The sequence below is a fragment of the Lycorma delicatula genome, chromosome 9 (genome assembly GCF_047948215.1).
Source record: "Lycorma delicatula isolate Av1 chromosome 9, ASM4794821v1, whole genome shotgun sequence".
NCBI lineage: Eukaryota > Metazoa > Arthropoda > Insecta > Hemiptera > Fulgoridae > Lycorma > Lycorma delicatula.
The window spans coordinates 65533723-65798032 of NC_134463.1; the positions used below are offsets into that span (position 1 = coordinate 65533723).

The 264310-nt window shown below is 29.1% G+C and overlaps 3 protein-coding genes across 5 annotated transcripts; 2 read left to right on the forward strand and 1 right to left on the reverse strand.

The window, feature by feature from the left end:
* Positions 1-45849: 45849 nt before the first annotated feature.
* Positions 45850-177504, forward strand: Dad (Daughters against dpp). Of its 2 annotated transcripts, XM_075374890.1 has the most exons (6): positions 45850-46030; positions 46171-46649; positions 70265-70318; positions 122869-122973; positions 173364-173567; positions 175699-177504. In XM_075374890.1, the coding sequence occupies exons 2-6, from the start codon at positions 46286-46288 to the stop codon at positions 176025-176027; spliced, it is 1056 nt and encodes a 351-aa protein (XP_075231005.1). In that variant the 5' UTR covers positions 45850-46030; positions 46171-46285; the 3' UTR covers positions 176028-177504. The 2 variants fall into 2 exon arrangements, with proteins under 2 accessions (XP_075231005.1, XP_075231004.1); XM_075374889.1 differs by having other exon boundaries at positions 45850-46649.
* A 26315-nt stretch (positions 177505-203819) lies between these two features.
* On the forward strand, positions 203820-228943 carry maf-S (MAF bZIP transcription factor K). 2 transcript variants are annotated; one of them, XM_075374583.1, is made up of 4 exons: positions 203821-203988; positions 215102-215191; positions 224961-225127; positions 228531-228943. In XM_075374583.1, exons 1-4 carry the CDS (start codon positions 203947-203949, stop codon positions 228730-228732), a joined length of 501 nt encoding a protein of 166 aa, XP_075230698.1. In that variant the 5' UTR covers positions 203821-203946; the 3' UTR covers positions 228733-228943. The 2 variants fall into 2 exon arrangements, with proteins under 2 accessions (XP_075230699.1, XP_075230698.1); XM_075374584.1 differs by lacking the exon at positions 215102-215191 and having other exon boundaries at positions 203820-203988.
* Positions 228944-235687: 6744 nt separating this feature from the next.
* Mt2 (tRNA (cytosine(38)-C(5))-methyltransferase) lies at positions 235688-242627 on the reverse strand. The gene is made up of 4 exons (XM_075375452.1): positions 242419-242627; positions 239802-239988; positions 238429-238723; positions 235688-236223 (listed from the first exon to the last, which is right to left on the reverse strand). The coding sequence occupies exons 1-4, from the start codon at positions 242480-242482 to the stop codon at positions 235729-235731; spliced, it is 1041 nt and encodes a 346-aa protein (XP_075231567.1). The 5' UTR covers positions 242483-242627; the 3' UTR covers positions 235688-235728.
* Between the last annotated feature and the right edge of the window lie 21683 nt (positions 242628-264310).

Genomic DNA, 264310 nt, shown 5'->3' on the forward strand with positions numbered 1-264310 from the left:
ATTTGGCCAACTCTACAGATAAATTGGTCGGTCTGTATATCAGCGAGTCACTTTTAGTGTATCGGATTGAAATAAAAACGAGGCATTGACTGCGTACTAAATTTAATTTTAACATAAAACAGACATTAAATAGTACATGATATTTATTTCGATTAATATTCGACGACAATTTTTATACTTTTTTATTACTGACGTTTCACGTCAGTAATGTAAAAGATATTATCAAACTATTAACATTTATTCGACGTAAATATTACTTCTAATAATTATTAATATTAGAAGTAAGAGACATAAGGCATAATAAGCAGGGGTAGAGGTGCTTGCGCCGTCGGCTTCGTTCACTGACCGCGCCTTGCCAGCTTTGCGACGTTCCCGAAACAGTCTCGCTCGGTCGGCACCGGACATTAGGGTACCTGTGCGTAGCCCATAATCTCCCCTTTACAACGACATGCGTAATTTATATTTCCGGCTGGCTTTGGCGTGGGTTGAAGCTGACATATTGGAATTTTTATACTTTTTTACATGTTTACTTTAATTTTTTACGCATAAATATTGTCCAAAATACACTTATTATTATTTAAATCGATATATTTCGAAAAAACTCTAAACACAAATCACCGCGCTATCACGTCTTAAGTCGTGAGCTACTTTGAATGGAAATTAGCGAAAGTTTCGGCCAATCTGCGCTATACTCCTCCACGCCAACCCACACCCCAATGAAGTAACTTTTGAGGTGATATATGCTTTGTTCTGTGAGAAAAAAATTTTAAACTTCTGAGTAAACCAGTAAGGTAAAAAAAAGGTCCTATTATAAATAAAAACATACGGTCAATTACGGCTATTTAATAATGCTTGACATATTATAAATTAAAAAGGTGACCAGAAAGTTGTTATATAACCTGGCTCTGGTTATTTATTTTTATACAGTGGAAAACTAATGATACAAGAAAAACCTTTATAAAATAAAATAAAAAATCGATACTTTTTTACTTTAAATAAATTTTAAAAAATCCACTGAAAAAGCTACAACTAACAAAACGTCAACTAAAATTTCTTTTTGTGGGAGGGAGTGAATTATGATGAAACTTTATTGTAATATTATTAAAAGATTATATAAACTAAAAAACTTTTTAAAATTTCATAAAATCGATATTTTTATACTTTTATCGGCTGCTTCCCCCTCCACAATATTGATCTCCGAAGTATTTTTTTAGGGGATATTTGAACCACTACTATGCTTAGGAAGAGATAATAAAATTCCCTTAAAAAATATTTAATGAATAAAAAGATAACTTTTTCGATTTTTGAGAAAGTGGAGAATTTGGGGAAAAATTTGTTTTATTTAAATGGTAAGATAAGAATGTATGCAAACATTCTTATCACATTATATTCTTAATTGAGAATGAGAATTCTTATCATTACATTCTTAATGATAAGAATGTATGTAAATTGACCGCAAAGAAACTATCTACCCCATCCGCTGGATATATTATTCCCGAACTTTTACCATCAAATTGCCACATATTCACAAATCGCTGGGGAAAATGTCATAAAAATCGGTTTATCCAGTTAAAAGTTATAATGCTCCAAACACGTGAACACACGTATATACGTACGTACGAACATTACGTTCGTACGTAATTTTTTTTGTTTTTTCTTTTTTTTTTCTTTTTTTTGGATCCCTTGGTCACGAATCGTCAAGAAATGAAAAAACTATTTCCCATTTTTTTTTTAATGATTAACGTACTTTCCTTCTTGCAGCATAGTTTTGTGATGTAAGGAAAGTAAATCATAGATTTAATTAATGCATTGCAGACCGTTTTAAATTTTAAATTTATTATAAATATAAATAATAAATATTATATAATATATAATAAAAAATATATATATATGTATAGAGCCAGCCATAAATAACAAAATAAACTAACAGAAATAAGAATAATAATAAATATCTTAACTAACATTTTTTTAAATAGTATAATTACTCAAGAAATGTGTAAGGATAAAAATAGAGTAATTTTAAATACACTTGAAACAAATAGCGAAGTCTTGTCAGCTACAAAATACGAAAACTTAAATTTTATTATTAACAAAAGACAAAGAGTATATAAAACTATACACCCTACGATGAACAAAAATTGCAATAAAATGAAAAAAGATAAATTATCTTAATAATGAAATACACAAACTAGAGAGAATTTGTATTTCGATGCATCCTGCTTACTATAAAGGCTCAGCTTTTTCATTTTTATCCATTAAAATATTTTTTTTAGTCCACCTAAGGGAAAAGTCCTTTTTTCAAAGTATTTACACCAAAACTGAGATAGAGGTAGACATCTGGCCAAAACGTGGGTCATATCTACTTGCCTAATATTGCAAAGAGAACATAATTTTATATCACTAGAAAACGAATATCTGTTATTTTAAACAAATTAGTTCCATTCGTGCATTAAAAAAGCGGCTTATGAAAGTAAAACCTTGGTCACTGTAAATGTAGCTTCTAAATTCGGATAATTCCGGAGAAAATGTCTGAGTTTTTGATTGTTTATTAAATCGATCTTCCATTTCTTTCTTAAATTATTATCAATCGCAGCCACAATCTTGGAAAATAAGTGTAAACCTGAAAATTTATTGGGTAATTATTTTTCGTGTAATAAGTTTTAAGTAATAATTTTCCGTGTCACTTGTCATAACGGTTGTACCGTAGTGTCTCTCAACCTTCCTTTTTAGAACATGCACCTCATGAAGAGGAACAGTGTACCTCTCGCGTGGGAAGGTAAGGAATAAAACCTTCTGTGTCACTGAAATATATATAATTTCTAATGCAGAGGTAATTTTGATTAAAAAAACATTTTACTGTATGTTTTTATATTTTATTTATGATAACCGATGTACTTATTTTAAATTACAGTAAGCCTACTGCTTATTTATTTAACCTTATTTTCGTTAAAGAAAGAAGAAACTTCGCCATACGGAACAAATTTGTTCTTTTACCATAATAACTAATACATTTGATTTTTTTTAATTACCTTAAAATTTGATTTAAACTGAACTAATCCTGCATAGGAAATATTATTGTAATTATTTTTCATTTCTAAAATTTTATTTGAATCTAATTTTTAGAAAGATAATTGTTAAAAAGTTCTGATTTTTTACTGACTTCATTTTTTTTTTATCCTTATTAACCATAATAAGGCGGCCTGTCGGAGTGGGATTATTAGGTGTCCAAAATTGATTACCTCCTTTGTACAACGTTTTTTTGAATGATGAAAATTGATATAACGAAAGTTAAAGTAAATATTTAACTCTAGAAATTTATACATTCGTTAGTATCAATTTCTAGATTTTCCGCTAGTGATCGGTATATTCAGATGTCTACTTTTGGTTATAGTTCATTATTTTATGAACAAAAATAATCACATAAATAAATGAAAAGTTTTTTTTTTTTTTAATTATAAAATACCTCATGAATTAAACGCTCTAAAAGTAAAAAGATAATTTTAGGACGGTATCACAGAATGGATTTGACAACAAGGTTTGATGGTAATGTGTAAGATTATGTGAAAGTCATAGTTTCAAATTAAAAATTTGATGTTTCTGCCAATTTTTTTTCTTATGCGTGTTTGCAACCCACTCTTTAGGCCATTCATCACGCATAAGAAAAAAATTGTCAAAAAATTAACTTTTTAATTTGAAGGTATGACTTTCACATAATCTTACATATCACCATCAAACCTTGTTGTCAAATCAATTCTGAGATACCGTCTTAAAATTATCTTTTACATTTTTGTGCGTTTAATTTAAGAGTGTTGATTTAAAATCCTTTCTACATATTTTTTATTTTCTAGTTTTTAGTGCATTTAATACAATAGTATTAAAATAAATTTTTATTATGTAAAAAGTTTTTTTTACATATTTTTTATTTTCTACTTTTTAGTCTTCATAAGTTTATACTTTACAGCTGCGCTAGCGCAGAGGGTTGAGCGTAATTAGCGAAAGATCGGATCGGTATGTTTTACGGTGGGAGATTGCAATTAAAACATAGGACTAAACGATTTAATTTCCGGATAACCAAGATCCGGTCAACAGGAGTGTACCCGATGTGTTAAACAGTTAGCGCTCGACCTGCTGATACATGCGCTGTTTGAATCGTGAAAATCGGACGAGGGGTTGCCTAAATATTACGGTGGCACCCCATCGCACCCCCTTTTAAATTTCGGAACGGCGCCCGGGAACACTTGAAAATATCCGACGGGTATCACTGGGAGCTGATGACCTATCATCGAGAAAGGTGGAAAAATGTTTCAAGGCACTAGGACCGACCGTTTTCGAGATATTTGCGATTTTTGTCCGAAAATTCGGATCTGGTTGAAACGTACTAGATTTCCCCAAAACTTCGATATATATATATTTGTGTGTGTGTGTGTGTGTGTGTGTGTGTGTGTGTGTGCGTGTTATATCGATATATAATAATATAACAAGTATACACCTGGCCACCAGGAGACAAGTACTAACGAATCGTGATTTTCCGCTAGTGATCGGTATATTCCGGTGCTAAGCTAAAGGGAACGTGCGCACCCGCGCGCGCGCGCACACACACACACACACATTCAAATGTCGTTAGTAGGGTAGTATATACAGTATCGGTAGGGACAGTGGGATCTTACAATTCTATATAAGTGCATTACATTACATGGTCTTGATGTCGCTTTCAACTTTTTTTTTAATAATTATTATTTTTCATTAATCGTTTAATTAATATTATTTAAAAATTTATCGACCGAGTAATATTGTTCCAATAAAAGAACATTTTTGTAATTGTATTTTAAATAAATGGTAGATATTGTTGGATTCTAATTAAGATTATATCTTGGACTAGCAATACAGAGATGTAACAACCTATTCTCTAAACGAACAAGCTCTCTACGAACCCTCTCTTTTTCCTGTTTAGCCTCCGGTAACTACTGTTTAGATAATACTTCAGAGGATGAATGAGGATGATATGTATGAGTGTGAATGAAGTGTAGTCTTGTACATTCTCAGTTCGACCATACCTGAGATGTGTGGTTAATTGAAACCCAACCGCCAAAGAAACGCCGGTATCCACGATCTAGTATTCAAATCCGTGTAAAAATAACTGGCTTTACTAAGACTTGAACGCTGGAACTCTCGACTTCCAAATCAGCTGATTTGGGAAGACGCGTTCACCACTAGACCAACCCGGTGGGTTCTCTACGAACCCTGAGTCAGCAAAACTGCACTGCACTAGATATTAAATACCTTTTTATTTCTTCCTAAATACAGAGAATTTCATAATGTTTTAGGAGTTACAAAAATTCAGTACAAAAAAAGTAACTTTCACTTACCTAAATGAAAGTTGTACGGGGTGATGCAGGGACTCAAACAGTTTTTGTTAAAATCTATAAATGTTCAATATGTCCTCCTCTGGTGACACGGGACACATCAACACGAAAGTCTAGCTCTTGCCAAACTCGTTCTAACATGACATTTTCGTTAGAGTTGATTGCCTTGATTATGCGATTCTTTAGCTCAGCAATATCGTGCGGCATCGGTGGGATAAACACCTTATCATTCACGTAACCCCAGAGAAAGAAATGGCATGGCGTGAGGTCTGGTGATCTTGGTGGCCACAGTATAATGTGTTGGTCTTCTTCAGACGCACGTCCTATTCAGGGCCGTGGTAATGTTGAGTTAAGGTACTGTCGAACCTCGTTATGAAAACGGGCAGGACAACCATCTTGCTGGAAAATAAAGTCATTGAGTAGCTGAGGCATAAGCCATAATTTTAACATATCCAGGTATATCATGCCGGTTACTGTCGTTTCCATAAAAAAGAACGGCCCATACACTGCCTCACGAGAGATCGCACAAAAAACGTTTACTTTCGGAGAATCCCAAATGTGTTCCACATAAGTGTGTGGGATTTCAGTTCCCCAAACTCGCACGTTATGACGGTTTACTTTGCTGCTAATATGGAAAGTAGCTTCATCGCTGAAAATTATCTTGTTTAGAAAACCTTCATCTAACAACATCTTTTCCTGTAACTGTAAACAAAAATCGAGCCTACTTGTTTAATCTCCATCAGAAAGACACTGGATTTATTGAAGATGGTACGGTTAGCATAATAAACGTTTACGGAGAACTCTCCACACTTGTTTTCGGAATTCCTAATTCTCTGCCTGCAGCCGCAGTCAATTTTGACGGGCTGCGAATGAAACTTGCACGCACACTTTCGACATTGACTTCTGAGGTTGATGGCCGACCAGTTGATTTTCGCTTGCACAAGCAACCGGTTTCACTGAATTGTTTATACCATGCAAGAATTGAATTGTCACTTGGTAACTCCTTATGAAATTTCAACCGAAACGCACGTTGCACAGAAATTACTGACTTTGACAAGTGAAATTCTAACACACAAAACGACTTCTCGCTTCCCGTGGCAGCCATTTTCTCTACTGTCGACGCCTAGCGAGCAAATGGTTTAATAACTGCCTAGTATACGTGGAAAAAACTATTTGAAGTACTCTTTCGTACAGTACTTGTTTTATTCTTATGAGTGAAATAGTTTTTTGTTAATGAATTTTCGAAACTCCGAAGAACATTATGAAACGCCCGAACTTTATAAATTTATTTCCCAAGGACGAAAATTACCTGTCTAATATTGCTAGTTAAAAACTTAAAAGTTATGTATAATTTGGTAACGTTTTTACATCAATAAATGTGGGTTAAAGAATTTTTTTTCTTTTAATAAAAGTTTTAATTTGTTTTAAATTGAATTGTATTTTTTTCTTTTATTTATAATTCTCGTAGTATCGTATGATTTCGCAAAAACGCCTAAGAAGTTCGTATTTCATTATTTTACTTTTTTTAAATTAATTTTATATCTGCGTGATCAACAAATATATTTATATATACAACAAACGTCAACGAATAAATATAGATAAATTGTTAATTTTTTTTTTATCATAAATTCTGTAAAATAAGATTACACCGCTTTGTACTTCCATTATGCACGTTTTATTTATATTATTATGAAATATTTTACCCCGTTAATGTTTATTAGTAGGTAACAAGGGAGTGAGTCATATGCTTTTAGTAAGAAATATATGGTCTGACTTCTACCACACCCTATCCTTACTAACTCTCTCCATCAATCAGTTTCTTTCTCTTAGTTAAAATGCATTCTAACAGTAATTCATCTTTTATCGTACATCATTGTGAAATAATTAATTAAAATATTAATGATTATTTAAGTTTTCGGTTTTCTCTATTCATCAATTTTTATCCAAATCCCATGGACGATTTTTTTTTTTTTAATATTTCCTACGACATATTTAAAATTTTTTTACATACATACATATTACACATTTTTTTTGTTAACTTATAAACTCAGTCAGTAAATTAAAACGCGCGCGTGCACAAGCACAGAGAAAGAGGCAGAAGTTTCCTAAAAAAAATGTATTAAGACTTTGTTACACATTCACTTTTGGCTTCATATCGGTATTTAACCCTCCTTATTGAATTATTTTTTTGTTTTTAACTCAAGCGTACTAGCTATCAACATTTATAAGGAGCGTTTCTAAAATGGTGGGCTGGTTATACGTTTTCGAATTCTACTTGTAAACTAAACAAAAAATATTCGTAGGGAAAATGGCAATTTCTCCTTCGTTCTCCTCCTGTCCATCATTTTGTTATTTTTAAATAAAAATTTATATTTCAAGTTCGGATAGACGAACCACATTAGTATTTGGTAAGCATCTTGGTAATAATTTTTTTAAATTAGCAAAACATCAGAACTTTGATACTTTTGCAAATTTCAAAATGGCGGCCATGTTTATTTTTCAATTCGTTTTATATCCATAAATATTAGTTTTATTAAAATTTATGTTACTCACTAAAATATTAAGTCTTTTATTTTGAACAAAATGACATTTTATTTTTGAAAATCGGTTAACAAATAGCCGAGTTATGGGAGAAAATTGATGTAATTATGGGTCTGTTTTCAAGCTCCACTTTACGTTAAATTCGTTGAAATATTAATTGTTTTTATTTATTGTTAATTCTAGTATTGTAAATTAGGATCAAATTAAGTAATAATTTTCTCACAATAATAGATCTAATAATTATGACACAAAATTACAACATCAATCTTCTCCTATAACTCGACTATTTGTTACACGCCTCGGTACACCATGTACGAATCACGGCCCGACAGCCCGTAATCCTTCCGAGCAATCCTCCTAAGCTTGTGCATCACAGAGACGGCGTCCGCCACTACTTCCTTAATGTGGTTGCAAAGCAGCGACTTCTTATCAAACAAAACACCTAGGTACTTATGAACTCGAACTCGGCTGATTAACATCCTTTACACTTAATACGGGGGTTGCAACTGTATAATAATTTGTCCACACCCTTGAGAAGCATAAACTTCGTCTTGGGCACAGAAATCTTTAAATTTTGAATGAACATCCGGCCCTCTGCGGTTGACAAAGCCGCCTGCGCTTGGTCTTCTAGCTGCAGTTGTGAGTTCCACGAAGTAACAGGAGACAATCATCGGCGAAAGCTTGGGCCGTGACCCCTTCCGGGAATGTTAGTCCCAAAAATTCCGTCGAATGCCAGGTTCCACAGCAAGGGACCGAGAACGGAGCCCTGCGGGCTTCCCTTGATGACGGAGTTTTCCACAACTAGGTGCGCATCCTTAAACAGAGCCGTGCGATCAGACAAGTAAGCGGTCACGTACTACGGCCTGCAGGGCTACGTAAATACTGCGGCGTTCCAACTTATAGAGGACAGAACTCCAAGATAAATAAATAAATATCAAACAAATTAATTCTCTATTTTTCTTCTAATTAATATAGTATGACTGAACAGGTATAAATTTATTAAAAATTTTAGTTTTATAGAAATAGATAATGAAATTGTTACAGTTCAATCTGTTGTTTCGATTTTGATTTTTTGTTTCGTAAATTACAGTAATACTAAAAAAAAGGAAAGAATTGAAGATAGGTCGCGTTGTAAACCGTGGTATGTAATTTTGATTCCATAGGCAGCTCTGATAGAAAGATATAAAAGCATAGCGGTTGTAAAAAGAGAAGGATAGAAAATATAAATAAGTATGTTATATTATGCGATAGAGAGTAAGAGGGCAGTTGCGGTGAATTAGAAGTTGAGGTTGTTAGATTGTTGGTCTCTCGGTTAAATTGTTAGATATGTAGTGGTGGTAACAGTGGTTAGATGTAGTAGAAAAAGAAACATCGGATAAAATAAAATAGAAGATTGAAGACTAAGAAAAGGACAAATTGCCTCGACTTGCCGACGGCGTCTCCGTTGGATGCGGCTCCTAACATAATTACTGATCAGAGCGGTTGTCGTCATTTTTGTTTGTAGTCATATTACGTACACAACGTCTGTCTATCTGTCTGCTTGTCTATAATTCCGTGTTGGCTTGTAACAGTTTAAGATGTTTGTCGATTTGTTGTTTCAATAATCAAAGTATTAATAATAAGCATATGGTTAAACCTACCTATTGGAAAATATTCCTTATTAGTAGTCTTTATTTTATTAAAATGAAATCAAAACGTAGAAAAGTATAAAATTGTAACAGCATAATTTTTTGTAAAATAATAATAAAAGTTACTACTAGAAAACAAATTATTAAATTTCATACAACATTAAAATCATAACCGGCTAGAGGATCTCAAATTCTATGTTGAATTAATTTAAAAACCATGAAACCAATTGGAATAAAAAACCATTCTTGTGTGAAAAAATCAGTAAAAAAAATTAATTAATTAATTTAAAAAAAATCCCTTTTGGCATGCCGGAAGGCGGAGGTAGATTTCTCTGGTGTTAAATGGGGGTAAAAAAAATGTCCACCTTAAAATAAAAAAAACTTCAAATTTTCTCAATACGACAATGGTTGCATATGTAAAAAGGTTTCACATGTCTAGCATACAAGCCCCATCTTCTTACAATTCCAGGTCATTCCTTGCCGTAAGTTTGGTCATATCAAAAATTGTTTCAGACAAATTTTTAGGTAATGTTTAGAGAACTAACGACCACTTTAAACCGATTCGATACTGAGCCTATTAAGGGAGGTATGATTTTTTGTCTTTGAAACCCCATTTTTTCCATCCCGTGGGCCAATGGTTGATGATATCAAAATACATTACTTATCTATGTTTTAGATTCTTATCCAGAGAGTAGTAGGAACTTAAACGAATTGGATTTTATACTTAATAAGAAAGTTATAGCAATATATTTTTTCGAAAAATCCCCATTTCCAACCCTATGGTCCGATTTTGACCGTTAACAAACTCGAGCGAGATTTTGGGACGAGTTATTTTTAAGGAATAGTTTGAAAGTGATTGGCGCAAAAATTACGGCACTTATCGTGTCCACAAGCAAGTGAAAAAATATATGTATATATAAACTTTTGAACTGAGGTGGTTTTGGAGTCTGGGGGATGTGGAACGCGAAAAGTCGAAATTTTCCAAAGTCGAATTATGGCACCCATTAAATTTTATCAATTTTTACCCATTTCGTAAGAAATCTACCTAAAAAATGCGAGGCGTAACAAATCTATTCCGACACGGAAATGAGTTTTCGTGTTGAGGGTTAATGATTGTGTTAGAGCTCAAATGGTGGGAGAACTTCTCCAACCAAAATACTCCAAATTAGTAAATATAAAATCATTTACTAATATCTATCAGTTTAATGTTGTTTGATACTCCTTATCTCATTATATAAAAAGCGTAGATTTTAAAAGAGTTCGACCCGGCCGATTTTAATGTTTTTTGTGCCATTCAATTTCATTTCATTTCTTTAGTACATTTTTCAAAATTCTTAGAGTATTATTTTTCTCAGAAAATACCAAATAAACGAAAATAATATTTTAATCCTTGAATATATTGAATTGGATAATCTTTTTAATCGGTTCCTCAATTCCGAAAAGTTGAGAATTCTTACGTCAAAATTCGTAAAATTTGTCGCAGAATTTCTTAAATGTATCTTTAATTGTTAATGGCGAAGGCTTTACTTTTATTATTTATATAATTAAATACTTAACTTTTTAACCACATTACTTTCTAAAAAAAAAAAAATAGTTCAGATTGTTTGGGGAAAGCATTTCTTCCCAATTCTGATTAAAAAACATCCGTACAAAACGTTGTTTGTTTGTTTGTGTGTGTGTGTGTGTGTGTGTGTGTGTGTGTGTGTGTGGTGTGTGTGTGTGTGTGTGTGTGTGTGTGTGTGTGTGTGTGTGTGTGTGTGTGTGTGTATTTAAAAGAAGATGTCGTGAGTGATTCATAATCAACGCCAAGAAATACTACTGATACTACTGAAATTAAATTGATGAAAAAATGTACACACATTCTTCTTATACCGTAGTAAGAGCTCACTAAGAAAGGATTTATTTTGAATTCCAAATTTAAATGATTAAATTAAATTTTACTATTTTTTAATGTCTCTAAAACAAATGAAAATATCAATTTGGTTTTTGATGTGTGTATCTTCTTGTGAATATCTTAAAACCAATTTCTAGATTTTTTTGAAATTCCGAGTTAAAGGGCTGAAGAAGAAAGGTAAAAAAAATTTGAACAATGAATGAAAATTTCCCCCATTTCCGTCTGTATTAAACGAGATATTCAGTCGATTTGGACTTGTAAATACTCTTCAGATAAATATCAGAAAACCAGTTTCAGGTTTTTTAATTTTATCTTTTTAAGCGGTATAAAACATAAATGGTTTTTATGTTTTTACCGTTGTACGCTACCGCTATTGAATCAATGTTTATGAGATTTGGTAACATCGTGATGGTAATTTATTTTTGTAATTGTGATTATGCATTTCGAGAGCGAAGCCGCGAAGGGAAATCTAAAAACCAATTAGTGGATCCTATACCGACCAAACTGTTGCTCTGAATAAATTACAATACACTGAAAGTTTTTATTAATTGAACAGGCTTTAGGTTTTATTTATCATTATTATTCTCACAAGCATGAGTTTAATAAACACAGGGGGGTTTAGGAGGCAGAGCCCTGACCGGGTAAACATCCCCTGACCGCGAAACATCTTCGGAACGCAAGTAAACATGTAGCGCGGGCGAAGCCGCTACGAAGATGCTAATATATAAATATATTTCAACGTGTATGACAGATTTGTAAATATCACTATAATATAAATTACTCTTGTAACAGAAAAATCATAAACCAGAAATAGAAAAGTACGTGAAAAGAAAAGCAATTCCGTTTCCCTCGGAATATTATCATTCTATCAACATTCCCGCAATTTGGGTTTTAAATTTTCAACAGTTTTCTTCTAGGTTCCATTCCATTCCACTCTATTGAATCTTCAGATTCACTACTACAGCATATCTAAATTTCAGTGAAATATATCTAACAGTTTTGGGGATTTTTGAGCAACAAAATGTTACACATTGGCCTATAAATGTACAAGGAAAACCCAATTTAAGTGAATGGTGTTTTTGTATTCCTCATACCTCAAAACATAAAAAAATCTATTTTCACCCTTCCCTCATCCTAACCATGCGATTGAAAGTAATACCGTACTTTTCTTTGAAAAATTGCTAAAAATTTAATAAAAAATCATTTTCTCTTTTATTAAAAATAGAAAAAATTAGGATCAAAATTGTAAATTCTCAATTTAAAAAAATAATAAAAGGATAAATTAAGCAAAATTTTATTTTTTTTATAAAAAAAGAAAATACGACTTATATCAGCGTGATCTAAGTCAATATACTGAATTGTTATTCTCAAACTATTGTCTAGCTGAAAAAAATAATACACCCTACCTCGGAACCCATTCTGTCTTTGTTCAACGTTTTACAACGAATAAAAACACGATTGCTTGTCAATCGACCTCTGAATTGATCTCAAACTGAGCGAACCGATCCAACGTGGATCAAATACTACTCTTCCACTGGTGGAAAACTATCCGAGCCCCAATCATCCTTCGGGGACTTCATCCTCTTCAAACCGATCCAGAAGATCGTTAAACAGGACATCGTACGACCCGTCAGACATTTGACGGATAAGTTTTCTTCATTATTGGTGCTATCTCTATTAGAATTTAGTCTTCGTCCACCACCAGCAGAACCAAAAAATAATGAAGGGGAATGTTTTCTGCTGCAAAGAAGATAGAGTTCTTAAGCTGCTGGAAGCTCATTCCAAATCGGCCCTTTCTTCTGAATGAAAATGGTTGCTCGGTTGAACGAGGAATAAGTATGCCAGGCATCGATTCGTTTCGTGGGGGTTCTTTGAACTGTTGCTTCATTGCTTCACAGAATCTTTTGGTAAAGATTTCTTCAATCTCCGTTGAGCTTTCCTCGACATCTTGGTTGCGGTCATCGGTTGCAAAATAACGTGCGGATCAAGTTGAATCGGTACGTATTTGATAAATATGTATCATGAAAGTGAAACAATCATTCACTAAAGGCTACACCTTGTCGTTTTAGTCACGTCACTCTGATCCCCGCTTCTCCCTTCAAGTCATTATATGAACCAAGGCTCTCTTCTTTAACGTTATTGATGATGGTTGCTCGGTCTACTTCTAGGTTTTTTACCCAAAACCTTGCCCTCAAATATATTCATCAAAAACTGGTCATGTCGTATTATATGTCCTATCAATTTCGCTCTTCTTCTTCGTATAGCAATTAGTAAGGACCTCCTCTCACTCACAACTGCTAACACTTAATCATTTCTTTTCTTATCTACTCAGCTTGTTCTTGTTATTCTCCTCCAAATCCACATTTCCGTTGCTTCCAGTCTTCTTCTTTTTGATTTCCCAAGCGTCCATGTTTCACATCCATAAGTTAGAACACTCCAGATATAAGGTTTAGCGAATTGTTTCCTTATTTGCATACTCAAATGATTATCAGTCAGTATATTCTTTTTATCCTGGAAAGCTCGTTTTGCCAGCGCTATTCTTCTTTTTCTTCTTTGGCACATTTATTTTCATTAAGTGAAACAATAACATTCACATTTCCGGTAAGATTGTGTGTGAGATAGATTCTGTTTAACTCATACCGTTATTGCGAATCTAAAAAACATGATTAATTGAAACGACTGCTTAATCGAATGATAATAAATAAATATTATTATAAATATTAGATGATAATGACATACAAAATTAATATCAGTAAATTTTGTGTTAGTAGGAATGTTAAACAATGAGATTTAGACACGTAACAACAGATAAATTGACTATGCTGAGAGAAATATTATAGATTATGCTAATACAAATCTGTAAAAAGAAAAAAAAAGTACCGTATAAAAAGACAATCCTTAATCAAAATAGCCATTTAATATTTTTTAGTACATTCAAAGTAATGATCTTATGTAGAAAAAAAAATAGTTTTTTTGGTATAAACGTTTATTTAATTTTACTTTTTTCTGTGTTTTTTTAAAAGTTTTTAAAAGTTAATTAAAGGTTTCGATACTTTATTAATAATATTTATATATAAATATTAAATATATATAAATATTAAATATTTCGTGCCAGTGTTCAATAACAATCACAACAAAATGATTTACGGGGATTCTTGTCTTGTGAGGTTGATTTAAAACTTCGATAAATTTATTTTATTACATTTGAGTTATAATACTTAATGAAGATTACATAAATAAAATAATAATAGATTTTTTTTTTTTGGGCAAAATAAAGCATAAAAATTTAATATCAAAAAATCTATATTTTTATTTTTTCCACTCCACACCTCCAAAATCACCTTCCAAGAAAACTTTGATTTTTATTTTTTTATTTTTACTATATTAAATGGAAAGAAATCAAAAAATTCCAGTGAAAAATGTACAACCAATGAAAGATATTTAAAATTTATTTTTTAGAGGTGGGAGGAAAATTACGATATATTTTTATTGTAATATTTTTTTGAAAAGTGTAAACCAAAAAAAATGTTAAATATTACAAAAAAAAATCCATATTTTTAAACTTTGATCGGTTCCCGCACCCACAATATTGCCTCCTAAGTTTTTTTTTGAGATCATTTGCACTACTACTATGTCTCATAAAAAAATCGGTTAAAAGATATGGAATAAATAAAAAGGTATTTTTTTTTTATTTTTGGGGAAGGAAAAATAATGGGGCAAATTTTTTACTTCCTTATACGAAGTAATGGAAGTATTGTAATCGCGAAAAATTTCGGTTTTCAGATTTCAACGGAAATATTTATTTTGATCATCCCTGAACCCATTTTGACTAGTTTTGGCGTGATGTCTGTACGTATTTACGTATGCATTTCGCATAACTAAAAAACGATTAACCGTAGAATGTTGAAATTTCGGATATAGGACTGTTGTATAACATGTAAGTGTGCAACTCCCCTTTTGATTGCAATCGACTGAACCAAAAGTGTCCAAAAAAAGCCCAAAATCCAAAAGATTTGGATTTTTTATTTTTTCGTAACTGCAGTAATAAGCTCCCATTGAGAGCTTTTAAACGAGTTATCATAAGTGGTACTTATTTTCATTGGTTCCAGAGTTATAGCCAAATAAAATTTTAATTAATGAAATATTTGGATTTTAAAAGGGAAAGGCATAACGGTTCTAATCCAACTTCATTTCCTTTTTTTTAAGCTTTTTTCTTAATTTAGATATATCGATTTATTAATATTAAATTTAAATATTTATTAAAAATTATTAATAACATTTTTACAGTAAATAATATTCAATAACAAAAAAAAAATGGAAAAAATATCAGAAGTTTTTTTGTGAAATAAAATCTTATGTAATTTTCATTTTAAAACAAAATGTATGAGTAATTTAATAGGCGTACAAGGAGTCATGTGGTGTCCAAATCAGATTTTTAAAAATAGTAAAGAAAGCACCCCGCAATTACTGAGCTTAATATAATATGGCGTTATGTTTGCAAACTTTTTAGAAAATTACCCCAAAAAAACTATGTACCCCACCTTCTGGATATATTGATCCCAAAGTTTTACCAACAAATTACCCCATATACACGAGTCTCAGTACAAAATTTCATCAAAATCGGTTTATCCAGTTAAAAGTTATTTAACTGGATAAACGTATGAACATCAACGTTCGTACGTTTTTTTTGTATCTCTACTCCCCTGGGCCGGACCGACTAGATGGTATTACGCCACCCAGGGGAGTGTCCGTTACACTAATAGGCCCTCCCCGCCTACCGGCTATGTTCATACGTTGATACGTATGAACATAACGTTCATACGTATCAACATTAACCCCCACAGTTTATATTTTTTGGTATCCCTAAGCATGAAATTTCGAGAAATCCACTTTATATCTTAGATCACATTTTTTGATTGATATAAGAAACTTATATCCCATTTTTGATTGATTATTATACTTTCGTTCTTGTAGCATAACTCTGGTGCTATCCTGTACTTAAAAATTAGATTATAAAAATTCGAAAAAGAAAGTGCGTGTAATTTTCTTTATTATTTTTTAAAAAGAAAGAAAAAAAAATTCGGAATATAAAAAGTCCACCTTCGATTTTTTTTTAAATTAATTATTAACGATTTGTTTATTTATATATCATCGGTAAAGTTAAGATTTTACCTATTAAACATTTCCAATATATACATTCTGTATCATAAATTTCTTTCGGAACTTTCATGACCTATTCTACTCGTGAAAAAAAATGGGAAAATTTCACATAAACATCTGTCCGAAAATGTTTCGTACATACATAACAAATACATATATGTTAAAAGTATAAACACTGCAACATATTTTATATGAACTTTTCCATTATTTTCACGAGTGAATAGATCATCAAAGTCCCGGGAGAACTTCGTGATACACTCTGTATATATTTTATTCTTTATTCTTATAGCTTATTAGACTATTTAAAAAAAAATTTTTTGCCTTTGGATAAGGAATAAATAATTGAATCTTTATTTGTCACATCGGTGTAAAAATGTGTGTTGGCGACTAGACTAGGACATAACAGAATATAACTGGCATTTTTGCATTGTTTATGCATATTTTCTTATTTTAAAAAAATACGATACATATTTTTTAGTATTTACTTTTATAAAAGTAAAAAAAAAACCTAGAATCTAATAGATGTAACGTAGGATATTGCCCTCGTTTTATTTTTGGATACTGAAGTAGATTTTTTAAAAATATTATTTTACATCAACATAATTTATTTTGTTATAAAGTTTGTTTTACAGTTTTTTTAATTTTTATTTTTTATTGTTGTTATTATAATTTCCTATCTTGTCCGTCGGTTAGTTCTGCTGATCATTGCTGTGTGACTGGCGCCTATGAGTGGTCCACATCCGCCCGCACTTCCTGGCGCCGTTACCGGGAGTTCGGCCAGGTGGAACTGCCGGTTAAATGCGTGTGTATGTCTATGTAGAAGTAAAGAGAGCGGTAGAAATTAGTGGAAAAAAAAGATAAAAAATTAAAAAAGAGAGAGATAATGATGATTCGGTAGGCTTATATCGTAATTACAGCAATTGCACTTCTTTTTTTTTCCATTGTCCGTCAGACTTTCGTACATCTTGTTTTTCCCCTATCTTATTTCCTCCACTATACCAGCCGACTGTCTCTTTGAATTATCAGCAGTCTTATTATCGTCTGAAGACAAAGTCGTCACACTTTATCCTGTCGCCATCGTTATTTATTTCTAGCAGCATTTTATTGTTCACAAAATTACTTTATCGTCTAATCAACATGATAATTATTATTATTTTTTTTTTGTTACGACTCAGTAATCCTTTATTTGTCGTAAAACATCCGGTTATGCCTAAAATTAATTATCATTAATTTTAATTAACTAATTACTATTCAAGAAAATTGCTAAAAACAGTTCTTGATAATTCTCACCGTAACTCGTGACGCAATTACCGGCAAAAATGAGCGGATGTAAAAAAATAAAAATTGTTGTTCATTTGACAGCCTAATTTATATTTCTTCAGCATTTACCTTAACAGTTATTATTACTTTTAAAAAAAAATCGGGTTTTGTTACCATATATGTATTCTAATTATTTTTATTCATAAACCGTATTAAAACTACTTTAAAGGTAAAATTTAAAGAAATATATACATGTACTGCGTATGATAACGTTACGTTCGTTTTTTAAGAACCATAGCTGTTTTAATCGAATTGCTGTTGCTATTCCCAAAAATAACAAACATATCATGCCAGGATTAGTAAATATACAATTGATATTGGACCTTTACTCTAATCCCCGTACAAAATGGTTCTTTACTTAAACATCATTACTCGCATAGAAAATAACTGTAATTTTTATCGCTAGAACATCATATAAAGTTTACGTATGATACAGTTATAAGATATACTGGATGAGAGTATAATGTAATTAATTAATTTACCCTATTTTCAGAAATATAATGCGTTATTTAGTATTCACTGTCTTTCTATTAGTACAGTCAATTTGTATTTTTATTTGAAAATCCTTACCTACCGATTGATGTTTTTTCCATATGTTAGGGGTGATATGGGAAGCTTAAATCCAGATTTTAACATCCCCCTCTCATAGATTTTTTAAAAACTCAAAAATTTTTTGAAATGCATTTTTCTCTGAATCTATGCATTTTAGAGAAAAGTTTTTCAAACAAAATATGTAGAGGACATTCTAATCTACAACTAATGTATTTGAAGTTATGCCGTATAATTGGAAATTGAAATACTAGGTGGCGCAATTAACCATAACAATTTTTATATACCATAACAGTTAAATAAACAATTTTCTTGTACGATTTACCGTTTTGGAGCTGTAACTTGTGAAAGTGTGAAAATGTTGTGAATTGGGCTCGTGTTCGAAACCGGTCTAGTCGTTTACAACTTCGTTTACAACGTTTTTTACAACTTCAGCGCCACCTAGTACTTCTATTTCAAAATATACGACATAACTTCTAACACATTAATTGTAGAGGAAAATGTCCTCTACATTTTTTGTTTGAAAAACGTTTCTCTAAAATGCATAGATTCAGAGAAAAACGCATTTCAAAAACTTTTTGAGAATTTCGAGTTTTTCAAAAATCTATGGGAGGGGGATGTTAAAAATCTGGAGTTAAGGTTCCCTCATCACCCCTAACGCATGGACAAAAGATCAATCGGTAGGTAAGAATTTTCAAATACAGCCTATTTTGATGAGAAAATATATTTAGTAAGGTAATCTTTATTTTAACATCATTAAAACCAGGCTAAGTAGTTTTTACTTTCTCATTAATTATAGAATAGCTTTATTATAGGGGAAAGTATGGTGGTCATGTCAAAAATAGAATATCGGGTTTTTTTCTTCAAATGTTTAAATATTGGGGTCCAACTATTTCATCTAGACCAGTGGTTCCCAGACTTTTCCGAGTCGCGGCGCCCTTTTTCAATTAAAATTTTTCTGTGGAGCCCTATCCAAGTAAAAGTATGACTTCCCGTAAGTAAGAGATAAAAATAAATAAAACTCGTGTACCTTCATTATTTTTTTACTTTATTAACATTAAATTAATAATTATAAATAACTTGTTTCAGTTAATTATGAAACTTTTACAATATTTCGCGGCGCCCCTGTGAAGAGGCCGCGGCTCTCCGGGGCGCCGCGGCGCACAGTTTGGGAATCACCGACAGACCATTGATTCTCAAACTTTTTCGCCTACCGCCCACATTAGAATCAAACATTTTTTAACGCCCCCAAAATTTTTAAATTTACCATCTGTTAAAAATAATAATTGCAATTGCTGTTTTTAAAATGCATTCTTAAAAATAGAAATTGCAATTATTGTTTTTAAACGCGTCATATCTTATTTCTGAATTGAAACTTACATTTTAAATGAGAGCAATTAAAACGCATATTTAATCGTATTTGAAAGTATTTTCATTAAAATTGCTTTCAAAAAGAATTACAATTATATCTATATAGTTACATAACAACAATAGTGATAGCATATTCAATATAACAATACAATAATTAAAACAAAGTTTTCAATTGAAAAATTACACTTACATTAATGTGATGGATGAATCTGATGTGCTTTAACAAGTTTGTTAATATCAGGCTCGAATTTACTTAAAAACAGTCTAAGTCGCCGTTTTCGGTGACATGCAGCCGATTTCTCTTTTTGTTTATCAACGTTGCTACAGCACGAAATCCGCGTTCAAACAAATATGACGACGGGAATGCTATCAGAAATCGTTGAACAATCGACCATAATCCAGGGTACAGTTGCAGGATTGGCTTTTGCAGCCAAAATTCTTGGTGGCCGTTCTTGAATTTAATTTTTTTTCATCGTTTGTTGTCAGTTCTATAAGATGTTCTAACTGGGATGAACCTGCTGTGTTGACATTTGAAAAAGGATCCAACCCCCAGTACGATATATCCATATTTAAAATGTTCTGGAATCGTTCTTTGAAATCAAGTGTTTCTTTAATGTTCTGTACTAGTTTGATTTTAGTTTGAAATATCAGGAAAACATTTTTTTTTTCTTGTTTTTTAATCAGTCATCGCCTTTCTTAACCGCCTGAACGCCCCGAATTTTGGATGTGCCTTCTACCGACAACAAGGGGGGGGGGGTCTATCTGAATAGAAAATTGTATTTTAAATTTACCAAAAACAAAATTTTTATAAAATATACTATTAAAAAATAAAACTATTTGTTATCAGATTTTTCATATTATAAGCTGCTGATAACCTTCGTGCCTATTCAGTCGTCATCCGAAGAATTAACGATACTAAACTAATGGAAATATATTCGATGTACTTTGTTTTATATGACAACGAATACTTCAATACTTTTTACACCGTATAAAATAAATATTATTTAATTTAAGTGTTATTTATTCAAACTTTTTTTTTATTCACGCCAAACAAGTATAACTTCTTACGTGCATACATAAGTACACACAATTTTTTTTTTTCTTAATGTTTTACCCATCCAGAAATTTGTATAAATAAATTTTGTCTCATTAAAATTAGTAATTTTATGTTTGCATAAAATGTTTGATTATTTAATTTGGATCAGTGTAAGATGTGTAATCAATAACACCAATAAATAAAAATGGATAAAATGTTACATTTTATGTTACTCAAAATTTTGGGTAAAATAAAATTATACCGCTTGGCGTTACTATAAGACCGAGGTTGAATTATTTTTAGGTAATCTGCTTTACCTATTAACCAACTCATTTATTATTATTTATTGTTATTAATAATACTTAGATAAATTAATATTAGTTTTTTCGTTTAAGGTGGTGTGAGTGACGATTCAATAGAATTTATGAATTACTTATTATAGATACCAATTAATCTTCTTCCAACTAGACTTTAACTTCCGTCTTGTCATATTTAAACAGAAAATACTTCCTAATTTCTTAATGGCATGTCTTATTATCTAGTTCGATCTGGATAAAATAGATCATTTTTTGTACCTGGAAAATTAACACTTTGTTTACGAATTATTTTTTTAAATAAAATGAATGTTTTAATATTATCGATACTAAAATATATACTCGTACATAACTTCTATGTATTATAAACAATTTAAATAGGTTATTATTAATTAAAATAATTAAATTTTTATTACAAGGTTTTGAATTTAATAGAACTAGACATATATTTATTAATAAATAAAATAAAAATTTACATAAAGATATTTGTTCATAAATTTCCTGAAGTCATTTTTATTATATCATTGCGTGTGATAAGATACTATAATAAATAACCCTGTTGTATTGACTTCTCTTAGTTGGCTTGTTGTTTCATTCGTAAATGAACGTAAATTGGATTGCATAATATTTTTATGTTTTTTTTTTTTTATTATAGAAAACAAAAAAGAGAAAAAAAAACAAGGTTATTTAAAATAGGTGGAATCAACCAGTTTTATATATGTGAATTTTGTAAAACTGGTACTATTTTTTTAAAACTATTTCATATTTTTGTTAAAAAATTAAAATATTTTTAATAAAAATTTATAATTTTTCGATAAACGCTATTTTTTACTTTCCTGTCATCATATTTGTAGAGCTGTGTTGCAAGAAGGAAAGTATGGTAATCACCCAAAAAATGGAATATTGACCCAGGGATTCCAAAAAACAAAAACATGTGAGAGAAATTATCTCCGTACGTACGTGTGTCGTGTTTGAAGTTTAATAACTTTTGACTGGATAAACTAATTTTGATGAAATATAACACAGGTACTCGAATATATGGGATAATTTCTTTGTAAACGTTTTGGGTCAATATCTCCAGAGGGTGGGGTAAATAGTTTCTTTGGGGTCAGTTTTCTCAAAAATGTTCAAACAAAACTCAACTTTATATTAAGCTGGGTACATACATGCATGCACTTATCTTATTATTTAAAAAAAAATATTTGCCCCGAAAATTCTTCCCTCCCCAAAAATCAAAAAAAGCTGTCTTTTTATTTATTTCGTTTTTTAACTGGTTTTTTTTACGTATTTCTACGTATAGTCGAAGTTCAAGTGATCCTAAAAAAATACTTTGGGGCAATTAAGTGGGTGGGAGTCGATCAAAATTTAAAAATATAGATTTTTTTATATTTTTTAACTTATTTTTAGTTTATTCCAATATGTAAGAATAAATAACCAAAACCAGGAAAGTATAACAACTTTGTTGTTAGCTTTTTTATTAATATTTTTATATTGTAATTAAATCCAGTTTTCCTTTTATTACAGTTTATATTGTTTGAGTAAGAATTTATTGATTCGTTTGTCCCGCTAATGAAAGCTATTAAATCTTTTACATAGTATCCGACTAGAAAGCATATTTCATTTTGATTACAGATAAATACATGTGAAATAGATTTAAAGCAAATCAATAAATAGATTTTAAATTCGATATCTCATGCTAGGGATTCGTTAGCTTCAACTGATGAAGCGAACGGAAGAAGACCAACGCAAATAATAAAAAAGCATAACATGTAAAGTTTTCTACACTGTACGTGAATTTCAGTGGAATAATTATATTTAGAAAATAAGCTTGAATTAAAAAAATATTAGACTAAATCATTTCTTTAATTATGAGTTTATAGATAATGCTAATCATAATGTATGTCAATAGTATGCTCGTATAAGTTGTAGTAAACTAATAATGTAAATCATTATTGTAATGATCTCGTGATATTATAATTTGGAAGGAATAGAAAGGATTCATCTAGTAAGTACATCAGCTCCTAGGATTAGGTTTTACCTGCAGCCACCGGATAGTTCTAAAAACTAAAGTTGCCACTATCAAATCACTCGATGAAATCCCCACCTAGCCACATTCTTCAAAAATCCGATGTGAGTCTAACAAAAACCAATAGGAAACTATTTGGGGAAAAAGTAAGGATAAAGACAAGAAAGAATGCGGTTAAATAGATGATCTATCCAGAGAAGTTCCATGAAACCAGTCGGGCGGTTTAAAGAATGATTTTTCATCCTCCTTCAGATAATGGACATTACGCCTCAACAACACCCTCAAGGACATCGACCTTGAATACCATATTGTTGATCATAACTTTGCATAAAACAGCTTAAATATATCTTGTAATAATTTTTTCCACTTAAAGTTACCCCATCTGAGGTAAGGATCAGATTTATTTTAAGAAAATTCTTATCCATTTCTAGAATTGTTTGACAAGTGAGAATATCTAACCGAAATATATAAATCGTTCATTAAACACCGCTGGACGGTTCGTACTTTGGTAGTACTTTTCATTAAAATAGAAAATAAATTTTTATAGTAGAGAAATTTTAAAACCCTCTTTTATGCCCGCAATCAATATCTAAGCTTCAGAAATATGAAATTCATATTTCTGAAAAATTATCCATTTGCAGAATGATTTATAAGTATTTTATTTTTTAAGCTGAAACAATTTTTACTTCATTGTACGAAGTAAAGGAAGTATTGTGATTGCAAAAAAATTTGGTTTTTAAATTTCAACAGAAATATCCATTTTGACCATCCCTGAATCCATTTTGACTAGTTTTGGCGTGACGTCTGTACATACGTATGTAGTAAATACGAATGTATCTCGCATAATTAAAAAACGATTAGCCGTACGTAGGATGTTGAAATTTTGGATATAGAACCGTTGTAACCTCTAGTTATGCACCTCCCATTTTGATTCCAATCGACTGGACCATAAGTGCCCAAAAATCCCAAAATCCAAAATATTTGCAGTAATAAGTCCTCATTGAGAGCTTTTCAAAAATGTATTATAAACGGTACTTATTTTCATTGGTTCCAGAGTTATAGCCAAATAAAATTTTAATTAATGAATATTTTATCTTACAAGGGGAAGGCTCATCGGTTCGAATCAGACTTCATCTCCTTTTTTTTATTATTTAAATGTATTGATTTATTAATAATTTATTAACCTCGGATTGTAAAAGATAAATTGTACAATAAATAATTCAATAATAACAATAATAAAAAAAAATCAGAAATTATTAATGAAATAAAATTTTATGTACTTTTCATTTAAAAAAAAATGTGTATATGTAATTTAATAGACGTACAAGGAAGTCATGTAATATCCACATCAGATTTTTTGTTTCATATAAAAAATTCTTATAGAAACAAAATATTTGCATTTAAAATATAATTTATTTAAAATAGAATCTATAGATAAAAAGGAGTTTACATACTTTTAACAGTTCCAAAATTGATTGACCTTGTAATAAAATTTTTCACATTCTTTTTAAATTAACTATGGTTCATGTAAAGTGTTATTTTTTCAAAAGTTGCAACCAAGAGATTTTTTTTGCTTAATTTACGTTTAAATTCACAAGAATTTGATATAAATAAAATAAATTGTATATTTATATTCTGTAGAACACGATAAATAGTTTCATTTTTGGCATCTCTTTTCTTTTGTTCCCAGTACCTTTTCATTTTTCGTGATCGTTTTTCTTGTCTTTGCTGGATCCTTTCTGTCCTTATTTTTTTCTTCTGGAATCCTTCACGTGTTTTAAGTTTTTTCCGAACGTGTCACTCTCTGTGATTTTGTGTATTTCTCTCTTTGCTTCTTTTAGATCTTCTTTTACCTGTTCGAATCGCTTTGTAGTTAGTTGTCTTTCTGTTAATTCCTTGGTAAAATTTCTGTTCTTGGTAGTTTGTTTTCATCCACTCTCATCAAGTGTCCAAAGAAGGCAAGTCTGCATTTCCTAATCATGTCTGATTTTTTATCTACCTTCCAGTTAAGTTAAAATTTTTTTTGTAGTTTTCAGGTTTGTTTATTTCTACCTTGCCTAAGACACCATATAGTACTTCGGATGTTACCAATATTCTATAATGCCTCAGTTTCTCCATTCTTGAGATCTGTTACGTATTTTATAAGAATAATTTATCTACATATATATATATATATATATATATATGTAGATAAATTATCTATATATATATATATATATAGATAGATATATATTCTCGATCATTCCATAAGCTTTTGTGAGTTTTGTTATCCTGGTGTTGTTGGCTTCTTTGTCTAACTCGTTGGGCTGTATTTTCCAACGAATAAGCTCTTTTGATTTTACCATACCTTGTACTATTTCGGTGCCTTTTTAATGTTTGTTATGAACTCTGTTTTTTTCGAAAGATATTTGTAGACCTGTTTCTTTTCTGCCGTTTTCCTTAAATTTGTTGATCTGTTCTTCGGCTGTTTTTAAATCTTCTTTTAGGATTGTGAGATCATCTACAAACGCCAAACAATCTATCAGGAGGTCTTCCTTTTCTTTTTGAACCTAATATTATTTTTTTAATTTTCTTTTCTTTGCACTGTTTTCACCATTCCCTAATTATATTTTCTAGAACTACATTAATAAAAACGGGCGATAATCCATTTCCTTCTCTTCCGCCTGTTTGGATTTTGAACGCTTATTGCAGTTCCCTTTTGAACTTTATTTTTGTCATCGTATCTGTTTGTATTTCTGTTTTATAAGTTTGATTCTAATAGTATTATATAACCTTGTAAGAAAAATCATTACCAAGGTCTGTTTTCAAAGTATATATATACATATGTGAGGTCTTTATTGTTGTATGCATGCTAATCAAAATTAACATACTACTGAAAAAGTATATATTTATATATTTGTTTTTTAGGAAAAAAGGAAATTTATTAAGGAAATAATGTAATCTTTACAACGAGGAAATTTTTAGTATTGTTGAAATGTATACTTTTTTACTTATTAAGGAAGTCCTTAATAAGCTTTCATTTCTTCATTTTTATTTTGTATTTAAACATTTCATAAAATAGAATAATTATTTATATCCATTTGAAACTGTATATATAATAAAGAGTGTGTGTGTGTGTGTGTGTGTGTGTGTGTGTGTGTGTTAGGAAGATCTAGATTATTGTGAACAGTATTCAACTGTAGGCAAGTTGAATAGATTACCTTGCGTGTTGAAGAAATATACATTACGTAAATGTCTTATGTTTTAGAACAAAGGGTTTTGTTAGGAAAAGAAATGTTCACAGGAAACAATATACTGGTATAACTTTATACAGACTTTATAAATATAAGCCTAATACATTTATTAAAATTAAAATAGAAATCTATATATATATATATAAATTTAATATTTAAAGTTTGCATTGCAGCATTAAAAACAATACATTTAACTAGATGGGAACTTAACTGTAACAATTGAAGTAGATACGAATATTTCAGATTAAAATTATTAATTGCCCTGTTAATTAGGTTAATGTTTATATATAATATGAAAGTCATGCTTTTTTTTATTATTATTTTAACTTTCCCAGTATTTATAATATACAACAAGGAAAAGAATTGCTATTAAGAAGTGCTACAAAAATCTGATGTGGACACTACATGACTTCCTTGTACGCCAATTAAATTACATATACACATTTTTTTAAATGAAAAGTACATAAAATTTTATTTCATTAATAACTTTGATTTTTTTTTTATTGTTATTATTATTGAATTATAATTCATCGTAAATTTTTTTTATTATCTGAGGTTAATAATTATTAATAAATCAATATTTAAATAAAAAAAGGAGATGAAGTATGATTCGAACCGCTGTGGCTTCCCCTAACATCCAAATATTTCATTAATTAAAGTTTTATTTGGCTATAACTCCGGAACCAATGAAAGTAACTGTATGTTGATATATTGGAAAGCTCTCAGTAAGAGTAATATTGCTCTCATGCCATACTTATGAAATTATGATGAATTTTTTTTAGAATTACTTTAATCCTTTTTCTGTACTTTTGTGAGAAAAATAAAAGCAACCAGTGGTATAGGAGTTTTACTAGTTTTAATATCGAAAATAATGAGAATAATCGTATTTTTATACGATTAACAAAAAGTCACAAAGTATACAGTTAACAAAAAGTCCAAAATTCAAATCTTTTGGATTTTGGACACTTTCGGTCCAGTCGATTGAAATCAAAAGGGGACATGCACAACTAGATATTACAACAGTCCTAAATCCAAAATTTCAAAATCCTATGGCTAATCGTTTTTGAGTTAGGCGAGACAGACGTCAGACCGAAACGAATCAAAATGGATATTTCTGTTGAAATCTGAAAATCGCCATTTTTCGCGATCACAATACTTCCTTTACTTTTTACATGAAGTAGTAATTGTTTTGTATTTGAAACACGATTACTTTCTTAATACTGTAAACATACAAACATACATTCCTCCGTAAACTACAGTTACACCGTGTTTATGCTACAAAGAGATGACTATCATCACGGAAAAAAATAGTAAATTATGAAAATTGCTAAAATATGTTTATATTAAAGTAAAACATATATATATATATATATATATATATAGTTTAGAATTAGATTAGGAAATTCGGATTGATTTTAATAGTATGAATAAACAAGGCGTATAATAATTACAAATAATTATTTAGCATGAATATAATTTTTTTTTTTTTTAATATGTATAATTGCAATCTTAACTGCTGTGGAGAAGAAAGTACTGTAACGATCACATAAAACTAAAGCCTACGTAAGTGCTATTCTGAACTGTTACTCTGAAGACAAGACGCCACTGAGTCATTGCACACGAATGCTACTGTATATATCACTGGTGGTAATGTTTATAATTCAATAATATTTTCATTTCAAATACCATTCCGTCTGTGACGTAATAATGGGTTTTTCAGCTACGATATACTTCTTAATCTGTTTACAACCATTTTTTTTTTTTTTTAATATACCTAAAATAAATAGTTATTAAATGAATAAAATTTAATTTCAATAACTGAAAAACATTATAAGTTTAAAAGCAATTAGTTTAAACGGGGACATAGAGACGAGAAAAATTTTGTTATTAGGGATAGTAAGACATATTTTTAGAATTATTTTTATCTTCCTGGCATCATAATTCTAGAGGTTTGCTGTAACAAGGGAAGTACGACATCAGTCATTAAATATGAGTATGGGTATTTCTTCATTTCTGGACGTTTCGCGACCCACGGTACCCAAAACAGAAAAAAGTGGGAAGTAATGTTCGTACGTAGTTATGTACATGTTTTGGCGTGTTTAAAACTTAATAACTTTTGACTGGATAAACCGATTTTAATGAAATTTTACTGAGACTCGCGTATATGGGCAATTTGTTGGTAAATTTTTGGTGCCAATATCTCCAGGGACTTGTGGTAAATAGTTTATTTGGTTCAATTTTCTCAAAATTTTGCAAACATAACTCCACTTTATATTAAGCTCAGTACATTCGCGTATCAGTATCTTAACATTTAAAAAAAAATTACCCCAAAATTCCTTCTTCCACAAAAAACGAAACAAATTTCCTTTTATTTATTGCATATTTTTTAAACGAATTTTTTGTGCCTTCCTAGGCATAACAGCAGTGCAAGTGATCACAAAAAAAATATTTTGGAACAATATTTGGGGTGCGGGAGTAGATTCAATTTAAAAAATATAGATTTTTTGAATATTTTAAAATATTTTTTTGGTTTATTTTCATGTATCATTAATCTTTTACTATAAAAAAAAAAAAAATTAGTAACCAATGCCAGGAAAGAATAACAACTCTCTTGTCAGCTTTTTACTTCCTTATACTAAGTAAAAAAAGTATTGTGATTACGAAAAATTTCGGTTTTCAGATTTCAAAGGAAACATCCATTCATTTTGACCATCTCTGAATCCATTTTGACTAGTTTCGGCCTGACGTCACTACGTACGTACGTATGTATGTATCTCGCATAACTCAAAAATTATTAGCTGTAGGATTTTGAAATCTTTGATTTAGGACTGTTGTAACAGTCCTCCCCTTTTGATTGCAATCGACGGCCAAAAAATGTCCAAAAAAGCCCAAAATTCAAAAACGTCTGGATTTTGGATTTTTTCTTAACTGCGTTGAGAGCTTTTCAACGATATATCATAAGTGGTACTTATTTTCATTGGTTATAGAGTTATACCCAAATTAAGTTTAAATTAATTAAATATTTCTATCTTACAAGGTGCAGTCACATCGTTTCGAATCAGACTTCATTTACTTCTTTTTTTAAAACTTTTTAATTAATTTAAATATTTTGATTTATTAATACTTATTAACCTATGATTGTAAATATATATGTCAATAATAATAATAATAATAAAATATGGAAAAATATCAGAAGAATGTAAATCAATGAAATAAAATTTTATATAATTTTCATTTTAAAAAAATGTGTATATGAATTTAATAGACGTACAAGGAAGTCTGTAGTCCCACATCAGATTTTTTACTTTTCTCACAAGAATAAAATCAAATTAATTTAAAATTATTGTTATACATTATTATTTTTTCTTCAGTTTTATGAAGAAATATTTGAATAGTAATAAAATGTTTGCGTAAATTAAAGAAAAATGATCTGAAATTAAAACTAAAGTACGCTCAATATTTTACCGTCATTTCAAAGCAAGTTAGTATGCTTCAAACTCATCAGCAAAGATATAATGCGACTAGTGTAGACTGAATTATAGTTATTCAACGGAAGATGCATTTTGTTATGTTGTTAGTTCTATCCTTGTGTGTTTATATAATACAGTATAGGAGCACACGTGTGTTAAATGTTTAGCATTCTTTGTCTATCGATCACTCTACATTTTCCCTTCCCCGACCCTTTTCGTATTCCTTTGAACTACCTTCTTATGTACCTACCTGTAGTATTCGAACACTCACCTCTGCTTCAATAACCACTCATCAATACATTTCTATATCAAAAGAATTCTCCCTAGTCAAAAATATTTATTTATCCATTAAAAAAACACAGAGTTGTTCATAAGTTCAGTTAGACGTAAGTTAAAATAGTACTTTATACATAATGTCTACATTTTTTTTATAGCTGTAATCATCTATAGGTCTAAATATAGACTATAAAAAAACAGCTAACAACTGTTAGATAAAATAATTATATTTAAAATTAAAATAAAATTTGTCTTGAATATATTTTAGAGAACGATAAATTTTTTTTAGAAAAAACTAAAAAGGGCGTTTTCTTTTTCTTTATTTTTTTTCTAACTGCTTAAATTTTATTTCCATACCCCTATTTCCCAAAATCTTCAACCGTAAAATGGTTCAGACAATGGTTTATTTATTGTCGAGATTTTTGTCAATTATTATTATTATCTTTTATGACCGCATAGGATCACTTTAGTTAGTCCATTATTCAAGTCTCTTCGATGGGACTGTTTGGGCCTTGCGATCCTCCCAGTACTTTTTCGTACGTTCCGATCTTTGAGCCCTTTCTAGTGTCGAAAATGTTCGCGTTGTCAGTTTTTTCTTGTGAGTTAAAGCGAGTGTTTTTGTTCTTGATTTTGTTGTTTAATTTTATTTTATCTGTGGTGTCTAAATGTGTAAAGCCCATTTCCTTCAGATCCTCTCTTATTTCTTTGATCCATCTCCATCCTGTCTTGGTGTTATTCGAATCGAGATTCTACTGTATTAGCTGTTTCAGAAGTCTTGAATCTTGCATTCTCATGATATGTCCAAAGAATCCTAGTCTTACGCATGGTATCAGTGATGGGTTAAAACTCTTTGTACACGACTTTGCTGGGCACAATTTACCACTGCCCGTCTTTCTCGTACTTTTTATTGATGCAAGTTCTTCCAGTTCTTCTTTCAATTTTCTGGAGTCTGTCTGTCTTAGATTGATCGTTCAGGTGGAAGAGTGTTTCTGCTGCATAAGTGGCTTCTGGTTTTATAACTGTGTTGTATTGTCTTAATTTTTGAGTTTATTGATAGGCAATTTTTATTGTAAATGTATCAAGTTAATTTTTGAGCCATAGTTAGTTTGTTTCTTCTTATTTGAATCTAGGTTTTTTCTTTTACCCACCGGGTTGGTCTAGTGGTGAACGCGTCTTCCCAAATCAGCTGATTTGGAAGTCGAGAATTCCACCGTTCAAGTCCTACTAAAGCCAGCTATTTTTACACGGACTTGAATACTAGATCGTGGATACCGGTGTTCTTTGGTGGTTGGGTTTCAATTAACCACACATCTCAGGTATGGTCGAACTGAGAATGTACAAGACTACACTTCATTCACACTCATACATATCATCCTCATTCATCCTCTGAAGTATTATCTAAACGGTGCTAAACAGGAAAAAGAAAGGTTTTTTCGTTTAGTTTGTTTTTTATAATTTCTATAGGTATTTATATTAGGTTACTATTTTGATTTTATTACAGTTTATGTTTACTTCTTAATCGTGTTGGTTTTTGGGGCATAATTTCATGTTTTTTCGAATGATATTTTGAGGCCAATTTTATTTTCAATATTTTGAAGTTCAAATATCTGTGAATTAGCTTTGTCGATGTCGTTTGCCAGCAGTACCAAGTCGTCGAAGAAACCAAGACACTCTATTTTTTATTATTCAGCCTATTTTTACTTTTGGGGAGCATTTTTTGAGCCATTTCCTTATTACCATTTCTAGAGCGCAGTTGAATAATACCGGTGAGAGCCCATCGCCTTGGCACAGTCCTGTTTTGATCTCAAATGTTTCCGAGAGCTCACCTCTGAATTTTACCTTCGACTTTGTGAGGGTTAGTTTTACATGTCTATTAATTTGGTATGTAGTCAGAGGTGTCTTAGAATTTTTAGTTGGGATTCTCGGTGGGTACAGTCATAAGATTTCTTAAAATCTACAAATGTTATCACCACGTCTCTGTTTCTTTTCCTGTTGTAATTCACTATTAGCTTGAGACTCATATCTGGTCTGGACAGCTCCTTCAGGGTCTGAATCCTCCCTGGTATTCACCTAGTTCTTTCTTGAGTTGTTAACCGATCCTATTGAGGATTTTGTCTATTAAAATAATTAATTGGAAATTAATTATTTTAATAGAACTGCCTTTACTAGAATTTGAAATTTAGAACTCTCGACTTCGAAATCAAATGATTTGCGATGACGAGTTCACCACTAGACCACCCCGGTCGGTAGCGAAAGTTATCCTGAGAGATATACGAGTTAACCGCGGCAAAAAAAGCACGCCAAGTTCGCAGCAACGTGAAGTCCATGGTGATTGTTTTATTCAACATCAAAGGCATTATCCATAAAGAATTTGTTCCTCTTGGTCAAACTGTCAATGGGATTTTCTATTGTGAAGTTTTGAAGCGGTTACGTGATAGCATTAGGCGCAAACATTCAGATCTGTGGGGTAACAACAGCTGGGTTCTGCACCATGACAACGCGCCCGCGCACACATCGCTAGCCGTTCGGAATTTCTTGGCTTCCATAAAGACGGTAGTGATTCCTCACCCACCCTATTCGCCTGACCTTGCCCCGTGCTATTTCTTTATATTTCCGAAAATAAAATTTCAATTGAAAGGCCGTCGTTTTAACACAATTGAGGAGATTCAGGAAGAAATGCAGAACGTGCTTCGAACACTTACACCTGCAGACTTCCAGGGATGCATGGAATCATGGGAAAAACGCTGGGATCACTGTATCAATGCCCAAGGGGATTACTTTGAGGGAGACAGTGGAAATTATAAGTTATGGTAAGCTATTCTATTTTTATGATAAAATTCCCCGAACTTTTGGGTAGCACCTCGTATCCTGCACTTCAGATGCTTTATATTTATCATAGGTACGAGAAAGGCTGGAACATATAGTGTAAAGAAACAAACTAATATTCCCCTTAATGCCATTAAACAGAAAACTATATATATAATTAAAGTTTATACAATTAAAATGTGTAATTAATAGAAAATTAAAAGAAAAATTGTAAATATCGAAATATAGTATTAATGTTTATATGTTAAAGGGATTTTATGATTTTAATTTTTATTTTACTCTGTCAGAAACTACCGTTTTATCTGTGCTAGATTATCGTTCTTCCAGTTGATATGACACACCTCTCGGTCAAAGACAAAATTACTCTAGCTCTGTCACTCACTCAAAGTGTGCGCGTGTTTCAGAATGTTCTCTCTTTGAGAATTTTTATTTATTTATTCGTCGAGAGCTGATTACAGTTTTAAAGAAAACTGAGCCAGTATTTTTTTTTTGTTTATACAGTTTTTGAGAAGGTTCACAAATCGGTAAAATATATATATTTTAAAAACTGCTGCTTCAATAAAAAATAACTTAGTAATATTATTAATAATTCCGACCTCCGTGATGGAGTTGTTGATCTCTGTCTTTAATACGGAACGTTCTGGATTCGTATCTAAGTTTTGACATATTTCATAAGCTACAAGAATTCATAGCTTATAAGCGACTGTATTTATACGTCAACCTGCTAAAATAAATAAAATAAACTCTTAAATTATACAAAATATAAACATTTCAAATTAATCTTTTACCGACTTTTCGAAGAAAAATACGTATTACTTTTGGTCGCATGGTGGGAGTGGTGATGAAAATGAATTATCTTCATGTTTTGTGGTATGAGTAATACGAATATACAATTTATTTAAAATCAGGTTTCCTTATATATCACACACACACACACACACACACACACACACACACACACACACACACACATATATATATATATATATATATATATCTGTTTAATATATTCGTATATTCAGCTGATTTTAATAAAGGTTTGTCCATTAAATTTGATTTTTTTGGTTAAAAGACAAAATGCCAATTTATTCCCTAAATTCTACGATAAATAAATGAATTCTTAAACAAACAAAATTTTGTAATTTTAGGAACTAAAAATAGGAGTAGTGTTGAAGTAATTTCCTTAATAAGATGTTCATTAGAATAATTAACATTTTAAAAGAGTTATGGCTAAAATTTTGTAAAAATTCAATGTTTTTTTTTGTTTTTTTTCTTAATGAGACAGAGAAAAAACATTGTATGTCGTGGCGTGGGAATAAAATTTTCGAGGAAAAAAAAGAAATTAAAAAAGCTCTTGCGCAAGAAGACCGACTTTTCGTTAATTAATTTTTTTTTGTTTAATATTGCTTATAATAAATACCGGAGATAAAGAAACGTCAACGTTCTAATTTACAGCCTCATAATGAACCACGCTTCTAACTCGCCCCGCTTAAATTTGTTCGACCTTAAATTGAGCTTAATTCAAGAACGACGCAACCAATCTTGATCATATTTTCACACACAAAACCTCAGACACATTACTGTGCAGCATATCTAAATTTCAATGAAATTGGTCAAGTAGTTTTGGAGATTTCCACAAAATTTGATACATAGGCCCTTATAACTGTTGTATATAGACCTGTACATAAAACTGTTTTGATCACGAAGTTCTCCCGGGACTTTCATAACCTTTACTACTCGTGAAAATAATGGAAAAAGTTCATATGAACATATTTCCTAAAATACTTCGTTAGCGAGTTAATATATATAAACTCTATGTATAAAATGTTTTGGATGGATAATTTCCAAAAGTACTAGGTCAATTTCATTGAAATTTAGATGTGCTGTAGTAGTGTATCTGAAGTTGTGCATATGAAAAATTTATGAAGATTGATTGCGTCGTTCTTGAATAAAGCTCAATTTGAGGTTGAAAAAAAATTTCAGCACGGTAAGTTAGAACCGTGGTTTGTTATGTTGCTGCAAGTTGGAAAGTGACGTTTCTTTATCTATGGCAACTATTGTTAGCAATATTAAACCAAATTAAAAAAAAATTAAAACCCAATTAAATAAACGAAAAGTCGGTCTTCTTGCGCAGAACTGCGCAAGTTCTTTTTTAAAATGTCTATTTTTGCTCGGAATTTTTATTTCCACGGTAGGCTACTTTTTTCTCTAAGCGTTACATAAAAAAATCATTCAATTTTTACAAAATGTTATTCCTAAATCTTTTAAAATTTTAATTATTCTAATTAATATCTTATTAATGAAATTACTGCAGTATTCTAAAGTTACGAAATTTATAGTTTCTAAAGTTACGAAATTTCCTTTTTTAGGAATTCATTTATTTATCATAGAATTTACGGATGTTGGTATTTTATGAAAAAATCAAGGTTATCTGACAATTCTTTAAAAATCAGTTGAATATTTATCAAACAGATTTTACTAACAATTGCAGAAATTTAGATTTTTTTTCAACTAGTTTCACATTTAATTGAACATGAAAGAACTTTGCAGTTAAATTATACATTCAACTTATCGAATAACAGGAGAGCTCTTTATTGTAACGAGAAATAGGTAGTAGAAAAAATAGAAATGAAAAGAGTAGAGGGATTATATGTTGACTTTACAAGACTTTGAAAATAGAAGATATGTCTTAAGATAAATAGGAGACTGAAGAAATTTATAGCAGAATCTTTTTAGAGATGAGTAGGTCGGTTGGCCGTATGTGTATAAGGGTCTTTTACGAACTGCGCACTCGCTTAATCCCTTATACTTCATGTTGGGCGCTCCTTAGAGAACACGAATTGCGCCTCAAGCATACCAATTGTCAATAATCTAAAATATTTATATTTTGTTTGTTTCCATATAAATCGAAAAACTCAGTGTTTCCACTCTCGATACGGGCCAATTTCACAACTAGTTTAAAAAAGAACAACCAAATCCTGCGTATCGATTCACTCACGATTTAATGGAAGGTTTTACAAAGCCCACTCATATTTAAATAATTTTTTAAGTATTGTTTTAAAGTTTCTTATAAGTACTTATATATATATATACAAATATATATAAGTCTGATTTGATAAGTATAAACGAACCTGTTAAAATTAAGGATCCTGTAACCAGACTTCGAAATAAGATCTTAAAAAATAAATTTTTTTTGTCTTTAGTCATTTGACTGGTATTATGCAGCTCTCCAAGATTTCCTATCTAGTGCTAGTCGGTTCATTTTGGTATACCCTACATCCTACATCCCTATCAATTTGTTTTACATATTCCAAACTTTGCCTGCCTACACAATTTTTTCCTTCTACCTGTCCTCCAATATTAAAGAGACTATTCCAGGATGCCTTAATATGTGGCTTATAAGTCTGTCTCCTCTTTAACTATATTTTTCCAAATACTTCTTTCTTCATTAATTTGAAGAACAACACCAAACATCTCTTCATTTCACGCAACACATCTTCATTTGTCACTTTATCCACCCATCTGATTTTTAACATTCTCCTACAGCACCACATTTCAAAAGCTTCTAATCTTTTCTTCTCAGATACTCCGATCGTCCAAGTTTCACTTCCATATAAAGCGACGCTCTAAACATGTACTTTCAAAAATCTTTTTCTGACATTTAAATTAATTTTTGATGTGTACAAATTATATTTCTGACGAAGGCTCGTTTCGCCTGTGCTATTCGGCATAAAAAATAAATAAATATCATTAAATGGGCAGACTGCAGTACGTGAACTGTTTGAAGTATTTAATAAATAATAATTTTAAATGTATGATGTAAATTTCGTAAGTAAAATTTTATCATTCGTATATATAACTTAACACTAAATAAATTTGCGTTTATTCTTTAATTAGTGTTTTTGTATTATTACAACATTACTTGCATTAGTATTTATTTAACTCTGGTAATCGGTACGCAGTTCGTTTATTATAAAATGTTATAATATAGGGTGTAGTGCGTTGTTCGTGTAATATAGCCTTTATACCCAGGTATCTGGTGCGGAATTCTGTACTGCCGGTATTAAGATATCCAGAAATAGTTAATTTGTTTCTAGAAGGATGTGTAGAAGCTAAAATCTGTAGAAAAAGACAAATATTAGAATATATAAAACAGTTAACGATGTTGAGGATAAAAGATAAAATTAGTAAAGAATATAAAATAATAGCAAATTGGATCCAGGAAGTCTGGCTACTCCAGAAGAAAAAATTAAGTAACCTCTAAAACACCGGTAAAAATGTTTTTATAACAGTGAATAAATCTGTTTTCTCAAAAAAAATCTTTTTATTTTTTTTGTTAAGTAATTTAAAAAATTAAGATATTAATAAAAATAAATCAGTATAAATTACTTTTAGCTTCGTTGCCATTGGTGAATAACTTACAGATTTCCAATTAGGTAACCTATTAAAATACCTCGTTTCTTCTAGGTCTTAGAGATCCAGGAGAACAGTGAAGTCTGTAACTCAACGGCGTCTTACCTTGAACAATTACTTTAAAATAAAAAAAGCTATCTAATAACAATCAATTAAAATATTTAAAACTACTAACTGTAAACCAAAATAGGCAATCAAAGAAAAACTAAAACTAACGTAATACCATCATAAAACCCATAAAGGGATCTTGCTATTTAGTACAGTTTCTGGAACGTGTCTGAAATAAATAAAAAATCTACGCATTTCAATAAAAATTCTTAAGAATGGTACGTAACCATCTCCCTGTTATGTAAGCAATCTCACGTTATACATTCAGATCTCATTGTACTATTAACTAAAGATAAAGCAACATCACATAGTAGGAAAAAAAACTTATTTTTAAAATAAATTCGATCATTAACGAATTTATTTATTTTTTCTTAAATGAATCAAAATTGTCCAATCATCAATGAAAAGTTTAATGTCAGTTTTTTTTTGTTCCGATATATTTGTTTCCGCATAGAAGTAGGACTGTTCGTTTATAGATACAATTATGCGAATATTTTTTACATCATTACATCTTATCTGGTGATTGGACAGTGATATAAAATGTAATTAAAAAATGTTATTTTGTTAATTTAAGAAAAATTTGATCTGGACATCACATGAATTCCTTGTACGGACATTACATATACACATTTTTAAAAGTACATAAAATTTTACTTCAATAATAACTTCTGATTTTTTTTATATATATTTTTTTTGTTATTACTGAATTATTATTAATTGTAATTTTTTTTACAATCAGAGGTTAATAATTATTATTAATAAATCAATATATACCTAATATACCTGATTCGAACCGATGTGCCCTCCCATTGTAAGATCCAAATATTTCATTAATAAAACTTTTATTTGGCTATAATTCTGGAAACCAATGAAAATAAGTACCACTTATAATATATCTTTGAAAAGCTTTCAATGAGGGCTTATTATTGCAGTTAAGAAAAAGTCCAAAATCAAAATATTTGGGATTTTGGGCTTTTTTGGACATTTTTTGTCAAGTCGATTACAATCACAAGGATAGGTGCACAACTAGATGTTACAACAGTTCTGAATCCAAAATTTCAATATCCTACGGTTAATCGTTTTTGAGTTATGGGAGATACATACGTACCTACAGACGTCATGTCGAAATGATTCAAAATGGATTCACGGATGGTCAAAATGGATATTTCCGTCGAAATCTGAAAACCGAAATTTTTCGCGATTAAAATACTTCCTTTCCTTCGTATAAGGAAGTAAAAAAGAAAAAATAATTATTGAAGGAAAATTGTACCCACACACACACACATATATATATATGTGTATATATATATATATACATCATTATTTATTTATTTTTGTGGTTAGGCCAATTATGCAAATATAACTTTTTCTGGCTTTCTTTTTCTTTTCTCCCAATATTCTTTGATTATTTCTGTGTGTTTGGTCTTACCCTCTTCTGACCGTTTTACTTTGGTGTGTTTTTTCCTTTCTCACAGTTTCAAACTCAACTTCGTGTATTTTTGTCTGCCTAGCTTTCTCTCTCATTTCTTGTTCTTGTATCCTTAGGTTCAGTAATTCTTTCCTCATTTGTTGTAGGTACCCATGGTTCCTCTCTTGTTCCCAGACCTAATATTTCTTCTTTTAATGACTATTTGTTTATATAGTTTCTGTTCGTCCATTCTGTACATATAACCAGTGGGCTGCTCGTAGCTAAAATTAGTGGTGGTACTGCTCCAGAAAATGTTTTTCTGGGCCTTTCAAAGTCATAGTTAAAATTTTCTGTAAAATAAAAGAAACGAAGATTAGCTGGAAGCAGGACAATAATCTAATTCTACACTTTATCACGTTCAGGAATAAGGTACACGGTTTTTAAGCACAGTGTGCTTAAAACCCGTATTCGGTTTAACCGAGTAATAATAAAATGTTATACAGATAATATTTTTTAGTATTATTAGGTAATAACTTAACAAAATATCCGCTTAAAAACACTATAGCCCAACGGTGCTTAATTTAAAGTTCTATGTGTACAGAAACAAATACATAATTAAATTTTACTAATTACCTTCTCTTTCGCCATTCCAGCGTGTTTTTGGACAGATTTAGCAATCAAAGAGCCCTGCTTTCCGCCATCTTCTGATCACTGCTGAAAAAAACAACTAAACCGCTTTCATATTCCTTCCACCGACTAAAATAGAAAAGGGAACGAACAAGGAACGATCCATACAAACGCAGAGTAAAAAAAAACAACCTTCCACCAGCATTCCAGGATAGGCACTGCAGGAGCGACAGTGCTCTTTCTCCCTCGCAGCCTCGCGTGCAGCTTTCTATGTGCGTATGCCTCTCTCTCTCTCTCTCTTTCCTGTTTAGCCTCCGGTAACTACCGTTTAGATAATTCTTCAGAGGATGAATGAGGATGATATGTATGAGTGTAAATGAAGTGTAGTCTTGTACATTCTCAGTTCGACCATTCCTGAGATGTATAGTTAATTGAAACCCAACCACCAAAGAACACCGGTATCCACGATCTAGTAATTCAAATCCGTGTAAAAATAACTGGCTTTACTAGGACGAACGCTGTAACTCTCGACTTTCCAAATCAGCTGATTTGGGAAGACGCGTTAACCACTAGACCAACCCGATGGGTTTATGTGCGTATGCCTACAACAGCCAAACACCACGCCGATTGAACTGTGAAGCGTACATTTCCATACAAAGATTTTTATATTTTTTTCATAAAATGGGGGATGGCTACATTAATCTTAAGGATTACATATTGTACAAGTATAAAGAAAGAATTAAAGAAAAAAGGACTCATTATATTAAATGTTATCGATAATATCAAGTGAAAATATGGGATGCTGCAGTTCTACAGTGCCTATACGTGAACCGCCACTGCACATAATCCAGGAATTTTCTTCTTCTTCTTCTTATCGCTTTATCGATATCCTTTACTTCTTCATACTGTTCTTGGTCGGAACTTAGTCTATATCCTTCTATTGTTTTCTTGGGACCTATTATTGTTCTTCTATTTTCTTTAACTTTTCCAGGCCGATAAGGTGTAACGTTTCATTCTGGTACTGTATCACTGGTATCATTACTGTGTTGTAATGTCTGAGTTTAGCTCTTTTTGAGAGGCAAACTTTATTTTAGATATCTTTCATCAGGAAATATAATTTATCCAATCTGTATCTTCCATCTTCTATAACCGCTTTATTCGTACTTTGTATTTTATTGATCTACCTAGATATTTAAACCTAGATACCACTTTATGATTTCCGTATTCTTGCTAATTTTCTTTTTGGGGTAGTTTTAATGCCGGGTATTACTTGTGATTATTTAAAGGATATCTGTGTAGGCCTGCTCTCTCTCAAATATATCGGATCCATTTCCTGTTGAATCGTTTCTTCCTTCGTTTCTGTAAGCAAAACCAGGGACATTCGCAGAATCCAGACATCTGACTTGGGTTCTATTGTTTTTGTCTCTATTCTTATTCCTTTATCGTTCCTTTTCCAGAAGTATTTTATTCAGAATGAGGTTGAAAAGGAGGGGAGGGACTCATCTTAATCCTATTTCAATTTCGAAGGGAGCGCTTAGATGTCCTTTGAATTTAATTTTTGATGTTGTATTTATGAGTGTTAGTTCTGTGAGTTCGGATGTTTTGTTATCTATTCAGTATTCTTTCATCGGTTTTAATAATAATGTTTCTCTTTTTACGTAGTTGTATGGTTGTTTTGACATCCAAAAATATAATAAATACTCTTTTGTTCCGGCTTTTAATGTATTTCGGGATGAGTTTTAGGCACAGGATTTTGCTGTAAGCAGATCTGCCCTTCTTGAATTCTTCTATTTTTTTCATACTATTACTTCATTTATTTATTTTAAAATTTTGTGAAATCTTAAGAAATTTGGTCACCGGTGTACATTAACAATGACGAAGTATTAATTTTTATTTTTTATATTCCATATTCTTTTTGTTCAGTTTTTAATCTAAAATGTTTTCTGCTGAGTTTTTCTTGAACTTAGAAGTACGACTGTAAACCAGTTATTGAACGAGCTGACTGGAACCTGTTTTAATCGGTTATTTTGTTATTTTGTCTGCTTGTTTATAATTCAATTACAACTAAACGTGTTTTCTAATTTTTGTAAAATTTTACAGAAAGGTTCCTTATTATATGTTCGTAGGTTTTAAATGAAAATTTCCGTTTCAAATGGCAGTTTCTGTGTTTTTTAAATAAGGGGTGATGAAAAGGTACTGATAAAGAGGAAGTTTTGTCTCCAAGCAATCAAACTGACGGGGAAAACATGTGGTCTCCCTTCTGTCTCTTATCCATCCTTCTTCTGACGTCAACCACACTTTCCAACCATGTCTTTCAGCGGCTGTACTTTAAATATTTTATCACGTTTTATTTATGTTTATCTTCTATATCATTCTTATATTACTCTACAGGATTTCCACTGTATTATTAAATATTTTATTTTACTAGGGTTTCAATAAATTTTTTTATCGTTTTCCTATTCAACAATTTATTTATAAAAAAAATTAAAGTACTTTTTCGATCGTCTTCAGTCAATATTCTTCGTATTCCTGGAAACTGTGGTTACGATGTGTAATCGGTAGTATAGTAGCTAATATTATTTTTGGCACTAACTAAACATTCCAGAATCAGTTGCAACCGACAATTTAATTTTGTTCTGTATTCTAATTTTCACTAACTTAATTTAACCGATTTTCAGAATTTAAGTAATTTACTGTTCATAGAATTTTTATTACTTCTGTGATTGGTTACGGCAGTTTGCTGTCTTTTTTCAACGTCGAATCTTCTTTTCGTACCATTTTTCATTGCTATTTCTTCTTCTTTATGTTGTTCAACCGATAAGTTTTTCTTCACTTATGTAATTAATAATAATTATGCCATCTTCCATAATATAGAAACGGTATGATAATAAGTGAGTTTCAGTTGTCTAACTTATGTACATCTGCTTTCTTTTCTTTCAATACGTCACTAGTTTCTTCACATTTATTGATACAGGTTTTGTAATTAACTGAATTAAAGATTAACTTTTTTTAATAATTTTAACCCGACGAAAGGTAGGAGATTTATATAATATTGTTTATATTTATATACTCAAAGAAGAGTGCATTAATTTGTTAAATTAACAAATTAATTAATTTGTTGGCTATCTTTAGGCTGTAACAGAAGTTAAACATTTGAAATAGAATATTTAATATTCAGAGTTGCTTTCTCTGATTTTAATGTTGTTCATTATCACATCCAGCCCCCACGGTAAACAGAGTGAAAGTGTCACTTGTAGGGATAAATATCTCTTGGATTTCAATGGGTTTGGCATGCAAATAGTTTTTTATTCGACTTAATAAAAAAAGGAGAAGTAAACGGGAAACTATCACAATCCTCATTTATTTTTGTAAGCTTGGATTTTTTGTTATTCTTAACAATGCTTACACCATTTACATAAATAAATGGTGTCTTAAGTCCAAATGCCCGAAAACTGACTGTATTCTAAGACCTAACATAGGCCTACGTACAATACTAAATACTTCTAAAATCACGCTCTTGGTATCTAGCGAGTTACATTATTTTATCGATCGTTCTTCAAGCATTATTAGTTTTGGATTCCATATGTATGCATTTTTTTTTCTTTCTGGGCTATGAAATTATACTGTACAAGTATTTAGAGTACTGTATATGGAAATGTATGCCGGAAAAGTATACGGGTCAAATTTTTTCATGAGGGGCTTTTTGAAAATTTTTACGTTTTATGATCCCCTCTAACAAAAAAAAAAACAAAACATAATTTTAACAGTGAAGAATTCCAGAAGAATCTATGAACATACGAATGTATGTATGTTAAACTGTTGTTTGTTTGGTATCTCCAGATTGGATGTATCAACCCACCGGGTTGGTCTACTGGTGAACGCGTCTTCGCAAATCAGCTGATTTCGAAGTCGAGAGTTCTAAGTTCAAATCCTAATAAAGGCAGTTACTTTTATACGGATTTGAAAACTAGATCTTGGATACTGGTGTTCTTTGGTGGTTGGGTTTCAATTAACCACACATCATAGAAATGGTCGACCTGAGACTGTACAAGACTACACTTCGTTTACACTCATATCATCCTCTGAAGTAATACTTGACGGTGCTTCCGGAGGCTAAACAGAAAAAAGAAAAAGATTGGATGGATCAGTTTTGGATGAAATTTGGTATAATAATTTCTGAATATAGGGCATTAACTTTTTCCACAATCGGTCAAAGGGACAGGGAAATACGGACCTTACGGGTTCTATATCTCAGAATTTTACTCAAACGGTAGGTAAATTTTTTCTCATATTTTTAATGTCTCTCAGATAGCTAACATAATTTCTGATGGAGTTTGTTCTAATTGAAACCTCTATAATGGTGTGTAAATAAAATTAAAAAAATTTTTTTTTTTTTTGTCGTAGTGGATTCAAAGTCAAATTTTTGTTCTAAGTGGATGACATTATTTTTGTACGGGTCTTTGGTAATGAATTTGGACAATTTCATTTAGGGATTGAAAATAAATGATAAAAAAATTCTTTTTTTTTGTATCGTCAATTTTTGTTTTGCTTGATATTTAAACTGAATTTACCTAATTTTATCAAATTTTGTGTACAATTTTTTTTTTAATTGTAAAATAAGTTTTTTATATAATTCAATATCACTTAGGAGGCTTTGGTCTGTTGCCGAGAACGAACTCTTAAATTGGCAGAGTTTATTACTTTCTCAGCTTAGCCGGGAAAGTTACGTAACTATTTCCCGGCTTTTTTAAACATTTAAATCTTTATTCCTATTTTAACTTATTTAATGATAATTAAAAAAAAATATAGCAATTATAGAAAAATTAATGTTCCGTTATAAATGTAATGATCTGACTTGTAATTCCCAAGTAATATCAGATAATAATACAATATATTCAAGAATAATAAGCATGCCAAACTTATCAAAATACAACATTATTTAAAACTACAACTGATAAAAATCAATTTCTCCACGCCAGGAACTGGGTATATAATGAACATCATTACTTTCAGAGAAATAAACTTTAATTGGTGTTACTTGTACCCTGCTACGTATAACAGTTAAAAGAAAATTGAGGAATAAAAGTAACGTAGTTCTTTCTGTGCCAAATCATACGTACATTGTTGTATCTTCTCAGTAAGAGTAAACAGAATAAACTATTTCAGTAAAATCAGAAACAAAAACTTCTCCTAAATGTTAAAAAAAGAAAAATTAAATAATTTATAAATGCTTTATTGTAAACTAAAGGAAAAATAAAATAATAATCTAAATAAAAAAATAAACGGTTTTTAAGTGTTTTTTATTTATTATTTCATTTAAATCGTTTAGCGTAGCTAAACGCTTTCTCATTTTTACTACATAAAGGATTTCAATTAACGAAATTTGACAATCATTGATTTCCATTTATTAATATTAATTAATAAAACAATAATAATAATAAAATAAAACAGACGACTGAAAAAAAATTGCTGTTTTATATAGGATGATTACTAATAAAGGATAAATAAAGAGCGTGGGAGTGACAATTTTCTATATAGTATCATTTTTTTTTCAAATTTTTTAAATTCATTTAAACATATATATATATATATATATAGCCATGTAGGATCATAAATCTAAATCGGTTCAGCCCCGTTGAGCTGCTACGGTGTAACAAACGTACATACATACATACACCCAAAATACATTACATTCTTTTTTGAGCAGTCGTGTAATAAAAGAGATAAATACTTATCAAATTTAACAGAAAAGAACCCCTGTATACTTTGTACCAATTAATCAGGTTTCCTTTCCTTTTTATATATCATATTTTAGCAAATTAATTTTTTTTCCGTACTTAATTTTTAAAAATCAATTTATAAATTTCGGTTCATAAAATATATATCGATAAAGAATAAAAATTTTCTATTATTTGTATATCAGATGTCAGTATGTAGATAACATAAAAAAAATAAACGTGGTGAAATTAATAAAAAACTGGATACTTATTTAAAAAGGTAATATAATTATTTATTTAATAAGATTTATAAATTGTATATAAGATAAATAAAATTAACATCCTTTTTATATAGTCTAATCGGTAACTACTAAAATCCAAAAGAGTGGAAACTAATTTTAAAACAAAATAAACATTTAAAAAAAATAATAACGTAAGTTTATTCGGAGAGATAACCCCTCCCGCGTCGAGCCGGCGCCTACTAAATGGGACCCATGCTGCCTCACCTCACTCGGGCGAGTCCATGTATAAGCCGGTTGCGTGGACCTTGAGAATAATTCCCAGTGCTGTCTGAGTTGCCGTGCGGTTCGGTCGCAGAGTTCTGGTCCGTTAATTTAGTTTGTTTATTGTATCATATCTATATGTGCCTATTTTAAATAGTTTATCGATATATTAAATATTTAATGCTATAGATATATTATATTAAATATTTATTATTATATTCGTAAAGTATACAGTGTGATGTGTTTTGTGAGTGCCTGTTACTAATTGTAATATTTATCATAAAAGTTAGGTTAGGTTATATAGCGACTTAACGAATAGATATCGCTTCAGCTGCTTCATCTTATCCGAGGAAACGACACATTGGATTCTTTGATTGTTTGTTTTAGGATTGTGTGCTGCCGTCGTCGGCTAGGTGTGATATCGTTTTTACAGAGTATTAAATACCTTGGGAAAACGGTTAAGGTATTGGCGTCCAAATGCGGTACCGGAAAATCGTGTTTAATGTACATGTTTCGCAGCCGGAGATCGAATTTAGGTAAACGATTGTGGAAGGCAAGGATTAAATCTCGGCATGAAACCGGGCGTGAAGCTAAAGAGTGGGAAGCGTTTTTACGATCCGGTCTCAATAAGGAACCCCAGTTGGAACTGTTATTGGCCGCATTGGAAACGAGGGATTCATCGACCTGCGTTCCTTTGCCTCGGAACCAAATGCAAGACCCTCATTTACTTTGTTGCCAAATTTGGAGGTGGCCGGACCTGAGGCACTCCAGTGATTTGAAGCCTATACCTGTCATCTGCCATTCCTCGGGTGACACTATGTATATTTGTTGCAACCCTTACCATTGGAGCCGACTGTGTAAACCTGGTGAGTGATTTTATCTAATATTACATTTTTAATTATTTAATAAGTTGTACCTTAGCGGTTGTGAAAATAGATTAAAATTCTTATTGACTTTGGCAGTGTTCCTTTGACCCTCCCTAAATACAAAACGGTACAGCAGATGTACCTCAGGAAAAAATTAAAAATAAGTACAAGAAAACAAAGATGTAACTGTTGTAGGTAACACTTAGCCCAGTTTTTTAGCATTCTATTCTAATTTCAGTATTAATCGACTACCTTTACAGTATTAGTCTTAACGCCTCTAAATAGTTTTTTGTTTAGAAAACTAAAAGTTACTTTAAAGTATCGAAAAATATGTCAAATTAACAATTAATTCTTTTATTTACGGTGAATTGAACTACAAAAAATACCACATAAATATTTTAAATAATGAAAGTTTTGCAGAAATCCTACGTACTTATTTTTAAAGTATTTATAAGTAGACGAGTTCTTTTATATTAACAGATGAAAAATTAATGACTTCATCTCAAATTAATTTCTTTTAATAAGAATTATGGTAAATTCAAAAAAAAAAAAAATGTTCCTTATCCTTTAAATTCTAAGTATTATTTTTATTGCTTAACAAGCATCATTTTTTTAAATCGCTCATTTATTTTTCACAGTTTTAAATAATGCCTGAAAATCTCTTAAAGGTGGTTAGAAAATATTTGTTGTGTATTACGTGGTGATACATATTACATTCTTATCAAAATGCGTAAAATTTTCACAAAAAAAAGCTTTGAATTTTTTTGGAGTGCTATTGTCCATCATGTAACTGAAATTTTGTTTTTGTACGATGGAATATTATCAGAATAATATATTTTAGATGTAGTTTTTAATCCGAGATTACTAAATTATTACACGTAATATACATCAGGTTTTGGAAGGCGTGAGGTATTTTTATCGATTCCCAAATTATTAAGTGGTCTATATGACCTCTCTAATTTTTCATGTTTTTGTGGTACACATTTTTTTTACTAATATAAAAACATTAAATTATTTGCTTATTATTTTAACTTATTTTTCCTTTACCATATATATATATATATATATATATATATATATATATATATATATATCTCTCGATTTCGCTGATTTATGATATTACATGGCAATCAAAAACATTTTTTGTATTTCTTTTTTAGTTTTCATTTAATTTTTGTTTAAACAAGTGTTTATTAATACTCAGCTTTTAGGAAATTATACAAAGTATATTTTAACTACTATGCTGGTATTCAAGTATAATTATGGAAGGAGCAATCATATTAATGAATTTTCGCAGCGCAGAATTCTTAGAGAATTATAAAAAAAACGTTTTGATAAATCTTTGGAATTTAAAAAAATATATATAACGTTTTTATTTATTTATTCAAGGTATGTACGAAAAAGATATTGTTTTCGTAGTTGGAAAATAATGAATTTTAAAATTGTGTTATTTAAAATAATGTAAATAAAAGTCATTTAGTTTTACGGTAAAATCTAAGATGAACATTTTTTCCAAAAATTGATTATTTTAGGTATATATTGAAAATTAAAAAAAAATTTTTTTTTTACCAAATTAATACTTTTGTACGTAAAAATTTTTACTTAACCATCAGAAACGCTATTTATGAAATTTAATTAAAACTAGAAATTTATGTTATTTCGGTCACAGATTATAAAATTAACTATTCCATTGACATAGCAACTTTTTTTGTGATATACATTTACAGATTTAAATAATTTATTTCCCTCGTACACTCATATGCAAATTTTAATTGTTTTTTTTTATGTTATTCTTGAGAATATTAGATTTAATAGATATTGATTTGTAATTCTGATGTATCATTTCGTACTTCAAATTTTTCCTGTATTTATATTATCTATATAGAAATAGGAAAACGTTTCTAGGAATATTTTAATGCTTATAAATAAATACGTAAATCTAATTAATTTTAAATTAGTAAATGCAGACCCGTTAAAAGTTCCCTGGTTCGAATCCCGGTCAGACATTGCATGTTTTCTACCAATTTCAACCAGGCTAATGACTATAACTGTTGACCCACTGTTTCTTTAAAAAAATAATATTATGTATTAAAAAATATTTTGGTTATAAAAAATGCAATTTAAAAAAAAATTTAACGTCTGATAAAAATCATTTAGCGTAATTTATTATTCGGGTTTTCTTATTTATGTTACCTTTATAAAATTACCACTTATCTGATTAAGGGACAAAAAAATGTTATTAAATATAGGTAAGCCGGTTGAAACCTTATCATCAATTATGAATCTCGTTGCTAACTATTATTTTTCATAATATTCCTATTTATGTTTTTTTATTACATAATTTACGTAGTATTTTTTATTTTAATATAAATGATTGATATGATAAAATCTTTCCAGTTTTTTCTGATGTAAATACTTGTTTGGTTATTTAAAATGTGTTTGAATATGTCATTGACTTCTTAATGTTTAGTATATCTTGTGATTTTCGATTTATTTATTACGGTATCTCTTCTACAGAATACGATTATTTTGAACTTAAAATAAGGATGACGAGGTAAAAAACCTCGTGTGTTTGTGTGTAACACAATAAAACGCCGACTGGTCGTCTATGAGAGACTAGGTCGAGTGTGCTACGGAAAAGTGGAGGGTCTCCATAGTAGCGTCGGCATTGTATGAAGGGATTACAGTATTATACTGTTGTAAAAGGGCCTTACCCTTCTCAGAATTATTAAGAAATTCTTACTTTCTTTGTAAACACATTTTTTCAAGTCTTACTTCCTTCTTGTAATATATTGATTGCTACCGTACCAGGTTATTTGTGTTTTCCCTCACTTCAAAAGTTTTTTTTCTAAAAGACTATTTATCTGAGAGTTGAAGAGTGTATAATTTTTTTTAATTTTATAAAACGCTGGTGAAAAAACTTAAGTCATATTAAAAAGCTTTTGAAATATTTTTTTTATTGGATTTTTATTAAAGAACTTTTTTGTGGTTGCATTTTTATAATTTATTTTCCCATTAATTTCCAGTTCATGACACGTCTTGAAATAATTTCATTAATTAAACTCAATCTATTAAATAGTATTTCTTACAAGGAGCCTTGAAATCTGCATTGAAAGCTTGGATCCTTCAGCATCGTAGAACAGTTTTAAATAACTTTTTATCTTATCAATCGTTAACTTTTACCATATTACAAGTAGTACAAACAGCTATTAAAAAAGTTAATGAAAATTAATTGAAAAGCAAGATAATACTTTTTAAAATACATTTTATTAGGTTTTTTTTTGTGAAGAGAAAAACGTTCAGCAGTGAGAAGTCTATGGAAATGTAAAAAAAAATAATTAATTATATAATTGAAATGAAAAAGAAAAAAAAGAATTGGTTAACAAAAGCGGTTTAACTTAAAAATTTTCGGTTGTTTCCCGAAAGGCAGTACGTACGACGTAAGTAGGTTACATGTGAGTAACCCACCGGTTTGGTCTAGTGGTAAACTCGTCTTCGTAAATCAGCGGATATCAAAGTTCTTAGGTTCAAATCCTGGTAAAGGCTACGGTAAGGTTTTATACGGATTTTAATAAGTCGTGGATACCGATGTTCTTGGTGGTTAGGTTTCAATTAACCACACATCTCAGGAACGGTCGACCTGAGATTGTACAAGAATATATTTAATTTACATTCATACATATCCTTAACCTTACGGTAGTTCCGGAGGCTAAACAGAAAAAAGAAATGGTGTTACATGTAAGTACCGGCCTACGTGCGCGAACGGTAGCGTTTCGGCCTTTAACTCGGGGGTCCCGGGTTCGAATCCCGGTCAGGAATGGCATTTTTAACACGGTACTAAATCGTCATTTTCTGAAGCATTACCTAACGTGGCCTAAAAATCTGTAAAAAAAGTTACACGTGAGTAGATTTTGTTGTAAAGATTGTGTTTGAAAGGTGTAAAAACTTACGAGTTTATGAGCGTTGCTTTATTGTGAAACGTTTCGTTTGTCACGTATCAAGGGCGTTTCTTATCATTCGTTAACATTTTGGTTGATACCGTTATAATGTGATTATTATAAAAGAACAAAAAAATTGGGAACCGTACATCTAAATTGATCAAAGAATCGTCTTTTATATAATCAGTTTTTTTTAAAAATTAAGTTTCATGATTATGAACGTTAAAATTAGATAATAATAATCAGACTAAGGAAAAATATAAATTTGAGTAAATAACTATAAATAAATAAATTTCAAAAGAACAGATAACTATTATTTGAGAAATAGTTGTACTACAGTATATAACGTTTATTTGTCGATATTATAAATTTTAATTAAATATTCATTGACAGAAACAATTAAAAAGAATAAATTAAACTCGAAGTAGTTTTTTTGATTCATTAGAATATAAATTTTCTAGTATTTCTGAACAGAAAGGAATTAAAAAATATGATTTCTTGGATATAGCTTAATGAGTATTTTTCCGGGTATACAGATTGCCTGGTATTTAATTTATTATCGTACTGTATTTTTGTAATCTAGAAGTAAAGACAGAGAATTTTTTTCCTCTTAGTTCGTCATTCTGTAAGTTAATTACACTAATCAAAAGTACTATATGAATGTGTGATTTGATTTTACATCTTAACGTATCAATTAAAACTTATTTATTTATAGTCCAATTAAAAATTGTTGGTTAATTTTTTTTTTTTACTTTTTTATGTAAATTGGCTATTTTTATTTATTATTTGCTCCAATTTTTTTTAATAATAATTATTTATAATGAAGAAGTTCCGTTGTAAGTTACTGTTATAGTTTATATAACGACTGAATACGTTTTTTATTATATTATTACATCTAATTACAATAAGGTATCATTAAATTAAGAATTGTAATATTTGAAACAAAATAATCGGCTACATACAAATATACTCCGTTTTTATTATTTATATTTAGTAATGAGGTCAGATTGATAAGGTGGCAGTTTGTCAATTGTCTTTTTTCTTCCTTTGATTTTATGAACTCATCTTTTTTAACTTCCGTTATTTTCGGTTATAATTTATTAATACATTTTTAAATACATCATTATTTTTATAATTAAGTCATTATTATAATAAAAACTTGGTAAATCGAAATTTGTTAATTTGTTTTTTTAATATTTCTAAAAAAAAACCAGATGTTCTCAATTTGACCCGTATGAAATGTGTTTTCTTAATTTGTTTTGCGTCTCCTTTCAATTTATTGTGTATATTTAAACCTTACGACTAAATGTAATGAGTTTGATTAGATAATTTTTTTATTTATTATTTATAATTATAAATAACTTATATTTATAACTTCTTTAGTCGCTCTTCCGTAATCTTCAGGGATTAAAATAAATTTATACAGGAAGTTTCACTGACATGCCCCGTAGTTTCTTACGGATAAAATTAGTAAATTTTTTTTCTTTTTATATTAACCAATTTACGTGAGCAGATTGTTCATTTGGTGTTATTTCACGTTACTGAACATTTTTTTTTGTTTTTACCAACCTGTTTTACATCTACTGCCAGGTGATTTTGCGCGCGCGCGTACGCAAATGCAATAACTCCTACCGGCTTGCCAGCCCTCATGTAGTGAAATGTAAGTGTAAACATGTTATCTGGAACAGACTCAGGTCGACCACTTCTTTAACCCACCGGGTTGGTCTAGTGGTGAACGCGTCTTCCCAAATCAGCTGATTTGGAAGTCGAGAGTTCCAGCGTTCAAGTCTTAGAAAAGTCAGTTATTTTTTCACGGATTTGAATACTAGATCGTGGATTACGGGTGTTCTTTGGTGGTTGGGTTTCAATTATCCACACATATCAGGAATGGTCGAACTGAGACTGTACATTACTACACTTCATTTACATTCATACATATCTGAAAGGTAATGAACGGAGGCTAAAAGGGAAAAAGAAAGAAAAGGCCGACCACTCCTGAGACATGTGGTTAATTGAAACCAAAACACACCGATATACACAGGCTAGCATTCAAAACCATATAAAAGCAATTGAATTTACAAGGACTCGACTTGGCAGTTATAACTCTCCACTTAGAAAATCAGCTGACTTTGCATGACTAGTTTAACCACTAGACTAACCCGGTGGGTTACTGTACATACATATATATGCATTGGATTTTTATATTGCCATATTATACATCTCTAATTATTAAGAGTATTTAAAATGAAATTAAAAAAAAATCTTGCGCAGTTCTGCGCAAGAAGACCGGCTTTTCGTAATTTTGTTTTGTTTTCTTTTGAAAAAGTGTTAACAATTCTAATTTAAAATTTTACAAAAAAAAAACTGATACATAAAAGAACGTCAAAAGAAAAGAAAAAAAGGACAAATTTGAACTCCCTGCATAAGCTCATATGAAAAATTCACTACAACACAGTCAACATAACCACAGATTTTTTTTTTGAGCGTGACTCAAGAACGATCCTAGCATTCTTCATCAAATTTTCAAATCCACAGCTTCAGATACACTACTACAGTATTTTTAAATTTTAATGAAATTGATGAGTAGTCTTGGAGAGTTTCTAGTCACAAAATCTTATATATAGGCCTATAAATAAATAAATATGTAAGGAAACCACAATATAAGTGAATGATATTTTCGTACTCTTACTTCATATGTAAAGAATATTTTTTTCATTAAACGACTTAATGTAATACTGTACCTTTCTTCTAAAAATTTGTAAAAACTAGAAAAACTGAAATAATATTATATATTCTTACATTTTAGATAGCCTTAATTCACACTTAATAATGGTTATTTTTAAATTAATTCCTCAATTATTTTTTTTCTTCCTGAAAAAAATTATTAAAAATATACATATAAAATAAGTTAAATTTTTTTTCTTCCTGAAAAAAAATTATTAAAAATATACATATAAAAGAAATAAAACTGGTTTCAAAAATACACAAAAAAGTAATAACAAAAACCATGAAACTAATATTTTTTTTATATGTAATTTTCTTGATGCCAAAATAAGGATATATATGTTGTTGGTAGATGTTTGTTTTTAATTTAGTGCCAACTTCAAAACGTCGATGTGTAGAGAATTTAATAGTATTATTTTTACTTTTTTGTACTTGTTAAAATATTTAAAAATTTATATTATTTGTGCTAAAATATATAAATGTTTTGTAATTTTAATTTGTAATAGAAACAGATGTTACATTCATTTGTACGTTAAAACCATTCATGACTTGAACACGGACAGGTCGGTTGAATGTTACCATATTAACCGTGAATGTATCAGGAAGGAAATGTTTTATATACTATTCTTAGTACAGTCGGAGCTCTTAACTTTATATAGATAGCTCGGTTTGTCATTATTTAGAAATAAAAGCAGGAACGTTTGTGTTCTGCCAGATTAAACTTGCCTCCTTCATCTTTTACTAGTTGGCCGGTAAGTTGGTTTGTGGCCAGTTATTATGTAGTGTAGTTTCTTCCAGCACTTTCGTTCAAGGTCACCGCAGCGAGCGCCACCGTAGCCTCGTCTTCCCATCTGCAGTTTATCCTGTTTCCTCATCGTGTCATATCTTTTTTTTTCTAATTCTTTCCGCTACATCTATCTATCTCTTTAATCTTGTCGTTTACTGTTTTCTTTTCCCCAATTTTATTCCATTCACCGCATACAATCTTGATTTCACTGTTTCTTTCATAATTTTGTTATTCATTTTTTATTTAACCTCGAAAAATTAATTTCATCTTATTATTTAACTTTATTGTTATTGTATTTCATTTGGGTTACTACAATCTGTATTTATTGTTACTTATATAATTATTTTGAACATTTGTTTTAATATTTTAAACCGTAAAGAAGGTTTTGTTAAAGTAGATTAGCGGGCACAAAGTATTTATCCATCACTTACTGGGTAACCAACAGATCATTTTATGGTTGGAATACAGTCTAGATTTTATCATCACGTTGATTTGAGTACTTTCTTTTATAATTTTCGTTTTTTTTTTGTTTTATGGTAAAGTAATAAAAATATTTAAAACAGTACTTAATTTAATTATGGATAATTGATTGAACGAAGCGAAAATCATTTAATATTTTATTTTACAAAAATCCTAATTTTCGTTCTGATTTATTTATTTATTTAGTTGTATGTAATAAATTATTTGTAAGTTTAACTAATTAAAAAAAATGTTACAAGTTACAGATTTGAAATAAAAAAATAATTTTAATAAATATAACTGGCAACAAAGTTGTTTTACTTTCCTGGCTTATGTAGTGGAAAAATAATTGTACTTGGGAAAAATTAAATAAAATCGAAATTTTTATATTTTGATCGGCTCCCCCATTTTCAATATTGCCTCCAAAGATTTTTTTTGGGGACCACTTGCACTTTACTATGCTTAGAAAGATACGGTGAGGTTATTTTATTGTGCTTATCACCATACTATTCACTATAATTCCACTATCGATTATAATAGAAAGATACTCCTATTTAATTTGATTCATGGAATTTAGTTAATCACAACTATAGTAATGTGTTACAGAAAGTGTTAGAAATATCCATCATTTTCTTGAAGGCAGGTCCGAGCCTTTCTTACTATATTTTTTGTGATGAATCACGTTCCTGATGTCCTAGGAAGGGTGTCAAAAATATGGTGCGAAGGGTTCGGACCAGCCTTCAGGAAAATTATGGACATTTCTAACAGTTGTTTGTAAGACATTACCTGTTGTGCGTAACTACAAAATGTTCCAACATTTTGTTTTCTTAAAATATTTATTTGAATTGCAATACAGAAAAGTAAAATATAAAGTGTTTATTATTTATCTGGTGATTATGTTCTGCTTATTACATATTCAGTATGACCACCATCACGTATAGCAACTCCTTTTTTTCCTGTTTAGCCTCCGGTAATTACCATTCAGATAATACTTCAGAGGATGATATGTATGAGTGTAAATGAAGTGTATAGTCTTGTACAGTCTCAGTTCGACCATTCTTGAGATGTGTGATTAATTGAAATTCAACCACTAAAGAACACCGGTATCCACGATCTAGTATTCAAATCCGTGTAAAAATAACTGACTTTACTAGGACTTGGAACTAGACTTTACCAGAACGCTGGAACTCTCGACTTCCAAATCAGCTGATTTGGGAAGACGAGTTCACCACTAGACCAACCCGGTGGGCTTCAGCACGAACTCCTGTGTTGTTACCAACTCAACGACATATATCCACGGTTATCTCCTTCCACGTCTCAATGATCAGCACTCACAATTTCAGCACTGTATAAGGATGTTTAGGGAAATTCTTTTCCTTTAGAAATCCCCAAAGAAACCAATCACAAATTCAAATCAAGGACTGTTCTGGGGCCAGTTGTGTCCACAGGGAAAACTATTAGAAAATCGGTTTGAAATGACTTTTGCGTTAAAAGTTTCATGCAGAAAGTATAAAACTACATTGGCTATGTGCGGTCTTGCTCCATTCTGCTTGATCCATTCGTTTTCTAATTGAATCCCTTTGCTAGAATCTGAGGAACAAAATTATTACTAACATGTTTAGATAACGTTCACTGTTCACTGTCTGTTCAAAAAAGAAAGGTTCTATTACTCCGTGACTAGAGATCGCGGCCCATACCGTAATTCTTGGAACGTGAAGGATCTTTTTATGAACCACGTGAGGATTTTCGGAAGCCCAAAAACGCAAATTTTTTTATTAACAATGTTTATTAATCCCGTCTAGATGAAAATGTGCCTCATCTGAAAACCAAACATTGTTCAACAATACATCTTTGTTCACAGCCCGTTCAGGGAATACTATTCTTTGATGTTTGTTGTCAACCGGTTGTGCGTATACAAATGCAAATCGGTTTTTAAAATTCGCTGCACGGATCGCCTAGAATCCTAAATTGTGCTGCTGCTTTTCTTGTGATTTTCCCGGGTTCCTCAGCAATGCTGTTCTGACCGCTTCCATATTCTGTGGAGAACGAACATCGGCAGGCCGTTTGCGCTTCTCTCAAATACTGAACCATCACAATTAAATCTTTCGTAAAGTCTATGTATTGTTTTAAATGAGAGGGACCACCTAGTTTGAAAATGTGCACGAAACGTTTTGTGGAAGCACCACACTTTTTTTTTCCATTAAAAAACAACACATTTTTGCGCGCTGTTCAACAGTCAGTCTTCTTTCTTCAGCCATCTTTGAACGATACACAAATAGCGCACTCGGAAAGAGATGGAAACTAGTATTCTTGAACTGCTGTCACTTCTGCCAACATAAAACACATTAATAATTAATTATTAACCTAAACAATTATTGCCAAAACAAATGTTGGATCGTTTCGTGACGCACTCTGTGCATTCCGTGAATCAAATCAAATACGAGTATCTTTGTATTATAGTCCATAACGAAATAATAGTGTATAGTATCATGATGTACACGATAAATTGATTTTATATATAAAAATAATTCTGTTAAAAAATATTTAATTAATAAAAGATAGCTTTTTTCAGTTTTGGGGATTGGGAAAATTTAGGGTAAGTTTTTTTATAATGGTAAGATAAGCATATAAACTCATACTGAGCTTAATATAAAGTGGGGTTATGTTTGCAAAATTTTGAGAAAATTGATCCCAAAGAAAATATTTACTCCATCCCCCGGAGATACTGACCCCAAACCTTTACCAAAATATATCCTTATACGCACGAGTCTGTACAACCACTTGAGCAATATTTTGGTCAGTAGAGGACCAATTAAATGCTTTTTAAGATTTCTTGTCGTGGCTTCGCTCGCGAAGTACATATACCTAATCAGAATTACAAAAAAATTGCCATAACAATGTTAACAAATCACATAAAGATTGATTCATTAGCGGTAGCATAAAATGGAAAATATATATAAAAAAAATTATATTTCTTTAAATCCCTTAATATGTTAAAATTAAAAAAAACCTAAAATGGTTTTTAGATATTTTTCTGAAGAGTATAAGCCGAAATCCAGTGAATATCTCGTTTAATGTAGTCTGAAACTAGGAAGACTTGGACGAAATTTTTTTTATAATTTTCCTTCACGCATTTCTGAGGGTCGAATTTCCAAAAAAAAAGTAGAAATTGGTTTTTAGATATTCACGTGAAGATTATACACACACACACACATTCACCAAAAATCAAGTTGATTTTATTTGTTAACGAGAAATTTTAAAAAATAATAAATTTCATTGTTACTCCATTTTAACTTTTAAATTTGGAATTTCAAAAAATCCTTTCTTGTTCACTTAAAGATGAACGGGTATACAATTTATCTTCAGTAGTCTTTGCTGGTGTTGATTATGAATCAGTCAAGACTTGTTTATATAGTTTTTTTATCATTTTTATATAGTTTCCTTTTCTATTATTTTAGCTTTTATATTTTAAAGACTCCGTCTGCGATATTAGTTTTGAGTTTTATTTTATTTTCTTAACTTTTGTTTTAACTTAGTTTTCAGTTTTTTATTATATAATTTATATTAGTTTTAAACCTTATTTAATTTTATTATTTTAGTGTTATTTTACCTTTTTATTAAAGAAAATTCCGGGTGTTGATAACGCACAGGCGTTTTTCGCCCCCAAACAAAAAAAAGACTTGTTTATATATATAAGAGTTTAAAGTATGATATTCAATTTTTTTGCGTAAGCATATGAGATAATTTGTTGAATATAATGAATTTAAGGAGATAATTTATAATGGAAAGGTAAAATGTTCTTGTAGATGAAGGATAAAAAAAAAATAGAAGAAAATGATGGCAGAAAAAGAAAAACAAATACATTCCGAGAAAATAAAGGAATTATGTAAAAGAAGTGAAAAAAGAAATGATGTGGTCCATAGTAGGCTGCTTAGGAAAAAAAAGCCTTTTTTTAACTTATGACCTACAGGATTTATCGAAAATTGAAGAAAAGCTGCTTCTAAATTAGTAAATCCTATAAATAGAAAAAAATCTTATACGTTTTCACTTTCTATTATTTCATAAGCATCATCTTACAAAAAAAAGTTTTTAATTTTTAAACTATATTCGTTTACGATTCTGTACAACTCTGTATCTTACTATAAATTGATTTTATTAATATTTACTGAAATTTATTTATTACACAAATTACGTACTTAGATTGTATGTTGCCCTTTGTACATCGACACACACAGATACACGTATAATAAATACATACATACATTTATATATTGTGTTTAGTAACACTTATATTCCCTGTATTTGTTAACGACGCTTGGAGGGAGAAAATAGGGGAAGTTTATATTTCACGTCATTTAAAAAGTTTCTAGTTCTTTTTGATAAGGTCATACGCAACAAATTGTATATATAATTTATATGTGTGTGTGTGTGCATATGTATGTATGTATGTATAGTTAAATGTGTGCGTTTAGATATATGTGACAGTGTATTAAAGATTTCAATTAAATACAGTGTAAGAGTAACGTGTAATGAGATAAAAGTTGGCGCCATCTGTCTGCGTACTATTATTTTTTTTCATCTGTAGTGTTTTATATATATATATATATATACATATATAAAACTTTTTACCAAGTACAGTAATAAAGCATAACTTTCAACAAATAATGATTAATATGTTTATATAATTTAAATCGAAATTAAATTAAACGTATATATAAATATATATTTATTTATTTCACACACGCGCGCGCACACGAAATTATTTTTTGTTACAAATCTTATTTTGAGAAGTAACAAAACCTTCTCAAATCGTAAAAAAAACATTATTTTTACGATTATTAATTTATTTTTGTACGAGTCTAGTTTTTTACGACTGAGGATCGCGTTTACAAGTATAGACATAACCACAGTTTGGACTTCTTTTTCTTTTCTCAAATGGTTTTTTTTCTTTTGCCTAGTTGTTTTCATTCATCTATTCAGGTGTCTCTTTTTTCTTTCTGGAAACTTAGAAGATTATTTTAACAATGTTCTTAATACATCTCTTACTTCAATCACTACTTAAGAGATGGTTATTGTTTTAAATTTTTTTTTTTATATTTCTTTAAACTATTGTGGTTTTTGTTTTCGTAAAAACCAAATTGTTTTTTCAAACCGTTGTTGTTAATTCTTTATATATGTACATAAAATGTTACTTCTTTATCGGATTAAATACCTAATTTTTTCTGTATCTTTGTAAATTTCTTTTGCAATTTGTAAATTCCATCTTAATATTTTTTTCTGTTTTTGTTATTTCTTGTTCTGAAAAGAATTGTAAACATTTTGCACCGTATATTGGCTTCTTGTAGGACCGCAGTTTTGTATATCTTAATTTTGAGTTGTATGACAGAAAATTTGTAATGTTAATAAAGTCCATTTTATTTAACCTTATTACATTTTTTTATCTGATTGCTTAAATATTATTCTAAACACAACTTGTAATTTTATACGCACAGTGTCACGTTATTAATAAAAAAACAAATAAATAAATAATTAATTAAAAAAATTAATTATTTATTAATTAATTAATAAATATAATTTTTTTATATCAATAAAAAATATAGTTTCAACTTTAATATTATAAAAATATAAACAAAATTGTTGAATGGTTATAAATACATATTTAAAAAACAAAAAAACAAATTGATTTGACGAGCGTAAAATAGCTACTTTTTTGTACGTATATTGTACACATTGCACATAATAAACATATTCTCTCATTGTACTTAAAGAAAAAAATTGGTTTTCTTTAGTATAGTTTTTTTATGTTGATGTGTGATCTTTTGTGACTCATTCCTAAAGAATGAATGGACTTCCATGTCGGTTAAAAAAAAAGTACATAAAATGAAGAGATGAATGTGACGATTGTGCGTGTGGCTTTTTTATTTTGGATATAAAAAATGAAGAATAGTAGGGATTGAAATATAATAGGTAGGTTAAAAATGTTTTTAGAAATGGTAGTATAATATCTACTAAATGCCATCGGTTCTCTTTTTCTTAACATCGTAGACTAAACTGAATTTCTCCCCTTCTCATTCTGTGTTACTATACCCTTTACGTCTTTTCCTTTACAGACCATATGTTATGTCGTACTAAGGGATGTTTTCCGGTTATTAGCCACCCCTTCTTTTAACAAACTTAAGTCTGTTGGACCTTATACCGGTTCTTTTTATTGCTTTTACCGATATATTATTCTTTCGGAAGTTATTCTTTTATTACCACAAATTGTTTATTTTAATTTTATTGCCCATTAAAGAATCAGTTACTTTTTTTACGTTATATTTTCGTTTATATATTTCTTTAACAATTTTCTTTATTTTTTTTATTTTTTAATAATATATTATTCGTTTTTAACTTGAAAAAAATAAATTTAAATACTTAACCAATACCGTACAAATTTATTTTATTATAAGAAGTATTTTCTAACTGTACATTTTTTAATTTAGTGAAAAATATGTAAGTTTACTGGGAACCGAACTCTGAATTTGTCAAGTAATTAGTGAATGACTATTATTACATAATTAAGTCCACGATATATTTCAGTTTATGTATATATATATTTATTTATACTTTTTTTTTAAACAAATGCCCTTTAATTGTAAAAACCCGTTTGTTACCGTAATCTTATTTTTCATATTTCACTTTTTTCCTAATGAAAATAAATTATTTTTTTGTAATAAAAACTGAATAATACGCTTAATTTAAAAATGGTTTTTTAATTGTCTCATTGTTTAATTTACCATTATATTTTCGTCCCTTCAATAATTTATTTATTTAATCAATTTTTTTTTTTACTAAATAGGTTTTAAAAATTAAAATCCAGTACAAATCCATTTAAATGGGATTTTCAAATTAAAACCTTTTATTAATCCATTTAAATGGGATTAATTGTTTAAAGTGTATATCTGTTTTTTTTTTTTCATATGAATAGAAAATGTGTTTTATTATATAAAACAATAAAGTTTGTTATTAAAATTTTAATTTCATTATCTAATATAATCTGTAAATATAATATAATCATATTCTGTAAATTTATATAGTATTTAATCATAAAAATGATACTAAACGTTGAACTAATTAAAAATAGAGAATAAATGAACACAGGAAGAAATGTGTAGAAAGAATGTCGGCAGCGCTTGGAATTCCAAACCAGGTATAGAACTAGCATATATACATGTGGGATGAGTGTGGGGCGCTGTTGAGAAGATTGATTTGAATTGATGATGGTAGAATAGGCCAATGGCCTGAAGTTTATAGAGGATATGAATTTCTTTTCGTTTTGTTGACCTTCATTTTTTTTTTATTTCATTTTATTGTAAGAAACTTTAAAACTTTAATTATTAATTTATGGCTAAATTCTCCTCTATTATAAAGGCATTTTACTGTGTGGTTAATCAGGTGTACCTCAGTGGCGGGAATCGCCTTTAAATTTCATTGAATTGAATTGTATTCTGTATTTTGCTGGAAGAAAAAAAAAGTAATACTCTTAATGTTATTAATCGTATTTTGGTTTTAAAAACATATAATTAACGAAAAGTCCGTATACCATTAAAAAGTAACACTAATGGAAGCGAGAAATTGTTTTATCTTATTATTTCAGTAAAAAAAAAAAAAAATCGAATAATATAAATGATCGAACCAAAAATTACCTTTTTTACCATTTTAAAAATTGGGATGTGATTTTTTATAAATCTTTTTACTACGAGTTTGATAATTTATAAATTAATGAAAATAAAAACCTACGTTCATAAAACTTTACTGTATGACAAGCTAATCTATTACAAGGAATATGATGATAATCTATTAAATAACTATTAGAATAATAAATCTATTCCCTGATAAATTAACTAACAACAAATTTTAGTGTTTATTGTTTAACTATTTATGACCCTGTAGTTTTATTTAAGTAGCTAATAACTTTTTTTTTTCCTGTTTCGCCTCCTGTAATTACCCTTCTGATAATACTTCAGAGGATGAATGTATGAGTGTAAATGAAGTGTAGTCCTGTACAGTCTCAGTTCGACCATTCCTGAGATGTGTTTTTAATTGAAATCCAACATCCAACCACCAAAGAACACGGTATCCACGATCTATTATTCAAATTCGTGTAAAAATAACTGACTTTACTAGGAATTGAACGCTGGAACTCTCGACTTCCAAATCAGCTGATTCGGAAAGACGTGTTCACCACTAGACCAACCCGGTGGGTTAAGTAGCTAGCTAATAACTGTTATCGTTGATTCTACTATAAAAAAATGATGAAAAAAGAAAAAAAAACGTACAGCTATTGATGTCCTATATCTATTTAATTTGAATATATAAGTTATCAATAGATTATAATTTTTTGTTATTTGGTATTCAGATTACCATTATAATACTGCTTATTAACCATAAAAAAGTATTCAAATGATTTTTCATTGATAATAAAAAAAAATTCTATTAACTTCGATATTTTAATAATAGTTTTACTTCCTTTCGTACAAGGAAGTATTGTAATCGCGAAAAATTTCGATTTTCAGATTTCAACAGAAATATCCTTTTTGACCATCCCTGAATTCATTTTGACTAGTTTCGGCGTGACGTCTGTACGTACGTATGTATGTATCTCGGTTAACTCAAAAAAGATTAATTATAAAATGTTAAATTTTTAATTTAGGGTTGTAGTAACATCTGGTTGTGCACCTCCCCTTTTTATTGCAATCGACTGGATCAAAAGTGTCCAAAAAAATTCCAAAATCCCAAAAATATGGATGTTGGACTTTTTCATAACTGCAGTAACAAGCTCGAATTGAGAGCTAGAGCTTTTCAACGAATATCGTAAGTGGTATATATTTTTGTTGGTTCCACAGTTATAGCCCAATAAAATTTTAAGTAATGAAATATTTGGATCTTATAAGAGGAAAGGCACATCGGTCAGAATCCGTAATTTCATTTTTTTTTTAATTTAAATATATTGATTTATTAATAATTGTTAACCTGTGACTGAAAAAAAAAATAATAATTCAAAATATCAACAAAAAAAATGTAATAAAAAAATATATGTAATTTAATAGGCGTATAAGAAGTCATGTGGTATCCACATCATATTTTTTTAAATTTATAATTATTTTTGGAATTTAAAAAAGGCAGATTTAAAAAATGTAATTTACAGATTACAAATACAATTGTAATTTAAAGATAAATGAATGAAAACATAGTTTTAGCATACTAACATTAATTACGTGTTTGAAAAATTTAAAGAAGGGATTTTATTTTTTATTTTTGATGATAGAAATTGCGTGCGTAAATATAATAAATTCAATTTATTGATTAGAATTCTCAAAACAGAATTAACTGTTTTACAAATAAGATTTAAATTTTTCTCAGAATTATATCATATAATAAAATTTATGCGATATATATATATATATATATATATATATATATATATATACACACAATAAACAAATATGTACCTGTAATATGGCGTAGAATTGTAGTAGTAATAATAATTATAATGGTAATGATTAGTAAAGGTTAACTCGAATACTGTTGTGCAAGCCTTTAGTTTTTTTTTTTTTTAAACAAGTTAATATTTGCTTAGTCAGTATTTTAATGATCGTAATGCTTACTGTAGGAAAAAATATTCAGTGGCGTGATGTTTTAAATATGTTTACCTATATTTATTTATTTTATTATTTTTTTTATTTATGAAAACACCTAAGTGTTTACTTTACCTTACAAAAAAAAAGAGAAAAAAAAGTTGAGTTTGTTTTTCAAGTTAGAATTCCGTTGGATTATTCTAAGATGTTACCATTATATTATTTCTTAGATGTTTACGTTTTTGAAAAATTTTAAGCTCGTAAAATGTTACCCTTTATTTAAACTCATGTGTGTGTGTGTGTGCGCGTGCTCGCTCGCGCGCACGTTTTAAAAAATTATTGTTGATCCTACCATTGTCATATTTTCTCCCTTTTTTTGGCTTGATCAGTAAAAAAATATTCATATCTTTGTGTTTAATATAAAATATTAATTTATAAAATGAATACATTTACTTTTTAAAAATCTGTACTTAACATTTATCAAAGTTATCGTAGAATAATTAACATACAATCAAAAATATTAATGCGAGTTAGTGTGGGAATAAGTAAAGACAAATTTAATTTAAAGTATGTAAAAATAAACAATGGAAATTATTTGTCAAACTTCAATATTTTAAAGGTGGTTTGTTTTGAACAATTGTACAAGCTCAAAAATCTTGATGGAAGCGATTTTAAATTAGTTCGTATTGATTTTTTGTCGATGACTAAAATTATTTTTGATATTATTTATATCTGTACTTTCCTGTACATCTTCAAATGAATTTCACGCAGGAATTATCGGAATACTAAAAAAAAAAATAAATTATGTTCTGTTATTTAGTTTAACGTACTGGAATTACCCTTCTCGATTAATAAAACGTTTTTAAAATAAAATTGGTTTGTTTTTAAATATTAAAGTTCATGAAAATTTTTAACACATTTCTGGTATAATTAGATGATCAATGTATATTTTTACTTTTAATAAGGAATTTCTCCTGTCACCCCCCCCCCTGTTAAAAAAGGATTTGGGTTTATTTCTAGAATTAAAAATATATTCCTTGATATATTTTAATTCTTATAAATATTTTAGTTTGATATTTTCATTTATTTTCCCATTTTGTGGGTGAGTATGGTTTTTTTTTAGAAAAATTTAACTTGTTAAGTGTGTGTTTAATATCTGATGGGAAAAAAATCTTGTTTAATTTTATCTTATTAAACAAATTTATATCATATTATTTATAATAATAATTAATATAAATCCATTCTTAACTATAGACCCAGACACCGCAAACCCGATAAGAACACCCGCACATAATGTGCTATTTCCATGTTGAGTATAAAAAAAAAATGTTCCAGAGTTCCTGTTTATCTGATTAATTTTAACGGAAGTTTTGTTCATTGCCTCGAATGTGAATGGATCTATTTATAGTTTCCATTGTGTGTTTCATGTTGATGTTTCTTCGTTGGTAGGTCATATTTTATTTTATACATTTATTTTTTGTTCATATTTCTTTATTTTAAATAGTCTTTTTAAAGAGATCTGTGCTAAGTCTATCAGGGTCTGTATGGCCATTATATCCTTACTAGGAAGGACTATGAAAGCCTATTGTAGTTCGTAACACCTGCCGAGAACACTTAGTTGTTAAATTTTTTTTTTTACTGTTTTAATAATAACTAAATTTATCTTGTGATTAAATTATTTTAACGATCTGTTACGAAATACAAATCATATCTGAAATTCATTAGCCATTCTCAAGATCAGAAATATTCTATTCCATGCTTAATAAAGGAAAATGAGGAGATAACCGATTTCTCATTGCCTTTTTCACCGACCTCTGTTGAATATCGACATATCAACGTACCGAAATGCAATAGATATTTAATATTAGAATTGAAACCTTTATTACGTTTACCAGTGATCGACTGTATAGTGAAAAATCATTTCTCTCAGATAAAGCAACCTTTAATTTGTTGGTCTTACACTAGGGTGCTTTTTTTATATCTATTACAACCATTAAAAAGACTACGAATGTATAATGTAAAACGTCATATTAATGTTTTCTTTATATAGAGAAAAACTAAGTTTCTTTTCTTTTTTTTTCATTAATAAATTATATATTTATACAATATTACTAAGTATAATTTTGATTATATAGGTTTGTTTAAATTATTTTGGGAACAAGTAACCGAATTGTACAAAATTTTAATTTTTGAAGACAGTTGTGAATTTATATTACAATAAGAAAAACAAAGCACCTGTTTTGAAAACATCAGGTTCATAATTATGATTTGCTATCAGAAAATGAAAAAAAAATTAACTGTTGTGAAATTTTAATCCACTAGAAATTTTTTTTACTGTACTCGTTCATATTGTGTTTTATTTACCCAAAAAATTGGTCGGGTATAATAGTATAAATAAATTTTTTTCACTCCCTTTGGAGTACCTTTTATTCGCCGTTTTTTTATTTTAACACTAATTGTTGCGAAACATACCACTTATAGATACGAAGTCAAATTATAAAATATAGCAGTTTACATTGGAATTAGATGTCAACTCTTTTATAATTCTGTAAACGTATCTTGTCATCATAGGTAGTACCAATTCATTATTAATATTATTTTAAATGCTTATTTTTATTATTAAAAAAATTAAAGATGGAAATGATGCCTGGTGATTTTTTATTTTTATTTTGTTTACCGCTGGTTGAGGTTCAATTAACTATATATCTCAGGAATGGTTGGTCTGAGTTTGTTCAAGATTGTATCTCATTCAGTGGCGGCACGTAGCTAAAATTAGTGGGGATGCTGCTCCAGAAAATTTTTTTCTGGGCCTTTTCAAGGCCATGGTTAAAGTTTTCTGTAAAATAAAAGAACCAAAAAATGAATCAAATAGAATAGCTGGAAGCAGGATAATAATCTAATTCTACACTATCACATTCAAGAATGTGGTACACGGTTTTTAAGCACATTGCACTTAAAAAACTTATTCGGTTTAACCGAGTAAATAATAAAATGCTAATATAGATAATATTTTTTAGTATTATTAGGTAATAACTTAACAAAATATCCGCTTAAAACACTATAGGCCAACGGTGCTTAATTTAAATTTCTATGTGTACAGAAACAAATGCATAATTAATTTTACTAATTACCTTCTCTTTCGCCCTTCCACCGTTTTTTTGGACAGATTTAGCAATCAAAGAGCCCTGCTTTCCGCCATCTTCTGATCACTGCTGAAAAAAACAACTAAACCGCTTTCATATTCCTTCCACCAACTAAAATAGAAAAGGGAACGAACAAAAAACGTTCCGTACACACGCAGAATAAAAAAAAAACAACCTTCCATGAGCATGCCAGGGTTGGCACTGCGGGAGCGACAGTGCTCTCCCTGGCAGCTTCCTATGTGCGCGTGTGCACAACAACCAAAACCATGCCGGCGGAACTGTTAAGCGCACAGTTCCATACAAAGATTTTTGTATCTTTTTCATAAACTGGGGTGATGGCTACTGACATTTAGCTTAAGGATTATATATTGTACAAGTATAAAGAAAGAATTAAAGAAAAAAGGACTCATATTAAATGTTATCGATAATATAAAGTGTAAATAGGGGGTGCTGCAGTTCCACAACGCCTATACGCGAGCCGCCACTGATCTCATTTAAGTGTCTCGCATATACATATATATATATATATATATATATATATATATTCCTCATTTCATCGGGTTCACACTGTTGAACAGATTCCAATGTATAAGGAATACAAAATAAAAGTTTTCAAAGCATTTCTTTTAACTTTTCTTATTAAAATTCTTTTCTCATTTATTTTATAATTATTTACTGGATAATTATTTTATACACGCATGCTTATGTCTAAAATTGTATCGCTATTTTTTGTTTTTAATAATCAAAGAAAAATACAGAACAGGGTTTAATTTTTTTATTTTCACTTTGTTTTCTTAGTAATTTACGTAATGAAATTTTAATATTAGAAATAAATATACGTCTGATGTATAAAAGGAAAAACTTAATAGATTATAAAAGTATTTTAAGTACATATTTAAAAATATATTTTAATGCGGGTGACGGGAGACAAGATAGCGGCTTTTTTTTCTATAGTTGTCTTATTAGGGAGAAAGAGAGAGTGAATGTGTATGTGTGCGTCGATGTAGAGGTTATACGATAACACCTGTGATGGGATGGTACACGACTATGCGTGCGTGTAGCATTGCCTTCTCTCTCGGCTTGTTTTTGAATGGCGCCTAGTAATTGCATGTCGAGACCTCTTCCCCCACTCTTCCGACAGCCTTCCAAGGTTCTGTTCTCCCCCCTTTCTCTTTAACCGCCCGTCCATCTATCCCGTTCCGTCTATCTGACACACTCTATCTTTGTCTTATACGTCGCCTGACGCTGGCGCTGGCCTTTTAAACCGCAGGCGCCACCTCGAGTCGCTGCCCGCACTCAGTTCTATACTTGTTCCCATACTGTCTTCATTGTAATCATTATCATATTGGAACTGAAAAAGGAACCCTATTTTTTTTTGTGTGTTTATTAAAATGAAATTATATTCCCACACAATGATTCAGCTGTCCTATGTGATGTTATTTTTCACTATTTTTTCTCTATGATTTTCATCCTCGTGTAATAATTATATTACGAAGTATCTATGTTTTTATTACATTTTTTCTCTCTAAAAATAGGATACAATCCCAATGAAAATTACCAACAATTGATTTGTGAAATTTAATTTTTAATGAATTCCTTCTCTATTTAAAATAAATGTATTTGTAGTTCCTTATGTTCTTGAAATTGGTGTAGAAAATCAGCATTTATTCGTAAGGAGACAGGTTGAAATTTATCGATTTATAATTAGGACAGTATCTGTATTATTAATTCAATAACAGAAGTTAAAAAAAAAAAAAATTATAAAAACTTATAAATTAATTAAATAAACAGTTTTGTTTCACATTATCCGTAATTTCAGCATGTTAAGATTAATTTGTAAAATTCCACATAAATTTGTTTAGTAAATTATTTTCAAGTAATGAACATTTAGTTGGTTATTAAATTCAATCTGTATGTGTATAATTTTTTGTTTGGTTTGCATTTTGGGTTTGATTTAAGCATGTTAGAGGATTACAAAGATACACGAGGCCACGATCAGCCGTCTGGTTCACCTCAAAATGGCCGCCAAAATAAAAATTTTGTCAATCATTTCCCAATAACAGTGTAATCTATCAAATCGATTCAAACGCACTAATGGAATTTTTTCGTGTTAGTAAATAGATTTAGTAGATTTTAGTAAGTTTTTTTTAGAAAAAATGACTAAAAAATTGCATAAAATACATAAATATCCATTTTGTAAGATCCCTAAATGGCAGAAAAAGTATATTTTTTTAAGAGTTAAAAAAATAAAATATTCCATAAAACCAACACAAAAGGTAAATAAATTATATTAGCGTAGGTAGAATTTAGAGATAACTTTATTAGAAATCAGTTAATAGTTGAGAGAACAGCAATAATGATAAGAATATTCCTTCGGAAAAAAAATTTTACTAGACTTTCCATTGATAACTGGTTTATCATGTATTTTCAATATAAATGAATGAATAAAAAATTCCGTAAAAATGTAAATAGTCATGCTAATAAAATTTATTAGTGAAGATTATATTGATAGATTTTATCTACATAAGTACGGGTAAAAAAGAATTAGGTCAACCTAGGAAACGATGGAGATCAGTCGGCAAATTATTAAAATCGTTATAACAGTTGGCGATTATTTGAAAAAGATTGAAACTCCAGTACATGTAGAAGAATTTTATATATTGATATTAAGTCAAAATCTTTTAAAATTATTCATTAAGGGAAATAGGGAAATTATTCTTAAATTTACGATCTTTTTTTTTTACTTATTTTATAACATTTATTGTTTATTATAATTATCTTTATTCGTTTCAATTTTTGCTTTTTCACTCCTTTCTCCTTTCTAATTTTATTCTATTTTTAAATTTAATAACCATCTGTAGACACGTCTACATTTACTTATCAAAACGTCTAATTATATTTTAATTAAAAGATTATTAATTTTTCTTTTGTATTTTTTCTTTTACAGAAGCTCCACCCCCGCCTTATTGTCGATTTAATAAAGAGAGGCTAAAACCTGAAGGTAAGTTGGTTGTTTTTCAGTTCTTTTAAGACGATTAATTCACTTCATAAGCTGGAAGCTTATACATGAGGCTCTAAATTAACATTTGTAGCAAATGAAAAAAATACCATGCTTGATCGAGATTTTAACCCTGGGACCTTCCCTTTAAATAATATTTAAAGTGTAAAAAAGTATTTAATGTGGCCGCTAAGTACCGCAACACTCGCACGAATAAAATACGGTATGTGCTCGCGCGTTTTAGTTGGGACCATTAAATTAAATAAACCAAAAATGTTATATTTAAATAATATGATAATTATTTTAAATTAAGTTGTGTGTGTAAGCCGTGCATCAACATAAAGCCGCGTGGCGGGAAAGTAATACAACTGTGTTAATTTTTTAAAGTATTAAATTGGTTTATTTGATAGTTGTCTGTTATCTTTCGTAGTAGCCATGGTATTTTTTTAATCTTTATTTGGCATTCTATTATGCAGGAAAAAATAGCTTGTGTCTTATCGTTTTTATTGTCAGTTATGGGTTGATAAAAGATTTATTATAGATATTATGAATTTATATGGAGATTAGTTATGGAATTATTTACGTAAGTGTCCCTTAATATTAATTAAGTATATTTTTTTATCTATAAAAGAATTCAGTATATTTAATTTTGATAAATTAGCATCAGATAACATCTTCATCTTTACTTAGCTTGAGATTGTTATTTCTTATTATAGAAAATTGTTACGTAGATTAATAGTTCTTATTTACAACTGTAACAACGTTACTGCGGTACGGATTTATCGTCGAGAAGTAGTAATAAATTCGACCTAAATAGGAGTTCATTAAATGTATTTATTACATATAACCATTTTTTAATCTCCTCGCAAGTAAGGTAAGTTTATGATTTTATGAAAGAGTATTTTAATCCTATTATAATTGTTTTAAGAAAACAAAACCATAATTAAAGGAAAATTCAAAATTATTTTGAGTACACAAATAAAAAAAAACAAAACATCTGCCTAGACACAAAACTATAGACATTAGCACCCACTTGATAAATTCTTTGAAAGTACGAATTTTTGAGAATTCTTAAAAAAAATTAATGATTATAATCGGAAAATAAAACAGAAGGCATAAACACTTTAAAAAAGTAAAAATTTATAAGAATAATTTTAGTGTTATAAACAAAATTTTGCTAAACATCCGGTTTTATTTTTGATCTTAACTTCCTTAACAAATTACATAGACTATTTAATATTATAGAGAATCAGTTGAGTACATAACGTTTACAAAGAACACAAGTACTTTATATATCCAGTGAAAATATACCAAGGAATGCTAAAAAAAGAAATGTAAAGTAAATTGTGGTGCAGAACAGCCAGTTACCCACCTACAAACGGAATCTTGAATTATGCAAGTGTACTTAAAAAAGAAAATTACTGTAATCGTCGATGAAATTTCATTGAAACGTAATTCAAAATTTCAGTATATATTAAATCTAACATCGCACATTTATCAACGTTATTAAAACAGAATAAAAGTGTAAATTTAGCAGTTGTTAATAGGTGTTATTCTTGTATTTCGTCTACGGTATTATCGGACATTAATACGGATATCGGTTCTTGGATAACCGCCAGTTTGTTCATTTTTTTTATTTATTTCATTTGATTAATATTAAAGGCTTGTTTCGCAAGAATTTTTTAAATTAGATGAAATTGAAATAAAAAAGGCTTATTACTTATATAACGGATACTTGTGTAATAATAATGGTACCGTCTTTAATCCTCTTTATGTTTGGTTTATTCGGATTTTTAAGATACATTTTTAAAAATGTAAATTGAAATTTACATTTTTAAATTTCAAATTTACTCGATACGGAATAGTTGTATGTGCAAAAAAAATTTCACATGTTTAGCTTACGACAAGCCCCATTTTCTTATTATTCCAGCAACATTTTGGTCATCCCTTGTCGTAAGGGTCGATCATGTCAAACATTTTTTCAAAGTTTTTAGGTAATATTTAGCGGACTAACGACCACTTTAAACCGATTCGATGCTGTGCTTATTAAGGGAGGTATCTTTTTTTTGTGTTTGAAACCCCATTTTTTCCACCTCCTGGGCCAATGATTGGTGATATCAAAAAAACTTTACTTAGATAAGTTTCAGATCCTTACCCAAAGAATAGAAGGAACTTTAAACGAATTCGATATTTTACTTAATAAGAAAGTTTAGAGATATTTTTTTCGAAAAAGCTTCCATATTCACCCCCATGGTCCGATTTTATCCCATTAACGAACTGCACCGATATTTTGGGTCGTTATATTTTATGTATCAGTTTGAAAGTGATTGACGCAAAATTTCGGCAGTTATCGTGTCCAAAAGAAATTGAAATGTATATATAAACTTTTGAACTGACGTTGGTTTTGGAGTCTGGGAGATGTGAAACGCGAAGATATGTCGAAATTTTCCGGAAGTGGAATCATGGTACCCATTACAATAGGTATCTTTCTTAAGAAATCTACCTAAAACACAACATTAGCAACTGATTCGGTCAAAAAAAGTATCGAAGGACACATCTTTTTTTTCTCCCCACTGGTTAGGGGAGTAATCCCATTTACAAAGTGTCGGGCTCGTTAACAGGTTCCGCAGATGTTACGGCGTATGTAGCCTGCGTCCTACCGACTAAACTTCCACCTCACCAGCCCCTCCCTACCGAGGCCGGAAACCGCATTTAAGCATTAGGAGACGTATCTGTTCATCCTTAACTTACCACGAATACTGTGGTTTCAAATTCTTGCTGTTCAGTTACACTGGTCTTTTGGAAGTGACTTATTTACGTTAACATTTACGAAAAGCAATGTATTCGTGTTCTTTACAAGTCTGTATCCCCCTTTATAAGACTATGAAATTTCAGAGATTAATGAATTTCTATATTTAAATTGAAATAGTATTCAACTTAAACTGTTCATTACAATTTAATTGTTAATTTTTCAGGTGCTACTATATAAAATTACTTTTACAATAAAAAATTAATATATTAAAATTTATTTAACATAATCGTAAGAAATTAATAGTAATTGCTGACTGATTATTACAAAATTTCTTTATGTCTTTTTTATTTACTGTTTTTTTTTAAATTCTAGTATGAATTTGTTATATTATTAAAAGTAATTGCAAAATTAATTGTACAATTTATAAGCCAATAAAAAAGGATATTATTATCTTTAATATGTAATTTTTTTTTAATTAACCTAATTAAATGCAATAAGAATTAAACATTGTTTTATTAATGCAGTAATGCACTATTAAAAAATAAGAGATGATATTTTAAAGACAGCTATTTTATAACTTGTTATGTGATAAAGTAGGTGTTTAATTGAAATTTAAATCGATTCATAAATACTATTTATAGATGTTAGGTGTGAACATGTGGGCAGGTTGTTCTTATAATCCCCCTCCTTCTCTATCTTCCTTTTCTGCATTCTTTCTTTCTTTACTTCTGTATCTTTTATGTAAACAATACTTTTAATAATACGTGGGTGATCGGAAGGTCGGGTCATGTATATATTCATGTATATATATTCGCTCTCTCTCTCTCTCTCTCTCTCTCTCTCTCTCTCTCTCTCTCTCTCTCTCTCTCTGTCTTTTAAACATTTTATGTAACCTTTTACTGTCGTTTCAAATATTCAAACATAAAAATACGTTTTTATTTACTTATAATTAAGGAAACGAGTATTTTAATGGCAAAAAGTTTGAATTGTTATTATCTTTTTAAATAATCTGCTTGGGTAGATTAGATAAAAGAATTAACCGATCCAGGTTGATCTAAATTTGAACCCTATTAGATCTATACACAGAATGATTCAGGAGGAAAGAGAAATAATTCGGGAATTGATTCTAGAGCTTAAAATAAAGAAAAAAGTTCATACATACATATGTCCGAAAATGCTTTGTTATCGAATTACGGCTAACGAAAAATTTCGCCCTGATTTTAGTTCCCCTGGTAAATGAGGTCATACTGAAATTTTTAAGGCATTATATAAGAGGTAAAGTTTGTAGTTTCTTTGTTTACTGACCTGAGAATTGAATGAAACAACCCTCAGTACTGTACTTCTCGTAGTTTTTATGATATTAACGTGAAATAAACTTCGGTTACGAAAAACACATTTTTGTAGATTTGAAGTAAAATAGCTTTATAAATAAATATGTAAATTTTATTATCCAAACTTAATTAATAAATATTGATTTATTAATCGAATTTGATGCCAAAACACACACACACACACACACACACACACACACACACACACAGAGAGAGAGAGAGAGAGAGAGAGAGAGAGAGAGAGAGAGAGAGAGAGTGAGAGTGAGAGAGTTAGTGGGTCTTATCAAAGAGGTGGAGAGGGAAAGAAGAGCAACGAAGAGAATTTACCCTTTTAAAAAAAAATAATTTCTCGACGTTTTATGACATTGAAAAAGTAAAAAGAATTCTGTTTTTGTGTATCCTATACTTTGTTTTTTTTAACTCCCCAAGGCAACCGTTAAGCAAAACACAGTCACCTCGGAGTGTCGTGGCAGCAGTCGCCCACCCTAGGTAGCCCCCTTCTGGGGCTTTCCCACCGGGGTCTCCCCAACTTCACTAGGACACACCGATCTTTCTCTTCCGGATAGCCGCTATGCCCTTCCTCTAAGGAGCTACTCATCCTATCCCTAATCTAACAGTTCCAGATGTACGTTTCGCACATCCTTCACCACGATCCACTCATACCTTGAGGGTTCTTTATGCCATCATCGGGGAGTCCCCGACCCCTCACTCTTGAATGTGGGCGGACCCGAACATCCTAGGCAAAAAGACTACCTCCCTGCACATCGCCACGCTTTGACCCTTTTTTTAAAATTATAACATTCCATCACACATACATGAGTGCACCTCACCCTACTTCTCCTGTAAAACAAAATAATAATAAAAATAAATAAATTAAAATCCCCTTGATCGCGGCGTCGTCAAGCGTCGCATGACCGTTACTTCCTCAAAGCAAGCATTCCTCATCAAGTCCTGTTCCTAGCCTCGTAGAGCCGCCTCCCCAAGTCTGCCTTCCTCTTTCTTCGTACCCAGAATTCTGCCGACCATTTTCTCCACGGCGTTCCATTACCTCCTGCCTAGGAGCATGTACCGCACGATGTTATCTGGGGTGAGCCACGCCAGTCTCATCTGTACCCTGACGTGATTCCACCGAGCACAGTTAAAAATATGTATCCTATATTTAAGTATTGGAAAAATAAAAGCGGTGAAGATTTTTGGTCCAGTTAGGTACATTGACTCAATCTTATTCTTAATACAAATTGTTTGTATATGAGTAATGTAAAAAAACCCTGTAGAAAATTAAATTGATATGTAGAAATTAATTGTTGTGTTACATCCTTGCCGATGATTTTTTTTTTAGTCTGAATAACTCGGTTTATAGTATTTTTTTAAAAAGTATGAGTTGTTTTATATTACATTATTATTGCATAAACATTTTTTATTTTAACATATAAAATTACATCTTGTAATAACGTGTTTTTTTTTTTTTAACTATCCCAACGAATATGTAAATTATAAACTAATTAACATTTTAATAACTCATTTCTCATAGATTTCGGCCAGTTTAACCATTTTTGGGCCAAAAGTTTTTCAGTTTTTTTTTTTAATATTAGGGTCAGTTATTAGATAATATAGAATTTTATCAAATTATATATATCATTTCACTTTCTTTTTTAATTATCAAATCAAGCATATAATAAATTATAACTAATTAAGAACAAATAGATAAATTAAGTAGATAATTAATAACTTAACAAAAAAAAGTATTTTTTGAATTTTTTTATTTATTTAAGTATTATTATTTGTAAGTTAGCGTAATTCTGAACTAAAAATTTATTCTTAACGTTGTCCAAGGTATTTTTAATATTACATTTTTTTAACGCTGAAAATAATTGATTTTTTTTAAATTCAACTAAACCTTAAAAATTGATCAAAATATATTAATCGATTTATTATTTTAAGCGTTTCATTTCCTTAATCACGTACTACTGGACCAATTTACTTAACAGATAATAGACAATATTGTTTCAAAATTGTTATCGTTTATTAATATAAAAAGAAGTTTCTATCAATTACATCAGTGTATATATTTAGTTATTATTTTATACCACAATTTTCTTTTTTGTGTATGAATATGTATATATCTTGGCGGCGGCCTGACGACACAAAAATACATGTTTTATCTTATCCATGAATGCTCTTATCTGTTGACTTGTATTTTTATTTTTTTATTAATTTTTTTCATTGGTTGTAGATGCTCTATTTTATTAATTAATTAATTATATGGATTTACAATGATTTATTTGTTTTTCGTTCGTACTATCTTACGCGCACGTACAAAAATTGTATATAAAACGAAATAGTTATGTATGTGTGAGAGATATGAGATAATAAAATGCTACTATTTATTTGTATTATAACTTATATAGAATGATTACACTTCTCCCCTCCCTAATAAAGGTTTTAGTAGGATCTGCTGAGCTGGAGTCATCATTGAAAATGTTGTTTAATAAGTAGGGTTTTTTTTTTCATTAATTGTGTAGCATTCTTAAGGGCTGTATATAGTTATAAATTTAACGGTTAAGAAATTTTTTTTGTCTTTAGTCATTTTGAATGGTTTGATGCAGCTCTCCAAGATTTCCTATCTAGTGCTAGTCGTTTCATTTCGGTATACCCCCTACATCCTACATTCCTAACAAGTTGTTTTACATATTCCTAACGTTGCCTGCCTACACCATTTTTTCCTTCTACCTCTCTCTCCAACATTAAAGCGACCATTCCAGGATGCCTTAATATGTGGCCTATAAGTCTGTCTCTTCTTTTAACTATATTTTTCCAAATGCTTCTTTCTTCATCTATATGCCGCAACACCTCTTCATTTGTCACTTTATCCACCCATCTGATCTTTAACATTCTCATACAGCACCACATTTCAAAAGCTTTTAATTTTTTTTATCAGGTACTCCGGTCGTCCAAGTTTCACTTCCATGTAAAGCTACACTCCAAACATGCATTTTCAAAAATGTTTTCCTGACGTTTAAATTAATTTTTGATGTAAGAAAATTATGTTTCTCACTGAAAGCTTGTTTCGTTTGTGTTATTTGGCATTTTATATCGCTCCTGCTTCGTCCAACTTTAGTAATTCTACTTCCCAAATAACAAAATTCTTCTACTTCTGTAATTTTTTCCTTCCTATTTTTATATTCACTGGTCCATACATTGTACTTAGGGGAGACGATCAAAGTTTAAAAATATCGATATTTTAAAACTTTTTTGGTTTATTTTCAAGTATTTTTATTACCAATGTATTTCCTAACCAATGTCAGGAAATATTATAACTTTGTTGTCGGCTTTTTTTTTCATGAGACTCCCATGCCTCCATGAAGGAGCAGCTGAAATTATAAATGGTAGGTAGGATTGTGACAGATTATTTTAAAGGGCATTTAAAAACAAGAATCTTGATGTAAAAAAATTTGCTATGGAAACTCTAACCAGAATTTACCGTATTACGTAAATAAATCTTGTTTTAAAATTTTATCTTTTTTTATAAGGAATAAAAATTTGTATACTTTATTAATATGTTATCCTAAATGTTTATTTTGTTTTATCTTATTAAATGTCAATATATTTATTTCGTTTCTTTCACGTGTTATTTATTTTTTATTGTTCCAATTTTAAATTGAGCTTTTTTTACGCTTAGTTATTTATTTCTTCTAAATAAAAAAATTTAACAACCTCATTTATACGTTTATATTGCTCTTAGTTAAACAAGTAATAATATTTCAACTTTTTACATATAGATTTAATAATACGTTATAGATAATCGTAACTTATATACTAACGAAGAGGTAGTTAGAGGGGCAAGTTATTCGTAGAATGACGGCGATGAATTAATAAGCACGAAGACTCTGTAAAACATTTGCTCATGATGATATGTTGCCATCAATGAAACTTCGCTAAATACTAATTTAAATGGTCTCTCTCCGACAATTTGTATTCTTTCATAAATTACATTGTATTTCTACTATACGGAAACACATGTCAGGAATTATTTTAACGCTTTGTAAAAATGCCTTCATCGACTTTTACGATGAAAATGCAGCTGGAAATTTGTCGAAAAAAGTATTGCCGATGTAACAATGTTTACAACGTATTTAATGTAGTTATTCCAATAGGCTTCTGGACAAGGAGAATTAACTATAAATATGATTGTCATAAAACAATTAAATTATATAAAAATAATTGTAGAAGCAATACTTAATATTAATAATTAAGGTAGAAAGAGGAATGATTCCCATTTATACTAAGCACTGGATAACATTTTAAGATTCTATATTAACCATTTTCTTGTAAAACATTAGCTGGGTATGACACACACTCAAGATAAATGCTTACTATTTTGTATGTTGCTTTTTTTCTGAAGCTAGTATAAACTAATTTTAAATTCGTATTTCAGAGATTAACAAATCTTTATTGAAAAAAAATTAATTTAATTAAGAAATTTTATATATATATATAATACACAATAATTTTTGTATATATTATATAACCAAATTTTTTAATTATATAAAAACAATTTAACATTTAAATATAATAGAAAAACAAAGAAAACCTTATTTAATAATTAATTGCAATTTCTTTAAAAAAATTGTTATTAAAAATGTTAATTATGAAAAAATGAAGATTATAATTATTCTGGAATGTACAGTTATAAAATGAAAAGATTGCGATACCGTGTATACATAGTTTGCCTGCGCGCGTACACATTCAGCGAGAGAGAGTGATTTGTAAGTGGGTGCCTCGTGACGAAACTGAAAGAATTTTAAGACATTCTACAAATGAAATTAAAGAAAAGAGTTCAAATACACATGTATCTACAAACTTTTCGAGTCATAGCTAGCGAAATATTTCGCTCTGATTTCTGCTTTAAGGGTAATATGAAGCCATAATGAAATTAAATAACGAGGTAAATTAGATTGTTCCATTTTCATTTAATTTGAAGAACTAAATAAAATAGATATCACAACCCTTGTTTTGTAAAATTTGAGAAAGTTATTATAAAACATAAAATCTGATATGGACACCACATGACTACCTTGTACGCCTATTAAATTATATACACATATTTTTTAAAAAAAAGAGACGTACATAAAATTTTATTTCATTAATAACTTCTGATATTTTTCACATATAATTCTTTTTTTTATTGTTTTTGAATTATTATTTATCGTAAAATCTTTTTACAATCAGAGGTTAATAAATAAAGAGACAGGTTATTAATAAATCAACATATTTAAATTAAAAAGTTAAAAAAAAATGAGATGAAATCGGATTCGAACCGATTGCCTTTCCCTTGTAACATCCAGATATTTAATGAAAATTTTATTTGGCTATAACTCTGGAACCAATGAAAATAAGTACCACTTATGTGTTTCGTTGAAAAGCTGTCAATGAGGACTTACTACTGCAGTTAAGAAAAAGTCCAAAATCCAATTTTTTGAATTTGGGGTTTTTTGGACACTTTTGGTTTAGCGGATTCCAGTCAAAAGTGCAGGTGCCCTACTAAATATTACAACGTCCTAAATCCAAAATTTCAACATCCTGCGGCTAATCGTTTTTGAGTTATGCGCGATACTTACGTACAGACATCACGCCAAAATTAGTCAAAATGGATATTTCCGTTGAAATCTGAAAACGAAACTTTTTGCGATCACAATACTTCTTTTACTTCGTACAAGGAAGTAAAAATTGTTCCACAAAATAGAATTTATTTGATTTGACATACAACAATTTTGATTAATAGCTAGTAAACAAAATTTAAAGAGAATTTAATTATGAAAGAATTAATGTGAAGTATTTACTATCAACTGAACCTGTGTGTAATCTTCAAGTGAATATCTAAAAACCAATTTCTAGATTTTTTTTGTTGAAATTCGACCTTTAAAAGGGTGAAGAAAGGAAAAAATATCTCGAACAATGATTATAAATTTTCCCCCTTTCCGATTATACTAAACATTCACTTGATTTCTGCTTGCAAATATTCTTGTTAAATATCTAAAAACCATTTTCGGGTTTTTAAATTTTAATTTTTTTTAAGGGTAAAAAAACAAAGTTTTACATTTTTGCCGTTTTATGCTACTGCTGTTGAATCAATCTTCATGAGATTTGGTAACATTGTTATGGTAATTTATGTTTATTATTCTGATTATGCCTTTCGCGAGCTGAGCAGAGACCGGAAGTGTCTATATTTATATAGACTTACTATATATATATATTTAAATTAAAATTTCTTATAATTACTACAAAAATAAGTGATGAAGTCATAAGCTTCAAAGATTTAATTTTCTTGTTTCTGTTCTAAACATCAATAAAAAAAGTTACCTTTTCTTAATTTCTATTAGGTGATATTTTAACATTAATATAAAAAATTTAGTTTACGTTAAATTCGTCTCTTTTTTGTTTTACTTTATTGCAAATCGTTCTGTAGTCATTTAAGAAATTAATAATAATTATAACAAAATATGTATTTAAATATCTAGTGGTATGATATTTTGGTTACTTTCTGTATTTAAGAATTCTTTTATTCCCTTTTCATTTTTTTTTTGTCAATCGCCTTTGGGGGTTCGCCAAACGATTGTGCATTTCTTAAAATATAATAATAATGATAATAATATATTGGTTTAATTTAAATAATAAAGATAATTTAATTATAGATTTTGAACGTTTATAAAATATTAGAATAAAGAGTAATTTCTATTACGAATATTTTAAATAACAAAAAAACATAGGTATGTATATATAATTACAAAGAATTAGGTTGTTAAGTTATTATTTATTATATTTACTACAGAAAGAAATATAGTAAAGTAATACGTAATAGTTAAGTTGCCAATATTTGTTATTTTGGTGTGTGTTAAATTTTAATGTGGAGTTGATTTAATCATTTATAAATACCGTTTGAAGTTAAGTGCTACGACTGCTTGATATGTGATGCGTTTTTTAAAAAAGGCTGAGTTCTATTAATTACATAAATTCATGGTTATATTCTCCATCTTATCCTGTTTGGAGGCCGCCCGCGATTCTCTCTGTCTGGCGCCACAAGCGGACGCCGCTTCGGCGTAACGGACTGTGACGGAGTTGTAAGTATATAGTAGCTGTGTGTAAGGGACATTGGCCGTGAAGACTTGTGCATGCGGTTTACTGGTGTACTGTATTGCATTTATACGTCTTACATACATACGTAACTGAGTATATATAATAATAATTGTCAATTGAATGTGATTTACTGGTCGGTTAAATAACCATATTATTATCTTGCGTAAAACAGCATTTGTCTTTTTCTGATTTATGTTATATGTCTATTATTATAATAAAATTTATTAAAATAAAAGATACGTGTTGTGCATTTTTTCTCAACCTTCTCGCTCTCTGCCTCTACCCTATCTCTTTTTTGTTTTAATAATATTATTAGTTGTTTATAAATAGCGGTCATAATTTATGAACATTTTTAATTAATTATTTTTTCTTTATGAGAATGACAGCCATCCAGCCATGGTTGTATACGACCTGGTTCGTGTCAAAGTTTAAAGTGGCATAATCATGTTAACTATTGCGAGTATCATGTTATATTTATATATATATATTTTTTTTTTTTACAGAAAATAAGATTAGTTTCTAGTAGTTCGTTTTTTTCCCACTGGATTTTATATAAATTAATTAAAATACCGTCTATAAAAATATATTTAATTTATTAAGAGATTATTGAAATATAAAATAAAGTTCAGCTCAGATTGATTGTTCTTAAGTTATCGCAATTTAATTATTTATGTATTATTGAAAGTTAAAAGTGTCAAACTGTACACAACTCCTCAAGATAAAGTTTACAGGTCGGTTAGTAAGTCAAGTATTTTATAGTAAGACGTGCCTACTTTGACGTCTACCTCTCACTTTGCCAAACTTCTCTGCTCTCCCCTCTTCTCTTAAGTTCGTGCTAATTGTCACAAAATTCCCTCCACCATTATACTGAAATTTTTTTTTTATCATTAGTAATTAATTGAGACATATGCATATTTTTTACACTTCCCAAAATTTTTTTAATTATTTATTTAATTAGTATTATATTTTTATAATATCTTCCAGGTACTAGACTCATTTTGCCGAATTATTATTTTATTTTGTATATTTTATCAGTAGAATTTATAATAATAATAATAAAAAAATAAAAAAATTCAGTAACTTTTGTCTGAATTGTTCTTGTTAACTTTTGATTGGCAGCTCCATTGGTTTTTTTACACATTCCCCGTTCTTTATGGCTTATTCTCCAATCTATACCGGTATTCAAAAATATTTTTTTTTGTTAGTTCCATCTCACGATAAATATTTAAATCGTATATTACACGTATAACATTTTACTTTCCCGTCTAGATAGAGCTGTAAGTCTTGAAGGGAAAGTATTGTAATCGATCCAGTTAGGGCATACGCGCTTTTCACCGGATCTTGACGTTTTGACACCTAAGAAATCCAAAATACCGGATGGAAATTTTTCGGGTCTTTGTATGTATGCGTGTGTATTCGGTGTCGCACTCTAAACCACATTATATCTCCTGAACTACTGGACCAATTTTTACCAAACTTGGTCAGATTACTTCTATATTTGGGGCATTGATGCCATTATCAACTTAAAAGGTCAAGGGGGTGAGGCTGTAGAGCAAAGTCACCCTCGCTATCTCGAGATTTTGCCTTATTAAGGTCATAGTTTTCTTAGACAAATTTGTTAAAGATTAAATAATAGCAATATTTGAATTTTTTTCAAAATGGCACCCGTTCCTCAAAAATGCTGTTGTCTTCTATTTTATGACGTTATAGATGATCGGTAGAATTAAATAAATGAATAATATTTAAAGTGTAAAAATGCAACTTTGTCTGGCTGGGTCTCGAACTCGATCGCCCGGATGACACGGTACCTGGTGCGTTAAGCCTCGCGGCCACATCAGTCTGCCGGCCGTACAAGCGAAATTTCTTCTATATAATTTGTGAAATTACATTAGTTTAATTAGTGCTGACCGTCGCCGCTAGTTCCGCCACAAACCTCGAATTAAATACGGTATACGTGCGCGCTTTAGTTAGAATCATTGAATTAAATAAACGAAAAAATATATTTAAATAAATGATAAATATTTTTAATATAGTTGCGTGTAAGCTGTGCATCAGAAACAACCAACAGTTGTAGGACTTTCCCGGCACGCGGCTAAAGCCTCGTTCCGGGAAATTATTTATAAAAAAATAAATTAAATTAAACGAAAAGTTTTAATTACCTTAATTTTGTTTATATAAATGTTAAAATATCACCTACGGAAATTAAGAAAAGTAACTTTTTTTATTGATATTTAATACAGAAACACGTAAATTAAATCTTTGACGCTTATGACTTGATCACTTTTTTTTTAATTATACGAAATTTAAATATAAATTTAAAAATTAAATTATTTACAAAATAGGTTTCCCTATAAATTTTTATAGGGAAATGTGGTATCAGCTTTTTTTCTTGTTGATATTAATTGGGCGCGTAACCTTGTTCGTGAGAACATGAAATGGAAGGTTTTGCAGTAAAAATCCCATGCCTATCGGGATTCAAAGTGAACACTTTCCGAAAGAAAGGCTGAATCGCTACCATCCACCACGGTGGTCATCACTTTAAGAATTAATTATCTTCACAACAGATTTTGAAACTATAAGTTCAGCTTCCTGTCTTTCTCTTTTTCAGCTTTTCACCTTAAGCTTTCTCTCTTGAAAAATTATATTTTAATTATTCTTTTTTTAGTTTATATATTATTTAAAAAACCCTGTACCTTAAAATTTGTGTACAATGTTATCTGGATTCAGCAGAAGTCTCTATCTGCTAATTGAATATTTCCCTTGTCCGATTAAATTTCAATAAAAAAAGAAAAAAAATATTAATTTTGCAGAAATAACGGAACCTGCCTGAATACTACGGAAACGGAAAGGACATTTGTATTAATACAAAGTTTTTTGCCTAGTGTACGTTATTATCACCCGCATGCACGCGTAAATCATTGCAAATATTTGATGTCTCTTTTACCCGCAATATAAATTTTACAATAAAATTACAAAAAAAAAAAAAAAAAAAAATATTAATATTGCCTTTAAATTGCTTACGTTTTCATTATTTATACAACTGGCGCCTATTATTTATATGAAAGTATTTATTAAAATCTATAGAAAAACAAGTCAATACGAATTTAACGTATATCATTTCCGTTTTTACGACTACATTTATTGCAACTGTGTAAATTATTTTTCCTAACCTCTAAATAATATTAAAACAAGTTTCACATCTAATCAACCATTTTTGAAATCAAAATTATAGAAATAAATCATGTTAACGAGGATCTTAGTAGGGATGGTTCAACAGAAAATGAACCATATAAATACCAATAAAATTCTTTACTGCAACGGTTATTGTCAGATATACAGGACATTTTTTTCTATAGTAAAAATTATTTAAATAAAATATTATTATACTAATTAAAAATAAAATAGCTGAAGAAAAACAGTCAGTAATTGATCTTTTTTAATGCGCATTTCGATTGTTAAAAATCATCATCGTAGATTAAAAGGAAAATTTATTGGTTAATAAATATGTAAAACAAATCAGAGATAAATTTAAAAATATTAAAAATTTATTGCAAAAAATTATAATAATATTAATAATTAATATTTGCGAAATGTGTTAAAAATGACATATTTATGTATGTGTTTAAGCGATAATAATAAGAAAGAGTTAATTGTAACTTTGCAGACAATCTAAAGAAGGAAGGAATAAATGACGTAAAATTACGTACTTTAATATACTTTTCCATCAATTATTAAGTTAATTATTAATTTTTATTTACAGTATTTATTTATTATATGGTTAATTCGTTTATAAAATAAAATTCTGTTAATAAAAGAAAAATTATAACCGTTCTGTAATATTACGTAACTCAGATTTTTTTTTACGATGCTAATAAAAATAAATAATGTTTATTTGTAGTGTTATTTACCAAATAAATTTATCTTCATAATTTCAACTGAAGCTTTGTGAGAATTTTTTTTTTAATTCATTTTATAATTTTAATAAGTTAAGCTGGTGAACGATATATTTTTCCAAAAAATTTTACAAATAAATTTAAATTGTTTGTTTCATGGAATAATAAAAATCACTGCTTTTATAAGCTATTATTGTAGGTTTGAAAATACTGGTGGGTTGATTACATAGTAAAATTTAATCGATTGTATGAGAGTGCATTCATAAAGATGAATAATGTAAAAGAGGGTAAAGAATTTCAATATTATTAGGAAAACTAATTTTATAGAACTGGTTTTATATTTTAACATAATAGTGTTTAGTTGTCGTACCCTATGTTTATTGTATTATTTTTTTTAGACGTAAAGGCTTGTTAAGCTCATAATGCTCTGCTGTATATATATATATATATATATATATATACTTACCTTTGAGGGTTATTCATATTACGTATTGTCAGAATTACCGTTAAAATAAACATTTAAATTCTTTTGTTATGTAATATGTTTGAAACTTGTTTTGCAAGTTTTTTTTGTGTGTGAGGAATTATTAAATATGAAGCAACGTTTTATTAGCACATACGTTCTGTGTGTGTTGTGTGTTGCAGCGATGCATACTATTTTTAAAATTAGTAAAAGTATGTTTAATGATTAGGCTTAACCGTTTACTTTTACAATCATCCCATTTCTTTCTGTAAATATCTTTTTATTCATTTTTTCAGGTTTTATTTAAAAAAAAAAAAAAAAACAAAAAACCCTAATGCTTGTAATTTTTCATGAAAACTTAGTTAAATAACTTATATATAAAGGAACATAAATGGCTACAATTTAGTTTAATATTTATTTTTTCTATGTGTTTGTATTAAGTACGAAAAAAATGGATTAAATATTTGTTAAAAGTTTGTTATGCCTTAATGTTGCATCTATTTAACACTACCTGTACACACGGTTTCACCTACATTCTCCAAGAGAGAAGTTTTCTGATTAAACTTCAGCTATAATTAAGTGAAAATAACTAATTTGAGAAATGCTTGGTATATCAATCAAAGTGCTTAAATTAAGAGGATATATTTAGATACAAAGTAGGATGTGTGTGTTGAAGAGTAATAATCTCATATTGTAATCAAAACAGTAATAAAATTATATTATAAAAATAAGTAAATAATAATACAAATTTAAAAACTAACAACTTTACATTAATCATCATTATATGGCTATCTGGTCTTAGGCAGGTCCCTTGTACCATGTCCATCACCGTTCTATTCTACTTCCAGCTAAACTTTTCAGATCTCGATAGATTTCATTTTCTTTTGTAACATGTACAATTTTTTATAATTTCCGTATATTTTTTTTTTCATCTAATCGCTGATAAAACGTCTCACATTATTTCTTTCTGAGACCCGAATAGGAAAGTATTTTACCGCTGGTACATTTAACAGAAAGCAGGGGAGAATTGTACTGTGATTTTATAAACTTTAAATTATTACGCATTGGTGTTTTGTTGCCTTCTACGAACAGATCAGCTTAACGTGGGAAACTACCTTTTCTATAAAGTACTTAGTCTGAATATTAATCATCCACCTATCCGGATTTGGAGGTAGTAGCAATTGCTTAGCCGATACCGGCTTAGCTCACAGGATCAACAGAGCCACGTCAGTGTAAAGGGCCTATATACTCCAGATGGGGTTCGTAATATTAAAATATTTATGATTTGAATTTAATTATTGGAGTTTTTTTTTTTAATTTCGATTTATTGGTACTGAAAAAGAAGGAAAGGAAATTAAATATTAATTTTTAAATAAAATTAAAAAATAAATAAATGAAATTTATTTATACATATATAGTCCTGTAAATTTTACAGTAATTACTTTCTATTTTTTTGAATTCCCACGAATAGTGTATCAAACGATCTCCGTGGTAGCGTCTTGGCCTTTCATCCGGAGGTCCCGGCTTCAAATCCCGGCTATGCATGGCATTTTTCATAAGCTACAAAATTTCCACTTCATATTACCATGAATAAGGTTTGAGCTTATATGATGAATTAATCATAAAAAAAACGTTCTCAGAACTTTATAAAAACGTTTTTTAATGTTATAGATGCTCTAATGCTGTTAACACTCGACCAAATACTCAAATTATGTGGTGTTCTTTTTAAAACTAAATTTGTTTCATTATAAATGTTCTATTTAGTCTGGTGCAGATTTGTTGATGTAATCATGTTGGCATTCATTGTTTTTAATCAATTTTCTATTGCAATCATAATAACAATGACGGGGAAATATTAAATTTATAGAAAAATATTTTAAAACCAAAGATCTTCAAATCGTCAGTAAGTTGATTGTTTTTTTTTATGATTCTATTCTCCATTTTATTTTAATTCTCTTTTAATCTTTATAAAAACAATTTTTGTTATAATTTTTATGACTAATTAATCAATTTTAATGGAGATGGTATTAAATTTTTATTAGTGAATTATTCACACAGTTCATTATAAGAAAAAAAACTGCATAATGAACATCATTATTTTCAGTGAAAGATGTTTTGAATAGTTATACTTATATCTCTGATGTTTTACACGCGTTAAAAAAAAAAAAAAAAATAACAGATGACATTTACTGTTAAAATTGTGTACAACATTCTGTGAAAAATATTCCATAACATTAAGAAAAAATAATAAAAAATTTTATGCACGTAGTACAATATGCCACATCTTAAAAACAGATATTGTGTTTCTATTGTTTTTTTTTCTTTCTATTATTAGATATAACTAATGCTGCTGTTTTTAACATCATTGTTTCGTAAAGTATTATATAATATTTTTAAAAATCAGTAAATCTGTTGTTATAATACCCTTTATGACCTTGATATGATTTTATATTTATATCCTTTACGAGTAAAATTGATTGTTGATTATAATTTAAAAGTTACCTTGACGTTTTTAAACTGTAGGCTGTACCGTGCCGTCAGGTCATTTAAAATAAAATAAAACAAAACAAAACAAAACATGGGTGGATGTTAAATTTGTTTTATTGGTTTTAAATTTAGATTGTGATACTGGTTTTAGAAGAAGGTTCAAGTTCAAATTGTCGCCGCTAAATTTTTATTTTATATATATCATACGATCAATTTATTTATAATTCTATGCTTTTTTTTCTTTTAACGATTTATAATTGTAATTTTGATAATTTGTTAATCTAATTATAATAACCGATTTTCTTGATCGAGTGGTAACGTTTTTGTATTTCATCCGGAAGGTTCTGGGTTCGAATATCGGTCAGGCATAGCATCATTTATTCCTCGTACTAAAAATGTCCATCTTTAATTGTCTATATTTATTGTACATCAGGGAAAGCATCCGGCCGTAAAAAAATTCTGTTAGATTTATTTCGTTAACCCCCTCCAAAAAAATTGGGAATGTGCATAAAATTTATTATTATTACCTTTTGGAGTAAAAGCCAAAGTGTTACGAAGTTTTTACTTTCGGAAAGGATTATTTTTAATGGAAAAATAAAAGTTTTTGGTAGCAAGAAATATGAATTAAAAAGGAACTCCACTCATTTATAGACTCCCAAAATATTATGATTTGTTTAATATTATAATTTATATTGTTTATTAGTAAAGATACTTAGAATATCTCTGCAAGAGTTTGATTTTTTTAATTTTATTTATATTTTTCTTTCCAAATTTTAAAAGAAGGAATTCCTGATAAAAACGCGTTTCCATTCTGTTTACAAAAAAAAAAAATTACTTCACAACTGATAGGGTTACATTAATTTATTGCTTTATCATTTATTTTTTCCAATCTTTTTTATGATTGTAAATTGTAATGAAGCACGTGAGGTATAATTGGTACTGTTAGAAGCTTCCTCTTAGAGTAATGATGTTAATTTGTCCTTATCGGCAATAATAAAGATGATACTTTTCTTATGTAACACAGTATATTTTATTTTGTATAAAACGCAGTAAAAAATCAGTTTAATTATTTCCTTTCGTTAGCTTCGTATGAGATGTTGTTGTAAAAGATGATTACACAAGACTACCTGTATCGCTTTTCAGGTTGCTTACTGTCGTTAATTTATGGTTCCGTGTCATTCTAAGAGATAAAGTTACATTCTCCTAATTGAAGAGCATGAAATCCAAACTAATCTCGACATTCAAAAGATATTTCACTTTTAATTTTAACTTTTATTCATGATTACTATATTCCTTAGGGTAATTAATTTCTTTTAATTAAGAAATTTTTATTTATATAAAAAAAAATTGAAATAATAACCTAAAACATAATTATTAATTAATTGCTGTATATTTCAAAATAATTCTATTGTGATAACGGCTAAAAAAAAGTAAAAATTTTTTTTTTGGGATTCCAGTCCAGTAATCATTAGTTATAACTAGAGACCGGGTTATATACAGGGGTGATTCAAAGAAACGGGAAATTTAAAAAATTAAATAACGATAATGAAAAATTTCTTTTAGAAAATGAAAAATCTAATTGTACAAATGTTGCCATTTTAGGATACATACATTTAAATTTATTTTTTTAAAGATGACATCTTCCAGGTGACCTCCTCTTCTACGTAAACACTCACGAAGTCTCTTCGTTAAATTGTTCATGGTTTGACGTAACATCTCAACTGGAATTTCCGCAATTGCTTCTCGGATCTTTGCCTTCAGTTCTTCCGTTGTAGCAGGTCTACTGTGGAACACTTTGCTTTTAAGGTGACCCCCACAAAAAGTAATCGCAAGCTGAGAGATCAGGCGATCTGGGAGGCCATCTACTATCACCATTTCTTGAAATGACACGTTGTCCAAACAATCGACGTACAGCTGCCATCGATATTCGTGCAGTATGTGACGTTGCTGCGTCTTGTTGAAACCAGGCTGTGTTAAGAATCGGTGGAAATCTCTTTTGTTGTTCCACAACAAAGGTTTCAAGCACGGCTACGTAACGAGCCGACGTCACTGTAATCGCAAGACCGTTGTCATCCTCAAAAAAATTAGGGCCTATAACACCGTAAGATGATATAGCACGCCACACGGTCACTTTCTGGCTGTGCAACGGACGTTGGTGTAGCTGCGTAGGATTTTCTTGTGCCCAGTATCTGAAATTTTGCTTGTTAACAAATTCACTGAGGTGGAAATGCGCTTCGTCTGACATCCACAGTTCGTGAACAAACTCTTCGTTATAATTTGTCTTCTGAAGCATTACATTACAGAATTGTGCTCGCACAACTGCATGGTTCGGTTTCAGTTCCTGGACGATCTGCAACTTGTATGGATGGTATTGCAAGTCCTTCACTAACATTCTTCGAACACTTGAACTACGCAATTGTAAAGATGCTGAGAGACGACGGATTGACCGATGTGAACTTCGTGTGACAGCATCTTGTAAAGCTTGATCATTCTGTGGTGTACGGACGGTTCGCTCACGGCCTGGAGGTTTCTTTTTCATTGCCGAACCAGTTTCCTCAAAATTAGATATCCATGTTTTAATTGCATGTGCTGATGGAACACGGTCTTGCCGTCCCAGATTAAAATGACGGCGAAATTCTCTACGCGCTCCCTCCACACTGTCATTGTTTTTGTAAAACGCTTTGATAGCAAATGCACGTTGCGCACCACTCCAAGGATCCATGACAACTAAATGGCAGGTTAGGTTAGAGAGGCTAGCGCCACTTATCAAGTGGTACCAATCGCCCACGGCTATCAACACAACTTTCAAAATTTCCTGTTTCTTTGAATCATTCTGTACAACATAAAAAGCTTGAAATATGCATGAAAATTGTCAAAATATGTAACTTTAAATAATCAAAAAATAGTAAGTTTTAGTTATTTTTTTTCAAAATCAGCATACAATTGTAAGTAGTTGAATAACATATTGATAAATTCGATAATTAACAATTACTTAACATTTTGTTACTTTTGTAAACATAAACAATCAGAAGTATTGTTCCGCGGCTGCTAAGTGCGCTCTAAGAGCCGTGCAGCAAATAGGTTTGGCCGGCTACAACGTAAGTTTTCATTTATTAACAAGAAAAATACTGTAAATATAGGGAAAATATGCATTATCACTAGATTTTAAGGAAAATATGTAATAACCGGTGAGAATGGGCTTAATATGCAAATTTGCAAATGCATATAATCCGGTCTCTTGTTATAACTGTATCGTTGAGTGGTTGTATTTTTTATTGATGACTTACGGGAAAGAGACTTTAAATTTTAAAATAAAACATTTTTCATTTCTACAGAAAAAATCTATTAAAATCTATTTTCCAATATTATTATGCGTCATTAATTCCGACATTTAATTTTTAAAGGTATATTTTTTCTCCCCTTACATTTTATAGTAATTTTTTTTCTTTACTAGATGAATTAATTTATCACGAAAGCTTACAGAGAAGCTTTTACGTGGGAATATGGAAATGTAATTTTGCTGCGTATGTATAATGCCGTACCTGTCCGGGATTCAAACCCGGGAACCCCGGATGAAAGGCCGAGACGTTACTATTCCTCCACGGAGATCATATTATTTAGTTTCTTAGTTTAGTTAGTCCATTTTAATGACAAAATTATATGATTTATTGGTTGAATGATATATTTGGAAGTTTTGGAATATTTATAGAAAATAATCAATCAAAAATGGGTCTCAATGTAGGATCAATGATTTAGTTAAGAGTCAAGCTATTTTTTTTTGTTCCTTAAGTTTATCAATCAATAACCGCCAGTTTTGAAAATAATATGGTCTTATATAAACCGTTTAATTCATCACCGTTGTCATAACACTTATTAGCTTAAATTAGTGTGTTGATTTATTTTACGAGTATAATAAAAAAGACAGTAAATAACTCAAGTTTTATTGAAATAAATTACTATTTAAGAAAGAGGAGAAAAAAGTGATCTCAGATGTACGTGTGATTTTTTATTTTACTTGAGAAATTATATAAGAATTTGGTAGAAGAACATATCAGTAATTTTTGTATCAATTAATTTATTAATACAAAAATTTTGCGTTAGAACTGTCTCTTTCTTCCAGTTTTACTTCTTAATATTTTAGTCATACTTTTCACTTCCGTTAGAGAGGTGACTAATTTTTTATTTTTTGTATACACAATTACAAAAAAATTGCCAGGCATCGGTGAAGTTCTTCCTTTGGTAACCTTATACCTACCTGTTCTTGCGTGGCTCTTTAATTTCTGTTGATATTTAAAAACTATGTTATCACGCTTAAAATTCTCTATTTCAAATCGTTACAAGATTAAAAAAATTTATCCTACATTACTGATGGTAAAAGAGATGGCATCCACTATCTGGAGAGCTTTTTGAGCATACTTTTGGGCAGGATTGTTTATCCCATATTATCTCTGAAAATAGATCGAGCTTCATTATTAACCATTCCTTTTTTACTTCCTTGTAGGACGTAAAAGAAGTATTGAGATAGCGAAAAATTTAGGTTTTCATATTTCAACGGAAATATCCATTTTGATCATTCCTGAATCCATTTTGTTTCGGCGTGACGTCTGTATGTACGCATATATCTCGCATAACTCAAAAATGATAAGCCGTAGTATGTTGAAATTTTGAATTTAGGACTAGTTGTTCACCTTCCCTTTTGATTGCAATCGACTTGACCAAAAGTGTCCAAAAAGCCCAAAATCCCCAAAAATTGGATTTTGAACTTTTTGTTAACTGCAGTATTAAGCCCTCATTTATAGCGTTTGAACGATATGTCGTAAGTGGTACTTATTTTCATTGTTCCAGAGTTATAGCCAAATAAAATTTTAATCAACAAAATATTTGGGTCTTACAAGAGGAAGGCATATCAGTTCGAATTCGGCATCATTTATTTTTTTTTTTTTAACTTTTTATAAAAATTAAGTAATTAACCTATGATTTTAAAATGTTTTTACAATAAAAATTCAATAATAACAATCAAGAGAAAAAAATCAGAAGTTATTACTGAAATAAAATTTTATGTAGTTTTAAAAATGTGTATATGTAATTTAATAGCCGACAAGGAAAGGAAGTCATGTGATGTCCACATCAGTTGTTTTTAATCCCTGTTTTATTTTCATTTCTCTGGAAAATCGGTTCCGGCTTAGCCCATGTTGAAGATACAAAGTTCTGTAGATGCAGTGCTTAAAATCTTTTATTTTATCTCGAAGAGTTGCCCGTTCGTCGACCAAGTAAATTTAGTTTTTTATTTAGTAGCAACATAATAAGACTAACAAAGTATTTATCTGGTTAAGCGGATACTTTTATTCCCTTATAAAATGCAGACTAATTAAAAAAATTACGTATTATCTTCTAGATTCTAAAAGAATTATTAAGTTTCGATCAATATCGGGTGCTGTAGATTTGTCATTATCGTGAAATGATATTTAATTTTTTTTTTTGTAGTACTTCATTTATATATATATATATATATATATATATATATATATATATATATATATTTTTTTTTTTTTTGTTAACTTCATATATCTATATATGTTAAAAGATAAATAGAATGTTATTAAGTTGGTAAAACTGAATACTGGACTTTCTTCCCGGAAGGCGTCAGTTTGATGTGCGCCACTGCTTTGCAGTCAGCGACTTCGATCCACCGCAATATAATGTAATGGGTTTTTTTCATTGTATTTGTTAGCTCTTTGTGTTCTTCAGTGTTCTTTATTCAATCTTAGTCGAAATGAAGACACAAACCAAGTTTGTTTAATTATTTTAGACGCCAAAGGTTGACCTTCCAATCCTTCCCTTTGTAGTGGTTTTTTTGTTAATAAAAATACCCCTTTCTGTATATATATATATATACACATATATAAAAGACGTTATTAAAATTTAAAGTATTTACGTACAATTTTCTGAATTCTATTATTAAAATACTACTTTTTATCCCGAAATAGTGTCATTCATATTAATCGATTGTGTTTTTCAGTATTGTATTTATAGAGAATATTTTGCTGTGTCAAGCTGATGTTCCATCTTCATTTTTATTTACATATTACGGTCGTAAAATCAGTTTCTATTATTAATTAATTTAGTAACTTTTGATTAATAATTTCCTGGCGGAGGGGGATATCTTTATAATTGTTGAACGTAATTTAATTATTTTACTCATCTACTTAAAATTATATTATATTTTGTTGTCAATATATATTTAAAAATGGAAAACTCTGTTATTAATATGATTAGATATAGGACAGATGTAAAAATATAATTCCATTTTTCTTGTTAGTGATGTAAACGTAAATAACATTAGATATTTTGAAAAAAAAACTTTTCTGTAATTTTTGTTAGTGTAGGTAGATTAAACCAATAACACCCGTTACCGCAGTTATACTTACATTTATTTCGTGTTAAATATTAATGTGAATGGCTTTTTTTTTATGAGGTTATTTTTTTTTTATTTAATGTTTTGGTATTGGGTGTACCTAAAGATTGTATACTACTGGTGTAATGCATTATGTTTTATGTCAATACTTTTTATTGTCGTGCGGTTTATGACCAAGCTATAAAATTTCATTGGTCATAAAAGTTTCCTTCTATGAAAATGATCCTACTGGTTTCCAAGAAAAAGCTGAAGAAATAATTATTAATTTTTGTTCGTTTTCATTTTAAAAAAATATTTTTTTTTTGCAATTTTTAATTACTTCGTCTGTCAATAATGTTTTATCAGCCATTTAACCGTGTATTTGGTTTAAGTAAAATCCATTTTGGATTATTTTCTATTATCTCCCTCTCTATAAATTCACTCAGTTACGTATAATTTTTCGTTTAAAATGGATTAAAATGGGTATGCAAAGGAACAATTAAGAAAATTAACATAAAGTTTTTTCCATGATTACAATATATATATTTATTTATTTATTTCTGTTATGTTGATATATATGTTGATGCTTGCTCTATAAAAAGTTATAAAAGTTAATTGTAAATTATGTTTTTTATTACGAGCAATAACTATTTTTCTTCCGATCTCTGTGGCGGAGTGATAACGTGTCATTCTTTCATCCAGAGGGTCCTGGGTTCGAATTCCGATTAGACATGGAATTTATCATACGCTACAAATTTCCATTATCATAGGACAAAATGACCAAAGCAGCCGATGCCTGTCATCTCACAAAAAAAAAAATAATAATTGGTTTAGTTCCACGTTAATTAATACACAAAGAAAAATTAGATTGTTTTAGATTCATTGTTTAAAAATTCTTAATCGCATAGAAATACCAATATAAAAATAATGAATTCCATAGTTTTCCCGTATTTATTTTCTTTATAACCGGACCACTAAACGATTTGATTTTAAAAGTTTCTCGGCGCACTGTCCCGTAGGTAATTTATCCAGTTGACAGCTATGTTGTGGTTAATATTTAATTCGCATTCACTGAAGCCTCTCAGTCGTTTCATAGATCCATGAATAAATGAAATATTAAAATTTTATAAAGGCTTAATTTAGTGCATTTGTTTTCAAAGTGGGCGATAACGCCTCCTTGTGGGCGCTGGAGGCCTTCAGGGGAGGGACGGTAGAAGACCCACAGAAAATTGTGGGCGTTCAGGCGGTCTAGGAAGGCGATTGCTGATTAAAAAAAAGGGCAGAAATGATGTTTTCCTGGTATTTCAAACTAAAATTAAATACCTGCTACACTAGTACAAAAAAATTAAAGGGACACCTATATTTTATGATAAAAAATGATTGCATTCAAACTACTTTAACTTTGCAACCAAGAGGCTTAGAGAAACGAATAAAAAAAATAATAAAGCTTAATACTCTTATTTTTGACAATATATTTCAGATTTCGAAAATCATCTAATTAAAAAAAAAGTTGATGGGAAGAAAAGTTTTAAAAATTTGTCTTTCTTCGTGTTTGATCGAGCGCATGGGGGAACGAAATTTTTTCAGTAAACTGGATTAAAATCGTTTAAAAGCTCATGACTTAGCTTGAATTTCTTTTTTGTATGTTTTCCTACGATTTTTCTAAACCGAATATTCCACTTTAAAGAGAAAAAGCCACTTTTGTCTTTATATATCCCGATCTATAATCCCGATCTAAGCAACATATTGTTGACACGTTGCTTAGATTGCTGAGTTTAAAAATTTTGGGGGACGCTAGAAAATTTTCGAATCTCAATGTGGGCGGTGGCGAAAATATTTGAGAATCAGTTATTCAGAGCCCTTCAACGACGTATCGGTCCGCATTTGTGTGTATCAACTCGGCGCTGTTTTTTCTTCTACCGCCACCGTTCTCGATCAATCGAAGTACTTAACGCCACGCCACGTCTTCCCTCTGATTACACGATTCATGTTTTGGTAATATACCAAAACGTTGAAACAAACGAAACAATACATTTTAGTTATTGATAAAACAATTCAAACACATTTGAGAAAGATCCATGACGATGCCAGTTTTGATTACCAAAACTGTGAAAATAACAGTACAACACTGCTCGAATACGATCTACTGTTGTAACTAAAAAAAAAAAAATATCTAACAATTCAAATAACATACGATGATGTAATCAGACAATTTTAATCATTTTTACTAAAGTCTAACGTAATAATCATAATTGCAACTTGGTAGGGATTATCTAAAACGTAAACAGACAAGAATGAACATGAATTTGAGATATAAATTTTTTTAATTCAATCTTTTATACGTGCAGCGTTAAATGTAATCGTGGGGTAATGACGTTGACAGACTATGAAGGGGTGAGGATGAGGATGACTAGTGAAATATGATAGAAAGGAAGAAATAATATAAAGAGAATTAAATATTAAAATGGAACATTATAATAAACCTGATGATAAAAGTGTTTCTGTTATTTGGGTAATAAATTAGATAGAGGTCAACATTTGACTGATAAAAACAAGGAGAGCTTTTATAAAGAAAAAAAAATCTGACAGTTTCAAATATAGCTGTTAAACATTTGGCTCATTATGCACTAGACAATCAGTTGTCGGCGACCAAGTTGACAGCAATAATTTAAATCAAAAGTTTAATACGAATGTATGCGCACTTGTTCGCGGCAACCAATATAACATAGCTACTCACAGAGTGACTAGCAGGTTGCGTTGCTTATTTTTCTTCAGGAGAATTGCAACATTTAAAATTTGTATCCTTGCCACTTATTGATGAACTCAATGTACTTCAGAAATCGTTAAAAATAATCAAATTTATCTTATTTTTTTTGCTTGTAAAAAAATATTATTTTGAAAACAATCTTTTTTCGTTGTTTTTCCAATAAAGGATGAATGTTTAATTTTGTTTTTATTTATTTTTAAATATTTGTTAATAAATACATCTGCTTCCACGAAGTCCATTCTATTTTGCTGATTGATGGTGACAAATTCTGAGTTGCCGGTTTGATTTCCTACTCTTGTAGCCTTTCTTTCTTTCTTTCTTCTTTCTTTTTCCTGTTAGCCTCCGGTAACTACCGTTTAGATAATACTTCAGAGGATGAATGAGGATGATATGTATGAGTGTAAATGAAGTGTAGTAGTCTTGTACATTCTCAGTTTGACCATTCCTGAGATGTGTGGTTAATTGAAACCCAACCACCAAAGAACACCGGTATCCACGATCTAGTATTCAAATCCTACTCTTGTAGCCTACCTTAAGGCTGTTGCCTACTTGATCGCCGTTTACTGTTTAGTGAGTAACAAGTCTTAGAAAGAAATTCTTGATAATAATTTAACGAAGTATTAATGAAATGTGGATAATAGGTAAAATGTAGATATCTTTGAAATAGCTTGTTACAGAACTTAGTAAATTAGTTGGTCGATAAAATTCGAATAAGAAAGGAAAAAATTTGTAGCAGAATCTTGTTGACAAATTTTTTCTTTTCTTCTTTGTCTGCCCCTCGGAGCCAGACCCGCAACCAAGCATAAACTCAGCTCCAAGGGGTTCAGTTGTCTCTAACTACCTCATCGGGAACAAAGTTTCCGCCAGATACCGGGACTCAGTCTTTTAAGCGTCATGCCTCTAAAGAGCGGACCCCAAAATTCCCCCCCCTGAATCTGTCTTTATGCCTTGCCTCTAATGGGGAACCTCCGAAGGATCCCCCACCGGGACTAGGTTTTACTTTCCTCCCAACTGTACTTCAAGGAAGTCCCCACCCGATCATTGTAAATGGGTGACCGAGGCCTCCGATCCCCTCCCGGATGGGGCTGTCCCTCAGAGATACCATGATATTCTTATGAAGAAGCAGTTCCAGATGCCGATGGAGTCATCTTACACCTCCGATCCCCGGGCGCATGACCATCTGACTTGCAGGATAAGCATCTAGGGTTCTGGTTGTAGACAGCTTGGTTGGTAGTAAATATATAAGTTTAATTGATTTGCTGATAGAAGGTAAAAACTATAAACGTCTAAGATTACAATTTAAAAATAGATTACTGAAGATTTACTATATTTCTAAATATATATTGAAGTTAAAATAATAGAATTGAATGATAAAATTATTAAATAAAGGGTTTTCTTTGTAAGGTTAACCCTCACATAATTAACAGTTTTTCCCCCGGTTTTTTATTTATTTAAGAAATTTTTTTAACGCAATTTAATAGTTCTACTACGTTAAAACCATCACAGTTGCAACAAGCGTTAATTAACGCAAGTTAAATGATTTACAATTCAAACAAATCATTAAATATCGTCAAATTACATCCCTTCGTAGAAGCTATTCACGAGACTCAACATTTCAAATTGCATTATTAAATTAATTATAGATTCACAGTAAAATGGTCCTTAGCTAAATTTTATATCTGTAATGATTATAATTTTGCTCATTATTCGTAGATATCATTATTATAACTGTAAAGAAAATAATGACTATATCCAATTAAAAGTAAAATCTAACTATAGGAAGGTTGCGCTTCTACGCATAACACTGAAAGAGAATCTGAAATATAGGTGAGTTTTAATTTTAAACTGTTTAATTAACAACAGTATTTCAGTTTTGCCAGTTCCTGATTTTGGAAGTGATATAATAGTGGTGATAGGGGACATAAAAATGAAGTTTTGTGCAATTTATAGGAAAGAAAATACATGATTTAATTAAACTGCATTCGCTTTAAATAATAATGTAAGTTGAGACACCTTCACATCTGGAATTACCAATATATAAACGAATTGGCGCGGTATCGTCTGCGTTATGACCTTGGGGGACGCGTTCCTATTCAACCAATTAGTGTCATTTAACGCCGCATGTTGCCACTGTGTATAATCTTACTGATCTATTTTTCGTTCAATAATAATGCAAAAAAAAATAAAAAAAATTGGCGTCAATTAACGCTCCTACAGACGTAGTTCTTTTAGTGGCAGATTATAAACCTCAGTTCTTAAACGTGAAGTAACACATTAATTTTATAAGTTTTTTTTAATTTATTAAATGATTAATTATATTCACATATATATCTTATTAATATTATAAATATTTTATATTTTTTTAAAGTTTTTAATTAATATTTAATTTCATTATTTCACTTCTTAATGATATTAACATTAATCTTTACAAGATTCAGTATTATTTCATGTGAAATAAATTTCTTTTAACCAAGAAAAAGATTGTCAAACAAATTAAATAGGAAGTGAAACTCTCCCTAGTTATTTGCTGTCAGCATTTTTCGGTGGTTGGTTTGCGACTGTCTGGCAGACTGTCAGATGAGGGTTTCAAAAAGGTATGCGCACAGCCAGATAATATCTGCCTCGTTTTGTCTTCCCATATTTTCCCCCTTCTTCTCCCTGTTTCTCTTTTTTTCCTTATCATCCCCTATTTAATACCATATATATATATATAAACGAAGATGCCCTGACTAATTCATTCACTCATGAACACCCATCCTATACTATTATAGTTAGACACGGAATTTTGATGTTCATTTTATATGGTAGAGGTTTGTTAAAAAAGAATTTTGCGAAATTTGACTGCTTAGGGGTGAAATAATACTTTGCGTTTTTTTTAAATTTATTTTCTCAGCTTCTAAAAGAAATATCGATTTGATCTTAGTTTAAAAACATTCCTTTTACAAATATCTATAAAAAAAAAAAAAAAAAAAAAAACAATTTATGCGTTTTTCGATATCTTGCGTCTCAGGGGATGAAATATGATTGAACAGAAATTTTAAAAAGTCGTCAATATCATCATCTAAAATTAATGATTTATTCAGTTGGTTGTAGCTCATAAATATTCCTGAGATAAATTTTTAAAAACCAATTTCTGGGTTCTCAGGGGGTAAAATAGGGTAATAGTGAATTTCACTTTTTTTAAATTTTTGTAGACGGAATTGAGATATCAGCCTAACAATTTTCGCTAAAAACGTTTTTTTATACGAATATCTAAACGCAAATATTACAGTTTCCGTTATCTTGTGTCTGAAGGAGTGAAAGGCCCGAGCGGAAATTTTAAAAAGTCATCGATGTCTTCTAAAATTAATGATTTATTCAGTCTGTCTTATATCAATTATTTGTTACATAACATATTTCTTCGCTCTTTCTGTTTATCTTGTGCTGTAAATTACGATACGCTTGGTTCTTTCTAAAATCACTTATGTTATTAATAACACTGGCCTATCAGGTACACGTACATGTTTATCATGACGGGTAAATACTAGTCACACACACACACACACACACACAACACACACACACACACACAACACACACACACACACACACACTATCTCTCTCTCTCTCTTTCTCTCTCTCTCTCTCTCTCTCTCTCCGTGTGCGTACGTGTGCGTGCGCGCAAGCAAGCAAATGTAATTCTTGATACCGCTTGCCATGCCTGACGTATCTGTAGATGTAGTGCAATGTAAGTGTAAATTAGTTTGGAACAGACTCAGGTCGATCACTCCTGAGACGTGTAGTTAATTGAAATCCAACCATCAAGAAACAACGCAGTCTAACATTTAAATTTATATATAAAAGCAACTGCCTTTATAAGGACTTGAACCTCTCTGCTTCAAAAATCAACTGATTTTGTAACGACGTGTTTAACTACTAGTCTAACACGGCGGGTTATAAAAATATTAATGACGTAAATATAGCAGTATAAAAGTATAAAATTAAATTATATTATCTGTAGGTTATCGATTATTAACTCATTTTGTATGTTTTGTTGTTTCGAAAAAATTAAACAAAAGCTAAGATTTAGTTTTTCGAACATAGCACCGTTTGATAATATAACTGTTTTAAAACAGTTTACCAAATTTTTTACAGCTTACATAAGTAATTATGTAAGATTATAGTTTTATATATATTAGTCATAATTGTTCTCTTGAAGATGACAGAATAGCCGAAAGCGCTCGAGGAAATCAAATTGGAATTTGGTAAGCTGTTTTAAAACTATGTATAAAAGCTAAAGTGTACGGGATAATCGTTATTTATCATTGTTATCCCTCATCAGTAATACTTAGGCTTTTTATAACAATTAATAGTTGTATTAATTGATAAGATTTATCATGGCTAACAGAATTTCTGTATTCTGGGCAAACCAAATTATATATGAAGTGAATTATTATTACTAAAGCTCGTTTTAAATATCTACGCTAAACAAGAATTATTATATTAATTTCAGATTTATTCGGGTGGATGGTTTTTTTTTTAATTTCTACGTTATATTGCTCGAAAAAAAATTTGATCAAATAACTTTTTCATGGTAATATTCCTTGGTTGTTGCTTTAAACTATCAAGTTACTTAACTGCGTGAAAAATTAAATGTCAAAAAAAGTTTTTTCTTTTTAATTATAAGAATAGACAGCTAGGTTTACATAAGTCATAGTTAGGTTTGACCCAACGCACCAGGTTGGGGTCTAGTAGTGAACGCGTCTTCCCAAATCAGCTGATTTCGAAGTCGAGGGTTCCAACGTTCAAGTCCTAGTAAAGTCAGTTATTTTTACACGGATTTGAATACTAGATCGTGGATACCGGTGTTCGTTGGTGTTTGGGTTTCAAAATTAACCACGCATCTCAGAAATGGTCGACCTGAGAGTACAAAAATACACTTCACTTATACTCATAGATTTCATCATCCTCTAAGTAATACATAACTGTGATTCCTGTGAGGAAAACAAAGTCACGTTTAAAATTTATTTCTCGTGTTTAATAAAATATTTCGTAGGTAAGAATGTTTAGAAACTTATATTTTTAACCAAAAGTTAAAACTTTTAACTTAGATTCCACTTTATTTTAGGTATTCAACATCTGTATCATGCAAAAACATTGCATGATACAGATGTTGAAAAAAAGATATTTTTAGATGTTAAAAAAAAGGCCATCAGAGAGGTCAAGCGCAGGCTTAAATAAAATTCTTGTCCATCCCCAGAATTTTATCTGATAAATGCAACTTATTTCAGATTTAAAAAAACTGAAAATATTTTTTATTGTTTTTAATCATTTTTTTTTTGTGTTCAAGTAAGTTATATTGCATTCTTATAGAATAAACAAGTACGCTTTTTGTTCATTTAGTTTTATTATTCAATGTCTTAATAATTATTATTACTTTCATGCTTTAATTAATATTCTTTGTTTCTTTCATGGATTTCTTTTGTTTTTGTAGACTGTATTCGTAAGATGAAATTAGTATTCAACAAGTGGTCGCCGTTGAAAGATATGATAGGATCGGTTCGGATGCGGCACTTTTATTTCAATGTTATTTCGTACCGATGTCTGAAACGATCCCGATAGACCTCCCTGATTGTCAGTTTTATTTAGCATTTTGATATGTATTGAAGTCTAATTAAAAGCTTCTGTGTTAATTTTAATTTTATAGGCCGAGTATTGCCTCCGGTCCTGCTCTGTACTCTTCGAAACAATACCTATTGTTTTTTTTATTACAATGCAGAACCGTGTTCTTTTTCATTTTATTATTTCTTTCTTATTAAAATAGATAGCTACATCATTACATTATTAGGTCGAAAGGATGGATGGATACATTAAAGGATTTTCCAGCAGTCGGTTTTTATTTTTTTGATCCTTTTAAAATATTGCATCTTTATCTTAAACCGATAGCTGGAAATGTTAGGCATGTCAGCAGCTGTAACATCTTGTTTCTCTTTTTTAAGTTTATATTATTTCATTGTTAATTTTTTTATTTAAATTTATACTAAACAATGTATATTATTTTTATATCCTGTTAAAAGTTTTATTTGTCTTTTTTTTGTTTCACAGATACAAATCTTTAGTAATTTACTTAAATCAGATTGTTATCGGTACATTACTTTCGGAAGTGACGGTGTACTTTTTTCAAATATTAACGAATAACTACATGATTTTTATTCTTCAAAAAGAAACAGATTTTATTTCGGAGTTTTTTAAATTTAGAAAATATTTTTGATATAAGATTATATATAGTGGCACATTTAATCCATTTGATAAATCTATTAAATCTCAAGAATGTGATTGTCTGCGCTTTGTCTTAAAGATTATAAGTAGAATTTTCTATTCGCTGAAAAGTAAAAATATGTTCTAGTCTTTACATATTACATATTATGAGCCCTATTTTCTTTGAAAATATTGTTAATAGTGAACTTTAAATTTTTATAATTGTATTATAAATTTTATCGATCAACTGGCAAAAGCGGAAATCAATCATGATGAGTTTCAACAAATTGGTGAAATTCAGTACTCTCAATACATTGTAATCATTATTGCATAGGCTTAAAAGATGCATCATTTCTAATAGTTTTTATTGTATCTTTCGGTGACCGGATTTGAGCTTACCGCTTTATTTTGCTTTTGAAGTAAATCGAAGAGTGTTGTTATTGACCAAGCAGGGGTGAACAATTTAATCTCAAATATGAAGCATTTCAAAAGTTTAATTTAAGAAGAAAACATCGTACCAAGATTGTATATTCATAAAAAGAGATAACTTAGATTATTTTTTATAAGTTTTGTTAATTCCTGATCTCTAATGAACAATATTTAATTTATAAATATCTTTCTTTTTCCTGTTTAGCCTCCGGTTATTACCGTTCAGATAATACTTCAGTGGATGATATGTATGAGTGTAAATGAAGTATAGTCTTTTACAGTCTCAGTTCCACCATTCCTAAGGTGTGTTATTAATTGAAACCCAACCACCAAAAAACACCGGTTTCCACGATTTAGTATTCAAATCCGTGTAAAAATAACTGTATAACTGATATAACTAATTTATAAATATCTGTCGATCTATAAAGTCAAGTGTACAGCTAAAGTCCAAACACGTTATCTACGATGTATGACAATAATGAGTTAATACCAAAACATAAGTTTTTTACATGTCCCCTTTTCCACCATTTAAAACATTTACCAGACACTTTTCAATGTATTATTAAATATTATTTATTTTTAATGTAAATCTAATGAAGTCATAAAACTTTTCTAATTGGTTCGTCAGACAGCGAATGAGTAAACGTATACGCAAACGTGCAGTACACTTACGTCCGAGACTTAAGTAGGGTCATCAAATTCATTATATTAACGCCTGTAGAATGAATAACGTAATCCACCGGATTGGTCTAGTGGTGAACGGGTCTTCCCAAATCAGCTGAAATGGAAGTCGAGAATTCCAGCGTTCGAGTCCAACAGTTATTTTTACACGGATTTGAATACTAGATCATGAATACCGGTGTTCTTTGGTAGTTGGATTTCAATTAACCACACGTCTCAGAAATGGTCGAACTGAGAAGGTACAAGACCTACAACACCTCATTTACACTCATACATATCATCCTCTGAAGTATTTCTGAAAGGTAATTACCGGAGGCTAAACAGGAAAAAGAAAAAATGAATAACGTGCGCTCTATTGGGTATTACTGACACTGAATTAATTTTAATATGACTAGGCTGTACCATCGTATGAGTTTACAGAAGGATATAACTAAGAAAAAATAAAGTATAATTATTTTTTATTTTTTTCTCTTGTTAAAATTGTAGTAAGATCTTGAAAAAATTATTTCCTAGATTTCTTTAGTGATGGCTTGGCGAATAACGATGCAGAAATTTTTCTCTTTCTCCGCTAACACTTACTGAAGTTAAAAAATAAAGGTTATTATTCATTGTCGATTTGTGAAAGGCGGAGCAAGTAGTAGAAGGAGGGATGAGATTTAACTCCGGTACGATTTACCATAGTTTTCATCTTGAATCATGTTCATTAGAATAAGTTCGTCTTAAAATTAACAAGAATAGAAAACCGCCTTTAATACCTGTCCGATATATTGTACAAAATTTAATTAAAATTCTAGTCGGCTCCATTAAGGTCATTGATCTCTACCGATGATGATCTGTTACGTTGGGTATTTATCGAACTACATCAGATCTGTACGCATATCCGACTGAAACCGGTGACGCCACCGGATATGATACCAACCGACATGTTCATACGTGGTATAGTATTTTACATTGTAAAGAATATTTAATGGTATAAAACGTCTGTGACGTAAATTTTAATTCGTGATGAATGTTTAAAAATATTATTTTTACTTAACTTGAGTTAATGCGATTTTAATAACAGTTTACAATATTTAGTTATTAAAGTTTGTAATTATAAAAGAAATTACCTTTTTGTTAATTATTTTTGCTTTACGTTGATTTTCGTCAAATTCTATAACAAAATGTTTTTTTTTTTTTTTTAATTTTTAGTGAGCGACTTTGATTCTGGATTGCCACTTTTTTTTTAGTTCAGATTTGGAGTTCGTATGCAGTTACATTTACTATAAAATGATAAAGTAACCATCTAGGAAAATAATAAATTTAAACGTACATCTAGGCGTGGTTGTGAATTCTTGTTCTGGCCTTTAGAATTTTCTTCTTTTGTTTTTATATATTCATGTAGAGGGTTATTACAAATGATTTATCCGATTACAGATTTGAATAACTCACATGCAATAACACTCGAATACATGAAAGTTGTATCAATGTAAAGAAAAATTCGAAAATGTTCAATGATTAATACAGTTGTCGTGCAGTTATTAACTTCGTCGTTAGGGCAGTGGGAGAGAAAACGTCTGCCAATTAAGATAAGTAGGCGTTTTGTGCGTTGGATTTTCCCGCATGCCAATCTGTTATCGCTGTGCAATGTAATTTTAGAAGGAAGTTTGGTGCACATGCACCAATTGGTCCCAGTATCCGTATGTGATTTTGTCTTTACTAAAGGCCGTTAATATTCTGTCTTTAAAGGGATACATTTGTAAGCAAAAATCAACCGGCCCTCCACCAGTAAGGGAGGCAACTGTGGAGCGTGTGAGAGAGATTCTCATATGAAGTCTACAGAAATCACAACTGGAACAGGATATGAAGTTTTAATTTTCCAACAGGATGGGGTACCACCCCATTTCTACGTAGATGTCAGACATGAACTGAATAGACAACTACCAAAATGACGGTGGATTGGACGTGCTGGTCGTGACGTTTGCGTTGGTTTTCACGTTCCCCTGACCTTCCACCCTGTGACTTTTACTTTTTGTCAAATAATACGTGTTTCGACCACCTACCATCATGATCTTCCTGTTTGCATCACAGAGCCCATTGCATTAGTGGATCTCGTCCAATTTTACAACATGTATGGCAGGAATTGGATTACAGGATCGATATGTGGTCGCGTTACACAGGTAGCAAATGTAAACCAAATGTACGAGTAATACAAAACTTTTTCAGTTTTTCTTTTTATTAATGCTACATTGATGCATCTGATTTTATACAGAAAAAAAAAATCATGAGAAAAAAATACAAAACATTTTCCCCGGTGGGAAATATATATATGTGTGTGTGTGTACGCGCGCGCGTTTTTGTGTCCTAAAATACTAATGTATGTATGTATATTTTCAACAGAATTTCGCTGAACATCCTGAGATTAGATAAACCGATTTTGATATACATGATTGTACATATGATTGGGTGTATACATGTATTTAATTTTCTAACCATTTGGCACCGTTGGTATTAATACAATTGTATAAATTAAAGATCCACTTACCAACAAATTTAAAATATATTTCCAAGTTCTTTCGGAGTTGCTACTCCATAATCAGGGATTATTTATTATATGTTAATTCAAAATTCATATATCGTATGTATAAATATATTTAAATTAAAATTATAATAGTAATAGTCGTAAACATCTTACGGACATGACGTTACAGTTTTATTGACATATAAATTACTTTTTATTTCTTGACAACCGACTATTGTGAACGTAAGAATTTTAATTTAAATGTATTTTGACATATGAATTTTGAATTAACATCTTATAAGAAATCCCTGAAAATTGTTGGTAAGTGGAACTTTAATTTATATTAAATTATACGGGCGTTTTTCGTGTTAAAAGTTTGTATAGATTTCTTGAGGAGGGAATTTTTCATTTTTAACTTTTTACTTATGTAGTTTACAGAAAAAACTTTCTTAGAAAGAAAAAAATATAACGCTGTTAAGAAGTATTTAACTTTCCAGCAAAGAAATTTGTAAAATGTTTGTAATCACCCCTAAAAATTGCAAATATTTTTTTTTTTACAATTTCAGTTGAAAGTAGCAATACGTTTACAATAATTCATTTATTTTATTTAAATAACAGTTTAAATGAAAACATATGTAAGGGAAAATCTTGGATTCGTTTGAGAAATCACTTTTCTAAATACAGCTTCAGTTTCATTGCAGAGAAAGTATAGCAATTCCGTTCCCGCTTTTTTCTCTTTGAAATGCTTGTTTTAAATGTATGATCACTTACAACATAAAATTAGAATTACAAACAATTCACTTTTTTTTTTTTTTTTATTAAAAGCTATCCATAAATTAATATATATATATATATTTGAAAGAGGATGATAAAATATGGAAATAAAATTGATTTTAGTCTTTTCTTAGATAACCTTGGCTAGTATCAGTTAAGCATTAAGTAAGACGTAGCGTAATATTTTCCCTGCACAATGGATGTGTTATCTATAGTTAAAACCGATGGAGCGATCTAAAATTAAAAAAAAAATATCAGAGGGATAAAACGAGTTAGAAGGTATATATCTGAGAGCCCTCAATAAATGCTAATGGAACGTTTTATGACATTCTCCACGCTCCCGTCTTGTCTGCTTTTTGCTTATACTTGGCATTTTGTACATACCTGACTCTTGAACCAGTCGGACGAGTGTGTACCGCCACCATCGGTTCAGTTCTCTTCTCTGCTGCTGCACACGCTAGACTCGTTCAGTTCTGTACGTAATAATATCAATATACAAGCACCGACAGTAACTATTCTTTCTGTTTATTATTTCTACACATTAACTCTTTTAACAGTATCTATCCATCCGTTGCTTCATTATAACTTGAGTAGAAATACGAGATCTGATTGACTACGACTTTAGAATGACATCTTCCATCGTTCTTAGAACTGGATTTCTACCTTTTTTTCTTTTCTTTTTTAATGTTGATTTAACAGTGTCATTCGATTGCACATCTGGTCGTTCAGTTTCATTCTTCTTTTAAATCTATATATTACATGATATTCACTAAAATTTTTAAATAAAGTGGTCCAGAATTAGAAAAAAAGAAATTAAATTAAAAATTTTTTAGACACTTATTAATGTACATTCATATATATATATATATATATATATATATATGCTTAATTTATAGTAATTTTTTTTTTACATACTTTTCAACTTCAGAAATATCGTAAGTGAAAACTATATTCGTTTCAGATTCCATTTAAATAATATTATAGCGTATTCCAAAATTTCGAAATGTTTAATGATAGAAAAAAATTGCGTGAGGTAATTTTTCCTGCCAACTTCTTATCTGGGTATAAATATTACGTACATCATTTGTTAGTATCATGCAGGTAAAATTCTCAGCTGGTATATTCATTTTTTATTAATAGGTTTGATATTTTCATTATAATATTTTTTGTTATTACACCATATAAAATTGTAGATACAATAACAGAAAATTCTACTTTTGTATCTCACTAAATTTTCTTTTATCGGAGAAGTTAATTTCGTTCATTGTTCTAATAAATATCTACATTTTTTTTTTAAATTTTAAAGTAAACCCCATAAAGTGTAAAAATGACGACAAAAATATTCTATTTTGGCATTCCACTGAATGGCTTCCCCCCCTTTTACAGTTTATTTCTCTGGAAATCATTTGGAAAGAAGCAACTTAATACTAATATAAAAATCCCTATCTGTCTTGGGATATGATGTACGTTTTAATGGTTTCTTAATCCAAAACGTTTTCTTTAGAATACTTTTTTTAAGAGACATATCATCTGTTATTCAACAAAGTCTCAACAGACCTTTGCCAAAATCGATCAGGCAGAAGAATATTGATGTTTTAAATGGACACAAGGCAGTTTGTAAGACAGTCGATCTCATCAGTAAAAATGGTTTAAAAGTCATCGGCCATAGAAAGCGAATTCATTTCGGTGATTGGTTTCAACAGTTTTTGTGGATAGCTCTGACGATATTTTAGAATACACTCTTTTTCTGTTAAGCCTCCGGAGCCAATGAAAGGTATTAATAAAGATGTTACGTATGAATGTAAATGAAGTATAATCTTTACAGTCTCAGGTCAACCATTCCTAAGATGTGTGGTTAACCCACACACCAAATAACACCAGTATGGTGGTTGGGTGTGAAACCCAACCACCAAATAACACCAGTATCCACTATCTAGTATTATTCAAATCCGTATAAAAGTAACTGCCTTTACTAGGATTTGAACCTTAAAACTCTCCTCAACTTCGAAATCAGCTGATTTGCGAGGATGAGTTTAATAATAGACCAATCCGGTGGGCATATTTTGGAATATGTTTTTTATACCTGATGATTATGTTACCATTTATCAGGTAATTTGTACACAGAACTCACATTTATAATCTACCAATAACTCATATGACGTATATGAAATTACTCTATATGTCTAGAAGATCGGAGTATGGATTGCATTAACCAGGAGTAGAATATTCAATCCACCGGGTTGGTCTAGTGGAGAAAGCGTCTTCCCAAATCAGCTGATGTGGAAGTCGCGTGTTCCAGGCGTTCAAGTCTTAGTAAAGGCAGTTAATTTTATACGGATTTGAGTACTAGATCATGGATACCGGTATTCTTTGGTGGTTGGGTTTCAATTAACCACACATTTCAGGAATGGTTGAACTGAGACTGTACAAGACTACATTTCATTTACATTGATACATATCATCCTCTGAAGTAATACCTGAATGGTAATTCCCGAAAGCTAAACAAGAAAAAGAAAAAAAAAGAGTAGAATATTCGGTTCAATATTCTTCGCAGAAACCATAAATTCAGCTCGTTATTGTGAAACCATTCACTAGTTCTTGGAAGCGTTAACCGAGAACGAAATTAATGCTTTGACACAACAAGACGAGGCGAGGCTGCGCATTCAGTCAATGAAGTTTATGCAAGAAATTTTTTGAGAAAGAATCATTTCTGAGGGATTTTGGTCATCTTGTTTTCCAGACTTAAGGTTACCAGAGTTTTACTTCTGAGTTTATACAAATAGTTAGCGACAGAGTCCAGGAACTTCTAACTGTCATTCGTGATTTCACCAATAATATTTATTCTAAATATACAACTTATGAGAGTCTTCGAGAACAAGAAGAAACACTTCTAGATTTTCAGGGGGACTATTTCCAACAACAACTGTAAGACAAGTCTATGTTACTTATTGTACTAGTGCATGATAGGTAGATGGATTTCTTGAACAACTGTATTAGTACCCCGAAGTATTACCGTACAATCTTGTATCACTATGTAGTATAAAATCACACGCTGTAATTCCTTTTTCTTTACTGTTCTCCACTATGTACGAGTATATATATATATATAAAAAAGAATACTGAATATATCCAAAAAGGAAACTTGCCGGTTAGAGGAGGACTGTTGGTGAGGTGGTAGGGGAAGAAAATATCGTGATGGCCAATAAAAAAATTGACATTTTTACTATGATAATATTGATTGTCACTACAATTTAGTATCTCTAAATATTTATATTTATATTTATATTTATATTTTATATTTCTCTTTTGAAATTCTATTTATTAAACTATTTTTATGTAATAAATTTATTATTATTATTATTATTATTACTACCGGTTGTTTTTTTTTTCATTTAGTTGCTGGCCATCTACATAATATTTTTCTAAGAACAGTAGTATAATATAGTGTAGATAAGGACGTCTAGTCGGTTAGTATTTCTACAACATTTCAGTAAAGTAAACCGGCCTCGTCTATTGATCGTTTTCATTATTCACGTTATAAAATAATTTGCTGTAATATTACTTCTATAAGGATGTACATAAATGCAATATTTTTGTATAGTACGTTCATATGGTTGTATAAACATTTGTTATTATTATTCCTTATAGTTTATACATCATTATATAATTTAATTGTAGTTAAGTTATAATCAAATCAGTATGCTAAGTTGTAATACAACATCGTTGATATTGGGTTGGGTGGAGGGGTGTATAGTAATTATTAAAATTGAAACAATTAAAAAAAAATAAAAGAAAACTTATTATTATGATTTAATTTTATTATAAAATAAAAATTAATTCATAATAACTCATGATTATTCAATAGCCACACCCTGATATTTGTGCAATAAACGCCATAGATTTTGACCTTGAAATATTAGTAGCAGGTTTTTTTTTTTAATATTTAAAATGCAAACCATTCTTATTTTATGATTTTTATGATCTTATTGACAAATAAATTGTTTGTAAAACGTAATTGTTTGTAATAAATAAATTTATACACACACACACACACACACAACACACAACAATAGGTTTTTTTACACATTATAAATTATTATATATATTATTATTATAAATTTGTTTATTTGCACGAATATATTTATATATTTTTTTTGGATATAAATAGTTTTTTATAGTTATTAAAATATGAATTACAACTTGATTAACGGTAATAAGATTCTTTAAATATTTTTAGCGGCTGAAATGAGTTAATATTACATCTACAATCCGGTTGATAATATATCAGTTAAAATTAATGGCTTCATTCAAGGTATAATATCTAAATAAAAGAAAATAGTATATCTCGATTGTAAACTTCCCGATTAAATTAATATTTCCCGATGAAAAAGAAAGAATTTAAGGAGAAAAAACTGGGGGTGTTCAATTTAATTTTTAAATACGAGGCATGTTTTTAAAGTAAATACCGTTTTGAAATTCCGCCGCTGCTATGCTGCGGTCGGCATTCCACACATGCGCACTGTGTACTCGCATTTGTTGGCTAGCCACAGACGCCATTACGGAAGTATTCGACTGCGGTTACGTTTGTTTGTGTGTATTTAAAATGCCTTCGCTGATCGAGAAACCCGCTGACTGTGAAATACGTTATGCGATTCGTTTTTTTAGTGCTAAAGGCGTGAAAGCGGCTGAAATTCATCGTCAGATCAGTGAAGCGTATAGAGAAAACATTATGAGCGATGGAATGGTACGAAAATGGGTTAGAGCTTTTAAAGATGGCCGCTAGAATGTTCATGATGAGGAACGGAATGGACGACCTTTTGTCATTACTGAAGATTTGGTCCAGAATGTTGACGAAAGTGTGAGAGAGTTTCCTCAAGTTTCAAGAAGTGTTGTTTATGAAATTGAACGCTTAAATTATCGACCATGATAGTCTCAAAGCGACCGTGTTGCTGTGGTTATTAAATCAGGCGGCAGTCTCTTAAGATGACGGTGTTCAAAAGCTGGTTGCACGATACGACAATGCCTTAATATTGGTGGCAGTTATTTAGAAAAGTAGTTTAAAGTACAGACTTTCATGTAAAAATAAAAATTGTTGAGAATAATGTACTTTTTTTAATTTCAAAATTGTACTTGCCTTAAAAACATGCCTTGTAAATAGTTTATTAGGAGGCCCATTCTAACCCGATTGGAAATTCAGTAATTATACTATTGTGCAACCATCGGAGACAGTACTAGATCGGTGAACGGAGCTGTGTAAGTTCTGGTATTGTCAATATCCACCTATCGAGGGCTGATTTACAACCTTTTTATCGATTTTGGAAACAGAAAAAACCATCAAGGATAATGAAATAGGACAGAAAATAAGAAAAAAACAAAAACAAAATGATACATAACCCCGCTCACAGAATAGTCCAAACCCACTGAAGGTTACTATCCCTTATCGCCAATAAATCTGGGATATTTTACCCAGATAATAGAAGCGAATTATTAATTATCTGATTTATATTAAATATGTGCTAAAACACTTCCTTTTTCCTGTTCAGCCTCCGGGAATCACCGTCAGGTATTACTTCTGAGAATGATATGCATGAGTGTAAGTTGTGTAGTCTCAGGTCGATCGTTTCTGAAATGTGTGGTTAATTGAAACCCAACAACCAAAGAACACCGGTATCCACGATCTAGTTTTCAAATCTGTATAGAAGTAATTGCTTTTACTAGGACAATATTAAAGAATTATCTGAGGACAGATACCTGGTTTTTATAGAAAAAATGTAACCTATTTCTGGAGTTGTATCGGATGTTGAAGTATCTAATTGAAGTACAAATACAAACCGTTCAAGATAGATTGTTCGAAGAAGGCAGGATAATTAATATTGGTAAAAATTGCTATGGTAAAGAATAATATTTTAAACTGAATTTTTTTCATGAGAAGAAAATTCTGAGAAGGATGTAGTTTTTATAATCTCGCAGTACCGAAGTAGCAAAAATATTAGTCTGTTACCGTAGTAAATCTATAAATCCGAATCTAATCCAAAACAGTAATAAATCGATCGTATGTTACAAAAATAAAATAATGGAATTATTCTTTTATAAGAATGAAGAATGTGCAGAACCAAATCATGATTTGTCATTAATGTCAACGCCCACTCGGGCAAGGCGTGGCTTTCGATTGTAAGGTCCAATCACATATTTTGTTTTTGTAATACGTACCTCTGTAGATCTTTTTTAAAAATATCAGTAAAATATTATTATCTGTTCTCAAAGAAATTTTGTTTCTTTTTTGTGGTATTTGTTGTTTAAGTAGTTAGGTTTAATCATTTAGGCCAGTCCGATAATTTATTTGATATTTTCGCGGACAAATAATCAACTACGGTAATTACGATTTACAGCTACAACTAATTTGGTTAAACGGTGATAAATATATAATGGAATAGGGAAAAAGGAAATTTCTGATAATTATTTTATATATTATTTTGCATGCAGACAGTAGCCGCCACGTAACGGCGAGCTTGGATGATCAGCCCGCACGTCACTACTATACTATTGTTCTCTGAAATATTGGCACACAGCGATTAGTCATCTCGTTATAGTATAAACATTATGCAGTTGTTGTTTACGAAGCAATGTATTTTTGTATGTTTACAGTATTAAGAACGTGACATATATCAAATCAAAACAATTATTTTTTATGTTACACATGTTTTTATGTTGTGTAGTAATCGTCGCCGTTACTTGTCGGCGACTGTACATTAGAGTTTAAGTTTGTGGTGAGTTTTTATTTACTTGGTACTGAAGAAATGAGTATTATTTTATTAGTACGACTTAACCAGTGTGTGTTCTATTTTCCAAGTATTTTAGTTATAACAGTTTCGTTTATTTATGTTACTCAATACTTTGAAAACAATATTAAATGAATGCAACATTTTTTCTTCTGGAATGAAGTTACAAAGTATTAATGTACATTATCTTTTTACTATGAATGTTATTTATGAAGCAGGATGGTTTTACTGGCATTTTAACATTTCTTACATTTGTAATTCCCTTTTACATTTAAATATCTAACATTTTTGTTGTCTAATTATTGTTAAATTGATATGACATTTATGGACTCTATTTGTAATTTACATCAAAGGAATACCAAAGATTAGCCGACCGTCTTCCGGCACTTCTGACGATTGTTGAATCTTTCCAAGAATTTCGTTCTCTTAACTTTCCAAAGAAAAAAACTTGTATCTCGTTCCGATATTTCTGTTTATTTTAATTTATAACGTAAATTTTTGTCTAATGATATTTTTTGTTTTATTTGCGTTCTGAAAGGTTTTTGATGTGTTAATTTTTTTTTTAGACCTTTGGATAAGTTATTTGGTATTTTCACTTTATCACGGAGGTTGAATCAGTGTCATCGATAAACTAAATTAAAAAAAAAAACGAAATTTTCATTGAAAGCTAGTAATATATTGTTCGATATCTCTCTTTAAACGAAATAATTCAATAAGCGCCTGCGACTCCCTCCGGAGAAGAGGGCGCATTGCTCCCTCCAAACAACTAGGGCCCCCGTTTTGGCGTATTCCTGCTAGCCTATAAAGTGCTAGTACCAAAAGGACTTCAGCGGATGGACTGAAGGGGAATCCCGCCGGGAGCACCAGGCTCAAAAAGCTTATTTTCTCACGGTCAGACCCAGTAAACAACTTACACGCTGGTCCACACGGATCGGAACGTAAATCACCAAATCCGTCCATAAATAAAACTTATAACCACCACTAAATAAAACCCATGAAACACGCCCGATTATAAAAAGATACAGCAGCAAGGGACATTGTCCAGGTTCTGCGATGTGTAGGGAGGAATTTTGAAACTTCCGCCATTATTGCGTTCCGTTCCGTTCCGTTTAAACGAAATTTATTTGTTTGTTAAATTCACGACGGAACATTTGTTAGTAATTAGTATGAGACATCAGTAATAAAAAAATGTAAAGTCCTTTTCATGAAAGTGATTGATTAAAAGAATATTAAACATTTTTACAATATAAAAAGAGATGGGAATGTTGGCCGTCGATATAAATCGTTTGATTCAAGAATGAACCAAGGTAGGGGAAGTTAAAAGTAATGTGATAGGGGAAAGACTGTTACGTCATACTACGTATATAAGCTAACGCTTATTATTACTTCAATTACGAATATAAAAAAAATATTTTTTATTCAGTAATAATGTATTTCTACCACTAATTTGAGACCTTGCAAGACAGAACTTTAAAAAACGTAATTATTTTATTTTATCATTAACACATTAACAGTGAATGATAAAATCGATTATTTCAGTTTATTCATGTATTTGGCAGGGGGGTGAGGATAATATTAGATTTGTGTAGATTTTTTTTTATGAGGATGTAATTTAAACGTATGTTATATGAATGAGACGGTAGATGAACAAATATCAAGTACGTACCGGTAATCGAACCAGGATTTTGAAAACTGGTTTGAAGGAAATGACGTATAGGGACTAACTTCTTTTTAAACTATGATTTACTATTAAAATCCCCCATATAGGCCAGGTGTTCTTTTCAAGAATATCACAACTAAAACAAGAAAGTGCTGGTTGTCCGTACATAGCAGCTGCCACTTTTTAACTAGCCTAATATTATGAAAAGTAAGGGAACCGGTAAAGAAAGGATATCCTGTTAACCACAACAGGACAACCGTTTCCCATTCCCACAGGATGTTGGCCAAGCTTAAAATTAAAACAGATCATTTATTTTTTTTTAATTTATTTACTTCCATACAAATACCCCGTTAATTATAAATAAAATTAATGTCTTTTTATAATTTATTGATGTAATTATTCTAAATATTTATGTTTTTTTATTGAAGATTAATTACAACAGAAAGTCAGCGATTCAAGATAACTTCACAATATTAGCATAAACTTTTTTTATTTTTATTTTTACTAAATTATTTTCCGAAACGCATTTCCTACCGTTTATATAAATTTGAATTGAATTATTTTGACAATTATTTATTACTTAGGCATAATAATAATAATAAAAAAAATACATTTTACTAATTTTAAAATTCTTCCCCATTTTCTAACTGCCTGTAAATTTCGTTAACGTTTGGTTCGGATTACAAAATACTAGTTTGCTCAGTAACTTTATTTTTTAGATATAAATAGTAAAAATATTTATGAAAATATAAGTAAAATATGTAGCAGATTAATGTAATTCATAATTCGTATTACTCTTAAAGGAATGAGATAACTTATCGTATTTAATTCTATGCTACTTTGTTACTTGTAATTATTTCAAGCTTGAAAGGTTTCAGCGATGATTCTATGGACTGCTTTACTGATGATTTATCAGCTGATGATTGATATTTATTATACTTAATTTAACGAACAATTTTTATATATCCATTTATTTATTTTCCAATTGTTTATATGTATATATTTTTTTAACCACCTAAATGTCTTGATTTTTCCTTAGCAAATTAAATGTGTTCACCCTAAGGAACATGCATAGTGTGTCGTATGTTTTATAAAGACATATGTTATTTAACGAGAACAAAGTTAAATTAACTTGACAAGGGTTGATGACAATACATAATTTGTAATATTTTTAAGTTTAACCTTTGAATAGGACCTAGATTTTTCAGGTTTTTTTTAATCCTGTTCTTTTTATTCACTGCTTGAAAACAAATTTTTAAATTATAATTTTTATAAAGTGTTTCATGAATGTTGATGCAATACGTACATTATTCAATTTATTTCAGGATAAATGGGAAATATAACTCAGTATAGTATTTATATCCTTGTTGAGGTTATAATTTATATACAGACGCATTATTTCTTTGAGGTTTATCAGGATGGGTGAGGTGACACTGTTGCTTTCTCTGAGAGTAATAATGTTCAGTATACAGTCTTCTGTATTATCAACAGAATCAAGGTGTAACTTTATGTACAGGTATAAATTAGGCTCGATGAAGATGGCTAAATGTAAGCCAAATAAATCAGTCACTTTCTGTTGTAATTCCGGCATGGGATGCTTGTTATTTTTATAAATATGTCATATTTGTAAGTGACTTTTAACTCGTATTAGGACATCAATAATCGTTACGGTTTTGTTTTTTCACAGATGTTTGTGTATTAATATACATATTTACAATCAGATATGAGATATACAACTCGAATTAATTCTTTGTTGTTTTGTCCATTTTGATAAGAATTTGTATTAAAGAAGAGATGGTCACACTCCTGATTCGTTCCAAAAATAAAAACGTAATCGTCGTAAAAAAAGGATGAAAATTTCTGCGTCTCATTCTTAATAGATTTTTTCTTTGGTTGCCAGATTTTAAAAGATTAATGTAAGTTTATCAATGAAAGTTATTTAATTCAAGGATAGTAGAAATCTTTCCTCTTTTTTTGTCAAAAATATATGTTACACTTCATCAGAGAATACCTCCACATTGTAACAATGTAACAGTGAACAAGTCACGCTTCATTACACAGTTGCCTTCTCAGTTTATCCATTCCAGTCCGGTCGACTACCGGTTGTCGCAATTCATGATGTATTTTTCATATTGAAATTATAAGTTAATCCGTAAAGCGATGCAGTTATATTAAATTGAACTTAATGAAACTTTTAATTTTATGGCCACAATAAAAAGTAATATATGAATTAATAATAAATAAATGAATTAAAAAAATAGAATTCAATTAACAGACACGTATGAAACAGGCGCCAACAGTCATAAGATCTAATTTAACTATAATGGCTCGACCGTTGTTTAATCGAGTCTGCCGTATAATAAACAGTATTAAAATACTATATACGGCGCCACTTAAAGAGGTGATTAAATACAATAAAGTAATAAAATTTACTATATACGATATAGTCAGTCTTTATTAACTTCAATATTCACATGTTGTAATAAGTTTGTTACAAAATAATTTTCGCACATTTAATTTTTAAAAATTACGATTGTCTACTGCATTTTATCTTTTACGCTTTTAGAGTAAACTTTATCAGGTAATAATTTGATAAGAAAAATTAATCGATTGTTGTAGAAACATTTTTCGAAACTTTTAAAACTGACTTTTTGCATTAAGCAGGAGAAAAAAATCATGGGAATTAAATTAGTTTAATCGAAAAGCTATTGAAGAGAACCAGGGTGAGTCCAACTCATAGTTCTAACGCTATGCAAAATTATTTTTTCTCTGGAATTGTTGCTTGGAAAGGCTTAATTAACGTCTTAAAAAAAAATAAAAATCTAGAAAAAATTATTTTGAGATATTCTCTGGCACAGTTCAGATCTGTACCTGGAGAACATATATATATATATATATTTTTTTTTTATTTCATATTTTATTGTAAAAATATATGTTATATTTTTACTTACTTGGGATCATATTTATAGAGCTATGCTGCAAGAAGAAGAGTATGATAATCAGTTAAAAATGGGGTGTGCGGTTTTTTTTCATTTCTCGACGTTTCATGACCCAGGGACCCCAAAAAACAAGAAAAATTTTGGGTAATTCGTACTTTTGTGTTTTGGTGAGTTTGAAGCTTAATATAAGCTTTTGACTGGATAGACCAATTTTGATGAAATTTGCACAGTGACGTGTATATGGGGTAATTTGTGGGGAAAAATTGAGATTCGGTTTCTCCAAAAGATGGCATAGATAGTTTATTTGGGCTCAATTTTCTCAAAATTTTGCCCACCTTGTTTTAAGCGCAATACGTGTATACATTCTTATCTTACATTTAAAAAATAATTTTGTCCCCTAATTTTTCTTCTTCCCCAAAAATTGAAAAAAGCTTTTTTTTTTTTTCATATCTTTTAACCGAACTTTTTATTTGTCCTAGTCGTAGTAGCAGTGTAGGTGACGCAAATACTTTGTGGTGGGGGAACAGATCAACATTTTAAAAATAACGGTTTTTTTTTTTAATTTTCAAGCTTTTTTTGGTTATGTAAACTTTTAATATGATAAAGTTTTTAAATAATAATAATATTACTACAAAATTTCATGGTAATTCATCCCGAAATCGAAGGTAACTTTTTATTGGTGATACATTTTTCGGTGGAAATTTTTTTTATTTCTTCCATTTAACATAGCAAACGTAGAAATATTTAAAAAAATTCTTTGGAAGTTGATTTTTGAGATGGGAAGCAGGAAAAAATTTTTTTTCTTTCTTTTAAAATTTGTTTTTATTAATTTTAATATTCAATTATAATTTTACAATAAGACTTCATAATAAATTACCCCCACTCCAAAAAAAAATCTTAGGCAACTTTTTAGTGTATAATTATTTTACCACTGTATAAGAACCAATGCCAGGAAAGTATTACAACTTTGTAGTCAGCTTTTTTATCTAAGAAATATTTTTTCTTAAAAGTTTTCCAACGGTAAAATCTAAAGGTTTTACGAAAGTCTTCATTCATTAGGTATATCAAATTATGTTTTGTGATCTTAGTTATCTCTATTTGATATTGGGTTTACAACTAATATTATTGTTTCTGAATTTTAATAAATCATACAAAGGATGAAAAAATAATAAAAGTATTTATATTTAAATATTTTTTATAAATTAAGCTCTTTTCTTTTTTGTTTAATGATATAGCCACTAAGTTCGAAGCTTGTTCGTGGGATATGGAAATGGAAATTTGTAGCGCATGGAAAATGCCATGACCGGGTTTGAACCAGGAACCTCCTGGTTAAAAAAAGGAACCTCCTGATGAAAGGCTACCACTCCATTACAGACGGATATTGCTGTGTTAGATTGGTTTACATTTAAGTATGAAATTCTGGTGAAAGAATTTTAAACAAAAAGGTAAAAATAAAAATCGTAATTTTTTACTTCCTTGTAATGCAACTTTTGTGATCGCGAAAAATTTCGGTTTTTGAGATTTCAACGGAAATATCCATTTTGATCATCCCTGAATCCATTTTGACTAGTTTCGGCGTGTCGTCTGGTACGTATCTCGTATAACTCAAGAACGATTAGACCGTAGAATGTTGAAATTTTGGATTTAGGACTGTTGTAACAACTAGTTGTGCACTTCACCATTTGATTGCAATCGACCTGATCAAAAATGTCCAAACAAACCCAAAGTTTTGGATTTTGGACTTTTTCTTAATTGCAGTAGTAAGTTCTCATTGAGAGCTTTTCAACTATATATCATATGTGGTACTTACTTTCATTAGTTCCAGAGTTGTAGCCATATAAAATTTTAATTAATGAAATATTTGTATCTTACAAGTGCAAGAAGACACATCGATTCAAATCAGACGTCATCTTTTTTTAACGTTTTTTTTTTTTAATTTAAATATATTGATTTTTTAATAATTATTAACGACTTGTAAAAAAACTTTTACAATAAATAATAATTCAATTATAATAAAAAAATATCAGAAGTTATTAATGAAATAAAATTTTATGTACTTTTAAAAATGTGTATTTGTAATTTATAGGCGTACAAGGAAGTTATGTGGTGTCCACATTAGATTTTTTCATACAGGTTAACTACATTTGGTGATACGTCCATATATAACTCTTTACTGTTCTTGTACCTATTAAAAATTACGATATGGGTTGCCGCTACGATCTATCATATACAATGAAAATACAGATAAGTGTGGTGGTTGTATTTTTACGGATACGGGTCATTTCATTAACAACTATGTTTTTGTTTTTTTTTAACTGACGTCACTGGTCACTTAAAACCGGTAACATTTTGTTTAAGTGATTTGATACGAACTATGTCATTCCTCTAAGTTTTGTAACCATTCTTAATAATGTAAAAAAAAATAAAGGTTGTAGTTTTCCTATTAAACACGAATATACTGTTTATATTATTAAGCCTTTACACAGGTGATGCAATCCTAGAAGTTACTTTATATTCTGTTCATTATACGGTCTAGCTGGTGTAGTATTGATGATCGATTTCCAAGAAAGGTTTCTACAATCGAAATGTAATAAATATTAGAATATTTTGTTTGTTGAGATTTTTGATCATATTTAATGATCAATATTGAATGAATTTTTTCTCTTGTCTACTTTTTTAAAGATCGCTGATCAATAATTTGATAGGCTACGTGACTTTTAATCAGTATTGCAGTCATTCGAGAGAAATATTTATTTTTTTCTTCGAATTTTATAAAAACTACTGCTCGTTGGCTTAAACTCGAGTCTCCTCCATATATCAGACACCAAGGTGTAATGACTTTATTAATTTTTGACGCAGTATATACGTTAGTTTTATCGTGTTTAATGGATATAAAAAGGATTTAATAATTAAATTGAATTGTTAGGACAAGGATTTTAATAAAAGAAAGGTGTTATAGTGGCCAATACTGTCTAAAATATTTTATACAAAAATAACATATTTATTGCTTGTCCTTAATAGCGCTTAGGTAATAAGTATGCTGTATTGGGTTACATTTATCATCATTATTTTTATTTTTAAATCTACTGAAATATTTAAGTCTAATTTTAGACATTTTATTTTACTGATCTACTAATAATTTATCAATTCCTTTTAACACATTAATATAACACTTATATTTGATATATAATATTTTGTTTAATTAGGTTTTTAATTGTTCTATTTTTCTTAATATAAGGAATTATAATTATTTACTTTCTTAATAAATACATTGTTTATTTTCAGATTCATCCCATTCATATTGTTGATATTCGGGAATAATTTTCATTTCAGATCGGGCCCCTAGTGAAGGCAATTGTTGCGGGAGGCAAAACAACGATCAAGGACCACAACAAGAACGTCTCGAGTTGCGAGGGTCTTTAGCTACCAACGGTGAAGGTAAGTGTCTTTTTTCTTTTTTTTAAGATTTAAACCTGAGAACTTCGATCAAAATCAGCTGATTTACGATGACGAGTTTATCACTAGACTAACCCGGTGGTCCCCGAAAAAATTGTTCATATCTTTTTTTTTTTTAAATCTACTGAAACGTTCTAAACTTATGCCCCTTTTATTATTTTACCTAATAATGTTTATTGTTTTTTAACACGTTAATATAACTTATATATATATATATATATATATATATATATATATATATATACACTTTTTAATTAGCTTACGTAAAGTAATTTTAAAGCTAAGTTAGATAATTTTATCCAGTTTATAAGAAGTGTATATGTGCTTTTTTTTTAAATCTTTGTTAAGATTATTTCCTTAATGTATAAAAATATATAAGAACCTTCTATAGAAGGTTTTTATTTATATAAAAACCTTATATATATATTTCATAAAGTAATTCTTTTAAAAACATTTTAATGAAAAGGTTTTTATTTATATTATTATTGCTCCACTGTATATTTTTTATTAAACATTAAATATTAAAGGGATTTCATTAATTTTAAGATTTTTTTAAGAAAAAAAATTGTTTTCAAAATCGGTCTTTGAAATTTATTTAATCACACACAATTCCTGTTTTAAATCGAGATTTAATTATGATTATTATTTTTTACTTAATTGATAAATAACAATTTACGTATTAATTATATATATATATTTAAGTGTTTTGATTCTATTCTATTAATATCACAAATTAAATCTGTTATAAAAAATATATATATATCTTTAAAACTGGAACTATTCCAGATTCAAGTTTTGAAATTAACACACGTACGACGTGTGTATATATATATATATATCGATGTAGATAGATAGGTGATAAATAGGCGGCACTTTCCAAGTGTGTCACAGCGCCGGAGGACGTCCAACGTCATGGCGTGTGTGGCGCCGACTAGGACCTCGCCACCACGGCGGTCGAGGTCGTGAAATGTAGCCAGCATCTCTATGTTAATTAACAATATGAAAAGCTTTTTGACGCAGCTACTCTTTTGTTTACCTTTAGTGGCGCCTCTTCGGTTCATTTATATATACATCATACTCATAAATGTATTTGTGATAGCTTGTTGTTATTATTATTATTATTAAAATAAATTAGTTTTTGCCTTTAGTAGAAACAGTCTTATTAATTCGTTGTTGTTTGTTGTAATATAATACCTTTTGTCTATAGATAACAATATTTGTTGTCTACTTCAGTCTCTATTCTGGTGTTTCTATTAGGTTATTACTAACATTTAGCTATATTCTGTTTTAATTTAGAGGATATCTTATTTATTTTAAAAAAGGGCTGACTTATCTCTATATTTTTATCTTTGATTTATTCTAGAATTCGATATGGATACCAGAGGTGTAAAATATTAATTATTCTTTGATTAAAATTGTTTTAAATCTAGATTTTAAATTAAGTTAATTTTAAATTTGATACATATAGTTTTTTAGATTAGATACACATGTTGCCTTTTTTTTATATATAAGATATGAAATTCGGTCTCGCAGTTTCATCCGAATAGTTAAAGACTTTTTTTTTAGAAATTACTTTTATTTTTTATTTTAGACTTTATTTACATTGAAAATATAGTAGAATAATATATTTTCTAGACTAGACAGTGTTATTAATTAACAATTTTTACTTCCTTATACGAAGTACAAGAAAGTATTGTAATCGCGAAAAATTTCGGTTTTCAGATTTCAAAGGAAATATCCACTATGACCATCCCTGAATACATTTTTACTAGTTTCGGCTGACGTTTGGTACGTACGTACCTTGCATAACTCAAAAACGATAAGCGGTAGAATGTTGAAATTTTGGATTTAGGACTACGATGTCATCCTTTTTAATTTTAAATAGTAACTTTATGGTTTATACTTCCTTGTACGAAGTAAAAAAAATTTTAGTTTTCAGATTTCAACGGAAATATCCATTTTAACTAGTTTCGCAGTGACGTACGTACGTAAATCGCGTAACTCAAAAACAATTAGCCATAGGATGTTGAAATTTTGGATTTAGAACTGTTGTAACATCTAGTTGTGCACCTCCCCTTTTGATTGCAATCGGACTTTATCGAAAACGCTCCCATATCCACCTCTATGGTCTGATTTTGCCCATTAACGAACTCTACTGAGATTTTGGGTCGTTACATTTTATTTATAAAATGGAAGGGGATTGGCACAAAATTACTGCAATTATCGTGGCCACTAGAAAGTGAAATATAAACGTATACATAAGTTTATATATATATATATATATATATATATATATATATATTTTGAAGTTACGGTGGTTTTGGGGTCTGGGGGATGTGAAACGCGAAGATATGTCGAAGTTTTCCGGAAGTCGAATCATGGTACCTATTACAATAGGAAGCTTTCTTATGAAATCTATCTAAAAAAAAATTATAACAGCAATTTGCTCATTTTTAAATCAAGTTAAGCAATATAATCTTTTAAACTGAAATTTTCAGATAATTGTCATTGATTATCTCCAATTATTTTTTCTGGGAAAAAATCAGTTTTTTCTGTAATTTTTTTCAGAAAGAATATTTTTAATATTGATCCAGTTCTGTGATATTTTCAGTGAAAATAAATGTGTGATTTTTAGAGAATCGTATTACTAAAATTACTATAGTGCTGTTGTAATCGTCTTTTTTTTTCAGTATTAGTTTTTAATAATGCTGCTTTTTATTTTGTTAATTAGCTTAAAAACAACTAAATTTTATAAACTTAGGATAACTATAAACATTAATTTAACAGACACTGTTCTAATTTGAATTATTGAGATTATGGGTCGTCTTGTCTGGCCAGTCAAAATGTTATCCCAATGAATTTTACTTTTGAAATAATTTTACTTTTTTCTAATACGTAGAAACAACAAATTGATGATAATTTTTATTTGTATTTTATTATTTTGTAGTTCGTATAAAAATTATGAATTAATTGCTAATAGTATGTTTTAGCGATTTTTTTATTTGCATTTTTACATTTCGATACGATAATCATCGACAAATGTACTTCATTAAAATTGTCAAGTAGTTTTTTTTTAATATAATAAATATTTTGAAATAGTAACGGTTAATTTTTTTTTATATATCCTTCGGTCTCTGCATGGTTTCCCACAAGGTGTAAAGATAACATCCGCCTTTTATTTTTTCGATTTAAAAAAAAAAATTATGTATTATTTTTATTTCGTACTGTTTCACCTTTATAATTTTTGTATTTAAAAATTATATCTATTAGTCTCGGTTTCTAAGGGGAAAAATATATTAAGGTTAATTATAAGTAAAGAAAATATATGCAAACGAACGGACGCATTATTATATATTTATGTTTACTATTTCCATCTAATAAAACTTTCTCCGTTTTTAATTAATCCAAACGTCCGATGTTCATTTATTGTATATGTATAAATGGTAATGTTTAATAATATGCGTCGTATGCGTGCGCTCGTGTGCGGGCGAGTGAAGGTATGAGACAAGGCCATAGACCGACCGTTACGTTATGTTTGTTAGGCGCGTGTTCTCCTCCACTTAAATCGTCTAGGCGCCGTAAAACCCGACACAGCTTTGTATGAGGGCGCCAGCATCACCTGTCTATATCTCCCAACTCGACTTAGTATAGTAACATTGCATCGTTTCTATTCATCTCATTACTGTAATATAAATTTGCGCACATACACTACTAGACCAGACCTTTTGTTAAATTATATCTATGATATAGTATTGTGTTAATAATATGATTAACTGTCGGGAATACCGTTTGATTTTTATTATTATTATTTTTTTATAAGCATTACAATTAAATTTTTCGAGAAATTTGAACTCGTCTCGTATCAAATATATTACCTACGTAAGTGAAATACCTTGGTAAAAGAAAGGGAGGTCAGTCGTTTAAAAAATGGTACCTGGAATAATTAGTTCTTATTATGTTGAACTAATTCATATAATTGAAGTTCTATTTTTTAAAAATTAAATCTTGAAAAATAAATTTTAATTTTTTTTTACTGAAATGTGTTGTATCTGTCTGAATAATTTACTTCATTACGAAGTAATTTAATTAATTACCTTTAAAAATATTAATTCTTTAATTTTATAGAAAGAAGATTTTTACATTTTTATAGATAAACAAAATTATTAGTTTTGGAAATAGCTTTCCGAATCTTAAAAACTACATCGGTTACTGTAGTTTATAAAATCAGTTGTAATAGATGATAATCACCGGGTTGGTCTACTGGTGATAACGTCATCGGAAATCAGCTGATTTAGAAGTAGAGTGTTCTAAGGTTCAAATTCTAGTTGAGGCAGTTACTTTTATACAGATTTTCATACTAGATCGTGGATACCGTTGTTCTTTGGTGGTTGGGTTTCAATTAACTGCACATCTTCTACAGTGCACGTCTTGTACAGCCACAGGTCGACCATTCGACCTGTGGCTGTATTCACTTCATTTAAATTCATACATATCATCCTCTTAGGTAATACCTTACGGTGGTTCTAGAGGCTAAACAGAAAAAAGAGAGAAGTAATAGACTATGAATTTCATAAAAATTATCGAATTAAGAAGAATTTTATTTTAAATTATAGTTCAAACAAATTTAAATTAAACTTTTAATATGGAATTCAATCTGCTCAGTAAGCTTATGGAATATTATTAAAAAAAAATGTCTTATATCTGTCCGTATGATCATTTTTTTTGTTTCACTAAATTCAAGAATTTACGATTGTTTATTTATAGTATATTGTCGATTCCTTTCACGATGAATTAGTATCAAGTATTTATACTTTTAATTCTTCGATTTATATATTTTTAAAAGTCACAAATTTAATTTTTTTAAATGCGTCTATTTTCGTTACACGCACGCACACACATACCACACATATAATTTCTCCAACCAGTTTTCCAGCTACTGCCAGGTATGAGTGTGTGTGTATAGGTAAATGAAATTACTACTACCGATTTGCAAGGCCTGACATATCTGCAGATATAGTGTAATATAAATGTACCGGTAAACATGTAGTCTGGAATAGACTCAGGTCAATCACTCCTGAGGCGTGTGGTTAATTGAAACCTGACCACCAAAGAACATCGGCGTCCATATTCTAGCATTCAAATCCATATAAAAACAACTGCCTTAACAAGGGGTTCGAACCTTAGAACTATCGACTTCGAAAATCAGATTTTTTTTTTTTTTTTTTTTTACTTCCTTTTTTGAAATAAAGGAAGTATTGTGATCGCGATAAATTTTGATTTTCAGATTTTAACAGAAACATCCATTTTGACCATCCCTGAATCTATTTTTATTAGTTTCGGCGTGACGTTTGTATGTACGTATGTATACATATGTATCTCGCATAACTCAAAAACGATAAGCCGTAGGATGTTGAAATTTTGGGTTTAGGACTGTTGTAACATCTAGTTGTGCACCTCCCTTTTTGATTGCAATCAACTGAACCAAAAAAAAAACCCAAAATCCAAACCAATTTGTATTTTTTTTCTTTTCTTAACTGCAGTGATAAGACCTCATTTAGAGCGTTTCAATGATATATCATAAGTGGTACTTATTTTCATTGGTTCCATACTTATAGCCAAATAAAATATTAATTAAATAAAATATTTGCAGGGAAAGGCACATTGGTTCGAATCAGACTTCATTTCCCTTTTTTTTTAATTTAAATATATTGATTTATTAACCTCTAGTGTAAAATATTTTTTACGATAAAAAAATCAGAAGTTATTAATGAAATAAAATTTATGTACTTTTAAAAATGCGTATATGTAATTTAATAATGTACAAGGAAGTAATGGGGTATCCACATCAAATTTTTTATGTATATAAATTTCTTACGCTACCTTATTTCTTTTTAACCAAACTGCTTAACAACAAACTGGTTACTATCGACATAATTCTTTCAGTTTTTTTAATGAAAATTGCACATATTTTTAATATTTTGAAAATTATTTTATCCATTAAGGTTTTAACAATTTTCGCGAAATATTTCGTTTATGAGTTTAGTAAATTTGGGTATGATCTATAGAATTAAATTTTTTTTCGATCTCGCTTGAAACATGTCCCGTCCGTTAAATAAATTCTATTCATCTGATTTTCATGAGAATAAAGTTTTTATTGCTTTTTTTTTTAACTTTATTTTACAGGCTTCTTATGTTCCTTTAAACGTGGTAGCGAAAAAATTATTTCGGTAGAAATTTATTTTCTTTGCATAATATTTATTATTACTCATAATTACCTAGAATCAGAGATCTGTACATATTTTTAAATTTTAAGAAATATTTTTAGGCTTGTTGGGATTTTAATCATCGTACTTTGTGTTACTTATTAAAAAAAAATTAATATCTTAAATTTTAACTGTTCCTGTAGCCTTAATTATAATTGAATACTTTTCAAAATTAATTTATAAATAATTTATTTTATTTTAATGAAAGATCACATATTAGAAATAAATTTTTAATTATTTATTACAAATAAATATACATAAATGTGTTTTTTTTTTTCAAAGGATGCAAAAAAAGTTAAAAACTTAACTCTTTTATTTATTGTTATTATTTTTGTAACTCAATTGTATGAAAATAGTATATTACAATAATTAACAAGAAAGAAGAAAATAAAATAGATATTTGTATGGTAAAACACAATCCATTTATTTCTGATGGCAGGATTATTCAATCTTGAAAGAAAATAAAATAAAATTAGCGTGCTTAGTCATAGGGCACCACTCGAAGAATTAAGTAATTTATATATAAAAATTACAAATATTAAAATTTTGTTTAATCATTTCAAATTATTTTCCAAAAAAGTTTTCTTCGATTAAATTTTAATTTATTTTTATATATTTTTGTTAGTTTCATCCGTAATGCCAAGACCTTGTAATGAAACGTTTAAAAACATCATATTTTTATGTTAACACCTAAACTGTGGAATATATTATCATCAAATATAGAAATATATAAAGTATATTACGAATAATTTTCAAAACATTTTTGATAAAAATCTTAATATAATACAAGTATTTAATTAGTTAAGCTGAATGTGGTTTTTTTTTCTTTTTTTATTATAAAATATACGATATGGTTGTATAAATATTTATAAATTTTAAAAATATTTCTATTTTATTGTTTATTGTAATAATTCCCTTAGTCTACAAAAATGTAAAAATTAATTAGGTGTGTTATAATCAGCATAAGATTTTAGCTTTTTAAATATATCTATTTATAGCTTTAAAAATCTCTAAGTTAAATATTAGTTATAATCTAATTTAAATTTTCTGATTGAAAAAAAAAATGTTAATCATGTTTACTTAAATGTTTTGAAATGGATCGTTTGAATACATAAAAAGATATATGAATAAAAATTCTACCAGTCACATAACTTTTTTCCGCTGTAATCGGATTTTAAGTTTTTTTAATCCTTTATGTTTAGTAATATTACGTAAAACAAATTTGTGGATTAACAATTAGTATTGCATAATTTTTAATTTATTGTGAAATTGTAGATGTTGATTACAGTACAATTGTATGAAAAAATTATTTAGGAACTTTGTGATAAATAATACATATATTTTAAATATATGTATATAAATGTATTTGTTTTAGTAATTACGATTTTTTAAAAATTTTCCTTGAATCATTTTAAAGTAGATTCAATTTGAAGAGACACAGTTAGAAAATGTGAACACAAGAAGTAGTAATAGTGGATGATTTCCCCTTATAGTAGGTAGTGGGAAGTATATATACATATATATACTCTGACGACCTACCGGTGTATTGCTTATGCCGGTTTGTACTCGAGTCGATAACGTGTTGGCGGCTGGCGATGGCGCCTGTTTGACGAGGCATCGTGACGCTCCAGTTACCTGCGGCGTCGCTACTTTTACCCCTACTCGTTCTGTTCTTTACTCGTGTAATCGTACTCTCTTTGTCATCCAGCTCGCGTAACCTCTGAAAACGTCTCGCTTTTGCAGCCACCTATCAGACATTAGACCTGGTGCCCTCCTCCTTTCGTTTTTCTCTCTTTTTTTTACTACATACATTCTTTTTCTACTTCTTTCTTATTTTCAGGTCGTTGCATATCCTTATATATATATGTATATATATATATATATTTATTAAACCTGAATAACATAGGAGAGATCATCGACGTCTATTTTAATAATATCAACAAAAACAAGCAGACTTGAAATTAAATGAAAAATTGCTAACGGCTTTTGTCTTGTTGTCCGTTCGTCATCGTTGTCGTCGTCGTCTGGTTTGTTAAGTTAATTTACTGGTTTATTATTCCAGTAACATGTACTGGTATATATTAAAGATCATCAGATGGTTACTATAATAATATTGTTTATCGATCTTTGTGTAAATCGATTTTCTTTTATTTACGTATTTCTTTATATAGTAGGTATACCTCTGACGACTTCGTACGCGTCTAATTAATTATTATAAAAGAATCATTTAAAAAAATTATGCAAAGGTCAATTTTCGATTTAATTAATTAACATATGAAAAACTTACTGATGAAATAATCATGATTTATTATTGAAAACCGGATTTTAGAAACCTCTTGCTGCAAAAAATAACGGAAAAAATTTTATAATTTACAAAACTTTAAAAAAATTGTTTTGGGTTTTTTTTTAAAAATAGAATTCAATATAAATCTTATATAAAGAAAAACATGCTACGTTCATTAACAACCATTTTATATTTACTTATAACTATATTTTAAAATACAGATATTTAAAAAAATAATGTACGAGTTTTTTTGTTTTTTTTTTAATTTCCTCATTAGAAGAGTTGAAGGCTATTCAAAAATTTCTAAAAGGTTAGAAATAATTTTGAAAAAAACACAAATGAAAAAATAATTTTGTAATTTAAAAATTATTTCCTCAAATGTATTAACGTAGTAACGTTTTTGTGTGTTTTATAATTTATGATAATCAAGCTTTCCGTTGATAGAAGCTTTTATTTATATCGTATTTCTTATTATTTAGTACACAGAATACTTTTAAAAACTATTGAAATCATCATCACGTATATTATTGAAAAACAAAAATTTTAAAACTGTTTAAAAAATTACGTGGATAAATATTTCCCCTGGCGAGTTGAAATAATTTATATAACGCATTGTTTTACTAGAGAAATAAATATATTATATTCAGGAGAACCAGTCAAAAGTTGCTTTCTCTGCGGGTAATGATGTTTGTACTTTACCATTCCATAATAAAGGTGTCACCTGTTGTATATCATCTCTATTTGGGTGGGATTAGCATGTTGATGTGCAACCGTGTATTTAACTCATCGTAGAAGGTACCGGTCATTCTTCACTTTGGAAAAGTAAGCAACCGTAGTTTACGGCTGGCCGGGAAGTCCCTTTACACTAGTTATGAATTTATTAGGGTAGGTACAGTTTACCTTCTATGAACCTAAAACGTCGGCGTGGGTTCCACCATGTTCAAAGCACAGCTGTATACGCCTTCATGTCCGGTTGTTCATCAGCAACAGCATATCAGGATTGATCATTTAAAATGCTGACCGAAGAGCTTCTTTGAGCTACTCGTTGTTGACGTATCTGCGTTTTCGGATCTCTTCTTTTACAAATACCAAAAATTAATTTTCAGGTGTGTTCAGGTCAGGGCTTGTTGCTGGCCAAGGCAGTGGAGCCGGCAACTCGTCTGATCTAGTGATTGGGAAAAATTTCATTGAGGCGTCTACGGACATTCAAAACAAAATGCGCTGGAGCACCGTCTTGCTGAAACATAATGATGGCCAGCGATTCTGTTGTCGTTAATTCCGGAAGGAAATTACTCGTCGCTCATTTTCAGATAAATGTGTTGATTAACGGCACCTTCGAAAAAATAAGGACCAAGGGTATGTTCAGGTGTCATCCCGGCCCTAATCACAACATGAGGCGGATGGTGTTCGATTTCCTCAAAAAAAGGGAGGATTGTCTTTCGACCAGAAAAAACATTTCGGTTACGAGAGCTTCGGTAAATCGCGACGCTCATCTGAGAACATGACATGTTTTTATCGTTTGCTTTCGAAAAACGTTCAAACAATAACTGATATGCATAAACGCGTCGATCAAGATCATTTTCACTCAACTCATTAATTGTGGCTGGATGAAAACATCTAACTTTCAAGTCTTTCTGCATATGGTCTCGCATTGTCGATCTTTAAATGTCTAACTCTGCAAAACGTTTGCGCGTTGATTTTATCGGTGATCGTTCAGTCGATACCTCCACAGTAGTACGCGTCTCAGCTCGATTGTTCGGCCTCCCACTGCGTAGCGCAAGAATACGACCCATTGCAAAAACCTTCTCCTATATCAAAACGTTTGCCGTGATGGTGATGATTTCCCAAAACGTACAAAGATCATTCATAATATTTCCAATGTTTTACTAGTGACTGGACGTTCATGGACCCATACGCAAGCTAACAAACGCTCTTCGACAGTGAACACATTCATATCCGCCGTCGTTCCACACTCGACTATGACTAAGGTCATCCCACCGCTAATGAACATACCGGACGATCCCCACCACGGCTCATTCTCCTCCCCTTTTCTAGCAACAATGAGGGAAATCAACGGTAAGAATTGGCAGCAATAGAGCCCAATTAAGCTGGATTTATTACAGTATTAAAGGACTTCCCGCTTACATGGTATTAAGCCTGGCATAGGATGATTCTTAATGATAGGAATGACATTTTGGAAATAACTTAACTTACAGATTGCCCAAAAAGTTACGGCTGTGGTACGTAATATAAATTATATGAGTGAACCATATTTGTTCTAATATAGATTAAATCAGCACTGGGACTCTGGCACTCTTGGAGCGGTTAAGACGGAGTCCCGGCGGGAGTGGCTTTTTGGGTCGTTTCCGTTAGAGGCAGGCATTGGAAGGACCGAGTCCTGGCAGGGGCGAATCTCAGGTTTCCCTTGTTAGAAGCAGGCATTAAAAGACCGACTCCTAGGGTGGCTAGATCCGGCGTTATCGGGCCTCATAGAATCCTTGTCCTGGGAGTTAGAGACGAGGCACCTCCCAGGGCTGTGTAAATGCTTATTTTTGGGTCAGGCTCTGGGAGGCTTCGAAGAAAAAATAGATTAAATCAATAAAAAGAAAATCTACGTATTAATACCGTATTCGCATATGACATATATCCTTACCTAAAATTACTCAATCCAGAAGTTTTCGGAAACGTTGCACTTATAGATCTAGCAACGAATATGTTACAAAAAAATGAAGTTTCAGACATTATTTATTTTTTTAGATTCTATTTATTTTGAAATTTAAAAGTAATACAGCATTGTTAAAAAAAAAGAAAAAAATGGGAATCCGAGATCGGTAAGTTAAGAAGAAATGTCTCACAAAATCCTAAATTCATCAGTAAATTCTGTGAATTTACTGATTTAATTTTCTTTACCAGAATTTATTACCAATACTTTTGGAAAACCCTATTTTTTCCAAAAAAATCTTTATAGAAGAATTAAATCTGAGCATATTCACGAATTTTCTTTTTTTAACTGTGGTCCTTGTAGTTTTTTTTTATTTGAAAATATTCCGTTTGCATTTGCTATTAAATTAACTAATCGCAAATGTTGCAAAGTATTACTTTATTTTATGATTCTCTATATGAAAGTTGACTGATGATCTTTTTACACGAGTGGTAAAAATCGTAACCATAGTAACGCCTTTGAAAACGACCAGTATTATTATGAAACTTATATTTCAATAATATATATATTCTTTTGACTATATATACACCGTTAAAATATTCTTTAGCGTTAAGTGATTCATGGGTTTAAAATGTTATTGATTTTTTCTTTAGTCTCCTTTTTCATGAATTTGACAACTGTGGTTTTCTCACCCCATTTTTCAATATATTTTTTTATTGATTTGCCAGTTTATATTCTCTTAAAAATAGGAGTATTGTTCTTTTTACAATACTTTTTCATAAATTTCCTCTCTTCTATAATCAATCAATCTTTGTTTATTGTTTAATTGTAAGCTTCGACAAGTTGAAAGATTGCCACAACGGTGCAGCTGTTTGTATATCGACTGAGAAGATCAGTTCTTTTATATTTTGGTTTAACGACTGGAACTATTTTTCAATTGAGCCTTTATGCGCGTAGACTGGTAAAACTGATTTTTTTAGTTTTATTCAATGGATAAAGAAAGTGTGTTTTGCTTTTAATATTTCGTATATAAGAAGCAAAAAGGCAATGTCCGTCGCTTTAAATGAATTCGTCTTTATCAATAATATAAAATTATACAGCTAATTCCTCCCAGTTTCTTCCTTTTATTAGATTTTGTGGATATTTTTTAAATCCCTTAACTTCTTCTTAGTATGTTATATATAATCCTTTTACAATTTTCTGAATGATTTTAATTTATTCCATAAAAAATATAATACAAATAGGTAAGATAAAAATGTTGCCGGTGACGTCATTGTGTTCTAAAATTAACAGGATATTTATTATTGAAATATTCATTTTGCAGTTATTATTATTATTATAATACTGCAAAAAAATTAATAAATAAAAAAATAACGGAACACGCGGGTTATTCATGTACGTGTCTTGATTGGTTAATTGTAACAGTGTGGTCGGTTCATTCTCCGTGTGTGCGTATATCCTCATATCATATAAAAAGTTAAGAAAAAATAACTGGTACTGCTTAATCGTCCAACATGTAGGAAGTTATGTAGTAATACTGACTGCATCTCACCCGATATTATTCAATCAGACAAAATGAAAATTATAGTTGTACAAGTTATGATGTCATCCTTTTTAATTTTAAATACTAACTTTATGGTTTATACTTCCTTGTACAAAGTAAAGGAAGTATTGTGATCGCAAAAAAAATTTCGGTTTTCAGATTTCAACGGAAATATCCATTTTAACTAGTTTCGCTGTGACGTACGTACGTATGTATCTCGCGTAACTCAAAAACGATTAGCCGTAGGATGTTGAAATTTTGGATTTAGAACTGTTGTAACTTCTAGTTGCGCACCTCCCACTTTTGATTGCAATCGAATGGATCAAAGGTGTACAAAAAAGTCCAAAATTAAAAAAAAAAATAAAAAAATGGATTTTGGACTCTTTCTTAACTGCAGTAATAAGAGCCCTCATTGAGAATTTTCCAACGATATACCATACGTAGTACTTATTTTCATTGGTTCCAGAGTTATAGCCATATAAAACTTTAATAAAATATTTGAAGACACATTGGTCCGAATCTGACTTCATTTTCTTTAATTTTTTTTACGTCTTGATTGTAAAAAAAAATTCGATGAATAATAATTTAATAAGAATAAAAAAAAAAAAATATGAGAAAAATATCAGAAGTTATTAATGAAATAAAATTTTATATACTTTTCATTAAAAAAAACAAAAAAAACCAAAAAAAAAAACATGTGTATATATAATTTAATAGGCGTACAAGAAGTCTCGTGATGTCCACATCAGATTTTTTTATGCCAAAATTGGTCTTTTTATTCTGTTAAACGTTTATATTTTATAATATAATTAAATTATTTCCATTCGATGTATGAAGCCGTTACTTAATGAAAATCCATCATAACAAATTATGATATCTGATCACAACATTTTTTTTAAAGAATTATGACAGCTATTTCGATACAGCAATACCTTCCAAAGATGTTACAGAGTATAATAATTCTGTTTGTAATAATTGTATTGTATGTGCAGTATGTTTCGATACTGTGTGCTGAATCAGCTGTCGTGATTTTTTTTGCAAATTTTATAAAAACAGATATATTTTTATTTTGTTTTATTAATTTTTTTGATTTCGACATCCAATAAAAAAACAAACTCCGTTATAAGTTTTATTTTACTTTTTATTTAATTTTGTTTCAAAATTCAGGAAGATTAAATTAATAAACGATTATCATTAGCTAAACTTAACGAACGAGTAGATAGCTATAGAATGTTTCTTTAATTTTAACGGTGTCATGGAATTTCCTATTTTTTAATCAATGATATAGCGGGCGGCGTATTGCTGTGTATATATGCTGACGGCTGACTTACCGCGCAATTAACTATCCTTACAATTCTGACAATCTACTGCATACTATGCAAGTATACGAAGCTATACGAGATGTTTTCGTAAAGAAATGACTATCTAACTGTTCCACCCAACCTACCGGGATGGTCCAGTGGTTAACTCGTCATCGCAAATCAGCTGATTTCGAAGACGAGAGTTCTAAGGTTCAAATCCTAATAAAGGCAGATACTTTTATACTGATTTGAATACTAGATCGTGGATACCGGTGTTCTTTGGTGGTTGGGTTTTCAATTAACCACACACCACACATTTCAGGAATGGTTGACCTGAGACTGTACAAGACTACACTTCATTTTTACTCATACATCATTCTCATTCATCCTTTAAAGTAATATCTGATGGTGGTTCCGAAGGCTTAACAGAAAAAGAAAAAACTGTTCCACCCGTCCTATCAGTCTATCTGTCGCACGCAATGTGCACAGCTATACGCTGCCTGCTGTACTTAAGGTAGTGCGACGTCTGATTTATTTAATTTCTTATAAAATGGTATCAATAATAATGTAAATAAATAATATTGGGGTCAGTTAGTATGTAATATTTTGAAATAACAGGATTTTATTGGTTAATAAAGCATTTAGGGTGTCTTTAAAGTTTAAAAAGCCAGCATAGATTTGACCTTGACATAATATTACATTTTAGGAAAATTAAATGAAACATTAAGTATGAAAGTAAAGAATTATGTTTAAAAAAATATTCTACTCTGAATAACATTTTGAGATAAGGAAACCACGGTGATCCCACCCCCAAACCGAAGGAAGGTAGCAAAAGAACAAAAATCGTATTTCAATTTTAAGAGATCAGGGTTGATTTTTTTTTTGTTATTTACATATGCATCGAAGGTAACAAATTTGTTTTAATAAAATTTTCTGTAAAATACCTTTGAAGAAAATCAAAATCTTTTTTTTTGCGATATCCCTTCACCCCGTTAAACAACCTTGGAAAAAAATATAAATATGATCAGTGCACTAATACAGAAATATTTGAAAAAATATGTATTATCAATCCTGAAATGTAAGCACAAAAGCAGTGCGACGCACATACATATGTTTTTTTTCTATGCAGATGAACTAGTTTGCCCGAAAACGTAAAGATTTGAAAAAAACATCTTACCCAATTTTTGACATGATCACTTTCCCTTTTAATTTAGCTATCTAGCTACTACATTCGCCGGGTAAGTAAAAATCAGAATTTATAATATTACAAAAATTTTTAAAAACTTGCTTATACTTTTTAGTTATACTTTAAATCAAATTATCATACTTTGCATGACTTTAATTAATAGGTTAATTTGGATTCCAAAAAAAATAACATCCGTTTTGCTTATTTTGCAATTTTTTCACCCGAACCCTTAATTTATTCCCGTACGGGGGGGGGGATATTTGCAAAAGAGCGGTGGATCCCGACCTTAGTAACAGTGCAAAATTTCATCTATAGACAATTTCAGGAAGTATGTTAAATTATTACAACTGCACCCTTAATTTACCCCCGTACGGGGGATGTTTGTAAAAATAATCGTTGAATATTGTATTGTCACCCGACCTTAGTAATTGTGCAAAATTTCATCAATAGGCAATTTCAGGAAGTATGTTATTACACCTGCACCCTTAATTTCCACCCGTAATTTACCCCTCCTCCCCCGTACGGGGGATGGTTGCAAAAGTAATGATGGAATATTATTTTGTCACCCGACCTTAATAACTGCAAAATTTCATCAGTAGGGGCCGTGTCAGGAAGTATGTTAAATTATGGATGCAAGATTTGAGGACAAACATGAAAAAAAAACATTCCGAGTTAGAGAAAAGCACGTAATTATTTTATTTTTCAAATTAAATTTAGGATGGTTTATATTTTATCAGTTGTTTCTACGGCTTTTAAAAACAAAATACCCTGCGGAATGTGTTGTCCATTACATACGTTAGCTGTGTACGTAGTGGGCGCGATAAAAACTGACATTTTATTCTTAGGAAGTAGTGTTATTAAAAAAAAAAAGCGAATCAGCGGAAAAAACCAATTTTCTGCAATAAACTGTTAAGACAGTTAGCTAACTTATGTGTTATATGCCATATAACACTTGTTATATGCCAGTAAAATGTTAGCCGAAAAGACTCTTTTAAAATGTATTTGAACATATGTTTTTGTTTGTTATTAATATTTTCTTTTGTAATCTGAATGTTTCTTTTATCTGTACGTTATTTTAGAATATTTTTTTTTAATTTTTTCCCTCTATTTTTATTATATTTTATTTTGGCTTCTTTTTTAAATATTTTTCTATAATTTGGGTACTGATAATCTAAATCAATATTCCTTTTTTTTTAATAATGGTTGTATTTTTGTGGTATCCTGTTTTTGACCGAAATGAAGTCCTGTTTTAAATCGACCTTTTAATGGTAGTTCATCTGTTTTTGTGTTTGTTATTAGCTACATCTGAATTCGTTTTCCGGATTTTCATGAAATGTTCTATCAATGATCCTGGCTAATAGAGATGAAATGAAGTTTTCATAAAAATGTTTCGATTCGAAATTAAAAAAAAATAGCCTCACCGCTATTTTTTCTTTCATGATGATTTAAGAAGAGGTACATACGGTTGGGGGGAAGGGATTTTCTGTCGCAGAATCACTTCTGCCACAGACCGATTCGTGTGTCCTTTATTCTAGATGTCACCTATGATTTCCAGTCTACTTCTCAGTATCTTCTTTTTTTTAATCTCCGGGACCACTGTTAGGTACTAATTCAGAGGATGAGATGAATGATTTGTAGCGTGTGTGAAAATACCATGCCTGACCGGGATTCGAACCCGGGACATCCAGATGAAAGACCGAGACTCTACCACTCGCGTCACGTAGGCCGGCATTTCTCAGTATCTACGTGTAAGATATTTCAATCTTTTATGCTTTGCTCTATTTTTAAGACTGAAATTTATTTCTGGGGGACCGTATCTATTAATAAACAGCATCTTGCTTCATCTTTTTTTTAGTATACTATTAAATATTTACAGCTTACATCGATTTTCGATCAGTTTTAATTTTTTATTTTCCTTTACAATGCTTCATTTGATTTTTTTTAAAACCAAAAACAAATAAAAAAACTGATACTAACAACTATGCAACCCTTAAATAACTTTTCAATAGTTATACATAAAAAAATGAAATTAAATAATTGTTCCTCATTTATATATATATATATATATATATATATATGAGACTACTCCACCACAAGCATTGCTAGGAGAAAAGGGTGCCTTATGAATGGAAAATGTAGGATTGTGACATATCATATTAAAGAACAAAGGTTTTGGCATTATAAATTTCGGGGCTAACAGCTCTTACAACTAAAATAACGGCGATTTAATATTTTTCACATCTAATTTCAAAAGTAGGAGTATATTACACACTTAACTTAATAGTCTTGTATCGAAAAATAGGTCATTTGAAGGTGAGAAAATTTTCTATATTTCATTTTTCTATGTTTAACTATTAAAAATTAATATAAGAACAGTTATATTTTGTAACTCTCTCTCTCTCTCTCTCTCTCTCTCTTTATATATATATATATATATATATATATATATATATATATATATATATGTTTGTGTGTGTGTATATACATTAAACACATTTTCAAAATATGCACCGTTGTATATTGCGTTTGTATGCTTGTAAAAAGTTTTGTCTTAATTTAATAAAATTTTTCCAACGACTGATTTTTATTTTGGTTTTCTACTAAAACTGATTAGCAGGTAAAACGTTTTGTTTAGATTTTTTATTGGTTTCGATGATGAGTGAATTTATTTGATAATTTTAAATTACATGAGTATTCGCGCGGGAAAAAAAGGTTCAATCTCGTTTTAATAATTTATATCGTTACTTAGAATTGAACTTAGGACCTAGAAATTAGCATTTCTGATCTCTAACCCGCTAACACAATGATTGAATTGTAGTAAATTTACTTAAAAAATTTCAAACTGTATTGTAATTATTTATTGCGCAACTTTGTATTAACTCTACTCTACATGAGTTCTAAGAAAGTTATTTATAGCAGCCAACTTCTTTCTTTGATTCAATACATCAGTTTTCATTTCCCCCCTAACCTGTAGTTAAGATAGTTATCTCATTTGTATGATGCTATTAGCACTAAACATTATAATCCCTGTTATATGTATACATATGCTAATATCAGTAATTGGATTGAATTGTTATTCTATGTTGTACTGGATTTTTAAAATTTGTTGTATGAAATATTCATAATTTTTTATTTATTTATGTTATTGTGACCATTTTCGACAAAAAAAAATCAGAGCATTAAAAAGAGACGGATCAGTTAGCATGCTCAAGAGAGCATGAATCAACAATGAAGAAAAACGAATTAAAGAATCAAAACAAAGAACAAACAATATAGATCTTATAAAATAATTTATAATAAATATATATATAAGTATATATGTACACGAAGAGAGAAAATTTTCAGCTGAACATTTATATGGATTTCTTTATCTGGAAAACAACGATGTTCCAAGTTACGCCGTACTAATTTTTTATATACTTTAGCAATAAAGTTATTATTATATATATCTGCCCTGTGCCTTATATAAATAACTAAATAATTAATATTCTTATTAAACTCGTAAATATGTCATTATAATTAGTATTATTTATACATTTTAATTAAGTGGCGCCTACGTTCCTATTCCTGGCGCACGTACAGCATATATTGTTTATACTTGCATATTAAGGGGCGTTCCTTAAGTGGTGTACTTAACTATGTTGCATATTTTCTTATCAAATTTGTCCTTGAATGGCCTTCACTTTACAACGACGTAACAGTTCATTAGAAAAATATTATCATGTTTTTCTAATAACACTTTTCAAGATGATTACTTAGTAATAACCAAATATAATTAATTAAGTCTTTGATTAAAAGGACATAAAAATTTATTTACGTATTTTATTATTTTGCATTATCGTACTTAAATTATTGTTTATTTAATTAATATCAATTTGTAATTAATTTATTTCATTTTTAAGATATCAACTTTATTAAGTCTTTCAAATTATCATTGTTATAATTGAAAATTTTTTAGAATGACTAACATATAGGCATAGCTGCCAATTTTTATAATTCGGAACGATTATGCCACGAGTTCGCTCATTAATTTGTGATATTTCTGTATACATCAGGTTTGAGCGTACTTTTATTTATGTTTAAATATTGAATTAAATATCGGAAAGCAACGAATTTAATAACCTGTTCAGTAGCGGCTAGCATATAGGCACTGTGGAACTGTAGCACCCCTTATTTCCACATGATATCGATAACATTTAATACGACTCCCTTTTTTATTTAATTCTTTCTTTATACTTGTACAATATATAATCCTTAAGCTTAATGTCTGTAGTCATCCCACAGTTTATGAAAAAGGTCTACATATGCTGCACGCGAGACTTAAAAGGAGAGAGAGTGATAGAGAGAGCACGCACTATCGCTACCGCAGTGCCAACCCTGGCGTGCTGGTGGAAGGAAGATTTTTTTTTTACTCTGCGTATGTACGGAACGTTCCTTGTCTTTCCCTTTTCTAGTTAAGACGGTGGAGGGAACATAAAAGCGGTTTAGGTTTTTTTCAGTAGCGATCAGAAGATGGCTGAAGGCTCTTTGATTGCCAAATCTGTCCAAAAAAAACGCTAGAAGGGCGAAAGAGAAGGTAATTAGTACAGACTAATTATTTGTTTCCAGCGAACATAGTGTTTTTAAGCGGACATTTTATTATCTAATCTGTATTGATATTTTATTATTTATTCGGTTAAACCGAATACGGTTTTTAAGCACAATGTGCTTAAAAACCTTGTAACATATTCTTGAATGTGATAAAATGTAGAATTATATTATTATCCTGTTTCCAGCTATTCTATTTGATTCATTTTTTCGGTTCTTTTATTTTATAAAAAACTTTTTTTATGAAAAGGTTCAGAAAAAAATTTCTGGAGCTGCAGCCCCACTAATTTTAGCTATGAATCGCCATTGAACGTGTTTAAATATTACTGCTAATATTCCTGTATTAATGTTTACAATATTATATCACTCGTTTTTCTTTTACGAAATGACGAAAATTAAGTGGCACACATAAAAGATACGAGCAGAGTGCTAGGGGTTTACTACACAGCATACAAATATTCGTTTTGTAAGCAACATTGTTGTAGGAACATAAAACAATCATTGCCTGTTGGCTTGCCTTTTATTAGTAATTTATGTTACCACTGGTCAAAGTTGTAAAACGTTACCAAATATTTTAAATGAATATTTGGTATAATAGTGATCGTCATGATCACTAGATACATACATCATCATCGGTGTACTACTACAATGATAGCAGTACACCGATGAGAATGTTACACAAGGCATTCGCATCGGTGGCATCCTGACTAAGACAAGAACAAGGGCGAGAGATGCCTTTTGCCTAGGTTTCGGTGATGACCTCCGGTAAAGCTCATAAGGGCTAGGTACGGTGCAGATCCGTGTTAGTCTAGTGGTGAACGCGTATTCCCAAATCAGCTGATTTAGAAATCGAGAGTTCCAGCGTTCAAGTCCTAGTAAAGTCAGCTATTTTTACACGGATTTGATCACTAAATCGTGGATACCGGTGTTCTTTGGTGGTTGGGTTTCAATTAACCACACATTTCAGGAACGGTCGAACTGAGACTGTACAAGACTACACTTCATTTACACTCTTCATCATCCTCTGAAGTATTATTGAAAGGTAATTACCGGATTAATTTTTTTTTTAGAAGATCCTGAATATACATTTCGAATAATAAAAGGTTTATGTTTATCCTTCATAAATCCATTCTGAACTTCATTTTTATTTAATAAAAGTATTTAAAGTTATTTCTTATTTCTATATTATTTCATCGATGTCGATAAATAATTTTATGAAATCTTATTTAATACTTCAATCTGTTCTGAGATGATTTTTTTTTCTTTTATTCATAATAGAAGAGGAATAATATTTCGTTCCATGTTTATTTAAAATGATCTTTTCTATTTTATTAAATTTTTTGTAAATGTTTAAAAAAAATAGGTATTTAATTTTCTTTTTTTAATGGTTAAAATTATTGCAAATACGCAGTTTTTTAAGTTTTTTCTTTTTTGTTGTTTTTTTTTTTTTTATCTTAATTCTAACGCGAAGCATTTTAATGTAATATATATGCAATTTTCTTGTTAAAATAATAATAATAAAAATAAATAAATAAATAAAAGTATATGTTTGTCCTTGACAGTGATAAGTGTTATTATTAAATAGAATAAAATAAAATATATTGTACGCGTAAGTAACATGAATTGTTGCTTAAAATGTTCTTGTTTATTCATCTTTTTTCCACTTTAGCTGCGACTGAAACAATTTAAGGCGACAGACGCCAGATAAATTACCAATGAAGTATCCTCTTGAATTTTTACCCACTTTATTTTTATTATTGTTATTCTTGTTACGATGGCAAAATTAACATTTTCTTATACAAGCTTCAATTTATGTTTGCAAACGCAAACATAAAACTATCAAAGGTGATTTATTACTTATGCTTAATTAATTATTCATCCTTTTAAAAGGTTTTTCCGTTTTTTTGTAGGTTTTATATATATATATATATATATACTTTGTAACCATAGAACAATCAGACTTTGAATAAATCTATTAGAGACAGAATGTTGGTGATATATTACCGAAATTTGATTATCTTTAATATCCTTTAGATTTTATTATTAATACCTACATAATCTTATGAATGAAATCATAATATTTGATGGTTTTTATTTATTTTTTAAAATAAAGATTAATAAATGCAAATCTGTTTATTTTAGTCATGACTTTTAATAAATTAATAAAGTTTTATTAAGGAGCTTTGCATTTTTCCTTTAATTTTTTTTTTAACTTTCATTTCTAATCTGAATTTTTCATCTTTTATTTTCTTGGAATCATAGTTCAAGAAGGAAATTACGATAATAAGTTAAAAAATGGTGTATGTTTTTTCCTTCATTTTTTTGACGTTTCATGATCGAGGAAACCCCAAAAAACAAAAAAAAAAGTTGGTAGGGGGTAATATTCGAACGGTCATACTTATGTTGGCGTGTTTAAAGTTTAATAACTTTTGACTGGATAAATTGATTTTGTACAGAAACGCTTGTATATGGGGCAAATTGTTAGTTAAATTTTGGATTCAATATCTCCAGGGGGGTGGGGTATATAGTTTTTTGGAGTCAGTTTTCTCATAATTTTGGAAAACATAACACCACTTTATATTAAGTTGCGTACATTCTTATATTACCTTTTTTTAAAAAGAAAAAAAGAAAATTCTGCCTCAATATTTCTCCTTTCCCCCAAAATCGAAAAAAAAATGTTTGTATTTATTGTATGTTTATTAACCGAAATTTTTAAAAATGTTTTCCTAGACAGTACAGTAGTGAAAGCGATTCAAAAAAATATATTTTTTAAGGGTAATATTGAGGGTTGGGGAACCGAAAGTTTAAAAAACATAATTTTTTTGAATTTCTTAAAATTGTTTGGTTATATTTAAACTTTTGTTACTTTAAAAAAAAAAAACTTTTAGTAATATAATAAAATTTCAACATAATTCATCTTTCACCCCTAAAAAATAAATCTTAGGTGACTTGATTTACCTAATTGGTTGTTTGTTTTTTAATGGAATTGTTTTTAGTTTTCCATTTAATATAATAAACGTAAAATAATCGGAAAAAAGCTTTCTTGGAGTGTGATTTTGGTGGTGGGGGAGCAGACAGAATAAAAAGATACCGATTTTTTTACTTCAATATTTTTTTTTGTTTATTTAAATATATGATGGTAATTTTAAAATAAAATTTCATTATAAATTACCTCTTTCTAAAAAAGAAATATTAGGTAATTTTTTCCGTATAATTAACTATACGTATAAGAATAATATACCAATTCTAGAAAAGTATTGTAATTTTGTGTCAAAATTTTTTTTTTTCATATTACATTGTCAAAAATATTTAAAATACCGCAAATTTTAAGTATTTGCAAACGTTTTTGCATTTCTAAACAGAAATATTGAAGAAAGCTTTCCATTTTTCTAGATCATAATGCTTTTATATTTTCAACTCGTACGAACATAACAGGCAGTTTTTAAATATTAATTGGCAAATTATTTGTTTTTTTAATTCTATACTATCCGTATATTATATACAGTAATGTAATAAATAAATACATTCAGATACGTATGTAAAAAAAAAAAATAGCTCAATATTTATTTAAATTTAAAAATTTGTACCTTAGGATATAAAAAAAAATTACGTTTAAAAAGCGCTATTCAACCCCATGTCTTAATATTTTTTTTTTCTTTCATCTACCTTCTACTATTTATTCTGAAGTTTGTAATGGGAAATCTTTTTTCTGGCTTATTTATTCGTTCTTCCAATTAAGAAGTATTTACGATCCGTCCATATAGAATTATTGCGTTCAATTCACCGGGTTGTTCTAGTGGTGAACTCGACATCGCAAATCAGCTGATTTCGAAGTCGAAAATTCTAAGTTTCAAATCCTAGTGAATAAAGGCAAAATTACTTTTATACGGATTTGTATACTAGATCGTCGATACCGTTGTTCTTTGCTGGTTGGATTTCAATTTACCACACATTTTAGGAATGGTCAACCTCAGAATTTATAAAATTTAAACTTCATTTACATTCATATATATCATCCTCATTCATCCTCTGAAGTAATAAATTATGGCGGTTCCGGAGGCTAAACTGAAAAAGAGGAGAGAATTATTTTGCCCAGAGATATTACCATTTCAAATACATCTATTAAAAGTTAAAATTAAAGTTTGTGATATTATTTTTTTTAATTATCGATAGAGTTTTCTGTGGTAGGATATTTACATTTCATTATTCAGTAATATATTGCCTAAATAAATGTAGTTACTATGATTACTGTTAGTTTAAAGAATAGTTGATTGTTTTGTAGGAGAGAATTCTGCTGATTTTATTTAAGTTAAGATTTCGTTGAAAAAATTCGAATTAAATTTTTCAATTAAATTTAAGTTTCAGTTTTCCAAATTTCGAAAGTTATAATGCAGTTATAGATTCCACGATTGTTTTGTTCGTTTGAAAAACGTTTTAAATGTACATATTAAAAAAAAAGTAAATAAAGGTTTTTTTTATAGTACAATAAAAAGAAGTGCCAAATTTTTTTTTGACGTGTACTATGAGTACTGCCTTCTCGAGACAGCGGATAAAAACAAAATCAAAAGTGAAATTGTAAAATAATATTTTCTTTGTAAATTTTTTTTCGTTATATTTGTTTATGTTATGAATTAAAAAAAAATTATTTTATTTCCATCATAAAAGATGTAGTATTTCGTTTGGGTGGTTGAAGAGGGGCAGAGGTTATTGTTTTAAAAAGCTGTTTAACCACTATTATTTTCACTGGTTGTCTGTTTTCATTAATAATTACTTTATCTTTAGTTTTATCTAATAAAATAAGTTCAAAAAACTGAAAGATAATATAAATACATAGTTATCGCTTATCTTTTCTAGTAGTTATGATAATATTACCGTATATATATATATATATATATATATATATATATATGTAACGTGTAGTTAGGTAGTTTACAGTTGTGTTAATAGTATTAATTTTGTATGATTTGTGTATGTAATTGCATAATTGTTTAGATATTAAAATGTGTATTAGTCTTCGTTTTTACACGTGCCGTATATTATCCTGGGTTTTTTTAAAGTTTTTATTTGTTTATTTTTTTATATGCATATGATTATGTTATGTTACTTAAGTAATATCTCTCGATCTTCTTTTTCTTTTGATTATTCCATTTTTTAATTTACGATTCGTAGAATTAATTGAAGTAATTTTAATTTAAAATTATTTTCATATTTGTACTTCACATTTTCAAGCACTCTGGAATAGTCTTTAATGTTACGTGAAAGCTATTTCTTTAATTACTTGATATCTATGTAATTCTTGTTCTTTTAATTATAATGAACAATTTAAAAATCCTGTATTGTAATAATTAATTAAAAGAGTATTATTTATAAAAGTTTAATTTTTTTTTTTTAATATAGTAGGCATTGAGTTCTGTGGTTATTAGCTCTTTCACCTTTACTATTTTTTATTATTAATTAATTTATTTAAACCATCGGGTAGGTCTTCTGGTAAATTCATCATCGTAAATCAGCTGATTTCGAATTTTCGGTTCTCAGGTTCAATTCGTAATAAAAGTAGTTGCTTTTAATAGGATTTGAATACTAGATGGTGGATACCGTTGTTTTTTTATTTATTTAAAAAACGTGTATTTTATTATTATTTAATTATATTTATGATTAATTCATTGAGTATTTTAAAATCTTTATTAAAATAAAAAATTGTAGTTAAAAGAATTATTGGAAAAAACAATTAAAGTAATGTAAATTTAGGGACGCCCAGTATTTTCACTATGGAACACGTGTAACAGATTGGTGTCCAGTAGTATTGAAATGATATATGAAAAAAATCTATGTAGAAAAAAATTAATTAAAATTATTAATTTTAATTAAATTTGATATTGATCCTAATATCTATATAAATAAAAATATAAATGTTCGTTTGTTCAAAATCTTAAATCTCCAAAAGTTCTTCACGGATTGCTTTGAAATTTTGAAACAATGTTGCATTCGAATACGCGCGTGGTTTTATATAACTACTATTTATTTACCTAAGATGTCACACCTGTAACAGGTAAAAACATGCTTTTTTTAAAAAAAAACCGCTATCTATTGGACGTAAAAGCAACACACGCTATACTAAATATTTTACGATTACATTTCAATGTCTCCGATGTGTGTGTCCGCTATAGACTAAAAAACTACTGGACCGATTTATGCGCGGGGAGAAAGGGAAAAATCGGAAAAGGTAAAAGGGAAGAAGAGGAAAATGGGAAAAGGAGAAAAAGAAAAGAGGGGTAAGAAGAGGGAAGGGAAATGATAAAAGGGTAAAAGGGAAAGGTTAAATTTTATGAGGTTCCGTACTGTTAATTTTGTTAATGTTTTATCAAACTTTCAATTGAGTTCATTTAATATATATATACTTAAATCTAGCAGTAGCGAAGCATTGTCGGGTCTGCTAGTAATAAATAAATAATACTCATTTGAAACTCTTTTTTTTAGAAATACTACATTCAACTCCTTTTTCGAAGAAATTTAATAAAATATAAAATCTTAATTTATAAAATTCCGCCGATCTCTATGGCATAGTGATAGCGTCTCGACCTTTTATCCAGATATCCCGGATCAGGCATGGCATTTTTCATACGTTATAAAATTCCATTTTCATATTCCCACGTACAATCTTCTGTAGTGAATTAAATTATCAAGTACATAAATAAAAAAAAATAATAAAAAACACCTGGAATTATTGTTTTTGAGGGGAGGAATAAAAAATAATAACTATTATGTTTTTTCTTTGTTATGATATAAAATACTTTTATTAATGTGTTACAAACAGTTATTTTAAAAATCAAAATTATATGAAAAAAATCATAGTATTATAATCCATTCGTTAGAAATGCGATTTTTCTAACGACATGCTATTTAATTTTTATGATTTGTAAATTTTTTAGTGAGTAATATAAATTGATTTATAAAATAATGAACGTATCGATTCATTGCTTACCCCCTCCAAAAAACCGTTTGGAATATTAAAACCCTTAATATTTCATCTTTTTTGTTTATTTAAAAAAAAAAAATGTTTTGGGGGTGTTCCTCACGTTTCCTCTTTTTTTTTTGAAGGACTTTAATAGTTCGTATTTTGATTTAGAATAATTGAACAATTTTTGTCATTTCTTTATCTTTTGTTTGAGAAATACAAACTAATAGTAGTTCTCTCTTTTATCTTTTGATAAACGGAGTAAAGTATAAAAATCCAACCGACGAATTTTGTAAAGTAAAATCATTATATAAGCATACATTTTGTTTTTTCTGTTTCATTACACTTTGATATGAAATTAATGTCGGTCTTGATTTTGATTATTTCTTTAATGTCTTATTAAAGTTAAATGCTTTATAATAAATTTGTATTGGGATTCAAGAAAACTTAAAAATTCCTAAGTTAAGAAACAAATCAAAGACCAGAATAAATTATTACAGTGGTCTAATGAGGCCGTCAAAGAACACAAAAAAAATTGGCGTAGTGAAAGCAAAATTTAAAAAAAGAAAAAAATATGTTTTATGTAAACATTTTTTGGTGGAATTTTATGTTTGATTTCCAATATAATCTTGTAAATTGGTTATTTTGAATAATTATTATTTTTTAATTATATTTTTAACTTATAATTTTATTAATCTTATCTAGGTTTCTTTCGTTTCTTGATGTTCCTTAATAGATCTTATATCCTTTTTTAATGACTTGTTTTAAAACAGTTCTGTTTATCGAATACCAAGTAAAATAATTCAGGAGCAGTCTGTTTTAAGAGTAGAATACTGAAATGAATTTTATAAAATTGATTATGCATTTGAAAAACAAAAATTTTAATTGTTAATTGTTAAAAATAAAGGAAATATGTTAAATATTAATTAGTTAAACAAAAAGTAATACAATTATATATGTATGATAGATAATTTATTTACGTATATTTTAAATTATATTACACAAGTGTTAATGTTGATATACATAAATTGAATCGCACTCTTTATTTTAGCGTTATCAATTTACTCATCTTACTAGGTCACTTTCGCTTCGCTACAATATGTCCTGACTACTATCTTTAATGCAATCTTTTTTTTCTATTTCTGAATTATTTTTTTGGAATTAAGCCCCATTTTTTACGATTCACTAAAGAAAGGTTTTTTTTTAATTAAAATAAAAAATAAAAAAACTTTTTTTTTAGCTATTTCTGCCATCTATTTCATTTAAAAATACTTTATATTACTTTTAAATTAAATCGCTTTATGTGTATATTTAATTATTAGAGACAAGAGACTGTCATAAACCCACCCTCTTGTAAAAGGTTTTATCATATATTCAAAGCAGTTATTTTAGTTTATTTACTTTTTTTTTTTTAGTTAAAATTTAATTATTTTTTTTACTAACATTTATTTATCCCAATGGTCTCCTTTTGAAAAAATAAAAATAAGTTATTTATTAACTAATTATTCATGTGGTTCATAAAAATGATTAAGTAGGCTATTTTAAATAGTAAGAAAATAGGGTTGAAAAAACAATTTGAATATTATTTATGTACTTGTTAACGTACAAAAAAATAAATAAATTAAAAATATTTAAATTAATATAATTGCTGCTAATTAATAAATATACTTTTAAAGTACTAGTAATAATAAACATCAGAAATAATTAAAAATAATACGAAATAAGTGTCATATGTAATCTTAATTATATCATTAAGTCTTATAGTAGTGACTAAAGAAGTAAAAAATTGTCCGTACACACACAAGCACACACATACTACTATATGAAATAATATATATTGTTGTTTGTGAGGTTGTGTGAAACTTGGCATCGTCGATGTTAATATGGCAACGTAGGGCGATGTAAAGCCAAATTAATACGGAGACGAATGGAAGCAACTAGGCGCCAGGCGTATCGGTGTACAGTCAGTGGTTTCGCCTACTAGACCTCAATTCACTTGCACTTAATGTCTATAATTGCTTTATTATTATTATTATTATTTGTAATTATTAATAGAATGCATAGACATTCTCTTTTCATAGGCGTTGCATCCAACAATATAAAACGTAATTATGTTATTATAATGTATTATTATTTTTTTATTATTAATTATAAAATATTAGTATTATTTAAGTACGAATATTTATTTTTGTAGCAAGTTATATGAAATATGTGTATAGATCATTTCGTTATTGATCGTTATAATTAAAATTATGTTTTTTTTGTAAATAAATAAAATTTTATTATACTATTTTGCTATTAATGTTGTTTTATAATAATAATGATAATGGAAAAAAGGCATTTTTTGTTTTTGTTTTTAGCATAACTTAATATATTAAGGAGCGGTCATAATTTTTTTTACGTAATTGTACTTAAATACTATTTACTATGATGAAGGAATTAAAAAAATAAATTAATTAATTAAAAAAAAAATACTGCATTAAAATATTTTTAAATTGCCGGAGAAATTAAGCATATTTTTTTATAGTTGTTAATATTATTATTTTACTGGTATTATTTGTAATTATATTCTTAAGAAAAAAAGATCTTTTGGGAATTAAGCGTGTTAGTGCCATTAATATTCTAGTTGTTCCAATTCGAAAGTTTTTATTCACACGCACATACACATACTCGTGCGCGCGCGTTATGTGGGCGAAACTGGTGTAGTTTTTTTTTAACGGACAATTTTATTACGGAAGTATCGCAGTACATTGTAAAATTCAGTTTCGTTTGTAATGTTGGATTATATTCTCATTTTATTGATCAATTTTGTACAGAATATTAAGGAATTAATTCCTCCAAATCACTTTTATTTACAACATATATTTTGTATGACGCAGTATCTTTTGGGGTACTTATTTTGTAATATTATTTTTTTAATGTGAAATATAGGTTGATGTCTACCGCGTTTTTATCACAACATTCTTCTTGAATGGAACAAAATAAATTATTTTGGGTTTAAAAATATATCCTTTGGGATAATTTATTATATTTTCTTCTTCTTCTTCTCGGTTTGACCGTAATGTAACGATTTAAAATTTTATTTAGCCTTTGTTTTCTCTTTTTCTAATATTCCTTCATCATTTCACTTAGTCATTTCTTTTTACTTCGTATCATTGTATATTAATTCGTGGTTTTTGTGATTTATTTTGGATTCGAAACGTCGAAAATAAAATTCTAGGATTTTTCCCCCTCAAAATTTCCCTTAATTGATTTCTTCTTCAGAGATTTTATTCTTCTCTCAAGTTTTTTTTCTGATTTCCGTGAATTAAGTTGATTCAGTTTTTGTGTTTTTAAAGAATATTTTCTTTCTTATCGAATCGGAAATTTTTCGATTTAAAAAAAAAAAGATTCTTAACATTCTTATTTTATAATTTTTCTATTTCTCTTATTAATTAGGTTTAAACATTCCCTCGCGTAAAAATTTTCGGGTTTAAATTTATTGTGTAATGTCATATTTTGTGTTCAGAAAAAGCATTTTTTTGTTGTACATTTTTTAAAATTATTCAGTGCGCTTTCTCCATTTTTCTCTATTCATTCCTGGATTGTTTTTTTTCTGTCATTTTACGAGATCATTTCTGTTAAATATTTAAATTTTTCGAACTTTGGAATTTTTAAAAGTTTGAGTTTTTACGGTCTGGTGCTGTCTCCCACCCTCTCTCTCTCTCTCTCTCTATATATATATATATAATTGGTACAACATTGATTTGTAAAATAATTTACAAGTCTTATTATGTATAGAAATAAATTTGACTGTGTAATATTATCTAATTTTTCAGTCGTTTAAGCATTAATCCTTTTATTTGTTCATTTATGTGAACTTTTTATATTTACATTTGGAAATAAATATCTAAATTTTAACGTAGATATTTTATAGTTTATTACCTTAAAATACACCTGAGTTTCGTTAAACCATTTTCCAGTTATTAGAAATTATTTGTAAAATTAATTATTACGTTAAATAGTTTATATTTAACCTATTCTATATGTATTTTCAAAGTATTTCTTTATTAGAAAATACACCACCTTCAATGGAAGGTGGTGTGTATATAATTATATATACTCGTTTATATAACTCAAGAACCCGCGTATAATTCAGTAGTTATTTTTGCTCTGTTTTAATTGACCATCATTCCTTAAAAAAAGTGTTTTTAATCAAAACCTAACCATAATCTTTTTTTATAATATATAAAAATATTGATAGTGGAATTTATTATTTAAAAAAGTAAAAGATATGACATTTACAAAATTATTAGCTTTTTTTTTATTCAAATAATCGCGGAAGGGAGGCAGGTGCAGCCAATCACATCACACATACAGTAACTGTGGCAATGGCTGTATTAATTAAGCCTCCGCCGCGCTGTACACCGTCGCACCTCTTAAAAAAATTGAAATTGAAAAAAAAGACTGAAATTATTTTTAGATTTATGTTTGTATTCTTAAGCCCCAAGATAGTGAATATCTCGTTTAGTATAGACGGGAGGAAATTTGCAATCGATGTTAAATATTTTTTTACCTTTTTCACTCCTTTCAAAGTCGAATTTCGGAAAATCTAGAAATTGGATTGTAGATATTTATATGAAAATTACACACACCAAAATTCAAGATAATATCTTTATTTGTCACCGAGAAAAAATAAATAAATAAATTTCATCGTTACTCCATTTTTCTTTTAAATTCGGAATTTAAAAAAAAGAAATCCTTTCTTAGTGTGCACTTACATCGGAAAGAACCAGTATACAAATGTTCTTCAATTTATCTTCAATAGTTTTTGCGCTGGGCGTTGATGAATGAGAACAAGTTGCTTACTTTAATTTTCTGTATTGTTAAAATCAATTTTTATTTTTTAAAGGTTGTAAAATTAAAAAAAAAATCATGTAATCGAAATAACTCATTCGTTGATTACAAAACAGTACGACATTATTTTACTTTTCAATTTGTTTTAATCTACAAATGTAAATTATACTGATTAATAAACAAGTAGAATATTTAAGGATAAAATAAAACGGCTTTGATAATATTTTAATTAAATATTTATATAAGTTATTATAAATTAACTACAGAATATTTTTAGTTTCTATTTAACAAATTTCTATTTTTAAAAAATTATTTACGTACTTTTACACACTTGTTTGCGATTTTAATTGATTATTTTAATTGTTTTTATTTTTAGTATTACTATTATTGTTATTATTTCTTGAGTGCTTAATTTTAACGAAGGTCATACTATTTTAGTTTGTAGTCCATCCATGTCACAAACCAACCTAAAAATAAGTTATAATAATTAGTTATGATTTTTGTTTATATTCATTTAAATTTATACTATTTTCTAAATTTTATGCAAGTTGTTTTTATAATAGTTTCATCGTGTTCTATGAAATTATATAAAATATTAAAGTCGTCTGTATTATGATACACGTAGACTTTTTTTTTTTTTTTTTTTTTTTTTTTTTTTTTTTTTTTTTTTTTTTTTTTTTAGTTGCATCAACAATTAAAGTCATTAGCGAGTTTACCAGTGTAATGTTACTGTACCGGTAAATTTGTAGTCTTGAACAAACTCAGGTCGACTACTTTGAGACGTGGTGGTTAATTGAAAATCCAACCACCAAAGAACACCGGTATCCACGGTCTAGTATTCAAATCCGAATAAAATACCTTTATTAGGATTTGGGCCTGAGAACTTTGACTTCGAAATCAGCTGATTTACGACGACGAGTTTACCACTAGACCAACCCGGTGGGAGTTTTTTTTTACAATAAGGTTTTAAATATTAATATTTGCTGGCAATGGAAAATCAATTTTAATATTGAATTTTGTTTAGTCATGTATGTGGCGATGACAAAATTTTTTAATCGGTTTTATTATAAGTAATAATTGTATAAAGGAATGTTTTACTAACGATAAAAATTATAATTTTAAATGTTAAATTGAATTAATACGATTACGACACATTTCTGTAATAGAATAATCTATGTAAATTTATATAATTCCAAATATTTAGGTTGTTTTCGTTGTTATTCTTATATTTATTTTTTTAAATAAATAATGTACATAAATAATTAACTGGGGAATAAATTCATTCAGAATTGTATTAAAAAAAAACCTTGTATAATTTTGGGGACTATACATTTTTAACAATTCTGTTTTTCTGAATTATTAAAGATTAATAAATTTTTATTTATCTTTCATGAGCTATATATAAATCAACATTAATATCACTTTACATCAGGAATTTTTAATTATAGATATCTTCCCTTAAAATAAAATATTACAAAGGTTTTTCGTCATGATTCATAATTTGAATCACGCAATAAGAATGTTAGATGTAATTAATATTATGTGTTATATGTTACGGTGATATGAGTCATTACGTATTCCCAAAAATATTACTTACCGTTCTTAAAAAAAAATAACTATTTTAGGTAAGGCTTACTTATAAAATTAAGAAGTTCAGTAGTTTCTACGTTGTCTTCTACCGAAAATGACAGTTTTGTATAGTACAAAATTGTTTTACAACTATACCTTCATTCAGTTCTTTATTTGGATCAGCTGTCTAATAAATAAACATCATTATTATCAGTGAAAGAAAATTTGACTGGTTTTTTTGTACGTGTATTTTAATACGTTATATCATAAAAAAGATTGAGATGACATGTAATATAGCAAATTTATATAATATTAATTACTGTTGTAAAAAAGTAAACTATGTACGCAACGTCAATTAAACAGGTGAATCGTAAGGGTATTACATTCTATTATTTAAGATAATGATTAGCTCTTTCATAATTTTAATCGCTTAGTATTATCCAAGTAGTTTTGGAAGTACTTTAAAAAAAAAAAATTTACTAAAAGGTTCATATTTGGTCTTAAGATTGAGAAATAAATACTCGAGGGATGAGATATTTGTCAGGTGAAGGCAGAATTTTATTTTAAATTGAGTGATGTAATAAGAAATTAAATTAAATCAAATTAAAAAAAGTTATTTAAATTATTTCATTTTTAGATGTAGACGTGAATTGACGTAACACATTGAAAACGTTGCAGTGGCAGTACCTATATTTGAGATTTTTTTTATCGGTTTTGAAGTATCTTAATCAAAAAATAAAATAAAAAAAACTAAAAATTGTGTACTAAACTTTGTACGTATCCATACGTGGAAATTAATTTAGTGTTAAACCTCGTAAAATGTTTTTCTACAACTATGAAGTTTGAAACATTCGAACATGTGGATAAGAAAAACGGAGAGGTGGTATATTCTAAAAGGAGGGAGGTTGAACTTTAATGAAAATTTTACTTTTACGTTTCTCTTTTCCTATTTTAATTTAACAAAAAATAATATCGTTACAAATTATGTAGAAAATAAATAATACCACAAAAAAGCACCGTAAAAATATCCCTTGTCTAAAAAAAATATTATCTCTAAATGAATTATCAGAGTATAAATTTGTGAATATTTCCAAAAACAATTGGAAAAATATCAAATTTTCTTTCTTTTACGTTTTTAAAATTATTTTAGAAAAATACTGTTAAGTGTTATATCCATGTAAACAGATTAAGGAAATTAGGATGCCCATTTAACACTGATTAAAAAATTTAAAAGGGGCCTTAAGTTTTTAACGGATTTCCAAAGAATTTGTAGAAATCGCTACTCAGATTTTGTAAGGAGATGTTGAGGAGAGGGAGATAAACTTTGCTTTACATTTTGGAGTCTCTTGAACACATATGTATATATAAGATTTTTCCGTCCGCTCTATCGTATGCAAATTCTAACCGATTTTGACGAAAGTTGGTGGAGTGATGTAAACGTACTGGGAATAGTGTGCTATTGATTTTCTACCGAATTAGTTCACAGGTACCGAAGTTAGACTCAAAAAACTTCCTTTTTTTGGTACATTTTCAGTTTTTTTTTTTTTTTGTTCTACTGGACGCGATTTTTAACAGATTTTGATGAAATTTTGTACGATGATGTAAATCCAGTAGAAATAAATTCATATTGATTTTCAAACAAATCGGTTCACAAGAACCGGAGTTGAAACAAAAAACAGGGTTTTCGGGTATGTTTTCAGGGTTTTCATGATATTACTTTTTTTAGGATGATATTTTAGAAAGCCAAAATTAGATTTTTGAAGATAGCAGTGTTAAACAATTGATGCAGCTACAACTCAACAACTACGTAAAAAGTAGGAAGAAAAAAAAACAAGTATAATGTATTTATTGGAACAATACACAGAATCTCGCAGTATTGTAAAAGAATGCATGAGACAAACATGACGTGAAAACAATATTATTTAAAAAAATCATTACAGCAGTGCAACATCCTTTCTTTTAACTAAAACCGGAAATCCGCTCTTCTGACGCACTTACTGCAACAGTTTTTTCTCCCTATACAATTTTTACCCACCACATGTTCACTATTACGATCTTTCTTTTTTTCCTGTTTAACCTCCGGGAATCACTGTCAGGTATTATTCAGAGGATGATATGTATGACTGTAAGTGAAGTGTAGTGTTGTACAGTCTCAGGTCGACCATTTTTGAGATGTGTGGTTAATTGAAACCCAACCGCCAAAAACACCGGTATCCACGATCTAGTATTCAAATCTGTATAAAAGTAGCTACCTTTACTAGAACTTGAACGCTGGAACTCTCGACTTCGAAATCAGCAGATTTGCGATGACGAGTTAACCGCTAGACCAGCTCGGTGGGTATGTTCACGATTACCAAATTAACTGAATATCACTTCCCATCTTAATTCACCTCCTACCAAGATTCTATCAAAAGTTTATTTTCCGTCTTACGACCTCTTTTTGAATTTTGTCTTCCCATTTAATTTTATCTAACATCAGATTTCAAAAGCCGCCTTTATAGTTTTCCTTTGTATTTTTTCCCAAAGTTTCATTACCATAATATGCTATATTCCATACAAATATTTTCAAAAATTCCTTGTACTATATTTGATGTGGTTGGATGTGAGGATGTTCGTTTGAGGCCTAAGTGAAGGCAAAATTTGATTTGTATTTTACTGATGCAAATGTCTGCCGAGGCATTTACATCGGTGGCATCCCGACCGAGGCCTGGCTGATGATTGTGAGATGCAATCAATTAGAGGGTCTAAAGACAACCTTCGGTAAAGCCCCTCAGAAGTCGGAACGGAAGGGGTGGTGTGGCGACCGGTAACGTCACAAGGTAGGTCTCTTCCCCCTACAGGGTTGGGATGTACTATATTTGATACTCTGTTTTTAATATTTGCTTTACTGAATCCATCCTTTACGATTTTACGCCATAAATAAATAAGGACTTTTGATTTTTTATTATGGTACTTTAGAGCGCATTTAAATCAAGTAAATCGTTCTAAGGCAGAGTATCCATAAAAATGTATTTTTTTAAATTTTAAAGTAATCATTTTTCTTACTATATATAATCAACAAATACAATTATTTAATCGTTTATACTGTCTGTTATGGATTTAATAATAATAATAATAATAATAATTTATAAAAACCACTTACCAACGACTTTTTTCTGTGTTCAAGTACTTTCGGATACCAAATCCATCTTCAGGAACTTAAAAAAATTTATATTATTCATAAAATAAATAAAAAACTAAAACTTATTCACAGTAAAATGTACAACAGTGGTCGTCATGTTTTAAAAAATTATGTGGATTGTGTGCAGTCACAATAAAAGTTTCCACCGTTATATAAAAGTTTTTTGAGTTCCTGAAAATGGATTTGGTATCCAAAAGTACTTGAACAGATATAAAAAAGTTGTTGGTAAGTGGTTTTTATAAATCATTATTATTGTATAATCATACCAACTTTTTTTGATAAAATTATTATGGGTTTAGCTAAATAGTTTATATTATACAATAGGTTACTTATACACCTTAATACAATTCTGAGGTTGGTGCAGGAGTTTTTCTTAACAAAGTTAATTTCAGGTAACTTTTCCTTGTTATCTGAAAGAAAAGTAATGCATTGCCGCATAAATATTTAAATGAACATAAAGCATGATGCTTCCTTGTGAGTATGTATCGCTTATCTCCGGAAGAGTGGTTGTGGTCTAGGTGCGGAAGGATTCCTTTATGTTTTATGGGTATGACTCCGGATTTTCTGTATGTAAAAAGTACAAGCTAATTAAAAAATAGAAATTCTTGAATAAAAGTTTTATTAATCCTTCATTTTTAGGTTTGTATTTTTTACAAATATAAATTATAATATTTTCTAATTTGAATTTGTTAAAAAAAAGCCCTGCTGCACCATTTTTAGATTACGCCTTAAAAGATATATTTCAAATACTTTTTTTTATGTTATCAAAAAGCGGTCTAAGGAGGATGTTGAACATAAGACAGTGTTCCTTTTTTAACTTAATCATCAATACATATTAATCCAGAATCGGTGTACGTTATATCTTGAAAATCTAAGAAATAATATTTTAATAAAAATGTTAATTTTTTTTTAACAAAAAAACCACTGATGACGAATAAGAAAACCCATGTAAGATGAGTCATATTAAGGTGTTGTAGGTCGTATCATTTTTAACGCACCGGAACGCCTGTCTCCTCACGCATGTCTAGACGTGCGTGAGTAATACGGTTATCCCATTTTATTTTTATGCGTAAATGATTTAAATTCGTGTATTTTTCTCGTTGGTTATTGGCAAAACGGTTCTGGTAGTTGATGGCTGATTATTTCCTGTTGATATTTATAGGGTTATCATTCATGTGTGTATATATGTTTAACATAAAATCTCAGTAAGTTCTGTTATTAATTGTCATAAAAGGAATTCATTTCCCCTGATTCCTAATGGTGAGCAAGAATATAATTTGATTATCTTGTATGTTTAATGTTTTAACTCCAAAATAACTGATTTTTATTAAGAAAATATTTACCGCTGTTCATCATAATTCGAAATTATTTGATATTTCATGGCTTTAGATCATGAGAGTTCTGGACGTTAGTTATAAAAATAAAATTAAAATATTTGATAAAAACTCTTTCATGAAGTTATTCATATTTCACTTTTAACTATCATATATATATTTTATTTTTCTATTTTTTATGAATAATTCACCTTATAGACTAAGCTTATGAATGATAATATCATTTTGAAATTATATACCGACTTGCGGTATTAGTAAAGAATTTCCTCCCTTATTTTTTTTTTAAACAAAAGAAAAAAGGTACAAATTCGTTATTTTATATTTGTTGAATTTTCTATTCTATTTAATTCTAAATTAACTTTTTTGAGTAGGACAATTATAAATTGTGATTAGAAACAATCTGTGGTCTCACTTTTCAATCATTTTTGTTTTATATAATATGCAGTATATTTTATAAAAAAAAAAAAAAAAACATTGCTCTATAATTAATAATTTTTTTGTCATAATATTCGATTTGTGTAAATCTATTTATTAATTATAATAAAAAACTGTTTTTTTATCAGTTTATTTTCGGTGTTGCAGTTTTGCAAGAAGTAAAGAAAAACAAGAACACCGCAATGTTTAGTATGTGATAGGGCGCGCGCGCGCGTAGGTAGGAGTGTGTGTGTGAGATGTGTAAAAAAAAAATAAGAAAGAGACTGTGCAAGCAAGGCACGTTAATGGAAACAAGATAGGAATGCAGGAGTGAGCACCAACTAGCGACGCGAGCGACTGATTGTGTGTGCGCGTGTTTGTGAGAGATAAAAATAAGCATTACGGGTTTTGGTCGGCGCCAATTACGTCACGACTGGCCGATGCGCGTTCTTTTGGCCTCAACCCAAACCATGCCAGCACACACACGCACACACATAAATATAGTATTAATACTACATACACTTCATAGTACATTATATATCTACTCGCGCACTATAGGCGTTAACCAGTATGTGTATGTACTTAACGTGTGTACTTGCTTACCTGCTACTTGCCATGTTGCCAGTGGAAAGTGAAAACTGTATTTCCGTTTCGGTTAGTTTGCCCTTCCAAGTTTTTTTTTGTAATTTTTTATTTCTTTTTATAGCTTCTAATGTCATATTTTATTGATTGTTGATAGATATATATTACGTAATTTTGTTATGTTTGTTATTATTATTATACTTTATAGATAAATATAATTAAATGTTAAAATAAAACTATAATTTGTTTTATTATAATTTATCTTTTAACCTGTATTTTATTTTTAATAAATGCATGTTTGATAACCGATGTAGTTAATACAAATTTTTATTTAGTGCATATATAACTATGATACATCAAAAAAAAAAAAAAAAAATGTAATAAATATACTAATATAAAGATAAAAAGATTTCCAAGCCGATGATCCTAGCTTCTAAATAATACCATGTATCAGTAGATCCATATTTCTGGATATAATTCAAAAAAATGTATTCAAGTTTTCATATTCCTTAATTTACTGTATTTTTGTAAAAAAAAATAGGAGTCTGTTAAGTTTATTATTAGTTTTTAAATTTGGAAATAATTTTTTGTTGAAACGTATTATTTTTAGAATACTTTATTTTTTATCTTTGAACATGAAAAAAGATAGAAAAGAATCTGCAGTTTATGATAATTAACTTTTGTAAATATATTTTTTTGCTAGGATGGAATTTACTCTAGGCTATTGTATAATTTATTTGAATATTGAAAATAAAATACAAGTGTTACATTTACAATAATTTTGGCCAAGTTCATCCACATTTAGATCCTTGCCATGTCCATTACACATTATTTATGACTCGTTATGCTGCAAATGATTATGTCAATGGATAATAAATCTTAGCATTATTTATGACAAAGAATAGGATTTATAAGCAAATGAATATATATTTCATTCATATCAGATCATAAATTATACATTCAACGGATCACATAATTTCATAATGGTGTTGTAATGCATGGACGATTAAAAAAAATTATTTCACCAATTTCCTATAAAGATTAAAATAAAAATCAAACTATGAAAAAATGTAGATTAGAGTAGCATTATAAATTGTAAAATTAATAAAAAAAAATGAAGTTTTTACCAATCTCTATTAATTTGTAAAACAATAAAATAATTTTTATGTGGAAACAACAATGAAAATATTATTTCAACAAGTGGGGGGAGGGTCCAACAAGATGGTTTCAATCAGCAAGGAAGTGGTGATAATATGACCTTGAAAGAAAGCATGCAGAGAATTGGTTTTTCAGAAGGTTAAGGTGGAGATGTATTGTTTATGGCTACATCTGGGATAAACAAAAGCAGTTAACTTTAGAATAATAATAATACAATTTTATTTTAAAATAATAAATTTATAAAATCAGTACAAATATTTTGGAAAGGATTGATGGTACAAAAAAAATACTAACAGGAAAATACAAGAAAAAGGCCAGTGAGTAACTTAAAAAGTATTGACAGGAAAGGTAAAAGAGTACTGCTAGGAAAAGTGGTCCATAGTTGGCTGAAACAAAGGAAAAAAAGCAGAAAAAAGTAATTTTGAAGACATATTTATATATATAAAGTATTTTAAAGATAAGATAAAAATGAAACCATGAAAAAACTAGAGCGTTAGGAAAATCTTATTTTAACTTTAGTTTAGAAATACGGATACAGTCTCTTAAAACATATGTTTGGTATCTAGCACTGTATAAGAGGAAACGTTGGACCAGAGAAAAAGAATTTAGAAGCGTTCAAGATATAGAGAACTATAGGTGAATGTTAAAAATCAAATGGACAGGCAAAATTATTAATAGAGATTCTCAGACAAATGAACGAGAATAGAACCTTCTGGAAGTCTATAACAAAAAGAAGAGACACTGACTGAATGTGTGCCGACACATGAGGGAATCCTGAAGACGATTATTGAGGGGATGATTGAAAGGAAAACTCATAGAGGAAGTGTTAGGCAGAAGTAAATAACAGATCAAGAAAGATATGAATTGGTCAAGGTATGAATAACTAAAGAGAATATTCTATCAACAGAGAGGACTCTAAAAACTCACTGCAAACCAACCTGCAGATTGATTTAGGAAGGTATCCAATAAGTAAGGATAAAACTGTTGCTCTGAGGAAAATTACAATATATTGCACTTTGTATTTATCATTATTCTCACAAGCATGAGTTTAATGAACACAGTGGGATCCAAGGGGCTGAGCCCTCCGACTAGATGTGAAGAGCCGGTCATGACTGGCTAAACATCCCCTGACCACAACGGGAAAGTAAGTAACCTTATTTTGTGGATAAAGCTGTGATGGGGATGCTGGTAAATATATAAGTACGTGTTAAATGGATATTATGCAGAAAATTCAGGTGTTAATTAATTGGTATTATTTTAAAAAGTAGAATAATATAATTTCTTTCTATTAAGAAAATCTTATAATTTTAATAGATGTACCTTTTTTTCTGTGTATAACAGAAAGGATGTAACATGATACAGACTGTAAGTATGATTACATTTCTATTTGTTGTAATTTCTTAAAGGAGGAAGAGAGAGAAAGTAAAATTGTATGAGTACATTGAGAGATTATCAAGCATTGTTATTAATCTAAGTAATAAATCTGTTGATTAATGGTTTTAAGAATGCAATGAAAGATTTTCTAAAAAAAAAGATCAATATAATAATTACCTTTATTTAAAATATATATATATAGACCAGCATACTAACAATTATAAATAAAATTATCAACTAGCAATAATAAAAAGATGGTAAATTAGCATTTACCATCTTAACTGATATAGCTATCAGTTAAAAATTATTATCAGTAAGCAACATTCAATTTTTTTTTACTGCTGTCATACTTAGAACAATTTTTACAGAAAAAATTTATATAATGATTTATTAATATATATCATTTTTTTTCTAGTCTATGATAATATTATAACAATTGGAAATAAATATGTTGAAAAAAAGCTTTTAATGTTTGAATAAAATCCAGTTTGTATAATTTCCTATCTAGAACTTCAATCACTTTTACAACAATTATCCATTATCCTTAATTTTATTTTATCACCATCTGTATGCTTAGTATTTTATATTTATTCAAAAGAAGAAATTAATTTGGTTTTAATGGTAAAATATTTTCAAACAAAATATAATTGAATTATGGAAGATTTATCTTTTTATTCGTGTATGTTAGTTTTTTCTTCATTTCTATTTACTTAATTCATATATATATTTTTTTTTACAAGTGAAGTGGTATAATTATTTTATTTATTTGTTTAATATTTATCTTTCTCCATTAAAAAAAAATGATAGAAATTTTTTATAAAATTTTGAAAATTTGTTTACGTAAATATTTTATTGAAAGATTTAGGTAACCAGATTATATGTTATTTTTTCTCAAATTAAGGTAACAAATAGAGCGCAAAAATAATAGTATTACAGTATTTGATTTCTGCATGTTACATTACTTTATTGTATAAGAATGTGATAGAATCAATGATAAAACAGCTTGATAAGTTATGATTTATAGTTCTCTTGCATAATTCAAAGGATGAAAGAATTTATATCTTAAGGATACCATGACTGTTGTTGGGTAGGTATTTTTTCTTCATGAGGAAAAGTAATTTTTGTTTCAATTAATAATAAAACTGATCAATGCCTTAATGATAAATCAGTAGCTGCTATGTGGGGTTACTAGTATTACCAAAAAAATTGTAAAAAGTACTCAAGTATCTGGGTGAACAATCCCAGTTTTCCCAGTGTCTTTAGATATGATAAACTACTTTCTTCATTCTTTGTTTGTTTAGCCTCCAGAACCACCATAAGGTATTACTTGGGATGATATGTATGAATGTAAATGAAGTGTAGTCTTGTACAGCCACAGGTTGACCAGTCCTTAGATGTGTGGTTAATTTAAATCCAACCAACAAAGAACACCGGTATCCATGATCTAGTATGATTAGCTACCTGGAGATGTTATATACTGTGTTTATCTATAAAGGTTTTCCTTTCTCCCTCATTCAACTCGTTTTCCTATCCTTAATTCCCCTTTTACTACTTTTGTTTCTGTGGAATTATATTCATCCCTGCTTAGACTGTATGTAAAGGTAACAATGACTTGAAGATTACTTAACTGTTAACTGTTTCTTATGATCTTTAGAGATTGGCAGTGCTGTTCTCACATTGGTATCAGCTGATGTTACTGCTAACAGTTTGTTATTTATTTTTAAATTTGGCCTACACATATTTAGAATGTGGTCAAAAAGTGTGTTGGATTTAAATTGTGTCCATTTAGTAAATCCGTATTGTATATTGATATATTTAATAGTGTTGAGGTTTATTAAGATGTCATTTTTGGGTATTGTGGAACACCAAGGTTGTTTTCAATGTTGATAGAAAAGTGATTTGTATCTTATGAGATGGTTGGAAACTGGTTGTACTCAGTATTTCAAATTCATTTTTATTATGCAGTGTTTAATAGATGGATTTATTAAATTTAACCAAAATTCAATTGGATTGTTGTAATTCTTAAAGTTTTATTACAACTATTTTTTCTTTTTCTTTTTAATTCAGTCAGAAAAAATATTACTTATCACTTTTTAACAGGGTTTATAATTATATCTCTTCAACCAGTTTTCCAGCTACTTCTGGGTCTAGGTGTGTGTGTGTGTGTGTGGGCAAATGCAATTACCGCTTTTACCAATTATATTTACCAATTATAATTATATTATTATATTTGCAATTACCGGCTTGCCAAGCCTGATGTAGCTACAGTGTAAGTGTAAATGCACCGGTAAACATTATAGTCTGGAACAGACTCAGGTCAACCACTCCAGAGACATATGAATAATTGAAACCCAGCCATCAAAGAACACCGGTATTCACAGTCTAGCATTCAATCTGTATAAAACCAACTGCCTTTACAAGGACTCGAGCCTTAGAACACTCAAATTTTAAAATCAGCTGATATTATTGTGACGAGTTTAACCACTAAACTCACTCGGTGGGTTATAATTATTGTTATTGTACATTAATAAATGAGATTATAATTATATCCTTTAGTTTTAACCTTATTTTGAATTGTGTAAAGAGATTTTCATAACATATTGTGGTGATCAATCTGACTTGATTATTTTTTTTTTTTTACTATAGAAGAGTTTAGTTTTAATTTATTTTTTATTTTGTTTTATGGAAGCTTTAAAATATATATTTATTCAAGTGTTACTTTTGGAGGCTGCGTAACAAAACTAAGCAAACAAATATTAAAATTATTATTAATTATAATTTTGTATGCTGTTTCCTTCATGTGATGGAAGTAAATGTATGGAACAGATGTAGTTGAAAAATAATAGATGTTTTTGCATCTATTATTATAATATTAAGTTTTGATATACCTCTTTCTTGTTTTTGCAGATGTTTCATTTTCAAATTATTATGAAATAATTAAACCTTCATTATGAATTTATTACAATAATTATATAGTTTTTATAGAATAATAAAATTATATTTTGTTAATTATTATTTTTTTAATGTAAATAAAAAATGAGGTTGCTGAGGTATGGTGCTTGTCTGTTACATTGTTTGTTATAGTAAAAAAAAATTCTTTTATTTTTTTAACCTATTTTTTTCCATTTATTTATTAATTGAAATCTTATGTGCTTTATATTAAAGTGTATACTTCTTTGAATATTTATCTATATATTTTTTTACAATGATTTTATGACATGTAAATGAACTTAATGATCTCAGTCTGTTCTAAATCCTCAATTATAGTTATATTCTTTTTTATTTATATGTGGTCCCTTATAAAAAAAACACTTAGTAATACTGTTGTTGAACTTTCTAGATATTTCAATATAACTTTAAATTTAATACTTTTTCTTTTGATAAATTTTATAATTATTATTATAATTGAATCTTACCAATTTTTCTTTTTGTATTTATTAATTCCCCTTTGAAAAAAATAACAAATTTCTAAAAGTATTTTTTTTTTTTTTTTTTAAATAATTACCTCATCTCTCCTTGAACTGAAGAAATTACTTAATCCCACCAATCAGTGCAACTTTCTTCAAATGTATTTCTACTTTAAAAAAAGATTAATTAAATCCCTGAATATTTAGATTTAATGTTTTTATATTGCAGTAAGAGAGAGCCTGATGGAAAATGAATTTTCACCAATTGCGCCTTATGAGATAAAAAGTTATAGATTGCAAAATTTGTTCTTATTCAAATTTTTGGACTGAATTTCTTTTGTTTTGTGTTTCAAGAAGATTTAAAAAAATACTATTAATAATAAAGCTTCAAAAGTTTTGTGGTAAAGTTTTCACCAAAGTAGAACGTATATTAGGTAATAGTTGTGAGTTAAAAGCTTTTCCAATTTTAATAGCACCAACGCCATGTTATGCCAAAAATAACATTTTTTATGGTTATTTGTTCACATGTTCCAGAGATATTAATTAAAATAGATAAAAACATATACATTTCACATGTGTGACTAGAGAATTGTATCCAAAAATTATTTTTGCATTTATTGAAACAGTGTATTTCAAATTGTTTATTGAGTACCCAAAATGTTGACCCTTATAATTATTTCTACTATAATATCCAGGAAATTTAGTAAAATACACACACACACACACACACACACACACACACACACACATATATATATATATATATATATATATATATATATATATATATATATATATATATATATATTTATTTATTAGGATTTGTAATTAGATACAGTCTTAGTAAAATGCATGTACCAGGCTGAGTTTGTCATCTTTTTCTTCCATGACTACAGATTGAAAGTATACAACTACATTAATGAATGTATATGTGCTATATGAATAGCAAAGTCAGATGGAGATTAAATTTATTTCACACTTCAAAATTTATTGTCCAACTAAAATATTTAATTTGTCATATGTTTTGCCAAGAAAAAGAATTCACTTAAAAGTAGTAAGTTACTTAATATTGTGTACTTAATCAAATTTTTTTACTAGCATAATATTTTTTATATTACATTCAAGCAAGAAAGGTACAGGAAGAGTTGCAAGTCTTGAAAAATGGAATATTAGCAATTATTAATGGCATTCATTTTTGAATATCATTAATTTTATTATGAACCATTAATGTTACTTTTGGGTCCAGAATGCTATCTCTGCCAGCGTTGATTAAAATGTGTTTCAACTTTTTAAATAAATAGAGACGTAAGAAACATTTTAGTAATTAAATTATTGTAAATGATTTATTTTGTTAGATTAATTTATTTAGTTGTCTGCGTAATCCTTATGTATAAATTTTCTAATTAAATGAATTATAGGTTCACTGAATAGATAAACTTTTTTTAAATATTGTTTCTTTTATTAAATGATATTCCAGGAAAAATTTACTCACTGAAAAACTTAAATTCTATTATCTAATTATGACCATAAAAGTAGTTATTTATGATATAATATTACTATGTTGCCAGTTCTCTCTTTTTTTTGTTAGTTATTATTTTTGTTACTGTTTTGAATATATAAATAATATATAACACCATCATTTTATTACGCTTGTTCTCAGACTGTGTGATTCAAGGATTTTGATTACAATCTTAGATAAATTCCTTTTAGTTATAATTGTTTCTTTTAGTGAAGATACTGTTATTTCTTTATTTTCAAACAATTTTTATCTTGGATCAATTTTTGAAGCCTTTATTTAAAAGTGGCACATAAAAATTAATATCAGTAAAACATATTGCGCAACTTTTATTTTAATTAGGCGAAGCTGTAAGCAGGTCTATTTTTGTTTTATTAATTGCTGTCTCAAAACTAGAAAGGTATGATTTCTTGGATGGATGTGTAACTTGAATCAAACACCTAACATAGAACAAATTTTGTTAAGTGTCCTGACTTAAACAACCACTTGAAAAAATGGTAAAATTGTTAATATAAAATCCAGAATTATATTTCTACTCCCCAGTCTAAGAAGTTTGTTATATACTTTCAATCAAAACTTCTATGGCTTGTAGCTAGACGCACCATTTCAAGTTTTTAATTTGATCTCGTATATAATTGTAGGTACCATATATAAATGATATTAATAAATTATTTACTAGCTATCCAAATGTATACTGAATTTCTAAACTCTTGACTACCAACTGGATGTATAGCCTCGTCTGCTCCTTTTCCATTTATGCCCAGTGAATGGAACATATAATCATGCTCTCCATACATCTGAATGATATGCAGCTATTTGTTTAAGCCAATGGTACATTATTGCTTAGCTCTGTAAAAAAAATAAAACATATTTTATTAAGACATTTATTAGCAAGTAAAATAAAAACAAAAGCATAATATAAGTTTAATAAGTCAGATACCAAGGGCTTCATCTTGTGAGACTGATAATTAAGTAGAACATTATGTATGTAAATATGCAATTAAAGAATTACATAAAAAAACTATTCCCCTCTTCGAGAAAACTTTTAAGACATTGACCCATGGTGATTGTACCTCCACCCTCCATTAACCAGTTGTAACCAAATTAAATGGCATCAATGACCTGTACATAGAAATTATACCTTTCCAAAAAAATTTGATTAATCCAGTTTAAGGATATTGAGAAAAACAATAACTGAAGAAGAAAGCCTACAAATTACATTTATTATCCCTCACCCTTGAATGAAAGTGTCCAAATACATAACCAAAATGATATAGTAATATAATAACATCATCTAATTAATAAAAGAATGTGACAGCACAGAAATGACAGAAAATAAAAAAAAATAAATTTTTTGCATCCTCCACCATTATGTGGATAAGAATAAAAACAATCACCATTAGAAAGTATAAGCTACGTAAGGGGTGATAACTTATGTGAAAAAAATTACTTATAATTTAGATAAAATTTTGAGGCAGATTTATATGGTCCTCAACTCCCTGCCCCCTTGAGCAATTGTGATCTGAATTAAATGACATCAATAACTTATATTCAGAAATCATTGTACCAAATTGGCCATCCAGTCTGGAGATATGTAAAAAAAGGCCTATATTCATTTTTCAGAATATTTTAATACAAAGATACTGTTTTTTTTCTTGTTCATAATTTTTCTCTGCTTATTTGTGCAATAACATTAAGTTATTAGTGACAATAATAAATTCATTTTTAATTAATTTTTGTTGTTTTAACAGTTTTAGATTAAAAATAAATGATAAAACTAAGTTGCATTATCAGTTGTGATGAAAACTACTTCAGATTTTTTTTTAATACAGTTATAAAAAAATGTAATCTTCAAAAAAACTGTATTGTATTTTATAAACCATGAATATTGAACACAATAGTTAACAAAAAAAATATTCTTTAAAATTATGCCTTCAACTCTTAAGAATATATTAATAAATTTATTTAGCTGCATTTTTAAAAGTAAATATTTTTTTTCTACCAAAAAATCTTAACTGAATAATAGTTTGGTGAAAAAAACCAGACCAGTGATTTGTGGGTTAACGAATTAAATGTCACTAATTGAACAAATAAAGGATTTCATAGAATAGTTAAGATGTAGATTTGTTAACTTAAAAAAAAATTTTTTTAAAACTGATTCAGCTAAAAATTATAAATATTCTATCTTATCAAATGTAGTAATTTTATTTTTGTATATTATTTACATAATCATAATTTATCATATACATTTACAAATAAGGATAATTTTTTATGCTGTTTGTTATTATTAAGTTTAGAAAATGAAATCGATTATAAATTGCGTGTACTCTTTTTACCAGGTCATCTTTGTGAATGTTAAAAGGTTATCAAAATGCACTAGATAAATTTCATAATTGATTTATAATTTTATTTATTTACTAACTTGCACTTACATACACATTAATAATTATAATTTTATATATTTTGAGATTAATTAATTAATTTATATATCAGATTTGTCTTTATTTTTATTTTAAAATTATGGTTCTTACGATAAAAATACCAATTTATTTTGTCATTTTTTTATATTTGTCTGATGTGAAAGACAAATCAGGAATATTTCAACTATATTTCTTTGTATAATAATGGATCCACATTTCAAAGTAAAAATTATATTAAAAAAAAAAAAAATGTATTTAGGAAAAATACATTTTTGATGGTCAATCAATTAGTAATAAGTAAACATGGCTGCTACATCTGAGGTGTGTCCATTTGATAACTACTACAGTCTAGGTTGACCATTCCTGAGATGTGTTGTTAATTGAAACCCAAGCACCAAAGAACACCGGTATCCAACATCTACTATTCAGATTTGTATAAAAGTACCTGCCTTTAGTAGGATTTGAACCTTATAATGTTCGACTATGAAATCAGCTGATTTGCGAAGACAACTTTACCATTAGATCAACCCAGTGGGTTAGTTAAACCTTACCTGGTACCCATTAATAAGAAACTAGTCCTCAAACTCAAGTAGGGAAAACATTACTATAGTAATTCCCATTCTTGTAAACAATCCCATTGACGGAGCCATCCAAATTTATTTCTTATTTATTTATATCAAGGGATTCAATAATAAAAAAAGGAAGGGTGAATTTTAGAATGATTAGAGGGTTGATTAATCAGAACTGGAAATCCAGTGCTGTTCCGAAATCAAGATTATTTAACCATAAACTTACCTAGGATGAAATAAGGATTACCAAAAATGTTGTGAAATTTATATCGCATTGCTTCAAGTTAAATCAAATTTACATGTAGATTTTATTTTATTATCTTTACCACTACACTTAAAGACCATTTGTATGGCAGTTACTTTAATATAGATTTGAATACTAGATCTTGGATATCAGTGTCTATGGTGGTTGGATGGTCTATGGAACCACACATTTCAGGAATGTTCAACCTGAGACTGTACAAGACTATACTTCATTTACATTCATACATATCAACCTCATTCATTGTCTGAAGTAATATATTATGGTGATTTTGGAGGCTAAACAGAAAAAGAAAAGACCTACAGATAGACACAAAATCAGAGAAAAAGAACAAGAATTACAGATTAAACAGCTTAATTGGAATAAAATGATATTCAAATATTAACAATGATGGAAAAAATTATGTATATACACATTTTAAGAGAGTTTACTTAAATGGAAGGTGCGAACAGATGTTTTACATACTTGTGTAACATTTTTTTATATTATAATCTGAAGCAGTTCTCTTTATTAATACAAATTTTGGGAAGTACTGAAAAAAATTTGTTTTTAAAGTATTGTTAATGACTGAAAATATTGGTTTTACGGTATTGAATCAGACATTCCAGGGATTGGTGTTACAAGCAGCTAACTAATGTGTAATTCTTATTTTAAATATATTTTTTCATTTCAGTGATCATTATCTGTAAATAAGTCTACAGGTTTCAACAACCTATTTATTTATAAAAGCAAATGATTGTTAAAGTGAGACTGACTTGTGTAATGAAAAGCAATAATACTTAAGTCCCTTTTAAGTTCTGTTTCCAGTGATAAAACTAAAACCTTTTAATAGAATTATAGATATACTTATGAAAGTAAAATCATTTTTCATGTTAAGTTATTGTTTATTTAATTAATTATTTTCTCTTATAATTCAAAAGTTTTGATCTGTAAATTGATATTAAAGAAAAAGTTTATTTTCTGTTATAGGTGAATCGCATAGTAGAGAATGGTGTCGTCTAGCATATTGGGAATTGTCAACAAGAGTCGGTCGACAATACTCAGTAGAAACAAATGCTGTTAATGTATTTTGGAATGTCCCACATGGCAATGGTCTTTGTCTTGCCACATTAGCACAACACAGTTTTTCTCCTCCAGAGGCTGTTAAAAAAGCTCGTGAAAAAATTGGAAGAGGTAAATATATATTTTATCTTTCTATTTATTTGGTTAATCTTTTGTCAAGAGTTTAATGAGATATCTTGTCTATCAGTTTTGCTAGCATGATAATCAGTTTTTGTGTATGAACTGGTTTTAATGATTGCACTTTTGATGTTAATATGTAATGTTAAATAACAACAGGTATGATAAAGTGATGTCAATAAGCATTTGTTCAGGGATGGTTATTCAATGTTGTTTTCGTTGAAAATTTAGTTTCAGAATTTGGCTGCTACCCATTTGTTTCTTGTTTAAAACATTAGTAAAGTCGCTTCCCATGAGCCATATGAAATTCCTATTTCTTTGACAATCTCTGATGATAATTCTGCAATTAGTAAGCACAATCTCTAACGTTTTTGACATTTTCATCAGTGATTGATGTGCTAGGATGCTCAGATTTCACATCTTTGATGTCTTTTTGGCTTTCCTGAAAGCGTTTGTATCACTCATAAACTTGTGGTTGTGACAGCATCATCATCAAAGGCCTTCATTAAAATTTTAAATGCTTGGCTGCACTAATTCCATTTTTAATACAAAATTTCAGACAAATTGTCTGATTTGACATTTTACCACACAAAATATCACTGAACACAGTAAAGTATGTCTTGCTTTTTCATTCACCAAACACAAATTAAGTGTTGCATCTGACTGAAAATTAACACATACATCACTGACAGTACTACAAATATACAGGGAAAAAATCAACTCAATTGACAAGATACAGCACATGCAATTAAAAAATTATCATTACTTTTTGATCAGTTCTCATATGTTTCTTACAGATTTTGTTTCCTTTTGAGCAGATTGTTTATAAAACAAGTAATAAAAGGGATTTAATTCCATTTGACATTTAAAACAGTCATATGTAGGGAAATATTTACAGGACTGAACGTTACCAGTTTAATGTACCCAATCCTGTTTTATGTCCGAAGATCATTAAAATAGCCTCCTAGATTGTGTAATTAGCCATAATGGTGGTAGATAGTGAGATTTGCTGTTTCATCAAGTAAAATGATATGTGGGAGTGTGATTAACCTTTTAACTTATATTTTATTAGCTTTTCTTAAGTGTTAAAATATAGTTTCTTTTCAATATAAAAGATAACCATGCCAATTTTGCTTGTGTTAAAAAAAACTTTTAGTATATTACAAAAACCCTTAATGGGTCTAAATCTAATGGTTATCTAGCAGAAAAAAATAAAATTTAATTTGGATGGTTTTTCTCATAGGAACGTAAACCTGTTCTTGAGTTGTTTTGTATCGTATGGCGGAAAGCAACTTTTTGGCACTTTATATTTAAGCATGGCTATGACAAAATTAAAATTTTGTGTATCTTGGGTAAAGATAAAACAATTTTTCTTAAGAAATTATGTTTTAGGTTATGTTTTTACATTTTATTTTTTAAGTTAGTTTAGATTTTATGAAGAATAGTAGAGTTGGCTTAATCTGCAGCCAAAAGTTTGTGTTGTTTATGCAATCCTCAGGTAGAAAACTAGAATCTTTGAACGGTTCAATAAAAAGGGTTGTTAACCCACTGAACTCCAATAAAAGAGCTGTTGAGAAATCAGGAAGGTGAGTGACTGCCTTAGTTGTTCCCACAACACATTTTTTCATTATTTTCCTTAAGACTATTCTGTAGGTTTATGTAAAACTTTTTGCTGTATCCATGCAAGGAGTTTTTGCATCTTAGTATTTATGTAATTTAGTGGGAATGACTGCATTCAGGTTTATCAGAGTTTCTAATTTTCTATCTGGTAGCTGTACAAAAGTTCAACCAAAGACTGAAGTGGTTAATGGGTACTTGGGTGTTCTAATACATACTTAATTACAACTTCAGTTTAGCGTATAATGTTACCAATATTAGCTACTGCTAATATCAGTTCTTTTCATATACAAACAACCATCTAAGTTACTACTAATAAAAACTAATTGCAACTTACATTCACTAGAAATGCAGTTAAAGTTAGTATAATTTGCAGATTAGATCCTTGGTTACTCTACAATAATGCCTTTTATTGAAAAATATGTTACATTAACTAATACAGCTGAAATACTTGTAATAACAAATAAAAGAAATTAAATTTTTATTTTATTAATTTTTTCTTTTGCAGGATTAACCCTGAGCTTAGAGCCTGATGGAGTATGGGCGTACAACAGAAGTGACTCTCCTATGTTTGTCAATTCTCCAGCCTTAGATGACCCTGACTCAAGGACAATACTTGTTTATAGAGTTCCCCCTGGACATTGTTTAAATATATTTATACCCGGTGCGCCTGTTAATAAATGGGATTCTCATATTGGACCAACAGGACCCACAGGGCCTGTCGATCCTAATTCCGTCCGGATCAGTTTCGTTAAAGGTTGGGGTCCTAAATATTCTCGACAAGAAGTTACTGCCTGTCCGACATGGCTTGAAGTTTTACTTGCACCATGTAGATGATAATTTTTATTATTGTTTGATAAAATTTATCAGCTTCGAGGTGACTATAAAAAATGATGATTATTCTGCCGATGAAGAAGTAACATAGTTATTTCTTTTCCATCTGGTCTGCCTGGACACAGACTGCATGATGTGATACAAAAAATTGTTAAGATGTTAATGTAAGATAACAGTATGATAACGTGATAAATTGAACGGTCATGTAATTCATATTCTTCATATTTTCTGTTAATCTTTTTTCTTCATAAAACTATATATACTTTATAGGCAAGAGAATGAAAAAAAGATTATTTGGCTCTTGTAAAATCGATTAGTCGTTGTACCTGATTAATTATTTAATTATTAATTTTTATGTAATAATGTTATTGTAAAAGAAGAGTACATATAATATTCGATTCCCATTAAAATAATTGTCAAAATGTGTATTTAAATAAACTAATAATATTATTTATTGAAACTGTATAATAGCATTTATATTTAAGTTGTATTTTCATATATTTTTACAATGTATTAACAAAGTTTAATTTTTGGTTAAAATTATTTGTTCGAGGGCATGAAGTGAAACCATATGTTGTTGTGTCTGTAAAATATTAAAAAAAGAGATAAGCTTATTTTATAAATAAATTCATTTACATAAATCATTTTATAATGAAACATTTTTATTGTAGCGTAATGATTCTAGTATTTCATTTAACAACAAAACAGTTTAAAATAGAATTAAAAATTTTTGTAAGAAAACCAAAAATAATGTAAATTATGATTTAGCCTTTATTTTAAATTTATAAATTAAACTTAAATTTATTTAACTTAAATGTAACAGTTCTTATAGATAATTTTTATTTATTCATTTTAATTTTCAATGTGTTCAAATGATGAAATGCTGATGATAAAGCTGTATAATTTTTTTTTTTGCTTTTTATTAATAGCTAATACTTTGTTAATAATATTTTAATTTTGTAAAATTATATTTAATACTTTGATTGTTAAGTGAAAAATTTATGTTGTACTTTTATCTTCAAAAGAAGAAATCTATGTGCATTAAAATAAATTAAGCACATTAATTCAAATTCATTGTAACTTTGTTTTTGCGGAATATATTTTTTAAATTAAAACTGTATTAGTGAAATAATTTTATTACAGTTCATTGAACTGCATAATATATTTTGAAATATAGACATGATTTAAGATGTAATTTTTTGGAGGGACTATAGGTGGCTTGCTTTTTTATAGTAATACCTGGATTTTTTATCGAATGATTTCTACAACATTTTATTATTCAATTTTTTGTCTAAATTAAAAATTAAAGTAATGTTACTTGGGTTTTCAGATCACCTTTAAAAAAATTTAACATATATTTCAGACAGTAGGGAAGAGCAGTTAACATCAACTTTATATTATAATAAAAATGTATGAATAAAAAATTAATAAATTTTACATTGATGTAAATTTTAATTTTGTTTGTATAAATATCACCTGTGTTTTCTATTTTTATCTTTACCCTTACAATAATGAATCCACGAATTTCCCGTGCCTACTTAAGTTAAAGCTGCTATCAGTCTTTTAGAAATATACACAGCTTAATTATTCAGAGATAATTAAAATTTTGAAAATTAATTTTTTAAGGTTATTAAGTAGGTTCATTATTTTATAATCATTTTTCACATAAAAACTTCTATTAGCTATATTTGTTTTAAGTGTTTAGGCATCCAGTTATTTTGGATTAATAAAGAATTAACAAGAATTCAGGGGTTGTTAATAAATTTTCAAAATTGATTGCGGTATACCTTAACGTTTTGTGGATATTAATGTGGTAGGCAATGTGTCTCTGTAGTTAGTTCTTAGATGGCGCAACTGAAATGCTTTATTGAAATAAGAAAATAAATAAAATTGTAAATATACTCAACCTTACTTAATCTATGCTCAAATAATGCTACTCAATCTATGCTTACTTAATCAAGGTTAGCAAGCGAAGTGAGCATAAGTTAAGTTAGGTTAGATTATATATAATATAATTATATAATCTAATTAATAATATTATATAATTATTATATTATAATCTAACCTAACTTAACCTATGCTCGCTTTGCTTGCTAATCTTGACTAACGAGCATAAGTAAGGTTAGAGTGTATTTATAATTTTCTTATTTCAATATAGCGTTTCAGTGCAGCCATCTAAGAACTAACTAACTACAGCGGTAGATTGCCTACTACATTAATACTGTTTTGTGAACATTAATAAACTGTTGGATTTCAAAAAACCAATACAAAACGTTTACAAATTAAAGAGATTTTTTTTGTTTTTAGTTTTATTTTGCCTGTCTATTTCTTTCAATACCTATTTTTTTTTCTGACCGATGATTTTGTTCATATAAATAACAGATTTGGTTATTTATTAGAAGATTTGTGGGCTATATTATTGGTTGTTTATCAGTGGAAATATATTATTTGTTTCAGATATTATTAGTATTATAATTAAATTTTCATCAAGTATACATCACACAAATAAGCATTATTAATTACATTTTTGTGTAGCTACCCTACAGAGATTTTTTTTTAAATTATAGAGCTTACCATTTATTATGTAAACATGAGATATTGGTTGTAGATCTTCCTCCTCTTTTGAGATAGCCAAAAGATTTTAGAAGCTCTCTTCAGATTGAGTTCTTATATAACTGTACTTTTCAATACTTAATTGATATAATTAATCATTAATAATTATTTTTTCAATTAAGTATTGATATAATTTAAGTCTATTATTTAATAATTTACATCAAAATTTAATTCATGATTTTTCTCATTAAGATATTCTTTAATTCAGTCATTTTAGGAAGACCATATGTTAGGTGTTAGTCAGTTATTTATTAATTTAAACCATAAATTACTGTATCGTTTTTACATTACATTTTATAAGATTTATATAAAATTATTCTCTTTATTATATATATATATATACACATAGGATTTTATCTAAAAATAAAAGAAGCCATTTGTATTAAACAAAAATAGTCCTGAACTACAATATTATTTTTTTTTAATTTTTAAATGATTTAATGGTAAATCCTGAAATATTTTAAAATAAAAATGTACTTAAGTCTTTTTTTATTTGATTTTTAATACAGAAATGTAAATGTAGCAAATTTGATTTTAATTTGCCTGTTATTTTATGAAAGGTTGTATGTCCTTGTTAGATATTTAACACATTCATTTTTTATAAATAAAAAATTGAATGATAACTGTTAAATTATTTTTGCTTTACACTGACTTGGTGGAGCGGTAACTTGTCTGCTATTCATTCATATGAAAGTTTGGATCCTAGTCAGATAAGGTATTTTTCAAAGATGAAAAAACTCATTTCTCATCATTAAAAAAAGGAATGATTAGGGATCTACAGGAGAAAACCTATAGTTGGCAAAAAAAAAAAAATTATTATAAAATTGCTTAAAATTTGTTTTATTTTTATTTAATTTTTATCTACTAATATGGATAATTGATACAATTTTATCAGGGATATTAGGAAATATTTTAGAATCCTCTTCATACTTAGCTAATGGATGGCCCTAAGATTTTGTTGCAAGTTATCTGCTGGCTACCTGAAACAAGGTTAGGAAATAATATTTTTTGCACAAACACCTTTATACAGATTTTTTTTTCTTGGTCTACTAAGTTTGTCAATTTGATTTTAACATTTAAGTTTTAATGATGCGGCCCAAATTGTATTTTAAAATTTCAAAAAAATTGTATATTGATGTTCTACTGCAAATTTAAAAATTAATACATTTTTATGAACAGGCCTAGATAATGTATCTAAACTACACTATTTTATAATATCACTCGTGGTCAGAAAGTTAAAAACAGTTTAAATAAATTTTAACACACCTTACTTTAAACTATCGATGTTAAATCTAAAAAAAATTATTGGGCTTATTTAAAAATTATTAATAGACAAGTTAAAACTATAATCAAATTTTGAGTCAGATAGTGAGAGATATCTTAATTTGGGTTTTCTTTAATTTTAAGTATCTACAATGGTTAAAGTAAATTCTAAGTTTTGCTTAAATGTGCCATAAACCTATCATACTTTTCTTCTTTTTTTTATTGAATTACTATTATCGTAAATCTACTTCAAGTAGTATAAATCCATTTATTATAAATATTATCATTTTATTTCAGTTGCATGATAATTTAATAATAAAAATTACTTTTAATTCTGTTATTTTTTTATATAATAAATAAATTTATTGGATAAGTTACTTTATATTTTTATTGGTTTTTTATTTTTGTCTTGATAAATTATTGGAAATTTAAAACGGTGTCTAACCTTGTTATGATTAATTACTACAGTCAGCTGTTTGAATATTAGATAAAATGGCAGAAGAATCTGTACTATTCAGTATATACAAACTGGTATTAATATTTTTTATTCATTTTTTAAAAATCTTTTTTAAGTTATTAATTAATTGTGTTTTTTTAAGTAACATCTTACTAATCTGAAATTCAACACGCCAAAAAATAAACTTATGAAAAATGAAATAACATATTTTTTTATTAAAAACTAAACTTGTAAATTAACAGTTTTTAAATGATAATTATTTTTTTTTTAATAAATAATTATCAGTAACTGTTCAGAAAGAAAAAATAGATGGTTAATTATTTGTACATGGTTGTCTAAAATAATCAGTTTAAACAGTTAACATGAAAACAGTTAAAAAAATAATTATTACACATTAATACACAACTGAAGAAGTATTCAAAGTGCCATCATTCTGCTCTTTATATATTTGTCGGTTAGCTCTAAATATCAAATTAATTAATATTTGCTAATGACAATTATTTATACAACAAATTAATAATTTTGTTACGACAATAAATTTCTCACAAAATTTCAACCTTTATAAAAATAATCATCACAAAATGCATGAAGAATCTTGGCCAATAACACAACTTCTTTTAGAATTTTTTGTAAACTTGTTTCGGGTATTTTCAGCCTAACAGAAGCATTTCTGAATGATGTTTCTGGGCTCCACTAATTTTTCTGCAAAACATTTGTTTTCTAAACTGCAACTAGTTCTAGACTTGTATAATTATGGATCATTTCGAATGTCAACTTTATTTAAAAATGTTATATTTATTTTATGTAAATATTGACAAGTTAGTAGTATAGAATTAGTAAATTTCTTATGGACTTGTTTGTGGATGGCAATAGTATCATTATTTTTATGTTGATATTGAAAACTCATCCTTGTTTTGTATACTAACACATTATTCTCATTTGGATAGAAAAATGATCTGAATAAAGATTGAATAGAATTATATTACCTGATTACTATCAACTGCATAATCAAAATGTCCCACCTGTTACTCAATTTAATCTGCATGCTGGGGGAACTTATTTTTAGTTCACTGAGTATAATAAAATATAAATATACATCTTACTTTTAACAACAAAATTATTATGTATAAGTTTAGAAAAAGATGGTAACTATAAAAACAAAAATGAAAATCAAAACAGTTAGCTGATAATGGGAAAAATAACTTAGAAAAATTGGAATTTATACAAGTGGCGAGATCATACCCTGTTTATCAAAATTTTTTCATACTTTGAAGAAGTTTATCTGTGGTTAATTCAGATGTAAATGTTGCATTATGTAGTTAATTTTTTTTTAATAATATACAGTTATTACAAAATAAAAGAAGAAAAGGTAGCAGTAGTTGGTGTATTAATTAGCATTTTATTCTCTTGATGATAAGGTACAAAGTTCAGTTAGAGTGCAAAGTTTTAGAATTTACACATATAACTTCAACATCATTAATAATTAAAGGCTAAAACTAACATTTGACATTATCTAGAACAATAAAAAAAAAAGAATTACCATGAAAATTATTCTCAAAAATATTTAATTATTTTACTTTAAAATATATTCTACATTGAAACTGTTGAATGACTGTATATAGGATAAAATATGTCTTCTGAATTATTCTATGAATATGCTAGTTAGCTTACCAACCAAACAGTGCTTTAATTTTATTATTTCCTATTTATCAATAAATTCTGATGGTTTTTTTTAACAAGATAACTAAGCATTTTCATTTTTATAAACATCACCTGTGTATTTTCATTTTATAGTAGTGTGCAAATTAATTCGAACACATGTTATTTAATTAAAAATACCTTTTATTTAGGAACATATTTATATAATTTGTGAATATCTAGTAATTATGTCCTCCTTTATTCTTAACCACTTCACATACACAATTTGGCATAGCTTCAACAAGTGTACTACATATTTTTTTTTGTTTCTTCATCATGAAATCATACCAGTGTTATTGCTTTAATGAGATACAATTCATTTTTGAGTCATTTTTTGAATATTGCTCAAAGATTTTCAATTTGGTTTAATTCTGGGAAGTTGCCTAGCCACAGGAGTACTTAATGTTTCGTTTTTCAAAACATTTTTCCGCTTTTTTGGAAGTATGGCATGATGCCAAATGTTGGAACATTCCATTGCCTTAAGGGAATTTGTTTTGAAGATGTATCACAACCCTTTCCTTCAGAATCTTGATATAACCATCACTTTTCAACGTAAGACTTCAAACGTGAAACAACCCCAAAACATTTTTTTTCTTGGGATATTTAACGGATTGTTGGATATGTGCCAATGATGTATTTTCATCTTATGCTTTTCTGACATATGGAACTCTTTCCCACTGAATATAAAAATGTGACTTAGGAAACATACGATTTTTCCATTCCTAAATGCACAAGAGCCGTTTTTTGTACATTGCTGGTGTTAAAAGTTGCTTTTTGGCTGACAAGGTTAAATTTTAATTACCAATAGAAGTTTATCTGGAAATCTATTTGCTGAATTAGTAAGTGATTATCCTTATTAGCCTGAATCAAATTTAATTCTTAAATTGTTCAAATTGATTATCGCTTTGTGATCAAGTTTTCATATTGTTACTTAAGACAATTAAACTAGGTACTCAATAATTTAAACTGTTTAACAATGAAAATAATTAAATACATGAAAAAAATTTCAACTTCAGAAAGGGAGGAAATTATTAAACAAAGCATTCATTTGGTTAAGTAGTCATAAAAGTACTTCATTTAGTAATAAAACATAGTCATGAAATTTATACAATTGGGACTTCTACATTTGCTAAACTGTTAAAGAAATAACCAAACTGAGTTCAGATTACTAGTTTTTGTCACTTGGACTTTCAGTTAACTGTCCAAGTGAACATTCTACATCTGTTCGTTCAATTTTTATTAAGATAAACATTTTATTTTATGAGAATGTTCATTATTCAAAAGAAATTTCTTAGCTTAAGTAGGGAATTTTGTAATACCTAATTTACTATCAAGAAGATAATTATTATTAATAGATTTAATAATTACTGATATTAATGACCCCCAATATCGATTAGTTAAAGGATGATTGCGAATAATCCATTAAGACAGGCATACTCACATCACTATAAATACAATTTTATCATATGCTGACATCATAATGAAGTTTAACTTCAATCAACTTATTTAAATGTTTTATAATCAATTTTTAATTTCAGTAATTTTTAGAAATTTGTTTACCAATTATTGGGCATCTTTTGTATTGACCATATGTTATGCATTAATTAAACTTAAATATAAGAATACAAAGAAGAGCAGAATTCTTTATCATTTGTTGTGTTGTTTTTTCCTTTTATTATTTTTTTTATTTATTAATGTATAAATTCATGTTTTATTTATCCTGTGACAGTTATTGGATAACATCTGCGACTTGATGGATAAACTACTATACTGATAAAAATCAGTATGAAAAATAAACAAAATTTTATATATTTTTTTCTGTAAAGATTGTAATGAAAATTATTTAAAATTATAAACTTCTTAAATGGAAAATAGTTAAATTAAACAAATATAACATTTTCAAAACTCACGTCATTACATTCTCAGTAATAAGGACCATCTTCATTGATTAGTATTATTATTCTCATCCTGAAATTTTTAATTTTATTAGGCAGAAACAGTTTTTTTTCTTAATAACGTGAATTTATAAAATTATTAAAAAGCACATTAAATTTGAATGTTGTGTGTTTTTTTAAGGAGTCGCGCTATTCAAACCTAATATTTTTTTTAGATAATGTTCTAAATAAATGTCTACCTTATTTAAAAATAAAAAACTACCAGTAAAAACATTCGTTATGATGCCTTGATGAGAAGAGCACCACCTGTCATTTTAGATGGCTGCATGAATAACTGATAATTTCTGATATGAATCTGGAAAAGTTATAGTTTTAAATAAACGAAAGGTTATTTATATATATATATATATATTTATAGTTTTTATTATAATACACTTATATATTCATATTTTTTATTACAATACATAAAAACTAGAAATAAATGAAATACTAGAATGTGTGCAGTTATATAGTTGAATAGTAGTGTAGTGGCTTCTGTGTAAACAAAGAACCAAATTTTTAGTCGTATGTTGTATTGAATTGCAGTCATTCACTATTTTCTTTCAATGTTGTAGGATGTTGCAATAATCTGAGGAGGGAATTTATTTTTTTATCAGTATATTTACCATATGCTTATTTTACTCTTTCCCACTTGTATCAGAAGTTATTTTTACACTTAGATTATGTGAACTAACGTATAAAGATATACAACTAACAATCTATAAAATCTTGTTCTCTACTCTACAGAAAATAATTTTTTTTTAGTCATTTTGAAATCAATTTTTGTTTATATTTCTAAATATATTCTATACAATACATAGCATAAACTGCAGGCAACATTGTGTTTTCATTATGTTAAATGTTGCTGTTGCGACATCTAAAAATAATTACGTAAGTTAATAATTTTTTACCCCTACTTTTAATACAGAGTTTTGTAAACAGTTAAACACATAACTAAATACATTCTTAAATCAAATTGGAGCAGTTTGTACACAGTAATTAAGTTTTATTATGTGGTCTTGAAGTAATTTCCAATTTGAAAGAAAAAGTAATATAAAATCTTTAATTTAATGAAATTTTAGTTTTCTACATTTAAATTCATGGAATTACAGGATTTGATTATAAAAAAATAATAATTTTAATAACAGTTAATTCTACAAATGCTAGATGGTATAAAATATTTAGAATTCTTGCAAATGAAAGTAACTCAATTGTATTGAAATATTCAATTATTATTTATTTTTAAATTTAAATGTATTTAACTGAAAAATTATCCGTTTTTTTTTTTAATAAAGTAAACTAATTTTTTTATATTATTTATTATCAGCCAAGTTTTTCTTAAATAATTTAATAAATTAGTTTCATTATTGTAAAAAAATACGTACTAATAAAATTCATTATTTCTGCAAAATAAGTAACACATTTAATAAAAATGAAGGGAAATTATAGAAAAATACCTTTAATTTAAAAACATATAATAATAATAAATCTATATGTATTGCCTTGAAATGCTGCAGTCATGTAGCCATTTTGTGATTTTTTTTTGGAATTGTGCCTTCTTTATCATTAATATTGAAGAAATTATAATATACAATTAATTGTAATAAATTATTATTATTATTATTATTAAATAATTATACTTTAGATGTTACCAAGTGTTATAAAATAATAGAAGAGTTGGTCAGACCTGTTAGTTTTTATATATTTAAAAAAAATTATATATGTATATATAAAACATTATTTTGGTCTGTACTTAGCTTGCTCAGGGTTTATAAATTATTACTATTATTATTATTATTATATATTTTATAAATATAAAATATTGTAGTAAGATGGAAAAAATACCACACTTTGCCTCTTATATTGCATATGCGCTTTATTATATTACTATTATTATTATTACATATTAATTTTGGAATGGTGCATATATTCTTATGGTGCGGGTTGCAAGTTCAATATATTTTTAAGTTATATTTGTGATGGTCTGTTTTTATTGTATTTAATTTTTAAAGAATTTTTTTTGTTTGAAAAAAAATCATGATTCTGTTTAAATTTATTCTGAGTTCTACCATATATGAATAAAATCTTCAATCAATAAACAAGCAGAGTTCAATTTTACGAAAACACTTCCTGTGTTCTAGGAAATCGATATGAAAATTATGTTTGTCATGACACCAAGAGAACAGGATTGAGATTTAATATTTGCATACATAAGTAATGCTTTTAATCACAGCAATACTGTGTGTTTTGGTTTTAAATAAGTAAAATGAAATATATGTTTAGTATTGAATTTATTAAGCCAGATTTATTAAGCGTTTAGTATTAACATCCAATTTATTGCGCTATCTAAACTACAATCAGTAGTTTCCACATTGTAATTTTTCATCATTTCAGTTATCTTGCATTCTTATACTATTAATTTTTTTTTTTAATTACCTTTTCTTTTTTATAAAAAAAAAATTCTAAATAAATTGGTGAATTATATTTTTCATTGAAGACCTTTTACTACATTGCATATTAAATTTAAAATATTTTCACTAGTTTTATATTTGCACTACCATTGAAGTTGTAAATAAAATGTGTTTAAACATAGTTATGGTTCTAAAAGTGGATATCTAATTCACTTTTAGAAAATACTTAAAAAAACTGGATTGCCCGCCTGGCCAGGTAAATTAATTAGAACTTAACAAGCAAATGTTTTGTATGGGAATTATTATCAAGTAACCAATGTTATTAAAATATAACTTATACTATAATTTTCTTTCTTGCAATGCTATAAGGCCTTTTCAGATTTGTGAATCCATCTTTAGTTGTATTAAAATTTAAGTCTTGTCTTGTTAATTATAGAGATGCAATGTAACCTGCGTATTTTTTATATAAAACATCTTTCAAAACCGAATGTGAATCTAAAAAAGCTGTATTTTGGTAAGGAAGCTGTATATTGTCCTGGTGGTGGTAGTATTTGGTTTGTCTGGCATTTCTCCCACCACCACCCCATTCCATCGCCCTAAAGCATAAGACCAAATGTCTGTACTTTAAAACAGTTTAGCGACCAGTATCCTAATTAGCTCCTAGAGCTTACCTAACTGCATGAGCAGAATAAGTGTGGTGCCCTACACCACTTGCTTGCATGTCCCACACTGACTTGTCATATATTACTAAAATGGGTAGGCGCATCCCATCTACTTACTAAAATATATGACTTGTCAATAAATTAAAATTTATTCCATCAAGGACAGCAATTTGCTGTCACGTCTAGATCTCTGAATGCCAGGAAGTACCTGTCCACCATAATATAGCACTTGGAGACATATTTGATTGATGGCCAGCCATTTCTCGAGGATAGCTTCCTACAGTAAGCGGTAGGGGTCTTGTATCCCTTAAACTACTGATGCTGGTTGAACAAAGCAACAGCATCAAGGAACTCCCACACGGTTCAACAATATAGCTCACGCCACATTGACTCGCCACTTATGAATGGCCAATTTTCCTTTTGGCCTCTGTTTCATGATGGCCTGAGTTCTGGCACCCCCCAAGAGCTGGGCTGTCGAACATCATGTATTCATTCGACTGCACCTCTCCACAGATGCACAGCTCATCAAATGCCAGGTGTAACTGACACAAATATTGGTTCAAATTCACGTGGTTGGAGAGCACTTAGGTTCTTGTTGCCCTTAAAGACGAAATAGAGGCGTACCATCACTCCAAGTCCTGTATAAATCTATACAAGGACCTACCCTTAATTGTGGCATGCCATTCTTGCTTCCATCCTGAGGTTGTATAGCCTCCTCTGCAGGCGGGAGATGGGCAACTGTTCAAAATTTAGAACCGGTGCATTGTGATCACCATTCCACTCCAGTACAGGCCCGGCTCGAAACTCCATCCCAAATACCTTGGCTTCCCTACCTCTTTGCAATTTCGATATGGCTGCCCAAACTTTCACCACTAAATCGATTGGGAGCCTTTCCCAATATGGTGGTAGCCTCATAGGAGGTTGTTTTAAACACATCACTACATACAATTAAAACTCTGCACTGGGCACTCCTTAAATTTTGAATAAGTGCTCGATTTCTTTCCAACCTGTGACCAAACGGATGCAGCATAAGAGGTCATACTTTTGAAGGCACCTTGGTACACCACATACAAATGACCGCCTGACAGCCTGTAATTCTTCAGAGCAATCATCCTAAGCTTGTGCATCACACAGACAGCGTCCGCTGCTACTTGCCTAATGTGTTTGCTAAACAGAAACTTCTAATCAAACAAAACACCTAGGTACTTATGAACTCTAACTCAGCTGATTACATAGCCTTTATACTTAATGTGGGGGTTATGACTGTATGATAATTTGTCTGCACCCTTGAGAAGCATACACTTTGTTTTGGGTACAAAAATCTTTAAATTTTGCATGTCCATCCAGCCCTCTGCAGTTGACAAAGCTGCCTGCACCCGGTCTTCTAGCTGTGGTTATGAGTTACCACGAACTAACGGGAGACAGTCATTGGTTAAAGCCTGGGCTGTGACCCCCTTAACAAGGAGCCGAGTACGGAACCCTGCAGGCTTCCCTTGGTGACTAATTTTTCCACAGCTAGGTGCGCATCCTTAAACAGAACCGTATGGTTGGAGAAATAATCATGTACCACAGCCTGTAGGGCTACAGGAACATTGCAACTCATAGAGAACAGAACTCCAACGCAAGGAAGGAAATGCTGCCTCTATGTCAATAAAAATTGCCAAAACATATTTACAGTCGGTGCTTTCCATCTCAGCAAGAGCATTTAAAGTTCAATTCTCAGTGCCAACCCCTTTCATGAAGCCATATTGGCCTCGATTTAAAAAATTGTTCATATCAATGTTTTCCCAGAGTCGTTCCACAACCTGGTGGTAGTATAACTGGAAATCTTCTACACACACTTATTTGTAATACCTTTTTTTAAGGTGTTACAATAGCATTAAATGATTAGATAATATTAGCAGTATCCTTTATCAATTTTTAAAGCATACTACGATACATTATGATTCACTTTAATAATTAATAAGGCATCCCACCTAAAGATGTGATGATAATTGAACTCGATTTTTCTTCTAAACATTCAGATTTACAATATTTAGGCTAGAAAATTTTCAAAATTGTAATTTAAGGATATACTTAGAGTATATACTTTCTTTTAGTTTGAAATTTATTAATTGTTATAATGTTAAAGTCCCAGTCCATCATTCAACTTCTTTTTACAGGATTCTATACATTTTTTCTTCTATAATTCATTATATATTTTGAGACTTATTCTATTTAATTTTATCATTCTCTTGTTACAAATAATTCAAATTCTTTAATTATTATTCCTATTACTGTTTTCATTATTTGATTTTGTATTATTCTGTTAAGAGTAAATATGTTCATTACACATCCAATCTCTTTCATATGAAGAGTGATAGTGTAGTGTAATTTGTTGGACTAAATTTCAGTAGACGTAATGTTTTAATATTCAGCGATATATTACATTCAGTGAAAATGACAATAGGAAACCAATTCACTCTTCATTTCCCTAGTAAACTTGACATGGGTTGCTTGTTATTTTCTTACAAGTCAGGAGTGACATACAACTTGTGTCAGGTTGCATATAACATTTATGGCAATATATTTGAATTACATTGTATATGATATAATTTTTACTATAAAAAATGTTGCTTAGTATGATGCCTCTAATTCTACCACTTTTAAATTTATATTGTTTTATTAAATTAAAAGTATTTTAATAATAATAATTTTATTTATAATATTTAATAAAAAATAAAATTTCTGGTTGGTAATATTTATGTATATCTTTATATAATCTTCTTTCTTAAATAACATAAGAGTTGTTAATTTGTAATGAGGTCATTAATCATTCATATGAGATCCTATTTTAACGCTGATTACTTCTGTGCAATAAACCATTATTATTAATGTATGGAATGAAAAGTATAAATGTATTTTTTAGTGTTATTAGTTCTTTTAGTTATTTTTAATTTCATCATAAATCATTTTTAATTCCTGTTTTCCATTGAAATTCTACTTTGAAGGAACAGTATACATAAGTGCAATATAAGAGGTCTCTGAACTCCTGAAAATGTACTTCCCTGAGGAAAACAGTAGTTTCATTATCTTTTTATTTCTTTTAACAATTTTCTTTTTTGTTATAAATTACTTTTCAGTTAATTATTCTGATTTCAGTGTATTCATTTTTTAAATTCTGTATAATGGCTAATGAAATTCTTATCAATTTTTTGTATTTTTTTAATTTAAAAAAAAATTATATTAATAAAATAATGTGATATTGTTTTTAATTACAATCTGTTCATTTGTTACTAAAGAAAAATCTTCATTGGTTTAAAATGTGTGAGGAATATGGTATTAAGTACTTAAGACTGTAATGATATAAGTTATTGCTTTAAAGACTGAATTGCAAAACGCACCATTAGAAATTTGATATATTTTTAATATTTAATTAAAAAATGAATAAATAAGAAAAGATAATATAAAAATGTAATCTAATTAATAAAATATTATATGCTATAAATATCTGCCTTAGAATTCAAGCAACACGAACAATATTTATTAATGATTAATGTTAATAATTAATAAAAAGAGCTTATCTAAGAATAAATATATGTTTACATATATGTATGTATGTATATATACATAAATATGTTCAGATACATTTATATTTATACACACATACACACAAATGGCAGTTATATAATATGTAATAATACTATTGTACTTTTTTCTAGCGATTGTAAATTAATTGTAATATATTGTAAATATTAGTTATTACAAATTTTTGAAAAAAAATTGTTTATATAAATAATTTAATATAATATTATTTTATGCTAATGATTCATGAACTGGTGTTTAATAAATAAAAAAAAATTAATTTTATTACATGTAATTTATTATCCTTGTAATCCCATTTTTTTTTTAATTTCTGTTTTTGAAACAAAAGAATGAAATATAACTCTATATGCATTTCTTCTGCAATTTATGGATACAAAAATCTCTCAGGAGAATGGAATATTTTAACCAAGACAAGAGTAATACAGTCAGTATACTGCTAATCATTTTTGAATTGACCAAGTTAAATATAGCTCGCTAAAAAATTCTTCACTTTTCTACTTAGGATGATAGTAATGCAAACAATTTCCTATTTAAGAACTTTACCTCATGTATAGTGAACGGATTTAAATAAATTAGATACTTAACTAAATTCAAGATTATGTTAAAAGTACAGTTATTTATTTCTGACTGAGTGTGATTTATTTAGCCTATATAAAAACTACTACAAGAGAAATAAAGTTGTAAAATAGTTCAAACTTTATTTTTCACTAATTAATTCAGAAATAATTTAACAGGTACATACATTAAGAAAATTTAAATAAGAACTTTGGTGCAAGAATCCACCAGACTGGCACAATGGTTCTGAAATTTTAACCAATATCTTTGTATTCAGAATTACAAAACTGAATACATACACAGACATTCAGGTTTGGATTTAATTGTATGTTAATATGGACAAATATTACTGTTTTAATTAACACACTTGTACAACTTTCTAATAATAGACCAATTATCTCCTAAAATTTATATTTAGAAACAATAAATTACATTAGCATTACTTTGTTTTTCATGGGAAAAACACGTGCAACATCACTGATATAAAATTGCCATAAATTGAAAAGTATTAATTATTATGTTGAACAATATGCAGTTACGGCTGTTTTTTAATATGATAGATGAACTATTTTTTTATCTTCACGTCCATTTTTGGAGTTATTAACTTCTGTTTTTTATAGTGTGGAAATATTTTTATTAAGATTATTATGAAATTTCATTGTCTAGATTAATTCTTTCTTAAACGTTAAAACAGATGACCTTTCCTGTTTGCTTCTTTATTTTTCACACGTATATATATTCACACACACCATAAAATGTAAATTATACTGCACTTAAGCAAGTGTAACTATAATATAATTAAATGGAATATGGCATAACAACGATAACCGTTTTTAATTCTCAAAAACCAAAACTGATTAAAATTAGACGAAACACATTCATCATATTACGGATTCCAGTTAAATTTCCCACTTCAACATGAAAACTTCTTCAGAATAATCTAATTTTTACTCTTTGAAAAAAACAGATTTCACCAGTTTCCAACCAATCAGAATAATGATTTTCCAAACCAATCACGTGTTCATTTGATCAATTGGAAAACATCATGCTTAAACCAATCACAGGTAAAAAAGGAACTGACCAATCGGAATACAATAAATTCCATTCAATAATTCCAACCAGAGCATGAAAGGAATTGACCAACCAAAATGTACTATATTTTGACCACTCAATATACTGTTAACACCACATTCCAACTGATCATAAGAACTTGTTTTTTATCTCTTATACATATAACCATTTTGAGAACAGCAAGTTTTTACAAACCACAATACTGAATTGTCTATGTTATTTTTACATTAAAGTTTTCAGTAAGGATAAATTAATATTTTAGTTTGCTTAAAATTCAAAACTTCAAAAACCATTACAATTTCTTATATCTAGCATGTCTTTAATAGGTAAAAGGATGTACTTCTATAGAATTAGAATACTAAATCTGTAGATATATATATATATATATCTACAGATAATTACATGCAAGAAGAAGGTGTTTTATTGTAGAAAGGTTATGTATTTTAATTTAAGGTTTTCTATTTGTAAAAGTAAATTCATTTAATTACATTGGCATTTTGTTCTCAATTTCCACTTTTTCTCTTTAGCCTTCAGGAGTATCAGCGTATAGTAAATTTACTAAAATTTAATAAATTTTACGAGTTTATTGTTCACAAAATCATATTTTATTCTTTTTTGTTTCATAAATTACAAAAACCCATCATCATATGAACTTGTTCAATTTGTGTCGTTTGACCACAATGGAAGTTTATTGCGATAGGATAGGTTGCAGTAGATGGTTAAGGATCAAAGAATTTGATTTTCAATTATTTCTTTCTGGTATATTGGCAAATTTAAGTTTTTATAATAACTAGACCCCATAGCTTGTCAGAAAGTTGTGATAAAGCTGTTATAATATCAAATCTATTTATATTTGATTATCCAATTGCACATTTAGTGGATTACATAAAAGTGGCAAGTTTATATTATTCTTTATCAATTATTTTATATATAAAATTGTTTATTCATGCACAGATTAAACTAAAACATTGAAGGTCCTTCATAAATTGTTTATACATAAGAATTCCTTGAGAGAAATGGAATCTGAACAATTTTTTTACTTCATTGTCGAAATGTCATCATGCCTAACATTACATTGTGGAAAAAATATACTGTCATTTCTTGTGAGCTTAAGAAATTAATTTATGTTAGTTTTGGTTCAGATACTAAAATCCTCAGGAACTGATATAAAAGATCAACACATTATAGCATTTCTATATTCACATCAAAAGGCTTGCATTCGAAACAGTGGTGATGTAACTGAGGATATGGTTATAAGAAGAGGTTAGAGAGAAAGTATTCATGGTGTTTTCCTTATCATTCTGTTCCTTTTAAGTTGTCATCTGAACAAATATTCAAAAAAGTCTTGACGGATAGTGAGCAAGATATGAAGGTCAGTGGTGGTCCAATTAACAACCATCAATATGCTGATGATACTGTATTATTGGTGAAGACTCAAGAGACCATGCAGATACTCTTAGATTGGGTTTTTTGAAGCATAGAAGTATAGCTTAAGTCTGAACACCGAAAAGACTAAATACGTGGTAGTTGGTGAGGATCGGGTGAATGGAGTCATTTTACAAGCAGCAGGTGTGATGCTAGATAGGGTGAATAAGTGTGTATTCTTGGGGAGTAGTGTTGATGAATGTTGGGAATGGCAATCGAGTCAAAAGATCAGTCTTGTCAAACAGATCATCCTGAAAATAGACATCATAGAACATTAAAACCCCAAAAGAACACAAGATGACAGGGGTGAATAACTGATTTCAAAGTCGAAAGTTTTAAGGTTCAAATCCTAGTAAAGGCAGTTACGCTTATATGGATTTGGATACCGGTGTTCTTTTGTGGTTGGGTTTTCAATTAACCACACATCTCAGGAATGGTTGACTTGAGACTGTACAAAACTACACTTCATTTACATTCACACATATCATCTGAAATAATACCTTATGGTAGGTTTAGAGGCTAAACAGAAAAAAAGAGGGCCCTTGTCACTTAAAATCACACAATCCTTATGCTGTGTTGTGTGTTTGACAACAAACTACAACTCCTTGTTCATTAGGCTTCCCGATTATTTACTCTTCTGTGTAGTTCAACAAATCCATGAACTACTCCCTTTGAAGTATTTAGAGTACCATGCATCAACCTCAATTTCTATCACAGCAATCTTCTTGGCTTGATGATTGTAAATTGTTGATGGTTCTGACAAACAGTCCTGTAGCAGTCTTTCTTTCCTCCTTCACCAGTCCTCCTGCAGCTTCTGATGCCTTGAGCTATCATAGAAAGGAATAATCTTAGTGAAATCCCCTTCACTCCTCTTCATAACCAAATATTTTGGCGCTGCTGCACTGCTCTTTAATTGAAATTGGTTCAGTCCATCATTTTTACAACACTGAATTCTATACTCTTCATTTGCTTCGCTTGTAAATACAAAAGCTCTGTAGGATGAGGGTTTTTATATAAACCCTCTGACACAGTAAGTGTGGAAGTAAAAGAAGTTATCTACAAAAGACACCAATCAAGGTGTGGAGGAAGAGGTGTTTGGCCATGCCCAGATTACTGATTCTGTCTGGGCTCTTCCAGTCAGAATCTCTCTGGCATTTTAAAGTTGTAAAGTATATTTGAATGAGAAATTCAAACTCCATTTTCAAATATGATGTTAATCTGAATCATAAAAAGAGGAAACTACATTAATTTAATATTTTGCCAGAGGCAAATTAATAGCTGATACTTTACAGTAGATCCAGACTTAATATCAATCTTTTTTCAGATTTTACTACTTAAAAGTACATTTTGTTTTAAATACAAAGACATTTGTCACTCCCAGTTTTTCTTTCTAGTTTATAAGACTACTATCATTAAATTGCTTTTAGATCGTGCAAAGTATATTTTACATCAACATCTCCAGTCGAAAGAAATTTCTTTCATTTCCAGTTCATCCCCAAAAATCCTAATTCATATTATTGTTTCATTATAATTATCGTTCACATAGATTAAATCAATGTAAGGGACGATTGTTTTTAGAAAAAGTCACTTATTTATCCTACCCATCAGGTTGATTTAGTAATAAAATTTTCATTGCAAATCAGTTGATTTTCAAAGTTAAATTTTTAAAAATTCTTATCCTAGTAAAGATATGTTACTTTTATACGGATCTGAATACTAGGCAATGGATACCAGTGTACTTTGTGGTTAGGAATCAATTAACCAAACATCTCAGGGATGATCAGCCTGATTTATACAAAACTAAAACTCATTTACATATCATACTACTACTACTATCCTCACCTTATGGCCGCGAGCTTGCTTATTGTTTACAAGTTGAAGCGATTGCAATGTACACATTAAAAAAAAAAATTCATTACTCTCACTTGCAAGTAATCAGTCTGTGTTTCTTCTGTCAAACAAGGTGCTAGCTATAAAGTCGCAATCTAACATAAAACGTATGTATTTTAAAATGAATTAAAATTATGTACAAATAATATAAAACAACTTCTTAGTATAGTTATTAACAAAATTAACATATTAATTTTAAAAAATCTGCTCTTTAATGTGCACTTTTTTCACTTTGATACACGCATAAAAAAGAATTGCTTCTAATCTTCATCCATTAGAAAGTGAACAAAATTTCATGTTTTAACATTACTACATGAGATTTGTATGTATTAGAGTGGTAGCTTTCTTTTTATCAGTGACTAACAGAAAATGATAATGTATCGTTGGATTTTTGTTAAACTTGTAGCATATTTGTTAATGTTTAATATTTATTTGTTTTATAGAAAAAAGTGTTATTGCTACTTTTGTATTTGTGTGACTTTCATGTTCAATAATTTGCTGATTTTCATTTGCATTTTTATAGCCAGAAAGTTTAATTAATCTAGAGGAAGGAAGGATTTTTAAATGTGTAGATTTTACTCTTACTCAAATATGTAATAAGACTGATTAATAAGCACTTATTTGTGCATAATTTCAATGGAAAGAAGTTGGTGGGGATTATTATGATGGATTAAAGCAAATAAACAATTAAAGAGCTTATAAAACAATATTTTGACAAATTAATAGTGAAGTTTTTAAAAAACTGAAAAATGCTACGTAAAATTGGCATGGAAATCTGGTTAAAAGGAATGGATGCTACCCCCACTCCAGCATTGAGCTGTTGCACATATACTTGCTTGGGTGGCAAGACCTCCTTGACGCTTTTTGCTAAAATAGGGTGTTTGTTTCTTTCAATTGTTTTGACCATTCTTTAGTGTTTGGAGAGGTCTCTTATGTTTAAAGATTCCGTGTTTAAAAATTAATAAAAATCATTTCCAAAACTTCCCAAGTACAAGGTTTCTTATCATTTGTTCAAAAAAGTTTGAATTTACAAATTCAAATTAATTTTTTATTTTATAACTAGCAGACGCAACAATGCTTCGCTATTGCTAGATTTGAGTATATATATATATATATATATATATTAAATGAATACAATTGAAAGTTTGGTAAAACATTAAAAAGATTAACATTACGGAACTTCTTAAAATTTAACTTTTCAGTTTATCTCTTTTTTCCTATTTCCCTTCTTCCCTTTCAACTCTTTTCTCTTTTTACCTTTTCCCTTCTTCTCTTTTTCCCTATTTCCCTGTTCTTTTTTCTTTTCCCCATTTCCCCTCTTTCCTTTTAAATTGGACCAGTAGCGTAAATCGGTCTAGTAGTTTTTTAGTCTATAGCGGACACACATACGAACATTGCCTTTTATATCTATAGAAGAAGAAAGTCTGTATATTTCTTTCTTTGTTTTGTAAATATCTCGACTCCAGCGCCACCTAGCTGGTATAGTTTTTGCAAAAATGTCTCTTTTCGCATAACTAATGTATTCTGAATATGAGCCAGATCAGTCCATAAATATAATTTTCCAAATATCTCAACTAGTGGGTTCATTTTTGTAAAAATATTTCTTTTCACGTAACTAATATATATTCTAAATATGACCCAAATCCATCCATAAATGCAATTTTCTCCAAATATCTCAACCCCAGCGCCATCTAGCTGGTCCATTTTTTGCAGAGGTATTTCTTTCCATGTAAGTAACACATATTCTGAATATGAGCCAAATTGGACCATAAATACAATTTTACAAAATATCTCGACCACAGCACCACCTAGTGAGTCCAAACTAATTCAGAAACCTTCGCGAACATGTGCACAACAACTTTCCAAAGTTTCATCGCAATCAGGTGAACGGTTTAGGAAGGCATAAGAGATATACAGACAGGCAAACATTCATTTTTATGTATATAGATTATAATTTAAATTCATTTTCATCCCAAGGATTTTATATATTATTTTGGAAATAATGTAAGATGAGCAGTATATTGAAAAATATAGTAATTTGATGAAACAATACATATTAGAAATTAATTTCAAAGAAATAAATGACCCCACTAATAAGTTTTAAAAAATAACTAAAAAGTCAGTAGTAAAATATTGTATTATTTTTAATTATAACAATAATAAAATATCACTCCAGATTATACACTTTTGAACCAAAATTAACAGGACTTCCAAAAATATACACACACCTGGTATCTCTATGTGACCTTTGATTGATTTCACAACTGCTGCTTCAAAGCAAGTGCTATTTACAATAATGTCAAAAGAGTGCTCATAGAGAAGCCAAATAATAATAAAATAAAAGCTAATTTGATGAAACAATACATATTAGAAAATAATTTCAAAGAAATAAATGATTCCAATAATAAATTTTGAAAAATAACTAAACGTTTAATAGTAAAGTACTATATTATTTAACAAAGGAAACTTTTCCATAATACATAAAATTGTTTCCTGGAAACAATTCCATCCATTTAAAAAGTAACAGACTTTAATTAATGTTTTTTAACCTTCATACTGATCTATGAACTAAATAGTTCTTATGTAGAGATATATTTCATTCTGTTTTCAAGTACTTTAAATGATCTTCCTTTAAGATGTTCATTCCTTCTATTTTGAAGGCTTAAAAGAACTTACAGGGAGACATGAATGGATGAGATGAAGTTTCAAGCATTGTTGTGTTGTTATAAAATCAAATAGGAGTGTGTTTTGAATTGTAGCTTACTTTTATAGATATTGTTTAGAACTAATGAATAAATCTGTACTATTCTAGTGTTTTGAAATTTGTCTTTTATACTTATATACTGCACATAAGATCTTTAAAGTTATGTTTTCAATGTATCAATATCCAGTGAAATTTCAGATATAAATTTAAGACATAGTGGTCCCGACTTTGTTAATTATCTAAATGTTATAACTTTATACTAAACATTAGATAAATACATCATATTTACAAATGTCTATCAAGACATCAATATTGCATTTCAAAAACCACATGTTACAGAACATTTTGATCAAAGTACCTAGTTCTTTTGGTTTGTTTACACCAGGTGTATTTTGGTTTTAAAAGTTACAGATTAAAATAAAATTTCTTTGCATTTATTATGTTTTTTATAATCAGACAGAATTTAAAAAAGAAAATTTTGTCAGAGACAAAATACAAAGAATTTGAACGCATTTTTTCACCTGATTAGTTTATTTTTTCCTGTTATTGCTACTATTTATTTTGTGGCTATTGTTATTATTATTATTTTTTTTTTTTGTTGAGATAAACATATTACAATAGGTTAATCTGGGGTTTATCAATGTAATAGTTACTGAATTTGTTGAGAGATTAGTTTTGCTCACTAGAAGGAGAAAAATTACATTGTTAAAACTTTCTCTGATTTTAACGTAACTTCACAAAGAAAGTTACAACTCCAAAATGGAATAAGGATCACAAAAATAAAATCCACAAATAATTTGCCCTTACCGACAAAGCTGTGTTAAAGAGTCAGACTAACTTTGAAAATTCTACAGTAGCGCTCAGCTTCGCGCTTACCAAATTTGAACAGTAGTCAACATTCGGACATGAAGGTGCCATTAACTCTTTCCCAGATAATCATCGATCTATGTCATCACAATAATCTTTGGGCGCCTCTTATAATTAGGGTTGACTTTCATGTCGGCACTACCAACCTTGAACAAGTCTGGATGACTTGCACAGTCTCTTTGTCATCAGCAATGACGACTAACTCCTTATTTGTTTCTTTTACATTCCTCTTTTGTTGAAGGATGACCTGAAACTCATCCTTTATCTCTTTTGTAGTCTTAGTAGCTCCCCCTTCTTCTAGTTTAATGAACAAAACCTCAGGCTGTTCCTAAGACAAATTAGCCTCTCGCTTTTCTTTTAAAATCTCAGCATACTGTTTATGCTGAGGCACTAGCAACTGCAGAACTGGAAGAGGGGCAGGAACGGTCTCCCGCACCACCACCTCAGGTGGCTTAGCGACCAACTTTTCATTACCTGCAGCCAGAGCATCAAAAAATGGTTTTAACTCCTTTAGCTTATGAATAATCTTACCCCTAATATTCTTTGGGTTAACAAGAAATTTTATCAGAGAATTAAACTTTTTCTCAAATTCTCTCATTAAAGGAATCGTACTGCACAAGCTGTCCAACCGTTTTATTAAACTCATCAATCACTTTCAACACCAGGCGTTGCGACACCCCAGAAGTCCCCAGTGTGACCTTCTCCTCTTCCCCTGAAGAGGCAGAGTCATCAAGTATAGCCTTAGTAATAACCTTTAATGCTAAAGAATTCACAGAGTGTTTGGATTCCTCCTGAACACGCTTGCAATTACCACAAGTTGAACCCTTTAAAGTATATTTTGATATACTCTATCTATTCTAATGAAAACTATACACATATGGCATAAAACCACGCAAATATGCCAATCAAAATTATAATTTCAGTGAAATAAAAATTTACACAAATACCCAAAATATAACTTGATATATTATATATTTTTGGATATGTAATATCCAAAGATGTTCTTTTCTGGTGCCATATAGAGATATATTCAGATTTGTATCTCTCCATACTCTCTTGATAGGTTGGGTGATTCACCTAAGTCAGAAACCACAAAATTGTATCGGTGATTGACAGTGAAATATTGATAGTGTTCATCTTGCTAGCAATTATACGATCGCCAGCAGCTGGAAATAGTGGTATCGTCAGGCTTGATCCATTTGCTTATCACAGATAATAGACTAGTAGCTGGGTATCTTGAACAGCTTCACTAAATACACGTTTAGTGGACGGCTCAATTCCTCCGAAAGTCCGTTGCCCTATTATTAATCTTCCTATTTTGAATTTAATTTTTCCGATTCTTACTTCATCAATTTATATGACCTTCATTTTCACTTCTAATTGCGTTAAATTCTTAGTCACTCACAATATCCATACCTTCCGACAAGAACTTTCCCAATCGGTAATAGTATTGAAGGACATCAAGTTCTTGCTCCAAAAAATGTTTCCGGGGAGGACGAATGATCAAATTAAATTTATACGCTGGCTCTAAAGATATGTGCACACTACCAAACCATGTACCCTTCAATTTCAATTTCATGCTGCAACGCACTTTTATACGTTTGCTATGAGCATTCTCGCTACGTAAGTTCGGTCACATCAAAACAATAACTGTTCGCGTAAATATATCATATCTTCACCGCATCGTAGACATTTTAAAAAAATTATGGATCACTTTTTTAAAGTTTCATAACAATCTACTGATAACTGAAATCAGACGACATCAAAGAAATATATTTAAGAACGAACAATAAACATTAGATACAGATTGTGTGAAAGAAACACACGAACATTGATACAAATTCAAAACATTACCCTCGCCGCTACGGGTACATAAAAACAAATTTAATGTATTTACTATTTCAACAAATATAATCTAACGCTAGCTTCGCTGGATTACTTCGTCTAATTTAAAAACTACGGTAAACCGCCACTTTTTTACTTCCTTGTACGAAGTAAAGGAAGTATTGTGACCGCGAAGTTTCGGTTTTCAGATTTCAACGGAAATATCCATTTTGACCATTCTTGAATCCATTTTGACCAGTTTCGGCGTGATGTCTGTACGTACGTGTATATCTCACATAACTCAAAAACGATTAGCCGTAGAATGTTGACATGTTGGATTTAGGACTGCTGTAACATTTAGTTGTGCACCTCCACTTTTGATTGCAATCGACTTGACCAAAAGTGTCCAAAAAGCCCAAAATCCAAATTTTTTTGGATTTTGGAATTTTTCTTAACTGCAGTAATGAGCCTCACTGAGAGCTTTTCAACGATATATAAGTGGTACTTATTTTCATTGGTTTCAAAGTTATAGCCAAATAAAAGTTTAATTAATTAAATATTTGGATCTTACAAGAGGAAGGTACATTGGCTCGAATGCGACTTCATTTCCTTTTTTTAACTTAAATATATTGATTTATTAATAATTATTAATCTGATTGTAAAAAAGTTTTACAATTAATAATAATTCAATAATAACAATAAAAAAAAATATGAAAAAAATCAGAAGTTATTAGTGAAAAAAAATTTTATGTACTTTTAAAAATGTGTGTATGTAATTTAATAGGTGTACAAGGACGTCATATGGTGCCCACATTAGATTTGGTGAAACATCTGATGATTAATTAAATATTAATCGAAAATTATAATTTAGAATCGTATTATCTCTTTTTTATTTATGCATTTGTTTCAGTCTACTTTGTGATACATATCGCTGTAAAATTTAGTAACCTTCTATTTCGTTTTTGTTTTCATTTTGTTGATGGTTGCATCATAATAATTTTAAAAAACATACTATTAGATGCATGTAAGACTTACATTTATTTAAAGAGTAATAAAGGAACTTTTATTCTAACCTAATATTTCAGGTAAGATTGTTAAATCAATAAATTGTACAAATATTTGATGTTAATAAAAACTAATATTTTAGCAATTGTGTAATTGTCCACTTTTATTAAAGAATTGGAGGATCGTATCTCACTTTTAAATGAAAGTTTAAATGAAGTGCAGCAAAAATGTGTATATGTAATTTAATAGGCGTATAAGAAAGTTATGTGGTGTCCACATCAGATTTTTATATTTACAATCAGCGCGGTGAGAACTATATATCCCAAGTTTATTGACTTTTGAATGCGCGTCGTCTTTCTGTGAAATTACTTTTTCTTTTTAGAAATATTGTGTTAACAGAAATTTGAATGTAAATGCATACATACATGTACAGCCGCGATGCATTCCATTCCTGTTCCTTTTATTGGGCGCATTTTTCGCTTATAAATCGAAAACTATGAATTTTTCGAAAAAATCACACGAGGCAGAAAGTGTTTCTTTTTTATCATATTATGGAATACCATTATTAAAATGTGAGAATAGCGTAATTTTTTAATTTTGCCCCTCAGTGTAACGCCCCCCCCCCTTTTAGATAAGACAATTTAAGATAGTCTACGTTACTTCTATACCGAAGACCTGTTACTACCAAAGATATTGGTTGTAATTGGTTGAATTTGTGAAGTTACAGAAGGAAACAAACAAACATCGATTACTGTTAAATACATACTCCTATGCAGTCCAGGCGATATCTGTTTTGGGTTGTACGTTTTCTATATGACTGCTAATTTTTGCTTTAATGCCTCCGGATTATCAGAAATGATTATTTCGTTATGCGCCAATTGAAAAAGGTGTGCTTAAATTTTTACTAAAAAAAAAATCGCAAAAATATCCATTTTTCCACTTTTCCTAGATAACTGTTTATATTAGAGAAAAGATATAGAAAAAAGTTTTTTATTAAATTTTACACACAATATCTTCGGTTGCAAATCGAAAAATACTTTATTACTGATGCAAAAGTAGTAATAACTGCCAAAAAAAGAAGATTTTTGGGGATTTTTTCGAGTACTTAACTTATATTAAACATAGGACCTTCAGATTTTGCCGTAAAGAAAATTTTGATTATAAGGAATGTCTTGAATCATAAAATCAAAACGTTTAATAAGGAAGATTTACTACAAGTTTTATTGTTTTTTTTCACTCTATTTTTATATAGTATACCACTATTAAACTGAGTAATCAGACAAGTATCCTGTTTGTTTTCTTACTGTAGTTCAGTAAAATATTTTGTTATTGAAAAGTGTTTCTTGGGGGCTCTTTCGGAATTTCCCCACAAAAAAAGTTTATATTCTTTTTAAAGGTATGTACTTATTACAGCATGCGGTATTAAAAAGCACCTACAATTTGTACATTCAACGTTAGTTAGGTGAAGTTAGCGAGCGTAGGTTATGTTTGGTTAGTAGATTCCGTGTATTGACGATTCGTACGTATATCAACATAATATAACCAAATAAAACCTACACTCGCTTACCTCGTCTAATTAACTTTAAATATACAAATTATATATCACAATAAGTTTAGATACTTTTGAAAAATGATATTGCAAAATATAAATAGTATATATCGTTAACAAAAGTAAACAAATTCCGAAAGAGTACTGTTTCTCGATTGTACAGTGTTATCCATGAAGTTTTTTGTTTGTATAATTCATTTTATTAAATTTTCTGTAATAACATTTGTTCGAACAATCACTGCCGGAGCCACAGTAATTTTTATCCTCTATGGCTTCATGTAAGTGTCTGTCATAGGTTGAAAAAGCTATCTGAGAAGGACGATGACTTTGCGTTTTTGTTTTATTACGACAGCAAAACAATTTACTCGATCCCAAAATCCCACTTTGATTCGTAAAATAACTTTCCAGAATGGCTCCAGAAGGAAAAAGAAGTGACAGAAAAGGGCATATGGTAAGAGCACTTCTTATTATCATCTCACGTAGTGTTTTACTACTTTAGAATTGTTTAATAAAATTAATATTCGTTCGTTTATAGGTAGTTAATATATTAAAGTTTAGTTTGATGTTTGGTTTCTTTAATCAGTTAATTGATATGTCGCTGTTAAGATGTATATATATACGTTATTTTTTGTCCCACTAAGGTTAGTAGTGTAGTAAATTTTGATGGGTAAGGTAGATTTTCTGTGTCGTCATAACGTAGTGTGTTATTCCTTGTGACTACGTCATTTTATTTCTTTTGAATGCCTTATTGAGAAGTAGTAATTTTACATAAAAAATAATTGGGAAATGAAATTAATGTACAATCTGATCACAGTTTTGTTTGCTACATGTGTATAATAAGTTAAAATAAGTATAGATTTCTGTATGGTATTGTACAAAATATTTACAGTAAGGCGCTAAAACCTAACAATATTTCAAAATATGGATAAACAATTTTTAACCCTTTCCATCCCGGCTGTTTTTTGTAAAAGTTTGTGTGAAACTCCCAGCCATTATCCTAAAGTTTATGCCAAAACTCCCAGCACCATTTTGGCCAATTTGCAGTACATCACAGAATGTATATATATATAAATAAATAAATTAAAGTTTATACAAAAAAACAAACACTACATAAATGATTTCAGAATAGTACTATGAATTTCTTAATACAATGCATTTTTCAGTTCTCACATTTATATCACTGTATTTGTTAAACAGTTTTTACCTCTGATTTTATCAGTATTATGATTTGAAACAAATAATAAGTAGTTTGTGAATAGAATATAATGTTTAAGTAGTATAACTTAAGTCCTAATGTAAAAAAAAAACAACTAAAATATAATTATATACAATGAAATAGGCAGAAATTTTTTAACACTTAGTAAAGGACACTTTACTGTGTGTAATCTTTGTGTGTGTTTAACACTTAGTGTGTAATCTTTTATTGCATTTTTGCAAACACACGTTGACTTTTTTCTTTTTCCTCTCACTCTGGTACGGGCTCTGCTGCATACATAGCAATTTTTTTTTCCACTCGGTAATTTTTGAAAACATTATCAACAGGCATCACCCCTACCACCAGCAAGTACATCATCTTGGTCATCATCATTCAAAAGAGAGATCTTCTCTCTTTTTCATCAGCCATTCCTTGCCCAGCTCATCTACCAATGATATTGTAAATCTTAGTTTAGATAATGGGTTTGTGGTATTCGCTTTATACAAATAGTAGGCATTTAATACCATTGTTCCAAATATTATGAATGTAATTTTCTTCCAGAATTTGAGGGTTTTTTATATCATTTAGGTACTGGTACAGCATTTCATCATGTATATTTACCCCTCCCATGTAGTAGTCATATTTTCTTATAATTTTAGGCTTTTTAGAAATTAATATTCTGTTTCTACTTTTTTGGACCTCTGCTCATTTGAAGCCATTTGTCAAAAAAGCCGTTTGTCAGTCGAAAGTAAAAGAACTGGTTTTTTATGTGATTGCTTATAACCTAATATTAGCATAGGGGGTGCGCGCGCATACACACACACACACACACAAACATACTACTGATCACAGATAAATCTACACAAGCACATAAAAACCCTTTACATACCTCAACAATATGCAATTTACAAATGTAACATTTTAGTAAAGCAACACAAATTATCTCTTACATATAAAAGGGTCTCCCAACCTTTTTACAATAAGCACAAACAACACTGCTACAAGCAACTCCACTGAAGAAGGTGCTACTAAATTATCTACTGAAAGTTCTTTGGTAGAAATATTTCTACTACTGTGAAAGCAAGTAGTTTTGTATTGTAATAATTTTAAAGTGTTTTGAAATTAACACAACGTATTGTTTTACATATAATTAAAGTGATTTCCTGAATAGATTAATATGGATGCCATTGAGAATAATATCACCTGTGACAGCTGTGAGAAAGAGTTGCTTGATAGAAGTAAAATATATTCTGAAAACATATGTATTTATAAGATCCTAACTTTTTTCTTACACTTATTGGTTTTTTAAATTTTTTTTATTTTGGTATTGTTGGTACTGGGTAGGAAACTTAAAATTAAACTGAGCTGTGTCAAATTTCCAGTTATTTTAGTATCATTTTAATGTTGCTATTACTAGCACCACTATCACATTGTGGTTGTGATTGATACTTTATTCATCTATTGTTTCCAGCATTGTTAATGCTTCAGTTTTACTCTTTTGCAGTTGTTTTCTGAAATGTCTTATTCAGTTGAAAAAACGGTTGTTATAGCAGAAGCTAATGTGCTTTACTTTTGAGAAACATGTCAGATATTAGCAGAATAATTTCTTAATGTCAGTGTCTCGGCAAAGAGTAGTATACAAGATTTGGTTAAAAAATGGTGTTTAATGGGATCAGTTTCTTATGCAAAATGAAATAGGTTACCTTTTGTCAGAATTCCAAAGGTGATGATATCTGACATTCAAAAAAGAATTTCTGTCAGTTTGTAGAAATCTACATGTAACACAACAAAATTGTGTAAAATTCAAATCTTGTGTAAGCTTCACAATTTAAATTTGAGACTGTATTGTGCAACAATTTTGCAATGACTTAAGACAATAGATAAACCAAAATGTTTTATTTATTGTTTATTTGGCTTCATATAAACATTGTTGGACAAATAGATCCGATGCTGTTTTTCATGACAGACAAGGCATAGTTTTTATTTATCTGTGCATGTTCGCACAACTCCAGGTATTTTATGACTGATAATTCTTAACAGGTGTTGAACGTTCACTTCATGATGAGAAAATTGATTTACAGTATGCTGTTTCTGTTAATTGTGGGGAGCCAATATTTTATGACAAAACTGTCAATACATTAGTATATCATACAATTTTCTAGAATTGTATGCTCAGTTAACAGAGAGTGTTAAAGATTATGGCTTCTTCCAATAAGAAGGAGTAACATGTCGCACATTAAACCATTTACTGGCTCCTGTTGTGTGACTTTTATAAAAAATGAATTGTTGACAGAGGGTGGTGGTCTTCACATTCTCCAGGTATGACTAGTTGCAATTTTTTCCTTTAGGGGTATTTGAATGAATTCACTTTGAACTTTTTTGTAAAAATATGTAAACTTTTACCCTTATAAATACAGAATTTAATCTAATTTATGTTTTCATTTGATTCATTAGATGTTACATGTTGCAACTGTTTAGTCTGTAGTAGTTCAGTTTTGAGTTGCTCACCTGGTGCACTTGAATTATGAATGTTATTTTGCTATGAATGTAGACAATTCTGATTTTTTTCTTTAATAAGAAAGTTGTAAGATTGCTTTCATTCTAAAATTGTTCAATTTTTTCAAATTAGGATGAAGTAGATAGTTGTTATTATTTTGGTAATTTTCATCTATTTTAATTTTGCTTACTGAGAATAATCTTGAATTTTAATTTCTATTTCTCATTCACGTAATTTTCATAGGGATGTGTTCTGAACAATTTTTAATTGTGGTTTTTGATAGAGAATGCTACAATTTTTTTTGGGGAAGCAGAATCATATTTAATTTTATTAAATTGGAAGTTGGAATTGTAATTTTGATTGGAATCATTTATGTTTTTTCTTTAGCTGATTTTTTAAAGTAATTTTATGTTATTTGTTAATGCTGTTATTTACTTGTTACTACAAGAAACCTATTTCAGTAGATTTAGCCTAAGAACAATACTCAAATTCAAAGAAGGAATTTTATAATAGCATTTGTTTTTAAAGTGTGTTGTGGGAGTAATTATTTTAAGGTAAACAATTTTAAAATGTTTGAATTTGAAGGCAAATAAAGTGTACTGGTAACACTTTATTTCAATCTTAATTTTTAATGCTCAACTTTATTTCGGTTGAATTTTTCTTTAATATTAAACCAATTAAATTTACAAAATTATTCACTTAAAATTATGTTGTGTAATTTAATAAAACAAGATACTGAATTAATATATTTTAAATGTGCAGCAATCCCTCAGTTGTTTCATCTGATGTGTGCTAATTCAGAGATGCACTCTTAAATGATTGTAATCGTTCTCTGAGATATGTATGTTAGTTTCAGAATTACAGCCTATTATAGGTCACATGTATGTATTTTTTTTTACATACGTTGTCACAAAAAATTATATTAAATTTCAGTAAGATATATATTGAAGATTTTCTGAATAAACAGAACATCTTAAAAATAAAGAACAAACAAATTAATATGTATTTAAAACCATTTTTTTTTATAAAAAAGCTGGAGAAAAAATTTAGAAAAAAAGAATAATTTACAAAAAAATAATCCTTGTTTAAGAATTAAAAAAAAAGTTAAAATAGGCCTTACAAAATAAATGCCAGTTTTTCTTATAATCATAACTTAAATAAATTAATATTTGTTGATTATAATTTGTTATAAATTTCAGTATTAAGAAAGTGTATGGCATTTTCAGTTTTGGTTTATTCAATAAAATATAATGTGAATTATTACTAAATTAGTAGCTGATGAAGTTGGAGAAGAATTCCATATATTGAGCATAAAAATTCATATACTACAAAACTAATGATTCTAATATAAAGCTGTCAATTAAAATAAAATACCCACTTAGGAACAAGAAATATCCAGCAGTAATGTCCAGGCTCGGCAAAATTGTAGGGGTTTAAGTATTCCTCTGAATGCATTATTTTCCGTTGCATTCCATATAATGATAAAACCTTTATTTAATGGAGAATGGTACATTGCTTATATACAGATTTTTAAAATTGATTTTTTTTAAATATAAATAAGCCACTGTGTTCAAGAAAAAATTAAAGTGGTCACTTAACGACAAGCAAAATTGAATTTTCATTCGTGTTTACTATTTGCCAAATTTTCCAAACCATTATAGATATCAGTTGCAGATAAAGATCACAAAGTTAAGCAAAGTTGAAACAAAAAAATTGTTATTAACATTGTATTTATTTACAGCTTTATTTTATACAAGAAAATTTCACTACTACAAAATCATATTTTTTTTTTTACCGACGTAGAATTTAAAAAATATGAAGGAGTTACACAATTTATATGAATAAAACAGAATTTGAAAACTTAATACTTCATTTTATACCTGAATTGTGTTAATTTATTGGGTTTTATTTTAAACTATTATCTTTATTAATTTGAGAGGTATGGAGAAAAATTAACATGATTGCACAACATAATTTTGCTTTTCAAAGGTTGCTGTTTTGATTTTTTTCTGTAATATGTTGTCCTATTAAAAAAAACTTTTCTAAAGTCAGTATATAAAAGTTATTCTATAATAAGAGTAAATATAATCTATACCAGGGATGGCCAACAAGCTTTTAATGTATTGGTAGCCTTCATCATGTGATATATATGTATATATGAAATGATATCTTTACCATTTAACTTTTTAACTACTCTATATCTTCCCTTGCTTATCCCTGCACTGATTATTCCAGTTGTTACATGTGCTAAAATCATTATCATCATATATTATATGCTTGATTAAGTTCCTTTCATTATGTCTGTTTTGGTTCTCTTCTATTTCCATATAAACTTTTAAGATCTTGAAAATGTTATTTCCTTTTGAAATCATCTCCAATTTTTATTCTTATCAGTTTTGCTTTTTGCACTTTCTACATATCCTTATAGCACTTTCATAATTAAACCTTCTCCTCTTAAGATATGTTTCAATCATTTGGGTTTTCTATTCTGAATTATTTTGAAAATGTTATTATTATTATTGTTCATTTACCAAAGTTACTGTTATCATTCGTTACCAAAATGTAACAATTGATATGATGTTTCTTTGAGTAACTTTTTCTTATTAATTAATAACTGTTTATTTCTATTAAACTCTTGCTTAGCCTTTGCCCTTTTTTAATTTTTATTTTATTTTTACTTTTACAATTTTATATTAACATGGTAGCTAAGGATGTGTTTTATTTTACTTTTTCAATTTTTCCTTTTGTGCAGACGTTGATTGGACGATTATCTCCTATCCTCATAATTTTTCATATCTTAGCATCTATTTTCATACTATATTCTGTCATATCTTCTAATTTTGAAATCACCATTTGGATATCCTTTCCTTAATCAGTCTTTCTGCTTTTATAATATGTCCAACCCAGTCAAATTTCCTATTATGAATTATTCTGATTAAGCTTCTGCTCTTTTTCACTAACTTCATTATTTTAGAAGAATAAATGTCTGGACATTTAATTTTTTTCAGCCTTCTTTATCCCTGCATACACATTTCAAATGTTTTCACACTTCCTTATTCTCTTTTCCTTAGCATCCATGTTACATCCATAAAGAAGTGCACTCTGAATATAACATTTTTTTAACTCCATTTATTACATAACTATTTCTTTTTGTTAAGTGGTTTCTTAGCCATTGCTATTTTTATTTTTTGTTTTCACTTTTACAATTTACTTAAATATCATCTATACCAGGGGTGGCCAACAAGTCGATCGCAAGGCCAATTTTGGTCGATTGTCGATCGCCTGCAATGTCTGTGGTGGAATTTCGTGTACCTTGGACTTTGAGGCAATTGTAGAAGACAAAACTTTCTAGCAATAGTTTAACACATTCTGGGAATTTTCCAAGGTCATAAATTCCTAGAATTCTGACAGCCTGACACTGTGATCTCCGCCCACCCACCACAATACATTTTGACTTATGTGTTACACTTATCACCGGATGCAACGCGTGAACGCAACAGTTACGACTCGACTCGTCGAAAAACACAGTCAGTTAGCTTGAATATTTGGTAGTGTCATATGGTAGCTTCTTTTCTTTTATATTAACAGTATTATTATTAATCAATACTATTTATCCTCAGTGACCACGTTGTGTTTCAATTTTTCTTCTGTTTAAAATGTAAGTACCTTTTCTTTGTTTAAATTAAATTGTTTTTCTTACCTATCTATTTACTTGATAAGTGAGCATTCTCGGCACAGATCTCTAAACTGTGGTCATTACACTGAGAGAAAAATAAGGGACAGTATTACAAATGTATTAGGAATAACAATAATTCTATGTAAATTAAGAAGTCTGTATTGTAAACCGTAATAAATATATTGTAACTTTAACAAACTTCTTGTAAATTGAATATATCTATATTAGATTTTAATATACTCTTATTGCTGTCCCCGATTGTAATATGCAGTATTATTATTTCTCCCAATGTAATGGAGATAATTGCCGCAGTTCATGAGTTTTGAATTTTCTAGGAAAATATTTAATTCAATATTTATTCTTTAAATTGACATATTTCTTTGCATTCTAGTATACACATGGACATGAGTAGTAAACCGAAAAAATTGAAAACTTATCACTTCAATGAAGAATGGGAACTCTATTACTTTTTTACAATGGTGAATGATGTTGTAGTTTAATATGCCTTACCAGCCTAAGATGAACCCAGCTTAATTAGCCATTGCCAAAAAGGGTAATCTGGAGAGACATTTTTTAGCTTTACCTAACAAGTATCAAACAGATTATTCACCTAATTCTGAACTGAGAAAACATTAAGTTAGGGATCTTAAAACTCTATTAACAAATCAACAAAGCGTTTTTAAAAAGTCAAGGTTGAAGTCACAAGCAGTAACTACTGCATCCTTCAAAGTAAGCTATCTCTTAGCAAAAAAATGTAAGCCATTTTCTGACGGTGAATTTGTAAAGGAAATTTTTTTGGAAATGTCAGATTCACTTTTTAACGATTTTAAGAACAAGAGTGAAATTATTGCTGCAATTCAAGATCTACAATCGTCTCGAAACACAGTGATGCGACGAATTGAAAGGATGAGTGGGAATGTAAAAAAGCAGTTATATAATGATATTAATAGACGTTTTTGTTTTTCCCTTCAGTGTGATGAATCGACAGATATAAGTGATACAGCACAATTACTTGTTTTCATCCGTATGATTTTTAAGGATTTTACATCTATAGAAGAATTGTTGGGCATGATTTCTTTGAAGGAAAGGATTAGAGGTGTAGACATATTCAAAGCCTTTAAAACTTGCTCAGTGATTTGAAAGTACCACTTTTTAAATTAGTCTCAATAACAATGGATGGCGCAGCTGCAATGATAGGTTGCAGAATTGGATTTATAGTCTTATGTCAAAATGAAGATGAATTCCCAGCCTTTTTGAGCTATCACTGCATAATTCACCAGCAAGTGTAAGCTAGCAAGAGACTAAACACGAAAGAGGTAATGGACATACCATTTAAAATTGTTAATTCAATTCAAGGTAGTTCCCTCAAACTGTGTCTCTTCCAACTGCAGCTCGATGAAGGCCAACCTGAATTATTACTACATACCGATGTCAGATGGCTAAGCAGAGGTAAATTTCTGTAGCGATTTCGTGATTTATTGTCTGAAATTATAGATCTTCTTCACGAACAATATGGAAACTGTGATAATTTAAATGATGAAACTTGGCTTAGCGACTTAGCATTTCTTACCGATTTTACTTCAATATTAAGTCATTTAAATTTAGAATTACAAGGTAAAAATAAAACAGTAATTGATATGATCAGCTGTATAGACGCATATAAAATAAAATTTATTTTGCTAATAGAAGATCTGCAACAAAATAATCTGAATCATTTTCTAAATATGGCAGATAACCTACAAAAACATAAAAATATTAATTATAAGATCGATCGAAAAATACGTCACGGAAATCCAAAAAGTAATTGAAGATATTGAGTTAAGATTCCAGGATTTTGAAAAAATTAAAGAAATTGTGGAATTTATGTTTTCCTTTTAAAAAAGATTTAAGTTTGAAAAGCATTAGAAAAAAAATTTCAGACATATTTCATATGGATCAAAGGGAATTATAAAATGAAATTATAATTTTACAAACTGACTTAATCTTACAAGCCAGAAAATTTGAAGAAGATTTTTGGAAATATGTCACCCGAGAAAAATATCCCAGTATCGCCAATTGTAGTGAATATATCTATTCTTGTTTCGGATCTACATACCTATGTGAATCGGCATCTTCATACTTGAAGCTAACGAAGACTAAACAACGCTCTGTCCTGACTGATTCCCATACTGAAGACTCATTATTATTATCTCTGTCAGGATATACACCTAATTATGAATCCTTGGTTAGAGACATGCAAACTCAGTCTTCCCATTAATGTTAAGGCGACAAAGTAAATTCTAAATCTGTCTTTATCTGTAGCTACTTTGAATTAATAAATATTGTTAATAATTATCAATGTTCTTTTAATTCCCCTGGACGTGAGTTTTTTGGCCCTTTAAATAATTATTGTTGTTTTTTACGAAGATAGATTAGCCGTATATCTATATATCAGTACGAGGTGTACTCAGCGAGCTATTGATAGATTAGCAAAAAGTAAGTCATGTTATTCTTTCGTTATAAATTTTCCTGGCCCAAAAAAAAGCGAAAGTGAAATATTGAAATCAAATTATCAGCCGTACTGTGCATTTTTATAACAATTTTTTCATATTTACGAACAAATAGTACAACTTATACATTGCAGTTGATAAAAAACCATTAAATTGCATTTAAAATTAGTAAAAATCTATCTTGAAAAAATGTTGAAAAATCGAATTTTTTAAGTACCGGATGTACTAACTACTGCTATCAAAAGTTGGGTCTGGAAATTTATTTTCTTAATAAGCCTGTATCTCGAAAACTTAATAAGCGATTTAAAAAATAATATATTTAATTATCTACCCATACCTCGCTGGAATGGACCTTATATTGAAACATAGTATGCATTTAACACCCCTTCTTCCTCTTTAGACTACGCCTATGACAAGTCGATCGCGACACACTTGTAAGATAAAAAGTCGATCTTATATACAGAAAAGTTGGCCACCCCTGTTCTATACTATTTTACTTGTTAAGTTCTTCTTTGCTTTATACAGAAATTCATTGACTTTTTGTCTTCTAGGCTCTTTACTTTGGTTTTCTTGACAGTCATTCTTTATCATGAAATGAAGGTGAATGGCTTTTAATTATTAAATTATCTGTTGAGTATCCTACACTTCACCTAAACAAATGTTAATTTTGTGCAATTTATTCTCTTTCCTCTTACTCTGATTTCTTTACTTTCTAGAGGAATTCTATCATACCTTTGCTCATATATATCATTAAGCTTGTATATCATACTTATTAAACATGGTAGGTAATAAAGCAGCATCCTTTCCTTACTCCTTTTCCTAGTGAAACCGCTCAGTGTGAACATTCTTTATTTTTTACCAGTTTTTTGATTTAGGTACTAATCTGCTATAATTCATAATTTTCTTATTGGACTGCTCTTGTAAATTTTGGGTTGTAAAATTTTTATAATGTGTTTTAAAATTCTATTTTATGAACTGTTTAAAATTTTTGCTATTATTGGCGTTACTATTAAAAATAATCTGTAAAAAGATGCTGTGAATCAGGGATAAGATATCTGTACATTGAAACTTAAATAATTTGAAACCAATAAATTTGTTTTTGTGGAATTTTATTTGATATTTTTAAGGTGACAAAAACAAAAATATGATAAAAACAAAGTATGGATATAGGAATGCTAAATAATTTATTCATTATCTTGCACAATGCTTAAAAAATTAGTTTTAAAACAGGTTTACTTGTAGAAATATAAAACAAATTTATAATGCCGTGTTAATATTACTTCATTCAACATTGTATTAACAACATATCTGTTGATGATAATACTTAGTTTACACATATCAATAGGTGAATATGAATACAATATAATTGTATTCAATGGACTATTACATTACATGGTGTATTTCCTTTATTTTTTGTATCTTAATAATTTTACTAAATATTACTCAAAATTATCTATAAAATATCTATTTTTTTCTAAAGTGTACTATTATAATATTCTATGTTTAATGTTCTTATTAGCACAGGTTTAATATTTTGAATTTAGCATGAGAATTTTTGGGAACCGTTATAAATAAGTGAGGGATCTCTCTATCTACATGCGCTGTGATTTAATATCAACCAAAGCATGTATGTTATTAATGTAATGCACTGTTTAGTCTTAGCCTGTATTTGTTATTTATGCTTGTATTTAAAAGATTTTTAAATAGTTTGTAACAGATGATGATGATGATGATGATGATTATGATGATGATAATGATGATATGATCGTACATAAATCTAGTATCAGCAGTCATTCGGTAAGTTAGAATTATGTAAGTAGTGTTTAATAGATTATCTGCTTTATTATTTTTAACTAAAAGGAGGCTTGTTTTGTTTTAATTGATTGATAAAACTAGTAATTGATGCCTACTTTCTCTTTTAAAAATTTTAAAAAAGATATTAACATAATTTTCTTGATTGTTGTGTTTACTATGTTTTTTAGATATTTAGTACCTAATGTGTGGTTGTTTGCATTTTAACCATTACTTAAGATAATCCTCTTTTAAATTCTACATGTAAACTACCTTATTTTACGTTAATCACTTAAAATTAAAAAAAAAAAAAAAATAGTTATAAATCGGAAAATAGAATGCGTTTTTTTAAATTTTAGACAGATATGTTACAGAACTATTGAGAAGTTCCTTCGACTTTGTTTTTATTGTGGATTCTTGGGTCTTTCTCTGTTATATGTTTATTATTTCAAACTTTATTTATAGGTAGAATTGCTTTGATTAAAATTTAAAATTATAATAAAACCTCATTTATGATTGTTGTAAAAACAATCAATTACAGTGACATCACGATATTAAACATAATTTTTAACACAATTTATATCATTTTTTTTTTTATTATATGATTTTATCCTGTTGGATAAAATAAAAATATTAAATAGCCTTGTGACTACATCTGTTTACTAAAAAATTTGTTTTCAAATACTGAGCAGATATAACAAACTGAATAAAAGTTCCAATGCAAGGATATACAAATGATTTTTGAAAGAGCCCTCATCTTAGTAAGATGTATTATTATTACAACAAAAAAATTTGTAGGGTTGATTTGAAAAATGAAAATTTACATTAATTTGATTTCAAAATAATCACACAGATTTTGTTTGTACAGTGTAACCCTGTTATAACGTGATCAGGTTATCAGGGGACTTATATGACACCCGCATTATAGGCTAACCGTGTTATTTTGAGAAGTAAATTTTAAATCACAAAGGGGATCATTTAAAAAAATAGGCAAAAAATCAAGCAATAATGGTTTAATAGAAAAAGCCAATACAGTGCAATGTGTACTTACATAGAAACAAGTTAAGTGCGGAAGATATAATATTTTTTCTTTTAATGTAAATTATTTTTTAAAATAAGAAGTTATTGTTTTTTGTTTCGCGGTTGTATGTTTCTTCTTTATAATATATGACTTGTTAATGCAATAAATGACAATCATCACTATCTCTTTGTTGCTCCATCCATGTTATTAAACTATTTTTATTTTCCATAACGTCTTATTGAGGGTGTAAACCTTCCTACGACAAATTATCGTTAGGTTGTAGAATGGAGTTTACAATTTCTTCGTTGGCCATATAATGGGCAACAGGTGTTTGATTGTCTTCTTGAACCTACTTATTGAGATCACTTACAGACAATTCTTGCCCGGTTGAATTTGACAATTCCAGTGCATGCTCATCAGTAAAAATATGAACATTTCCTGTTTCAATGTCTTTTGTATTACTCTGTGACAATACCGACCAACAATTTTTAATTGTAATAGAATTTACATTATTCCATGCTGTTCCAGCGCGGTATACAACAATTTTTATTGACAGTTTTAAGAAATTCTGTTACTTGTAATTCTGAGTTAATGATAGCAGTCAGTAGCTCTCGTCCGTAATAAGCTTTAAATGCCCAAATAACTCCTCAGTCTAATGGTTGGATCAAAGATGTGGTGTTCTTAGGCAAAACATTGCGATTATTTTTCCATTTTTAGATTTCAGCAAGTCAGTAGGCGAAAGATTAGGGCAATTTTCAAGAAGTGATAAAGTTTTTTCTTCCAATTTTTGAACTCTTAAATAATTTTTAACACAAGGCACAAATTTGTTGTTAAACCATGCTAAAAAAATATTCCACGTCATCCAAGTATTTTTACTATTTTTAAAAATAAGGTAGTAAATTCATGTTAATGTGTTTGAAGCAATGTGGGCTGGCATACTTGTCGATGAGCAACGGCTTCAATTTATGATTTCCCAATTTATTGGCATGCAAAAGGAGAAAGTTACCGTTTCTTTGTTCACTTTCATACCAGACTTATTTGGTGGCCGCTTCGCATCTAATGTTTTTGTTGGGAATAGTTTATAATACAAAGAAGTTTCATCACAATTATAAAACTGTTAATCACTGAAGTTATTCTCTTCTATAACTGATTGTAATATTGTTGGTGAAAATTGTTCAGCTGCCGTCACATCTGCTGAACAAGAGTTTCCTTCGATATTTTCTTGGCCTATGCCATGAAGGATTTTCCATCACGATAACCAACTGTTAGAAGCACTGAATTCCTGCTCCATTGTTAATTTGTTCATGAAAATTTAGTGCCTGAGCTTGAAGTATTGGCCCTGATAGCGGCACTCCTTCACTCCATTTTTGCAAAAACCAAAGGTACATACACTCATCTATAACATTAACATCACTGAGTCTAAACTTTTTGTGATCAAGTCTGACTGTTTCATCTACCAAATCAATAAAAGAATGCAATTCTTCTTTTACCTAACCACGTATAGTACCTTCAGGCATATCAAATTCCTGGAATAAACTGGCTTTTGAATGACCTGCCCTAACCTTTTCAGTAATTTGTATTCTTTCCTTTACAGAATATGTTTTTCATTTAGACGACATGTTAGGCAAATGCAAATGAAAACAAACTCTACAAAATCTAATAAATTAACCAATGTAGTAAAATTTAACGATACTGATAAACACAGTAAAAGCAGCTCAGAATAAATCACAATACGTAATAATATTCAGATACCGTATTCTGTGCCTTGTACAAGCAGCACATTGGTCTCATTGCTGTTACAGAATATCAGTATATGCAGTATATCATAAGAATTTCTCCTATTACTGTATTAGAATTATAGTTTAGTTTTATTGAATCATGTTTTTGGGGGACAGGTTATAATCCGTGTTATATCCTTATCTGTTATATATCGAGCAGTGTTATAGCGGGGCTGTACTGTATTTATTAATACTGTAAGGACTGTTCAGAAACAAGATTTTTTAGAGATTTTTTTTTAATTTTTCAATATTATTTTTATATTTTTCAATATTGCCTTGCAATTCAATACATTCAGACAAATTACTTCCAACTTTTTTATACCCTCAGTATAATGAGATTTGCACAACTGCACAATTAGAAATTGTCTCAGCTTTGACCTCATAAATTGAACTAAATCTTTGTCTAGGAAGCCATTTCTTCATGTTGGGAAGAGAAACTAATCACTGGAAACCAAATCTGGTGAATTTGACGTATGTGCAAGCACTTCGAAGAGTAGGTCGTGGAGTTTTCAACAACAACCTAGGACTTGAGTGCAGGCACATTATCATGGTGAAAGAACAGCACTGTCTTTCTGTCCAGATGTAGATTTTCAGTTTGAATACTGCCCTTCAATTGGAAAGCATAATATTCCCTGGTGATGGTCCTGCCTTTTTCCAGTTAATTTATAAGCACCAAACCATAAGAATCCCAAAAAAATTGCAGGCATGACTTTTTTATACATGGAACTGTTTTTTTGCTTTCTTGAAAGTATTTTACCTGCTATTTCAAACAAACCCATGCTAGTATTTCAAACAGCCTGCTACTATCAAATATATATTATTTCAAATATTCTTCAAATTATATAATTTCAATATTCAAATAAATATATATATATTTCAAACTATCTGCTACTAATTCAAACAAAGCCATTGTTTAGTCCCTGGCAAATAATGTTGAATCCATGTTTCATCTACTTTATAAAATCTTGGAAGAAACTCAGCAGGGTCATGTTTAAATTAGTCTAAACATCCTTGAAGTGTTTAGTCAAATGCGTTTTTGGTCGACTGTTAACAAATGTCATACCCTTTGAGGGGACATCTTTTTCATATCTAAAACATTGTGTAAAATGTAAGGAACATGGTCTGTTGAGATGTTTGCGATGTCAGCAAGCTTCTTATCAATCATTCAACGATCATTTAATTCAGCGTTGTAGATTTTTATGATGATTTGATCAGTCAGCAGTTTTTGGGTATCCCGAGTGTTCATCATTTTGAATGGATGTACAAACCATGTTTAAGTTCAGCAGCCCATTATTTTCTACTGAAAATAAAGGGGAAAAATCCTTTGAGTGGAATTAACTCATTTTGTATGTCTGTTGGGAGTTGAATATTTTTAAACAAAGTACTTTATAACAGCTCAAACTTCTATTCTATCCGTTTTTTCAGAAAATGTCAAAACTTGTTCGCTTTACTAAATAGCCACAAGCAATTAAATAGCCACAAGCAATTAAATGCACACATCTGAAACTTTGCAGTCTAAAAGATTATAATTGATAAATGTCATAGTCATTTGCTCTTACCTTGTGCCATCTCTGTGTCAGGCCGAGAACTTTCTGAACAGCCGTCATAATGTTTTAATATTCTATCCTGTAGAATTACTCTCGCTTGTTACAGAATGTTTCAAGATATACCACTGAAGTTTTACTTAAAGTTTTAAACAAATATTTTTTTAAGTTCATTTCTTAATGGCTGTTGTTAGCTGCCATCTTCAGTGATTAATCAATAAAGGTAGCCAGAATGAAAATTGACTGAAAGCATTTTGACATATGTTTAAAGGGATTATGGTTTTAAAAAAATCTGGATCATTGTGTCATTGAATTATAATAGTTATGTATAACTTTCACCACCAACTTTTAGAAAAAGAATCAAAACAGAATGAAGCCTTTATTGTTTAAAATATTTGCTAGCACTTTAAAAGTGCTTGCTGCAATTTGTTCAGGTGCATGCATCATAAGTTAAATAAATGAGATAAGACTATCTCAATTGTAAACTTTATTTTTTCTTTAGTACCCCTGTAGAGAAATGTATTAAATGAGGCTTCACTATGCTTAAAAAGTTTTTAATTCTGATACTTATCATTTAAGATGCTGCATCAGTCAAACAACCTTCCTTGAATCATTCAAGAAGTGCAATTTAAAAATTGATTGAGTTAGTAAATAATTGTTGAATTATAAGCAAACTGCAACCAACCATGTTTATTGATTAACTGAATACATTGTGTTGTCTGATGATAGCTCTTGAAAGTGTTAAGATAAATTACAAAAATGCACACATGTAGAAGAGGCTTAAATTTGATCTGTATGTAAACAACACAACACAATTGCAATAATTGAAAATGCAATGAAGGTTTGTTATGAATGAATAAATTCATGTGAGACATGTTAACTCAGTAATTAAAGAGACCCGACTGACAAAGTGATTGAAGGGGGCTAGAATGCCCTAGTGGTCAGTAGGAAAACTAACACTTTCATTTTCCATCATTTTAACAAAGGTTTTAAAATTTTGATTGTAACTGTGATTTAACAGCACCTATCGGTAAAGTACAATTTCATATCATGAAGGATAGGTAAATGATTACCCATCATTGAAAGTGTGGCTGAAGAGAGGTAGTTATGTAAAAAAAAGAATAAAAACTAAATACATCACTTTTTTTTTACTTGTGAAATAAGTAACATATTATAAATAACATAAATTTGGTGTTTTGTTGGTGTAATACTTGACTGTAACTTAATGCTGAAATATATTTAACATGAAAGCTCCTCAATGTAATTACACTTTCTGTAGAAATGTGCTTGAATTCTATTTTTATTAACAGTGCTTAAATACCCATTGTTAATAGTAGGAGTTATTTATTATTTTTTTCAGAATGAACAGAAATGTTGCTTTTGTCATGAGGGAAAAGTAATTAAAAAAATTGGCAGAAAGTATTTATATTTTAGTTCTTTAGGCATGCCTTCTGACTGGTTCCTTGTAGGTTTAGATATGTTTAAAAGAATTGAGTTATTTAGAAATAAGTTTTACTGGTTTATAATAATGTGTATTATCTTTTCTTGGAAACAGTATTTATTACATTTATTTTTGTAATGAATTCCTATTTTAAAAACATCAGTGCTATCCATATATTTTTGGTCATTTTTTGCTTTTACTCTTTTATATTTGATTATTTTCATAATAAAATATGTGGTTGTTTACTGTCTGATACTACAAAATGGATTATAAAAATGATCAGAAAAGTAAAATAGAAAAAAATAGTACATAAGTGTTCTCTTTCCTTATAAATTCTTCCTCTTGCTTTTTGGAAAATTCTGTTTTTAACTATGGTATGTTTATTACAGAAGTATAAGCTGGATTAGTATCTAATAAATAAATATTTTCTCTACAGGTCTAGATCTAGAACTATCTTATCATATTCACCTGTTTATTTTGCTATCTCTCGCTAAATAAAGGAATTTCTGAAGTGTTAAAATTAAGTTTATTCATAATATTGATGGAATGTGTTACAGTTGTTAAATTTGTAAGATTGATTTTTTTTTTACTTTATGGCAAGTTTGTTACATGTTTATCTTTTCATTTATCAAAGAATTAGGCACATACAAGTTAGTCATTTCAGTGGTACTTAAGAGTGTGGTGCTGTTAGCATCCATAAACAGTTTGCCAATTTTATGCCTGTGATATACAGTAAAACTTAATTATAACAAGATTCAAGGGGCCGATCAAATATGCTCTTTGCAGCTGAGTGCTTGGTATTTCCGAGTTGCCACCTCGTAACTGTAAATTTTTATGCCGTCATTATCTATTATAATAAAAAATTTTACTGTGTACATAAGAAGAAGCTGTTTTAAAATAAAATATCAATGTGTTTTGAATTATAGACTAACAAATAAAATTTAGATGTAATACAATTTTTAGACACTAATAAGTTTTGATTTTATCCAAGACTGTTAGCATTCAATGAATTAACAAAAAAAAAAATGGTAGTAAGTGTGCAGTAAAACTTATCAAAATCATAAAGGAAAGTAACAAATGAACTCCACACAAAAATTTCTATGTCACATGTTTTTACATACAAATTATATTTATTAAATCTAAAAAATCATTCTCATCTATTTTTTCTTCATTCTAACAAAATACGTCAAAACTTAATTACGCATGCAAACTAACTCTAGCTTTAAAATAATTGTTAATTTTTGTTTGTTAAATAATCTTGTAGAAAAGATTATCTTTTGTTAATCATCAAAACAGTTTTATAGGTTATTCAGGTACTTCACAAATTGATCACTTAGATTATTAGTCCCACTAAATTACGTTAATTTTCTAAAACATTCTTTGGAGTCAATCATTTGACTCTAAATGATTGTTGGGAGAGTAGTAGATTCATCTTCATTTTCAGTTTAAGCTTTGCTGTCACCTGCATCATTATGAGTTACCTCAGTAATAATGTCTTCATCAGTCGGAATTTCTGTAGTATGTACGTCGTCATCGTAGTCATCTATTGAGTATTCTTGAAAGACTGATTTTTTTTTTGTAGAGTTAAGAATTCGAATCCATTCTGAGAGTTTTATATTTGTCTTCATCATGGTAATCTTCCATTGAAAAATGGTGTGGAATGGAGACTGAATGTTTAAAACTGTTTAGAATTGTAGCTTGTGATACATTACACCAAACTAGTTTCATAAATCTGATAGCGTGTAAAAACTGTCATTTGGAATTCTTTTATTTCGTCCATGTTCACAATAATTTTTAAAAGTATTAACTGTCTGTAATGAACTTTAAAACTGCAAATAATCCCCTGATCCATCGGCTGCAGTTTTGCTGTAGTATTAGTAAAAACACAAGATTTATATTTTTTAAGTTGTGCAATAAGCGGGGCAATTATTGATCAATAATAACATTTTTCTATTTTTATTTTTTTTGCAATTCCAAATTCCATTTGTGAATTTCTTGTTTGAAAATCATTAAGTCTTCCGTGCTTAAGAATTAGACATGTAATCGATGGGAAGTTTTTTTACATTCTTAAAAGATCTTAGATTTCTTGATTTCCCTATTACTGAAAGTTTCAGTTTTTCTGTCCCATCGAACTCAAGCATAACAAAATCATTAGTCTAACCTTTGACTGTTTCCCAGGAATACATCTTCAACTTTAAATTTTAAAATTTTGTTGGGGGTTAATTTATAAAACAAGCTGGTTTCATTGGCATTAAAAATGTCCTCTTCATTATAACCTGATTTAATAAGTAGTCAATTTATCATTCAATCAATTGTTCACAGTTGAACTGTCTATGCTGTGTTAGCTTTCCCATTAATTTTTGAAAAAAAAACAATCTGTCTGCTTTGAAAACGGTCTAACCATCCTTACGAACCCACCCTACGAACAATATCTGCATAGCTGAGAATTTATAGCGAATTTTTCAGCCTGCATTTTAAAACTGGACACTGGCTTTCACTTCTTTTCACATTAAACCATGATAAGAGAGCGCTATCTAAGTTGTCTTTGTCATATAGCCTGAGTTTTTTTGCTTACATGGAATTTTTTTTTCAAAAGGATTTGTAAGTTTGTCGTGACTTTCATGCTGTTGAAACTGTGGTTGAAGAAGTCCATGTTTTTTGCAAACATCTGAATTTGATAGGCCTCGTTCCAGTTCTTATAAATTGGATTTTATCATTCATGGACTGTTGTATTCTTTTTGTTGCCTGATATTGTTGTTTATTACATATGAACTGGAGTTAATAGAATGCATTTTTTTAAAATTGCACTGTGCATTTTTTTTAGCTAGAAACACTAAAATGAAAACTCTTTCGCTGATGCGATTATAGTATTACTGTACTCTACTTGGCTACTGGGTATCCAATCGATCACTTTAATGCAATACGGTTTGTTTAGCTGATTCTATGATACAGAACTGTATTTTTAAACTGAAAATTATCAGGTAAAATTTATCTTCAACCATGGCCCTTTTCGGACTTTCACTTAAATCGTTTAAAATATGCTATAAAGTTTGATGACCCTGTTTGGACAGTTTTGATGGATCATTGTTTGACTCCAGTCTTTCCTGGAATTTTTCAAACAGAAAAATCCGACTGATTAAAGTACTGTAACTACTAGCCAGCCTTTGTAATTCTGCAATGGAACTTTACTGTACGTACTTGAATTGTACATACTGTACAATGTCCTGTAACAAACCTTTGGTTAACTCTTCAGACCTGACCTGAACAAGCCTAAGATAAAATGTATGAATCGTAAATTTATATTTCATAAATGAAGAAATGGAATTTTCCTTGCGTTGAGATTATTTGGTTATTATTTTTGAATTACAGTAAATGCTTACTGAATTACAAAAAATGTAAATGCTTGTAATAACCAAGTTTATGATGTGTCAATACCTTAGTTAAAGCAAGTAAATTTATCATTAATGAGATGGAAAACCAAACAAAACCTGGAATTTTGCATGTTGCAAGCAAGCTCATTCACAGGTTCTACTGTATGTTGATCCCTGCTAGTTGTTTAGTTGAAATGTTATTACTTGGATAGAAAGTTAATTTTTACTGGAATAATATAACATAATCTTTCTAAAGTGGCATTGACTGCTTTGGTAATTAGCTACTGATAAATGCCAACTATGGAAGCAGTACTCTTGGTGTGAAAACAAAGTTTTGTTGGTTTACACATTTGATTAAATTTGTTTTTAATCACTGCAATTTGCTGACAATCCTAGGTAGCGTGGAATCATTAAATTGTAAGGAATTCATTATATTATCAGTATAGAGTTAAAGAAAATATGTTGTAACTTAAAACTTCGCCACAGTACTTTTGTACAAGTAATTCTTTTAATTTTGTTTATGTTACATTCTTTTAAAATTGCTTGTTACTTGAATCATGTTTATTAAGAAAATTAAAGTAACACTGACAGTATTTAACTACAAATTATTTTCTTTTCAGGAACCATTGTCTCCAAGTCCTGTACTGGATATAAGTGATGAAGAACTTGTTACAATATCAGTGAGAGATCTTAATAGACAGTTAAAATTACGAGGTCTTACTCGTGATGAAATACTTCGCATGAAACAACGAAGACGTACTTTAAAAAACCGAGGATATGCTGCTAGGTAATTTTTATTCAAGTAACTCCTTTTGTTTTGTTGATTGAACCATATTTCCTAAAATTAAAAATTTGTTTTATGTTTTGATTGGTAAGGTTTGTTTTTGGAATCCATAATGTCCACAAAATAATGAGGTATTTTACAGTTTTTAATTTAATCTTACATTTCTTTTCTTTTGCTTCATTAAAGTTGAAGACATGTTTTTATGCTGATCATAATTGTAGTACAGACTTCAAGTTTTTTGAAAGATTTCATTTTGATCTATATTTGCATGTTACACCTGAACTATCATGAACATACTAGTGTACAAGCCATTGCTTTTATGATTTCATCTTTATTTTTGTGTTTGGTTTTTTTGGTAAAACATGAGAAATTTTATAACATATTTAGGTTCTAAAATTACATTTTATGAAGCATATGAGGTCTTGGTTTATCCAATAAGAACCTCAGCTGCTAGTTTGGTGTTATGTCCAATCCCTGGATAGAAGTAAGAATCCTTTGAGAGTTTCACAGGTACTTAAAAAAAGAAGCCCCAATAAAAAAGCGACTGTTTTGCTGGATATTAGAAGGTTGAATGAAATTTATATTCTCCTTTTTATTAAATTTGTTGATTGCTAACTTTTTGAATTATGGTATAAAGCATATGTGCATAGATGAATTTACTCCTCCCTTCTCACCATACTGTTTATGTACTGAATTCAGTCTGTGCAGAACTTATTAACCTTATATTCATTTGTAATAGGCTAAATTATTTTTTCCTGGATTCATTAACATTAATTTATTTCAACATTTTTTCCATTTTTATATAATATAATTTTTTATTATAATAGTGTAGGAAATATAAGTACGTTATGTTTTTAGTAATAAATGATTAATAATTGGTAAAATAAATGATTTTGTAAATCGATTTTAGATAAGTTTAGTAATCCATTTTAGAAATTGGTTTCTACATAGTGTTCCTTGAGGTTCTGGCAATATTTCACTACCTAATACAAAGTGTAGCAATGCTACCTCTTGTAAAAATATAACTTCCCTTATAAGGAAACATTTCAGTTAAATCTTGTGCATTAATATAAATTCTGTTTAATGATATTAGAAGAAAATTAATAAATTCAAATTTGGTACTACCTTATTTTCTTATACATAATGGTGCAGATTGGAAATCATGAAATCTGACAATTTCAGTCAGTTTTCATGTATAATTTTTGTGTTGCAGTTAAAAAATTTCAGTCATGTTGCATCTATTTATCAATCAGTTTGAATTAATGAGTTTTCTTTTTTTTTCCAGTAAAAGGCTAAAATAGTTTACCTAGTGAAGCTTTCGATAAAGCTAATATTTACAGAGTTATTAATGATTGAAATATTTAAATGGCTGCCTTTTTGGAATTTTCAAGGATAAAATATTCAAAATTATTCTGTAGATGTTGGGTATATCACCAAATTTCATTAAATGTCTTGATCTGTTCTTAGTGATGTAAATTTTTATTGAAAAATCACAAAATGGAAAACGGGCGGAAGATAAAGTGAGGTAGAGCATTTATCTATAGGAAGTTTTTTGTTTAATTTGATGTCCTGAATTATTTCTTAGGTTTGGTTGATACCTCCAGGTAGAAAACCAATAAATTAGGGTAAAAAACCCTTATTTTTGTTTATATGTTAGACATATGATAATATTGCTAAACAGGTTAAACTCATCAAACCTTTAAACAAATCTTGTAGAGAATTTGATTCTGAACAAAATTTCCAAATGACTTGACATTGAAATATAGCATCAGTAGAGCTATAACCTTGGAAGTATAAATCTGGTAATTATTTTTTACTTTCTGGTAATTATTTTTTTTAAAAATTCTATCATCGAATTAAATATTGATATAGCAATTATTTAATTACTCTAAAATAAATACTCATAATTATAATGATAATTTTTGTTCTTTAATGTATAAATAATTATATTGTAATAAAAAGAAATGTAAGATATACTATTATTAACTAATCTGTTTATTCTAAATTTTATTGTTTAAATTCCATGTTACAACACATTTATTTGCACAGATGTATTAATAATGCCGACACTCGGTTTCATCAAAAGAAATTATGAAAGAAAATTATCATCATTACCATAAATAAGATGCTTTTGTAAATAGATGGTCATCTATGACATATAAAATCACATCTTATCCTTGCTTTAAGTCATATTTGTGCAAATTTGTTTTCACACAATATATAATCACATCACCAGTCATGAAGAATAAAGGAAATAAGATTAGCTGTGGATTTATTTACCAAATTAATTGTCTTTGTCTATATAGCTAATACTTTGGTAACATATTTGCTTAAGCTGTAGAAAATTAGAAGTATTATATTCTCTGCTTCTTGCGTAAATGTAAAATTATTATAAATTGATAATTGAAGAGCTTATCAATTAGTTTTTTCTGCTTTCAGTTGTTGATTATATTTCTGCTCTTTTGTTGGAACTAATACTATTTGAGTGTTAATATGTTTGAGATAATTTAAAAATACAAAAAAACAAAGAATGCAGCAGTAAAATTAATAATTGAACTAATAATTCTACACTAATCATAACTGAACTGGCAAATTGTAATGGGCTACTTGAAATACTAATGAATTTTAATTCCTAATAAAGAGAATTTAAATAATAAAATTTATACTTAAGCAACAACTATGCATCATTCCTTATCTTGTTATCTGTGAATAGACATTGTAAGAAGTCAAAAAAGTATGAATTAAGAGTAGTTGTAAGCTTTCATTAATTTACAGTAAATATATAGATGTAGTTTGCTTGAAGGTATTGAGCAAGTATAAATATATTTGAAAAGATATACCTGTCATTATATTTACCTAAACACAGCTATCTCCGTTTCTTCTTAATATGTATTTTAAAAATAATTTGTCTATATCTGTTCTTTAAAACCTATTTTGTTATTATTAAAACTGGTAATTAGTAGTTGTAATTTTTAAAAGGTTGAACAATGTATGTGTTTTCCTTTTTTCTGGTCATTTAACTAGTAAATGCCAACAGCCAACACTATGATTTTCCTACAATGATAAAAATTGCTCCAATTATTTATTTTTTATGAATTTGGTTTGAAAAATATAGCCTTTACATCCATATGCATTTTATTTTCATATGCTTTAGATTCCAGTATGCTCTTGATCTATGTTAATGTCTAGTGGAACAGTCAGGGTGTATGGAATACAGTCTATTATTATGTCCTAATTTTTTTTTCTTTGCTTTTTCTAGTGTAAATATTGTGAGATATTGGTGAACATATACATTGTGTCAGTATTATAAACCGATAACTTTACTGAAAAATGAAATGAATTAGTGTACCGAAAAATAATCTTTTAGAAGAATCCTTTTATAACTTTATGTTTAATTTTATTTCAGCTGTCGCATTAAACGTATTGAACAGAAAGATGAACTGGAAACAGAAAAACTTCAAGAATACAGAGATATGGAAATAATGCAAGATGATAATATGGCAATGCATGAAGAAATTGAGTCACTGTATACAAAGTATCAGGCACTTAAGAAATACGCCATCCTTAAAAAGATTCCTATACCCTTAGAACTTGAATCTGTCCGTTGATGTATTTATTATAATGAAATGGTTTTTAAGTATTATTCTTTATTTTTATTTTTTTTTTACAATTCAATGTTGATTTATTTGTAATCTAATTCATTTGGATTAATAAGTGTAAGGGGTAATACATTTTTTTATGATTCTGTTTATGTATACAATAATAGTCTATATTATCTTATCTTATATGTGAATAAAATAAATCCTATTTTCAAAATGATTTCTGAACTAAATGTGTGGAATGAAAGATCTTCACAAATCCTGCTTAGTTAGGAAATTTATTAAAGAAAACAGTTTGTATAATGTGATTGAAGTTTTGCTTGTAGCTAGTTTAATGTTTAACCAAGCAAGTATTAAAATAAATTTTTTACTTTTTACTCGTTGATCTCATTGATGGTTATATGGTTGTAAAATGGATTCATCAGTCTGTAAGACTGATGAATCCATCAGTCTGTAATCATTAGTCTTACAGACTGATGATTATCAGTCAGTTTTACAGACCATGGAGATGTTCTGGTTAGCCACTCTAACCTTTTGTCATGTAGATACTAATCATTGGGGTTATTGTTGCTGTAGTTGAAAATATGATGTGACAATTCTGCCAGAAGTAAAAATTGTATTTATTTACATTCGTATAACGTTATTATCACTTTACTATATTTATATTTGCATTCCTTTTAATTTTATTTACAAAAAGAAATGAAATACATTTTACAGATATTATAGTGAGTGTTTAATGCTGTGTGTTAATCACTGATCTCTATATAACTGGATAGGGGATCCCGTGTATTGGAATTGGTAAAATTTGAAGCATAAACTAGCACCACTAAATGAGTGGTATAACTAAATAAAATGAAACTGTGCATGCACAGAGGTAAATATAAGAGTAGGGATAGAACCATGTTTTAAACCGATGCAGTAAAAGTGTTCTGATTTTGTATTTTGAATACTGATCTCTGTATAACTGTATATCTGATCTCTATATAAATTTTCTACAACTGTCTGTAAATTTGTACTTGTGTTGCAAAAATAACCATTCTTTATATGTATATGACTTGAGTAAAATAAACATCCCTACCATCATGATTATAGTCGTGCAAATGTACAGTGGTTTTATTTAGTTCCTAGCCGCTCATTCTGTGGTGCTGGAGTATGCTTCAATATCGAACACTTAATTGTATATTTTATGCTATAAGGATCCCCTATCCAGTTATATAGAGATCAATGGTATTAATACAAAAGTAATTAATGTTGTTATTTTATCAATACAAGTTTTTATTTGTGTATTCAGTACTGGGATGTATTTTCTAATTTTGTTCTTAAAATATTATATTAGAAAATTCTTCAATTAGTTATTTAGAGTTGGTATACTTGATTTATATTGGTAAATTTTGTTACCAAATAACTTAGAACAGAAAATTAATAAAACATCTTGACATAAATTTCTATTTCAGTGAAATTTTACCAAAAAATGTAGAAGGAAACATCCAAAGTTAATCAATGTGTGCAAATTAAAAAAAAATTAACCTTTTGTACTCTTTTGTCAAATACAGTTTGTCTTCATAATTTACTGGTACTGCTCCTTTGTCAATTATGACTCGACATTTTTAAACTAACTGCAGTTATGCACTGAGATTCAAAAATGAACTGACATCTGTTTGTAAGATTGTAAACTCATATAATATTGATAGAATCGAAAATAGATCGTTTTATGCTTAATTGTTTTCAATGTGGGGTTATATATTCTGTGAGTAGGCATGGCATCTACCAGTCATTCCTAGTAGTTTTGTAACCGATTCTGATATTGAAAATGAGTTTAATGGTAACAGTGATGAAGATCATGATTATAATTTTGAAGAAAGTGATCAAGAAAATGCCGTCTTGGTCAATTATAATGAAGTGAAGGTAATGATGATGAAATAGATGAATCCCAAGGTAGGCCTACTCCTAATGTTCCAAAAACCCGGGTTTACACCCAGAAAATGGTTTCAAGAAATATCATACTGAAAAAAATTATTGCTGTTGACATTTAGTCTTATTTTTTTGATTAAATGAAGGTTTGTGTAAAAAAATTTAATTTTTTGATATAAGCAATTTTACCATATACATAAGGTAAACGACCATAAATTTAATTAATAGCTGACAGAGAACTAAGTGATCAAAAAATTGGAGACCCAATGGCACTACTTGATTTCATTATTGGAGGGTAAAGGGATAAATACCTGGATTCATTTATCTCTTTATCTCAAATTCATGATTCTGGTTACTTGAAAATTGATTAATGTGCTGATTTCGAGTTGTCAAAACCTATTGAGGAATTATCAAAGGTTTTTTGAAACTCTGGTATAACTTTTAAAATCTTAGAAGTGAATTTTTTTCTAACAAGAGCATTGTTTAACCCACAACTAGAAAAAGATCACAGGCCTGGAAAGGTGAGGTTGATTAAAGATCCAAGTTTTTAAAATAACATCAATGATTTAATGTTCTCTTGTTTGTTGTTTTTAAGAATCTCTACAGTTGTAGTTTCTCCTTTGATTGAAAAGAAAGGTACATGAAGCGTGTCCTTATTTTACTATGCACATATCCATAGCTTTATTTACATATCTACAGCCCTGCATATTTCTTTATAGAATGTACAATATATTATAGAATATGTATTTCTTTATAGAATGTGTTTCTTTGTAGAATGCTACATTAGGTTACTGGTTCTCTGTATATGACAAAACTTGTAAGTAGGGCATGATTTATAAATATATCCAGTTGTTAAACATATGTCATATGCATTTGGAATATCCATTTTATATTGTTATAAACTAAGCATATGCTTATTTATTTATTTTCCATAAACGTTTTAACATAAAATGAAAAACAGATAAAATAAGCACGTGTAATAGAAAATCAAATTAAATACCCGTATTGCATCCAAATTCAACAAAAGCAGTTATAAAATACTTCAAAACAAATGTAACAATTTATTTATTAAATGCATTATTACTATTTATTAGTATGTAGACACCAATATGAATAATAAAACTTAATATGTAAATGAGAGGAGGGATGTTGAAGTCTCAATTTATTACTGATTTCTTGAACCAGTTATACATTATTACACTTATTTAACATCTAAAGTGAGTAACGTTTTAGCTTTCCTGGGCCACATTCAAAGAAGATGAATTATTTTGCCCCAACAAAAAATACACCAACACTATCCGTAACTGATAGAAAAAAAAAACTATATTATTTTTTAACATAATTACTGTTAGGTTGGTTAACATGGTTATTTTTGTTATAAAACCAAGAGAGAGCAGCATGAAATTAGTGAGATGTTTGATATTGTTTTTGAGACTTATGCTTCGATGAAGTATTTGACATTCTCGAGTTCTCAAGGTGTTTGTCAGATATTTTGGTTCTAGTTTTATTCTTTGTGTGCTTCATCTTTGAAAATAAGTGCTCAAAAATGTAGATGCTTCCAAATATTAATGACATGATTGTGAAGCAAGGGATATTTTCTTCTAGTAAGATATATCGTATAGAAATACAGTAAAGAGACATTACCATTTTTTTTTTTTAAATTGAATGCTAGATTGTAGTTCTATGCATTGGTAGGTTTATGCTGACTGAAAATGGAGTTGGAAATATACTAAAAGATTGATGGTTTTTCTGGAAATTTTAATATCTACCTTCAAATTCTTGAATCAAATCAAAAAGCAAGGCTCCATATTTTTCATTGTTCACAGGAACATGTTTAGGCAATGTGTTAAAACGTATAAAATTGTTTGCTTCCATTTGAGATTGCCATAGTTTCAGTTTTATTCCTGTAACACTTGTATTTTGTGTTCATCAGTGGTTTTTGCCTTGAGGATGCATGTTTAATTCATTTAGGTGAGTGGTCAAGTCTACTAAAAATGTCAGAAAGTTCTGCCACAAATTTTGTTTTTGGTCCTATAAATGACTCGATTTCATTTCATAATTCATAAAATCTTTTTTGACATTTTAACGTAACAAAGCCATCTTACTGCTGAAAAATATATGATGTCATCGTAGTCAGCATCTGTAAATTTAGGGAATTCCAGAAATTGGCAATGATTCATTCCCTTTGCACTAAGGAAATTTGTAGCCTTAATGATAATCTATGGACGTTATGCATCTTTAAAGATTTTGCGCATATATTTTCTTAGTTTACTATGGAGTAATATTTCATCATACGTAAGGTTGGGAGGCAATTGAATCATCTTCCTTATAATTTTTATAAGTTCATCTCTTTTATTTATCATTGCTGAGGCACCATCAGTAGTTACACCAAATATGTTCACAATGGACAACGAAAATCACTTTTAATGTATTTTTCACTGCTTCATATAAATCTGGAATTTTTATGATTTTTGCCTTTTCACATTGTAGTCTTTGAAAACTTGCTTTTAAATTAAGCTGATTTCCTCAACACTGTTCATTTTTCATTGAACAATTTTTTTTCTTGTATTAATTTTAATTTTTTGGTTCAGTTTTTTTGAAACGCTGAGGAAGTCATATTGGAATTTAAAGAAAAAAGATTGAAAATTAGAAAGCAAGGTTTAATAATCAAATAAGAATACTTACATTTCTTCTAAATAACCAAAAATGTCTGTCGTTTGCAAAGGTTGGTAGGAAGAAATATCAATATCATTCACCATATCATACTCTCCAAATCGCCTCATACTGATAATGTCTGAACCTTTCTTTGGTGTCAACTCAACTATTTACAATTGCACATTTAAAGCTATACTACTGCACAGCTTTCAATTTGTAATTTAAAATTTATTATGTGGGGTATATGATGGTACATCTATTGCTTGGTAAAAGTCAATTCAATATTCAAGTTTCCTAGTATGTTTTTTTTTTTTTAGTTTTGCAGTAAAAGAAGAAACGATTAGTTTGAAAATATTTCACATTCATGTTATGTATAAATAAAATTGAGATTGATTTTATGAATTTCTGGTTTCTAAAGAACGTGTTAATTTCATTGCTTATAAATTAATAGCATGTTAAAATTGTATTTATAGTATTAATGGAATTTTTAGTAGCAATCTCAAAGTTTGTAAGTTTATAATTTTTTGTTGGGCCACATTCATAGCCGTATGCAGCATGTGGGTTGGACAAGCTTGATCTAAAGTAATTATTTTCTATAAAGTGATGTATTCTTTATATAAATAAATATTAGAATTTTATCAAAATTCTTTAGATTTATTTTTGAGATTTTAACTCCAGTAAGGTAAGAACACAGGGAGTGTAAAAATCTTGGTATTTCCATTGAAACTTTCTTGAAAATGGTAAATTGGAAAAAAAATTAAAATTTTTTGACATTTTGATGATCCTTAACCTTCAGTGATTACTATTCACATTCTCCCTCATAAATGTATATTTGGACAGTTATGTGTTAATAGATCAAATGCCGTTTTTTTTTTTTTAATTCTAATTATGGATGCCGTCTGGTGGCTAAAAGTATGAACTAACTATTGTTCAATTAAAATTTTCTCATTCTTTAGTTTAAAAAATAGCAAAAGAGACCAACTCCCACTTCTGCAAGAGCATGTTTTAGTTTTGCAATAAAAGAAATGATTAGTTTGAAAATAATTCACATTCATGTTATATATAAATAAATGATGGCAGATGATACCACACAAAATGACAGAAATGGTTCCCTTGTTTTTAATATTGAGTTTTAATAAGTAATAATTTGAGAAATTAGAATGCCAACAATGTAAGTTTAATGATAAGTCAAAAACAGAATGGTTGTTGGTTACATGTATTACTTTTATCATATTATTGACATACATCTTCTTTTTGCTTAATTCAAATTTGGGATTTTTTTATACTTGTGTGGTAAGGCGGTATTATGTAGCTCGGTTTTGTTTTCAAGTTGTAGGTATAAAAATTGTGTGTAAAATGTTATTCTTTTTGTTGTAAAGGTAAATGAACAAAATTAACAATCCAATATTGATGCACCTGGCATTAGACAAAATTGTTTATATACAAGTATAATGTTTATTTTTTCTAAAATATTGATCATGGTACACTTCTTATTGGTGTGAAAACTTTTACTGGAAGTCCTTCTTCTGACAAATAGCCACATACCACAGCTAAATTGTTTTAGAACTTTTTTTGACAGTCACTGGATTGATTTTATTCTCAATTTCTTTCTGTCCTGTGATAATCTATCTGTGATAACATATTTATTACATGCTATTTTCTCAATTATCTGTCTTTCATATACCAATCATTCTGTGCAGTTTTACTTGCTACACATCCTGCATATAAAATTAATTAAAGCTAGATGACTATAAATGACTCATCGATCTCGTTCGTTTCTTTTCAAGATTTTGTCTCAAATTTCTCTTCTTGTTTATTCTTCTTAAGACTTCATTTTGAATTTTATCAATACACCTACTTTTGAGCAGCTTCCTGTAAATGAAATTTCAAAGGTGTCTATTTTTTCCTTTCTGTTTTTGCCACTTTCCATATAAATATGTTCAAGAATTTCTTTGATTATATATATAGAGGCTCTCCTTCCTTTGTAAGTCTGCATTCATTGTAATTTTACTACCTAAATAAAAAAATTGTAATTCTGGAAAATTACCCTACCATTAACCAAAATATATGACATACAATTTGGTAGTATTGTAATATTAACATATCTGAACAATTTTTTAAACTTGCGCATGAATTCTTAGTTTTATGTGAAGCATGTGTAAAGTTAAAACTTAGCTTTTTAAAATTTTGTGTGGGTTTTTTAACAATTTGCTGGATTATATCCATAAAAAATAGTGCTTTCCCAAACTTGTTTAAATGCATGTTCTGTTAGAACATTCCTGCTATAAATAACATTATAATCAAATTGCATATAGTTTTATGGAAAAGTATTATTTGTAAAATGAAAATTGGTGGACAATTAGAAATAAAGTAATTTATAATCTAAATCATGAAAAATAAATGAACACGAAAAATTTTATTACAGCACTTACTTTATTATCAGATGTTATCATTATGCAACATAATTTTGATTAATACTGATACAACTTTAACATTAATACTGTTACCTAACAATCTATATTTCTGCTTGCGATTTAGGTTATTTGGAAAAGTAAAACTATCAGGAAAATTCATTAATCTAGCAATTTCTGAAGGTGAAAAATAACGTAGTTTTAAGGTTTTCATTTTTTCATAAAATTCATTTTCATTTGTTTCGTTACATTTAATTGAACTAATGACATCTTGTGTAAAAGGACTATAAACTGAACCAGTTCCTTCTATATAGTGTCCGTATGCTTTGGTAAAACAGCATGATCTTGTAGATTCTTTTGTAACTATATCCATTAATTTGGCACGTTTCAAAAGAACATTATCAGGTATCAAAAGTTCTTCATATTCGGAACCATACTGATCTCCAGATTCAATTACATCTGCTATTGAATAATATGTTCCTTTTGAAACAGTTGAATCTAATTCGTTTGGAAATTCTTCTACCTAAAAAAAAACTAAATAAATGAAAACTATAATTATCAGTAAATCTAAAAATTATTACAAAATATATTTGATACAGAAATATGTACACATATTTTCTTAAAAATCATCATTTAACTGCTTATTTAGCTGAAAATCCACACCTGAAGATGGGAAAGACTTGAGTACAATAAGAATACTGTTGAGTTAAAGAGTGATGTGTTTTATTCATATTATAGGTTTTCTTGTTTAGAATAAACAAGAAACACATAGGTTTTACATTATAGGTTTCCTTGTTTAGGGTAATTGAAAGAAAACAACTGAATTATGAAATATGTTTGGTAGCAATACTTGTTTCTTAAAAATTATCTATGTCAAATAGTTTTTTTCCAAAGGTACTGGACTGACATTATTATGCACCTCTTGCAATTGAAAATCTAATTATATCAATTTTTTAAATTATAGAAATTATTTCTATAATCTATATGTATGTAAATTAAGTTTTGTTATAGATAAAAATTATCTTGTAAGTAGAATTTTTATTCAAAGTTATCTAATTAAGTTCACATCTTTTTGGCTATGGGGATCTGTTAATTTACCATATATGAAAATACAGCGTATGTTGTTAGCAGTTTGTTATTATAAACATTATAGCACCCAAATTTTAAAGTAAACTTTGATAATCTCTAGCAAATTTTCAGTTTGTAAGGGTTTTTAAATAAGTTCATAAACATAAGTAAATAAGTTCATATGAAGATCATCTGGGAAAATATGTATAGTGCTATTAATTTATCATTAAAAAATACTAATTTGTGTGAATGAATCTGCCTTTAGGAGAAATTAAAAAAATTAAAACATTTTTTAACAAAAAAATTAATTAAATGAATTGTAAAAATCTGCAAAAAAACTTTTGTTCCAATGCTCCTAAGTTCAAAAAGTTTATTTTTATCAGACAGATATTGTTAAAGTTGCTCTTATAACTCTGGATCCCACTGACCGATTTTCTTCAGTCTTGGAAGAACAGGTATTACCTTGGAGGGAAAGCATGTATTAAAGTTTTGGGAAAAGGAGTGGGGGTATTTTGTTTGAAATAAAATTCAACTTTTTACTGGGACACTAGCAAAAAAGTTTTTCCTACAAAAGTTGAAGTTTTTTTTATCAAGATCACAAAACGCCAAAACTTTTTATTTAATATTTACCCCTTCCTAAAAATGACTACATATTATTCTATTTCTAGCTATATATTGCTTCTGAAAAGGAGTTAATGTGAGTTCTTTGCAACTACATTTTCTACATCAATAGGCCTTTAAACAACTAAAATCTTTTTCCATCCCACTCCAGTGGTTTGTGGTAACAAATTTTTTTTAATTTTTAAAAATATTTAAATTTAAATCTATCTTGCAAGTTACCTACCAATTGCATTTAAAATGTAAAAATCTTAATATTTTGATAGCCCTACTCAGTATTTCTTGAAAAAAAAAATAGCCTAAAATTTTCACCCCTTTCCTAGAAAATAACACTATTTATAATCATGGTCTACATCTTTGTATTTTTAAAAAAATTTTAATTCTTGTAAAAGTCCTTGCATTACATTTACATTTATCCCTATTTGTCCTTTACATTTATCACCACTTAGGGACGATTTACTTAAAAAATAATATTTTCTGAATGCCTCCCTTAGTATTTTTGTCCCCAAAATGAAAAACAAAATTATTTTGCAATTTCAAATTTTTAATGCTAAAAACATTTTTTTAAATAATAATTTCACTGAATAGACCTAATACCCCTCTCTACTGAGGAGCACCCAAATCTAAAAAAAAACAATTTTAGTGAATATTTTAATCGTTAAGAAAAGGCTTCAAATTTTCAAAATTGTGATTCTAATATATTAATATTAAAAAAGAAATAAAAATGAATTTCATAACTTGACTGGCAGAGCGAGGAAAGTTATGTAATTCATTGTCAGCTTTCTTAGTATGAGTTTACTTGGTAATCAGTGGTTAAAAAAATGACAGAAAATTTATTTTGCTAATTCATCTCCTTTTGATAGGAAATAATAATTTCTTAAATTAAAATCTTTACTTTCACATGTAGATTCCATACTTAAAATAATATTTGTAATATAAAAATGTTTAATATTTATATACGAGTGTGAAAAAATTATTAATGATAATAATAAATTCAAATAAAAAATATTAATTAATAATAATAATAATAAATGTTACTTACAATATGTGTAGTGATTGAGAAAGAAAATTTTCTTGGTAATCTTTTAGCTATTAAATAATAACGACTCCGGGAATTTGGTATTCCAATTTGTGTTGGACATAAAATAAATTCTTGATAAATGAATCCAGAGTTTTTTAAACAGTTGGTAAGTCTTTCTTTTGCTTCAGATTTTTCAAATCCTTTTACATTCTCAACCAAAATATATTTTAATTTTTCATCTAAATGTGGTAAAATATTAATTAAATATAATAAGGCACATGTCCGTTCATCTTTTAAATCTTTTTTTAATCCAATTCTGCAACAATGTAAAAAAAAAAATAGTTTAATCTGAGAAAGATATTTGTCAAAATAATAATTGAATATGTAAAATACTTTATATATCTGAAAAAAGCCTTTTAGAGTTCTTCAAAGTTTTATTTTAAGCTAAACTTAATTTTCATTATATGGAAATGTTCTATTACTTAAGCAAAAGAAAGTTCTACCAAGTTTACATGCGGCATGTTTTTGGTAGAAATTCATTAAATTCTGATAAATTGGAAAAATGTGTAACTCTACTGCAGCATCCATATAAAAGATGTGAAATTTTTACGTTGCATATACAGGAATTATTTTTTGCAAACAGTTACATTAGTGTTTGCAAAAAATCTGAATGATTTTCTTGGCCAAAATGTGTAGCTTTTTCTGTGAAATAGTTAATATTGTGTGTGAAAGTGGTAGAATCAGCCAAGAAATATTCAGTAGGTAACTTTCATGAAACATTAAAATACAAAACACAGGAAGACTGAAAACTTCTACTTCTTCTGTTACCACTCGTACATCAAAATAGTTTACAATAAAAGCACAATAACAACATTTGCATTAATTTTTTTTATAAAAGTAGTAATGTCTTTGATAAGAGTACTGGTAAACAGTAAATTTTACTATTCCTAAACCACTTATTTACTGCAACAGAGCTGCCAAAATGCAGAGTTATTAGCTATGCTATAAAAATGCATATCTGAGAGGACAAGCAGTTTCCATTTAAATGGTTCAAAGTGGTTTTTACCTGCTCTTAAATTTTTTGACTCCTTTTCCTCCTGGAAAATAGTTGTCTGAAATAGACTTCATAATGAATGTATGGTGGAGTCAGTCCTGTTTACAACAGATTGACTACAGTTCAACCATTAGGTCTTACTAGTCGAAGTCAAACCATTATTAAAATTATTAATTGAATACTACTAACATAAAATATACGTATTCAAATCTATCTTTAAGTGGGATATGAATTATGGTAATATTGCACCTTTTTTTCAGAAATGGTGGCACTAACTGCTCACCAGGTTAACATTATGTTTAATCATTGAAAGTAAACTAAATTAAAAGTCTTTACTCACCTAGTAAAGGGTTGACAAGGTGGACTCATTAATATAATGTCTGGTGATATTTTATTTATTTCTTCAACAGAGAATGATTGTATATTTTTCTGATATAATTTTGTAGATGGAAAATTATGCTTATAAACCAAATTTGCAACTGTATTAATATCTACAGCTGCCACAACTTCAGCATTGATACCACTAGCTATAATTGACAAAATCTATGGTAAAATACTTAAAACATATTAGTTACAAACTTAGTAAAATTATAATGTAATTAGTAATTAATAAACGATAGAAAGTAAAATGTTGTTATATTTTATAATTGGTGTACATAAAAAAAAAGTTATGAATGATTTTGGATGTTATTTCATAGTACAGCAATTTTAAAGTCTGTAAAATAGATTTTAGGCTAAGCGCAAAATAAAATTCAACTTCTGACCCCTGTAGGAGAAAACACCCACCCACCTTGTGATGATCGGATGATCATGGTTGCCACACCACCCCCTCCATTCTAGCCCTAATGGGCTTTACTGAGGTCATCTTTTAGACCCTCTAAACCTGGTAACATATCAGTTTGGCCTCTGTCAGGAAGCCACTGATGCAAATACCTTGGCAGACATTTTCATCAGTGTATTTACACAACTTACTATTGCCTTCGTATGGCTTCTTTTTTAACCTCGACCACCAACTATAACTTACAATCCTCAACTTAAAATTAACCAATTTGCAGAAGCGCAATCCCACACCTTCCTCTAATATGGAAGGTTTCACACAAAAATTATTCCCATATATAATTTCAATTTGTCTATGCGTTTGAATCATTACTTGATTGAGTCTTTTAAGACCAAAAATAATATTCTTATACCAATAAAACAAGTGTTGGAGCACAACGACAATTTTGTCCAACAATTCAACCCACTCAAACTTCTTGATTTACTCAAACATTAAGAAACAAATTCATAAACTTCTAATCAAAATGTACCTTATCTCTGCTCTGATCCAGTTTTGGGAGTGAGGTCAATGCCTCTACCCTCCCACACCACAGCACCATCACAAAGTTCTCAACACATTCATTCTTATGCTAACAGTGAATATCTTGGATAACCGGGGCTTGATGCCAAAGCTATCTTGGCAAAGTAAGCACTCAGGCAGGCCCCTAGCTACATAGGTTACTACTTTATGTAAACACCTATAACAGCATCAAACCCCCCTCAGCCATCCTCTGTAGGGATAAGAATCTCAGGAAGCCAGCAACTATGTTTAATTTCCTTTCAGTTTTCCAGTTAACTTGCTCAGGATCAGGAAAACAAATCTAAATATTGGACAGCAGGTGATCCGTACAAAGTCAAAGTCCTTGCTGCGTTATCAGTACTCTGATCAATTGGGAATCAGTTATATGAGTTTTGACATACTGTTCAGATGAATTCATTCTGTGGAGACAGGACGAAGTACCAAGATATAGCAATACTAAACATAATCTCGTAGGATGATTGGCTGAAATTATATTTAAGCAAAAGTAGTTACTACAGAGAGAGAGAAAGACTAAACTACATGTTACATGGTAAAGTCATGTATACGGGAATCACTTTACAAAGACTGCTGTCAGTTATCTTCGGTGGCTGACTCAGAGTCCAACTCTGGTAAATATTAAGGTTAATTTAGGTTTATTTTGCATTTTAAACAATTTATATTGATCTTCACTTTTTGTCAGTATAAAAAAATTTGACGATCCAAGTAATTGTTCAATATTACAAAAACCTTACCTCAGCTAACTGAAGCTGATTACTTGTTTAAACAGAACAGATTGCCTAACTAACAAAGGTGATTGCTATTGCTTAGAACACTGATAATAGGGTCATACTTTTACCATGCACAGATCTGCTGTCCAAACTGAGTTTTCAACATTTGGATATTGTATTTTTGTGATCCTAAGCTTATCTACTATGGTGTATTAACAAAAATTGAAGGTGATCAAGTAATTGCTCAGAATTACCTTAATCTGTTGTTTTGCCTTTAAATATAGTTTAAATAAATATAACTTTTCTGCATCCTTCTTTACCATGTATCTTTATTTATACGATATTATAATTTTTCTGTATTAACAAAGGTTAAAACCATTTTTTTTCTTCATTTTTTATACCTTGATTGTTTAAACACTTGTTCTTTTCATGTACTGGTTGCAGGAATTTTTGTAGGCGGCTTTTTTAAACAACAGCATTTGGCACAGAATGTAGTGTACACAAGTTATATTTACCTAATTACTAGTAAAAAAGAATACTATTGGATATCAAAAATCACATGAAATATGAAAAAATTTTCAGCAGACTATATTCACAACACTATTTCTGTATTATAATTCTAGATTTTAGACCAATCAAAAACTAATAAAAATGTTGGGAACAATAGTTGACGGATAACATGGGATGTAACTATGATAACAGCAGAATAAATTTGCAGTCTGTGCACCTGGGATACTGTATTGTATTACAGTTATCTGTTAATGCTGTTATACAATTACCATAACTGATGTAAATACTAGTGTAATAACAGAAAATAATGGGTATTTTGCATAACTACACGTTTATTCTCGTAAAACAAAACGTTTCAAAAAGTGGCACACATTATATCTTACCCTCCATAGCGTAATGCATACCCCCAATTCCACTAAAAAGTTCCAAAACTCGCATAATGACCATTTACTATTCTGCTATATAAATGTAAACACCACTGGCAAGAGTGTTATAACCTCAAAAAATTCACATCACTATCGATTAATGTAGTACCATCAAATATCGTCAATGACAGTATCGATGAAATTATGCAACTGAACGGATAGCGACAGTAACTACCTAACCAGACAAATTAAGATAAAAATCCTTGAAAATACGTTTTAATATTTTGAGGTTTAAAAATGTAAATTTTCTTCACATCTGGATAACGCAAAAATTTGTTTTTATAAATCAAATTGTTGTTCAACAAGATTAGTTTATCCAACGTAATTACATGAAGCATTGATACTTTCAACCGAAATGAATCGCTGATCAGTTAATCGAGTCATTTATGAGTTATCACATCGTTAACTGCGAATCGGAGTAATGTGCATCCTGAAGCTTTCTAATTTAATTCATTGTTTACTTCATGCCATTCAGCATTATATTCATGTAAAGGACATTAGGAAACTTTTGTATTATGACTATTTTTTATAACTATTTAAAATAAATAATTTCAACATTACTTTTTATCCTTCGAAACCAGTCTTCAAAGAAACGCTCTCAAGTTTCGTCGGAGATCTGGACAGATTCATCGTTTCAAGCCCTTCGTAGGTCACCATCGCTCGTAAAATACCTATTCAGTCTGTTCTTTATTTTTTGCAGCGCAAAAACAAACGCTGCACGGTAATGCATAAACATTTTTCATACTATATCACAAAAATCTTTCTGTTGCATAGATGCCATTTCAGAAACTGAGCTTGGGCTGCGACCACTTTCAACCTAACCCGAAAGTTGGACAGTATCTGTTTATTCTCATGTATCATTCATAATTTTCTGTGCACAACTTTTTAAATACAGATTTTTAAAATTTGATGAACCATTTATAATCACTCTGTATTGTGTTTTTTCATATGCCAATATAGAAAAATAATAATGTTAGCTCCTTCACAATTTTTTCCAATATGTTCCTGAGAAGTCAAAATTGAAATAAATATAACCCCTAAGTTCTCAGCCAGATGACTTTCTTGGGAAAGTACTACCTAAAAAATATTTGTTAACTAGGTACCTCATACCTGGCATCAGAGCTCTTAAACTTGTGGAATGTCATACAGTTCCTCGCATGCCAGAAAATAATGTCAAGGCCTAAAGGTCTGATGATGGTCCTAAAGGGAAAGATTTAGTCACTCACAGTGAATTTATTTAGCAAGATATCAATAGATGGCTAGTCTCTATGATGTATGTAATATGATATTAATTTAATGAATTTATCCTCAAAGCAGGTTGAAAATAAGACTTATTTCTGTGTAATCATAAAATGCTACCAAGGAGCAAAACAGGTGTTTGTATATACGATGAGTAACGTTGTGAATAAATGTAATAGACATCATTTAGCACTTATATAGACATCATATAGCACATATAGACACGAAACAAAAAGTATCTGTGCAGTGTGACATGAAGGTATCTCAAAATATAATTATGACTACAGTGTCAATTGTGAATGAATTTATCTTTTTATAAACTGAAACTTAATGAAGTCTCTAAGGTAGCACTTTTTTTGAGAATGAAATTGATATTTCATCTTGTGTTGTAGTCGACTAGTACAAGGTGTGTATGTATGATGTTTCTAAAGAGACGATGATAGCGATCAGAGGGAAATTATTCAGAATGTTAAAACCAAAATTGAATGCAGAAAATCTGAGGTAGATTGTTGGAGAATAATTGGGTTTCAATGGAACTGAAATGGGTTTTGAGGTATGCTTTCTGAGATGAGGATCTGAAACATTATGAAGTAGCATTATGTAGTAGTGGTCATTATGAAGTAGCATTTAAGGGCAGTTAGTATTGTTACTACTCTAAAATTTTGTAAATAATTATACCCTAATTGTTATTATAATTGTTGTTACCCCAATTTATTAGAATACAAATGAAGGATCTATAATATTTTCTGTCATTCTAGCTTTCTATTACTGGACTTTTGAAGTTTTGGATGTTGGGAGTTCAGTCGCAGCAACAATTTTTTCCAATAAAATTAACCAGCAAAGCATCTATTTTTTCTACTCAGCTAATAGTAATAACTTGTTTTACTATTTTTTAGTAGCTTCCTAACATTTATGAAGGCATCAGTTTCGCACTTACATGAAATGTCAAGTACATAGTTGTATCCAAGCAGTACAAATTCCAAAGGGTGAATCTCACTTGGATGGACTATAATACTTGTAACATTTATTAAACCCTAAGTGATGTGTGTTTCAAAATTGATTGAAACTGGATGTGAGGATCATGTAGTTCATAATTTCCTGTAACTACTAACATTTTTAACAGCATAAATCAAACGAAACTAACCTTGAAATTTTTATTTTAAAATTTCAGGGATGATTTGGATTGAGATGGATGGTGTGGATGATTTTAATTCTCTCTCTCCCTTTGGTCACTCATTAATGCTCTAAGGCTATTATATAAAAAAAAAAAAACATTGAGGCTATTCCTCAGTATACAATTAGAAGGTATTGCTGTGACTTAGTTTATTTATTTAATTAGATTAAGAGTATGATCTCATGTTCAACAACTACTGTTTTGTAAATGCTATTTTAGTGGCATTACAGTTAGTATGGTCACATAATCCAGGCATGCAAGTTGAAAACAAGATGTTATTATTGTGCTGAAGAGCGTGACTATTGAAGATGAATATGAAACCTATATTCACAGAAGTTTCAATGGGAAACTTTATATTGAATATGAACTTTTTAATTTTTGAATTTGTTAACTTCATTTTCTACTACATTCTAGTAATTAATTGTATATTTTTTCACAGAGGAATATTATTAACACTTGCTATGTATATTTATGTATTATTTTGTGTTCCTGCACACAATCACTGTATAATAGTCTAATTCACATAATGCATTATCCTAAAATCAAGTATAAAAAACAAAACAATAGAAATACCAAGAAATATATAAGAAAACAAAAACATAAAAAATACACATAAAAGTACATAAAACAATAGTTGCATTTAATAATGCTCCACAACTTTCAGAAATTCATCTGCTGAATAATATGTGCCTTTTATGATCAAATCATGAGCATTCTGTTTAAATGCTTTTGGGTCAAGGTTTATCATCCTCTCTGACAGATATTATAATATATAATCCCTCTATACTGAGGACTTTTCTGAGGATTAAATGGTGTTTTGAGAGTTGTAGGTGTTGTTTTCTTGTATAATAACCATGTTTAAAACTAAATTTGTTTTTTTAACAAATTTTCAGGATTATTATGAATATATATTTATAATTCCAGGATGTATCAGCTAAGAAGTGTATGTACACCCCAGTTCAATTTTTTATCAACCTGCATTCCTAGAACACTATGTGATTCAGCCAGAGAAAAACCATATTCAATCAATGAAGGCCGATTTAGAACTAATTTTTCAATTTAAAACTAATAATTTTGGTCTTGGACTCATTCATAAGGAGACCATTACTAGTAAACCAGTCTTTAAGTAGGTCAGGACATCCCTAAGCGAATCACTCACTCCAGAATTATCTCACCCCCAATTTATACTATTGTATCATCAGCAAAAAGTATGAAATCCTTACTGATGATTTGCAACTGATGGTTGTGCATACAGATAAGGAAGAGCAGCAGGCCAAGAACGGACCTCTGAGGCACTCCATATCAAATGTACTTCCAACTGGAGTAATGTCTTTAGCTACTTCCAACCACACATACCCTCTGCATATGGTCAGCTGAATAAGAAGCCACCCAATTCAGCATATTCCTTGAAAAACCACATAAGAACAATTTACACATTAAAAGTGAGTGATCAATGTAGTCAAAAGCCTTTTACAAATCTAGAAAATATCTGCTATGACACTCTGTTCATAAAATCACACTCAACAAGCTTTGGACGACATTTCTTCCTAAAACCATATTGAGAACTACTAAAGTTATTTTTTCCAAATATAATTCCAATTTTTCAAACACTTTGAAAATGCAGGCATATACCTATAGGAATATAGATCTATAATTGTCCAAATTATTTTGAATTCCTTTTTTATAGATAGGAATCACTAAGCAAACTTAGATAAATTAATTATCCTTGCCAAAAGAGGTAAAAGCTGACCAGCTTAAGTCTTAATAATACTGACAGGAATACACCAATCCAGCCTGATGAAGTTTTATTTTTAAGTAATTTTATAGCCTTGATCACACAGTAATTTGAATCACACGAGCATAGAAAAACTCTCCATTTTGAGATTTCACAGCGGTTGGAATTTTAACTGGTGGAATAATATCTAATTTAATAACATTTACAAAATAAACATTGAAATTCTCAGCCACAGCTGTGGGGTTTACAATTTTTTTTTAACATCTACTCTCAACTCAGGATAATCTGATTACGTTTTTTTATTAAGACCAAGTTTATTATTAACAGCTTTCGATGTTGCTTTTGATTTGTTTTTAGTTCACTTAATGAATTTATCATCCAGCATTCTTTTAGCTATTCTTAAAATTTTGTTGAACATTTTTTAATATTTTTTTTACATAAATCTAGAAGTAGGAAGGAGTGTCTATTAAATCTACTCTCTATATGAAGAATCTGTTTAATTTTGGAAAGAACGGGTTGCCCAATTATTAGTTTCGCTCCATTCTTTTTTAATAGAAATTTTCATGGGAAAGAGTTAAAAAATGTACAAATTTATTTTTAAAAAAATCATCGCATTCACACAGGGCACATCAAGTTCAGTTAAAAGATCTGAGAAACATCTTAAAGAATTCTCACAATAAATCATCAGTCTTTGTACATAAGTATTGGTCATTTTTCTTTTTTAGGCAGAGTTATAAAAAGAGGATTATAGGATTATGTTCTGAAAATCGTGAATCTGTATTGCAAACATATACATCTTCTACTAAATATTTATCAAATATTATGAATACAAGATGCACTGTTTGCTGTAATTCTGATAGGATCCTTAAAATTTATCTCAAAACCTTAAGTATCAGTTAAATCTATGAACTTAATTACATGACTGTCATTTCTCAGGAAATCAATATTGAAATCTGCTGCTACATAAATAAAAATTTTCCAATTTCTTGCTTTTAAATAATGAAGGAAGTCACCAAAAATCTTAACAAACACATAATCTATATGAAAGTCTGGTGTTCTATAAATGAACACAGCTAACATATTTACAGAGGGTATTTCCACATAAGAACCCTCAAAACAAAAATCCTCATTAAATCTATAGAGATCAGTTGTGACTTTTAAAATCTATAGTATCCTTTACCAGCAAATATGACCCAGTATACAAGTACATATGTAAAAATCTGTAATCTCAAAGCCTTTTAATTTATTTAAAATGAAAATATTTGCTGCGTTAAACCATTGTTGATTAAATGATATTATATGAATGTTTAACAAGGCACTAAAAGAAAAATTCAATACCACTAGCTTGTCACAGACAGCAGATAAGATACCCTGTGTGCTACAATGCCAAAACCAGCTTAAAGATTTATGATCAAAATTATGCATATTGACAATTTCCAAAGGATTACAAAAGAATACACCTGATAAAAATCATTGTCATTACTTATTAGTTTAAATTCTTATCTCAACAGTTTAAATATTGATACTGTTCATAGTCACAAACTTTCAACATGCTGGACGGCGCAGATGAAATCTGTGATCAACCTCATCATCAAACACAAAAAGGTAACTCTCATTCCTGATAAAAGAAAAAAACTTAAAACCTGCCTATCTGAAAAAAATGTCTTGTAAAAATCATTACATCACATTCACTGCTATCATTCAAGAGTAGCATAATTGGCTATTTATTATATTAATATCCATCCATCTTCTTCTGTTTGCCTTCCCTCTGAATTGAAATGAAGCCCATCACTTCAGTTTGAAGTGATAACATCTATGTAGCTCCAACAGACTCAAATATCTGGACTGTGAGGAACAAACTTTCTAATTTGGACATTAATCACTTAATTTTTTTATTTACAATGTTATCCTCAATCATGTCATATCTGTATGATGTAGTTCCAGTAATGATATTGGTGGGTTTCAGCCTGGGGAAAAAATGTCTTATAGTTCAGTAACACTATAAACTGAGAATTCCTTATTTGTTATGTATTAACTAAAAAGTATTAAGACAACAAAATCCCTCTTAGTCACCTGATTTAATAGGTTGACCGAAACACTGATTTTTGGAATTCTGCCACTGGGGGCCACAATTTTTTTTTTGTTAAAAATTATTTATTTAATGCATGCAGTTCAAAATCACCTAATAGTTACATTTTATTCATTTATTATTAAAAAATATATATATTACTAAAAACATTTTCAAATTGGCTCTAAAGCATACATAGGTCATTTATTTTGGTTTGGATGGTCTGAATGTGAAAACATTCTATGCATAGGTATGATTCATACTGGAGACATTTTGTATATACTTTTTTTGTTTTTTTCTGATCTAATTCTCTCCCTCCATCCTTGCAGTTGTAGCATCTTGTACATTTACTTCACTTGTTATGTTTTACCAAAAAATGCTGCTGCTGTTGATGCTCTCTTGTAATAGAATTTTTTTTCTTAAATCAATGTATGATTTGGCTCTGTTATAGTCAATAGTTGGGAAAGGTTTCATTTTCTTTTTTCCACCCCTTACATGAACCTCCTGCAAGAATGGTTCATGTTAGGGGTGAGAGCATCAAAATGTCTCATTTGTTCTTTCTATTTCAAGACAACTATATTTTCATCATTCTTTTTTGCCAAAATCTCGTTTTTTTTTTAATTTGGCTTTGGCAATGTTTTTTCGAATATCTTTGTTTTCTCACAAGGTTCCAACTAGGTTGGTTTTGTTTCACAAAGAGATCTTGCCAGACTGGCACTAATGTACCAATTGTCAGTATATACTGTGTGCCCAAAATTTAGGTAAGGTTGCATTAGTTCCATAACTACTTTAACTCTTTCTTTTTTCCAGAATATATTTTATATGTCAGAATGTAACCTCCTTCAGCACATAGTTTGAACATTTTAACAGTATATCTATGGCATTTATTTTTAAGTATTGTCAAAATACCACTTGCCCTAAAAATGGAACCAGAGATTCATCAATGCAAACCTTATCTTTAGGAACTATGTATATAACTTTTTGTTCATAACAGTTACCGTTTGATATTTTATGTAGCCTATCTCCTGGCTGCAGTGTATCATTCTTTGTACAATGAAACATTCTTAAAAGAAGTTCGAATCTGCTCCTTGACATGATCTCAGGAATGCGAGTGACATAAACATCATCTTGTCTCCAGTAATGGGGTAGGCCAGTGGTTCACTAACTTTCCCAAGTTGCAGTGCCCTTTTTCAGTTAAAATTTTTCCATGGTGCCCAACCCAAGTAGAAGTATGACTACTCTTAAGTAAGAGATAAAAATAAATAAAACTCGTGTATTTTCATTATTTTTTTACTTTATTAACATTAAATAATTAATTATAAATGTCTATTAATTATGAAGCTTTTACAATATTTTCAGCACCCCTGTGAAGAGGCTGTGGCTCCCCAGGCTATCGCAACGCACAGTTTGGGAATCACTGGGTTAGGGTAAAAAGTGGTTGTAGATATATTAAAATAGCTAAAAAGTTTTTAATCTCTTCCACTGTAAAATCTGTCCAATCTGAAATGAGGACTATAAGCCACTTGCAAACACTTCTGAGCATATCTGTTTGTTTCTGTAAGTAGAACAGATAAGACTTCCTCATCCAAAAACTGATAAACATCTATAATATCTGGTTTGATATATACCTCTTCATTGTTGAATTGTAGGGATAAACATTAAAAATTAAATCTAAATGTTTCCATTGATTAGACATTGTATGCAGATCACTGGAAGGAGATACATTGCTTGATTTGAATCATCTTAACTTTGAATTACAGGTTGATAAAGTTTTGCAACTAATCTAGGGCTTTTACCAGCTACATTTTTTTTTAGGTATACTAGTTATAAAGTTGTGCTTTTTAGTTGTACTTGGCCCAGGCTGACTGGTATCAATATCATCACTGTCACTTTCATGTTCTTGTTCACATAAAACATAGTCCCGGGTCAATCTCACTATCATCAAATAACTAAATTGTCACTATTGCAACCTAGATCTTCTGAACTTCTAACACTCTCTTCCATATACTTAGGTATTTATCATCATTATCATTTCCCATTTTCACTATGTAGAACTAGTGTGATCAAGCGTAATCACTGTCAACAGAGACTAACTAACACTATCATAATGTAAACCACTGTCAACTTAACAGTTTTACTCGGCAAAAATTCCCATGCTAAGATAAAATACTGTAATGTTACTCAACTACAAAAATAATATTTCAAATAAACAATTTAAAATTAAATACCAAAAATAAATTTCAAAATCAGCAGTATTTTTCAATTACCTGAGTATCAGATTGGTACTCATGGCCCCATGCCAAATCCAAGTGAATACCATATTGGTACTCGTGGCGCTCAACCTATTAAATTCTGATTCAAAGCACACTCAGAGGCATTCGGCACCACAGTTCCCAGAAGTAGTACAATCTAATGTTCTCTGCAAGCTGCACCCCAGACTGTGAGAAAATATTTCAATTTTACTGTCTTCTATTCCTAGCAATTGCTTTTATTTGCAGGTTCTCTGTAAATGAACATTATCCTGATAAACTGATTATTTTTCCCATTTATCGTCCAGAATAATTTTACAAATAGTATGTTTACAGCTGTTGTTATTAGGACACCTGAAATATATGTCATTAAAGTATTTTAAAAAAGGTTTCTTCAATGGAGTTTCCAAAGCTGTTATAGGGAATTCTGTTTGTGTATCATGATAAATCTTATCAGTTTCACTGATTATCTGACTAATTATTTGATAGTCTCCATTAGTTATTTAATTGTAAAAGCAATTCTTTCCTTTCCTTTTCCCACATATCCTCAGCAGCCATGACCTCCCACTATATATTTTTTTTTATGTCTATAATTTTTTAAGTCAATGGACTGTTCTCATTACTGACATCCAAACGTCCCTGCTGTAGTACTTTAATTTTGTTACATCTATAATTGAGGCTATCCAGTGTCTTTATTAAAAGAGGCATCAACTCTACTGTTATTTCTTTTATTATATGTATCTATAGCTAAGCTTTGGACCTCTGCACCCTATATTTCACTAATGGTGACTAGCACCTCAACTAAACAAAAATTTTTTTGACGTCTTGTTAATACCATTTCTGCTAGAATAGGATTTAAATAAAAGCAAATGATCATCAAGAGATGTCAATGCTTGGTTTGCTTTAGGAGGCTCCTGAAGAATAGGCTTCAATAAAATGTTGAAATGGGTAGGATTGTAGCTAAATAATAATAATACATTTACCACAAATACAAGAAAGCCCCTCTAAGTTCATTTACTTTTCCTGCCCATTTTAGATTTTAAATTAATAGTTAATTAATTAATCCATAGCATATAACTTATTAACTTTACCTTATTTAACTATTAATTTTGAAAATTTTATTAAAAATTGAAGTAAATTAATTCAGTAGAATAAAAAAAAAATAACTAAGGATCAAGTAAACAATCATTCCTGAAATATCATTTAATTTATGTTATCAGTTAAAATTATTCTATCTGTATACTGACAAATGACTAATATAAAAGATAAATAATTGTGTCCATTTCAGTTCAAATTTCCCATTCAATTTTTTTTTTTATAAAAAAGGAAGAAAACATATCATTTAAGCGACGATATACCAGTATTTAGAAAACATAACTCTCCATATAATTATAACTTTGAACCACCCAAATTTCCTGGAGCAGAAAAATAAAACAACTGGATCGTAATCTTAACATAAAACAACAGGACTGGAAAGACAACTGGCAATTGACAGTAATAGTGCGATTATTTTGGAACTATGACAAAGATGAATTTATACCCCTTACCAGTGCAATTGCACATATTCACAATGCAAATAAGTTCACAGTGCCACTAACAAATCAAAGGCTAAAAATTTGTATGCCAATTCTGGGACAAATTTGACCTTTCACCTCCCCTTCCTAGTGCAATTAACAAAAGTAAACGATCAAATTGAAACATTTGATACTGTATAAACAAACCGTATCATGTTGAACTTGATGTTTTTGATAGATCCTTGTAAGATGTTAGTTTTACATCAGTCATTTCAGTAAATGATCATATTTTAAACTAATTTCTGAAAAATCAAGATCTGGTCTATCAAACATGTACCTGATCCATGTAACAGTTAGCCTTTAACCTACTAACACATACCCAGTTTTAATCGTCAAAATTGGACAAACAGTTTCTGATATATTATAAGACCACCCCATTTCATCCCCCAAAATACTATCCTGATGGTACCAATTGATGGGTGATAAGGAGATCTGATGTGGTATAAAGTAGGGGAATTAAAAATTTTTTTCAAAGCGCTAGGACCCACTGCTCAAGATATTTGTGATTTTTTAATCAGAAATTCATTTCTGGTCATAGACTATGAATATTTCTTAAAATCAGTTGCCTTGCAGTCAGAATCTTTAACACAATCCATTGTAAAGCTTCTGCTTATATATTTCACTCGCCTAGTGTTTTAACTTGTTTAGAAGGAACATATCTCATTTGCTTATAAAACTAATACTGTGTGATGTTTAGCTGCTATAATAGGAATTGTATAGTTAATATATTTGTTCATTGTATTCATTACATCTAACAATTCACCAATATATAATTATATTTAGCTGCCAACCAATGCTTATTAAAAAATAATCATTCTTTCAATAATGGTGACTGAATGCCAGTATCTGTACTGTTATTGTCACACATAAGTACACTCCTAGGTTGGTGTCTGACAATGTATTTTGTTATTTTTATGAATGGTAACATATACTTTGTTTGTTTTTTAAGTCACAAACTAACCTTCCAGAAAATTTTCCAAGACTGCTGTTAATATGAAAGTTTTTGGTTATATATTGCATTTTCTGTTTCTAGAGGTATTTATGATTTTGTTTTACATTTTCATTATCATACTGTATATGAGTTTAAGAGTGGAAGGGTGGCTATTTACATGTGTATTTATTTTATCAACATAGCTTTTTGACTGATAAAACATTATGTGAGATAAACAATGTAACATGTGATAGATTATTCACAACTTGTGCTGTGTGGTGGTTAGTTGTAGGTAATTAAGTGTATCATTTTTACCTGTAGTACAGAAAACAGTTTTGGATATGGTGAAGTCAGAAAGTTGAAAGATTTGTGTTTGTATCCTGCTGAGAAATAGTTAAAGTATAAATTATTAACAGATGTCTTTATGCTTCCTTTATGAAGGAATATTATACACTGCCAGTTTAACATTTTGTCTGTGTATTTCTCGCTTTTTAATTTATGAATGTTATAAAAATATTTTAGCTAGGAGACAACATTTGCTACATCTCTCTCCAAATACGGATGAAAGAAAAAAAACATGCATAACAGGATGTTACGTTAAAATAATCATATGTTTATCATTTCTAACACGAATCAATGTGATTGTGTCAATGCTATGTTATATTGTAGAGTGAAGTTCCACTGATCTTCAGGCTGCAATTTGAAGAAAATATCCAAACTTACTGACTACAAGATTAATGATGCATTATGGTAATGCCAAGCTCAATAACTTAATTACATAATTGATGATTTAGAGATAACTTCTTTATCTGCTTTAGACACAGACTTAGTCCCCAACTAAATTTACCCAGTTTTGTTTGTTAAAAATCATTTGATGATAAATGTTCTATGGATGTTGAACCTTAGCAGTATTGGTAGAAAAAACAGCCAAAAAACCTTTTTACCTTAGTACACCAAGTTGGAACAAATGTATCAATGATGTTGGAAGATTATTTGAAAAATAAAAACAGTTTTTCAAGGGATTTTCATAATTAAAAATTTCCCAGTTATAGACATGGATAAACACAACAGGAATCAGAGTAAACTTAGTGGCTCATAAAAGTTGTTTTGCATTGTTTATATCATTCTTTTCAAAAAAATAATGTGTTAGAAAAATAATGTTAAAAAATATGCAATTTTTTTATTAGTTGTATGAGCCACTAAGTTACATAGAAGAAAGAGAAATATGACAAAGAAATAAAAATTACGATTTAATTTCATGAGATTAAAGACATGTACAAAATATCCATATCAAAGGAACATTTAAAACAAAAATTACTTAACGAAAAATCTTCATAAATTAAATAATAATGTTAATATTACAGTTTTGTACAAATCAAACATATTTTAATAATGCATATTTATTTACTATAATAAAATAAATGTTAGTGATAAATGCATTATATGAATAAAATACATAATATAATATTCATAAATAGAAAACAATAGAATAATTTAACTGAATTATAAACAAAATCTAACAGACAAAAATCTAAAAAATATCTACAAACTAAATGCTAACAAAAGTTCAAATATATATATTATGTCTGCTAACTTTTGTCTGCATATTTCTCATTATTTAATTTATAAATGCTATAAAAATATTTTTGTTAGAAAGTTCAATAAATACAACATTGCAGACAAAAGTTAAAGTATATAATTACATAAAAACAAAAAAAAAACAAAAATTAATTAACCTACACACAGTAAAGGTATTTCATACACTTCTTATATATTATAAAATTAAATTAAAAAAAACAACATAGTATACGCTTAAATATTTCTAATAACAGATAATTAAAAATAAAATAATACAGTTCATTAACAACAAAAAAAAAAAAATAAATAAAAAAAAAATAGTCAAAACTACAAATTTCTGTATAAGTTACATTAACTAAAGCAACTAATAAATATAAATTATATCCTGATTAAATAAAATGAGGTTCAGCAATATGATATAAAGTCTCTTACTGGTAACTTCATAACTGATATAAATCAAATACTTCCTTATTCTTAAATATAATTAATAGTTTCAAAAGATACCAATTTCAGACACCTGTCTGATTAGTAACTGTGCTAAGAAAATTATTACTTTTTAAGTATTTGGCATACATGATGTTATAAGGAGGGTGATATAATATAATTTTTTTCTCTCTTAACAATAACAACTGTGTATTTTTGTAAATTTGTGTGTGAATTAACATAATTCAAAATGTCAATTTGAACATGATTCAAAACCAAATTTTTCTTCCACCATTTAAAGTATATACATGTGAAATTTGTGTTTGTGTAGATGGTGATCAACCTATTTTAATTAAAAAAAGACAAAAATAATGAGGATTTTCCCACATGGTATGAGGAAATCTATTAAGAAAAAAATATGAAATTGGATCATGTTGTTAAAATTACGTTGTCAGCAGAAGAAAATGTTAGTCAACAAATATCTTGCTCTGAAATATACACTATAATTTTTTAATTTGTTGATTGTTAGATAGATTCATTTTTAATTGACTAAAAGGAAGAAGAACAATAATGACAATGATTTTAACTTTGCTGTGATGAAGTTGAAGGCTTAAATAAAAGAATGGTTTCTGGGAATGTTTCAGAAACTTTGTGTACACTGGAACAGATGTGTAGCTGCTGAAGGGAATTACACTAAAATTAATGTAATGCTAAATTTTTTAATGGACATACTTAGTAAAATATTATGACAACTACTATAACTATTAATATTATGCTACATTGCATAAATTTTAATATAATTAAATATCCAACAAAACAGAAAAAGGAATCACTCACCTTAACAGAGTACTTTGCCTTGTAGGGAAGTAATGAAGTCATTCATTTTACTGTTTTATTTAGATAACATTAATGTAATAACATTTTTGACAACATTATTTTCTGGATATTAATGAAATTATTGCTCACATTTGTAATATTACTACTCTTCTAACATAAAACAATGAAGGGGATCAATAGAAAGAATCTTTAGAATAGACTAAAAATTTCAAAATAAAGAGAATTCTGGAAAATAAAAAAAATAATTGGAACAAACTGTTTTGACATCATTACGATAGAATGTACAAGGGATGGGAAGGGCTGCTGTTATGTCAGTACAATCTGTAGGCCTGGGAGTATAAATACTAATGAGAGCCAGCTGGTGAGCAGCAGAGTGTGTGATAACAGTCACAAGGTACAAGTGAAGAGTGCATCATGACACTCATGCAGAACAGAATACACTATTCTGTTCTGCAAAATAGTGTAGCACTGTTCTGTTCTTCAGTTGAGTGTAAAAAGGTGTTTTGGCGAGTTTATTGTGAAAAAGAGACAAGGTCATTATTTATTGTTAAAAATATAAATTATTTTACTTTTGTAAATGGAAGTATCCTTGTATTGTTTTCATTAGTCTTTAAAAAATAAGTAAACTACAAACAATGAGATACTAAAGAAAAAAAGTAGTATACTTTTTAAGTATTTTAATAAGTGTAATCTTTCAATATTCATGGTTGAACTGATAACATGTGACAACATTGATGTTTATTTCTTTTATTTCTTATCAACTCTTTTTAATAATTCATCTTTTAAGGAATTATGTATTTATTTAAACACATACAGACAGAGTTAATTTACATATACTTTAACCAGATCATATTAATATAATATTAATATGAAATAACCTAAGTAGTGGGGTATGCAAATTGTAACAGCCTAATTGTAATAAGCCTGTATAAGTCAAAAATAGATTTTCATTAAACAGAGATGTAAGCAATATAAAAAAACAAAACAAATTACCTATAGAAACAGATGCAAAATTATTAGAGTTGATACAGGTACAAAGATGAATGCATGAAAGAATATCTATTCATTAATATTATGAAGATGGTAAATTAACAAGCAGAATCAAGTTAGTTACATGTACTAATATTATTTATTTTCTTTTTTACAAAAATTAAGTTACTTAAATTGTTATAAATCTGACTTAATACAACTTTTTTATATTCGATTAAAATGAATTGCTGTCATGGTATACTAATATCATGGTTACATTCATATCAGAAGAGTAAAAATCGTGTGCTATTATAATGAAAATTTTACCGGTTTTTTACATCTAGAGAAATTTTGTAATAAAGAAAAATGTTCAATAAAATCATTTAAAAAAATATATTAATATATTCCTCAAAATGGCTCTTAGATTCTAATTTAATTTTAATTATCATTCAGCAATCACATTTAGCAGTATTTGTATCTTGTCAAATAAAAACATACTTTCAATGCTCACATAACTGGGTTAACTTATCTTATTAGGGAAAAGAATTGTAATGACATTTTTAAAATGTTATATATAATCTATGTGGTTGTATTAGTATTATTTTTTATTTTAATAAGATTAACTAATGATGTTAAGCAGCAAAGATGTATATTTAATTTTAAAAAAAATTGCATTATTTTTTAAGCACAAGATATCACAAAAACACACATGGACATTATTTTTTTTAAACTGAAACAATATGTATTTAAATTTTTCTTGATTTTTATTACTTGTTTTGTAACTCATTTAGGTGGTTCATTTATTAATTAAATACAAAAAAAACCTTAAAACAGATTATATACACCTAAAAAAAATGATATATGTGATATATATCATATCATATCATCTAGGTGATATATACAGGTAAGCAACATAAAACTGAATCCATAATGAAACCGCTATCTAACACTATTTATGAAAGACTCTCACAACTAGCATGACTGGTGGATGTATACATTTTGTTGCAGTGCAGTATTGTGAGTGCAATTGTGTTTGTGTAAAATGCCTTATTCACTCCAAGAGAGGATAGCTATATAGTTGAGGCCTATATTTGTTCTGGATTGTTTGAAGTATTACATCAAGTATTCATAGAAAAATTTCTGAATGCCTGTATCCAAGCGAAGAATAATGATTTAATTAAAAAATGGCATACAACAGGTCCAATTTGAAATGCAAAATGAATTAGGTAAATTTCTGTTAGGACTTCACAGGTCATTGCCGATATTGAAAGGAGAATTACTGTCAGTTACACAAGTTATCCCAACAATCTGGTGTTAAATACACATCTTGTAGTAAAATTCTCCACGAATTAAAATTAAAATCATACTGTGTCATAATTGTGCAACAACTGAAGGAGACAGATAAATCAAACAACTTGATTATTACAACTGGCTTCTCGAAAACATTGTTGGTGGACAGATAGACCCGATGTCGTATTTCATGTCAGCTGAGGCACAGCCTCATTTATTCGCCATGTTAATTCGCAAAACACCAGGTACTGCCTGGTGAGGAATCCTTATGAGATATTTGAGGATCCACTTCACGATGAAAAAATTGGTATTTGGTGTACTGTTTCCGGTATTCGTATAGTGAGACCACTATTTTCTGACCAGACACAAGTTTGCCTCACAATTTTTGAAGAATTCTATGTGCAATTAACCGGCAATGAAAAAGAATACAGCTTCTTCCAACAACATGGAGTAACGTGTTGCACAACAAATGTTTCACTGAATTGTGTTCATGCAATTTTCACAAATAAATGAGCTGTCAGTAGAGGACAGTGGTCTCCGCATTCCTCAGAGTTGTCTACTCTAGGAGAGAGTTTATGCATCTAATCCCCACAATATTGATCAACTGAAGGTGAACATTCAACGAGAAATCAACGCAATTAACAGCGTTTTTTGTCAGGCAACTGTAAATATGATCAGTAGAACACAAAAATGCATCGATGCCCAGGATGGTCATTTTGAACATATTTTGTAACAATAATGTAAATAAATTCAATATTTAAATTACGTCTTATGTTTTCCTTATTTAATTTATCCGTACAATTCATAAAAGTTCATTCTAACATAACCTATCAATTCTGCAGCAGTTACGTTAAGGGTTCGGCTTTATGTTGCTCAATCTGTACATCATACACATATCAATTTAATTTTTACTTATTTAATCACATGTGCACCTATTACCATGATTTTGTGTACAGTACGGATCAATAATTTTTTTCTCATTTAATATGAAACATTTTCACTAAGCAAGTTTCTTAGAAGTTCATTTCTATGTAAATGTGGCAAATTAATTGAAATTTCTGAATGCAGATAAACTGATAGTATAAGTTACAATGTAGAAGAAAACAAAAAATTTAACAGTAATAAAAATCTGTGTTTAAAAAAAATTATTCAAATTTTAGCAACAAAAGGAAAGCACCGAAAAAGTTTGCAGATAACAATATAAGGAATTCACTAAAGTCATCTAATGAGTGTGTAGCTGTACAGAAGTTGTAGAATAAAAATAAATGAACTTAATTTTGAGAGGGCAAAATATGTTTATTGACTGGGCATAACTTGCTCTGGCAAAAAATGCAATTAAAATACTTACAAACTTATTTCAATTAGAATAATTCATAATAAAAACTATGTTTACTTGAAAATATGCATTCATTTTTTACTTAATATTTTTCAATTCTCTTTAATAGCATGTTGAATATAAGTAATTCAATTTTTGTTTTTTAACACTTTTTGTTATTGTTCTAAAAACTTGTACAAGTTCTAATTTGTTTTATACATTTTTTAAAATTATTCTTAGCTTGATGAATAATAGTAAATAAAAAAAAAAATTAATTTTGATATTTAATTTAAGAGCCAAAATCAACTTATCAGGTAGATATAATTTTTTTTTTCTCAATATTTGAGTAACAATTTAATTATCTTATTATTTTAAGGCTATCTACAAACCGAGAAAACTAATATATATATATATATATAAAAGTATTATATGAATTAAACAAAAATTAAAAATGCTTTATTTCAATCAAATATCTTTTGAGAAAAAATAAATAGTCACAGGGAGAACTCAATTTTTTGTGAGCATTGAAAGAATAACATTTTTATAAAATATTGCTATTTGAAATTTATAGTCTACACTACACTTATGATATACTTTAATGTATATCATTGACATTCATTTTTGTAACTGAATGATTCAATATATAGAAATGAGAGTAATTTACTAACAGCTGTCCAACAGAAAAGCTAGCAGTTGTGTGCAATTCATATGGACTCAATTTAACAGTGGTTGTCATACAGATTTGTGAAGATCTAACTACAAAGACTGAAAAATCCTACTAAGTTTCAAAACATAGCAAAAAAGGAGGAGACATATGGCAGTTTTTGTGCATAAGAAAGCAGATCAACTGAAATATATGAAAATAAGATATATAAAGATCAAAAAGAATGTACACATTAAAACTGCTCAAATAATGTTTTAATAACTGCAAAAATTATTTTATAAATAGTTAATATCATACTAGTATAAAATTAAAACAATTTAAAATACAAGCTTGTAATTTTTATGATCTTATTACTAATATATACTAAATGATTTTATTATCTAACTTCATTATGTAATTTCTAAGCAAAATATAAATCACAAGTAAAATTAGTTCTGCTTAAAAGTACACAATATTTATGAATAAATGATTAATGTATAATGCAAATAAAAAACTTATCTGCATAATATCCTGAGAAATTATTTTATTATGGAAATGCTTACTTCCAGTTTAGCATATTAATTTGTTTGCAAGCATGGTGAAGTACAGACTGAATTAATAGCGATGTTACTTTGTGTAGGTTCTGATTAATTGTACACACATTTTACAATCAGTTATCGTTAACTTACAAAAAATAAGTCACAATTTATAATACAAAAATTATTATATATTCTAATTAATAATTACAAACTTATTACATATTAATAGAATATTTAATATATACAAAAATTAAATTAATCTAACCTAGTAATACTGATGTGTACAATAAGATATCCACAAAATAAGCTTTTTTTTTCTAAATTAAACCTTTCCCTGTACAATCTTACCTAAAAATTACATCTATCAAAAAATTTTATAAACAATTTTACAAAATTTATAATAATATTAACATATGATTACTGAACAAAGGAGCCCTAGCACAAAAATCCCAAATCCTAACCAAATATATTTTATAACTATCACATTAACTGTGAGCTTACTCATAGAATCATATTCCAAAAAGTAAGATGCTAATGACACAACTATGATTTTCTCTATCTATGTGAGGTTACTATCAGTCACAAAATTAAAACAACAAACATACAAGAGAAAAAAAATGCTTTATTTGATTTAGTACCAGATGGAAAAGGCAGTTTCGTAAGCTAATTTGTTTGTTAAACTTGTTTATATGAATCTGATGACACTGTTTACGCCATTGCGTAAGTTGCATTTATTCCAATGAATTCAAAGTTAGGGTTGGGTCTTGTAGTTGTTACAGGCTTGGTAAATTTATTGTGTTCTTTCGTATGGGCTTGTCTTATGTGTATTTTTTTTGTATAGATTGTTTTGGTTCATTGTGTTTGTTCTTGATTCTCCCGGCGCCAGTTTGACAGACTGCTGTGTCATCTTTGGTGTCAGTGTATTCATATCTCGCATTATTTATTGCTGTTTCTTTCCCACACTCTCTCTATCCACTGCCTAGTTTGTTTCCCCCTCTTCTCATCACGCCATTTTTCTTTCGGTCAGTATGGTTCAGACTTTCACTATGTTTGGTTGACTGTGTCTTCATTCTCATCTTTTTCTCTCTCGTATAATGTGTTAATACTCTCGTCGTCTTCATACTTTCATAAACGTTGTGGTAATTCTCAGTCGTCATTCTCTCTTGCTCTACTCGTCAGTGTTTTGTGAATTTTACAGATTTTCTATGTTCGTTTTGCCTGGTTTCTTTGATACGTTAATTTTCAAATTCAGTAGATAACCATAGCGTTGAAAGTGGTTCAGTTGCTATCAACCAGCCAAGTTTATTGATGCAGAATTTTCTCCAAACTCATTACTACAAATTTGAGACGCTCCGTATTATTTTTACCTCTGTATTTTTTGATACGCCATTGTAGACTACACCAAGGATAAACTGTACGTATATATCTGTACTTTAATTTCACGAGTTCATCTTTTACAAATACTAATGTGTGATTAAGGCAATTTCCAATTATTCATCATTTATTATATTAAACAGTTATGTTATTAGTAAAATTAATGATATACTCAATTTATTGTACAATTTGAATTTGAAATTCAAGATCGGCTTAAAAAACTATTTCTTCACTCAAGTGTAGTCATGAAATGTGGCTTAGATACAGCTTATGTTATTATTTTTCATGTGTGACATATTTCATATGTTATTAATTAAACTATTATTAATAATATTCTGGTTGTTCATCAAAAGTCTATGTTCAAAAGTCAGTTACTGAGGGTAACTTACTTTTTTACTTGAAATGTTTTTTAAATACTGACCTTATCATTTAATTTAATTACATTTTTTAAGGTTATGATTTAAGATAAGGTTAAGTTGTTTTTTTTTCTAATTAAAGTATAATTTCTTTTGGCAAATAGGAGCTGTGTGTCACTTTATTTTGTAATTTTACCCAACAGACACTAACCAATTAAAAATTTTGTGCAATACGTTCATTTTATATATATATATATATATATATATATATAAAATTGGCAATAAATTCTCAGATTGTCATTAATTATTTACAAAAAATTAATTTATTGTTAAAATATTATTTAGATGAGCAAAAATTTATCTTTTTTTTTTTGTAAAGAAATCCACAAAAAATTAAAATTTCTTTATGATATTAATATTTATATCATAAGGATGTAGATTACAGTACAAATTTTTAATTTAGTGTAACAATTTATTTTTTGCAAATTGTAATAATATTAGTTGAGCAAGAGACTTTGTGCAAGTAGGACGTGTGTCGAATTGCTCTGTGTACGGGGTTAGCAAGACCTAACCCCCCTGGTAGAAGAAAGCAGAATGGTTGTGATAAAAGTTGAGGGAAAATCATATGCAGAGCTTTTGAAAATGGTGAAGCAAACAGTGACCAGAGAAGAGGCAGGCAAGGTCCTCTCGATGAGAAAAGGAGTAAATAACAAACTATGTATTAAGGTCAAAGGCATAGAGAAACTGAGAATTTCATGATGTTAACAAGGCAGCAGACTGGCAGATTGACACTAGAACTCAGGGTGGAAGAATTGTAGCCCACCTCAAAGATTTAGACTGTGATACAGAAGAACAAGAGATACAGGACCACTATAGCCCAAGTTATTGGTGATCTTGATGACTTTAAAGTGTCTTCAGTTAGACCTGCATATGGGGAGACTAAAAACGCAACAATAACGAGAAATACAGCAGTGATGATGTTAGTTGAATCCCATATATGAGTCGATTGGGTGCACTGCTGGGCGTATATCCAGGTGCCAGAAGAAAAATGCTGGGACTCAGTCCATGTGTCCACCGATTGCAAGGGTGTAGACAGAACACGCCTCTATTTCAATTGTGGGAAACAAGGGTGTAGGAGTGCACAATGTACGAACACTAAGGCGTGTGCAATATGTGGGGCAGAGGGCCACTGGACAGTAAGATGCACAGCTGAAAAATAAAGGTATTGCAACTAAATACCAATTGGAGCCGCATGGCTCATGATGTATGTTGGGAGGTTGCTATGAAAACCAAAGCTGACGTGGTTGTCATAGCAGAACTGAACATAGTGGTTGCCAGCAATCCAGGATGGATAACAGATGAGACTGGGGTGGGATGGTGATAGGTTTTCCTACAATGGGAACTCTAGTCGGGAAATGTGGAGCTGGTCACAGATTTGTGTGGACAGATCTGGGAGATGTAGTGATCTTTGTGGTGTACCACTCTCTGAATGCTGACATTGGAGACTGCTGAATTTCTTGAAGAACTAGGTGAGAAAGTACAGAGATCTAGAGGCA

Bases quoted from the DNA above. Each gene is read 5' to 3' on its own strand.
- Dad (XM_075374889.1), top strand. From the start codon at position 46,286: ATGTACATGTTTCGCAGCCGGAGATCGAATTTAGGTAAACGATTGTGG. The intron at 122,974-173,363 runs GTAAGTGTCTTT...TTTCTGTTATAG, and splicing joins TTTAGCTACCAACGGTGAAG to GTGAATCGCATAGTAGAGAA. The intron at 173,568-175,698 runs GTAAATATATAT...TTTCTTTTGCAG, and splicing joins TCGTGAAAAAATTGGAAGAG to GATTAACCCTGAGCTTAGAG.
- maf-S (XM_075374583.1), top strand. From the start codon at position 203,947: ATGGCTCCAGAAGGAAAAAGAAGTGACAGAAAAGGGCATATG. The intron at 203,989-215,101 runs GTAAGAGCACTT...ATTTTTAAATAG, and splicing joins GTGACAGAAAAGGGCATATG to TTTGTAACAGATGATGATGA. The intron at 225,128-228,530 runs GTAATTTTTATT...ATTTTATTTCAG, and splicing joins AACCGAGGATATGCTGCTAG to CTGTCGCATTAAACGTATTG.
- Mt2 (XM_075375452.1), bottom strand. From the start codon at position 242,482: ATGGTCATTATGCGAGTTTTGGAACTTTTTAGTGGAATTGGGGGTATG. The intron at 239,989-242,418 runs GTAAGATATAAT...TGTCAATTATAG, and splicing joins TATGCATTACGCTATGGAGG to CTAGTGGTATCAATGCTGAA. The intron at 236,224-238,428 runs GTAAGTAACATT...GTTTTTTTTTAG, and splicing joins TCTCAATCACTACACATATT to GTAGAAGAATTTCCAAACGA.